This window comes from Camponotus floridanus, unplaced genomic scaffold (assembly GCF_003227725.1).
Source record: "Camponotus floridanus strain SB8 unplaced genomic scaffold, Cflo_v7.5 scaffold124, whole genome shotgun sequence".
Taxonomy (NCBI): Eukaryota; Metazoa; Arthropoda; class Insecta; order Hymenoptera; family Formicidae; genus Camponotus; species Camponotus floridanus.
In genome coordinates, this window is record NW_020229242.1 from 77,393 (window position 1) to 301,030 (window position 223,638).

The 223,638-nt window shown below is 34.5% G+C and overlaps 35 protein-coding genes and 1 long non-coding RNA gene across 60 annotated transcripts; 18 read left to right on the forward strand and 18 right to left on the reverse strand.

The window, feature by feature from the left end:
* Positions 1-2,141: 2,141 nt before the first annotated feature.
* On the reverse strand, positions 2,142-7,821 carry LOC105249102 (ubiquitin-protein ligase E3C). The gene is made up of 6 exons (XM_011254324.3): positions 7,219-7,821; positions 6,447-6,904; positions 5,655-6,193; positions 4,590-5,398; positions 3,101-4,369; positions 2,142-2,758 (listed from the first exon to the last, which is right to left on the reverse strand). The coding sequence occupies exons 2-6, from the start codon at positions 6,860-6,862 to the stop codon at positions 2,591-2,593; spliced, it is 3,201 nt and encodes a 1,066-aa protein (XP_011252626.1). The 5' UTR covers positions 6,863-6,904; positions 7,219-7,821; the 3' UTR covers positions 2,142-2,590.
* Positions 7,822-8,128: 307 nt separating this feature from the next.
* On the forward strand, positions 8,129-15,865 carry LOC105249101. Of its 5 annotated transcripts, none has more exons than XM_025415592.1 (6): positions 8,129-8,488; positions 9,325-9,475; positions 9,592-9,788; positions 12,925-13,134; positions 13,347-14,350; positions 14,524-15,865. In XM_025415592.1, the coding sequence occupies exons 1-6, from the start codon at positions 8,263-8,265 to the stop codon at positions 15,799-15,801; spliced, it is 3,066 nt and encodes a 1,021-aa protein (XP_025271377.1). In that variant the 5' UTR covers positions 8,129-8,262; the 3' UTR covers positions 15,802-15,865. The 5 variants fall into 5 exon arrangements, with proteins under 5 accessions (XP_025271377.1, XP_011252624.1, XP_011252625.1 ...); XM_011254322.3 differs by having other exon boundaries at positions 8,130-8,488; positions 9,292-9,475; XM_025415593.1 differs by having other exon boundaries at positions 8,360-8,488; positions 9,258-9,475.
* On the reverse strand, positions 10,109-12,560 carry LOC105249100 (carbohydrate sulfotransferase 11). Its single transcript, XM_011254321.3, has 4 exons — positions 12,027-12,560; positions 11,610-11,917; positions 11,116-11,302; positions 10,109-10,702 (listed from the first exon to the last, which is right to left on the reverse strand). The coding sequence occupies exons 1-4, from the start codon at positions 12,162-12,164 to the stop codon at positions 10,193-10,195; spliced, it is 1,143 nt and encodes a 380-aa protein (XP_011252623.1). The 5' UTR covers positions 12,165-12,560; the 3' UTR covers positions 10,109-10,192.
* Positions 15,866-16,743: 878 nt separating the features above from the next.
* LOC105249099 (mediator of RNA polymerase II transcription subunit 1) lies at positions 16,744-25,139 on the forward strand. The gene is made up of 8 exons (XM_025415617.1): positions 16,744-17,139; positions 17,466-17,611; positions 17,676-17,809; positions 18,335-18,473; positions 18,551-18,770; positions 18,912-19,137; positions 19,333-19,564; positions 20,028-25,139. The coding sequence occupies exons 1-8, from the start codon at positions 17,109-17,111 to the stop codon at positions 24,846-24,848; spliced, it is 5,949 nt and encodes a 1,982-aa protein (XP_025271402.1). The 5' UTR covers positions 16,744-17,108; the 3' UTR covers positions 24,849-25,139.
* Positions 25,140-28,585: 3,446 nt separating this feature from the next.
* LOC105249109 (sterol O-acyltransferase 1) lies at positions 28,586-34,021 on the reverse strand. Its single transcript, XM_025415634.1, has 7 exons — positions 34,014-34,021; positions 32,179-32,352; positions 30,729-30,877; positions 30,282-30,421; positions 29,878-30,041; positions 29,265-29,538; positions 28,586-29,139 (listed from the first exon to the last, which is right to left on the reverse strand). Exons 1-7 carry the CDS (start codon positions 34,019-34,021, stop codon positions 28,711-28,713), a joined length of 1,338 nt encoding a protein of 445 aa, XP_025271419.1. The 3' UTR covers positions 28,586-28,710.
* Positions 34,022-34,196: 175 nt separating this feature from the next.
* On the reverse strand, positions 34,197-37,386 carry LOC112639992 (sterol O-acyltransferase 1-like). Its single transcript, XM_025415630.1, has 6 exons — positions 37,186-37,386; positions 36,360-36,508; positions 35,915-36,054; positions 35,511-35,674; positions 34,897-35,170; positions 34,197-34,771 (listed from the first exon to the last, which is right to left on the reverse strand). The coding sequence occupies exons 1-6, from the start codon at positions 37,344-37,346 to the stop codon at positions 34,343-34,345; spliced, it is 1,317 nt and encodes a 438-aa protein (XP_025271415.1). The 5' UTR covers positions 37,347-37,386; the 3' UTR covers positions 34,197-34,342.
* Positions 37,387-41,617: 4,231 nt separating this feature from the next.
* LOC105258340 (sterol O-acyltransferase 1) lies at positions 41,618-47,624 on the reverse strand. Of its 4 annotated transcripts, none has more exons than XM_025415625.1 (9): positions 47,190-47,624; positions 45,960-46,013; positions 45,370-45,503; positions 44,659-44,829; positions 43,825-43,973; positions 43,365-43,504; positions 43,056-43,219; positions 42,435-42,708; positions 41,618-42,226 (listed from the first exon to the last, which is right to left on the reverse strand). In XM_025415625.1, the coding sequence occupies exons 1-9, from the start codon at positions 47,214-47,216 to the stop codon at positions 41,792-41,794; spliced, it is 1,548 nt and encodes a 515-aa protein (XP_025271410.1). In that variant the 5' UTR covers positions 47,217-47,624; the 3' UTR covers positions 41,618-41,791. The 4 variants fall into 4 exon arrangements, with proteins under 4 accessions (XP_025271410.1, XP_025271409.1, XP_025271411.1 ...); XM_025415624.1 differs by having other exon boundaries at positions 45,952-46,013; XM_025415626.1 differs by having other exon boundaries at positions 45,960-46,016; positions 47,190-47,623.
* A 2,794-nt stretch (positions 47,625-50,418) lies between these two features.
* On the forward strand, positions 50,419-71,337 carry LOC105258339 (chitin synthase chs-2). 3 transcript variants are annotated; one of them, XM_011269551.3, is made up of 20 exons: positions 50,419-50,750; positions 57,094-57,207; positions 57,623-57,873; positions 58,219-58,512; positions 58,934-59,140; positions 59,579-59,920; positions 60,164-60,555; positions 60,834-61,101; positions 61,204-61,466; positions 61,666-61,876; positions 62,301-62,548; positions 62,640-62,832; positions 63,035-63,189; positions 63,599-63,904; positions 64,973-65,220; positions 65,486-65,792; positions 67,442-67,618; positions 69,305-69,466; positions 69,848-70,076; positions 70,176-71,337. In XM_011269551.3, the coding sequence occupies exons 2-20, from the start codon at positions 57,095-57,097 to the stop codon at positions 70,514-70,516; spliced, it is 4,707 nt and encodes a 1,568-aa protein (XP_011267853.1). In that variant the 5' UTR covers positions 50,419-50,750; position 57,094; the 3' UTR covers positions 70,517-71,337. The 3 variants fall into 3 exon arrangements, with proteins under 3 accessions (XP_011267853.1, XP_011267852.1, XP_025271394.1); XM_011269550.3 differs by lacking the exon at positions 67,442-67,618 and adding an exon at positions 67,023-67,199 and having other exon boundaries at positions 70,176-70,516; XM_025415609.1 differs by lacking the exons at positions 50,419-50,750; positions 67,442-67,618 and adding an exon at positions 67,023-67,199 and having other exon boundaries at positions 57,095-57,207.
* A 772-nt stretch (positions 71,338-72,109) lies between these two features.
* Positions 72,110-74,620, forward strand: LOC105258337 (nucleoside diphosphate-linked moiety X motif 8). Of its 2 annotated transcripts, none has more exons than XM_011269548.3 (3): positions 72,110-72,267; positions 73,063-73,299; positions 73,559-74,620. In XM_011269548.3, the coding sequence occupies exons 1-3, from the start codon at positions 72,223-72,225 to the stop codon at positions 74,051-74,053; spliced, it is 777 nt and encodes a 258-aa protein (XP_011267850.1). In that variant the 5' UTR covers positions 72,110-72,222; the 3' UTR covers positions 74,054-74,620. The 2 variants fall into 2 exon arrangements, with proteins under 2 accessions (XP_011267850.1, XP_011267851.1); XM_011269549.3 differs by lacking the exon at positions 72,110-72,267 and adding an exon at positions 72,349-72,492.
* Positions 74,621-74,864: 244 nt separating this feature from the next.
* LOC105258336 (splicing factor 3B subunit 3) lies at positions 74,865-83,553 on the forward strand. The gene is made up of 12 exons (XM_011269547.3): positions 74,865-75,071; positions 75,203-75,686; positions 75,911-76,083; positions 76,287-76,783; positions 76,867-77,032; positions 77,303-77,471; positions 78,190-78,341; positions 79,846-80,001; positions 80,258-80,549; positions 80,695-81,361; positions 81,443-81,559; positions 81,835-83,553. The coding sequence occupies exons 2-12, from the start codon at positions 75,290-75,292 to the stop codon at positions 82,700-82,702; spliced, it is 3,654 nt and encodes a 1,217-aa protein (XP_011267849.1). The 5' UTR covers positions 74,865-75,071; positions 75,203-75,289; the 3' UTR covers positions 82,703-83,553.
* Positions 83,554-86,208: 2,655 nt separating this feature from the next.
* Positions 86,209-93,235, forward strand: LOC105258335. The gene is made up of 6 exons (XM_011269546.3): positions 86,209-86,667; positions 87,058-87,653; positions 88,030-89,113; positions 89,930-90,084; positions 90,385-91,494; positions 91,954-93,235. Exons 1-6 carry the CDS (start codon positions 86,665-86,667, stop codon positions 92,054-92,056), a joined length of 3,051 nt encoding a protein of 1,016 aa, XP_011267848.1. The 5' UTR covers positions 86,209-86,664; the 3' UTR covers positions 92,057-93,235.
* A 2,226-nt stretch (positions 93,236-95,461) lies between these two features.
* On the forward strand, positions 95,462-97,118 carry LOC105258334 (NKAP family protein CG6066). The gene is made up of 4 exons (XM_011269545.3): positions 95,462-95,681; positions 95,943-96,036; positions 96,113-96,549; positions 96,790-97,118. The coding sequence occupies exons 1-4, from the start codon at positions 95,578-95,580 to the stop codon at positions 96,962-96,964; spliced, it is 810 nt and encodes a 269-aa protein (XP_011267847.1). The 5' UTR covers positions 95,462-95,577; the 3' UTR covers positions 96,965-97,118.
* Positions 97,119-97,172: 54 nt separating this feature from the next.
* On the reverse strand, positions 97,173-98,596 carry LOC105258332 (rhodanese domain-containing protein CG4456). Its single transcript, XM_011269542.3, has 4 exons — positions 98,275-98,596; positions 97,787-97,987; positions 97,478-97,640; positions 97,173-97,334 (listed from the first exon to the last, which is right to left on the reverse strand). Exons 1-4 carry the CDS (start codon positions 98,405-98,407, stop codon positions 97,277-97,279), a joined length of 555 nt encoding a protein of 184 aa, XP_011267844.1. The 5' UTR covers positions 98,408-98,596; the 3' UTR covers positions 97,173-97,276.
* On the forward strand, positions 98,464-107,763 carry LOC105258333. Of its 2 annotated transcripts, XM_011269543.3 has the most exons (14): positions 98,464-98,483; positions 98,788-98,982; positions 99,317-99,442; positions 99,571-99,752; positions 99,889-100,148; positions 100,281-100,476; positions 100,573-100,856; positions 100,931-101,331; positions 101,414-101,559; positions 101,746-102,077; positions 102,148-102,282; positions 102,363-102,547; positions 102,669-102,823; positions 103,757-107,763. In XM_011269543.3, exons 3-14 carry the CDS (start codon positions 99,364-99,366, stop codon positions 104,816-104,818), a joined length of 3,417 nt encoding a protein of 1,138 aa, XP_011267845.1. In that variant the 5' UTR covers positions 98,464-98,483; positions 98,788-98,982; positions 99,317-99,363; the 3' UTR covers positions 104,819-107,763. The 2 variants fall into 2 exon arrangements, with proteins under 2 accessions (XP_011267845.1, XP_011267846.1); XM_011269544.3 differs by lacking the exons at positions 98,464-98,483; positions 98,788-98,982 and adding an exon at positions 99,006-99,199.
* Positions 107,123-110,433, reverse strand: LOC105258331 (peptidyl-prolyl cis-trans isomerase sig-7). Its single transcript, XM_011269541.3, has 4 exons — positions 110,233-110,433; positions 109,469-109,959; positions 108,946-109,187; positions 107,123-108,842 (listed from the first exon to the last, which is right to left on the reverse strand). Exons 1-4 carry the CDS (start codon positions 110,300-110,302, stop codon positions 108,173-108,175), a joined length of 1,473 nt encoding a protein of 490 aa, XP_011267843.1. The 5' UTR covers positions 110,303-110,433; the 3' UTR covers positions 107,123-108,172.
* Positions 110,434-120,634: 10,201 nt separating this feature from the next.
* LOC105250955 (potassium/sodium hyperpolarization-activated cyclic nucleotide-gated channel 2) lies at positions 120,635-124,876 on the forward strand. The gene is made up of 10 exons (XM_011257419.3): positions 120,635-120,822; positions 121,062-121,235; positions 121,830-122,068; positions 122,185-122,400; positions 122,649-122,808; positions 122,881-123,014; positions 123,165-123,352; positions 123,707-123,912; positions 124,232-124,441; positions 124,515-124,876. The coding sequence occupies exons 2-10, from the start codon at positions 121,185-121,187 to the stop codon at positions 124,827-124,829; spliced, it is 1,719 nt and encodes a 572-aa protein (XP_011255721.2). The 5' UTR covers positions 120,635-120,822; positions 121,062-121,184; the 3' UTR covers positions 124,830-124,876.
* A 315-nt stretch (positions 124,877-125,191) lies between these two features.
* Positions 125,192-126,658, reverse strand: LOC105250797. Its single transcript, XM_020027357.2, has 3 exons — positions 126,437-126,658; positions 125,812-126,303; positions 125,192-125,659 (listed from the first exon to the last, which is right to left on the reverse strand). The coding sequence occupies exons 1-3, from the start codon at positions 126,612-126,614 to the stop codon at positions 125,232-125,234; spliced, it is 1,098 nt and encodes a 365-aa protein (XP_019882916.1). The 5' UTR covers positions 126,615-126,658; the 3' UTR covers positions 125,192-125,231.
* A 141-nt stretch (positions 126,659-126,799) lies between these two features.
* On the forward strand, positions 126,800-132,101 carry LOC105250714 (ninjurin-2). 4 transcript variants are annotated; one of them, XM_025415629.1, is made up of 5 exons: positions 126,800-126,949; positions 127,027-127,363; positions 128,584-128,792; positions 129,414-130,029; positions 131,922-132,101. In XM_025415629.1, the coding sequence occupies exons 4-5, from the start codon at positions 129,456-129,458 to the stop codon at positions 131,924-131,926; spliced, it is 579 nt and encodes a 192-aa protein (XP_025271414.1). In that variant the 5' UTR covers positions 126,800-126,949; positions 127,027-127,363; positions 128,584-128,792; positions 129,414-129,455; the 3' UTR covers positions 131,927-132,101. The 4 variants fall into 4 exon arrangements, with proteins under 4 accessions (XP_025271414.1, XP_025271412.1, XP_025271413.1 ...); XM_025415627.1 differs by lacking the exon at positions 131,922-132,101 and having other exon boundaries at positions 127,027-127,267; positions 127,333-127,363; positions 129,414-130,147; XM_025415628.1 differs by lacking the exon at positions 131,922-132,101 and having other exon boundaries at positions 127,027-127,267; positions 129,414-130,147.
* On the reverse strand, positions 130,101-134,112 carry LOC105251089. 2 transcript variants are annotated; one of them, XM_011257658.3, is made up of 6 exons: positions 133,938-134,109; positions 133,629-133,857; positions 133,430-133,514; positions 132,402-132,616; positions 131,970-132,326; positions 130,101-131,029 (listed from the first exon to the last, which is right to left on the reverse strand). In XM_011257658.3, exons 2-6 carry the CDS (start codon positions 133,746-133,748, stop codon positions 130,682-130,684), a joined length of 1,125 nt encoding a protein of 374 aa, XP_011255960.1. In that variant the 5' UTR covers positions 133,749-133,857; positions 133,938-134,109; the 3' UTR covers positions 130,101-130,681. The 2 variants fall into 2 exon arrangements, with proteins under 2 accessions (XP_011255960.1, XP_019883107.1); XM_020027548.2 differs by having other exon boundaries at positions 131,970-132,616; positions 133,938-134,112.
* Positions 134,113-134,117: 5 nt separating this feature from the next.
* On the forward strand, positions 134,118-138,630 carry LOC105251280 (protein spaetzle). Its single transcript, XM_011257995.3, has 6 exons — positions 134,118-134,392; positions 136,221-136,488; positions 136,698-136,918; positions 137,116-137,169; positions 137,660-137,763; positions 137,852-138,630. The coding sequence occupies exons 1-6, from the start codon at positions 134,339-134,341 to the stop codon at positions 138,105-138,107; spliced, it is 957 nt and encodes a 318-aa protein (XP_011256297.1). The 5' UTR covers positions 134,118-134,338; the 3' UTR covers positions 138,108-138,630.
* A 269-nt stretch (positions 138,631-138,899) lies between these two features.
* LOC105251165 (CDC42 small effector protein homolog) lies at positions 138,900-140,080 on the reverse strand. The gene is made up of 3 exons (XM_011257864.3): positions 139,758-140,080; positions 139,382-139,674; positions 138,900-139,187 (listed from the first exon to the last, which is right to left on the reverse strand). Exons 2-3 carry the CDS (start codon positions 139,640-139,642, stop codon positions 139,179-139,181), a joined length of 270 nt encoding a protein of 89 aa, XP_011256166.1. The 5' UTR covers positions 139,643-139,674; positions 139,758-140,080; the 3' UTR covers positions 138,900-139,178.
* Positions 140,081-144,268: 4,188 nt separating this feature from the next.
* On the reverse strand, positions 144,269-165,221 carry LOC105251345 (cell growth regulator with RING finger domain protein 1). Of its 2 annotated transcripts, none has more exons than XM_011258217.3 (6): positions 164,609-165,221; positions 160,103-160,272; positions 146,161-146,332; positions 145,399-145,537; positions 145,192-145,299; positions 144,269-144,971 (listed from the first exon to the last, which is right to left on the reverse strand). In XM_011258217.3, the coding sequence occupies exons 1-6, from the start codon at positions 164,704-164,706 to the stop codon at positions 144,495-144,497; spliced, it is 1,164 nt and encodes a 387-aa protein (XP_011256519.1). In that variant the 5' UTR covers positions 164,707-165,221; the 3' UTR covers positions 144,269-144,494. The 2 variants fall into 2 exon arrangements, with proteins under 2 accessions (XP_011256519.1, XP_011256431.1); XM_011258129.3 differs by having other exon boundaries at positions 144,270-144,971; positions 145,399-145,540; positions 164,609-165,220.
* Positions 165,222-165,798: 577 nt separating this feature from the next.
* LOC105251458 (acylphosphatase-1) lies at positions 165,799-167,183 on the forward strand. The gene is made up of 4 exons (XM_011258341.2): positions 165,799-165,991; positions 166,083-166,099; positions 166,751-166,860; positions 166,942-167,183. Exons 1-4 carry the CDS (start codon positions 165,859-165,861, stop codon positions 167,054-167,056), a joined length of 375 nt encoding a protein of 124 aa, XP_011256643.2. The 5' UTR covers positions 165,799-165,858; the 3' UTR covers positions 167,057-167,183.
* A 117-nt stretch (positions 167,184-167,300) lies between these two features.
* On the forward strand, positions 167,301-172,969 carry LOC105251542. 2 transcript variants are annotated; one of them, XM_011258461.3, is made up of 3 exons: positions 167,301-167,386; positions 167,454-167,960; positions 172,377-172,969. In XM_011258461.3, exons 2-3 carry the CDS (start codon positions 167,904-167,906, stop codon positions 172,701-172,703), a joined length of 384 nt encoding a protein of 127 aa, XP_011256763.1. In that variant the 5' UTR covers positions 167,301-167,386; positions 167,454-167,903; the 3' UTR covers positions 172,704-172,969. The 2 variants fall into 2 exon arrangements, with proteins under 2 accessions (XP_011256763.1, XP_011256848.1); XM_011258546.3 differs by lacking the exons at positions 167,301-167,386; positions 167,454-167,960 and adding an exon at positions 169,839-170,044.
* Positions 172,955-181,768, reverse strand: LOC105251669. Of its 2 annotated transcripts, XM_011258664.3 has the most exons (11): positions 181,350-181,768; positions 180,424-180,656; positions 179,703-179,763; positions 179,342-179,613; positions 179,052-179,253; positions 178,641-178,803; positions 178,490-178,567; positions 177,975-178,132; positions 177,748-177,876; positions 177,548-177,692; positions 172,955-177,222 (listed from the first exon to the last, which is right to left on the reverse strand). In XM_011258664.3, exons 2-11 carry the CDS (start codon positions 180,531-180,533, stop codon positions 176,816-176,818), a joined length of 1,725 nt encoding a protein of 574 aa, XP_011256966.1. In that variant the 5' UTR covers positions 180,534-180,656; positions 181,350-181,768; the 3' UTR covers positions 172,955-176,815. The 2 variants fall into 2 exon arrangements, with proteins under 2 accessions (XP_011256966.1, XP_011257039.1); XM_011258737.3 differs by lacking the exons at positions 180,424-180,656; positions 181,350-181,768 and adding an exon at positions 180,101-180,151.
* A 392-nt stretch (positions 181,769-182,160) lies between these two features.
* Positions 182,161-185,284, forward strand: LOC105251798. The gene is made up of 4 exons (XM_011258862.3): positions 182,161-182,364; positions 183,193-183,429; positions 184,681-184,896; positions 185,039-185,284. Exons 1-4 carry the CDS (start codon positions 182,306-182,308, stop codon positions 185,160-185,162), a joined length of 636 nt encoding a protein of 211 aa, XP_011257164.1. The 5' UTR covers positions 182,161-182,305; the 3' UTR covers positions 185,163-185,284.
* An 850-nt stretch (positions 185,285-186,134) lies between these two features.
* LOC105251917 (transcription initiation factor TFIID subunit 7-like) lies at positions 186,135-191,039 on the reverse strand. Of its 3 annotated transcripts, none has more exons than XM_011259150.3 (9): positions 190,532-191,039; positions 190,156-190,270; positions 189,887-190,096; positions 189,606-189,775; positions 189,122-189,474; positions 188,326-188,936; positions 187,612-188,102; positions 186,823-187,079; positions 186,135-186,713 (listed from the first exon to the last, which is right to left on the reverse strand). In XM_011259150.3, exons 2-9 carry the CDS (start codon positions 190,243-190,245, stop codon positions 186,538-186,540), a joined length of 2,358 nt encoding a protein of 785 aa, XP_011257452.2. In that variant the 5' UTR covers positions 190,246-190,270; positions 190,532-191,039; the 3' UTR covers positions 186,135-186,537. The 3 variants fall into 3 exon arrangements, with proteins under 3 accessions (XP_011257452.2, XP_011257370.2, XP_025271396.1); XM_011259068.3 differs by having other exon boundaries at positions 190,156-190,339; XM_025415611.1 differs by having other exon boundaries at positions 186,136-186,713; positions 189,887-190,112; positions 190,532-191,038.
* A 451-nt stretch (positions 191,040-191,490) lies between these two features.
* LOC105252046 (LDLR chaperone boca) lies at positions 191,491-193,257 on the forward strand. Of its 2 annotated transcripts, none has more exons than XM_011259272.3 (6): positions 191,491-191,708; positions 192,001-192,187; positions 192,259-192,333; positions 192,447-192,607; positions 192,829-192,973; positions 193,060-193,257. In XM_011259272.3, exons 1-6 carry the CDS (start codon positions 191,680-191,682, stop codon positions 193,123-193,125), a joined length of 663 nt encoding a protein of 220 aa, XP_011257574.1. In that variant the 5' UTR covers positions 191,491-191,679; the 3' UTR covers positions 193,126-193,257. The 2 variants fall into 2 exon arrangements, with proteins under 2 accessions (XP_011257574.1, XP_011257653.1); XM_011259351.3 differs by having other exon boundaries at positions 191,493-191,708; positions 191,984-192,187.
* Positions 193,258-193,272: 15 nt separating this feature from the next.
* LOC112639988 (mitotic-spindle organizing protein 1-like) lies at positions 193,273-194,235 on the reverse strand. Its single transcript, XM_025415613.1, has 2 exons — positions 194,123-194,235; positions 193,273-193,643 (listed from the first exon to the last, which is right to left on the reverse strand). The coding sequence occupies exon 2, from the start codon at positions 193,619-193,621 to the stop codon at positions 193,379-193,381; it is 243 nt and encodes an 80-aa protein (XP_025271398.1). The 5' UTR covers positions 193,622-193,643; positions 194,123-194,235; the 3' UTR covers positions 193,273-193,378.
* Positions 194,236-195,095: 860 nt separating this feature from the next.
* LOC105252306 lies at positions 195,096-199,030 on the forward strand. Of its 2 annotated transcripts, XR_003123793.1 has the most exons (4): positions 195,096-195,641; positions 195,858-196,060; positions 196,426-196,577; positions 198,571-199,030. XR_003123793.1 is itself a non-coding variant. In XM_020028000.2 (3 exons), the coding sequence occupies exons 1-3, from the start codon at positions 195,292-195,294 to the stop codon at positions 196,464-196,466; spliced, it is 594 nt and encodes a 197-aa protein (XP_019883559.1). In that variant the 5' UTR covers positions 195,096-195,291; the 3' UTR covers positions 196,467-196,887. The 2 variants fall into 2 exon arrangements, 1 of the variants encoding a protein (XP_019883559.1); XM_020028000.2 differs by lacking the exon at positions 198,571-199,030 and having other exon boundaries at positions 196,426-196,887.
* LOC105252164 (ADP-ribosylation factor GTPase-activating protein 1) lies at positions 196,735-199,925 on the reverse strand. Of its 2 annotated transcripts, none has more exons than XM_011259474.3 (9): positions 199,769-199,925; positions 199,344-199,431; positions 198,759-199,040; positions 198,438-198,646; positions 198,122-198,236; positions 197,964-198,053; positions 197,504-197,563; positions 197,161-197,354; positions 196,735-197,025 (listed from the first exon to the last, which is right to left on the reverse strand). In XM_011259474.3, the coding sequence occupies exons 2-9, from the start codon at positions 199,401-199,403 to the stop codon at positions 196,809-196,811; spliced, it is 1,227 nt and encodes a 408-aa protein (XP_011257776.1). In that variant the 5' UTR covers positions 199,404-199,431; positions 199,769-199,925; the 3' UTR covers positions 196,735-196,808. The 2 variants fall into 2 exon arrangements, with proteins under 2 accessions (XP_011257776.1, XP_011257854.1); XM_011259552.3 differs by having other exon boundaries at positions 199,783-199,901.
* A 1,331-nt stretch (positions 199,926-201,256) lies between these two features.
* Positions 201,257-209,688, reverse strand: LOC105252391 (multiple inositol polyphosphate phosphatase 1). The gene is made up of 9 exons (XM_011259774.3): positions 209,441-209,688; positions 204,680-204,882; positions 204,220-204,351; positions 203,811-204,004; positions 203,437-203,547; positions 203,115-203,268; positions 202,696-202,906; positions 202,245-202,454; positions 201,257-201,699 (listed from the first exon to the last, which is right to left on the reverse strand). Exons 2-9 carry the CDS (start codon positions 204,858-204,860, stop codon positions 201,450-201,452), a joined length of 1,443 nt encoding a protein of 480 aa, XP_011258076.1. The 5' UTR covers positions 204,861-204,882; positions 209,441-209,688; the 3' UTR covers positions 201,257-201,449.
* Positions 204,714-208,234, forward strand: LOC112639989. Of its 2 annotated transcripts, none has more exons than XR_003123791.1 (3): positions 204,714-204,895; positions 206,101-206,308; positions 208,014-208,234. It is a non-coding gene; the product is annotated as an uncharacterized LOC112639989 (long non-coding RNA). The 2 variants fall into 2 exon arrangements; XR_003123792.1 differs by lacking the exon at positions 208,014-208,234 and adding an exon at positions 206,431-206,945.
* Positions 209,689-210,598: 910 nt separating the features above from the next.
* Positions 210,599-212,151, reverse strand: LOC112639990 (tctex1 domain-containing protein 3-like). Its single transcript, XM_025415618.1, has 3 exons — positions 212,104-212,151; positions 211,556-211,749; positions 210,599-210,783 (listed from the first exon to the last, which is right to left on the reverse strand). Exons 1-3 carry the CDS (start codon positions 212,149-212,151, stop codon positions 210,618-210,620), a joined length of 408 nt encoding a protein of 135 aa, XP_025271403.1. The 3' UTR covers positions 210,599-210,617.
* A 662-nt stretch (positions 212,152-212,813) lies between these two features.
* On the reverse strand, positions 212,814-216,334 carry LOC105252472. Its single transcript, XM_011259891.3, has 5 exons — positions 216,190-216,334; positions 215,363-215,582; positions 215,207-215,294; positions 214,716-214,946; positions 212,814-214,348 (listed from the first exon to the last, which is right to left on the reverse strand). The coding sequence occupies exons 2-5, from the start codon at positions 215,575-215,577 to the stop codon at positions 214,235-214,237; spliced, it is 648 nt and encodes a 215-aa protein (XP_011258193.1). The 5' UTR covers positions 215,578-215,582; positions 216,190-216,334; the 3' UTR covers positions 212,814-214,234.
* A 953-nt stretch (positions 216,335-217,287) lies between these two features.
* Positions 217,288-223,413, forward strand: LOC105252551 (GPI ethanolamine phosphate transferase 2). The gene is made up of 13 exons (XM_011260013.3): positions 217,288-217,763; positions 218,144-218,342; positions 218,447-218,656; positions 218,778-218,966; positions 219,182-219,536; positions 219,939-220,135; positions 220,363-220,596; positions 220,970-221,148; positions 221,546-221,775; positions 221,855-222,008; positions 222,173-222,476; positions 222,868-223,034; positions 223,114-223,413. The coding sequence occupies exons 1-13, from the start codon at positions 217,615-217,617 to the stop codon at positions 223,352-223,354; spliced, it is 2,808 nt and encodes a 935-aa protein (XP_011258315.1). The 5' UTR covers positions 217,288-217,614; the 3' UTR covers positions 223,355-223,413.
* The last annotated feature ends 225 nt before the right edge of the window (positions 223,414-223,638 follow it).

Here is a 223,638-nt window from a genome sequence, read left to right on the forward strand (position 1 = left end):
GAATGTGAAATGAAGTATGAAAGAGATGCGCGTATAAATTTAGTAATTCTCTCTTTGATTTATTTTCTCTATCCGAGAAAAAGTAAATTTTTTTACCATAAGAAAGTATTTCCATTGTTTCTCCCTCTTCTTCTCTCGATAGCATGCGGAACCTCGCAAAAGAGAGTTAATTGTTCATAAATTTTTATTATATGAAACATATATAAAACATCTCTCTTTTTCATGATGCGATATATATTCATATATTATTATTACACACGTGTAAAATTGAGGTCGAATAAGTAAGATATATGATGAAATTTTGATTCGGCAAAACAAGAAAACATGCATCGCAAAAATGCTGCATGTATTTTTAATTGGTTGCACTTAGAAATTTATTATTATCGATTAATTTTTCAAGCTGTTGTTTCAAATCAAAATTCATGTAATTCATTTATTAAACGTTACAATTACGATGTCAAAAGATTTAATTAAAGCATGACATCGTAACTATTTCTATTTTTTAAGAGTTTCGAAATAATATTTGAATCATTAAATACACTTACATGAAACAATACAAGGATTGATCTTCGAAACTTGAGTATTCAGTGCTCTTCATTTTTATTTACTCATCATTTTACTTAATTTATTTATTTCTTTTATTTTCTCATTAATTTTTCTGATTTTGTTTAATGATTACGATTTTGGCAAGATTTTAATTGTACATCTCTTAAAATAATAATGAAGTTTTTTAAATAAAGTACTTAACTTTAATTAAAATAAGTTAAATTTTGATATCAATTAAAACACTTAGTTTACACAGTAATCGAATGAATTTTTAAACAATAGTTTAAGTAATAGTTTTTATAACAAACCAGAGTTTTACATATTTCCGAGATCATATTTTTTCTCTTTGTCTTAAAATTTACAATTAAACTAAGAGATCATAAAATAAATTGATGAAATTAAGAATTAAAAACGATACATAATATAATATTTCTGTATTATTTTAAAATGAGATTAGTATTATAAAATATGACGCTCTTGAAAAAGTTTCAAAGAAAAGCACAGATAACATAAGCATGCAAACTTTGCGTGGTTTCTTATTTTTTAATGATTATGATAATATTGAGGAAATAAAAGCTTAAATTATTTTAAATGCATTTTCTTTAGATTTATGTTTATAAACTTTTTAGATTATAGGTTTAAATTATTTTTCACATAAAACACAAATTTATATTGTTAGAAACAAATCGGCATAAATTATGTAATCGTTGTTTGGAAAAGATATTGCATGCTCAATAATTTTATCTTTTTCGAAACACAGTTTTAAAGACAGTTCCAGTCAGTAGTTTTTAATTTATCTCGTTTTAAAAGTAATAAAGTGTGTCAAGAAATATTATTACATAAAAATTTATCAATTTTTGAAGCACAAATTCAAAAAAGTATTTTAAATTCGTAAATTCGTAAAAGTATTTTAAAGTTGTAAAATATTACTCTTGAAAATTTATATGATACATTAAATATGATATCTATTCACAAATTCGAAATCCCAAAAAAAGATATGATGATTCATAATATATATTTAAATAAAATGTATTTAAATCCTTATGAATAAACACGTACAGAATGAAAGTTTATTATAGTTTATTAGAGTTTGTTGGAATAGTAATTCTTCGTTTATCCTGGCAAAGTTAAGAGTTTATCTGTTTCTGAAAGGTAATGAAACAGTCCTTGTTCGGTAATATTCGTGATTGCAATAACGAGATAATTGAAAATTAAATTTTAACATTTCTCCGAGACATTCTCTTCTTAGTGCAATTATTTAATTGCAGATTAATTTTCTAATAGTCATTAGTCGCTATTTAACAATTCTTATTTAAATAATTTTTTTAAAAATTTGCAAAAGCGAATGTGAATAACATCTTAAGAAAAATAAATATCAGTTAAAATTAGTTTCACAAATTTTAAATTGATACATCATAAGAGAGTAAAATAAAAAATTAATATAATCATGTATATATCCAACATATTTTTTTCAATAATATATACGCTTTTGTCCAACGCTTTGAAATATTTTATTTACACAGACTTAACAATATATATCTCATAAATACGTACATCTATTCTCTCGCGTACATTTGAAATGAAGTAGCACAGTCGTTGTTTTGGACACATCACACACATGAGAAATATTATATATAAAACAATAAAAATATACATAATTTACAATTATAGGCCAAAGGTGGTAGGAAAAGTTAAAACCGAACAAAATATTCTTATATACGCGCCCGAACATATATTTTGCTTTTTTTCTCTTTTCGTCTTTATAAACATTGCAGTTGCATCAAAGTGATGAAGGTAATAATCTCCGGTAGGTAGATACTATAGCTTAGTAATTGGCCCCTCCTGTTAATATTAATATCTTCGGCGCGTTTCTCTCCAAAGAATCTGCGCACAGAGTCTTGACGCTATTCCACGGAGATATGCAAAATGATATCTCTACTCCTTTTTATACGCAGTATATTTGTTTAATTACACATTATATTTACATTGGGTAACATTGTATTACTGGGTCAGAGAGTTGTTGGAAGTCAAGGTTTAGAGGTTTCTAACTGAGTTCGAAACCTGCACCTGCTTGTATCGCATATAGAAGTTTCTCGCGCAGAATCTTCTCATCCGGAAATTCGGGAAGTTTCAACAGATTCATACAGGTACTCGAGGTCGGTAAACGGTCCATACTACCGGCGTGCTGAATGCAAAACGGCGGATCGAGTTCCTGTAATGGAAATGACAAGTTTCAATGAGAAGTCGGTCAAAAATCATAATAATACTCTATTTCTTTTAGTATATACGAATATTAATATATTTGTATATAATTGTATAATAATTTATAAAATATTAATCTATAATTGTATAATAATTTATAAATATTATAAAAATATTTATAAATAAAAATAAAAAAATGAAATAAATAAAAAAAAGATTTGTATAATTTTAAATTGTAATAATATTAAAGATGTTTAGCGCGTTGAAAATACATTTGAAAATTTTAATAATTATAAATTATTATTGTATTTCAGTAACATAATAATGTAATCTATGCTTATGAAATATATACTTTAAATCCTAGGAGAGGAGGACGGCTGCAACTAGTGACGAATTTCAGTAACTGGCCTTTCTGCTGATCATTAAATTCGCTGACGACTTTCCAAAAGGCAGTAATAGTCGGGTGATCTGCTGCGTATCCACCAGTGTAGTTTGTGTGCAGCTTTAAATCATTGACGTCTACGGGAATTTGCGCGCCTGATATCAATACTTGCAGTTCCTTATTGTTGAACATCTGCAGCCAATCGAGAGGGACTACGCTGCCTATTCCCTGCTTGAACGCGTAGCATTGTGCACGAATCTGTTTGTTCAGCTTGTAATCGGCCATCAAATGGATGTATTCGATGCGATTGTGATTCGTTACTGGGATATTTGCGCCACTTGGTTTCAATTCGTCAACTCGTCTCTCGCCTAGTTCATCGCTGAGCACGGTGAAGTCCAAATTGAGATCCGCCACATCGCCCATGTAGCTCTTTAAATAAAGTAGATTGCGATACATAATAGGATCGAGGGAGGCGAGATGATGCACGTCCACGTCGGACTGGCGGCCGACAATCTTGGACAGAAAAAATTCGGCGAATGGCAATTCGACCAATAGATTCTCGTATAACGCTTTCCCTAAAATTCTGCCGATGAAGTAGTAATGTTTCGGAAAGTCATCCACCAGTAAATGTACCGTGGGATTCGGATACAGCATGTTATCCTTGGTGAGCTTGAAAAAACCGCGATTGGGATCGAAGCTAGTCTTTAATAGCTCAGACAGGAACTCTCTAAACAGACCGCCACCGTCAACGCCGGCTTCTTCTAATCCCGCGGTGTTAACCAACTGCACTCGCATTTTTAGCCGTAATTCCGGTTCATTCTCGCGCGACAATTTCTCGAAGGCGTCCTCGTAAAGATAATTTCGCCTCACGGAGATTTGTATCGATGGACCTTGCATGAAGTGTGTAAGTTCGCCCTGCTGTTCCGCTTTGTCCTTGTAGATCAATGATTGGAATACAACCACGCGATTGTTGAATGGCACTACGAACGGTATCTCCCGCAACAATGTCAGCGTTCGCACTTCTGTCGCTGATAGAGGCGGCCCCTCCTCAAATTCCTCTCTCGTAAATGCCCTTAAGCTCTGAAAGGGTACATATCCGCGAAGTCGGCGTCTACGGAACGCGAAATCTTGTGGCTTGTCAATAGGAATGACGACGTTGGATGCGATCCAATGATTTGCCGGACAGAACTGCCGCCTGAGATCGCGTGTGTGTAATTGACGTAGAAGACCCACCATGACCTTTAATAAGATTTACAAAAATATCTTATTTTTAATCATTAATTATTCAAATATTATAAGAGCCTGGACAGACATTTTTTATTGATAAAAAAATTAAATGCAAATTAGCAGAAGAATCTGTCGTTAAAAATGTGATAGAGAAAGATTAAAAAATACTATAAAACTTTAAATAAGTTAAAATCTTAAAAGTTTCAAATTAATCAAAAATATTATGAGAAACCTTGAAGAGATGAGTCCAGATTTGCGTGTCGTGTCGACCCTGAACGGTGGAAGTGGGTCCTAAAACGGCATTTTTGTAATCGTCTCGCACTGTGGGCCGAGTATCGGGAAACGCAAGCTCTACCAGACCTAGGCAAACGCCCTTTAGATGACCAGACAATATTGCTAGCTCCGCAATAGTGAATGGCATGGCATGCTGTTGCCGATTGTTGGGTATTTGTTCCGCGGAGTTGTTCTGTTCGAGGAAGAATTCGGTGTCGTGCAATGTTGCGATTAGCAGACTGAACAGCGAGCAAAAGACTGCCAATAGAGGGACTATTCTCTCGGTATCTTCCGCGGAGAGAGCGATTCCACGCGATATAATCTGCAACAAGGGCGTAGCGGCAGCACCACTACCGCCAAACAATGATGTTTGACGGATCGACGTTAGGTTTGTCCACAAGTGTTTGAGGAACATCGGCTTGAAGGCGAGCATGTAAAGAAGCTTGTACTTGTGAACAGCCAACTTGTTAGTGATGAGTAGGTGGTGGCATAATCGACAAAGCGGTTGCAACAGCGCGGCAGGATCCGATTGGCTATGTTCGATCGTCGACAATATACAATTCACGCGTTGTTGCTCGTTTAACATCTCGACGCACTTTCGCAAAATATCGGCCTGCTCTTGATCGGTCACGTTCCCATCGGATTCGTTGTCCGAATCATTGTCGGCTTGCTGTTCCGAGACATTTTGCTCTACCATGACAATGGTCGAGCTCAGAGATGCGAGTACTTGCAGATAGTTCGTCAGCGCATCTTCAGATTTGCACCATGCTACAAAAAAAATATGATATGACATGAACAGCAGTTTGATTAATTTTTGCATTAATTTGCAAAATTATTTGATTAGAAAATTATTATATTACATATGTGTAAGAAAAATTGAAAGAATGAAAAATATAATATAATCTCTTAATAACTTAATCTTGTAGAGAAAAGAAAAGTTTTGAGCAACATGTTTCGTTTACATTTTTATGATTGAATCTAGGCAATAATAACAAGATTAATAAATTGTTTCCGTTTTACTTACCAAATTGATTAAAAGAATCTAATGATAGAATGCAGTAGAGTAAATTTATTGTAGGTTCCAGTTGGAATCGATTGACACAAGCGATCAATTGGACATATGGAAAGTCCTTGAATTCCGCCAATGCTGGCACAATGAACATGCGAATTGGATCAGACAATCTGGGAGAAAATATACTCTTGCATAGCTCCCGAAGTACAAGCGTGGAAAAGTCCTCTTTGCGATCCACATAAGGGATTAAATCCAACGGGCGTTTAATCATATCAAGTAGACATTTGGAAATTGGTGTGGGCGCGACCGATGTTGCTTCTACCATTAATGGTACTTTTGCATCCAATAGCTTTCTCAATTGTTCAAAGTAGTTATGTTGGATCAGGTAAACAAATATACTCTCCAGATGCCAGTAACTATTCTCTCGTAAGACTTTCTCCGTGTCCTCTCGTGTGGTAAATACCTCCAGGACACGTAACGGTATTGCCAAGGAATATGCTCCATCTGGTAACGTTTCTGTGTTGTATCGCATACACATGCGAAGAATCCATCTATATTGAATGTATGTATTATTTATTATCTACTCTTATCTAATATTTTTTTACTTTATATTAATGTATTTAAATTTGCTTATTTATAAATCATACAATATGTATATATGTATAATAATACATATATAGACACTGTTATTTATTAAATTATTTTTTAATTATTTTAATGCAATAAGTTTTCAATTTTTAATAACTATAAAGCTAATCTTTCTATTTAATAACTGTTTTATGATTCTTTATATTGATATCTTACCGCAATCTCCACAACCATTGCGCTGAACTTATAGATTTCAATTTTATATCTCTCTGATGTTTAAGAAAATGCTGAAGAACCCATATCAGTCTATTGGCATCCAAAATATGATTATAAAAGAACAATAGTTTTCTCAAATAGGGCACTAACTCGTCCAGACTCAAATTCCTACGTCCTGCCATCTGTTGTGCCTCATCAAACTCCTTCCTCTTTTGCGCACATGTCAATCTCCTGATGACAAAGCTACGCGCGTGCGCCTGTATTTTTAATGCCGCATCATGCTTCTTGCGCTGCTGCTCTCTCTTCAATCTCTCCAACTGTGCATGTTGCAAGAGGACGGTTCTTTCATCTCGTCTGCTAGCACCTGCCAGATTCTGTTGCGGCTTGCGCCTGTAATCTCCCTCGAAACTATACATGCTGATACATGATCAGGTACCCAACACTTGTATTCTAATTCTCTGAAATATGTTTGACATTTTATTATATTTCATACATGTTTAATACATTATTATATTTTTAATATAACGTATATTTTGGATAACTTAAAAGTAAACATTATGCATGTAATAATGTTATATATTTTTTAAAAGTAATAATTTTTATTTCAGATATATATAAATAATTTTTTTTCATATATTGCAATAAATATTAATCCTGTATTACATGGAAAGATAGTATTATATATCTCAACGTTATTCTATTCGCTTGTTGCAAATTTACAAGTGGTTCATTACATGCACAAAAAATTATATTTCTTACATTTAAAACTTACTTTTGATAGAGATGAACACGTAAAACACTCGTGTAATAACTATAGAAGTAAGTAAACTTTCCCTCGGAGCGAATTAATGGAACGTCTCTCGTATAATTAACGTTATTATATTTTTCCTCTTAGAGGCTATCTCTTTGAAAAACACACTTGTAAGGACAAAGGTATGTCCTCTTTATTCAAACCTGGGCTCCTTATCAAAGGTTAAACTTGATCGAACCTTCTTGATCAAACATCGATTAACGGACACTTCATCGACGAAATCCTTTTAGACTTGGATTCATCGCAAGGACGATGAATCAGAGATAATAATGACTCTCATGGGTCGCGCGTACAGTTTTTACACGCGTACAACGTCTAGTCATCGAGGCTCGCCATGTTTTTCGGTACCTCGCCGAAAAGCAATGCCGTCTCGCTGACGCCTCCTCGTAACGTGGACCACGTCCGGCTCTTGAACTCGTCTACCGCGGCTTCCCCGAGGACTCGAGGCCTCGCGGCCCTGCAGGCCCTCCGACAGGAACACTCTCGTATCCTCTGATTGAAGCGCACTTTTGACAGGTGTAACGCGTTGTGTTTGAGGTACCGGGCTCCCCGTGGAAAACCCAGGGACACCCGACGTCGCGTTACGTCCCTGTCACGTTCCAGGTTGGCCAATCTCGAAACAAGCTCGGCGGCGCGAGCCAATCAGCGTCCGGCGTCTCGCGCGTGCGCGGCGCCTCCCGCATGCGCGGTGCATCACGCATGCACCGTGTCTCGCGCATGCGCCGCGTCAGCGAAGCATCGGCTTGCGCTTATCACTTGGCGCAGTTTCTAAAGAGTTACTCGGATTTTTCTTGGCATATCGCACTGAAAATTGAAGCAGTAGCTGAAGAATTAGTATCCAACGCTCTCTTCGTCCTGACTTGTCCCGATCGATCCGACGCGTCCTTCCCGTCGAGACTCTCGCGTTTCGCGCGTTACGTCGCTGGCGCGCATGCGCGGGAGGAAGCGGCGGCGGTGGCTCGAATCGGGCGCGAATTCGAGTGCGTCTCGCGCCGGGCGACGAGGATGCGGAAAGGCGGGAAGATGGCGGCGGTGGAGTCGAACAGGACGAGATCCGCCGACGTTACGTGCGGCGAAGACGCGATGACGACGACGACGACGCCGACGACGGCGACAGAGAAGGCGGATGCGGCCGCGCCGCGACGTCGCCTCGAGCGTTACCGATTCCACATCGTCGATTTGCTGTACTACGCGCTTTCGGTCAGTTTCTTTTTCGCGGACGTAGCAACAGGTGAACAAAGAGTGCTCTCCCCCAACTCACGCGTGTAATACGCATGCACCGGGTGTCCCGCGATTTCGCGAACTCGATGACAAGTGTCAGGCTTTCGGGCTGACAGAGGATCTCTCGAGTCGGACGACAAAGTCAATCTCCTTGATTGACTCGGCGTGAATTTTATTAATTATTAAGTTAATTTCCGAAAATTTTTAAGTTGAATCTTAGTTACAAGAGAGGTGTGTAACATTGACAATTGTAAATGTTTTCGCGATAAGTATTAATCATCTCGATCTTCCTGCTTGATCATAGATTTTCGCGTTAGAGTTAAAAATTCGCGAATTACGGGACACCCTGTATGTGCTTATATGTGTCAGCTTTAAATTGTTTGTTTACTTTAACGATGCTAATTAAAAGTATCATCGCAATTACAATTTTTTTCTTTTTTAAAAAAATTTATAGTAATCTTTTTTTTTAAGTTCTATATTTATATTATATTTGTAAAATAAAAAGAAAATATTGAATATAGATATGATAAAAATATGGATTTATATTTCAATGTTTATCTTAAAATGTACTAATAAAAACAATAAAATAACAAAAAATGATTATAAAAATGCTATGTGCATTTATGATAACTTTTGTTAGCATTGTTGCAATGTTTTTTATACTAACATCATTTGACATTTGTCATATGATGACAATATGTTTACAATAAGTCTTGTATACTCAAAGCATGCGATTGTTGAAATTTGCATTAGTGGGAAAAGCTTTTGTCTTTGTACAGTGAACACTTTGTAAGATATTTTTCGCACACACAGACATCATTGTATGTGTGGAATACCTTTTGCAAGGCCACTCAGCGTGGGGATGCTTTGCAATGGGTTTCACCATCTTACCCGCTTGTGTTACTCAACTATTTAGTTTGAGATGGCATCACAGCGACGGTTCCCTGCGGACTGTTCACTGGTTATTGCACTTCTTACTACTCGGCTTTTTGCACAGGTATTTGATATTTATGTTCTTGCACAATCTCTTCAGCCAGATTGTCAACGAGTTTTGTAAATATAATTATATATCAATAAGTCAACTATTTCATCCATTTATATACTTGTTTTCAGGTACTTGACGTTGCTTTACACCGCAATGCACTCTTTGAGGAATAAGTCGAGCTTCAGCAAAGACAAGAATTGGGTGTATCGACAAGAAAGCGATATTTGTATGTTACATTTGTTTGAATCATTTATGGGAGCTACGCCACAGTTGATACTACAGTTGTACATTATTGCAACATTACATCATGCTCCATTTTGGACGAGTAAGTATTCACATTCTTTGATGTTTTTAAATATTATTTTATTCTTATACTTTTGTATATAATGTATATATGGCAAACATACATATATCTATCTTACTTTTTGGCTGCATCTTCTATAATTGTTGACAATATTTCTTTCTTCTTTTATTCTACTTTGCCTGAACATATGTTTATTTATTTTGAAAAATTTAAAATCTAAGAAAATTGTATATATGTACATTTTTATTTATATTTAATACATATATTTAAATATATACACAAATAATCTTCTAAGAATATTTAAGGAATATAATTTACAAAGATCACATGTCATATTTGAGAGATAAAATTTCTGCAAATTTTAATATATTTATTTGACACATCACATAATAATTATAACAGCTGCCTATACAAAATGAAACAAGTTATATAAACGAATAGTTGAATAATTTATAATCGTTCTCGTAGATTTTATAAATCTGATCGAGAAGCGACCGCGGTATTCCCGTGATGTATTGGTCGAGTGTTTTCCTAGTGGTTGTGCCATGAGGGTTGATGTTTCCTGGATGCTTCACTTCGTAGAGATAATTGCTCAGTTTGGTATCCTGGATGAGAAAGTTCTGATCGCGATCCAGAGTCTCGACTTTCAGTATGTAGTCGTAGTGAAGCTCGCATGGTTCGCAGGTGCGATAATACGGCGCCCAGTGCTCGTCAAAGTACTTCTCGTGGGCTATAAATCGCAAAAATTCCGCGAACGTTGGTTCTAATCTCGTTGCGTTGTCGCCGGACTGACGATATTTGAGCGCGATGCGTCGTCCGAAACGTTTGTAATAATATTCGCGGCCCTGCATATGCTCCAATTTGTCCCTATACGCGGATAACAGACGTTCCAATGGATGTCGTACGATCAGGAATCTCTTAGTTTTGCTCAACTTCTGAAAATTGAACGTGAATTCACGAATTTTAAATTTGTCGATTATATTTTGTTTGCTTGATTATTTGGAATTTTCTCTTATCATATAAAATTATTTTGTATTTATATAATTTCTCGCTATTTTCATAAACTTATTTTATACTCAATAATTAATTTAATGAATATATATTTACATTTTTAATATTTTTTATTGCATTTTATTAATAATTTATGTTTTTACTTACACATTTATTTTATATTATTTTATATTATTATATTTAATTTATTTATATTATTTTACTCATATATATTGTACTAATAATTTTTATTATATTACATATTTTTTCCTTGTATTTTTTATGTATTATTATTTTGTATATGATTGTGATGATAATTACAGTCCTATATAAAGAATTAACAAAGTATATTTCTTACCTCATAGGTTTTATTAAGATTCGCATCGTGTCGAAATTTTTGCCTCACAATATCGCTAACTTGCATACGATTGCGTTGAATTAAATCCATAGTAAAGTCTGTCAAAACATTTTTCAATGCGGCGAAGTAAATCATCCATGCAGAACTCGCCGCCTTGTAGATAGGACACCATGATATATTGTGCTCCCTTTGAATCGAATTCTCGATTATCGTTCAATTTCTTCATATTATTATACAAAAATTTAATTATTCCTGTCCAATCTCGTCATGAATTACATGTATGTTTATTTTTTATATTAATATTATATATATAATTTATTTTGGGAAGTAAAAATAGAGATTTGTGTGTATAATTTAATATACATGAATTTAAATTTTCTCTTATATAGAGGCAAAATTAGAAAGTTAAATTATTAAAGTTATATTAAAGTTTATTAAAGTGGATTTTATTTAAAAAGAATTTTATTTTTTCAGAATTTCATTCTTTCACTTACGTATCGATAATCATGTTGGTCAACACAGTATCTAAGCGCGATTCTTTCACTTCAATTGTCTTGCATACACGTGACATTTGGTGCCTTCTGTTATCAAACTCTCTTTTAACATTCTCCATATGACTTTCTGACATTATTCGCGGTATTATTGTATCAGATAGATATTTCGGTGTGGCATACTTCAGCGATGTGGCCGATTCTATGTTTGTCTTCGTATACGAAGTTCGCGTTAGGTTCGTCAATATTAACAATATAATAATGCAGATCGTTGCTAATAGTATGATCAATTTTATCACCTTGATTTGTCTCTGTAATTGATGGAATTATTTTTCTAACACTCTTGATTTATTTTATTACTTTTTTTTATCTTTTTACTTTATTGTAGAAAAGTTGACACTCGGGACATTCTGCACGTACCTGCACCAACGAAAAGAGTCTTTTCGTGAGATGATAAGAGCCGGTCTTCAGTAATCGCGGATAAATCGTTAAATTTTCATTCAGCGTTGACACTTCGATCGTTGATTTATGTATCATTTTGGCGATTTTATGTATCATCTGTTTCGTTACATGTGTAGATAGTTGAACGCAAATTTAATCGAACACAACTATCGAGAAACAGCGTTGCCCAGAGTATGTTGTATTACTGAACCACTGATGCTGAGCTTGCCGGGAAAGTGAAGAATATCTGCGAATCCGCCACGGAAGGACGACCTATTATCCCGCCTCTTCCCTCGCATGTCCCCCGCCCCCAGGATAGATAGCAGAAAGGCGGAAAGACTCCTGACTGTTTATCGCTGACAGCTGTTATCTGTTTCTCTGGAGAACAATACGCGACGACATGAGTGCCATGAGAGGCGAGGGACTCTCGAGTCCTCTTCGGTTTTAAATATAAAGCGACGAAGCACGAAGCAAAGCGTATTCAAAAATAGAAGCCGAAAGAAAGGCAACAGTCTGTCGCAATCAAAAAAAATATAATTTCTTACATTTTCTTTTGTACTTTTCTTATTTACTTGTGCTTCTTAATCTAATATGTTACAGTATATATATATATATATGTGTAATATTAATGTTATAATCTTGATAAATATAAACTGACTGTAATATAATAATTTTTATATATTCTTTCTTTCTTATCATATTCTTTTGACAATATTAAAGATGTTTCATTAGGTATTAGATTAGGATTCAATTTCAGATTTCGTTCTACGACGAGTTTAATATTTTTAAGTTCTATAATTTTTAATTCTATACTTATGAATTTTACATATAATGCAGTATTAATATTAATATAAGTGTGATGTTTTCTATTGCACAGGCGCTTCAGCTATAGCTTCCTTCTGTTCCTTGACGTGGGCCGTGAACACATACATTAGGGCCATGCACAATATCAATCGCGAGCGCAGCAACGCGACCTGGATCGCTCTCGTTCTTCAGGCTTTGTGGCGCGGTGGTATGCTGCTATCTAGAATCGGAGTTCTCGTGTTGGCTGCCGTTTTCCTCAGAACGTGGTTTTTTTTATTTCTGGGTAAGTTTTTTCGAGGAGGAATAACGAGATAAAAATTTCCATATAATCGCAATATATAAATATAATAGAAAAATATAGATAGAAAATGGTAAATTTAAAATAATTATAGAGATATTTATAGAGATTTTATATTTATAGAGTTTGTTATAAATTGAAACATACATTGAGCTGATAAATGTTTTATTGTGAAAAAAATTTATTACATCTTACAGGCCTGCATTGGTTATTTATGACCATCTGGGTGATCCTACAAAAGACAGAGTTTTGTCCAACCATGTGGGAAGAGCGCATCTACAATTGCATCATCGGGCTGATCTATTGCTTCGATTTTTTCAACTTGCGCGAAGGTCGATCGCGTTACCGTGTACTTGTCTTTTATACAGTGATCGTGGCACAGAACTTGATCCTCCTGACTATGTATACGTTACATTTTAAGGATACGATTGCAAACGATACGATGATCGCGATAGCATCTGTGATAATCGGCGGTATGCTCGTCGGCTTGACGAGCATGTCATTATACTATGGCAAATTTCATCCATCCAAGATGATGATGACGAACGGCATTTCTCGAAATATCAACGAGCATTCGCATGCTACGAATACTGTCAAAACCGAGACTCCCAGCAAATCCTTCAAGCTATTCCATCGCGGCTCTCTAGTGTCATTACACCACTCTATCGACATTTCGCCGAGGACAGAGGAAGGAGAGGTGGCCACTGACAAGCAGTCCCTATTGACGAATATCGCGCAAATTTCCGATTGCGCAGAGGAGGGCATCGTGAATCGCAACTACAATTCGGAGAACGAATCCAATGCGAGCGTCGTACGCGTTTCCACCGAGTGCGAGAGGTCGCACAGTCGCATTGGCGGCAAACACAAGGAGGAGATTGCGTCGAACGATAATCCGGACAATGCACTCACCGGTAGCTCGGCACCCCTATACCCGGGCTTGCTGGATATCGACTCATCCCGTAAACGTCACGGCATTTACGAACATGATATCACGCCGCAATTGGATTGGCACGCGCCGGATATATTAAACATTGACCTCCTTGATCAGCTTAGTAAGCTCGACAACTCCGAGCGGAATAATTCTCTCTCGTTCAATTCCTGCTCCAGCAAAGTGATCGGCGCATTGGACGTTATCAAGAACAGAGGAAAATTGACAACTCCGACGCCGTTGGAGAGTAGCAGAATATTTGATATAGAAAAGGTAATTTTAAAGAATTTGCATCAACAACAATTCTTTTTCACTTACATTACATGTTATTTTTATTTATTATATTTAAATGTTTATTAATATATTTATTGTATTTATTAATTATATATTACTGTATTATGATGTAAATTATACTAATTTTTTCATACACATTGTTTTTCCAACAGCAACAGCGCGACGAAACAATGAGCTGTGTGACATCAATCCATGACTACGAGAATGTATGTCCATTGGGGATCGCTCGACCACCATGGTGTATACGTAGCTGGAAAGGCTACACGGACATCGAGACGTACATTCACGATGACAGTGTAGTACGTGATCGACGACGGGACACATTGACGAGTACGACCGGCACGACGTACAGCTCGGAATATTCCGATGGAATGATTTCGCGAGGGATATTAAAGCAGGATGATTATGCGGATGCCTTGACTTATGATTTGGTAGAATCTAAGGAGGAATCTAAATCAGCTTATGGCGACAACGCGTTTTCCACATCCGCCGTGGGCAATCAGAGCGCTAGTCTGTATGTCGCCAAACCGGTAGTAATCGATGATAGAGGTGGCATGCTCGCGCTGGATACGATACTGGAAGAGCGCGACGATTCGTCGGATGAAAAGTTTCCGCACACAATAGAACCATCACGCGATTCTGCGAGCACTCTTGTAAGTACGATAGATCAGATCAGACGGTACACGGCAGAGAACTCGCCGCGACACATCTATCACATCACGGAGACTCAGTGGGAGGATTTGAATCCCAAAAACTTGATGGCGCGAGCGCGCTTCGCCCAAGTACTATTCGACAGTGATCTCAAGAACACATCGACGACGGTCGATCCGGTCGATCTTACTGCGCGAGACGTCGAGAAACGCGAAATAGATGCGATCAGAGAATTTGTCCGGTGTTGTGCGATAGAATCCATCAAGAAGACGCCTCTGATAGACGCCATTCTTTCGGATTCGCCGGTCCTTGGCAGCAGAGCGAACAAGCTGGTGCGACAGGTTACGTTTGCGGATCGTAAGAATGATTTCGACGCTAACGAGAGCGATTTGTACGTCGAGATGAGTCCCCTGGTGTCCGTCGAGAACGGCGAGAATCCATGCCAGACTCGGCTCGCCGAGAATACTATAGAGACGGAAATATCCACCAAGAGAAACAACTCTACGATATCAGAGAAATCACCAGACAAGGAGAATCTGGCTCCGATCGCGTCGAACAATAATATCAGGCGGATCAACAATATGATGTACGATAACAGTGATAGTTGTGACAGACGTGCTTGGACCATAGAAAGAGACGATAAGAATGACAAATCGTTTTGCAGCGTGCATTTCAATCTCAAGGAAAAAAGACACTTATTTCTTGAGCAGGTTCTCTCGCCGGTTCCAAAACTCTGGAACAAGCGTATCTCTTTTCACCCGAGCACCAAAAAATTATAGTTAATGGCTTTTCGACTCGAGCGAAACTTGTTGAACTTTCATAATCAAAAATTAACTGGAAGTTATTTTTATCGAATATTTTTATCGTTTATTAGTGAATAATTTTTTATTCGTATTTTATAAAATTGATTAGTTACTCATTTTTGTCGAGTATGAAAAATTTAATAACGAATGATTTTTTAATCTTTTATATAGTATATTTAATCATTTTGAATGGCAGCTCAGTTTTATCTTGCTCAAGTATTATTCATTTATATTTTAAGAATTTTTTACAAGTTTTAGAAACTTTTATAAAATAAGCTCATGAGACACGCGATAAAATTAATGTTAAATCCATCAGAAATTCAGATCAAACTATTAGATTTTTTTTTTATAAAAATGTTATATAGATTTGTTCCATGCGTATCCTGAAGTAAATCTGAAAGATGATTAAATGCAGCGGAAAGAATTAAGAACAATACACCCCATAGTACAAATATACTGCAGTATATTACGTCACTCGTTAATTAGCCACACATGTAACTTTTATCCACTTTTAAGCTGCACCGCGTTTTATTTTTATAGATGACAGAGTGAACGCGATGCTAGCGTGTGATACGCGCCGTCCTGTTATGAAATATAGCTATAGAAATATAAGTATTGCGCTTTTGCGATTTTACTTAAGTGTATATAAAAAAATAACGTATCGTACATCGAGATTATTTTTGTACGCAATTTTTTTACTATGTATGTATAATAAAGACTCTGTGTAAAACGAATCAGCATGAAAGATGCGAAATATTCATCAAATTATCGAAGAAGTATCTTTTCAAGAAATTTAAGACAATTATAATTTATAAAAGTCGACATAAAAAAACTTTACATACAAATGATTATATTTGTAACTTGATATAGATTAAATTATGCACAGTATGCAAAAAAAAGAAACTATAGATAATACAGGAAACTACAAGGCCGATAGAATGATGATTATTGCGCCATCTGACGGCGCGCGCGACATTAAGTTTAAGTTACGTCAGGTTAGGTAAGGAAATTCCGCGAACGAAGCGGAGTCGCGGAGTCTGCGCATCCGTTCGGAACAGTCGCGGCGAAAACCTCGACGAGGCTGAAGACGTAATTGTCTCATAAACGAATACGAAGAGTGAACTCGAGCTAGTCGCGTTCGCGCGACCGCTCCAATTTCGCGGATTCGTTCGCGATGACCGGGAGAGCGTTGCGCAGCGTCGTCGCGACGCCGCGATAGCGAGCGCTGTCTGAGAGGAGCGTGAACGTCGCTAGCAACATTCGTGTCAACCGTCGAGGGACACATGGATGCGACCAACGGACAGAAGTCCCACGGTGAGGAAGGTTTCTCCTTTTTTCCCTCTTATCTTATCGAGAAGTCCATCTCGAGAAATAACGCTAATGTAAAATTGTCGAGCGATCATCGATCGATTATTGGTCCTGTTAAAGAAACGGAATTTCGAGAGAAGTTATATCTGCGACCTAACAATGTATTTATGTTCGATACAACATGTTTTTCCACTCGTTTCTGAATAATCGTTCGTCTTTCGAATTACGTTCACAATTATTATCAGAAGAAAATTTGTAAATTTCTCATTATGATGTATCTTTTATGCAAAAGAAATATATATGTTGTTTGATAAATTAATTTGTTCACACAGCGGGACAATCCTCCACTGGAGCAGCACCCACTTCTTCCGACAAGGGTAAGGAGTGGCAAATGGAGCTGCTGATGGAGAAATTGCGTTCCAAGGCTTCCACATTTAAGCCTTTGGTGGAGACGGCCAAGAACATGCGTATGGCCATGGTGAGTAACTTGTTATTTCAATATTTCTAGAGATGCAAATGTAAATTAAATTTTTTTTAAACAGGATAAGCGATTCGCGATTGACAGTATAGAGAGGAATCAGTTACAGAAGTGCTTGGACACTCTACAACATTCTATCAAAGTCACTTCCTTTCAGTCCATGGTAGAGCGTTTAGAAAGCTTAGCGAGACAATTAGGGTAATATATTTATTTATACAACAATATACACAAATATTTTCTTAATTATTGATCCTATTTTTTTTATAATATTAATATTTCTTAAATTACCCTAATATATTATTTACTATAATATTATATAATATATTGACTTAATATTCAGTTTTACATTTACTATGCATTTTATTAATGTTGCAAATTTTACGTAATGTTAGAGTAATGCTATATAAAATATATCTAGAGATGTTTCACTTATATAAAATATAATAATGTTTTAGAAAAAATGGATATAAATAATGTACTTTAATGATATATTTCAATAAATAATAGATAGTTATTTTAATAATAATATAGATGTTATTTAAGTCACATCAGTTAAATCAGATTTTTTAATATCTCAATCAATTAAATCAGCTTAATAGATGTATGTAATGTCGACTACATTTTTTTTAAAGATATATGTAATATTTTTATTTATTTATTATTTATATTTTTTAATAGCAATTGTATAAATAAATAAGCTTATACTATTATCTTATTACACAGATTAAAGTTCATGATGTCTGGTCCTCCAGGCACAGAAATATTCATATCTTCCGACATGTTCTTCTTGGAAGTTTTGTTGGAGCCATCAGGACTTGTTAGAGATGTAAAAATTCATCATGAGGGAAAAAGTGAACAACAGGTGAATATAATGGACATATTATGATTCTTTTTTTTGTTACATATTTTTATTTGATAAATTGAAAATTATTTTTACAGAGCTGCGAAGCACTCGCATCGGCTTTGTCGCGAGGTGACTTTGTCGACTTCACTACGCAATTGGAAGGATTGGCGTCGATATATCAGCTGAACGCTGATAAGAAAGTAAAGTGCAAGGCATTCAGCGCTCTACAATCTCTTGAGGCTGATTTAGGTGTTTTGGCACAACTGCAAACGTTTATGAAAGAACCGTTCAACCTGGTTCACAAGAGTCCCGTCGGTTAGCAATCTATCAATTTTTGTATAATTTATATTCCACAGACAAAATCAAGAAAGTTATTATTTATTTATTATTTATGCACAAGTGCATTTATGTCTGCGCTTTCTGTGATGCATTGATATGACTAAATCATTAAAATAGGAATTCTGGAAAGAAGAAGAGGCGGCCATCCGATGAAATTGACATATTTCGTTTCACCATATGATTTGATCGATGAAGAGAATCGAACATACGACGCTTTAAATCCCGATGTCATCATTAAACGAAAAATCGGTCATTCAGTGACCGTTTGTATGGAAGGTTCGGTAGGTCACAAACTACCTACATCCAGTATTATAACTGTAAATAGAAGCTCCACGGGCAAAAGGTATGTTAGATGAAATCGCATTTCTATTATTTACTCATTTATTTATTTTGTCTTGTATTATAATAACATGTAGCAATATTTACATATTTTTTTATTTCATTTATTTCCTATATCTTTATATTATTTTCTTCTTTTATTCAGTTGATGATTTAGTAGATTATAAATTCATGTTGTTAATATTACTATCTCTCCCAGTACGCCTTCATACGCTCCGTTGACCAGCACAAATTCCTCCATGTTACCTGCATGTTTCGTGCTGAAACTCGGCAAAAAAATGCCAATCTGCATGGAGTTGGTGAGAAGAATACAGAAAGTTACGGAACTCGAATGCGGTGATATCTCCGCGCCACATCCGATGCTCAGTCTGATAATACAACACGCAAGTGATGGTCAATTAGACTGTCGCAATAACAGGGGTCTATATGTGGTAAGTAGCAAGTTTGGTAAAAATATCATTTTTATAATATAAAATAGATGCAATAAATGAAAGTGATTGAATTTGGTAATTTTATAAAATTATTTATTTGTTTCTACAATTTTATAAAAATAAAGCTCTTGTGATTTTATAAAATTATTAACATTTTATGCATATTATTTTATTTCATAAAACTATTTATACTTATATAATTTTTTATATTTTATATTTTATTCTATTATAAAATTATTACCGATTTAAAAAATACCAATTAATAATTTTTACTATAACAGATAATGAGTCAATTAATCAAACAGCCTATTTCTAACCATCTTAAATCTATAATTTTAAGAAAATAAAATTATTTAAAATTTAAAAAATAAATTTAAAACATTTAGGGTATCTTTTTTTATACATCTCAATATAATTTATATTTTTAAGAGTATATATATACAATTTCGTTCTTTGACTTTAGACCTTACCGGATCAGCAGCATTGCTATTTTATGACAGAGAACAAAAACATGGAAGGTGTGCTAGTATGCAGCGTTCCATTCACGCATCCTGCGCATGTGCCGCAGATCCTGGTGTACTTGCGACAGCAGGCGCTATTTAACTGTCTGATCGCGAGCTGCGTACGACCTATGGCACGTCAGGATCCCGAACATACAACCATACTCGAAGTAAGCGCTCTTTCGTGGCAGCACATCAGCGTAAGCGTGGAGCATCCATATGAGGAGACGATGGCTACTGCAGAGCTGGACTTGACAGATATATCGGCGCTCAAGTGTCGGTTATATGGTGTAAGCATGACGACGAACGCGGAACAAACGTCGGATCTCAGTGGCAGGGTATTACAACGCTGTCTCAGCATACCATTGACTATGCGAATGTTACTAAAGATCTGGGAGGGTCGTTCTTTGCCCGCGGTAATGAACAATTTAACTGGTGGCAGCAGTAGCGGCAACGGAAGCTACAATCTCAATCTAGGATCCGGCGGTAAAGATCAAACCGGACAGAATGGCACCGCATCTAGCATGCCAGACTTTACGAACGGCGAGACCAAGATAAAGCAAGAACCCGGTTTGAACAATGGCAGTAATGGTTGCATGGGTGGCAGACAAACTCAACAGCAACAGCAACAATCGCATCAATTACAACAACAACAGCAACAGCAGTCTTTTTTAGATGCCGGAACGGAAAATAGTATCGGTTTTCCGTCGTATTCCGGCCAATCCGATACGACGACGATGACGATGACATTGGGCGCCGCTGGAGCAAACAATACCACCGCTTCCATGTTAAATCCATTGCAACTGGGTGCGCTGCTGGGACAAGCGAAGAACTCCCTTACGGGTAATTCGAACTCGAACGAACGCGGCAAGAAAACGCGAAAGAGGAAGACTGGTACCGATGGTATGTGGCGTAGTCCGAAACGAAAGGGTGACGGTGGAAGCGTAGATAGTGGCGCCGGTGCAGAAATTTTATTAGAGAGTTCGAGTTCGGAGAATTCAACGCCACTGGGAACTCCCACCGGTGGCAGGGAGAATCTCACATCGGAAACTAGGACGTCTACGCCGACCTCAGCCATCAGTTTGGCGAGTGGCATGGATTTCTCAAATCTGGATACTACCGATATAATCGGTACCGATAAAAGCGCCTCAGATTATGATCTCGACAACTCGGAGAGAGATAGTGAAGTCGTGGAGGTGCAACAGAATAACGCGGAACAGCAGCAGCAGGAGATAGAAGAATTAACAAAGACACGCGAGTCCTCATCGACGCGCAAGTCAAAAAAGAGCCGAAGTAGCGGCGGTAGCGAGGAAAAAAAGTCGAGTCCGACGAACATATTCGTCGACGAAACGTCGACGAATACAAATAATAGCAATAAAAGTCTCCCGGTGCCACCATCAGTAAGTATCACCCCTATCTCATGCGGTAATCTGGATCAAGCGAGCGCTACCAACTATAATTCTGTATTGACGGGTATGGGTTTGGAAAGGAGGCCTGGCATTGAAATCATACCCATCACCTCTTCGCCATCGCAGACCAGTCTACCAAGTTCGATCACTATCACACCGATCACCGGACCAGCTCCCTCGCCGAAGACTGGCGGCCTAACGACAAGTGCGACGGAAGAACGTCAGCGAAGCGAACGAAAGAGCGGCGGAAAAAGTAGCGGCAGCAGTAGCAGCGGCAAAAGCAGCTCTGAGGATAATAACAAGAGCGGTGCAAACAAGCTGGAGAAGCGGCGGAAGCGCAAACGGGAAGACAGTCCAATGGGCCCGCCGGATAAAGTCCCATCGGGTGGCAAACAGCAGCAGGATCCGCTCTCGAAACCGGTGTCAGTGACCATCAAACCTAGTACCGAGCAATCACCGCCTAGTAGTGGCGGCCTGAGCTGCCCGTCATCGCGACCCACTTCACCCGCGGCGGTGAGAAAGTTCAGCCCATCGCCGACGCATCCGAGTTCACTAGCCACACTTGTAGGTAAATCCAGCCCTACCTTGAAGGCAAGTCAGTCGGCGGCAGGTGTAGCCTGCGGTGGCAAATCGGTGCAAAGTCCGAAGCACTCACCCGTCTATAGCAGTAGTCCGAAGCACAATACACCGAACGTGGTACCAGTGGTACCTATGTCGGTTCCAATGTCGCTGTCTGTCTCCACGATACCCAATACAATACCGTCTGTCGCGGTGTCCGTGCCGGTACCGGCAAATGCAAGTCCGAAACACGGCAGTATCTCGTCTCCGAAACATGGAAGTTCAGCTGCTAGCAGTGGCAAACCCAGTATGTCCGCCTTGAAGTCGGCGGCAAATTCCCCATCCAGCAAGAGCAGCAGTTCCTCCGATGCGACGGCGACTCCTTCCAAAATCAAGTCCTCCTCCTCTTCGTCCTCCGGCAAGGATTCTTCCGGTCGCGGAGATAAAGAGAGACGAGCATCGTCTGTCGGCTCGTCTGGCGGCTCGGCCAGCGGTCATCAGAGTCCCAAGACTAAGTCGTCGTCATCCAGCGTGAAACTGAAGCAATTGGAGATGATTCCACCCGGCGAAGCCGCTCAGGTGTCTTCTTTGTCCGCTGGCAATAGCGGCGGTAATACCCCGCCTTCCGGGCAAGGCGACGCAGCGAGTAAGTCAGCGATCGCTGCCCAGCAGGCGCGGAATCGCAAGAGCTCCCTCAATGCCGTGATCGATAAGCTGAAGAACGCGCAGCACTGCACCGAACCCGATGGCTGTGGTAACGGCAGTGGCAGCAACGCGAAGAGCAGCGCGTCCACCAGTCTTGGCGGTAATGGGGGAATAAGCGGGCAGAAAGAGAAGAGCATCAGTGGCGGCTCGTCGAGCGGTACCAAGAATGTCGAGGGAGGAAAATCCTCTTGTGTTACGAAGAATTCCGCGGATACGAAGAATCCCGAATACATGGTGAAGCACAGCTCGGACGGCATCAAAATTACCATCAACAAAACCCGCACCAAAGACTCCAAGCAGTCGGCTGCTAATCAGAAATTATCATCGTCGTCATCCTCGTCATCGGCTACGATGGCGGCCGCGACTTCATCTTCGGGCACTTCGTCGTCTTCCATGGCTTCCTCGTTATCGCTCTCGTCGTCTGGTAACGTCATTAGTGGCAGTAATGGTTCGCCGAAGACGCATACGGGACTCAAGCCCGGCGTAAACTCCGGACCGGCGTCGAAGAAGCCGCAAACGCTGCAGACTCCGCAGAAGCTGCTGCCCACAAAGATGATGCTGGCCACCGGCGGTTTGAAGTCGTCCACTTCGAGCGTCATGAATACGGGCAGTGGCACTAGTATGTCGGGAGTGACCACGTCTGGGGGAAATCCTCTGTCGAAAAGCGGTTCGTCTTCCAAGACCGGTTCGCCGAAGACGGGTGGTTCCATGGCGACTGATTTGAGCCGCGGTCGCGATAAACCGAGAATCCCCAAGTCCGACAAGGGAGTATTTGCGTCGAAGAGCCTCGGCGATGCGAGGAAGTCGAGTCCGTCCGCCCTGCGCGAGGAGAGCGACAGCGAGCGCGCGTTCAAGTTACTGGCCGCGCATGCGTCTAATCTGCCGCCGAGTCTGCCGCCTCAGCTGGTGATGGAAGGTCTGATGAAGCAGCTGGACACCAAGTTTCAAATACCAAAGCTGTCGGCTCGCGCGAACGTCGCGGATGGCGCCGACAAGAAGTCATCGGACAAGCTGGCGATGCTTCCCGATTCCGCCAAACAAACTCTCGATGGTCTAAAGCAGGAATCGGGCAAGCTAGCCGGACTGTCCAATGTTCCCACGTCGAAGTCGTCGCTGCCAGACGATCAATCGAGACGGGACCATCCGCAGACGAAGCCGGATAATTTGTCGATCGGCACCACCGCTGCAGGCGCGATGTCCCTGAATCTCATCGGAGAAAATGCCAGCGGTCTTATGCTACCCCCACAAACAGCCGTTGACTCGGATGTGCCTACGAATCTATGCATTCAACCCATGATGGACAACGATTCGTCCCGCAACGAGTCCTGCAAGGAACTCGGAATCAGGCAGACCTCGACCGGCCAGCAGTATCTCCTTGGCAAGATCGACGACGCGAGCGGCAATGGAGGTGGAATTCTATCCAAGAGTAACATCCCCGATCAACTGGCCTCGTCCGCAAAGTCTTACACGCCGAGTTCCAGCGTCTCGGCCGCCTCGTCGAGCGGCAGTTCCATCGTCGCCGAGAGTTTAAATCTGAGTACCAAGTCGTTCGAGCAGATGACTCAGGTCAAGTACAACAAGATCGCCGAGGAGAAGAAGCCGCAGCAGACGACGTGCGGTGCGTCGTCCTCGTCCTCCTCCTCGTCGTCGTCGATCTTCTCATCGTTGAGCGGCGTCGCGACGTCATCCGACGATAATCCCAACGTCGTGATGACGTCGGGATCCGACGGTAGCGGCGAACAGGAGGCGACAGCGGCGGCGGAGATGCTGCTGGACTTTTCCGCGGCGAACAAGGACCCGATGACCAAAGGCGGCCACGGGATCCCGTCGAGCTTGACCCACCTGACGACGATACCGGAGCGGGCGATGTCGCAGGCGGCCCCGGTGGTGCGCCGCAACACGCCGCCACCCCCGCCGCCCCCGCCCCCGCCGCCGCCGCCGCCGTTGCCGGCCCCCTTTCCACCCGCTGCCAGTCCGTCCGTCAGCGTGCACATCGTCAAGAGCCCGGCCCCGAGTCCTCGCGTCATTCCGCCCTCTCCTCATTCCTCCGCGTCGCCCTGCATCACCGACGACGAGCTCATGGACGAGGCGCTGGTCGGTATGGGTAAATGAAGTTTACTTAAGTTGTAATGGGGAGCGTGCATTCTTGCTCTCTTTCTCTCTTTCTCCCTTTCTCCCTTTCTCCCTTTCTCCCTTTCTCCCTCAAGATGTTCTCAGACGATTCGTAATTCGTGTCGAAATTCAAGACAGAATTCTATTTATAGAATTATGTAGGAAATACTCGCACACATGTAAAATACATGGAAATCAAAATATGTATCAAAATACATACACACATACACATATATGTGTATGCATACGTATATGTACACGTTAAACATGTGAATAAAATTGTAAATAGAACTCTGTCTTTAATTCTGTCGTGAATTATGGAGTATCTAAAGAAGCCTCCATTCCTCGCCTGAATAATAAACAATTAAATTTTAATATAAATACAGTGACAACAAAAATATATATACACATGTATATAATTTTATAAAATAATATAAAGAAAGCAAGAAAATATATAGCTATAAAAATATATAGCTTCTCTAAATTGAATTTTTCTTTTTTTTTTTTTTTTTCAATTTTGTTTCGATTCATTTTTGAGATAGAATTTTATTTCAAAGATCAAAAAGTTAATAATATGCAAAATGTCGCGATTTTAATGTGTTTTTTCTAGGATTTATTTATAACTGCCCTTAGCTTGCATGTAACATTCTTCAATTAAATATTCTTGATCATCGATCTCATATTATTAATATTATTATCTTGTTGACTACGAAATTGTTTCGATTATACTCTCAATAATTTGATTTCGATAAGACATTGAAAGATCTCTCGTTTAAAATTATATGATATAAATTATGTATAAATCCATGACATTCTTTTGTATCTTGAAATTTAGAAGATTTAATTGGCTTTTTTGTTTTCGATGAGCTGGTATATATATTGTGTATATTTCTGGTTAAATCTGGAATTTGTAAATTGATGTCTCCCTCGAAAAAAATGGTTTTCCGCTGATGCAACCGGATCTCGAGATCACGGTGATCGGATTGTTTCGAGATGCATACGAATTCGGGATCTCTTTTTCTTCCGATCCCCACGATTCTTCCATTGTCTTTTATCGTATTCTGTTTCGAGAAGATGTTACTCTTCCGAAATACTCGAATACATTATCGAAGAAAGTTCGCTTCCGCTTAGTTTTTTTCCTCGTCTCAATTTGATAGGTTCTCCAACACTGCCAGGTTGATAGATCGCCTCGATTCACCGAAAGAAACGGAGATTCGCCAGGTTGATCTCTTTAATCTTTATGTGAATCTTACAATTAGATGTATGAGATTTATGTAGGTTGAGAGGAAGCTGATTAAAATTGTTAATAGCTGTATATATGTTAATCAAATGTTGTAGAGTTTAAAATGGATCCTGAAGCAGAGGCTTGTCCACTCATTCCTCTTAGAAATCAAGAATCCTTCTCTTCGCACTCCCTCATTATTAATATTGATAAGCTGCGTTTATGTATTCTTAAGTCTCGATTTGTCGAAATGACGCGAATCATGCGAAAGACACTCTGTTTATGATCGGTATTTTTGTATGAAGGCATTTACAGACTTGTAGCGTATCTTCGCATCATCATTGTGTAAAATATTAATTAACTATTAAATGTGATATTATATTTTATAAAATAAATATATATTTTATTTTTTAATATAATATACAATATAATATATTAATATTAATATTAATTTACACATAAATGTAACAGGTCTGTAACCGCCTTAATTTGAGCAAAAATATCCATCTGTTACATGCATTTCCTATATTAGTATGGAAAAAAAGAATGTGTATGCGAAAGTGTTTAAAAGGCTGTGTAAAAATAGAGAGAAGAAGAGTATCATGTCGAAAAGAAAAGAAAACTTTCCAAAAACTCTATTCCACATCGAATCCATAAAATATAAATGATAGAAAATGGAATAAATTTGCCGGAAAATTAAAACAGGATTTTCAATAAAATCAAGACATGAAAATATATCTAAAACATAAAGGGTGGTCCTGTATGTTAATTGTGTTTCCGTCTTCCTCTTTTCCGGTAACAGCACGTGTGAAGTCTCAATGATATATATTAAAAGTAGTAAAATATATATATTATTTTTAAGAATTACATTTTAAACTTTCATATATACGTACGATTTTTTCCTAGACTCAAAAATGTTCTTTTTATTCTAAAATCTCTGGTTACACTTTCTTTCATTTAATTTTTTCCCCTTCAACGTGCCAGTAGTGCATAAGCAGGATCTCATAGTTAGATTATCTTAATTCAGGAGGAAAGTTGAAACAAACATAAAAAAATCAAGAATAAAAAATCTTAAGATAAAAGAATTGACTGTATTATTAAAGAAGAATTACACATTGTTAACTGTATATTGCGACTGCTTAAACGAGCGCAAAAATTTATAGATGCACGTCTATCTAAATAAAATATACAGATCAATTCCTATTTTTTGATCTAAGAAAAAAGAGAGAAAGAGAGCGTGTCGAAGTGAGTGTTTGATTTTCGCACACGATTCTCGTTTCACATTTTATTTCTCATTTGAAATGTGCGAAAGAAATTTTCTTCCTTTGCACATTCTAGATGGATATCCTTAATTTCCTTAGTAGTCCTAATTTTCAGGTCATATATGCATATATGAAATATGTAAATATTATATGTATATATATAATACGTGAAAAAAATTGTAAAAAATCGCGAAGAAAATTGTACATGTATTATATATATATATCGATTGTATGACAAATTAATTTGTATAAGATAGATATGATATACATACGTCTTCTCTATGGCCACGCACGCAGTCGAAAAGCGTATGTTGTAGAGCTCGATAATAAAAATTAACTCTTTTTATACTCGTGTGTTGCACTTTTAATGATTATAATTTGTATGCGATCGTTTAATATAAAATTCAACGTCTCGAGCATTATCGTACGAGAGCATTTTCATTTATATATTTTTTCCATATTCTGTTTTCTTTAATTATATCAGCAATTTTTCAACGGATTATCATAATAAAATAATTTAAAATACATTAAAATAATCAAAATAAATTAAAATAAATAAATTAAAATAAATTCAAAATGAATTAAAATAATATATTTTACTTTATATTATATACAGTTTAAGTATTTAACATATTTTAATTTATTTTAACAGAAAAATTTCTTTTATCCTGCATTAAAAGTGTGAAAACACAAATGTATAAATTAATATATTTTGATAGATTTTTCGAAGTGCTAACAATATCGATAAATCATTTTGAAGTGTTAACAATATCGATAAATCATTGTCTTCATTTTATAATTATATTTCCAAGATATTTTTTGTACAGGGATATGCAATTATAGTTATCGTTCATACACTGTAAAATAATATCGCACATAACTCTATAAATTTTAACAAATTATACAATTTAAAATTAAACAAATTTTTAATTATTACTTTTATTAATAATTTACTATTATTAATAATTTATTAAAAATTACTTTTATTAATAATTTCTCGAATTGCTCCAATTGCTTCTTAATCTTTTGTGACGATCTTATAGACTAAGTTTGATTAATTTGACAATTATTCATAATTGGAGGCAATCATATATATATAATGATATATTAAATAAATTTTACATATATGCAAATATAATATAATTATTATACTGCAAATATATTTGTATATATATTGTGATATATATGAACTTTGTTAAATTTATCAAAATTGTTGATTATTTTTGCCAAATTATTCATAATAATCAATCATATTTATAGTAACACTAAAGAGTTGCTTTACACATTGAGATTGTCTCCTCTTGTTAATAATATTTCTGATAATGAAGTACAGTAAATAGACCCGATGAAAAGAAATTAATGCTGGCAGACGAACGTTCTACGCGGCAAGATGCTGCTGACAGCTCCAACTTTGCGGTAGAAGCAAGTCAGCATAGTAATTGGAATAGGACAAACAGTTATAACTAGTATAATATCCCATCGCGCAAGTGCTTATTATGATGCTGTTGCAGAAACACAAGATCATCCACACGAGAATGTTGTGCATACTTAGGTTGCTTTGCACAAGAACATAGTTGACACCGCCGAATATTATAAACATCACCGGATAAAAGAAACGAAACGAAAATGCGACGACGTATTCGTGACAAATTCCAGATACGAAGAACGCAGTGAAGGTTGCCAACGGCTTGTTGCGTGGTACCACGATCTCATACATGTCCTTGTAAAGATACGTGTAGATCCAGTCGTGTACTACCACGTTCCACGTACGATTCCACATACGAAAGGACGTGGAATTCCACCAGTCCTGCAAGCGATAAATAATAAATAAATAGAATAAAATAATAATAAAAAAATAGTTTATACAATTTTTTTACCTCGCAGGACGATTTTCGTTAGAGACAATTTAACGATCGTATAATTGAAACTTGCCTTATAAAACAATCGGTCGGCGAATCGCAGCATCTCGGCCCAGGCGTTCATCCACGTGTGCAACAAAAGATAGTTTAAGTTGAGCAAGAGGAGGATCCCCGGAAAGCACATTTTGATAATAATCTTGATGAACCACGTCGATTCTAGAGGCCATGTATCGAAGGTTCGAAAGACCGGCGCCACTAAGCGCTCCAGAATGAAGGCGTAATAGAAAATCATCAGGACGACTTCGCCGAAATGTTGAACCACAAACATCCATCTGATTTTTTTCGTCCTGAAAAATGGAACGCGCAAATCTTTCTTGAATTTTTCAATTAATATTATGCCGAAATGGCAACACATTATCGAAATATCGTTTATCCTAATTGATTTAAAAGTTCAAAAATTATTAGAAAAGATTAAGAATTTTTTTTTAAATACTACTACTAAATATATTTCAAAATGCTTCGAAAGTTATTTATTTTATATTAATATATAACCTTATTAAAAGCAATATTATTGAGTGTATACGAAAAATATAGTTTTAAAATTAATAATTTAGATTATTAAGTGGATTCTTAAAAAAGCTTCCAATACATTTCATTTTTTTCGGAAATGCCAACAAATTTCTTACCTCGGATATTCATCGCGGTATATAATAGTCGGCACGAACAGGAAATATAAATAATGAGAAAATCGGGGTACATTTGGTGGCAAAACGTCGTTATGGGGTTTGTATGAGAGAAATCTAGGTGTCAGACTTCTAACGAAAGCGTGATTCTTCATTATCAGACGAAACTGAAAAAAGAAACGTTCGTTTTTAAGTGAAAAAAAATCATTGTTACATTTATTTACATACTTTAATTTTTAATATTATGCATAAGATATTCAATTTTTTAATGTTATTATATATTAATATTAATTTTTGACACTAAAAAAGCTGTATAATAATATTTCTAATATTATTATAGAGCCTTTTTAATGTCAAAAATATTTTATATCGAAAAAACTTTGAATAGAACTAAAATTTGTATATACTTGTTCCGCAGTTATGATGATATTACAAGCTATGCCTAAATTCTCTCTGACCATCGCTCTATTTGGAATAATTATAAGAAGAACTTGATAAATTATGTAGATTGTCAGCCAACTGTAATCCCATAGCTTCCGTGCCAGAGCTATAAGAATGGAATATATTACTTGTTGAATTATAAATATTATTTTAATCGAAATTATTCGATAATCCTTATGATTATATTGGATTGCATTAATTATATTACACTTTTATACTACACTGTTATTAATATTACGTTACGTAGGATAAAACAACCGATCAATAATTGTATTACTTTTTACATAAATGAGCAATTTGTATATCTAATTTCTTTCTCGATTAATTCTTTCAAAATTATTTTGTTCTTTGAAGCAAGTTTTTCTAATTTTATTCGATCATAATAACGGAATGCAGATTAAGGAAGTCATTACATTTTGGCGAATACCGTAGTCGTTGGGAAAACCAGAAATTGAAAGCAACGTAGACACCGAATGTCGAGATTAGCATGAGCGACCAAATATGCAGACAAGTCGGTAATTTCGCGAAACCATTACGTATCGTGACGGTTCCGAGGACCAACCTAAAGAAATATAAATTAGTAATAAAATAAATATAAATAAGAAATTTTATGCAATTTTGTAATAAACTAGAAATATCTTAATTATCGTCTTAACACGTACGCGAATAGTCTTTTAGGTGGTGAATTTAGGTGGTTTTGTTTTAGTGTTGTTTATTTAAAGCGATAACTTTGTTTTTCAGATAAGCCATAATCTCTTTGTTAAAAATGTGTAAAATTATATATTAACGTAATCATATATTTATAAAACTTATCGCGAGTCAAATATTTACATTTTCTTAGATAAACTTAGAATGAATATCTCGTCTTAATTAAATTGCAAGCAATTAAAAAGAAAATTAAATTTTGTAGTGGAAAATAAAAAATAAAATTCTTTTTATTAAATTTAATTTTTTATAGGTATTTTAATCATAATTAAATTCAATATTATTTCTTTATTTTCTCTTTCTTTCTCAAAAATTAAATTTAAAAAATGTTTTAAAATTTGATAAGATTTTATTTATGAATTTAGTTAAATAATATGTACTGTGTGTGTTGAAAATTTTTGATAAACAATAATTCTTTTCTTTAATTTTCTAAATTTTCATTAAAAATAAAAGAACCGGTTTTGAATTAATCAAATCATTAAATTAAATTCGCGCCAAACTTTCATCATAATACACATATAAAAAGTTTAATATTGTGAATATAAGAAAATGCAAAATATAAGACATAAATTTATAAATTAGTAAATAGCTTAATATCGCTAGTCGAATTTTCAAAAGGTTAAATGAAATTGTGTAGTCGACCAAACTAGCCAGAAATATAATTTATTCAATACGACGTTTCGACCATATGGTTGTGGTCCTTATCAAGTATACAAAATTAGCCGACGTATTGGTAATCAGAGTGTCGGCATAGATAATAATCTTATACGAAGCACAAATCACATTAACAAACTTTATTTTTAAAATTCAATTTTTAAGAACAATGAATCCGTGTGGGACCTCGTCTTTGACGAGGTCCCACACGGATTCATTGTTCTTAAAAATTGAATTTTAAAAATAAAGTTTGTTAATGTGATTTGTGCTTCGTACAAGATTATTATCTATGCCGACACTCTGATTACCAATACGTCGGCTAATTTTGTATACTTGATAAGGACCACAACCATATGGTCGAAACGTCGTATTGAATAAATTATATTTCTGGCTAGTTTGGTCGACTACACAATTTCATTTAACATAAATTTATTATTTCAAATATAGATTTTACGAAGCATTTATTTTTTCGTTCTAGACATCGAAATTAATAATTTTGCTTACGTTCCAGACTCTTTGATGTCATGCACAGCGGTGTCGAGAAGAAGCAGTATAAAAGTCACCATAAATATATTGTAAACCGTGCGAATATGCGTGATCTCGTAGAGATCAGTTAGCAGCGAATTTCTCTCTAAACATTTCTTCTCCGGTAACACACCTTCCATGTTGACTTGTTGTCTGACAATGAGACAAAGATGAGACAAACAATTAATGAGTTTGTAAATTTTATGCTTTTTTTTGTGTTTTTATTATAATATGCGCTTAATGTTACATAATATTAAATTGCACAATGCAATCTGTTCAAAAAACATTTACATAACATCCTAAAGATATTTAATTGCGCAACGATGTCTGGGATATCTTCCAGATATCTTTTGGATATGCATGTTATGGGCGAAAAGCAATGCTAATATTTTTTATTTATAGTTTCGGATATTAATAGATACTAGTTGAATTAAAATTGACGAATAAATCAATTTCTCATTGTTTATGGCGATATTTACCTAAATTATATGAGAAGTTTCTTTGTTTTGACAAAGACATTTTTGTCGTCTGTGATATTGAATATAATACCAGACATGATGCGATCGCTAACGCAATCATAAACATCTATTTTTAACTTTTGAAAAATTCGGATAGACAATTTTTAGAAAAATAATTGACTGGAAAAGCGCGCTTATCATACACGAGCGAATATATCGTATGTTATGAGGGTCAAATTTTCTATAAACGCGTTGATTCAAGATTATTACTTTTAACAAAGACAATATTGCGATTCGAATTTAACTTTGTCACTTTTATTCGCATTCAATCAAGTGTAATAAATCCAATTTGCATTAAGATATATCTCAAGATGCAAATTTTTTGCGACAAATTTTTTCACTCACAAGACTGATGTTTATTTCATCGAATAATCTACCTGAAAAAATCGTTTTCAATTTTTACGTAATATTATAATTGAACAAAAAACTTATAAGAATTGCGCTTCTTCTGATCACTGCTGTTTTATGCCAAATTATCAATGTAAATTCACAGTAACTGTGCACGCTCGGTTTTTGTCAATGCGTATCTTTGCCGTTTGATCGTAAACAAATTAAGACGAAATTGAAGTAATATAACACTCTGCAGGTGTATATCTTTTTATTATAAGCAAGTATTGCTATAACAATATAATAAATTAAATAATGTACAATAGATGTATTATTAATAAAAATGCAGATATTAATTTATATTAGCAAGTGGCAAGAACAGGCAGGTGGCAAGAAAAACCCGAATTTTAATTTTAACTTAGCACTTAGATGTAAAATATTAATTAAACTAATTACTGCTTATGAATAACAAACAGCGCAATCCGTTGAATCATCTGAATAAATGAACGGAGTATTAGCTATCGTTTAAGACGAGGGAGGCTTTGATATTCGTGATAAGAGAGGACTCTGGAGATGAATTTTGTTTGAATTTGATTATTCCCGATAATAATCGGTTAATAATTGAACTTTAATCATAGACATCAAAATTCAACTCACATGTTTTGTGCAAGGTTGTGTTGTGATTAATGTCATATTATTTTTATATTATATTATTTTAAAATTTTTATATATATTATTTAATATTATTTTTTTAATATATTATATATATATGTGTGTGTGTGTGTGTGTGTGTGTGTGTATACAGAGTGTCATGAAAGTGATCATAATTTTAAAAAATTAAGGTAGATTGGCTCAAAGTTAGAAGAAACGTCTTGTACAGTTATGCAATATTTGCAATAATTAACGAAAATTAAAGAAAATCGGCCAATCTGCGTGAATAGAAGCGCGAGATGGCGAAGGCAGTCTCACTGTAACATAATGGCGGTGTAAAGCAATTATTGGGGAGAGAAAGAGCGATGAGTTTGTAAACGCGCGACGAAGGCTTCTATCTACCTTAATTTTTTAAAATTATGATCACTTTCATGACACCCTTTATATTGATATACATGAACTTTGCTAAATTTATTAAAATTGTGGATTATATTTGCCAAATTATTCATAATAATCAATCATATTTATAGTAACACTAAAGAGTTGCTTTACACATTGAGATTGTCTCCTCTTGTTAATAATATTTCTGATAATGAAGTACATTAATAGACCCGATGAAAAGAAATTAATACTGGCAGACGAACGTTCTATGCGGCAAGTTGCTGCTGACAGCTCCAACTTTGCGGTAGAAGCAAGTCAGCATAGTAATTGGAATAGGACAAACAGTTATAACTAGTATAATATCCCATCGCGCAAGTGCTTATTATGATGCTGTTGCAGAAACACAAGATCATCCACACGAGAATGTTGTGCATACTTAGGTTGCTTTGCACAAGAACATAGTTGACACCGCCGAATATTATAAACATCACCGGATAAAAGAAACGAAACGAAAATGCGACGACGTATTCGTGACAAATTCCAGATACGAAGAACGCAGTGAAGGTTGCCAACGGCTTGTTGCGTGGTACCACGATCTCATACATGTCCTTGTAAAGATACGTGTAGATCCAATCGTGTACTACCACGTTCCACGTACGATTCCACATACGAGAGGATGTGGAATTCCACCAGTCCTGCAACCGATAAATAATAAATAAATAGAATAAAATAATAATAAAAAAGTAGTTTATACAATTTTTTTACCTCGCAGGACGATTTTCGTTAGAGACAATTTAACGATCGTATGATTGAAACTTGCCTTATAAAACAATCGGTCGGCGAATCGCAGCATCTCGGCCCAGGCGTTCATCCACATGTGCAACAAAAGATAGTTTAAGTTGAGCAAGAGGAGGATCCCCGGAAAGCACATTTTGATAATAATCTTGATGAACCACGTCGATTCTAGAGGCCATGTATCGAAGGTTCGAAAGACCGGCGCCACTAAGCGCTCCAGAATGAAGGCGTAATAGAAAATCATCAGGACGACTTCGCCGAAATGTTGAACCACAAACATCCATCTGATTTTTTTCGTCCTGAAAAATGGAACGCCCAAATCTTTCTTGAATTTTTCAATTAATATTATGCCGAAATGGCAACACATTATCGAGATATTGTTTATCCTAATTGATTTAAAAGTTCAAAAATTATTAGAAAAGATTAAGAATTTTTTTTTTAAATACTACTGCTAAATATATTTCAAAATGCTTCGAAAGTTATTTATTTTATATTAATATATAACCTTATTAAAAGCAATATTATTGAGTGTATACGAAAAATATAGTTTTAAAATTAATAATTTAGATTATTAAGTGGATTCTTAAAAAAGCTTCCAATACATTTTATTTTTTTCGGAAATGCCAACAAATTTCTTACCTCGGATATTCATCACGGTATATAATAGTCGGCACGAACAGGAAATATAAATAATGGGAAAATCGGGGTACATTTGGTGGCAAAACGTCGTTATGGGATTTGTATGAGAGAAATCTAGGTGTCATACTTCTAACGAAAGCGTGATTCTTCATTATCAGACGAAACTGAAAAAAGAAACGTTCGTTTTTAAGTGAAAAAATCATTGTTACTTATTTATTTACATATTTTAATTTTTAATATTATGCATAAGATATTCAATTTTTTAATGTTATTATATATTAATATTAATTTTTGACACTAAAAAAGCTGTATAATAATATTTCTAATATTATTATAGAACCTTTTTAATGTCAAAAATATTTTATATCGAAAAAACTTTGAATAGAACTAAAATTTGTATATACTTGTTCCGCAGTTATGATGATATTACAAGCTATGCCTAAATTCTCTCTGACCATCGCTCTATTTGGAATAATTATAACAAGAACTTGATAAATTATGTAGATTGTCAGCCAACTGTAATCCCATAGCTTACGTGCCAGAGCTATAAGAATAGAACATATTACTTGTTGAATTATAAATATTATTTTAATCGAAATTATTCGATAATCCTCATGATTATATTGGATTGCATTAATTATATTACACTTTTATACTACACTGTTATTAATATTACGTTACAGGATAAAACAGCCGGTCAATAATTGTATTACTTTTTACATAAATAAGCAATTTGTATATCTAATTTCTTTTTCGATTAATTCTTTCAAAATTATTTTGTTCTTTGAAGCAAGATTTTCTAATTTTATTCGATCATAATAATGGAAAGCAGATTAAAGAAGTCATTACATTTTGGCGAATACCGTAGTCGTTGGGAAGACCAGAAATTGAAAGCAACGTAGACACCGAATGTCGAGATTAGCATGAGCGACCAAATATGCAGGCAAGTCGGTAATTTCGCGAAACCATTACGTATCGTGACGGTTCCGAGGACCAACCTAAAGAAATATAAATTAGTAATAAAATAAATATAAATAAGAAATTTTATGCAATTTTGTAATAAACTAGAAATATCTTAATTATCGTCTTAACACGTACGCGAATAGTCTTTTAGGTGGTGAATTTAGGTGGTTTTGTTTTAGTGTTGTTTATTTAAAGCGATAACTTTGTTTTTCAGATAAGCCATAATCTCTTTGTTAAAAATGTGTAAAATTATATATTAACGTAATCATATATTTATAAAACTTATCGCGAGTCAAATATTTACATTTTCTTAGATAAACTTAGAATGAATATCTCGTCTTAATTAAATTGCAAGCAATTAAAAAGAAAATTAAATTTTGTAGTGGAAAATAAAAAATAAAATTCTTTTTATTAAATTTAATTTTTTATAGGTATTTTAATCATAATTAAATTCAACATTATTTCTTTATTTTCTCTTTCTTTCTCAAAAATTAAATTTAAAAAATGTTTTAAAATTTGATAAGATTTTATTTGTGAATTTAGTTAAATAATATGTACTGTGTGTGTTGAAAATTTTTGATAAACAATAAATTCCTTCCTTTAATTTTTTAAATTTTTGTTAAAAATATGTTCGTTAAAAGAACCGGTTTTGAATTAATCAAATCATTAAATTAAATTCGCGCCAAACTTCCATCATAATAATTTTGCTTACGTTCCAGACTCTTTGATGTCATGCACAGCGGTGTCGAGAAGGAGCAATATAAAAGTCACTATAAATATATTGTAAACCGTGCGAATGTGCGTGATCTCATAGAGATCAGTTAGCAGCGAATTTCTCTCTAAACATTTCTTCTCCGGTAACACACCTTCCATGTTGACTGACAATGAGACAAAGATGAGACAAATAATTAATGTATTTGTAAGTTTTATGCTTTTATTGTGTTTTTATCACAACATGCGCTTAATGTTACATAATATTAGATTGCACAACGCAATCTGTTTAAAAAACATTTACATGACATCCTAAACATATCCAATTGCCCAACAATGTTTTCGTGATATCTTCCGGATATCTTTTGGATATGCATGTTATGGGCGAAAAGCAATGCTAATATTTTTTATTTATAGTTTTGGATATTATTAGATACTGGTTGAATTAAAATTGACGAATAAATCAAGTTCTCATCGTTTATGGCGATATTTATCTAAATTATATGAGAAGTTTCTTTGTTTTGACAAAGACATTTCTGTCGTCTGTGATATTGAATATGATACCAGACATGATGCGATCGCTAACGCAATCATAAACATCTATTTTTAACTTTTGAAAAATTCGGATAGACAATTTTTAAAAATAATTAACTGGAAAATCGCGTTTATCATCATGAGCGAATATATCGTATGTTATGGGGATGAAATTTTCTACAAACGCGCTGATTCAAGATTACTGCTTTTAACAAAAACAATTTTGTGTTCCGAATTTAACTTTGTCTCTTACATTCGCATTCGATCAAGTGCAATAGATCCCATTTGCATTAAGATATATCTTAAGGTACGAATTTTTCACAATACTCACAAAACTGATGTTAATTTTCTCGAAGAATCTACCTGAGAAAATCGTTTTCAATTTTTACGTGGAACATTATAATCGAACAAAAGATTTATAAGAATACTAACTAAAATTAAATTGGGATTTTCAGATCAATTTTCAGATTGTTATTGTATTCGAATTCCGAATTGATTTGAGTTTAAGACTCAAACTTTGAGTGCTTAGCGATGCGATCGCGCTTCTTCTGTCCAGTGCTTAAAAATGCCAGTGTATCAATCTGCAAATTCACACTAATTGCACGCTCAGTTTTTATCAATGAATGTTTTTACCGTTTGATCGTAGGCAAATTAAGCCAAAATTGAAATAATATAACACTCTGCAGATGTACATTTTTTAATATTATAAACAAGCATTATTATAACAATATAATAAACTAAATAATGTACTTATTGCTTGGCATTTTTTGATCGAATTTCTACAAAAATCCGTGGCACTCAAACGATTAGTTTTCATAATTTCCAGATTAATCGCAACTCAAAATAGTTTGCGTTGTGATTAATCTGGAAATTATGAAAACACGAATAATCCGAACAATTTGCAATACAAACTGTTATATTTTTAAATCACTTCACTTTTGATTTAGATTGGATACCTATTTTATAAGAGTAGCTAAGCAACTGAACGCACCTTTCACTCTTCAATGGCTTTATATTGTCGATCATCCCGCCAGCATGTTAAAATTAAATTCATGAAGTGATTCTTGAACAGAAATCAATATTTGTTTTTCGTCAAGACGATTACTTTTTTCAGTTGTGTTGTTACGATAAAAAGTCGAATTCGAAAATCATAATTTATCGTAACAAAATAAAAATATAAATTATTGAAATATCTACAACTGAAAATGTAAGATGGAAAAAAACAAGAAGGGGAATTATTTTTAGGAGAGAAATTATATATTTCTTATTATATATAAAAATTATATGTGGTTTATAATTTATATATAATAAAAAATAAAATTCTAATGAAATCAAATAATAATAATAATAAATTCTTGAAAGTCGCCAGTAAATAAATTAAAAAAAAACTTAATATAATTCGACCACACTGGCAATTTATTGGTTAATAATGTGTTACAACGTTTCGACCATGGGTTTTGGTCCTTATCAAGTGAACTAAAACTCCAAATATAAACAGTAAATAACTTACTATAAGTGTGGGCGAAAAGAGAGAAATTATATACATACAGTATCTTAGTAAACTGGCATTATGAGATCACTGTGTTAGAAAGATTTTTTTCCCCATGTCATGTCATCTCTCGATCACACATGCAGAGAAAAACTAAATTATTTATTAGTCTGGCTTTTATTAGTCTGTCGTAAATATATTGTTTAAATTTTCAGTGTCCTGTTGTAAGTTAATCGTGTTGTCAAATTTCTTAATAAAAAACATTTCAGCAATTTCTCTCTTTCTCACATGTCTTTCGTTATGTAGAATAACCGGTTTAGACCAATCAAAGTCGTGGTTCTAATTTATATTTGCTAATTACCGAAAGATTGCTTTCGTGCAATTTTATGTTGTTAGAATGTTTTTTAACGAGTGCCTAAATGTCTTTTCGTTTGGCCAATGTACGACAAATTACATTTCTTACAGTCTAATTTGTAAACCATTTCCGTCCTGTTGTTGATAGGCAGTCGATCTTTTCTACGTTTGATTAATGCGTTCAATTTTTTAGGTACGTTGTAGAACACGTTGAGGTGAGACCCGAATCTTTAAAAAAACGGCTAATCTCATCACTCAAGCCTTCCACAAATGGTAAAGAAATGTACGAAGAGGCGGTGCACTGTCAGATTCAATATTTGCATTGTCCCGCTGTTTCAAAATATGAAGTCTTTTTTGAACGTGCCGGTTAATAACTTCCGTAGGAAAACAATTATTAGAAAGAATCCGTTTGACAATATCATGCAGTGAAAGCGAACGTCAGATAGTAAAATAGCGCAGTCAACCAGACTAAAAATGGTGTTCATTTTATATTTAAACGGATGCTTCGAGTAAAAATTAATATATCTATCAGAACAAGTAGGCTTTCTATGTCAGTCCGTTATAAGTCGACCATCCAAACGAATAACCTTTGTATCCAAAAACTAATACAGGAATTAGACTCCGTTTCATGTGTGAATGTCAACCGTTGATGATAGTTATTAAAAGTCGATATGATCTCGTCAATTTTTGAGCTCGGAACAATGGTAAAAATGTCATCAACGTATCTGTAATACGGAACATTGAAACTCAACTGCCCCAAGCAATGCGTTTCTCTAGATCATCCATCACTATATTTGCCAAAATAGGTGACAAGGATGACCCCATAGGGCTACCAAAAATCTGTTTGTAAAACTGTCCGTTAAATGAAAAACTGGAGTCTAAACCCGTTTCTACCGCGTATAAAAACTGAGACAAGTTGAATTTAGTGTTGTGAGTGATATAATTCCAGCGCTTAGTAATAGACTTTAAAATTAAATCTTTAGAAATATTAGTGAACAGCGCATCAAGTGAGATCATTATCGTTAACAAATTTATCTTTCAGATTATTGGCAAAAGTTCAATCATCCTTGATAGGAAATTTCCAAATGATAGGAAGGTTCCAAAATCGACGTCTCACGTGCGCAAAATATCATGGATGTATTGCGCGACATTATATAACGAATTATCAAGAGATCCGTGATTGGGCACAATGATAGTGGAAAACCTGTTTTGTGAATTTTTGATAGGTGGTAATTGCGTGGCAAATTGCCATTAGTCGAGTTTAATTAGAAATCAAATAAGTTATTGATCAATCTAGTTAAATTAGAAATCACATAAGTTGTTGATCAATCTTTATTAACGCAACCTTATACACACACACACACATATATACACATATATACAACTTATTAGATTTTTTATCTAGAATTAAAATTATTGAATCATATTTCTTATTCGATTATAGAGCTAATAATTATATAGAATTAATAATTATTATCGAGAAGACGTGAGAAGAAAAATATTTTTATTACTTTGAAGTAATGGGAAAATTATACAATAAATATAGAAGGCAAACCACTTCAATTAACGATGCAAATTCGATTCATTAGAAGAAAAGAGATCAAGAGTCTTCAAGAAGATTATTCAAGGAGATACAAATAACTTTGTAAATTCTAACAAATCACGTATTTTATTTTAACAATTTTGATTCTAAATTATTAAAATAAAATAAAAGTCCGTAGGATAAAACCAATAAAATTTCATAAAAGGCTTAAAGGACCAGCGCAATGGTGAAAAGATGCAAAAATAAAAACGGTTATATTAATATAATAAACCTAATAAAACGTTTATTTGATTTAAGTGACAAACGCTGCGTTTCGATCCAATTCGGATCCTTTTCAATGTCAAATCACGGAATAAAGTAATAAACATAAAAATAATATATTTATTTTATTTTTATGTTTATTACTTTATTCCGTGATTTGACATTGAAAAGGATCCGAATTGGATCGAAACCCAGCGTTTGTCACTTAAATCAAATAAACGTTTTATTAGGTTTATTATATTAATATAACCGTTTTTATTTTCGCATCTTTTCACCATTGCGCTGGTCCTTTAAGCCTTTTATGAAATTTTATTAATTTTGATTCTTATTGATTCTATTATTTGATATTATTGCATTTTTATACCAAGGAATTTTACAATTCAAGACGTCTCCTTTCAAGAAGTCTCTTCGCGATTAATATTCTCTTTAATGATGGATAAATTGCGCCTGGCAGGTCCAGCTTCGCGGTGCGAATAGATCCAGATAGTAATTGGAGTAAGGTGGACAATTGAGCCGAGCGTAGTACTCCATCGCGTACGTACTGAGCATGATACCGTTGCCGATGCAAAACGACAACCATACGACGACATTGCTGGCGACGATTCTGCCGACGAAGAACAGAGACAAGCCTACGCCAGCAAACATGAAGAACATCATCGGGTAGAAGAAACCGAATCCGAGCGCGATGGTGTACTCGTGAAAGATGGCGGACACAAGGAACACGATGAGGGTTGCCAATGTTTTATTGCGCGGCATAAGGATCTCGTATATGTCCTTGTAGATGTACGTGTACAGCCAGTCGTGCACCACCACGTTCCACGTGCGATAATACGTACGGTAAGATGTGGAATTCCACCAATCCTGCAAACGACGAATAGTTGGTGTAATTTACAGACCGGTCATTTTTACAATAGCCTAAAAAAATTTCCGAAGAATCGACCCTTTAGTACAATTTAATAAGAATCTTTGCTCGCGAGATAAATAAATTATTAACTCTATATAATTATTAGCTCTATAAAAATGTATTTTCGTTGAATGACAATCTAACGACTATGTGACTGAAACTCGCCTTATAAAACAACCGGTCGGCGAATTGTAGCATTTCCGCCCAGGCGTTCATCCACGAGTGCAGCAGAAGATAGTTTGCGGAGATGCACAAGAGGATCCCGGGAACGCTCGCTTCGATAATACTCTTGACGATCCATTTTGGTTCCAGATATTGCGTTCCAAAGATGTGGAAGACCGGCAAAACAAGGCGCTCCATAATGAAAGCGAAATAGAAGATCACCAGGACGACCTCCATGAAATTTTTAACCACCACTATCCATCTGATCGCATCCGTTCTGAGAAATCGATCGCAAGTATTCTAATTAATTTAATAATTTAATAAACAAATATTATATATACACTAAATATTATTGAAAATTTAAAAAATTCCTATTATAATTCATTCAAAAGTTTAAGATTATCAAACGTTGATCTTTGGGTAACGAAAAATACCAACAGACATTGGATCAATTTTGACTCGTAGTGGAATTTTTTCTACTTCTAAAGATATATAAAATATGTATATAATAATATAATGTAATGTTATATATATTATAGATTTTAAAGATTCTCGAAGATTGAGTCATCAAAGATGCCAAGAAAATTTTTCATAGTTTATAGAATGCCAAGAATGTCTTTATACCTTGGGTATTCATCGCGATATACGAGAGTCGGTGCAAACAGGAAGTACAAGTATTGCGAGAATCCAGGTCCGTTCGGTTTCGAAACATCGCTGTGAGGTTTGTACGATATGAACCTGGGCGCCACGCTCCTAACGAAAGCATGACTCTTCATCATCATGCGCGTCTGAAAAAGCAAACATTGAACAAATCATTATTTCTACAATTGGAATGCTTTAATTTATCAAATATTTAGAATTCTTATATTTAATTATTATTATATTATATTTAATTATTATCGCGAATTTTATGTTAAACTTTTTCATGCATACTTGTTCCAAGAATATGGCTAGTCTACAAGCTATTCCTAAATCTTCATTCAACGTTACTCTTGGAGGAAGAATTAAAAAGAGAACTTGATATGATATAAAAATTGTCAGCCACCCATAATCCCATAGTTTCCGATAAAGTGCTGCAAAGAAAATAGTACATTTTAATAATAATTGAATAATATTAATGGATCAAAGTAATTTGTATAATTTAATTATGTATTTAAGCTCTGCCCAAATTATTTAATTAATTAATATATCCAATTATTTTTTTAAATGTGAGAATTAATTATTCTTATATTGTGTTATTACAACGCGTTAAATTTCACATAAATTAATTGATCAATTATTATTACAATTTTATTGATTAAATTTTATTCGATTAAATTTTTATTAATTATTTCAATTTGATTGAATTTCTTTACGTTAATGTGCAAAAAATTTAGAATGAAAAAGTTATTACATTTTGGTGAAAACTGAAGTCGTTGATGGGACCAGAGGTTGAAAGGCACGTAGACTGCGAGTGTCGAGATCTGCATGAGCGACCAAATGTAGAGAGATGCCGGAAATTTTGCAAAAGCTTTCGATATTATTACGATCCCACACGTCAGCCTTTAACAAATTATTTGATGTTTTGATTATTCGAAACGTTCAATGAACTTTTGACAAATAGGAGATATCTAAATTATCGTCTTATGTCGCGGGTAGCTTTCCAAAGCAGAATAATAATGCGATTGTACGTTTTTTGTATAATAACATCTACTTCGATCCTGATAACTCTCATCGCGCTTTAGATAAGCTGCAATTTAAATTATTAAAATAATATAAAGTTATTATTTATTCTAATATATATGTGAGAAACATTTCACAATTTCCGATTCTAATTTTAAAATTTTTTCTGGTAAATCTAAAGTTTTACTTTTCTCCAGTAAATTTATTAAATTACATATATTAAATTTTTTAATTTCAATTAATAATATTTGATTAATTCTTTTTTTTAATTAAAAATTCAAATATAAATAATAGTATTTTTGTATAATTTTATATAAATTGAGATCTGCAGGATTTTGTAAGGATATGTAATATAAAAAATTGAAAAATTTCGTGATTGACGGCAACTTTCTTCGATATATTCGTTAAAGAGAAAATGACTCTAGTTTGATGTAATAATCGATCGTTAAAATTAAAATTGCAGGAAAATTGCTGAACGTCATAATATTAAAAATACTAGAAATGCTTTGAAATTTTTGAAGAATATTGTTTCTTCAAATATATTGAAATTGCCGATTTCACTTACGTTCCCGATTCCATGATATCGTACGCGATGGTATTGAGGAAGAGCAGTAAGAAAATCACTATGAACAGATTGTAAACCGTGCGAATGTGCGTGATCTCGAAAAGATCGGTGAGCAGCGAGTTCCTCGCGAGAAATTCCTTGTCCGGAAGCGCACCTTCTTTGTCGGATTGTCTGCAAAACGATTAGCGATGTAAATGCAAAATCAATTTATTATGTATATTATCATATGTTGGCGCACAAATAATTTTATAAAAAACACTTGTTATTCATGAATTATGAAATAGGACGCGATTATAAAAAGTATTCAAGAAAATTTTAAATTTTTTTTGCCATTATCCATTTAATGACTATCTAGCTTTGATTTGAATATTGAACTATTACATAAAGATATTAGATTAGATTAGAGACAATATTAGATGTCTTCTTAATGTCCAGACTATCTTATGACATGCTTTTAGAAAATCGGAACACAATAGGGCACAATATATTATATAACATCATCGAGATGTTAATTTAAATTTTTATATTTTAACTAAATATATATATATTTTTACAAAATATTTTGTAAAAAGATGATTGCTTCAGATGTTTTCTTTTTTTTAATATTATAACATTATAATATTTATATTATGATGTTACAATATATCATAAAACAAATTTAATATTTAATATTGTAATAAATGACATTAATTTAAACATTTAATTTTTCACCTTTTGTCGCGATATTTGTCCGTGTCAAATAATGATTTCTTCATTCGAGATGTTTCTAATCCTTGCAAAGCCTTAGATATCATATTATCGTTAATACGATCGTTAACTTGTTCCAAAACGTCCTTCCTTATTTCCTATAGAAATATATGCTTTAAAAAAACAATGTAAATATGCCCTAGAAAAACATTGGTACATCGACAAATGCTTAATCTTATCGCTTAAATTAGTCGCAAACACAATGACTCACAAGCACCATCGTGCTTCCGAATAAAAATATTTTCAAAATAATTCTACACTGAAAAGAAAATTTGGTTGAATATTACCAAAAAAAATATTCTGTTGTAGTAACTGTACATCGTTGTACTAAACTCTCTGTTTTGATGATTTGAATAAGCTTTGTTTACATCAACAAATTATTTCGGAATGTTCTTTCAGTTATATTTATTTGAACGTATCGGACAATATATTTAGTTAGGCAAAACAAATTTTGCCTTTTTCAACCAAGTTTTTTTTTCAGTGTATCACTTTAATTCGCACGTTCCATTAAATTCAATCACGATCGAGATGAGGTCATCAATTCACCTGCATACTTTTTCGCAATCCATCGGTGGTCGTCTCACGTAATATGTCCGCGTTTCCGTTAACTACTGGAAGAAGAAAAAAAAACACATACACATATACATACATACATACACACACACACACACACACACACACACACACACACACACACACACACATATATATATATATATATATATATATAGCGTTTCATCATAGAAATGCTACATATATTTATGTGAGATTATCAATTATTAAGCGTATTATCATAGTTATAGAAAAAAATTTAATCGAGGTCAAAGCGGTATAGAATAAACAAAACATTCGCTCGTCGAATGATGTGTTTGTGTTTAAGGATGTTTTGTATGTACAATCAGAGCAAAAAGTAGCTGAAAATCAATATTGACGAATATCCACTTTTGGTGTATTTTGAGTATGAGAAATTGTGTGGAATCGAAATGATTAATTTTTGGCAGATAATTTCGTCTTGTGATAGATACATGGCTAACTTTATTAAATTATATTTAATATCTTTTTAATCAGTTAGTACTTGTATAATATTATTTGACCAAATATTTCCTCTGTATCTAAACTTTTGCAAATCTTAAACAAATTCTGAATATTATTTCCATGTGGTTTTGTCATTTGAATCGACGTGGTAATCGATGTTTCCCATAAAAACACATGTTAATTCGATGGAAATTAAAATCCTTATAACTTATGAACGTTTTAGTAAGGAGTTCGATTTAAAAATTGTACTGAAGACTCTAAATATATGTAAGAACATTCTGTACAATTTTCATTAAATTTTCAATATTTTGAAAATAAGTACAAAACATCCTTAAAAATAATAATAGCTGATGAAATTCAATAAATATTGTACGCGAGGAATTAATTTCGAATATTTAAATTTTCTGACAAAAGTTTACAAATATTGAATATAACGAATATAATTAAAATATAACGAAAAAATAACTTTCTTTTAAGATGTATAATAAAAAATAATAAAATTTCTAAAATTTTTCTAAAAATTATTTAAAATAAATGTGACATAAAAAATATTTTTTCTGTAGCGAAAATTGTAAGAAGCGAAAGACTTGATCGAAATCAGTTGAAATAATTCAAAAAGAGATAAATATATTGCAAGATTTTCAAAAGATTCTGTGACATTTGATTTCCTGTATTTTAAAGTGATTAAAGTGAATCTCAGGAATCGAGAAAGTTTCACACATCTCAAGATTAATCGATTCGATCTTTACCTTTTTTGCGAAAACCATTCGCGACATCAGTATTAATTTCTTCAGAGGAAGTTTTTCTAACGTCGTTAGCGTCTTCCGAAATGGACCCCATAATCATCGAGAGATTCTTCGATTTTCTCTTATGAAGATGTTAAGATACGAACGAGGATCTTTCTTCGGACGATTTATGATCTTGCTTAGAAGATCAACGACCTCCTATCTAATCGAGAGAAAAACTAAGTGAATTTTTTTCGAAACGACTTTATTCTCACGTGCAACTTTTTATTAATCGATTTTAAATTTTAAGGCACAAATTTGAAGATTCGCGATCGTGTTGTCAACAACGTGCACGCATTGGATTACTTCATTTTCAATTACGATCACAGTTCCTCGTTAACTTGCGTTTCACGCAGTAGCGCGTACACTGCGCACTCTTTGCTCCGTGCGTGAGGACTTAAATATCTAAATGATTCCATGGCGCTTATCATTTCGACGGTACAGTGCGCACTGATCTGAAATGTCTAAGGTCATGCGCACTCTCTTGGACTGATAACTCTCGAATCACACCATGATATAGGTATGCGCAATTCAATTGTTTTCGAAAGCATTGCATCGATTACTTCGATTCGTATCATCGTAATATCATTTAGATCTAGAAGAAATAAATAAATAATTTCTCAAGAGACTAAAAAATATATTTCGCTTTTATACATCATTTTTCGATAGAAGCTAGATAAATTGGAATAAAAATATAGAGAAAGAGAGAGAAATTGGAATAAAGCTTTTTAATTTTGAAACTAATCGTAAGATTGAATATAATGAATATATTTGTGAGATGCTATAATTATATATAAAATCAATATAAATTAGAATTGATAGAAAAATACTTCTCTCCCTCTCTTTCTTCCTTTGAAATATATAAAATTAAAAATAGAAATTATCATTCAAGATATTAAAACAAAAATTAGAAAAACAAGATTTAATATGAAATGAGAAACTTAAAATTTGCTATATTAAAGCCAAAATAATAAAACTAGAGATATGAAGAAAATGAAGAAAAAATTGAAAGTGATATACTTTTGACGAGCTAAATTTCGGTCGACAGATAATGACGTAAAATCATACTTTTTCGATTAATTTTAAGGAGATTTTAGTATAACAGAGTTAATTATGATTTAATTACGAAGATAAATAATAATAAGAGTGTGAAAGTTTTATCGCCTGTATAGATAAGAAAAATTTCAACATAAAGAATTTTTTATTACAAACTTATGACGCTTTAAAAGCGAGACCTTCTTCGACATAATATTTTAGAGAAACATATAACATTTATTATAGTAAGTATTATACACAACTATATTTATTATATATAAATATTGACATAATATATTATGTAATATTGATTTATATTTTTGATTGATTTTATTTCTTATCTTTTAATAATAATAATTTATACATATTATTATTATTAAAATAATAATATGTATTATTATTAAAATAATAATATGTACATAAATAATTTATACATATTATTATTATTAAAAGATAAAAAGTAAAATTAAAATACAATATATATATATATTATTTTTCATCTTTTAATGTTTGATTGATTTATACTTTTTATCTTTTAATAATAATATATATATTGTTATTATTGTTATTAAAATACAATATATATATATATTATTTTTCATCTTTTAATGTTTGATTGATTTATACTTTTTATCTTTTAATAATAATATATATATTGTTATTATTGTTATTAAATGATAAAAAGTAAAATTGATCAAAAATGAAAAGATTAAATAATATATGATTAAATAATATATCTCTACATTACTTTTAATCTTTTTTAATTTCTGATTGATGATAGAGATTAATATAAACGTACGCATTTATGCAGAAATTGTTATTTATCACTTTTGGCAAATATGTATTATCGCATTATATATATCATATCTTGACTAGTAAAGATAAAGGTCAAGCAAATCATAAGAATTAGCAACTAATCCAAGCAATTCAAATCATAACTACTTTTCAACTGTTTCATGAAGGAATTTGCACCAAGAATTACGAGATACATTCGAGATTAAATTTAATCAAAAGAAAAAGGAAAAGAATAAATATATCAAAAAATTTAAAGATTGGTATACAAAAATATAAATTTAAATATGAAATATGTATATTTACCTATATATTTTAAAATATATATTAGAATAATTGACATTATATATATAAATTTTTATATTTATAAAAATTAGAAAAATTTTTTAAAATGTATATAACATATATATATATATATATATATATATATATATTTTTTTTTTTTTTTTTTAAATTATGTATATGCTATCAATGTTTTTCCAAATTGCCTCGCGAAAATTCAGCAAATTCATTCAATATATTCTAGCAAGAAAAAAGTGAGGCAAATGATAAGATAATGAGAAGTTCAATATAAATATAGTTTAGTAACATTTCTGTATAAAAAGATTTTGATACTTTTATAATTATGTAATTGTGAGAGACGAGATCCTAAGAAACGTTAGTAATCGAAGAATATTTGTACTAAGAAAGTGTATAAAGAATAAGATTGCAATGTTGTATGTGAAAAATATCGAAAAACTAGTCCAACAAAAATTACATGATTTTTGTATACAATAATTAATATATACATATGTAATAAGTAACTAGATTTTATTTATTACTATTAATTTTTTTATATTACGTAGATTTATATATTTTGTTTGGACAAATATATTTTCGTAAAAATATCGTATTATTAAATAATAATGTAATTCCACAGAAATCAGTTTTGAAGAAAATAATCCAGCGATTCATGATGTCCGGCATAAGAAAACGGTTTGACGCGATCGCAAAACGGATTGCCTATTCGCAGGCCACATTCCATTCTACGTTCGCGCAAGAAACTTTGACATTTAATCGCCTCGACCTGTCCCGAGAAGAGAACGGTTCGATTACATGAGGAAGCAAAATTTGGCAGAGATATTAAAATGAACGATTATGGATTAAAATTGACAATATGTTCAAAACGGAAAACGCAATCGATAATCCATTGCCTCTGCGCCTGCATCTCTGGCGTTGAAGTCTCTCGTTTTTGCTTCGCTTCGCTTTCTGTCTACCTACTCTCTCGTGAAAGTATACGACCGATCGAGAGGGCAGGCGGGGAGAGGAGGCCCTCCTCGAAGAACTACCTACCTTGGTAGACGATGCCACGGCAGTCGTCGTTCGGCTGACGTTCACCTCGACTCCGCTTTCACCTGACCGATCCTAGCGATCTTGCGCGATCTCGTCGTCGTCGTCATCGTTTGACAATTTTCTCAAAAGTATCCTCGACTTCGTGTTCCTCCTTTTGTGCAAGAAAAAAGGATATACACACGCACATGTGAGAGAAGAAAGAGCGTGCGAAAATAGGAAATAGTTTTCCCCCGAACATCTTCCCGAGGAAGCGGGTCCAGGAAGTGATCCCTCGACATCTCCGTCGCGCGTCATCCGTCGACTATGACTACCTGTGTCGCGAGGATACAGAGGATAAGGATCTAGCAGAGACCGAATCATCTGCAAGTGAGTGTGAAATTGCATTATTTATTAATTTTTCTCTATCTCTCTCTCCTTGACAAGATTACCGCGATTAATGAGCGTTAATGTTTAGACTTTCCGTTCATTAAGCATTCTCTTGAGTGTGTGAGCATTGTGACGTTTAACAAAGTTAGTCCCAGTTTTTAGAAAATATTATTAATATTATTGTATTTTATTGTATTCTAATGTAATAATTTTTTTTATTTTACCAAAAACGTATGCAATTTTGATAATAAATGATTTTTCAACTTTTCAGTATCTGAAATTTGTAAGAAATTATATAAAACGATTAAAAATGATTCTAGAATCTTTAAAAATAGAGCCAGCAAGAATATTGGTTTAATTAAAATTCTTTAGCTTATTTTTAATGATTATGAAAGTTCTCTTACACTTTCACAATTTCGGAACGCAAGCTATTAGTTATTTATAATATTGATAATTCTAGAGAATACTAGGAAATAAAAGCAATCGTGGTAATTTTTTCCATCGAATAAAATCCATTTATTATAATCATAATTATGACTTTTAGTAGATAAGTTAAAAATCTGATTGAGTGCAAAAATCTGCAAAATTATTAATTATTAATTATTATTATAAATTAATTGGAAAGTTTTAAAGGATGAAAAGACGATCGCAATTTATTTACTTAAAACGCGCTTCACGCCACGATTACAGTTTTACTGGGTTAACTTCCTACTTATTAATCGCCGCGAGCAGAAATGAAAGTAGTTTTGTTGCGTGCCCCATTTGCGCTGTTACGCGAAAACTATGCGCGCAAAGTTTCCGCACAAGAGTTGCAATTCTGAGATTTTTAAATCTTTCGCGCTAAAATCGAAAAATCCAACAACTAAAAATGCTTCGAATGTATTAGCATATTTGTCGCATATCAGACAGAGGAATACGAAGTCTTACAATCTCATGTTAGGACCACAAATCTAACGATGTCAAACGACTCGATAAAACGATATCAGCGAGAAAAAAGCTTCTAAGAGAATTATTATATTATATATTAGTAAAGATATAAATTATTTAAAATATTTAATATATTTTATAATTATATTTTTATAGTGCGTATTATGATTATTATATTATTAATATATAAAATATTCTTTTAATAGATTTTCGGTCAATTTACAATCAATTTTTCTTCGATGTCAAGGTACCAACAGTTTCCAAGTTATAAACGAAAGGAAAATTTTTTCGTAAATCACAATTTCACATGAAATATACTCGAATATAATTTTATTCGTAGTATGGAATAGGAAAGATTGGAAAATTGCAAAAAATCATGACCTCTCTTGACTTGTTCGCTAAAGAGGCTCGAATTGGCCATCTACTATTAAAAGGATAACCGGTTTCGAAACATCCTAAGGTATATATGAAAGTTTCCAGAGATCTTCGAGCCTCTCGAAATGAGAAAAAGGAGATACGGAATTCGAACAAATACGCAGATTAAGAAATAATAATCGAGCGAGAGGCACTCGTGGGCGACAGCGTAACGGGAACTCCATTAAGGATCACCCTGCGCGTGTCGAAACGGTTCGGACGGTCGCGGAACTCGATTGATCGTCCTGGGAGATGAGTTAAGGGGGCGGCGTGCGAAATGCCGTGACGGGACGAGTCGCATGTTGCGAGAGAGGAGGCGATAATTGCATATTTACGGCACGGCCTGACCTTGCGCCCGTTACTTTCGCTATCGCCGATTATCCCGAGGTACGATCCTTGACGTCAGATTGATCTCGAGAACGATAGTCGACACAGCCGAGATTAGAGCGGTCAGGAAGCCTGGTCTCTCGTCATACTCCCGGATCCTTTTTTCTCTATTCTCGCGAAGAGTCATCATTTATCTGACAGATGACATCACATGATCCCCCTGTAATCCAATGTAATTGTCGGCGATCAGTCAGAAATAGAATATTTTATTTCGATATATTATTAAGGTTATATCGTCGAAAAGAGAATAATAAAAATAATAAGTAAATGATGAAAATAATAAAGAATAATAATAATAAATAATAAGAATAATAAATAAATGATAAAAATAATAAAAAATAATAAACATAATAAAAGAATAAAAGAAAATAATAAAAGATTCCTCGATTTTTTCTCACCGCGTGTCGGACAATAATACATTATTATAGAAGGTTTCTTCGTCAATATTGTAGTCAGTTATCAAGAGAAACGCTTGCTGGATGATTGGGTGGAAAATCTCTCTCTTTCTCTCGTAAAACTTTTATCGATTATTTTTTATTTGCAATTTTTATTATCAACGCGCGTGAAATAAAGCTAGTCTCTCGCGATGAATCTCTTCGGTCTTAGAAATAGATCTCGCAACTGTTATTGTAGCGCAAGCAAGGGAGAAGAGAAAGTAAGCGCGTTGTACAAAGCAGGATATTCTATCGAGTTTCGCGCGAATTTATTGTACGCGACTCATGCGCGCGATTACGTATTAAAAGAAATTTAGAAAATTCGATAAACGGGTTCTTCTTAATAAGGTCAATTAAAATCATCTCATCGTGAGTCTTTAAAAATAGCGAGGCAAGAATTCTTATCTTGATCGATCCACATATTAATTTCGAAATGCAGTCTATAAATGTGACATGAATAAATAATGAATCAATATGTATGCAATGTCTCAGCTTGTATCATTATTATATAGAAAATGGCGCGACCGATGTCTCCCGGTGAAAATTCTATTAGAAAGTCCGGTCGCGTGTCTTTGAAAATAGTAAGGTAGATCACTCGCAATAACGCAACAATTGCTTAATACAAGTCAGGAATTGATAACTTCTCTCTTAACGCGGTTTAAATAAACTTAATTTTCGGAAATAATGCGAAAAGAAAAATAATTCGTCATGGGAAATAAATATCTTGCCATGCAAAGGATGATTTCAAAAACTTTGTGCAAAATATAATCTTTTTAAAAATTGCTCGCATCATTAAATCAGTTATTCTTAAGTATAATTTAAATTTAAGATTAAAAATAAACTTTTTGATTAAGTTGATTTAATCGAATTATTAATTAAACCAAATCAGCTGATCACAACAAATCACGATTATCATGTGTGTAATTTGTATATATAAAATATTATACAATATACATAACAAATAAAAATCTTAAAGATAAATAAAGGACAATCTAATCCAACGTATAGATAGATAACTTGATAAATTGCCATCGAACATTTTAGCATTTTAAGAGAGAGAAATAGGAAAAAGAGATGAGCGTAAAACGCGGAAGAGCTGACGATTCAATTTCAGTGCATGAATTTACGTGTTCCTTTTTTCTTTTTCTTTTACGATGCATCCTGCATATACATATATATACGTAATCGTTAGAAATCGTGGGTACCGCTGTAGACTTCTCTTTCCCCTCTTCAGGAACGAAATAAGTAGCCGAGAGGCACGCTTCTTCAGGATGGCGGGAAAAATGGTTGATTCACGATCGAGCTATCGAGGACGATGAACTGAATCCGGCTGCCACTCTCATGTTTTTCCCATCTTTTTTCGTCCTCCTCCTCTCCCTTCCCTGGATCTTGTTAAAATCCATTCTCGAAATATATCCGCCGCGTGGCAAGGTCGTTCCTTTCCACGTGACCTCGCGTTCCTTCGAGAAACTCTGGCTCCCTTCTGCATGCATGATTCACATACATGCGTATATGAAACGCAACGAAATTCTTTGACGATTCCTTGGCACCAGAATTTCTCTGCATCATCCTGCTTCATCGATAATAAATCGATAAGAGATGAAGTCTTCTGCTGAATCAGTCTTTTACTACTCTGTTTGATAAATAAAAAAATTCGTTAAATACGTCTTTTATTATCCACGATAAATCGATTTTCGTTTATCATTCTTAATCGACTTGAATTAAAGAAATCTTTTATTATATAAATTAATAATAAATTAACCTTAATTAATAAATTTTCTTAAACAAATATTTCTGCCAAAAACCAATCTTTAATTTTAATTTAAACAAATTAAATATTTACTGTATAATATCTTTAATAAATCAATTTTATTGTTCCTTACTCTTCTCAATAAATTGATTTTTCATTAGGTAAATCTATTTTGCAATTGTCAAATTAATTTTTCTCGATTTTTACTTAATAAATAAATTTTTTTTTATTAACCGATTCTTAATCAAGTAAGCAAGTCTTTCACTGTTTCTCGACGAAATAGGAAAGTGCGATTGATGTATACCATAATAGTAGATACCATTATGATGAACTGATTATTAGAAACGTAGATCTTAATTGTCTTCGATCAACCGCATTTCCTTTCGCAACACGAGCAGTTCGTCGCACTTGAACGCGCGCATCGTTCAGAAACTTATTATTCCGAATTGATGGTTAACGGTACGCGACTTCCTCGCAATTTCGACTCGTCGAGAATTCTAAAAAGAGAAAAGAAAATCGATCGAGAATAGCTCAAACAAGCTGTGATGGAAAGAATATCCTCGATGTCGATTTAAATATATAAAAGTTTTTTTAGATATCATCTTTTTGTATGAATCATATGCTAATTAAAACATATTATTTTTAGCTTCTTTTGAATTTATATTGTAAGCTTTCGACGATTCTCTTTTAATCTTTTGAATTTTATGGAAATGTGAAATTAAAAATATATCGAGATACGTTTGGGATTCCTTTCATCGCTCGCATAAAAACAGAGAAAATTTGTGTGAAAAAAATAATTATATAACTTGTAGTTAAAAAATATTTTATAATTTAACTAATTGAATAATTGAACAATTTTATAGAACAAGTCAATCGAAATTAGATTTACAATAAATAATATAAAATAATGATTTTTATTAATTAATTTAATCAAACATACAGTTAAAAAAATCAATTTAATCAAACAACTACTTTCGCAAATTCTTTCTGTACGAAACACATCACGACAGATGCATTCATCGTCTCGTTATCGAAAGGCGTGGACAGCGCAAAAAAGTGTGGACAAAGAAAAGGGAGACAGGCGGAGACGAAAGAACGCGAAAAGGAGAAGGTCAAGAAGGGTGCGCGGACTAACAACGGCGTCGAGAGACGCTGATTTTTAACGACAGTTGGATTGAAGGAGGGAAATGTAAAGAGAGAGGGGAACAGAGGGGGGGACAGGGTTGAGGGATACGAATACTCGACGAGGGCGGCAACAGCCGGCGAAGTTACAGTGGACGTCCTTGCTACGTTATCTGCCACGTCGTACGTTTCGTTTCCCTTTCACTTTCAGTCTCTCGGAGGAGTTCAGGAACCAGAAACCCCGGATCTTTCTCGCAGCTGGCGTGAACAAAGATACGTACGCACCCCCCCTATCCCCTGCTCTACCCCTTGGTGTGCCAGATGCCGAGGAGAGATAAATTGAGTGTCCGCGATTCTCGACGTTGAATCGCGAGAATTTTGCGCATTTAATTAATTGACGCTAATTAATCGGCGATCAACTAAACAACATCGCTGCAGATGACGAGAGAAAGAGAGAGAAAGAGAAATACAATTAAGTGTTAATAGAGTGAAGACTAATGATAATTGAGATATAAGAAAGAGATGTATAACAAAAATGAAAACTGACTAAAAACTTATTAAATTATGTTAGTATAAAATTATATACTATAAAATCTTTTGATCTGAATGTAATCCTTGCGTTTCTATAGATCAATCTAATATATTAATTTAATCAATCATTATCAATTTATATAGATTATCAATCTATCCCGTAATCTAATCTTGTCATTATGGGATTTAAACAGAATTATAACAAAGTCAATATTCTTTGGAAGAATGCAGCAGAAACTTAATATTAAAAAGGAAAATATAATTTTTTGATATATTAATTTTACATTTATACATTTAATTTTTACATTTTTCAACACACGCGCTCTTTCAATATTTTTTATATATTTTATAAATTTCATATGTTTTATATATTTTATAATCGTAAGTTTAGAAATATAATTTTTTAATTCCAAAATAATTTTTATAATTTTTTCACTTTTAATTCTTTTAATATTTGAAGATTTTTAAATGTTTCTTACAGATTTAACATTCTGGATTTTTAGAGATTGTGAAAATTTATGTCTTTTGTATTTCTTTGGAAATCTCAAGCAAAAGACAATTGCGTTATGCGTTTAATAAATTATTATTCTTATACCTTTTAAAGTGTCAATTGAATCGATTAGATTAATTATTCGTCCTTCAACGTTAGCTATTTAACAGCAAATATAATTGCAGGACATTTACTTTTAATTCTTTTAGGATCTTCTTCAATTAATAATTTAATTATTATCATTCTTATATTTTCACAATGCTGCAAATAAAAATCACGAACTTACAGAATGGCAAAGAATCAACATCAAAATGGTGTAATACCGGGCGGTGGCGCGATGTCTGGACCGGATGATTTTTCGGATGGTGAAAGCACTCCTCTGACTCAGGATTACATCGGAAGGTAATGGCAATTTCATCATTATTAATGTAATTTGTTTTCAATTTTATCTCTATAAAAATCAAAAGAGATTCGCAGAAATGAAAGAGATTCTAAGTAAAGAATTTATTTCTCGAATTCTAAAGTCTCTCATCTTTAAGAGAAAAATCAGAAATACTAAGAAAACAAAATAAAAAATTAAGAGAAATTAGATATTAAATAATTAAAACAAATAGATCAAGAATTCTATTACGATTTATAAGAGTATTTTAAAAGTTGAGAAGAAATAAAATTTACTTTACATTGTATTTTACGTTGCACAAGGGACAAAATAACACAAGAAGAATTAGATTAAGAAATTCTCTATCGATCAAATTAATTTGAGCCGCTGATTAAAATAAAAAACGCAATTTTGATTTAATTGATGAAATTGATTTAGCCAACGCACGATCGTCGAAACGAAAGGATGGGACGTATTCCGAAATCCACCGCTGAAACTCGACTCCATCTCGGGCTCCATGGCGAACCAGAAGTGCCTGGAGAGAATGGTGCAAGTGATCAAGGTCCTCGTCTATCTACTTGTTTTCATCATCGTGCTGGGAAGCGGCGTGGTCGCCAAGGGCACGATCCTCTTCATGACATCGCAGCTGCAACGGGACAGAAAAATATTTTACTGCAACAAACAATTAGGTAAAGTAAAAATAAACATTTAAATTATAATAAATTTTATTCTGAAAAAATTTAATTCTTTATCTACGTATTTTTGAAAAATTAAACATTATTGTATTATGAGTATGATAATTTTATTAATATCGAGAAATGAAAAGAAATGAAATCTTTAAGAATAGATCATGTGTAATTTTTTATTAATTAATTAATTAATTAATTTTTTATTAATTATATGATTTGATTTAAATGTTTGAGTCTGAAATTATGATTTTTATAATTGATATTTTATTCCGAATTTGTATGATTAATATCAACTATTTCTGAGTTTTAAATTTATTCACTCGCGATTCCTTCCTTTGTACGCAGATCGAGAAAATCAATATACCGCGACGTTGCCCGAGGTTGAAAGGATCGCCTGGATCTGGTGCATAATAATCGCGCAATCGATACCAGAGTTTGGCGTGCTGATGCGCAGCATCCGCATGTGCATCTTCAAGTCGTTTAAGAAACCGCATCTGTCGCACTTTCTCCTAGTCTTTATCATGGAAACGTTTCATATAATGGGCGTCTCCTTGATGTTCATGGCGGTGCTCCCGGAACTGGACGTCGTCAAAGGAGCGATGCTGACCAACTGCGTATGCTTCGTTCCCGGATTGCTCGGTAATTTTATTCCATTCAATTTTTATTTCTCTAGTTTTCGACTCTAAGAAATTTTATCTTTTGTACAAGTTTGCATAAATCGAGTCTAAAATAAAATACATTTAAAAGAAATTTAATATGAAAAATAATTTAATAAAATTAAATAAGATAAAAATAATTAAATAGTATAATACGATTATTTATTAAAAATAAAAATAAAATACATAAAATGTGATAAACACACAGTGTAGTTTATTAAATAGTGTAATATGCGGAACGATTGCATGCCATGTAAAAGGAAATAAGAACGATTCGCCTGCTTTCGATCGCGAGCCATCGTTCAACTTTCTCGTTCCATCTTTTCACAGTTCCGTGTTATCGAACGGATAATCGAGAATAGCAAAACACCGCGCTGTAACGTGCACGTATGTTATTATTACAGGCCTACTTTCCCGTAACAAAAGCAAAGAATCTAAACGATTCGTTCTCGTTCTCGTCGATATGGCCGCCCTGGCCGCTCAGGCGACCAGCTTCGTCCTTTGGCCGCTGCTGGAGAACTCGAAGCATTCCCTGTGGCTGATTCCTGTCGCCCTGTTTCTCGTCTCCTGCGGCTGGTGGGAAAATTACGTCTCCACGCAGAGTCGGATCGGTGAGGAATTTTGTAGACCCACAAGGAAAAATATTAAATATTTTTTAAATTTAATATTTAATATTTAAATATTTTCTTATATTAATTTTATGTTAAATTATGATTATTATAAAATCCTTCTTTAAATTATAGTAATGTAATAAAATTAATTAATAAAATAATATATAAATAATATATAAATAATAATACATGAATAATAATAAAATAATATTTAGATCAATTACATATTAATTGATTTATATTAGTATCAAATTAATTAATTATTATAATAATATAAATTGTTATTTTTATTTATTATTATTAGCTCTATTAATAATAGAAACATAATTAAAATAAAACTTACTTTATATGATAATATAATCCTTATTAGTTATTTATGATATGTCAGGCAGCTTTCGAATACTTGTCTTCTCAGTTGTCTCCACTTTCTTCTCGCAGGTCTCATCAAAACACTTGGTAGAGTAAAGAAAGAGATGCGATTGACGCGCTACTTTACTTACATGCTGATATCTATCTGGAAGATTATAGCGTTCTTTATCAGTTCAATATTGATATTGCATATAAAAGGCGAGAATGTAGGCCATCTCTTCACCATGCTGAGCAGCGCGTTCGGTGAACACAAGATCACCGTCACGTCCGTCAAGTCGATCGCCGGAAGTCTGCCCGATCTCTCGGAAATTGTGACTGGCGACATCACTGAGGTCGTCAACGCTGACTTCAGCTCGCCCATCTACGTTCTTCTGCTGCAGATCGCTGGTTCCTACTTTGCCTACATTTTCGGTAAATAAAATTCAAGTTAACTTTGGTTTCTTTAAATGTCGCAATTATAATTTTTAATATTAATAACAATTATAATTGTGTGGCATTTGTATAAACGGTAAATATATTTCAACTTCTTCTTTATGTGTGCAAAATTACGTTTTTCTTTTGGTAAATGTGAGAGAAATCAGAAATTTTCGAGATTGTGATTAATATCTGAAATAATTTTGTAAGATTAAAATTTTCTAATTATTTTGTCTTCAGGCAAATTCGCGTGCAAGATTCTGATTCAGGGCTTCAGTTACGCGTTTCCGGTGAATCTCACGATACCAGTGTCGATCTCGCTGCTGATCGCCGCCTGTGGTCTTCGCAACAGCGATCCGTGCTTCTTCCATGGCACTATTCCGGATTACCTGTTTTACGAGTCGCCACCACCGAACTTTCTCAACGACTTTGTGTCAAAGCAATATGCCTGGGTATGGTTGCTCTGGCTGCTGTCGCAGACCTGGATCACCCTGCATATCTGGACACCCAAGTGTGAGCGTCTCGCTGCCACGGAGAAGCTATTCGTGGTGCCGATGTACAACTCTCTATTGATCGATCAATCGATGGGACTGAACAGGAGAAGGGATGATCAACCGGAGGTCAAAGTAGAAGTAAGCAACATAGTTCTTGCTATCATTAATTATAATAATTTTTTAATTTGCTAATATTTCTTGATTTTCTATTTCTTGGCTTCTTAATTTTTCCTTATTTATTTATTTAAAAAATGTTTAAATTTTCACTTCCTAATTTCTTAAATCTTAATTTCCTATTAGCTTTTCGATATATTAATTTTCGATATTTTAATTTATTAACTACTTAATTTCTTGATTTTTCAGTTTGTTATGTCTCCTCTTAATTTCTTAAATTAATCAGTGAATTGATTCGGTAGGATCTGGCGGAGATAGAGAAGGAGAAGGGCGACGGCGACTACGAGACCATCTACGAGCAAACAGACGGCTCAACCACACCTCCGTCCGCGGTGAAGAGCAGCGATCACGTAACCAGGATCTACGCTTGCGCTACCATGTGGCACGAGAACAAGGAGGAGATGATGGAATTTCTGAAGAGTATCCTACGCCTCGATGAGGACCAATGCGCGCGACGTGTCGCCCAGAAGTATCTCAAAGTCGTCGATCCCGATTACTATGAATTTGAAAGTAAGTTGGCGAATAATTCGTCATTTTGATCGAATAAAGTACCAACACATGTCGATTATTATTTGTCGCTTTGGAAACAAAAGTATCTATTCTTTTTTTTAGCTCACATATTCTTCGACGATGCGTTCGAGCTGTCGGATCACGACGAGAACGAATCGCAAGTGAACAGGTTTGTGAAACTCCTGGTCGGCACGTTGGACGAAGCCGCATCGGACGTGCATAAAACGAGGATGCATGTGAGAGCACCTAAGAAGTATCCGACTCCGTATGGTGGACGACTGGTTTGGACTCTCCCAGGGAAGACGAAGATGATCGCCCATTTGAAGGACAAGAGCAAAATCCGACACAGGAAGCGATGGAGCCAGGTAAGAGCCAGGTTTTCCTTGCGATGTAAGACTAGAATTCAAAAATTTTAAATTTTAGGACTAAAATTTCAGAATTTAAATTAGTTTAGTCTCACAAACTTATTTAAAATCTATTATTCTTTTTGAGAATTAAAATCGTATTCTTTTCGAATTTCTCAGATTCTTGATTTCTCGATTCCTTACTTATTTTTTAATTTAGGTGATGTACATGTATTATTTGCTCGGACATCGGCTAATGGAATTACCGATCAGCGTTGATCGCAAAGAAGTCATCGCCGAGAATACATATCTGTTAACACTTGACGGCGACATTGACTTTCAACCAGCAGCTGTAAAACTTCTCGTGGATTTGATGAAAAAGAATAAAAATTTGGGCGCTGCTTGCGGTCGAATTCACCCAGTCGGTTCTGGTAAGATTATGCTTTGGCGATTTAAATGAACGTCACAGTGTGCATGTGTTTGTAACAATTGGTCAAAATTAATCGAATAAATTTAATTATGATATATTTTATCGATATTAAAATCATAGTAAATTAAATATATGCAATTATTATGATATTGTTTTAATTTATCATTATATTTTCTATTATACATAAAATATCCTTTTATAAATTAAATTAATTTAGCTAAATTAATCTAGTAAATCTACTATTATATTTAATATAGCTATTAATTATATCAATACAACTATATTAATATTAGTAGAAAATATTCACAAAATTTTCATATTATCTATTAAATATAATTAATTGAATATTTCTAAGAGAATTTTTTTATAGTTATATATATTTATTAATTTAATAATTATTATGACCTTTTCAATGAAATTTACAGGACCAATGGTGTGGTACCAGATGTTCGAGTACGCAATTGGTCACTGGCTGCAAAAGGCTACCGAGCACATGATCGGCTGCGTCCTCTGTAGTCCCGGATGCTTCTCGCTGTTTCGTGGCAAGGCTCTGATGGACGATAACGTGATGAAGAAATATACGACCAAATCCGACGAAGCGAGACACTATGTGCAATACGATCAGGGCGAGGACCGTTGGTTATGCACGTTGTTGTTGCAACGAGGGTACAGAGTAAGTAACTGTCTCTTTACCACGAATTGTTACATCTTATTTTTCTTGTATTTATATGTTTATTTTTATGTATTTATTTTTATGTATTTAGGTGGAATACTCGGCTGCGAGCGACGCTTACACTCACGCACCGGAAGGATTCAACGAGTTCTACAACCAACGGCGTCGCTGGGTACCCTCCACGATCGCGAATATCATGGATCTACTGATGGACGCGAAACGCACGATCAAAATTAACGACAACATCTCGTTACTCTACATCTTTTATCAGATTCTGCTGATGGGTAAGTGCTCGTTGATTTAATTGGGGAGAGAATTAAATAAAATTAAAATATTTGTTTGAACGCGATTGAATATTAAGATGTAGACACATTGGAACATTTTCACACACTTGATGTCATATAATATATTTAAAATATTATAATTTCAAATTCCTAAAAAAAAGATATGTTTAATGAAATTATGATTATTTGACTATCGAAACAGGTGGTACGATTCTGGGGCCCGGCACGATCTTCCTCATGTTGGTGGGAGCTTTCGTGGCGGCCTTCAAGATCGACAATTGGACTAGCTTCTATTATAATATTATCCCCATTTTGCTCTTCATGATCGTCTGTTTCACGTGCAAAGCAAACATGCAGGTATTTTTCATTATTATTCATTTTTCAATTTTTCACGCACATTATTGTCCGCTTTTCGTTGCGCATTGTGTTTTTCTCTTTTCCTCGCAATGTGTGTCTTCACAATCAGAATTCTTAATTAACGTACAATATATCGTAATACATAGATCTTTCACCGAACGCGAAAATCGGACTTGGACTTATTCAAAAGAGCTAAAATATGTATAATTTCTTTCGCATAATTTCCAGAAAAAGAAACTGACTGTAAATCGAAAAATAAGACTGTTTTACAAAGCATTGTAAATCCGTTTTACAGAAAAAAATAATTTTTACGAAAAAATTTCGACAATATAATCTTTTTAAGTCAACTGTCAAATGAAAGCTCATCTTCAAGATGTATCGGGAGAAATTAAGAGTGAGTGGTTTTCAGCTTTTATGCGCCCAGATCCTGTCGACGGCGTACGCGATGATCATGATGGCGGTGATCGTAGGTACAGCTCTACAGCTTGGCGAGGATGGTATAGGCTCGCCCTCGGCGATCTTCCTCATATCATTGTCGAGCTCGTTCTTCATAGCAGCCTGTCTGCATCCGCAAGAATTTTGGTGCATCGTGCCCGGCATCATATATCTACTGTCCATCCCATGCATGTATTTGCTTCTCATACTGTACTCCATCATCAATCTTAACGTTGTATCATGGGGTACCAGGGAGGTGCAAACGAAGAAGACCAAAAAGGTTCGTCCACAGCATTTGTTGACTTTTTTTTATTTTTCTTTCATCGTAATTAATCGGGGGATATAATTCTTTAATGAACAGACTTTGGCAAAAAAACGCGATCGAATTCTTAGATTCTCGGCTTTACAACTTCACTTTTAAAGACTTAGCCAGATTATGAGAAATTATTTATTTTGGTATTTTTTAAACTTATGACAAAGATTGAGATTAATAATAATTTTAAAGATAATTTTTTCATTTGTTTTTAAAATATTTATTAGAATTCTTGAATAAAAAAATATCTTTTGCAAAATTAAAACGATCCTCTTGACGCAAAACAATCTCAGGCAATTAATATTCAAAAATGCTAGTACAATCGCACAAAAATGTATATAAAATTATTAATATTTAATTCGCTTCTAAAAAAAAGAAAAAAATAAAAGATTCTATTTCAATATAAAAATGTTTACATATATATATGTATTGACATTGGACGTTTTTCAGCAAGCGACACAGAGGACACGGTGTAACACAGTGAATCATTTCGTCCTTGTTTACATTTGGCAACCAGCAAGGATGAAGTGATACGCTGTGTCCTCTGTGTCTTGAGAAACGCCTATTGTATAACAACTTTAACGCTCCATGCATGAACCAGAGGAAATTGCGTCCTGGAAACTAATCAGTCATGAGAGCTTCTTCATCATGAAATAATTCTGCAAGCATTCGCTTCGTTGTCACGCTTTGGCTAATCTTAAAAAGAAAAGCAATTAACATATATACACGCATATATATACGAAGGATTGATGGGGATATATGGGAATATAATGGCAGGTGAGAGTAGCCGCTGCAATCTCCGTGCAATCTCAACGACATCACTTGGAGCACGCGGAAGATTAAGACGAAGAAAACATGGACGGTAATTAATCGTTCACCTTACTAACCGACTAATTTGCACTAATTGGGACTAAGAGGCTAACATTACTTTACATTATTAATATTTTATTGTATTATACACGATCTAAACTTACGTTAATTTTTTCTTGAGCAAGAATCGAAGTGTCTGTTATTGTCATTATTTGTACAATTTAGGAGCTCGAGCAAGAGAAGCGGGAGGCGGAGGAAGCGAAGCGCAAAGCCAAGCAAAAATCCCTGCTTGGCTTTCTGCAGAATGGCGCAGGTACCAACGATGACGATCAGGGCTCCATCGAGATATCTCTGGCCGGTTTGTTCAAGTGTATGCTCTGCACCCATGGCAAACCGTCTGCTGAGAAACAACAGCTCGTGGCGATCGCGGAATCGCTCGAGCAGCTCAGCAAGAGGCTCGAGACTATCGAGAGGTATAAGAAGAAAACACGAGATACCACCATCGGTTTCTGAAATCGATGAAAAATCATTCCGAAATATATAATCAAAGTATTTAAAATCTATTATAATAAAATCTTCGTAGATATTGAAGCCAATTTACAGATATATTTGACAAAAAAATTTGAGGTGAATTTTATTTAATCTAATTTATATTTATCTAAATTAAGTATCTATTTAATTTAAATTTGATTTATATATTTTGTGTGACTTGCAAATTATCAAAAGATTCTCTTGTAGAGCGGTGGATCCTCATTCTTCCGGAAGGAGAAGAGCCTCGTCCGTGGGTTCGCGAACCGCCGACCATCTTGGCGCTATCGGCGAGGATCCGGCCGAAGATGAGGAGGCCAGCGACGCGGAAACGGTGACGAGTCTGAATACCGAGGGTAATCGCGATGGCAGCAACTTCCTTACGCGGCCGTACTGGTTGAACGATGAAGGCCTGAAGAAAGGCGAGGTGGACGTGCTGTCGCTGCAGGAGGAGCAATTCTGGAAGGACCTGCTAGAGAAGTATCTTTATCCAATCGACGAGGACAAGGCGGAGAAGGTAAAACGACGAGCAAACTATTCTGAGGCTGATTTAAATATTCCTTTAATCGGAGGAATTAGTATTTGTTTCGTGCAAAACTTGTTTTGCGAATTCCTTTAATTCATATGTCTTTTCCAAATATAATCAAAGTTAAAGGAATTTTTTAATATTTTTATTTTAATCAGTAATCTTTAAGAACTTTTAGGAAGATTGTTTTAACGTAATTGTTACATAAATAATTTTTATTCCATGTTAAAAATTAAATGAACTGTGATGAATTTATTTTTTTCTATAAAATTCGAAACATTTAATTTTTTAATTTTGCCGATTCATATATTTCTACTACAGTAAAACAAATATTTATAATTTTGGAAATGATATTATTAATAATCTGATGGGGATTCTTTTAATTTTTTTTAATTTGTATAAAAAATAGGTAAATTGAAAGAATTTTGAGAACAATTTATTCTGTGAGATTCAGCATGCTTAATTTTTGAATTTATTATAGCCAATTTTCTTCAATCCGCATCTTTCTTTGCATGTGAAGAAAAAATTTTAGTTTGTACTCACATTTTTTTCAAAAATCTTTCATATAGAGATGCAGTTAGTATCTCAATATGGATTAATTTTGATTTTGTAGAATAAATTTCCGGGATCAAAACGAGCTTTCTTGCGATACAATACGTCTTTGTCACTGCATGCTGTCATCGATCAAGGGTGAAGAGACAAAATTTACCCTTCTGAAATATTTATCTTTATATTTTAAACAACTTATTTCACATCATTCTCTTATTGGACGATTGTTTGAGGATCCAAAATCTTGAGGATCAAAAAAGATCTATGGATCCTCTGTCTCTCGACAATCGCGCAGGCACAATGTATCGCTTAGTGATGAAATATGATTAAATTGAATCAAATTAAAAGCTGAAAAAAATTATTGTCTCAATTGAAAAAGGAAATTAATGGCTTTAAAAAAATTAATTAAATTAATACAAATACAATATATATACAATATTATATATATTATTATTATATAATATTATATATTATTATATAATATTATAATATTATATAATAAATATATATATAATATTAATACAATAATTTAATTTACAAATTGAAAGAAATATTGTTATAAAAGAGGTGAACTTTTTACTTCTCTCCCATTCAATGAAAGATATATTTATATTTTAATTGCATATTTCATGTATATGTAATACTTGAATTAATGTAATGCCATGCTGTCAGGCAAGAATCGCCAAAGATCTAAAGGACCTACGCGACCAGAGCGTCTTTGCGTTCTTTATGATGAACGCTCTCTTCGTCCTGATCGTCTTTCTGCTGCAATTGAACAAAGACTTGTTGCACATCAAGTGGCCATTCGGCATCAAGACGAACGTCACGTATGACGCTAGCACCATGGAGGTAAAGCCAGCTCCGTCGTCGTCCCGTATCCTCGATCGCGAATACAGATCGTTGACGATCTCTGTTAAGAGAACTTAGATTTAAATCTAGATTTAAACCTAGCAGATTCGAACGGATCGTTAACGACGAGATCGACGGATATCGATGGATCGATCGACGGAGCTTTTTTTTTACTATTCTAATCTCGTGCCGTCTCTCTTTCTTTTTCTCTGTCTCCTCTACATTTGCGCCACGCAACATAGGCCCGCATCGCCGGCGATCTGATTGAGCTACGCAACAAGAGCGTGTTCGCCTTTCTAATGTTCAATGCGTTGTTCGTTCTGATCGTATTCTTGCTACAGCTGAACAAGGATCAGCTACACGTTGTCTGGCCGCTCGGCGTCAAGACCAACATCACTTACATCGAGGAGACTTCGGAGGTATCCGATCATCAAACAGGGGAAGAGGATTAAGGCGGTGCCATGGTGTTTTTCTCTTGAAGTCGTCCTCGATGCGAAACTTCCTTGGATTCTCGCAATTTTTTTAAATTATTATTTCATGAATCTTGTTCATAAGATTTATCGAAATTGACAAACTTGCAAAAAATAATGAGAAAATTCATGAAAATTGATAAAAGAGCGAAAATTGCTCACGCGCGAATTTATAATGTTAAAATATTTAAAATTTTAGATATTTAATTTCTAGAATTTTAATTCTTAAATTTTTTATTTTTCCACGATTCTAACATTCAGATTTTTCTTCTCATTTTTAATTGATTAGACATCGAATTATCCGAGTATCTTAACGTATCGAGGACGATTATTATATCTTCGGTACGATGGACATTGCACCTCGATTCAACATGTATATATATTTTTTGTGTGTAATTAACACGATTGGCTCGCGTCCGACAGCACGTGCGGAAGGTCTCCGATTAATATTCTCACACAGGTATCTCACCTTCATCACCCGGGTCGAATGGAATGGAATGGAATGGCGGGGGAGATGATTTCTCATGGTTCTGACTAGGAATATAACCAGAAATTAGTCGCCTGAATGTCACAATAACATATACTTTCGTTTACCTTCTCTTACTAAATTTATCAACGTTCATGAAATTAAATTAAATCTTGTTAATTTAATTACATGACGCAATTAATTCACGATAATTCAGAGACAGAGGCGGATGATAACTTTTGTTAAGATTTTTGATGCTAATAATTCTTGAACAAAAATTTAATTTTTCCATTTTTTAGAAACTAATAATTTTATAATTCTGAATCTCATTCAATGTTCGAGGAAATTATTAGCACTAATATTATAAAAATTCTAACTGTTATTAAAATTAAAAGATTTTATTGCTATCGAAATTAATATTTTTAAAATTGATATTAAAATATTATTATATTAAAGTTAACATTATTTTATAACGAAAATTATTGTTTATAAAAAAATGATACCGAACAAAATTATAGATCCGCTTCTGTACAAAAGTCTTGTAATCGCAGACTCTCAGATTCGCAAGAATCTACAGATCTATAGATTTTCAGATCTGCGTTTCTCTTTTTCTTTTTCGATGTGTCTAACTCTGACATATGCACTATATCGCAAATTGTGAACGAACACCACTAATGTATATAACGCGGTGGATGCTTTGAGTGTTCAACCCTCAAGTTCGTCTTATTTGGTTCATAAGCGTATATATGTATATGTGTACATAGATGTGTTAATCTTAACACGCACGAAAGACGCACCGATAGAATTTTAATCGCTAACAGAATTTGTCTGTACATTCGATTGTGAAGAAACGATTCCTGATGACGATCGATCGATTATTGTGCTCGCAAAAATAATTGGATATTGAATTTCTATAATTTATGAAAAAAAATGATTCAAAGCGAAAATAAAATTTTCTCTTTGAGAAAATTTGTAAAAATGTAATTCGATTTTTAATTTAGCAATGTAAAAAATTCTTAATAATATAGACTAATTAAATTTTATTTAAGAATCTCGATCATTTTTTCCAAAATAGATCAAATTTCGATCTTCGTCAGGCGTTTCTTTTTCCCTAAAAAATATGCTTCGTCGAGTAATGTAACGAATTTTACAAGGAAGCGATTTTGCAGGTACATATCACGAAGGAGTATCTGCAACTCGAGCCGATCGGTCTCGTCTTCGTCTTCTTTTTCGCATTGATATTGGTCATACAATTCACCGCGATGTTGTTCCACCGATTCGGCACACTGGCCCACATTTTGGCCAGCACTAGTCTAGATTGTTGCAAAAAGGTACCCATAATTTACTTTATAAAATTATGCACATCATGTGTTTTTTACATTAAATCATAAGATATGTCATCTTTTCATATTCCATTTTAAATAAAATTGGAATTTAAAATTTAAATTCCAATTAAAATTTTAAAGTTTTTATTCTTAAATGGGATTTAGACAAACTTTTCTTCTTTATAAAACAAGTATATTGATGTTAATTATTTTTTAATTGACTTTAAATTTACGCATTTTGAATTTTTCAAAGTTGTATTTTCTTAGGCAACTCTTGTTGAATATATCTTTGATTTCTAATTATTATTCGCACATGGATTTGTATTTTTAGTGCAACAATATACATTCGAGTCATTTTACACAAACGTTCTTTGACAATTTTTTCAGACGAAGGATCTTTCCGAAGAAGCCTTGCTATCAAAACATGCGGTCGAGATAGTGAGAGATCTACAGAGACTAGACGGAATAGAGGGTGATTACGAGGAAGGCAGCGGCAGCGGGCCCGGTAGACGAAAAACAATTAGAAATCTAGAAAAGAGTCGCAGGAAGACGCAGGCGATCAATACGCTTGACGTAGCCTTCAGACAGCGATTCTTTAGCATGAGCGAAGGCGCAGGTTTGCATCATCCCCCTTTTTACTCCGAAAGAAAGCAACCGCAATCGAAGCAAAATAAGCAAACTTTTAATCGTTCAAAATTGAATAAAAATTTGCCAGGTTTGCCGAGGAACATGTCGACACGACGCACCACCGAGGCGTTCAAGGCATTCGAGGGTAGACGCAACAGCATAATGGCACAGCGCCGGAAATCGCAGATGCAGACCCTGGGCGCGAATAATATCTACGGGGTCGCCGGCAATCCGCTGGGGATCCAGGCTCGGCCGTCTCGTAGCAGTCAGATATCCGTCAAGGACGTGTTCGAGGGACACGGAGCGACGTCGGCAGCGGGGCACGTGAACGCCGGTTACGAGGGCGATGATAGCCCGGTCAATAGTTTAAGGCTGCAGAATCTCGGCGGTAGTCAGGTCACGTGGCGAGAAGCCAACTCCAACGTCTGATCATTTCTTTCGTCCCCATCTCTCTAAAGATCGAAGAAAAATCCGACAGATTAATTTGAAAATTAATTTGAATTAAATTTACTTATTAATTTGAATTAATTTGAAAAACAAAGAGCTTGAAAATTGGTATTTAAAACGAATTAGAAATGAGCTCTTTAAATTATAGAATAATTGAAATTCTTCTCATGAAAAATTATAATGTTTTGACACCTTACGTATCTCATCAATGTCCCCACAAGATAATTATTTAAATAAGTATCTTTATCAAAATCCATTCAAATTTCAGATGTACTTAGCTGGCAATCGCTGACAAGGCCCGATCGAAAATGTGTTCTTTTTGCATTTTTTCCACACGTTTTTCTCTTATTTCCAGCACAATTTTGTTCATCGTTGTTTTTCTCCTTTCGATTATTTTATCGCGTTTTTATTTTTCCCTTCAAAAAAAAAACACATTCCGTATCATAACGTTGAATTAGATTGTTTTTTTTCTTTCTTTAACTGCACGTCTGTACTTTCTTACATTTTTCGTACTTTTTAATACTTTTCTCTCTTAAGTTTATCTCATCTTACGTGCATAGAGTATAGCGTAGTGCTGTTAAAGAAAGGAGATTTAATTTTTATAACATTACTGCCCAGGAAATAATCGGCAGTGACGGCGATGATTACGCTTACTTGCTCCCTTTTTATCGCATATGTGATAAGGCCGATATTTAAAATATAAATTTGATTGCGCATGAATGTGTAAATGTGTGTGTATATAAATTTTATATGTGTGTTTGAAATTGCATGCATGTAATAATAATTTTAATAATAATAATAATGCTACAAAAAATGTGAAAGATTTTAAATAAACTTCATTCAAATGAAAAAGAGAGAGGCTGTTCTCACCATCAGTCTGATTAATTAGAATATATACATGCATAAACATAATATATAAATATATAATAATAATAATATAATAATTTACATAGTTCGCAGATTTACATGAAAAAAATTATTTAAATATCATATAGATAATATATAAACAGTTCATGTAGAGATAATTTTAAAATCTACGACATAATAATCCTGTTGTTAAACTAGATACACTGGTAAAGGAAGTAATAGTAAAGAAAAGAACAAAATGAAATAATAAGTGATTTAACTAAATATTTATATAAATATATAAAATAATTTTTAATAAACGTTTTGCATTTTACTAGCAAAAACTAATTACATTTAGCAGAAATTTAAATCCTATTTGTAGTAGAGATTTAAATCTATTTAGCAGAGACTCAAACCCTATTTAGCTCAGACTCAAACCTCACTTAGTGAAGACTCAAACCCTGCTTAATGGAAAATCTTACTTACCGAAAATTCAACTTTTAGCGCGAAAATTTGAATTTTATTTAATCGATAATTACATTTCAATCGTCGTACATCTCGGATCAAACACTAAAAAAATAAAATGTATCTTGTAAAAAGCAGTAATAGCTAATTAGAAAATAATTTACAAGTAATAAACATATAATATAAGAGAAAAAAATATACATACATATAATATATAATATACATTTTACATATTTAAAAAAAAAGAAAGAAAATTGTAGGTCGTGAGACATCTGTGAATTAGTACTCGAATTCAAGCGACCGTCAAAACATCTTCCACGAAACTGATCAATTGATCCGGTGATTTTAACACTTATGCAACGAAAATTCACTGATTGATGAAGCTATCCGCGACTTCGGCGCGTCCGTTGTTACGTGCATACGTAAGTATTTGCCAATCGTTTATCCGCTATTTTACAAATGAATTTTGCAGGCTAGAATTACGTCATTACATATATATATGTATAGCGCATATTGCGTCAGATGAATTGCCACCTAACCAATCTTACTAATTTATCATGAGTAGGTCAAAGTGTCTAAGATGAGATTGCAACTGCTATTAATGGCGCAAAAGACAAAATGCTATTCGACGAGTTGATCGATTTTATGTGCGTTAATACATACATATATTTAATAAAAATAATGAAATTTTTATTCAAGGTTATGTTTGAATACGCGACACGTGTTTTACGTAATGTTTTTTCACTAGTGTGATGCATTAAAAAAAATCTTCTATTGGGAATCATTCAGAGAAAAATTCAGAGAGAGAGAGAGAAATTATAAAATTATATTGAAATTGTATATATGTAAAATAATATTTAATTTTTTTCTTTTTTAATTCTACTGATATAGATTATTTTACAATTACAATTTTACTGTCCTGCTGATATAGATTGTTTTACAATTTTAATTTGAATAATTTGAAATTGTAATTTGTTCATTTTTAGAAATTATTTTTTTTCTATCAAGACAAGATTTCAAAAATTTGTTAAAAAATGTATAAAACTTGAAGTTAAAATGCAAACAGATATTTTGTATATATATAATTATATATGTTATTTATGTATTTATTATATATGTAATTATATATATATATATATATATATATATATATATATACATTTTAGAATATTATACATATTAATGTAAATAAAAATTAATTCTAAATATTTTTCTAGTCCACAGTGTCCAAACATTATATCGACATGATCAACTCTGCTTTAAAGCCCGAGGTGGTGTTGTCAGAGAGCAATCGTAAGGCTTGCATCAGAAAATTTAGATCCATGCAATTTCCAAAGTTGCATGACAAGGATGTTACAGAAGCTGCCATTTTGATTCCATTATGCTCCTACAAAGGAGAAGTTGGTCTCTTATATACTCTGCGGTCCATAAAACTCAGATCCAATGCAGGACAGGTCAATATATACATATAATTTATTTTTAAAAATTTATACAGTATAAAAATTGCAAAAAATTTGTTTTTTAAAGTTAGAAATTTACAGATAAATATTTCTTTAATAATTAAAAGAATATATTTATATCAATCATAAAACATTAAAAATTAGAAATATGTGTGTCTATAATTAATTCATTTTTTGCTTTCATCAAATAAAATTGTAAAACATAAAATTATCATCTTACAAGATTTGAATTTTTCAAGAAAATCTTTTACAGGCATCATTTCCAGGTGGTATGCGTGACAAGACCGATGTCGATCTACAGGAAACTGCTCTGCGAGAGACTTGGGAGGAGCTGAAGATCCCTAAAGATAAGATCGACGTGTGGACCATGGGAAATTTTATCAGCAAGACAAACGTCAACGTGATGCCTGTGCTGGCTTATGTTGGCGAAGTAGTGCCGGAACAATTAGAGATCAACCATGACGAAGTGGATGAGGCATTCGTGATCAGCTTACAAAAGTTGTGCGATCCCGAGCTGTGTCATTTCACATATTTTCACAATATCAATCTCACCTTGCCGAATTATTTAGGCGGTAAACACCGTGTCTGGGGATTTACCGGTGCCATTACCCACTTTGTACTAGAGTGTTTAGTACCAGACGTCTATAGAAACAAGACCTCTAATGTACAATCGCTCAGGAAAAGTGAGCATGGAGAGACGGAAACGAAAAGGACTTCTCAACAAGATGCAACACGATCGAAAATATAAAGACACTGAAATTTAGGTGTTCATATTACGACGCTGTAGCTTTTTATTTGTTTTCTATTTTTAAACGAAGTTAATGACAATTATATTAAGATATTTTTTTATGTTGCACAAAATTTAATTTCTTATTAGAATTGTGTCGGTTTTTATTTCTTAAACTGATATTTTTCGTATGACAAACTTCTTAAAAATAATAATTTGTTGCAGGATAGAAATTTCTTTAGTTTCTAGATATTTTTTATTTCATAGCTAATTAATACTTAAAAAACTTCGCGCGACAAATATCAGCCTTATGTTTGTATTTTCAATCAAATGGTATTAAAACTTTGGGTGTTGGTATAATTTTAATTTCATTATTTAACGGAATGTTTCAAATTGTTTGTACAAAATTTGTTACAACATATGTCTATATATGATTTGTGGGTATATGTATATATATATATGTGTGTATGTGTTGAATGTGTATATACATATATATGATATATCGTACCTGTGATTTTAATAGATGTTAAGAAATGAATTGATTATAAGCATTTCTAATTTTTAATGTTTAACTGGAAATAAAACAAATGTATATTTTCCTGTCTTCTTTTCTTCAATATAAAATTATTTTTACTATAGTTATAAAAATATATATTAATTTATATATGTATGACATATGGTATTTTATGCACACACGCACATATTAATATATGCAAACACATATACTAATCTTTTATATTTTTTTAGGGAACTCATGAATAACTTTCTACATCTTCATACGAATGAACCTTTAGGTTTCCGTAAATATGGCGCCGATGACATAGCCAATAAACGAACTAGGATTTTGCGCGCACCGGATACGACATTTCCCGAAAAAAAAAAACGCGCTTCGTTTCCGGTGGAAAGAGTAAACTTTGCGAACGCTGATGAGATCTGTCCTCTCATAACGGTTGTGGCGGCAGGTTTACTCGACTCTCGGACCACAACGAGAAAATCTGGAGGCATCGTCGAGCGTTATCGCGCCGAAAACTTGATCAAGGTAAAAGAACATTCCCAACATTTCTCCGCTTTGATATCTATCGTTATTTTATTTTAATAATTCGCTTCGAGCGGAATTAAGATGGATGACATCGTGTCGAATTGTTGTACGAAGGTGCATGTGTGTTGCAGTATGGACGCTCGGCAACTTCTATCGAGAGCGTAAGCCTTCGTCAATTCCATTGATCGATCAACGAAGAAGAAAACGTGCCGCTGAAGATGTATCTGTACAATCTGACCCTACAACGCGCCACCGGCATCACTCACGCGGTGCACGGGAACTTCTCCGGCAGCAAGATGCAGGAGATCCTCGTCTCTCGCGGCAAGTCGCTGGAGCTGCTGCGACCGGACCCGAACACGGGGAAGGTTCACACTCTGCTGACTGTTGAGGTTTTTGGCATTATCAGGTCTCTGATGGCATTCAGATTGACGGGAGCAACGAAAGATTATATCGTTGTTGGTTCGGATTCCGGGCGCATAGTAATTTTGGAATATATTCCTGCCAAGAATATGTTCGATAAGGTACATCAAGAGACCTTTGGCAAGAGTGGTTGTAGACGCATTGTACCTGGCCAGTATCTAGCCATTGATCCAAAAGGCAGAGCAGTTATGATAGGTATTGCACATATTTGTATCGTTTGTGGTGTTCTTTTAACAATTATTGAATGAATAATTATTGTTATTGTCAACTACCATATGATTACTTCTGTGTTTCATCTGATTAACATTGATTACACCTTTTTATTTTTATGATGGCAGTCTATTTGCCGATAACAATTATATTCATCTAAATGAATTTGATTTATATATATATATATATATATATTAATATTATTTTAGGTGCTATTGAAAAGCAGAAACTCGTGTATATCCTAAACAGAGATGCAGAAGCCCGTTTGACAATCTCTTCTCCATTGGAAGCTCATAAGAGCAACACACTAGTATATCACACGGTTGGCGTCGATGTTGGCTTTGATAATCCCATGTTTGCATGTTTAGAGATCGATTATGAGGTAAACTTGCATTGTTAACGGTTTGAAATAATGAATATTTTTGTTGTAACTAAATGCCATATGATTACTTTTGTAACCGTGTTTCAACTGATTAACATTGATTACACCTATTTCTTATTATGATGGTGCTTATGCAATTATATTCACAGTATTAAATTTATAAAAGAGACATTCAATATATTCTAAAAACATTAATTCGACAGGAAGCAGACAGCGATCCTACAGGTGATGCAGCGGTGAAGACGCAGCAAACTTTGACGCTGTACGAGCTCGATCTCGGTCTAAATCACGTAGTGCGAAAATACAGCGAGCCACTGGAAGAACATGCTAACTTTCTTGTATCTGTGCCGGGCGGCAACGATGGTCCAAGCGGTGTACTAATTTGCTCCGAAAACTATCTCACCTACAAGAATCTCGGTGATCAGCACGATATTCGTTGTCCGATCCCACGACGTCGTAACGACCTGGACGATCCCGAAAGAGGAATGATATTTGTGTGTTCTGCTACTCACAAGACAAAAAGCATGTTCTTTTTCCTGGCGCAAACAGAACAAGGGGACATTTTCAAAATCACTCTCGAGACAGACGAGGACATGGTTACTGAGATCAAGCTCAAGTACTTCGATACGGTACCTGTTGCAGCGAGTATGTGTGTCCTGAAAACGGGTTTCCTGTTTGTTGCCTCGGAATTTGGCAATCAGTTAGTATCATAGACGCATCACATAGTCATGCACATATAATAGAAATGATTGAGAACAGCACAATTACGTTATTGTTTTTCAGTTACCTCTATCAAATAGCGCATCTCGGCGATGACGACGATGAACCCGAATTCAGCTCAGCGATGCCGCTCGAGGAAGGCGATACCTTCTTCTTCGCGCCACGACCGCTTCGAAATTTAGTGCTAGTCGATGAAATGGACAGTCTCTCACCCATAATGGCTTGTCAGGTGACATTTATACTCTTATAGTGCAAATTTTGCAAATTTTAGTTCAGCACTTTCAAGTAGGAGAGAGATGTCATCCATGCGTCTCTTTTCTGTGATAGATGTGCGAGAGCAAAATTCTCTTTGTCGCCTTTGGTTTGTTATTGCAAATTGAAGTGAATCCTTAGAGAAACAAATGTACAATTGAGAATTTTCTTCTTCATATCATATTTGTAGAAAGAGTTATATATAAATTTATTTAAATGAAAATTTGTCATTACCTTCAATGCACAGGTGGCAGATTTGGCAAACGAAGATACGCCGCAATTATACATTGCTTGTGGTCGAGGACCGCGATCTACGCTGCGCGTGCTACGCCACGGTCTCGAGGTTTCTGAAATGGCCGTGAGCGAATTGCCTGGTAACCCAAATGCCGTATGGACCGTGAAAAGAAGAATCGATGGTTAGTCGAAAGATATTTCTATCAATCGTTTGCATGTTCCTACTTGAATTGCTTCTTCAACGATCGGCAAGTTTTAACTGCGATCGTTTATTCTCACATGTGTCGTTTATTTATTTCTTTGAATATCTTGCATATATCACTTGCGAGGTGAAATGAATCCGTTTATGCAATCACAGAAGTTAAATGTACCGCAGATTTTTATTATCTTATTCTTCTTTTGCAAAAGAAAATGTGGATAAGAAAGCTCAATGGTAGTAAATTTGAGCAAAGCTTTGGGGTAAGAATATTTACTTAATATGACTTGGAAAAGAAAATTATAGTTTGCTTAAAGAAAAGAAAAAAAAAATGGCATCGGTTTTGTAAAACGATATTAATGAACCTGGTGGCTTGATACACTCTTATCAAACACCAGTTCTCTCTTTCAGGATGCCAGCGCGCTATTGGTTGACCCACAGAAGTCTGAATGACCGAAAGGTAAGGATTTCGGCGCGAAATTGGCACGAATAAGAGTCGATTCGTTCGACATAAAAAAAAGAAAGAAAGAAAGCTCGTCAACTCTTTCCGTGCCCCGAGAACGTGTGCAGTTTCGAACGATCGAGGGAAAGGGCGAAATATTAAATACATTATATTTCCAAATTCAAATATACAATTCAATTCGACGTTTTCGTTCGCGTATTTCCCTGTGTATTGAGAATAAGCCTTATAATTTTGATTGCAGAGGAATATGATGCATACATCATAGTGTCCTTCGTGAATGCCACGCTCGTACTCAGTATCGGCGAGACTGTCGAGGAAGTGACGGACTCGGGTTTTCTTGGTACGACACCAACCTTGAGTTGCTCAGCATTGGGCGAGGATGCATTGGTGCAGGTATTTTGCACATTGGAATTATACATCGCGTTATATTCTGCGCGTATTTAATCTCATGTGTGAATTATACATTCTATGAGTCTAAAATCTTGTCTAAATCGAAGAAACATTTTATTAAATACACACAATATTTATAATATCAAACGTACTATAAAATCACTTATTTATATAATCAATTTTGTGGGACGAATGATTCGCTCGTAGGATTGCAGAATTATTTGCGATGCATTCGGTATCTCCGGCTTGATTTTGGTCGATCATCTTGTCGGTCGCAAAAAGAGTGCTAAAGTAATTCTAGGCTCACATCGTTGGAAGGTTCCGATTCTCGTCCGAACTTTCCTGGTTTTATAGGCCTGACAATCACAAACTTTTCAATTTCAATAACATTATATAAAACTCTATACAGGATGTCCGGAAAATTGCCCGCAATACGCGGGAAGTGATTTAGAAAAGAAAGAAAAAGAAGGAAAAAAATTACATAAACATAGGTCCGGAAATTAAAAAATCGTAATTTATAGTTCAGTACTTTCAAGTAGGAGAGAGATGTCATCCATGCGTTTCTGTTCTGTGTTCACTTAGCATTCCTCTTTTCTAAATTTTTTTCTAATCTTAAATTTTTAAATTTAAATTTAAATTAAAAAATTTAAATTTGAATTTTTAAATTTAAATTTTAAATTTAAATTTAAATTCAAATTTTAAATTCAAATTTTAAATTCAAATTTCTAAATTCAAATTTAAATTTAAAAATTCAAATTTAAATTTTTAAATTTAAATTTAAATTCAAATTTTTAAATTTAAATTTGAATTTAAAAATTTAAATTTGAATTTTAAATTCAAATTTTTAAATTTAAATTTAAATTTAAAATTTAAATTTAAAAATTCAAATTTTTAAATTCAAATTTAAAAATTCAAATTTTTAAATTCAAATTTAAATTTAAAAATTCAAATTTAAATTTTTAAATTCAAATTTAAATTTAAAAATTTGAATTCAAAATTCAAATTTAAATTTTTAAATTTAAATTCAAATTTTTAAATTTAAATTTAAATTTGAATTTAAAAATTTGAATTTGAATTTTTAAATTTAAATTCAAATTTAAATTTCAAATTTAAAAATTTAAATTTAAAAATTTGAATTTAAAAATTTAAATTTAAGATTATAATTTAAGATTATAAAAGAATTTAGAAAAGGGGTCAAGTGAACAATAAAATTTTTTAAACATAAAAGAGGCTTGGAAATGACTTATTTCCTGACCTATGTTTATGTAACTTTTTCCTTCTATTTCTTTCTTTCCCGAATCACTTCCGAAATATTGCGGACGATTTTCCGGACATCCTGTATATTTATATAATATAGATTATAATTTATAAAAGACATAAATATATGACTAATAATAATAATAATAATAATAATAATGATATATTTACATATTAATTTAAGAGTAATAGTTAAAAATATATTCTTAATGATTTGAAACGTTAAATAAATATCACAATCCGCTTTCAGGTATATCCTGACGGTATACGTCACATCCGTGCAGATAAACGTGTCAATGAATGGAAGGCTCCTGGCAAGAAGACCATCGTAAAGTGCGCGGTAAATCAACGTCAAGTTGTGATCGCTCTCACTGGAGGGGAACTCGTCTACTTTGAAATGGATCCCGTACGTATCCTTATATAAATCCATTGTTTTCTCGATTAATCACACTTGCCGGGATAATCGCATTATTGTTCTCTCTGAGTAATGTCTATTGTTCTTTCTCAGAGATGTAAGAGATGCGAAGAGCATATCACTTGCTTCATCTTGGCACAGCCAATTCTAAGCTTATCATTTAATAGCTGAGATTGATGTAGAGTGAACATGACATTTGCAAAATTATCTATCGACAATGCCGATTTATTTCATTCATATTTTTTAGACTGGACAATTGAATGAATATACGGAAAGAAAGAAGATGCCATCAGAAGTAATGTGCATGGCTCTCGGAAATGTTGCTGTGGGCGAACAACGCTCGTGGTTCCTTGCCGTTGGCCTACAGGATAATACAGTGAGGATAATATCATTGGATCCCTCGGACTGTTTAGCACCGAGGAGTATGCAAGCGTTACCGGCTGCTGCGGAGAGTCTATGTATCGTGGAAATGGGTGCAAAGGAGGCCGACAATTCCGAGGATTCAGCGCCACAACAATCCAGTTTGTATTTAAACATAGGTAAGTTATACATATTTGCAAACATGAATTATACGAATAAATATTACACGAATTAATATTTAAGATACAACCACAAATTGTAAAAGATATGTTAATATACAATAATTACATTTAAAATTATAAAACTATGTTATTATTTCTTCAGGTTTGCAAAACGGCGTATTACTCAGGACAGTATTAGATCCGATTTCTGGCGATCTCGCGGATACGAGAACACGCTACTTGGGTTCCCGTCCTGTCAAGCTTTTCAGAATACGTATGCAGGGTAATCAAGCTGTATTGGCGATGAGCAGTCGATCGTGGCTGAGTTACTATCATCAGAACCGCTTTCATCTTACGCCTTTGTCGTACGAGAGTTTAGAATTTGCATCTGGCTTCAGTTCTGAACAGTGTCCAGAAGGTATCGTCGCCATATCGACCAATACCTTGAGGATTCTGGCACTCGAAAAACTCGGTGCCGTATTCAATCAAGTGAGCTTTCCGCTGGAGTATACGCCGCGGAAGTTTGCCATTCACACCGATTCTGCGCACCTAGTAATCATCGAGACCGAACACAACGCTTACACGGAAGAGACGAAGCAACAGAGAAGATTACAAATGGCGGAGGAAATGCAGGAAGCAGCCGGCGCTGAGGAGGCTGCTGTCGCCCGTGAATTGGCAGAAGCGTTCCTATCGGAGGAGCCGAATGAGGCAGTTTTCGGTGCCCCGCGTGCGGGACCAGGCCTTTGGGCCTCGATGCTGAGAATAATGGCACCGACTACTGGCCAAACATTCGAGGTGCATCGTTTCGAGCAAAATCTAGCTGCATTATGGTAAGTCGAGAAAAGAATAATTATTCTTTTAATATCATCGAAAATATTTTTGATATTATTAAATTTTTTTTTCTTTCGTAGTCTCTGTCTCGTGAAGTTTGCCAATCAAGGAGATCAACTGTTCCTCATCGTTGGAGTCGCAAAAGAGTTTCAATTAAATCCCAGAGTTAGCAACGGCGGTTTCCTTTATACATACAAGTAAGATACTTCATTACATTCGCGCGATACATGAATAGAAGATATTAATCTGGAAAGTCTAATCTTAATTTTCTCTTATATTCTTATAACTAAATTCTTATCACTAAAAACAAGGAAGTTATTTTAATTAATTTATAATGCTCGTATGATGAAACTAGAACATGTCTGTATTTTTGATGATATAGTCCTGCAGTGCTGATGCTTTAAAAATCTATCGCTTCTAACGCAGTATTTCATGGGACGAGAAATAATGAAAAACAATCGCTTCTTTCCAGAGTAAATACGGAGTGTACTAGTATCGAATTGTTGCACAAATCTCCGTTGGACGAGGTACCATTGGCCATTTGTCCGTATCAGGGCCGAGTACTGGTCGGCGTAGGCAGGATGCTACGGCTTTACGACATGGGTAAAAAGAAGTTATTGCGCAAGTGCGAGAACAAGCATATACCCAATGCCGTGGTCTCGATCAACGCCATCGGTCAACGGATTTACGTCAGCGATGTGCAGGAGTCCGTATACGCCGTGAGATACAAACGCCAGGAGAATCAATTAATCGTTTTCGCAGACGATACACATCCTAGATTTATCACAACCACGTGCGTGTTGGATTACGATACTGTTGCTACCGCCGATAAATATGGGAACATAGCTGTGATACGGTTGGCGACCGGTATTAACGACGACGTGGACGAGGATCCTACAGGGAATAAGGCTCTGTGGGATCGAGGATTGCTGAACGGCGCTAGCCAGAAAGCGGACACGGTTGCGTGTTTTCACGTAGGCGAGACGGTAATGTCCCTGCAAAAGGCGACTCTCATACCCGGCGGTTCCGAGAGTTTGGTCTACACGACTCTCAGCGGAACGGTGGGCGTTCTCGTGCCGTTCACCAGTCACGAAGATCACGATTTCTTTCAACATCTGGAGATGCACATGCGATCCGAGCACCCGCCCCTATGCGGTAGGGATCATCTGTCCTTCCGATCGTATTATTATCCTGTGAAGAACGTCATCGATGGCGATCTCTGCGAGCAATTCAATTCGATCGAACCCGTTAAGCAGAAGAGCATCTCTGGCGATCTCGAGAGAACACCGTCTGAAGTGTCGAAGAAACTGGAAGACATACGTACGCGTTACGCGTTCTAAATGCTCCCCCACGAGTATCTTTCGATATGTTGTTTTTCACAGTTTTGCAAACTCGGCGTCACATTAATCGATAGATCTTGGGAAATTTGTTGTACATTTATTATCCATTTTGTACACATAACATTTAACCAGTGTTTTCTCACTTTCGATATTTTCCGATTATCATAATCGATCGTACAAACTAAGTTCTAATATGTATGACATAATCTGTGTAAAAATTCAATATTTTCTACATGTGTGATAACTTTATTATATATAAACTCTTATCATTCTTTTTTTAAGATATACACATTAATATCTAGGAAAATGTATATTCAATTTCCTCCAGGCAAACAACTCGTTTAAAAAAGATGAGTAAAGATATTTTAATAGTCTTTAGAAGCTATTAAAACAATCCGCCTAAATACACAAGTTTTGTATTTCTGTAACAAATAGCGAATCGCTATGAAAAATACGTTGAGTCGTAAATATGTGAAAGTAATGGATTTGATTGTTATGAATAGAAAATATTTAATTTTACTTGTATCAGTGTAGATATACATGTAACGCGATGTAATTTCACTATTCTACTACATACGACATATATAAACTAATGCATTGCTATTCAAATGGTATTATGATAGCGATTAATTTCAGCTTATTGCTATTTTGCAAATTTGCATATTAAATCATTCGAGTTTAATATCATTTAATATCATCGAGTTTAATATCAATTCATCACTCACCTAATAATGATTTGTGTATGTGTGTGTGTGTGTGTGTATGTGTGTGCGCGCGCACACACACACACATCCTCAATACGAATATCTTTGAATATATTTATTAAAGGAGAACTCTCTCTGGTGTATGTATTTCTCTCTTTCTCTCTCTCTCTCTCTCTCTCTTGACTGAACTCCTTGTAATTTAATTCCATAGAAATTGGAATGTAATGTAACCGAAGAAAATGTAGGATTATCTTGGAGTTCTATAATGGGATATTGAAATATTTTTAATCCTTTTTGTTTCTTTATTAAATTCAAAAATTTTGCATTTTATTTAATTAAAAATATTAATCTTTTTAATGCTATGTAAATATCGAATTTGTGGTGATATACATGAATAAAGCATAAAATAATGAAATTTGTGTGCAGATTGACAGTGATGAGATTGAAATCGTTAATGATGTAATTAAATCAATTTTGGTTAAATATATCGCGTGGAGCGAAAACAATAACTCGATCATTTTCGGGAACACATTTTCATTAAAGTGATAAGATCTATATAGTAGCGCGTCGAGAGATCACCCTCGTTATTTAAAGGATATTCCAGAATACACTGAATTAGAACAGCGGAACGACGGCTCTATCCATGTTACGCGCTGATGGCGTAACTAGGTGAGCATGCATCCCTGCAAATGCATTCAGCACTCAATTGCACCCCTTGCGTCACGATATCTGCATATATGCACATCCTCAAAGAATTCTATAGCTTCGCAAGCTTCGAGAATGTAGAATGCATCCTAAATTAAATTTGAAAATGACTGGATAATGCATTTTATTTCATTTTTAAATGGATTTTGTGTTATGTTATTAATAATATCATTGTATCAAATACTAGATATATAATAATGTGTATGTATATATATGTATAAATATAATTGCGAATTTAAAATTTACTGAAAAATATAAAAAAAATTCTATTCCATAAATTTATATAAATATTACATTTAACATCAAAGAAATGTTTGTTTAATACATGATAAGATACATTTTACGGACTACATAAAATTAGTTTTTACAAAAAAATATAAATTATATACATGTAATACATGTACATACACTCACACATGTATATCAATGAGATCTCTGAAAACTTACATCTCCAGGAATTTCGCATCCCCTTTATTTCTCTATCATGCAAAAGAATGTAAGATTACTTTATGTGCTGTACAATAGCTAAAGTCTAAAATTATAGATACGCAATTTTTTATCGCGCAGCCGGCATTATCGGATTTACCTCGTAACCGCGTTACGAGATTAGATTTTCAATTGACGGAGCGTCGCTCGCTCGCGCGGACGATGAACTGTTAAGCGTAATAAGCGAAGATAATGAGCGACCGCGAAAGATCGATAACCGACGAGAGAAAGAAAGGGGAACAGCGACCGTTGGAGTACCATGATGCTGGTAACGTGATAAGAATGTTACCACCAATCCCTTTATATGCACTGTCCAAAGAGAGAAAGAGAGAGAGAAAGAGAGATGGAAAAGGGTGTGCACCCGCGTTCGATAGGCGACTCCGTCGTCGCCGTGCGACGAGGATGTGTACGCGCCGATGGCTGTATGTATATTATTAGGGACAGCAAAAACGACGACGACGTCCTCGACATGCTTAGCGTCGTCATGGATGCAGAAAAAAAACGGAGAGATCCGGAGGGAAGCTGCGGCGCGTCCGTGTCCCCTACAGGGCGTTTCATAATATCGCGTGACCAACTGAAATTTCCCTCATTTACTTGGAGAAGAAATTACTCTACTTTCCGTAGGTCAAGGTTATTACGTGTATAATACAGCGCCTGAATCAAATGAAGCTTGAAATGAACTAGATTGAAAAGAAAGATCAAAAGGAGACTTTCTTTTTCACTTAAAAAACGATTTTCCAAAAAATAGCGCATCTTTTTAAATTTATTCAACGCGGAATTTCAATAGAAAGATTCGAGATATATTTATTGAAGAAGACAAATGCGGATGTTGAAAGATAAAGATGATAAGAATTGTCTCTTCGAGTCGGATAATTTCTAGCGAGGGAGATACTTCAGATGGATCGAATCATGAAACGTCCTGTGTACATCGACGTCAAAAGTCTGGACATTGATAATCCCGCAGAGTGAGAAGGACGCAGCAATGAAGCCTACACTTGTCGGCCTATTAACTAGCGCACGATATTAAAGGCAAACACTAGCGGCTTCTCTCCATTTCCGCTCGGAAATCGGTTAACCACCTTGAACAATCGAGTCGCGTCTCGATAAGACAAACGTTGCACGCGCGACTTTAATATCCATTGTATCGTGTACAGGATTCGATCCTTTTGACAACGTATTTTCTTAAAGAATATACAGTTAACCGAATCCCGAGGGCGATTACTAGAACGCAAAAATTCCGATAAGAGCGAAATGCGAGGAAGAGAGAAGACGGTAAACTCTGGAGCGAGTATTATTTATTTAAGGTAACATTGAGAAATTCTGTTTTACTTTTCCCAGATGACGCTCGGCAGGTCGCATCAATATATGATTAGCAAGATCCGAGCGATGGATCCGCAAACCTCTCGCGTAGAGATCCCCGGAGTCTCTCCTCGCATTTCGGCTGTCGCTGCACGTTGATGAGCTTCATGGACAGAGATGGAAGGAGAGAGAAGGGGGGAAGAGAAAGAGAGAGAGAGCGCCAAAAGTCGATCGATGCATTGAGGCGCCTAGGCAGACAAGGCACAGCTCTCTCCGCGAGCTCAACCCCCGTTTCTCTCTCTGTTCACCCCTGCCGCGGTGGCACACGTCGCCTGCAGCGGCGGCGCGCGGGCGGCTGGCTTCCCTCCGGGGAAGATACGCGGTGGTGTGCAGTTGCGCATCGACCTCCGGGACGTGCACAACGGGTGACGGCGCTCCTCGTGAGTGCAGCGGCGACGGTGACGGAGGCGGTGGCGCTTAGGCGGGGTTCCCATCGTTGCTCTTTCTCTCTCTCTGTTTGTCTCTTGCGAGAGACCAAGTCCTTATTATTGTCGTCGTCATCGTCATCGTCGTCGTCTTTGCGCTCGAACTTGTGGAAGATGTTGGTGTCGACGACTACTGCCGTTCGCGATCCGCGATTTTAGCGATTCTCTTTTCTTCCTCGCATCATCCTCGTCGTCGAGCCGACATGCCGCCGTTCGAAGTCAACGTCCGGATCGCACCGTTGGAATTGTCACTGTGATATGCTCGTTTCGCTGGCGAATTATTATGGTAATTGTCGCGTGACCTTTTCTGTCATTAACTCGGTTGTATCGATGAATGCAGGATGGTGGATTTAAATCGGTCGCGTAATTGTGTCGCGGATATTCGAAGCGCTCCTCGAAACAGGTGTTTACGACGCGGCGTCTCGATGTACATATATCGAGCCGCGAGGACCGATCGATTTAAATCCCGACCGTTTAAGACCTAGGTCTCCTCGCTAACACGATTAATTCTCCGAGTTGCAACTTTGGCTAACTCGCATCACATTGCTGCGGGAAAAAAAATTGCTTTAGAGAAATGATTAATTAAATTGTTAAGATTAAACATGTGATTAGAATTGTAAATGAAACCTCTTGAAGAAGCGTGCAATGTATCGCGAATCGGTTTCTCGCTGAGCAGGAGATAGCTGATACCGGAGGAGGATCCGATAACAACGATAGACAACAATGTCGATCGCTGCATCGCATCGTCTCGCTGCTGTTGCTGCTACTGCTGATCGCTGACGCGTCGAACGGCGTTGGCATAGGGGGTGGCACAGGGGGGAGCGGCGGGGGCAGCGGAGGAGGAGGCGGCGGTGGCAGCGGCACTTGCGGCTTGGCCGAGTTGACGTGCCGGGACGGCCGATGCGTGCCGATCGACGCTTATTGCAACGGCGAGGATGACTGCGGCGATGGCAGCGACGAGCCGGCGATGTGCACCCCGTGCAATCGCACGTACCACGGTCGCGAGGGACGCACGTACAAGCTGGACCTGCCTAGACCGGCCGAGGAACGTCTGCCGTTTCTCTGTCACCTGACATTCACCGCGGCCGGACAGGGTTACGGCGAGCTGGTCCAACTGCTGTGGGACGCGTTCAGCGTTGGTCGCATCGACGCCAACGCCGACAATTACTTCACCAGCTGTCCCGAAGGCTCGCTTCAGCTGGCCGAACTCGGTAGACACTTCACGGGCGGCTCGTGGTGCGGCGTCGGTGAGGGTCGTGCATCTTATTACAGGTCTGTCTAGTTGTCTCTCTCTCTCTTCTTGTTCTTTTTCTGTCTAATATTAGTTTTGATTATTGTCGTTTGTATATATGTCGTTTGTGTTTGCATGCGGATTATAAGATGATATCCTTTTAATAAATTGAAAAAACTTACTTTTCTAATCTGGCTTGCTACATTTTTTCTTCTTTTGAACTTCTTTCTAGCGCCTTTTGATTCCTTATTAACTACTAAGATGTAGCAACTAGTAGATGTAGTTTTATGATAATTCTCTCTCTTTTACATCTATAGAAATTATAGAAACAAATATTATATGGAAAATTTTACAAAGTCTGATGAAAGTTTAAAATAATCAGCATAAAACGATATTCATTGTCATTGCTTTTTACAGCGAAACCAGTACAGTCACTGCCTCTATACGGCTGTTTCACGCGCCATCGACGGTGCCGTTTGAATTTCGTCTTCGTTTCCGCTTCGTTTCGCGCAACGAGGCAGTCGCCCGATTGGGCAAACCGGAACTACCGGTCGAGCGAGGTTCCCCGGTGCCAGGAACCTATTGCTCCCGTAACTTTTACGAGTGCCACCTGAAGCAGTGTCGCCTGCAGAGTCCAAACTACCCCGGCGAGTATCCGCGCAACGCCAGCTGCCTGATCACCGTGCGCCAAAAGGAGGTGCCCACGTGCAAGCACGCAATGATATCCGTCAAGAGCACGTCGACCGGGCCGGTAGGCCTCAATGCCGCCGTCAACACCAGTCTCAGCGTTTGGCAGGATTGTCCACCGGAGAGGGATCGTCTGATCTTCCGCGATGGTGCTCGCACCGAGGACGCGGTGCTCCTGGTATATTGCGGCGGCCCATTACCGCAGATAACCGCGCGTGGACCCGCCATGCAGGTGGAATTTCGCAGCTCACCAGTAGCGATACCGTTGGGCGCGTCGTCGCTGCGACTTGAGCTCGAGCTACGGGTCGTCTACGTCGACTCGGACGGTCTGGATTACGCCAAGGGCGCGCAGGGTTGTCACTTCTTCGTTAATGGTACCGGCGTCGGCGCCAAGCGAAGCGGAACGATACGGGCACCTTTGCACGCGCTACCACCAGGTTCCAGCTGCACGTGGAACATCAAGGGGGCGATCGGCGATCGCGTGTGGATATATTTCTCGTCGTATTCGCAGCGTGATTTGACCGGCAACGGCGACAACAATGCCAGCGCCGGCCAGTCGGCGATGGACAGCACGCCGTTGTCGCTATTGTGCGCTGTTAAGCTCATTTTCTGGGACGGAGCACCGAACACGGGTCAACCGATGGCCACGCTATGCGATGACACGCCCAAGTTATGCGCCCACGCGGCTCTTCGGAATATAACCAGGAGCACGAGACCCTGCACCGAGGACGAGAGCTACTTGACAGCCGCTCCGAGCTTGACGTTACGTATGGAGACTGTTCTGGGTACCGCCCTTCATCCGATCAACTTCCACGTAAGTGTATGAATTGTCTAACTCGATCATCTAAAGTAAAATATTTAAATAGTAAATTATTTCTATTGTATTTAATTAATTTAATCATATATAAATTATATATTATATCTATTATATGAATTAATTAATTTAATTACTCTCGTAAAGTTTAATTAATTTATCTTGGAAAAGATGTAAATATTATTTTCAGTGCGATTTTTTGTCAAAATTTTACTTTCTTTTTCTATTTAAGCTATTTTTCCTTTTTCTTATTTTAACGAAGTGATTTTTGTTGAAACATTTAATGAGACTATAATTGAAACATTTATATGAGATTATAATTAATTAAAGGAATTATAAAAATTTTGTGAATATATTACTTTTTTGCATAATATTTCCTTCCAGCCAAATTATTTTGTCATGTAAATCTCTAAAGGCAGATGCTTCTTCAATAATTGGCTCTTGACCTCAATATTAGTTTAGCTTGATGCTATAAAATTACACTGCATCTCTGTGGCAAATATCGTTTTCCTACGCCATTACATGCTTTAGATAACTGTTGACGACACAATAATAAACTTTGAGTAATATGATTCATGTTCCGTTCGCTTTGCAAATATACAAGATTAGAGCTTCATAACATTTATTGCGTTGATTTACCGAGTCTCTTGCCATAACTTACTAAACAATATTGTTAATTCATCTTCTCTAATCTTGAGAATCAGCCATCGTACATAATATTCTTCTTTCTTCTTATAATAAATATAATTATCTATTTATTTTTCAATAGTCGGGGAACCAAATTTATGCGTATCACTCTAATTCTCTGCATTCCAGGCGCGATACGAGTTTGTCTCCACCCTTCAACCCGGTGAACCCTGGGGTGATGGTGTCTGCAGTCGAGTATGGCGCAAAGCGCGCACTGGCGAAGTGATGTCACCGCGCGATGTACGTCTGTTTGGCCGCGGTGGTTCTAGCAAATTAGATTGCAGGTAAGGATCGAGTTTCTCAAAGGAATACAACCGAGTAGTTGTCACTGAAAAAGATATATAACAAACAGAGAGAATTCAGGATTCTAACAAAATGTCTTTCAGGATTCGAAAATTCTTGAGAGACATACAAATACATTCTCGCTAAAAGCATTTATTTTGAATTATTTTGGAAACAATTAATCTGGATATTTCTCAAGTAGAAGTTTTGACGAGTGATACTCAAATTACATGAAACAAAATTGGTAGATATCGATTTCGATTAAGATTCATAAATACCTTGATTATTAATTCCGATTTTAGGTATCGCGTGGAAGCTGGCAGCGGTGAACGGGTTCGTCTGACGCTGCATAATGTCAGTCTGGGTGAATCCACCATGTGTATGAGCGATTCGGATCCCCATACCGGCAGACCGCGCTGCGTTCAGGAAGTCGGGTCCAGAGAGGCACGTCTGGTCCTCTATGAGGCACCGTGGCGGGACGTGAAGGTACCTCGGGCGTGTCTATGCGACAATACATCACACTTGCCACTCACGTACATCTCCTCCGGCCGGGCGATAGAGATTACTTTCCTAGTGGATCAGCAGGCGCCTCACGAAGACTTTGACACGCTCTTCTTTTACGCCAGCTTCGAGCTAATTCGCGTGCCGGAATGTCCGCGCAAGCAGAGAATCCGCGGCGAGGGTGGCGAACTGAGATTTATCATGCCTCCACTGTCGAGACCAGACATCTATTGCGAAGGCCTCCCTTGGCTCGTAGAGGCGCGCGAGAATCGATCGCTCTTCGTTCTGACCTGGGGTTGGTTCTTACCGTTGGAGCCGCCGACCGTCAGTCCCGAGTCACCTAGTGGCACCGGGATCGGCGAGCAAAAATGTCCGACTACCAATCGCATTCTCCTCTATTCCGGCTGGCCGCAAAAACTGCTGAAGGTGGTGTGCCCGGCGGAACCGGGCGCCCGCGAATTTACCGTACACGTGTTCTCGGAGGAATGGTTGGGCGCGACGGAGGAGGGTAAATGGCCAGGTCCACCCAGACCACCGGCGCTGCTGCTGGACTTTGTGGCGCGGGAATCCGGACAGGCGGCCGCGTCCTGGTTGGAGATCTCCAAGAGCCGGGCGGCGCTGCGCCGACAGCTACGTCTTCCGGAGAGAGGCGTAATAACGGAGAACGAGACGAACGGCATGCCGTCCCACATCGGCGACTGCCCGCACAAGTGTCCCGAGCTGGGCGCTTGCATTGCCGCTAGTCTCTGGTGCGACGGATACGAACACTGCCCGTCCGGTCACGACGAGGCCAACTGCGGCAACGGTGCCCGACTGCTCGGCCTGTTGCCCTCCACTGTGTGGCTCGTCATGGCTGGCGTCGCTGGAATTGTCACTGCCTTTGCGTGCCTATTTACTATTCTTATTAGCAGGTATATATTATAGGCTCGAACATTCTGAAAAATTGAAAAAAAGAAACAATTATGTCACAGCATTATTTTTTTTATTTGCTTATCACTACAAAAATTACCATTATTAATTAATATAATAAATTTTATATACAATTTTATAAGATCAATAATATATAAATGAATATAAATAAATGTATATATAAATATATAAATATATTAATAATATTTATATATTTAAATATTTATAAATAATATATATATTTACATATTATTAATTTTGTATATATAAAATACTACAATAATTAATACTAGGAATAGTGTTTTTATATTAAATTTAGAAAAGAAAAATTATATTAGGAAAATTTTATCGAAGGAAAATTTTTTTAAATATATTTTGTAAAAATTGCAATTTTAAATTAGCATAGTTATAACTTTGAGAAAAACATAAAATATTTGCTAAATGCAATTTGTACTTTCTAGATCCAAAGCTCGCACAAAGAGACTTCACTACAAGGGGACAAAGAAGAGCAAGAAGCCGCGACGGGCACCAACGGAGGAGACGCTCCTTGGGGCGGCGTCCTGACAGCAGCCGCCCGGTTTCGTGGAGTACATTCACGTGGACCGGGAAACGACTGTCTAGCGACGCTAAATTCTGTGTGCTTCACCGTCCAACCGATTAACTCTACTCGATAAACAAGAAGAAGAAAAACGATAAGAAGAAAATGAAAAAAAAAAGAAAGAAAGATCTCTCCCGTGGTGCCATATACATATATGTATATATACACGTATGATCGCGTAGCGGTGAGGAATTCTCGAAATTCCGCCATGTGGAATTCTCTTCCTTCATCATTTGTTCAACAAAACCTCGCTCGATTTCGCGTTCATTCTCGCATCGATTCGAAAGAAATGTCGAAACGGGATCTTACCACTCACCACTCACCACCGAATGTCTTCTGTTGGCGAGATATTAGTGACGTATTTGTGATAGTTCCCTATATATGTATCTAATTACATTAAGTACTACACATACCAAACACACACATACACACACATATACATAGAAATTCTCGACTTAGATATATAGCTTTAAGCACGTCTTACCAGGACGGAAAGTAAATCCCGGAATTGTCTAGCGGGATTCACGTATGAAGAGTACGAAGTCTACCTTTTAAAAAAATGCTATTATTACCTGAAGATTCTCGCTAACGCGCGCGTTCACATATAGCGATAGTTATTTTAGAGATTAGAAGAGAGAGGGGAAACGACTTCTGATGATCTCTTGCGAATTATTCTAACAAATAAAAAAGATAAATATATATATATAAATATAAATATAAACTATACAAATATATATAAAAGAATAGAGATTAGAGAGCCGGAAACAAAAGTGCGTTTTACGAATAAGAACATATATTTCAGAATTATACGAATAACGAGATTAATTGAACGACGTTAAAATGTAAAGTGTGTAGTGTTAAATAAAAGACGAAGATATAAAACAGGTCAGGGTTCGTAGGATATAGTATATGTATAGGAAAGATACGTGAAAGAAAAGATACTTGGTCGCATGAGAATCCATGGTCTCGCGCGGCGGAATTTAACAAATACTGCCTTTTTCGCACGTGAAAATATATTCTAATGTCTTCTACATAATGACAATTACGTTTATATTCGCCACGCGCGATAAGAATTCCACATCTTTCAATTTGAACTCTAGATTATCTCGTATATATAAGTTTATTTATACATCTTCCAAAAAATATATTTATATATTATTTTCATATATTTTTTTATACACGGTGTCAGGGCAATCTCTTCCCAAAAAAAGCTCTTGTAGCCTCGAGAGCTTTTCAAAATACTATAATAAAGTATTTTTTCATCGAGTACTTTTCGAGTTGTAGTTTATGAGACTTGAAATAATCCCTTAATTTTACATAAACCATAAAATATCTAGTGAAATATTTGTTTTTCGATTATCTTACCTTAATACTTTTATATACAAAATAATGAGAGGAATCAATTGATGTAAAGAAAACACATAATTGTTTCGAAGAAAAAACATGTAATTTACAATTAACAATTACATTATTTTTTTCGAAACAATTATGTATTTTCTTTACACCAATTAATTCCTCTCATTTTGTACATAAAAGTATTAAGGTAGGATAAATGTAAAATGAATATTTTATTAGATATTTTATGGTTTATGTAAAAATTAAGAAATTATAGAAAAAATACTTTATCATAGTATTTTTAAAAAGCTCTCGAAGTAAACTACAAGAGCTTTTTTTGGGAAGAGATTGCCCTGACATTCTGTGTATTAAGATGTATTATTTTTTTACATATGTTATTATAAAATATATTAATTTACACACACCGTGATGTTTATGTTAGCGGTTTCGTTGCGTTTACCTTGTCTAAATGAATACACAAAATAGATTTATTAAGAGATACTTGTAAGAGATATTTGTATAATATATTAGACTGTAAGAGAAAGAGAGCACAGAGAGTCAAGAGAGAAAAGTAAATCGCAATCGTGGAAGCAAGATATTCTAAAATGATGAGAGAGAAGAAATTTCGCTCTATCGAGCTCAATATCTTTTTCACTCTTGTTTTAAGCTCTGTGTCATTTCTTCTTGGAATAACAAACGGAGACAGAGATTGCGATACAGGTACTATTATCGATATCGAGTGAACGAAAGAGACACATCGATCATTCCATCGCTCCGACTCTTCTTTCAAAGTTTCAAACACCTTGTACATACACATATATCTGTAATCATTCGCGCGCGCTCTATGCGATATATAGGGTGTCTCACACATACATACACATACATGTACATCACACAAAAAGCGCGTGAAACTTTATTGACAAACTTCCAAAACAGAACTTTTCGTCGGAGACGAGAATCTTTTTCCGCGTTTATTATCGGACTTTTCAGACGCGTCTAAAGTTGCGAATCTTTTTCAACACTCTGACGTTGTTTGGAGGTTTGCCAAAGGATTCTCAATATCTTCCCCATATATGTTAATTTTATACTATTAAAAAAAATTATATATATATGATAAAATATAATATATGCTACGTATGCGTATACACGAAGTGTCCCAACGTTGTTTATTTATTTTATTTATTATTAAATTAAAATTTATTATTAGATTAAAATGATAGATAGAGAATGGTAAAATATAGCGATAATTCGGGACCTTTTGTGTATATACATATGCAAGTGTATACATATACATATAACATTAAGGTAGACATAATACATATAGAAAGAAAGAGAGTTATATGCACCGGACCAGTAGAGATGACTATTAGAGAAAACATTCGCGAAGCGCGTTAAAGGCTCAAACTCGCCCGTTAATTCGAACCGCAGTGTGTACGGGATATTACAACAAAAAAAAAAGAAATTACGTGAAAAAAGCACTGTGCCACTCGTGTATACACACCAATTTCAATAAAAGCGACAGCTCTTGTAGGAAACATTGGAAGTAGCGTATCAATTGCGTGCAATATTGCATTCTTTTCTTTCATTTTTGCTTTATTATTCGTTTTCCAAATTCAAATCCCTCAGGCCTTCAATGTTATCTTTTTTCGCCTCCTCTTCTTCCATCATAGATCATTCCGAGTCCTACACACATGCATGATATTCGATTAGAGAGCTTTTCAGCAAGAGACACAAATAAGCTCGTCACATGATTGGCTGTTAAATAGAAAAAATTTCGAAATTTTAAAAATTCTTTACTCGATATAAATTTAACGTTAAATCTACCTGTACTTTTTTGAAAGCTGTTCCTTGGACATTGCATGTTGATTGAAATAAAATTGAATTCTGATAACACAAATAGTGATTTTACCAACATTAAAAATTGATGAGAAACTTTTCCTTCCAAAGATAGATGGCGATACTAGACTTTGAAGTGTCGGTCAAACAGTGAATTACTTTACCAAAACGGAACCAATCAAATTGAAGAAAAAGGAAGAAACATAACCTTTCTTGTTTGTCAAAAATGGACGCGTTGTTCGAAAAAAAATTGAGAGAAGAGTGATATTGTATAGTGCATCTTAACGAGGATAAATATTCATAAAATAGTGAAAAAATGATGAACGAAAAAATGATGGATGCGCGAAGACGCGAGAGAGAGTTGATAGGATTGCGAGGAGTTCCTGAGGCTTGGAGCAAATCTCCTATTCAAATCGAACAGTATGTACTTCGTTAGACCTGTATTTGACTGTCAATTTAAATAATACTATACAAAGAATTAATGTCATGAAGCCTTATATTATAATTTGTAACTCATAAAATTAGAATTTTAATGCTGGACAAATTTATAAATTTGTAAGTTTAAAAAAGTGACATAAATGCACAATTTTGTTACAGGACATATGATCATAGTGACTCATATTTATATAGTTAAAGATATATATGTATCACCACAATTTTGGATTATCTTTTTATTTGCAGTAGTTCAGACGAAGAGACAGAAGATTTGATCAAACAAAAGGATAACATTTTACCAAAAGATCGCAAGAGGAAAAGACACGATACTAAAAAGAAGGTATTTAGATTAATTCAATCAGCATTGAGTATCAAATACTTATAATAACATTAGTGAACATATTTACACTTTGTAGAAGAGTAAAAAATTAAAAAAGGAAAAGAAGGCGAAAAAGGAAAGAAGGAGAGAGAAAAAAGCAAAGAAGGAGGCAAAGAGGGAAAAGAAGAAGAGAAAGAAAGCAAAGAAAGACACAGACAGTAGTAGTTCTGATGATAGCAGCAGCAGTGACGAAGAGGTTTGGGTAGAAAAGACTGCAGTTACGGATAAACCGAGACTTAGGAAAGGTTCGAGTTCAGATGACAGCGGAGATGATGGTACAGTAGGACCCGCTCCGAAACCGCATGTGACTCTCTCGGCTAAAGACTTCGGCAAGGCTCTACTACCAGGCGAGGGTGCAGCGATGGCAGCTTATGTCGCCGAAGGGAAACGTATACCCAGGAGAGGTGAAATCGGCCTCACTTCCGAGGAGATTGCCTCATACGAATCCGTTGGTTATGTAATGAGCGGCAGCAGGTAATGTTTATATAGAATACATTTAAAGATTTGTACAACAATCTATTTTGATTCTTCATTTAAAAAACATATATAATATGTAGAATTTGATTTTCTAAAATATAATAATGCAAATACATAATGCAAATATTATTAGTTTAAAATTAAATTAACAAACATATTGATAAAATATAAAGAATATTTTTATTTATGTGCTTGCTAAAGATATATGCATTTTAAATGTTCTATCTCTCTCTAAAGGCACCGTCGTATGGAAGCCGTTCGTATACGTAAGGAGAACCAAATCTATTCCGCCGATGAAAAGCGTGCCTTGGCAATGTTCAGTAAAGAGGAACGACAAAAGAGAGAAAATCTTATATTAGGACAATTTAGAGAGATGATTAATCAGAAGAAATTGGCGCAGGAGAAGAATTAGATAAACTTTCTGTATATAGAATACAAATTCTCTTGTATACATTTTTGCATAATGTTAAGCCTTTGTATATTAAGTAAATACAATATATAGAAAATAATGTACCGACACATGTGCACTAAATACTATTAATAACATTCAGTTTATTTGAATCAGAGTGCAACAGTTTTAATAAGGTATAATATGCTCAATTGGATTAATAATATTTATCTTTTATTTGTAAAAGTAGAATATATTCTAGAATCATTGCAATGTGATTTAAAAATAACAGTGAATGAATTCAAGATACATTTTTAATGCTAAATATTTCTGTTTTTAGTTTTTTTTTTGCTTGTCTTCCCAATCCAGCCAACCTCCAGTGTAATTATATGCCCTGTAGAATAGGTAAACGGATGTTTTGGTACAAATCATTGCTTATACGATTCTATACAGTAAGTTCAATTGAAATATAGACTAAGATAGTTCCATAAAAGTCTTAGTCTAAATTTCAATAAATAAAAAATATTGTCAGCATACTTTGTATATCCTAATTTTTGCACTGTTTCTTGCACTATCCCGCTTCTTCTACCAGATCGACAGCTAAATATAATTTTTGTATCTTTATCGGGTTTATGTTTGCCATAGCGTTCCTCAAATTCCTCCTTTGAAAGATTTAGGAATACATTTTTGACATCATCCACTGTATAAGTACATTAATATTATATATATTACTTCTGTGATTGAGGTACAATAACTATTATATCATTATGTTATATTGTTTAAGAAACATGTAACGAGAAGCATGAACTTTCCAAAGAATTTGTAGATATGAGAGAAGGATCCTACTTGGTATATTAATGCTTCCGGGTAATTTTCCGGTTTCGTTTATTTCCGCATGTTCGCGAACATCGACGATGAGAATATTTTCGTCCTTTTGCGCCTCCAAAAGCTGCTTGTAATCGACGTTAAGTGCCATTCTGTTTTCACAGTGAATCTCAGTGTCCACTTCTCGATAAGGCGAACTCGACGAGTATAAACTTCGTATCACTTATAAAGTTATATCGAAAAGTTATATATCTTATCAATAGAACGATCGTTAGATAAAATAGTCTATTTCATAATAGTAACAATATTCTATAGATTTCTATAGATATTCTATATGTTCTATTCTAACAATAATCTATCAATGATCTTTGAAGAGGCTATAAATGAAGAAACAAAACAACGCTAAGCGAAAAACAAACAAAATGCATTTAACGATCTGAATCTCGATAGACTTTTAATCAATGTTTTTTTTTAGATTTTCTATAGTCAATAAGAAAAGTGATACGCACGGTTGCCTGTTGGACAATCAGATATGACTCTTATAAATCGCTGATAATAACACAGATCTATCGATGGGTTTTTGCGCAAAAAATCCGCTGACATGAATATTTGATAAAGTCGACGGGAGAATCTTGTATACATGGCGAGCGTCAATTTTTCAATGAACAGCTGATCGAGGATTGACTGTCACTCTACGGTGTTTCGTTTCGTTTGACAGGTATCGCGCGTTTCGTCAAAATCATAGAGATAATAATAGTCGATTAGCAAATATTATAATATTACAATATTCCAAATATACAATTGTACATCTCAAATATGAAAAAAAAAATGCATTTTATTCGAACAACTCCAGTTAAGGGTGTATTTGCGGCATGCGTAGAAAATAAAATTAAGAGAAGACTAAAGTAAGACTAAAGTAGCAATAATATTAGGAAAATACGTGGGAAAACGAGATAATTAATGAGGGAAAATAGAAAGAAAAATAAATGAAAAGAAAAATAATTTTTTTTTTTATTTGACAGGTTTTCGGTTTCCAATCGGCCAAAGTCGCGCGTTGAGAGGCCTGCCTAAATTCGCCGGGAGCGCCGCCTGGCGAGGAATGTGGCAAGCGGTTCTTTTTATTTCTCGCGTACGGACACAAGTGGAGAGTGTACTAATTTATCGGAGATAATCACGGAGAGATACTGGGCTTTGGTGTTATCGCAGTTTCGAAACGAGTGAGTAAAATCGCGCGGGGACCGGAGGCCTCGAATCGAGGCTCGGTGTCGTTTGTCACTTTGTCTCACGAGCCCCGCGCGCTCGCTGGTTGGCAGATACACCCCGATGACGATAGTACGACGACGAGACGATGCGCTCTATTGTTTATTTATACGACTCTCCGGGAGATCCGTCGGAGGGTCTACCTGAGTTTAGAGTCCGAGTTCGCAACACGAGGTCCGCGGATATCTCAATCCGATTATACTTTTTTTTTTCCTTCCTTTCTTTCTCCTCGCACCTCTTTCTGCAGGGCAGCCCGTTTCTTTTTTTCTTCTTAATTGTGTGTGTTTTTAGACGGGCGCACGGAATAATCTACGTCAAATGAGCCGAACTTTGCGAAAATGAGCTCGCTACAGCCAGGAAACAGATTCCTCCCATTCCCGACTAACAATCTGCAAAGGAAACAACTGTCCATGCAAGGTGTGTCTTGATAAATCATCGTTTTCGTAAAGGTGGCAGTGACGATAAGATGACTACAAGATTTACGATATATATATGGATAACTATTCTCAGAAAGATGATAAATAAGGTGCGTCTCTCCTCTGCAGGTGGTCTTCCTCAAAGCTTGAGCGGTAGCGAGACAGATGTTTCCACATCCAATGAGAATCTAAGCAATGAAGAGAGATACGTCATCAGGCACATGGCGCGACAAGAGCCGCAGGGTCAGGAGAATCAGCAGCAGAGTCCCTCTAGGTCTTCCAGTCACAAGGAAAATATACCAAATATTCAGGTACATTTAAAATATAATAATAAAGGAAAATAATTGTAAAAGAATTGTAATTAATAGAATGTAAACAATAGAATACAAATAAAACTTTATGATTCAGCATCATTTTGTAAGACTAAGATAATTTGTCATGCTACAGGGCAATCTGCATAACAGGAACAGTTTGAAAGACAGCTTAAATGGATCAAATAGAAACAGCCTAAAGGAAAGTTTAAATGGCTCGAATCGGAACAGCCTGAAGGACAGCATCAATGGCTCAAATCGAAACAGTTTAAAGGACAATTTGAGCAATCGTAGCGTAGGTTCGAATAGAAGCAGTTTGGATGTATCAACGAGTTCTTACAACACATTGATCATACATAACGCCAATGACGATAACTCATGGATACCGTCCGGAAGGTAAACATTTTTTAATTACTTTAAAATCTACTAATCTTTTGTGTGTGTGTGTATGTGTGTGTGTGTGTGTATGTGTGTGTGTGTGTATATGTGTGTCTACATATTTGTGATCTGATTCATTTGGGTGGGTAGATTATCGGGCGTGGTGAGAGAACACGCAGACGTGGGCTATTTGTATTGCGATGGCAATGGCAAGGGCCACACCAACAGTCCTACGATGCAATCTCTGTCCAACTTATCGCACGAGGATTACGTTAACGAACAATCTGGTGGCAGTAGTTGTCAGGAAATTACAGATATCCCGGATGATTATCTCAGTCAATCTCAGGTGTGACAGATTTTTAATATAATAATCAATTAATAAAATAAATAATAGCAAACTTGTTTCAAAAGAAACATAAATAATAATTTGAATACGTTGTAGGTTTTGAAACACCTCGCGAAAGAGGTAAAGGTGCCGCCATACACCAATAGTGGAGGCAGCTTAGAAATGAGATTGGGAGAGATGAGAATAAGAGATGGCGACGGGGGAAAGCAGAGCGATAATGAATACGAAAACAGGCTGCCGTGCTATATATCTACCCTGATACCGTTCAACAAGCAAAAATTTCTCGGGCCGACGGAGAAGTTGACTATATCGCGATCGCAGCCCGATCTGTCCAAAGTTCTCAGGGAGGAATTGTATCTCACTCGAATGAGATCACCCCGGTAATTCTATTTTTCACGCGCTAACGTCCAAACATGTACCGAGGTATTTTTTTGACTCGATTAAATCTTTACAGACCACAGACAAAGGGACGGGAAGAAGTAGAAAGGGAGACGACCGAGATATGGCCACCATCGGAAATGGTTCAGATAATAATTCAGGAGAATAGCGCGTTGAAGCTAGAATTGGAGCGCTGCTACAATAAAGTTTCCAAGTCGCAAAAGTTGGAGCAAGAGATAGCCAAGGTTCATCGCGCTCATGAAGAACTGGCAGCTTCGTGCGAGCGACGGGAGAAGCTGGAACGCGCCGCCCGACTGAGATTGCAGAACGATTGTCGTCGATTGACCGAGCTGAATCGCGCCTTGAGAGACCAACTCGACTTGCTGTCCGCGCGTACAGACAGTCCACCGATCGTCGAAACTATGCGAAAAGAGCTAACGCAACGCGAATTACTCATTGGGCAGCTCATCACTCAAAGTACGATTAGAGTTTCAATTCGATTGAGAATTTAAGTGTTAATCTGAACCTTCTCGTAATTGTACTCTTGTTCTGTTTTTAGACAAAGAATTAACCGCTGCGAAGGAAAGACAAGAGATCGAACTGGCCGCTCAGCGAGCTACTTTGCAAGAGCAACGTACGCACATTGACATTCTGGACACCGCCTTGACTAATGCACAAGGCAATGTCGTACGGCTCGAGGAAGAAGTAAATTGATTTAATTAATTTAACTGATAAAGTATTATATTAAATATCCTAGTTATAGCAGATATCCTTCATCAATAGATTCATTTCAATTTCATTAATATAATAACGTTTAAACTTTTGAAGATAGAGTCTAAAATTTTTCGTCTCATATATATTAAAAAAAGGGTTTTTTTTTCATTTATACAGTGTCGTAAGAAGCAAATGTACGTGGAGAGAGTCGGTCAGCTTCAACGAGCTTTGTCTTCGCTTCAAGCGTCTAGCGATAGACGAGAAGAGACAGAAAGACAATTGAGAGGTCAGCTGGAGAGAGAGTTGCGCGAGGGAAGCGGAGGTGGTGGTGGAGGTAATGGCAACGAGCAGACGTCGAATGGCGAGACCATCGCGGATCTGAAACGACGGTTGCGCGAGCGGGACGAGAAGATCATGTCTCTCGAAGGAGACGTGGCCAAATGGGAACAACGTTATTTGGAGGAAAGCGCGCTGAGGCAAGCGGCCATCGACGCAGCTAGTTTACCAAAGTGAGTACAGTTCTCGAGCTTTACATATTGTGTTATTTTTTCTTTTCGTTACGCTCATACTTTTATTCAGAGACGCAAAGATCGCCGCACTGGAAAAGACCAGTCAAGACGCGGAGAAATTAATAGCCGAGGCACGCTCTGAGAAGATGAGACATATGGACGAGGTGCATGCTGCGCAAAAGAAATTGGCTGATCTTGAATCCAGGTAAGATGAATCTATTTGTACGTCATCTAACGACTAAACAGATCTTTCGTCAATCAATCGATTCGTTTCTTATCCGATAGAATGAAAGATTTGGAATCGAAACTGGCCGAAAGGGACGCCATGATCAGAGTGTTGCAAAAACACACGTACGATAAAGCGGACAGCAGTAGTAGTAGCGGTGTAGGCAGTTATCCTGCCGCACACTCGTCGCACTCGAGTACGTCGGCGGATCATCACACCGCGCTGACAAGCACGCCAGAACTCGGTAAAAAAATTGCACTTCGAAAACACATTTGATTTCAACAATTTGAAATCCCCCTGCGATGCTTTTTCACAATGTACGATATTTATATGGTAATTTCCTTCGCTCTCCTTTTCTCGAAAAGTGAGCAGCGTACTCGGTGGGGGTAGTGGTTACGGCAGCACCGGCTCCTACGGTGTCACAGACAGTTACAAATATAGAAAACAGGGCAGCTTTGAACAGACCAATAAAAGCCTCGACGATCAACTGAAAGAGTTAGACTCTCAATTGCTTAGCAAGGTATGATAATTTAAGCGTGTCCATCTGTGATCGTTTTCTATCAGATATCTAGGTGATGATCGAGAATTTTGTATAAATCGCATCACTATGTTTCATTGAATTTTATTTTTGTTTCATATCCGTTATTTTTTAGACACACACATGCGCTTCGATTTACATTAATATTTATATTTCATTTACGCATTAATATATTTATCTTTTTTTTTTTTAATCAATAGAGATACTTTAATTTTTGGATCATACTTTGAGTTCTTTAGCAACATTTTAATAATCACCGCTGATCGTGAAAATATTACAGGTCAAACATGCGAAGGTATTCTTGTGTTTGTGTTGCTGTAGAAGTATATTTTATATTTTTTTTTAATCAAAAGCGTGTCTTGAATTGGTCAATAGTTGGTATATACGTTTGAAGAAGATACTGAAAAGATCTCGAGATTAAAGTTTTAATCATTTATAGAATGAGAAACGTTACATACTGACTATTTTCTGATTGAAGTTATTTAATCGATTAATCGCAAATTAACATTGTGTGATTTAATAACACAATAATCTCAATCTATTTTTTTTCTTTTCTTTTGTATTTATCGATAATCGTGTAATACTTTTAATAACACTTAAATAACTCGTGTTATTATTACCCAAATGTATGTAAGTTCCTCTTTTAATTAATCTAGCATTTTTTTAGTATCGAAATTGTGTTGAACTAAATAGATCTTACATTTCACAAATTAATTCTTTTTATGTGTTTTTTTTTCTTTTTCTTTTTTTTCGAATTGCTCCACTAATCCCTTCTGAGCCCATTAACTTCCCTCTTACCCGTTCCGAGATATCCTCGAATGTGCATGTGCGAGCGTTTTATACAGCGAGCACTAACCCTTTTCCAGGTCCCGGCCTCCTATCTGCAACCCGTGCGTTCTTTGTTTCTTGTTTCAGCGGGCACTTTGCTGTTTTCCAGGATTCTCTAATCCGGGCACTGCATCGCGAAAAGGAAAAATACCCAAGCCACTACTGGCGGGTGTAGATAGCACAGGTACCTCGAGCACCGCCTCGAGCAAGAGCCGGCTGCTGGATGATTCGTCCGGTAGTGGCGACGTGGTATCGCCGAGTATAATCGAATTCGCGAACGCGGCGGCCAGATTGAAGGGCACTATCTCGCGGCTATCGGACGGCGGTGGCAAACCAACCGAAGACATGATGCTGCTCGAGAAGCAGGGCAGGAGCTCGCAACGACAGCGAATGACATCGGAGGCCGGCGGTGAGCCGCGCCGCGCCGGGAGTCTACCACCCAGCTCGCTACCGCGACCGCCGAGGACGCTTAAAACGACCAGCAATTCCCGCTATTGTCGACTGAGCGACACGGAGACGCGCAAAAAGTCCGATCCCGGACCAGGAATGCTGGACGCGACGAACGGAACCGGCGCGAAGAGCGGCGTAAAGACGCGCGATTCTTCCGGAAACTGCAGCAGCATCGAGTACGGTAGATTCGACACCGCTGCGAAGGTAGCGCGCAGCAAGAAGAAGAGCCCCGTGGAGAGCTTTATGGTCAACAATACGCTGAAGAAATCAGCCGGCACGACAAGCAGCAGTGGTCACGAATACGAGAGGTTGCAGGCGGACACGGGTGGCGGTCGCAAGAAATCCTCGGCTGCCGGCAGTAATAACTGCGTGTCGGATTTCGCAGTGAAACCCAGGGAGATTCAGAGCCGCTCCTTCATACCGCCTCCGCCCCCGTCGTCATCTCGTCCTCGTATCGGCGAATACGGTCGACTGAGTGACGGCGAGTCCTGCTCGGTAACTGCTCTCAAGGCAGGCGGCAACACTTTGAGGAAACAGACGGGAGCCTCTTCTCGCGGCCAGAGCACCGGCAGCATCGTGAGCAGCAAGAGCGGCGGCCGCGATTCCGGCGGAACCGCCAGCAGCGAGGCGTCGACGGCCTCCCTGCCGCCGACCAAGGCGAGGTCGATACCGCGTCCCAACTATCGTATTCAATTCTGAGCCCGCATTTACGCGCCGTACGTTTTTTAGTCCGAGACATCAGTCTTGAGATAGATAAGATAGGATCTTGAGAAGTCGAGATGATAATACTTGTGTTTCAACCGGCGATTTAACACGATTTCATTGCTGGATCCTCGGTGGCAATCGACATAGCATCCATCACGTGAGATTCCAATCTCGCTCTGAAGTCGCATATCTGTGTTATATGAATAGCGGCATCAGATGTGAGGTCTGGATAGCTCAGTGATTTAGAACAGTTGCCTGGAAAGGCTCGATTCCCGATCCAATCACTTGCACCTCACATATTTTTTTAGTATACGAATATTGTTTTCTAACAATTATTCGTTGGGCTGAAAAGTGTGAGAATGCTCTCTTCACAGGATATGCGATATCGTTGCCACGGATGGATTCTGACGCTCGTTAATTAAATAAGCATATAGACACGCCCAATCTTTTCCCTCACACCATCCCTATTTTTATGTTCAACGATTGATTTAATCGGATCAGAATTTTTATATAAAAAAACTAGTCGCTCTCTTACATGCATGAGTCTTGAATTCTTCTTCTCTCTTCTTCACATACGATTTTTGACTGAAGATTTAAAGATAAGGAAAATTTTAACGTAACGAGCGTAAATACGGGCTCGAGAATCGATTCGATATCGAGCAAGTCTAAGTTTTCGCGAAGCGAGTTTCGATCGACAATCTCCAGTTTTCGTTAACTTTATAACGTAATCTGTGCAAGTTACATAAGCCAAATTAAGCAACCGAGTACGTCATACGAATCGTCAAATGAATATCAATGAATGAGCGTCGAAAGAGCATCATTATTAATTATTTTAACTTTCTTTTTATATCTAAAATTTGTATAAACTACTTTGTTATAATTATTTAAAAAAATTCTAACTTATAATTAATATATAATTTGATATATTGTTTTTACATTATTTATTAAATAACACTACTTCATTGATATTCGTTCATATAATGCTCGTTTGATTGATTTGTCGCTTGTAAACGTAAGATTGTATTGTACGCGATGCGAGAAATCGGCCATAACGAAAAGAAAGTGCCTAGAGTTGCGTCGCGCCATTACGATTACTATTCATTGTTTAGTAAGCCAATATCGTGCAAGCCATAAGACGGATACGAACGACACACGAGTTATAATTAACGATGTAGCGATGTAGTGTATGACCTAGTCATTACCAAAGTAACTCTCGGTAGAATAGGAAAGAAGAATTGTTTTCCTTAGTCGCATCTCGCGATCCGATCACAGCGGCCTTATTAACACAGGATGGGAGGAAAGATATGTCAAAAGTGCCTTTTCTCGCGGATCTCCATGAAACATTTTTGTTTAAACAGAGTAAAAGTTTCCGGTTTTTCTTTCTTGAAAAGAAGAGAAAGGGATCCGTGGATAGTTTAATTTGATCACAAACTATCCAAGCTAGAAACACAACTCCCAAGCTCCTGAATTGATCTAGACTCCTCGACAAAGGAGGGGAGACTGAATCGCGAACTTTCCTTTGCAATCCTCGCAATACGCGTATTCGCGTATTTCTTCCTTCTTTTTTTATCATCGTAGAGACGATACTTCTTTTCGCATAGCTTTACCATAATGTAATAATCTTCCCTCGAAATCCGCGCGTAGATTATATGTAGATCCGTAATATATCTCTTTTTACAATAATTGGTAACGAGATCGAGATAGTCTTTTCATGCGTAAGAAAAAGAAAAAAAACGAAGCGATAAACGTAAAACGCCAAAGTATAAAATTATTATGTGTGACTATATATATAATTTTTTTTTAAATTATAATTTACATGTAAAGATATATCACTTTACACTCTCGAATTTTATTCATTTTTTATCACACACACACATATATAGCGTATTATATTATATCTCTTAATATAATTTACCGTATTTATTTGTGTGTTATGTGTAGTCGTCTAATATGTATGCGTGCGCGCTTATATAATCCATAGTCCGATTGTTTTTCTCCCTTGATATGTAACGCGTAACACGGCGCAGCTAAACTGAACTTTCTTTCGAAAATCTTGTAATATACAGATATAGGTGGATATTGTGATTAGCGAAGCTATAGAATAAGGCTCTCTAAGAATAAGCGTGCGAGATGGGGTAACGTTTCCCGCGAAAGAGTACAAGGTTCGAAATTCGCCGAAAGAGATTCTTGATAAAAGCGGCGAAATTAACGTTATCAGACGTTAATACGAGACAGAATTCCGCTGTTGAATGATGGTAATAATGATGACCGTTGTATTCCAATCTTCTGATTCAGGGAGGTGAACTGCTTCTCGACTTCGTTTCCAATGTGTTTCCTACTTCCTGTCTCTCCCACGCGAGGAGAAACGGGCAAAGCGATATCGCGAGGTAGACGGAATGCATTAATGTACTTTCCATATGCAAAAGAATACCAAATGCGACATCACCAAAGAAAAGGCATCCTACTACGGGCTGCGTAGCTATATTATCTACGTGTCCACGTGTAAAAGCGAAATGTGAATCGTTCCTATAATAATTTCACATGTGAGGTGAAGCGAGATTTTCGACTCGGACTTTTGTGAGAAACGATACTCCTCCTCGAATCTACGGCGATGTTCGAACAGTATCTCGCCGCTGGATCCCCTCTTCTTTGCTCTCTATTTTTGATACGGCCGTTTGCTCCGCGACAAGCCGTGCTATTTCTTTTCATCGTGAAATTATGGGAGACTTCGCGCCTTATTTAACGAACGAAGTCTATGGTTTCGATAGCTTTACTTATTACTGCGCTGGTATCAGTAGAATCCGTAGAATTTCCCGTGGCCTTATCGATTCCGTCGTTCAGAGATTTGCGAGAAAGAAAGCACATCCGTCGATCGATATCTCTGCGGATATCGTGCTTTCGAATATTTTGTACTCGAAAGAACGCTGACAATTTTGGTGTAAAAAAAAAGGTTTGAATTACAGATCCTCTAAAATTATTTCATTATTCACTTTGATGATGCGACAGAAAAGATTTATACCTAAATTCAAATATCTATGCATTTCGGATAATAAAATCTATCAATGTGCCTTTATATGTTTGTGTAAAAATCGCGTTTGTAGTCATAGAGATAATTTAATTCGCAAGAAACATCTTTTCTATAAATGAATCGTTACAAAAAAGATGTAAATTACAAATATTCATTTTATCAAAAAATGATGTTTTGTCTTTATTAAATTCTTCCTTGATTAAATTAAAATTATCTTCATAATGTTTTCACGTTATTCACAATAATGATATATATATATTTTAGGAATATTAAGTTCTTGAATTTTCTTCAACATCATCAACATCATCTCGTTTTTTCCTTCACCGTTTTTTTTTATACTTGTGCGATTTATACCTAGTATCATCTTCTTCATTCCTTTTTCTCTCGCTATCACGATGTCGACGTTCTCTATCGCTATACTCGTCCCTCTTACTCCTTCGTTCCAATCTCTCTTCGCTGTGATCTCTTCTCCAGTCGTTGTTCTCATCCCTCCTATTTCTCCTTTCTGATCTGTCTTCGCTGTAGTCTCTTCTCTGATCCTCCTTATCTCTATCCCGTCGTTCCTCTTTCTTCCTTCTATCCCTTCGTTCATTCTCGTATCTATCGTAAGATCTGTCTTCCTTTCTCTTATCTTTATCTTCTTTCCTGCGCTCATACTTTCTATGATCCTTGCGCGAGCTCTCCTTTCTCTTTCCGTCTTCTCTATCTTTACCGTTGTCATTGTTCCTTTCGCGTGATGTCTCAGGTTTTTTCAAAAAGGAATAGTTATCGCGTTTCTTATCATCTTCGTCAAAGTATCGGATACCTTTACCCTTGCCTCGCCAACGCATTTTGGCAACAGACTGCGAGAAATCCACGTGTATCCTTCGATCGTCGATCAGGACATTATCCATTTTGAAATACGCGTCTTCGCAACTTTTACGATCGGCAAACTCGATGAATGCGTACTGCAAGGAGTCTCCCGTTTGGTGGTCTCTTATAACTTCGCAACTATACGTGAAAGAGTCAACAAATTATAATAATTAATTCACAACATGAAAAAGGATACAACGATTTGTAACCAACATTTTTTTTATGAAAATGAGAGTCATACCCAATAATCTTGCCAAAACGGCTGAAGATAATTTCGAGATCATCATCGGTCGTGACTGGATTTAATTTACATACAAACAAGACATTCTCGGGAGGGGCAATATCCGCGTCTGGTATATCGCCAACGATCTCTAATATCGTGGCCCTTGCTTTTGCTTCCTTGGCCTTCTGATTTTCCGTCAGTTCTTCTATTGTCATACCACCCATATCGTCGATTGCCTCATCCGCTCCAATTCTGTCGCTCTATAAATATATACAAGATACATAAAAATTAATAACTAGAAATGACAAAAACTTTTTTTAAAAAAATAAAAATGTCAAAACTTATTCAAAATAAATAAAATTATATATAAATTAGAGAAGATTATCTATAAGAATCAGTAATTAATCGGGCTTGAGGAGCGAAAAATTATCTATAAATTTAATTATGTAAAACAAATGTAAAAATATATAAAGTACAAATTGATAAGAATAGAATTGACAAGAATGCGATAAAAACTTATAATTTCTGAGATGTAATATACCATTAAAGCTTCTTTTGTCGGCTCCGGGCTTCTGTCGGGAATCACGAGTCCCACAGGATCGTCGAACGGATCCTCCAAGATGACAGTGTGAGATATTCTTATGTCTTGATAAGGTCTTTGATCGCCATCGCAGATAGCCTCGTTAAACTTGAGAATAATCTCCAATCCCTCTGTGATCTCTCCAAACACGCAATGCTCATTGTCCAAAGACTGGAGTTCCGGTCCTAGCGTGATAAAAAATTGGGAACCCAGCATATTGTTGCCACAATTCACCATAGATAACAGACCTATCCTGTTATGTTTAATCTTTGGCATATGCTCGGCTTCATAATAACGAGCTTTTTCGCCCAATACGATTCCGTACACACTTTCTCCACCTTTCCCAGTACCAGTAGGATCTCCGGTTTGTGCAATGAAATTAGTATGCACCGAATGAAAAAGATTCCAATTATAGTACTTGATCTTGCACAACTTTAAAAAGTTCCGCGTAGCTGTAAAAAACAAGATATAGTTATGTAATATATATATTTGTATTTTTTCTAATTATATACACATATATAAGTTTATGTTCATGTGTATATTTTTATATTTATATTTAATGTTAAAAACATTTATTTAATGTAGTTTTTATTATATTTAATGTAAAAATAATACAGTGTTTAATTATATTTAATGTAAAAAAATTGTCCAATTTGTAAATTAATAACAAATATATGAAAAAAAATTTTCTCTATCACAAGAGAGAAAACATTAAATATATTTACTTTGAGGACGTTCATCGATATAGAGATCTACTGTAAAATCTCCTATAGTGGTTTCTATCACTACTGCCATGTTCTTTATCAAATTTCTTTCCGTCAATAATATTTTATATAAATATTTTATTACAAAAAAGTATTCGTTATACACTTTAACGCGTTACCGAATTATTGCGAAACAATGTCGGATAGGTTATGTATTTATGTCTGATTAGGTTAAGTTAAATATGTATAGAGGTCGCTAGAATAAACCATGAACTAAAGTCACTAGATTAACAAAGTACCGCAATTTTGATCTCAATAAGATGGAACAAAAATGGCGTCCGATAGTGCAGATCTCTCTGGTCATATCTGTCAACAGCGTGGAGGTGATGCGATGCGCATGCGCTCAACGCTGATTGGAGCTGACCGAAGACGACCGAGCGTGCACAGAGAGACTGAGAGATGTCGTGGCTCGCTTTATCCCTGGAAGTGATACTCCCTCTATGAACATTAACAACAAAATATGAACTACAAAACAAATGTCCACGAAGGTTCTCAGAGGATAACATATATGTCCCTCTGATAATATAAATAATATAAATAAAAATATAAATAATTTAATTAATAATAATTTATTATATAAAAATATTAATATGTTCTCTCTTTACCTTGCTATTATTTATATTATATATTTATATTATATATTTATATTATATGTATAAATATTACATTTAAGTGTGAGTCCAAGAAGCAAATTTCGGATATTCACTGTAAGTCAGCCGCTCTTCAAGCGATCGGGACGAGATTTAAACGGTAGTGCCGCGAAATGGTGTAGAATTTTATGCAAAAAGAACGAAATCGCGTCTGGAAGTCGAGATATAAATCCGCTGTTTTTCGTCTGCGCGCGGACGGTCGAAATCGTGCACGACGCCGCGCATGTTGCCTGCCTATCTCGCACGATATTCACTGTAACGCGGCGAGTAAAATGGCAAGCCGAATGTAATCGTTCGATTAATTGATTAAATACTTATATATACCGAACGAAAAGATGAATCGGAATGTAATCGTTCGATTAATTAATTAAATATAGATACTACGATCGCGGCGAAGCGATGGGCGGGTCGCTCTCCGAAACATGATGGTGGTTTGCGATATATCGCGATTGTTCCGTGATACATCAATCGTTCATAATTAATTAATTTAAAATAAAATATACTTCTATAACTTAAACTGTCGCGTGTATATATAGTACGCAAAATATTTCGGCAGAGAATTATCAATTAATATGTATGTTTAGCCTTGACGACGTATAGCAAGCGGCTATACATGTCATAGCTTTGCCTTCATTCACACGGTGACACTCGAATATAGAAAAATATTTAACAACATGATAATTAAGTAAAGAGCATTAAGAGCCCACAAACCAATTCGTTTCTTATAATTTATATTATCAGGAGAATATATTTTGCGAGGAGGTCGATGATGCGTTGATGACCTCTTTACAAATCATGTTCTCCTAATAACGCAAACGTGAAAATTTTCGAAAATTCGTTTCTTATAATTTATATTATCAGGAGAATATATTTTGCGAGGAGGTCGATGATGCGTTGATGACCTCTTTACAAATCATGTTCTCCTAATAATGCAAGCGTGAAAATATTCGAAAATTCGTTTCTTATTATTTTATATTATCAGGAGAATATATTTTGCGAGGAGGTCGATGATGCGTTGATGACCTCTTTACAAATCATGTTCTCCTAATAACGCAAGCGTGAAAATTTTCGAAAATTCGTTTCTTATAATTTAAATTATCAGGAGAATATATTGTGCGAGGAGGTCGATGATGCGTTGATGATCTCTTTACAAATCATATTCTCCTAATAACGCAAACGTGAAAATTTGCGAAAATTCGTTTCTTATAATTTATATTATCAGGAGAATATATTTTGCGAGGAGGTCGATGATGCGTTGATGACCTCTTTACAAATCATGTTCTCCTAATAACGCAAGCGCGAAAATTTTCGAAAATTCGTTTCTTATAATTTATATTATCAGGAGAATATATTTTGCAAGGAGGTCGACGATGCGTTGATGAGCTCTTTACAAATCATGTTCTCCTAATAACGCAAGCATGAAAATTTTCAAAAATTCGTTTCTTATTATTTTATATTATCAGGAGAATATATTTTGCGAGGAGGTCGATAATGCGTTGATGACCTCTTTACAAATCATGTTCTCCTAATAACGCAAGCGCGAAAATTTTCGAAAATTCGTTTCTTATAATTTAAATTATCAGGAGAATATATTGTGCAAGGAGGTCGATGATGCGTTGATGATCTCTTTACAAATCATATTCTCCTAATAACGCAAACGTGAAAATTTGAGAAAATTCGTTTCTTATCATTTATATGATCAGGAGAATATATTGTGCGAAGAGGTCGATGATGCGTTGATGACCTCTTTACAAATCATGTTCTCCTAATAACGCAAACGTGAAAATTTTCGAAAATTCGTTTCTTATAATTTATATTATCAGGAGAATATATTTTGCGAGGAGGTCGATGATGCGTTGATGACCTCTTTACAAATCATGTTCTCCTAATAATGCAAGCGTGAAAATATTCGAAAATTCGTTTCTTATTATTTTATATTATCAGGAGAATATATTTTGCGAGGAGGTCGATGATGCGTTGATGACCTCTTTACAAATCATGTTCTCCTAATAACGCAAGCGCGAAAATTTTCGAAAATTCGTTTCTTATAATTTATATTATCAGGAGAATATATTTTGCAAGGAGGTCGACGATGCGTTGATGAGCTCTTTACAAATCATGTTCTCCTAATAACGCAAGCATGAAAATTTTCAAAAATTCGTTTCTTATTATTTTATATTATCAGGAGAATATATTTTGCGAGGAGGTCGATAATGCGTTGATGACCTCTTTACAAATCATGTTCTCCTAATAACGCAAGCGCGAAAATTTTCGAAAATTCGTTTCTTATAATTTAAATTATCAGGAGAATATATTGTGCAAGGAGGTCGATGATGCGTTGATGATCTCTTTACAAATCATATTCTCCTAATAACGCAAACGTGAAAATTTGAGAAAATTCGTTTCTTATCATTTATATGATCAGGAGAATATATTGTGCGAAGAGGTCGATGATGCGTTGATGACCTCATTACAAATCATGTTCTCCTAATAACGCAAACGTGAAAATTATCGAAAATTCGTTTCTTATAATTTATATTATCAGGAGAATATATTTTGCGAGGAGGTCGATGATGCGTTGATGATCTCTTTACAAATCATGTTCTCCTAATAACGCAAGCGTGAAAATTTTCGAAAATTCGTTTCCTATTATTTTATATTATCAGGAGAATATATTTTGCGAGGAGGTCGATGATGCGTTGATGACCTCTTTACAAATCATGTTTTCCTAATAACGCAAGCGTGAAAATTTTCGAAAATTCGTTTCTTATTATTTTATATTATCAGGAGAATATATTTTGCGAGGAGGTCGAAGATGCGTTGATGACCTCTTTACAAATCATGTTCTCCTAATAACGCAAGCGTAAAAATTTTCGAAAATTTGTTTCTTATTATTTTATATTATCAGGAGAATATATTTTGCGAGGAGGTCGAAGATGCGTTGATGATCTCTTTACAAATCATGTTCTCCTTTTTTTTTTTTTTTTTTTTTTTTTTTTTTGATAACGGTGGAGAAATCCTTTATGGATACCCGAACACCCCGGGGCGGGAGGGCGGGTTATGTGGGATTCCTGGTCTGAAGGACCAGTATACCCACTAAAACTCCACCGGATGCCTACTCGGGTGTTTGGGAGGAGGACCGGGTGCGCCGTAGCGATGTCAACCGGACGTCCTCCCCCCACCCACACGACCTAACCTCGTGGGCGAACCCCCCCGAGGGGGGGGGGGCCGCCCACTCCGCCTGTATGGCGGCTTCTGCTCTAGTTGTGGCGCAGAGGGGCATCACCTCCACGCCACGCCCTCATCGGTGTTTTCCGGGGGGCGGGGCCGGGGCTCGAGCGGGAGACTCGAGCCCCGGTCCCCCGAGCCCCAGGGTGGGCCACCCTCCTTTCCCCAAGAGGGGTTGAGATTCGGGCAGCACCCCAGGGCTCTTTCTTGGTATGTCCCACCGGGGAAATCATGTTCTCCTAATAACGCAAGCGCGAAAATTTTCGAAAATTCGTATCTTATAATTTATATTATCAGGAGAATATATTTTGCGAGGAGGTCGATGATGCGTTGATGACCTCTTTACAAATCATGTTCTCCTAATAACGCAAACGTGAAAATTTTTGAAAATTCGTTTGTTATTATTTTATATTATCAGTAGAATATATTTTGCGAGGAGCTCGATGATGCGTTGATGACGTCTTTACAAATCATGTTCTCCTAATAACGCAAACGTGAAAATTTTCGAAAATTCGTTTCTTATAATTTATATTATCAGAAGAATATATTTTGCGAGGAGGTCGAACATGCGTTGATGACCTCTTTACAAATCATGTTCTCCTAATAACGCAAACGTGAAAATTTTCGAAAATTCGTTTCTTATAATTTATATTATCAGGAGAATATATTGTGCGAGGAGGTCAATGATGCGTTGATGACCTCTTTGCAAATCATGTTCTCCTAATAACGCAAACGTGAAAATTTTCGAAAATTCGTTTCTTATAATTTATATGATCAGGAGAATATATTGTGCGAAGAGGTCGACGATGCGTTGATGACCTCTTCACAAATCATGTTCTCCTAATAACGCAAGCGTGAAAATTTTCGAAAATTCGTTTCTTATTATTTTATATTATCAGGAGAATATATTTTGCGAGGAGGTCGATCATGCGTTGATGACCTCTTTACAAATCATGTTCTCCTAATAACGCAAGCGCGAAAATTTTCGAAAATTCGTTTCTCATAATTTATATTATTAGGAGAATATATTGTGCGAGGAGGTCAATGATGCGTTGATGACCTCTTTGCAAATCATGTTCTCCTAATAACGCAAACGTGAAAATTTTCGAAAATTCGTTTCTTATAATTTATATGATCAGGAGAATATATTGTGCGAAGAGGTCGACGATGCGTTGATGACCTCTTCACAAATCATGTTCTCCTAATAACGCAAGCGCGAAAATTTTCGAAAATTCGCTTCTTATTATTTTATATTATCAGGAGAATATATTTTGCGAGGAGGTCGATCATGCGTTGATGACCTCTTTACAAATCATGTTCTCCTAATAACGCAAACGTGAAAATTTTCGAAAATTCGTTTCTTATAATTTATATGATCAGGAGAATATATTGTGCGAAGAGGTCGACGATGCGTTGATGACCTCTTCACAAATCATGTTCTCCTAATAACGCAAACGTGAAAATTTTCGAAAATTCGTTTCTTATAATTTATATTATCAGGAGAATATATTTTGCGAGGAGGTCGATTATACCGAGGAGGGCGTGGCGTGGAGGTGATGCCCCTCTGCGCCACAACTAGAGCAGAAGCCGCCATACAGGCGGAGTGGGTGGCCCCGCCCCCTCGGGGGGGTTCGCCCACGAGGTTAGGTCGTGTGGGTGGGGGGAGGACGTCCGGTTGACATCGCTACGGCGCACCCGGTCCTCCCCCCAAACACCCGAGTAGGCATCCGGTGGAGTTTTAGTGGGTATACTGGTCCTTCAGACCAGGAATCCCACATAACCCGTCCTCCCGCCCCGGGGTGTGCGGGTATCCATAAAGGATTTCTCCACCGTTATCAAAAAAAAAAAAAAAAAAAAAAAGGAGGTCGATGATGCCTTGATGACTTCTTTACAAATCATGTTCTCCTAATAATGCAAACGTGAAATTTTTCGAAAATTCGTTTCTTATAATTTTTATTATCAGGAGAATATATTTTGCGAGGAAGTCGATGATGCGTTGATGACCTCTTTACAAATCATGTTCTCCTAATAACGCAAGCGTGAAAACTTTCGAAAATTCGTTTCTTATTATTTTATATTATCAGGAGAATATATTTTGCGAGGAGGTCGGTGATGCGTTGATGACCTCTTTACAAATCATGTTCTCCTAATAACGCAAGCGTGAAAATTTTCGAAAATTCGTTTCTTATTATTTTATATTATCAGGAGAATATATTTTGCGAGGAGGTCGATGATGCGTTGATGACCTCTTTGCAAATCATGTTCTCCTAATAACGCAAGCGCGAAAATTTTCGAAAATTCGTTTCTTATAGTTTATATTATCAGGAGAATATATTGTGCGAGGAGGTCGATGATGCGTTGATGACCTCTTTACAAATCATGTTCTCCTAATAACGCAAGCGTGAAAATTTTCGAAAATTCGTTTCTTATTATTTTATATTATCAGGAGAATATATTTCGCGAGGAGGTCGATGATGCGTTGATGACCTCTTTACAAATCATGTTCTCCTAATAACGCAAGCGTGAAAATTTTCGAAAATTCGTTTCTTATTACTTTATATTATCAGGAGAATATATTTTGCGAGGAGGTTGATAATGCGTTGATGACCTCTTTACAAATCATGTTCTCCTAATAACGCAAGCGTGAAAATTTTCGAAAATTCGTTTCTTATTATTTTATATTATCAGGAGAATATATTTTGCGAGGAGGTCGATGATGCGTTGATAACCCCTTTACAAATTATGTTCTCCTAATAACGCAAGCGTGAAAATTTTCCAAAATTCGTTTCTTATTATTTTATATTATCAGGAGAATATATTTTGCGAGGAGGTCGAAGATGCGTTGATGATCTCTTTACAAATCATGTTCTTCTAATAACGCAAGCGTGAAAGTTTTCGAAAATTCGTTTCTTATTATTTTATATTATCAGGAGAATATATTTTGCGAGGAGGTCGAAGATGCGTTGATGACCTCTTTACAAATCATGTTCTCCTAATAACGCAAGCGTGAAAATTTTCGAAAATTTGTTTCTTATTATTTTATATTATCAGGAGAATATATTTTGCGCGGAGGTCGATGATGCGTTGATGACCTCTTTACAAATCATGTTCTCCTAATAACGCAAGCGTGAAAATTTTCGAAAATTCGATTCTTATTATTTTATATTATCAGGAGAATATATTTTGCGAGGAGGTCGATCATGCGTTGATGACCTCTTTACAAATCATGTTCTCCTAATAACGCAAGCGCGAAAATTTTCGAAAATTCGTTTCTTATTATTTTATATTATCAGGAGAATATATTTTGCGAGGAGGTCGATAATGCGTTGATGACCTCTTTACAAATCATGTTCTCCTAATAACGCATTTAAAAAAAAAAAAAAAAATTTCGCGAACAATTAATGTTCGAAATAATTTACGCATTGCCATCCGCGCTTTGTGGGCTCTTAATGCTCTTTACTTAATTATCATGTTGATAAATACATAGAGCCGTATTATTTACCAATTTATTTTGAAAAATGTTTATTTCATCTTTGAATATTACAGTATCTGTCGCGATTGAATAATTTATTTATTATCAATTTACACACATAAGTATTTAATTGTTATATAGCACTGGTGCTACCGGCATTTCGTGCACATAGCACGGAAAACCAGAAATTGTGCAATTATATATTACCCTCTGAGATCATTCATGGACTTTGACTTTGTAGTTCATGTCCATGTTTTGAATGTCCATAGAGGGAGTATCACTTTTGGGGTCACCTAAAAGCAAGCCGTGACATCTCTCAGTCTTCTCTCTGGACCGCATGAGAAAACTCCTTCTGTTGCTCAGAAAAAGAAGAAAATATCAAAAATGCCAGGTTGTTGCGTGGAGAAATGCAACAATCGCAGCCTATATCTATACTATCGGACGCCATTTTTGCTCCAGCTCATCTTATTGAGATCAAAATTGCGGTACTTTGTTAATCTAGTGACTTTACCATGAACAAATAAAATACATAGATGGAGGATTGGTTGTTCGCATTTCCTCGGTTTGTTCTTTTCAGCTGAACTGTTTGCACTTTTCGTTTTTTTTCTCTTTCTTTCACAAATTTCTGAATATATGTGTCTCATTTCATTTCGTTGCACGTAGATTAACTGAAAAGAACAAATCTGTCGATTGATTTTGGGAGAACCATTTATATCTTTTCGAAAACACGCGCCTATCAATCTTCATTGTTTATTTCGCGATCCAAGCTATATTTTTTTATCTCTCCACGGAAATCAAAAGCTTCTCTCAAAAGCAAAAAGAGATCGAGGAATTCTTAAGAAACAAGGTTAGTCGTTGAAATTCTCTTTTTTATATTAATATTGCAAAAATCCGGATTTACATTCCCTTTTACGCAAACCCTTATTTAAATCTCGTAATCACAATTTTGCATTTTAAATCTGTTTCGTAGTGCAAAAAATTACAATTATGATTATTGTGCATTATATCATTTGCATTGTATTGTATTATATAACAATTATAATATGTATATAATATTACAATATTACATAATTACAATATAATTACATTACATTGTATTATACATATATATTTTCTAATATGACATAACTATAATATTACAAGTTTATATAAATATAACTATAATTATACAAGTTTGTATAAATTGGCGCGCGCATGCGCGCAGCGCAGCCGAGTAAAATTGTCAAACAATACTGTCGTCAATCGTCATTGGAGGTTCTTCGATCGCGTGAAAACGCGCGAGTGCAATTATTTATGAAATTCATTATTTTTCTAAATTTCACAAATTTTTCAATCGTCGAGGATGACAATTAATTGACACCAGATGTGTGTTGATGCAGGATGCGCATGCATCGGAAAGTTTTTTATCTTTATACGCAAATATATTGACTAAATAATCGCGTTATCGCTCTTATCAATTTGATATAAGTACGTCGCATTTTACGCAATAGAATATCTTTTTTATAAATCTTTTTCTCCTTCTAACGTTTTACGTGCGTTTTTGGAATAAAAATGTTGCCGGTGATAAAGTCCGAGATAGATATGCGTAAAATAAAAGCTCCGAAGAGCATCATCGTGGATTGCGACGCCGGTTTAGACGACGCTTTAGCTCTGATTATTCTCTTAGCTGGTCACGCCGCTCGTGAAATCGAAATTAAAGCCGTAACATGCGTTAATGGTAACACTAACGTAGACAACGTGGTGAAAAATGTGTTCAGAACGCTGGACGTTTGTGGCTGCCAAGAGGTAAGTTTAAAAACAAATTATCTAACATAGTCAATATGGGACGGGAGTAATGAATTATTGTAATGCTTGATTTATCGATGGAAATATCATATATTTTAATCTTTTTTTGCTGTATGTTTTAACCATTTCTAATTTTAAATCGATTAATCAAGAGTAAATATATGAAATTTCTATAAAAGTCTATAAAAAAATATTTTAAATATATTCAATATATTTAATGTTAGACATATCAATTGTGCAAAGCTTTATTAAACATTAAAAATGTTATATTTAACATTATTTTTATAGATACCAGTTTATCGAGGTGCATACTCATCTTTATTGAATACTCCAAATGCTAAGGAGACAGCTTCCGAGGAATATCATGGATCTGATGGATTTGGAGATGTTTATAATGATCAACCAGATATAAGTAGATTGCAAAAGGAACATGCCGTATGTGCTCTGCATAGAATTACATCAGAGGATCCCGGTAATATATCTTACAATCATATTCACAGAATATCGCAAACTGGATGCATTTTATTTATCAAATCCATCTTTCAATCAAGGTAATGTCTCTCTGATTTGCTTGGGTCCTTTGACGAATATAGCAATGGCTATAAAAATGTATCCAGAATTTATGAGTAATGCAAAGGAGTTTTTTGTGATGGGTGGAAATTCAACTGGTAACTTTAATAATTTTATTTGTTTTATTAAGTATAATGGAATAATATTCTTGCAAGTCATGTTTGAAACATGTTCCAAGGGCAGGGTAACATAACTTCGCAAGCAGAATTTAATTTCTACGCAGATCCGGAGAGCGCACACATTGTACTCAACAATAATACCAAGCCACTATGGTTGTTACCATGGGAAACCTGTTTAAAGTCCCAAGTCACACATGTACGTACAATTTTATTTATAATTACTGTCAGTTATCAAAGAATTGACTATATTATCGACAATTATTACATATTATTGTTATCATATTATTAATAATAATAAAACAGAATTATAACAATATTGTAATATTAATTATACCTAGTCATGATTATTTGTTCAGATTGTATCAATGCAGAACAATAGTACTGGAAATAATCTTTCAGGACTGGCGAAAGGATGTATTGGGCAAGATATCTGTACCTTGTGTGCTTATGTTGAACAAAATCGAAGATGGTAGACGCGCTCGAGTGAAGAAGCATTTCGTTCGTTACATAGTATGCGATGCTTTCTTAGCTGGAATCGTTAGACTACCTAATATGGCCAAGGGAGTCGTTTCATGGCACGCGGATGTCGAGTTAAGCGGTCACAAAACTCGAGGCCAAGTCGTCCTTGATCATTTGCTATCAAATAAACCAAATGTAAATCTAATAAACGATTTTGACTCAGAGATGTTTAAGGAGGTGTTGGTGAACGCGGTGTATTCAATAAAGGGTGATTATTATTTCTTGCGTTCAAAAATGTCGATATTAGCAACTATATGTATAAGACAGACTATATACATATATAAGAATAAGAAGAAATAAGAATATATAAGAAGGCAACTATATATATAAGAATAAATATTATAGTCTAATTTTTTAATTTAGAGTTATACAATTATATAGAAATAATTTTTCTATATAAAACTTTTAATATTTTCATATTTAAATATCTTTTTTATGAATTTACAGAAAATAGATGTGCTAAAGTGATAGAGTGATTATACTAATACATGGAACGAAAATCAACGAAGAAGAACATCTTATTGACAAGAGAGTAGAGAATTTATTTTTAAGATCATTATCGAAGAAATAATGGATTTAATGGCTTTTGTGCCTTATTCTATGACAGCACCAATTGTCCAGGTATGTAATTATCACTCAGGGCAAACTCAAAAGACAAAATTACTTTCTGTTTTTATACTTATTGACTTATTTAATTGTATGGACATATAATTTGGCAAACAATTTATTAAATATGAAAAAGTATCTGTATTTTTATTTTACAATATATATGTATCAAAATATTTTTTAAAATCATGTAAATGTATTTTTAAAACATGATTACACATTGTAATAAAATTTAAAAATCCATATAATAAAAATATAACAGTTACAAATACAATAGAATTGTTTACAATAGAATTGTTTATATTTTTACATGTGAAAAAAAAAAAAAAAAAAAAAAAAAAAAAAAAAAAAAAAAAAAAAAAAAAAAAAAAAAATATTATATTTACATTAGTAATTAGAATAATTATTAACTAATGTGGTAAATAGTTTAACAAAAAGTAATTTCTCTCAATATTGTAAAAATCGCAATTGTATAAAACAACGAATTTAAACAAAGATAGTAATATCTTTCAATAAGCTTTAAAGTTCTAAATTAAAGTACACCTATTATTTATTCCTACAATTAGTAGACTGCTTAGAATAATTATTAAAACGAGCGATAATAACTAGCCTGAGCCCTGCGTGGAACATGTTTGCGAGGTATCGCCGAAAGAAGATCCATTGATGAAAATGATACCCGGAAGCTCCGTTTGGTCCAGGATACGCCGTTGGTTGCTCGGAATGCGAATAATATCACGGCGGCATCCGTTCACACAATGGTGCCTGAAAAGTACTCGAGCGATTGATTACGAGATCAACCACCATCTCAAATCCCATCCCTATATGATCCATCCCTTCAGTTCCTTCAGGTCAGTCGCTAGCTTTTGTTTCCATACAAGAAATCGAAAACTCAATCAAGAAATTGAATTAAGAATTTTTTTTATCACAAAGTAAAATTCAACTAATATTGAATTCCTTACACTAGAATATTTTGGGAGTCTGCCATGACGCTATTTATCATAGCTGTTCTGCTGATCACACCGGTTTTTCTCACCTTCTATTTTGATGAACATGCGAAATGGTACATCTTCAATCATGCAATCGACGTCGTACTTATATGCGATATAATAATCTGGTTCTTCACCGGTCACTATGATTCTCGTACGCAAGTAGTGACTCTGGATCCGAGAGTTGTAGCGAGGTACGGTGAAAATGGCATACTCGACTAGTCTCTACGAAAAATTTACTTTTCTCAAATCGTGCCAAATAGTAAAAAACGATAAACATTATGCGTAACGAAATTTTTTTTTAATTTTAAAAAATCATACTTAAACATTTTTTTAATAAATAGTTTAAAGATGAGGGAATTTTTCGAAAATTTGTTACACGATTATGTAGACACTTAGAAAAAATATGAATTTAAAGATTTAATATATGATGTCATCGTAGCCATTATCTACGGGGCTTCTTCATCGTGAATGCGTTATCTGTACTACCATTGGAATTTGTCATCGTGCTGACCGACTCTATGTGGTACCTGGCCTCATTAAATTTGCTGAAAATACTGTGGATACGGACCATTATTATTTATTCACGCAAACTCTATCACGTCAGAATGATCTCTTTATCGCGATTTGGCGGAATCGATTTTATTCATATAGATAATTAAAAAAAATTCCAGGTTTACCGAATTAATTTTCATCTGTACAAAATAGCAGAGATAGGCATCGTTATCATTGTGGGCGTGCATTGGGCTGCCTGTATGGAGTATTATCTGCCGTTGGTAGTTGCCAAAATAGCTGGGCAGAACGATTTGTTGAGTAATCGATATAATTTCTCTATATCATATTTTTTAGACAAAAAATTTGAATTCACTAAATTTGAAATCACTCTTCTTTTTTTCTATCAATAAAAATACGGCACAATAAGGCACTGAAATTATAACTAGAAGGAGATAAATTGCAGATCATGGATCGAATCACCTTATATGGAGAAGAGAGAAACGAAATACAAGATCTACCTGACGTGCATTAATCGAGCTATCATCGCCTTAATTGGAGCTGCGCAATATTTAGACGTTAGCGCATCGGAAGACATCATATATAATTTAATTTTGTCTATCCTCGGGTTTATCGGATTTGTATATCTACTTGGTACGTTGTGATAATTTTTAATAAATTTTTAGTAAATTAGGTAAAATTACTTAATTTTATCAAAATCAATTTAATTCTGAATTGAATTAAAAATTTTACAATAGAAATTATTTTAATTTAAATTATTAAGAAAATAAAGACACGCACATACTAGAATGCATAAGCAGAGCTTATGTATTCATTTATTTTTCTGTCATTTACTTTTGATTAAATTTATTTAATCTATCAATTATGTTATCTTTTTGTGTAACATCCCTATTAAATTTCTTGAAATGATTTCTGTTTGAATGTTTCTTTGAATTATTCTCCCAAGAAATATATTATACGATATAACTTTTCTTTATTCAATCGTAGCGCGAATCTTGCAATTGATGACAACATTTCGTTCGACCACCAAGAGGCACTCGAAATTAATTCAGCAGCTGCAACAATACATGACGTATAAAGAATTACCGTATTCCCTGCAGCGACGATTGCTGAGCTATTATAATTATCGCAACAAAAAGGGATTCGAGAGAGATAAGATAATCATCAATCATGTGTCCCCTTATTTACGAGAGGTACAGCTTTGAAAAGAGAATCCTCGAAATTGTTTCATATTTCCTGAGAGACGCGAAATATTATAATCACATCCAAACTATATTCTTTTCAAAATAGTTTCATTGTGCGATCGCAAATCTCTCTAAAGCCACCCCATTGAAAGAAATGATTGCGAAGACCTTTTCGATTCCGCTGTTATGTCTCGAATAATGCAATAAAATAATGTTGCCAGTTAGAAATTTTCTATATCATGTAATAGCATAAGGACAATGTATTGTAAAAAAATTCGCAAAGGAAATGTATTTATTATATAAAATGAATTTCTCCTCGTTTTTTCAGAAACTTCTTCTGCACAACTATTCACGGTTGCTGAATAACGTGAGGTTGTTTGGGCATCTGCCGCAGCTAGTGGTAACGCAATTGATCGGTGTTGTGTGCTCCGAGATCTTCATGCCGAATGACGCATTGGTTAGAGCAGGAACTCGCGGCGACGCCTTGTACTTTATCGCTTCCGGCACCGTAGCTGTCTACAATAACATTGGGAAAGAGGTGAAAAAATGAAATGAGCATAAAAGTGAAACAGGTACTTATTTCTCGAATTATTCGAATTTCACGTATGCAGATCTACCACATGGAGGACGACGAATATTTTGGCGAGCTGGCCCTAGTGATGGAAGACGAGCACTGGATCGCCAGTGTCATCGCCGTCGAGAATTGCGAAGTCTATATCTTGTCGCGCGCCGATTTTCAATATACTGTGGCGGCTTATCCCGAACTTCTCGCCCATTTGCAGAACGTCGCTCTCGCACGACTGGAGCAGATGCCACTGCTGAAGAAGATCCAGGAGCCGGACGCATCGTCGATCGGAAACATCAATATTAGCAGCATAAAAGCTAAGAGGAGAGGCGATAGTGTGGTAAGACTCGACGCAAAATAGGTGTGCCGTTTATACTCGTCATACTTTTTGATTTCGAAATAGTTCTTACTATTTTATTCATTTCAGTTTTATTTTCCTCCATGTTAGTTATATTTTGTGTTTATAGTTTATTATTAATTATAATAGGACAACATTTTATTACGCCAGAAGATTTGGCCAATGGCAGTTAATTATTTGTTTAACGATATATCGAAACAATTCAACTTTTCATAATTATTATAACGAATCAACAATCAACAATAAACAAACTGATAAGCAACAGTTTCTTATAAGAATCGTTAAACTCTCATTGTTACTATAACGAATTAATAATCAATAATAAACAAATTGATAAGTAACAGTTTCTTATAAAAATTATAAGCTTGTTATTTTCAAGAAAGTGTTTAATTTCTTCTACTTCGATCAAAAACGGCGAATCCTTCGTTTCTGCGGATTTTTGTACGATTGCTGGTACACGGACATGAGACGCCAGTGCTCGGGGTAATCAGCGTCCCGACAGCCGCTCATTATGCTGAATGGCGGCGCGAGAGTATCGATGCAGAAGGCACGTCTAGCGAACGGAGTCCTCGGCCGCGGGACCGTCACCCTCGTCGGCGGTAATCCATTCCTACGCGCCCCATCGTCGCCCGTCGTCCGGCATCTTTGTTCGAGACCAAGCGCGACACCCACCGCGGATCTGATCAGTCTCGGATCCTCTCGGCTTCTCCTTCTTCGCTCGGGTTCCGCTTCCGGTTTGTCGCCCTGACACGCGGCGCACCTGCGTTCGGTGATGCGCGGCACGGAATTTGATCTCGTCGACTTGCCACTTCGAGGAAGCTTATCACGGGGACCTGCAATCAAATCTATTGTTGTAGCTACAGTTAGATAATATATGATAGAAAAAGACCAAAATACATAATTAATCCTTTAAAAATCAATGCTCGATCAATCAATCAATCACTGCTTACATCGTTTCGAATATACTGTGCCTCTAATTCCTTACCGTTGCAGGAGCAATCGCAGCAGTAACTTCTCGGATTCTTTTCCTGCGTTTCCTGCTGCCTCGCGCAATCGCAACGCTCATCCTTTTCTTTGTTGCGAACCAGGAGTTCGCGGTTCTTCGGTGCTGACGTGTGCTGAATCAAAGCGAAGATTGCTGGTGCCAAACCGCCCTCGGAGCCATCGATGTGCGTTGGTCTACGCGGCTCGTATACAGGGTCCATTGGCGTTTCCCAACAGATGGCCAAGTCCATCCGGGTCTTGGGCTTCTTGCAGCCGAGCGAGGGTCCGAACCGATGGCCCTCTGCCTCCAACGTCGTAGCAACAACGTCATCTTGATTTTGACACTCGGCATCTCGTTCGCAACCGGCTGAACAAGAGCGATATCTTTTTTCAAAGATGGAATCGTCCACCCGGTCCGGGAGTGGCTGATGCTGCAAGTTCTCCGCGTGCAATCTCTTCGCCAGAGCGAATTTGTCAGCGCAGGAGGCGATTTCTGAAATGAAAAAAAGGTTCTTTAATTTAATATTACTATTTTGAAAAAATTGCAAATTAATATATCTGATTATCATAATTTCGAATATCGTTAAAATATTTTTTAATGAAAAAGAAAATTATTTCAATCTCACCACGTTGTTTCTCTTCTTCAAAGAGTCTCCTAAGACATCCAGGAGCGTGTTTTTTCGGACTAGGTGTTTTCGACTTTTCCGAGATGCGATCGGATCGACAAGTTTTGAAAAGATCATCGTCGCTTCGCTGAACTATCGATTTACCGCGACAATGAAAGCAATGCTCGCGCGATTCCATACTCTAGTCGATCGATTCTTCTTTACCCAGGAATTGCATAACGAATGCGCGATTCAACATACAATCGACAGGGACGGAGGCGCGTTGTTTCCGAAGCACATTTTTCCAGAGCGGGAGAAACTCGATGGAAATCGTCGCTACTGTTCAGCCTCCATTTTTGGAAAATATCCGAGAACTATCATAGGAATTCCGAGAACCTCGCTCCCACTCTTGATACCTGTCTCCCTGGCGACATGATAATTCGATAACAAGCTGATTTACATTAATAAGATAAGAATCAACAAAATACTGTAAAATTCAAGATCAAGAATAAATATCGATCTGAATTTTCCTCTGTAAGATTAATATTTTCAAGTTCTCCAAATATTGTAATTTTAAATATTATAATTACAATGTTTTTCGTATTTTTCAGGAATAAAATAAATATGGAAACTTTTTAAAGAAGCGTGGGAAACTATCGCATTCGACTGTCTATACACATTAGCCTATTATTATCTTTTAATCAAGATTCATGGACGAATCCCGGCGTTCTCTGAAGCGGAACAATTCCGGATTGCACTAGCGGAAAATCGCACGATAAATTTGAGGGATTTTGCAACGGATCTTTTTTTCTCAGTAACGTTCTGGGTCACGCGCGAATTCGCATGTGTCACGTAAGCACAACGCAAGCGGGAAAACACGCGTCTCCTCAACATGTCTCGAAATTACATATTTCCAGATTGGAAGAGGAGATGTGATGCAGTAACAATGTAAATGCAAAATACCTTCATGAATATAATAAATATTACATTATTACGCTACGTGTCAGTTTGCAAAACAAGAGAGAAACTAGAATATTCTTAATGCAATGATTAAAATCAGAAAGCGGGAAAAAGATCGGCGTCAAGCCAACGCATCTATTTAATTATAGCGAATTCGCTCTTTCCTGGATCATTGCCATTCTCCCTCCAGTTTTGCTGAAAGACCTTGATGCGCGGACAGTCTGCTGTTAGACTTCGATTGAATTATATAGCTAGAATACGCGACAGTCGTAAAGCCATACTTGTTCGATTCCACTCCTTTTCTGGTTTCTCTCAACTGTTGCTAATAAAATATTTGCAAAATAATAGCGGCAATTAGAATAAGCGGTGAGTCGGTGCAATGATCGAACGAGAAATGTATGTGTCTGTTTCATTCAAGATTCATTCCGAGTCATTTAAGATGATCAATTCTCGTACATAATAAATATTAAATACAAGACTGTCCCAGACTAATATCAAAGTTTTTGTGCAAGAAACTAGCAAAGATTTTAAGGTGGAATATGAGAAGAAATTTTTATTGTGCATCATAGAAAATTTTAAAAATCATAAATAGAGGTAACAATGAAAGCGTAGCTATATTTAGCTATATTAGATTCTTCTTAATGATTCAAAAATTCTCTAATAAAAATAAAAATAAAAAAAATTAAAAGTTTTGCTTTTTTAATTTAATTAATAATATGTACATGTATGAGTGATTTTAGAAACACTCACTTTTAAAATTTACAGGAATCAGTCTGTATTCGGGTATTGAATCATTTTGAAAAAAATATAAATTCTATTGAATTCATATTTGTATTTATATTTCATAAATTTCTTACTAGTCATATCCAATGCTTGACATTATCTCATGTGTATTAAATCTTTATCTATAAAAGCAATTTGTAAAAAATAAATTATAAATAAATACTTTCACATAATTTAATAAATTGATACATCTTTTACGATAAATTAATAATCTAATTTAATAAATTAATACATCTAATTTTGACATTATACATATTATATAAAGAATTGTCTGCTTGTTTTATCAATTAGTCAATACAGCAAATTGTCACGAAAGATCTTGAAATCAGATACATACCACGGAGGAGAATCGCCTAACGAGTTAATAGTATCATCGAGCTGAGCATAATTTTAATTGCGTTAACGATCACATGTATTATTCGCAGCAATCCAGGGAAAATACGCGGCCATGATATGTTCCCGGTATGATGCCGTAGTGGCCGATCGTGACGTGAGGATGAATGAATCAGTTGTGTCGCATGGTGGCAAGATCAGTAGACCAGAGTACGTCACGCGTGCCGGACAGTCCGTATCGTGAATCGTTCCGCGGAGGACAGAGAGGAGTACTTTGAAAAACCTGGTGATCTAATTTACGGTGAGCGAATGAGTGAATAAAGAAAGAGTAGATAAAATAAAATATAAAGTTAAAATTTAAATATTTAAAATGTTGATAATGTAAAAAAACGAACGATATTTTATTGTGTTCTTTAAGAGGAAAAGTGCAAGCGCGAAATAGCTACGCAAAGAGATTTTATGAATAAATAAATTAAAAGAAATAAGATATAAAAATAAAGCGATGTAATATATGAAGATTAAGTAATTTTGACGCAAAATATTTTTCATATAAATATTTTCACATTTTACATTATATTTTTATATACATATAAAATATATATTTATATATTTTAATTATTTATATATTTTAAATATTTATATATTATATATTATTATCGTATATATTTTTCGTATAAAAGATCCAAACAAAACTGTTTTGTACTGCAACAAATATTAACAATAGCAACTCTCAGAAACAAATATAATAATAGTGCGATAAAATGTTATGAAACGTTTTAATCACATATCTTGAGGTGTAATTTTTGTATCGTGGTTTTCCGGTCACGATAACGAAAAAGTATGTTCTCGAATATATTAGAATAATTCTTTCATACGAAGTAGCGTGAGTGAAACGTGAAGGAAATTATTTATTTTTCCACAGATAATATTCTTCGACTAGCGTTTGATTCAGTTTCCCGGCGAGATGGACAACAAGGTGAAGACTGGCAATGATCAGATAATACATTTGGACGAAATCCACGACGAGGCGGTAAGGCCGCTGACTGCATACGGCAATACGGATGCAATTCCGTCCGTGTTTTCGCGCGCCGGTTTGACCACCGAGACTGATGATCTCGCGAACAACCCGGGAAATACAGCACGGAGGCCTTCGATCCCCAGAATCGAGATCGATCCTGACGGAAACGACAAGCCGGTGGTTGATTTTGACAGAAACGGACCGGATTTCTCACCTGGCTGGACCATCCCACCGTCCGTACAGCTCTCCACTCCCGATGTAAACGTTTATCAGCACAAAAAGACTCTCGCCCAAGGTATGATGGACTTGGCGTTGCTGTCCGCCAACGCGAATCAGATGCGCTACGTTCTGCAGACGGATGGTCGACATCCCTACTTTTATCCGTCGCTCACCATGATCATCATGAGCCTGTTGCTGCAGATCGCAGTGGGTATCGGCCTCATCTGGAACAGCGTCTACAATGTCAAGGAACACGAGCAAATGTGCAAGGCTAATAAAGCCAACAACTGGACGGTCATCGGTATTTTCCTCGTCACAATACTCAACGTTTTTATTTCATCGTTTGGCGTTGTTGATCAGATATCCGTCGCATAGCCAGTCTTTCCTTCTCTTTCTATCTTTTTCTTTTACTGCTCTCTTTATCGACGATACGCAATCGCCATACATAAAACGCAACACATAAAATGCATGCGTTTTACATTTAATGTTGGATAACATATTTCCGTTGTTTTTCATGCGATATTAAGGAGACAAAAGCTTGATTTAAAACAAATTGTTATAGAAAATTTCATTTTTTATATATTATTTATGCATTATCTGGTATAATTTAAAATTAAGATTTTTTTAATTGCTACAATATTGAATTACGATGAAAGATGAAAAGTCAGAATCTTTTTTCTTTTTTAAACATTTTTTTATGTCGTCAAAGACAGATATTTTAGCGTGTGGCATTGGATCATTCTGTACACATTCGTTGTTTGCATTCTCATTATAAATTGTATTCATTTTCATCCATATAACTGAATATGTAAACGATTTATTCGCGTGGATAATTTAAGAAAACACTTTTTTTAATTTCAATGTGATAATAATTTATAAAATTTTTATATAAAATAAATCTTTTAAATGTATAAGCGTACGTTTAATACGAGAGGAAAATAATAATACGTCGATTATACGCGAATAGTGGATGGTATCAGCTTTAGCATTCTTTCCAACTCGTCGGCCAGTTGCTTCCTGTTCCGTTGGAGATATGCCTCCTCGCGCTTCTGGTGTTCATTCAAATCGTCTAACCAGTTTTGTGCCTCGCTATTATTACACTGACTACTTCTGTGCGTGCGAGACGGACAATCTAAGGCCGTGTTTCGAAACTCGTTGCCCACCGTCTTCATGGATGTAAGATTTCGGAGCTTCTTCCTAATCAATTGACGCAACAACGAGTTGAAGGCGCCGAGTTCCTGCGAATCGATCTCTCTCGGATTCGTCTCCGTGGATTTTCTGTGCTCCTGAATCACCGTAACCTGCAATACACGTTATCATTCTATTGTAAAAAAATTTTCCGTTAATACTCAGGTAGCAAAATGACGTCTCCAGGCGTCTTAATGACGTACAATGACGTCATTAAAACGTTATTAAGATGTCAAGTGACGTCACTCTGCACTAGGGTATTATTCGATACTCGAGTTAATTATGCGATTTTTCTTTCTTTCTTTTTTTTCATTGTAAAAAATGATTTCATGTAAAATTTTCTATTGTTAAATTCCAACAAATACTGATCTTTAATTTGTACAAAGAATATAAATTGAGTGTAAATTCTGTGAGCACGAAACCAAAGTAAATAACGCGATGTTTTTTCTCTTTCTTCATTTATTGATTAATTTAGTCGTTAATTTATCTGCTAAATGGTAACGTAATCTTTTCTCATTTTAATTAGTAAAATAAAGAAGAAATTAATATAAATATGCATTGCAAAATCGAAAGAAATTATTATAAGTATGCATTGCAAAATCAAATTTCTCCATTGTAATACTATCAGTAACTCTTTATGAATATTTCTTCAATAATACCCGAAATCCAAGATTATTCAAAACAAGCTGAACAATTCCTGATAACGTTATCAATTAAAATTATCGTCACGCAATAAAAAGGTCATTAATTATATTGTATTAATTTTCTGCATTATAATTCTATCAGAAATTCTTTATAAATACTTTTTAAATGATACCGGGGGATTATCCAAAATAAGTTGAAGAACCTCTCTCTGATAACGTTATCAATTAGAATTATTGTTACACAAAGAAATTCGATTCAAAGATTCAAATTAACAGAAAACAAGTGCTTTACTATTGCAATGTAAATTTAATTTCCCAGCTTTTCTTCGCATCACAGTGAGAACAGTTTTTCTATTCGCAGATTGAGGAAGAGATCGAGAGAATCCAACGCGAGCAGTTTGAGACTCACCATCCAGTCGAAGAACGCGTGTCGCCTTCGCAGCCACTTGGCACGCGTGTCCAGCAAAATCCCGGCGTCGCGGAATTCTCGCCGTCGTTCCTCGTCACCGGAACTCTCGTCAACGTTCATCATTGCCAGGCGTTTCGTCAACGCCGATTCGGACACGTTCAGATGCGGCAGACCGCTTACATTGATACTCGCTGCGTGTACCTTGGACACCAAGCTCCCTCGTTCGCGCGTCAATTCGTCGATCTCCCGTAGATTCAAATTCACCTTGGCGTTGAGGTATAAGATACTGGCAAGTTGAGTGTTCGTCAGTTGATCGTCCAGTCGTACGACTGATGTTGCGGATTGGATAGAGGACTTCTGGATCAAAATAGAAACGTAAAGATGATATATTGACAAATAGATCATGTACGAGAAATATTCTTCTCTACGAACTTTTGGCGGATCCACGCGTGAACATTCGGCGCCCAAGACGCCACCGGCCAGCTTCGTTCGGAGGACGACAGTCAGGACGTTTTGCGTTTCCAGCAGCCAAGCTAAAGCTACCAATGAGTCTCTGTTGCGATCGTTTCTGCTTCTCGACAGACTGTAAAATTCTATCGCTGGATACTGCAGAAACGCGAGATGCAGCTTCATCGCCGTCAGCGTATCTAGAAATAGGAACACGCGAGATAATTGAATAAGATGTAAAATCGTTTCCGTAAGACGATTAAATTGAATCTGGAATGATTTGCTACATTTCACACGCTTTGCTAATATCATATTTATCTATATTTGTCCTTGTTCTCGTATATTTCTACGTTTCTTACTTTATGCATATTCTTTTTCACTTTTTTTATATTCTCATTATGTAAGCTTAATTTGGTTTTTGTTTTTTATTTTATGGCATCATTTTATGTAAATTCCTTCTCATACCTATATTTTTATACTATAAGAATCTAGCGAAAAAATAGGATAATTATCAACATCGCGTGAAATTTTTATTTAAATAAATATAAAGTTGTTTATAATGTTATTTTTATACACTTGCATAAAGACAAGAAAATTTTCTACTTTTTTTTTATTTTTAAGCACATGATTATAACGTTATTTTTTTCAATTTCATATATATCTTTGCAATTTTTCTTAACTTTATCATTAAAAACATGTATGTTTTTATCTAAAAAACATATTGTTTAATAAAAAATTACTTATTTGTTGAAATAGAAATTTTACACGACGTTGAAATAAAGAATATTTTATTTTTTGGTTCCCTTAACAAGTACTTTTTTCCCAAAATAAATTATTACATAATTAACTACAAAAAATTTCAAATAAAAGCAAACTAATTGCTAATCGTGAGATTCTATAATTACGTGTATCAATAATCATAATATAAATATAAACTATGAAATCGAGAATTACAAAAAAGTGCAATTTTCATAATCACTGCCAGATTAAAGTGTAAATCAATCGAAACGAACCGTAATCTCGAAAATCTATATCCCCTCGCTTTTCTCTCGCTGCATGATAGCTCAGAACGTGCAGCGTGTTCCGTAGCGTCTCGGACTGTCAAACAAAAACACATGTCGCGTGACACATTTGTCAAATAGGTTAGGTTAGATAGATTAAGTGTAGGCTAAATTAAACATTAAGTAACTCGAATTTAATCTATACACTTACAACATCCTCGTCCGCAGCATCGTATTTGGATAATCTCAGATGCTCGGGTGTCAATCCTACGTTTATTAACGAATTGATATACCTGCACAACGCCGATAACGCGCCTCTTATTTCACACATGTTGTTTACAAATACAAGTAACGCGAGTGTGAGTCTCGATCCCGCTATCCGACCCGGATACCGCTTCCAGGCGCGCTCGTTTCAACTCTGCATTCCCTCTAACGTGCACCTAAAATAAGAAAAATCATCGAGTATGAAGCTCTTTCGTGAGAAAAGGATGATAAATATAAAAAAAATTAAGTCTCATACCGGCTTTTAGCACATGTTTTCCTTCCCACGCGCGCAGGGGACCCCCCTACGCTATTAAACAAGAGAGAGGGAACGGAAGGTTCATGCCGCATGAAGAGAATGGAATATTCAGGCCCATATACGCTTGCATCAGTCACGGTCAACGGATCCCCTCCTCACCCTTACCCCGTGCCACGCCGGAAATAAATTCTCTCTATTTCTCTCTCTCTCTTTCTCTCTCTCTCTCTCTCTCTCTCTCTCTCTCTCTTTCTCTGTCCGTGGCGAAGGCGTACTTCAAATTATCGGAATCGCGTGGACAGATCCAGTGGAACGCGAACGTTCGCGCGCGTCGATCGTCTCGTTGATTGGATTGTGTGATTCGTGGAATATACCATCTGTCTGTTGCAGGAGGCCGCGCTGAAATGACACCGAGTGTTCTTTGGACGAGATGGAGAATGTACCTGATGCTCGTCCTGGTGAGAATTCGTTCCAATTTCTTCCGGGTTTCTTTCTCTCTTGGAACGTCTTCCAACTGGCGATCGATCTTTTAGCAAAAGTTCATCTATATCGCTGGAACAAACGCATATGTGTTACGTTTCATGATTTTTTTATAACTCAGATATTATTAGATACCTCGAGGCAGTTTATACACGCGCGTAGATTCTATATCGGTTGAAAAATGCATAAACACGTCCCTGACAAATCGCCGAGAAGAAGTGTATACACGATAGCATCGCATTACCTCGATAATATTTCACAATCATACTTCCATATATTATTTGTGTCTTAATTAATGTCTTCGTAGAACAGATACCTGAGACTTTTCTTTGAGAATCAGAAAACACGATAGATACTTTAGGTAACGGATGTGTGTTTACCAAAGATAATTCCAATGAAAAAGTCCACGTATAATCAAACATAAACATGCATAAGATATATTTATATATGTTTTCCTTCACTTGTAATCTCTATTCATTATGTAGAAAAAAATTATAAAAAGAATAATTGAAAAAATATTCTTTTAATTATTTTTCAAATATTTCATTTTTCTGTATCTATGAATAGACATTATATAAGAGAAACAAAGTATATGTGGACATGTAATTATGTATATTTACATTTGATTATACATGGATTTTTTTTTCAGAGAGGATGCTGGAAGCGTATGTTTCAAAATAACATGGTCGTTTATATCTTAAAAATTCTTCTGTTTGTTTTCATTTACAGATTCTTTTTTTTCTCTCTCGTTTCGCACTTTTATATTATATTTTCCTGTATAGCTTTCTTTTTTTTAATTATTTTTAATTATTTTTTTCTTGTGCCTATTGCGATGTAAAAGTCTCATGTGACGCAGATTCAAACATTACGCACGGAAGTTGCCAAACGCGCGGTAACGTAAGCGTCAGGTGGAAAACAAAGAGGAAAGGAACGACTAATAAAACGATGACAGGCAAGGATACCTGGAAATCGCGACGGATGCGTAATTTCGCGATTCGCCTCGCTGGCGAATCTAAATTCAACTGTGAGAGGCGGGATATCTGACCCACACACGTACATCGCAAAATATTGCGCGCTCCTTTTACCAATGAGTTTCCCAGTATATATATATATATATATATATATATATATATATATATATATATATATATACAAAGATTGAGACAATTAAAGTTATATATAAGTACTCGGATTATTTAAAGAAGGTGAAAGGTTTTAAAATTCTATTATTTAAAGTTCTCTAAATTCGTTTCACCATATAAACGTGATTGTGAGATTCACGGTAAAAGTTGTCATTTTAAAGTTCATTCGGAAAAAATTATATATATATATATATATATATATATATATATATATATAATTGGTGAAACGAATTTAGAGAATTTTAAATAATAGAATTTTAAAACCTTTCACCTTCTTGAAATAATCCGAGTACTTATATATAACTTTAATTGTCTCAATCTTTGTAGCCGTCCTACGAGCATTTAAAAAAAAATCTCTATACAGACATATCTCTATACTCTATTATATCTATCTCTCTATATGATCATTCGTCGTAGGAATCAGTCGCGTTATATAATTACATTTGCTTGTAGCAGGATCTCGACCGCCTCGGTGTGTATAAATATAAAATGATTTATCTCCCTCTCTTATCATTTTTCCATTCTCTTGCGCGAACGCGACCGATTCTCTTATCTGCATCGCCAGTTTCTCGGAAAATGACTTTTTAAAGAAGGAAAATGGCGCGAGAATAAATCTAATTAACTTGGTTCCCGACAGTTTCTGCATTTTTCTTTTTTCGTTCAGATGTGTCAGACGGCGCAACGAGTCCAAAGTCATCCTCACGCTTCCACGAAAGCATCGCAGGACATCAAGAGTTCCTCGACGCAGGATGTATCGATCTCAAAGATAATCGAGACGGCGTACAATAGAAAGGAATTATTGCGAAGGGAAGAATGGTTGCGGCGAACTGACGATCGCCTGGTGACCAGATCATTGGACTCGGATATCTCGAATGAATCGGAGTATCTGAATGATGGAATCGCTTCGCTTGGCGAGAGGAAATTGTTGGAAGGTACTTTACGTGCATAATCGACGTCCAAATGATCGAGACATCCTTTTTCCGATGATTCTCGTCCAAGAGTGAATCTGAAGAGAGTAAAAATCTTTTATCGCCGACATTTTTTAAACCTTATTTTTCCTTCTACGAAGACCAACATACGTGAAGTAAAAATTTGCTTACTTTTGTATCGATAATCGTTAAAATGTATTATTCTTTTGCAGCGACGAGTACGGATGTGTCGACGACGCGAACGGACGCAGATGAGAAGATCGTTTTCCCAGACGGCTCAAACAGAGTCTCGTCGATACCGTCGACATCGACGACAGCGCCAGCCTGCTACAAGGATGCATTCTGCGAGAACGTCGCCGATTATCCCAGGCAACTAGTGAGCGCGGCGATAGCGCGGAATGTCAGTCTCAGGTTCCTGGAAAGCATCGATCCGGTTAATAATTTAATTAAATCTTTCATATTTGAGACATGCGAAAAATAAAATCTAAGAAATAAATCCTCCGATACAAGCTTGACGAATCTGTATCAAAGACAATCTACTATATGTGTTTTGATTACAGATAACGATTATTTTCACGTGTCTCCAACATCGAAATTCGAACGCGAATTATATCAGTTTTAATCTTTCAGATGCTCGTCGAACAAAGAATAGATGTATCAGAAGTACCTCTTTGCCAATATACCGTAAGTAACAATGCTTTCATCTATCATTTTCATTAAAAAAAGATCAAAGAATTTAAGAACATGTGATATTTAGAAAAAAAATTAAAAATGTTCGCCATTAAATTATATTCCCAAATTAAGAGATTTCAATAAAATAAATCGAGTGTTCATTTCAAGTCACTTTTATATTTCAAAGATGTATATAAAGAGATAGATATATAAAAATATATAAAAAGATGTAAACAAACAGAATTATTGTTTTCCATAAAAATTTCAAAAATACAATGTATAAATATATTTATACATGAAGCATTGCGTTCAATTTCCGTTTTATTTCCGATCAAAGTGGATTTTATATGTAATTGAATTTTGCATGTAATTTTTCCGTTCATTTGTATGCGCTTAAATTCCTCCGATTTTTCTTTAAGTCACACATATTGTAATATAATAATTATTCATTATTAGATATTTGAATAACATTTAATCGCAAAATCTTTCGCTCGACTCACAGGACCAAGTGGTGTATCCACAGTCCGCGCAAAACAAGGAGAAACAGTGGCTGTTCATCGTAAATCAGGAGGATTTGAAGCAGGGAATACGCATCGAGGTTTGCTTGTAGGCGTTGCGATTCCATTCGAAAAGAGATTAAAATAGAACAGCACGGATTATCCGGCGTATCCGTAACGAATCTTCAATTTCGTAGGAACGAGGGCCAGGAGTGCAATATGATTCAGGGATTCGCTGAAGGTTACAAGACGAGCTGTAAGCAGAAGTATATCTATCGAGAATTGGCGGCAGTGGGCAACAACGGTAACATCATCAAGGACCAATTCCGCTTCCCGTCGAGCTGTTGCTGTCACGTCAAGTTCGTCGGTGATCCCTCCGTCAGGCTGGGAGCAGATGTACGCTCCTTCCATCGAAACACCACGGTCGCATCGAAAGCACAATGGAGGCCGTAAAGAAAATAATCGCAGAAAAAAAATCGTAACGTGATACTCGTTAAAGCGTATTTTACACGATGTTTCTTTTTTTTCTTATCAATAAAAAATCACGTTAAAATATTGTCATAAAATAAAATAAGTCATTTAAATGAGTCATTTTTAGATATGTATTGTAATATCATTCTCTAGCGCGCTTCTCACGCTTATTTAAAAGAAACATCGGTATATTGTACGCTTTAAATATAGCGTTCCATATAGCATCCTATGTTCAAAAAAAACCATTAACCGGACATCTTGAAGATGTCTAATTGCCCAAAGATATCTTCTAGATACCTTTTGAACATTTTTTGGATATGCATGCTATGTGGGATATTCTCTTCTGACGATACGTCGAGAGAATTCGTTATATACGCCTATCTGGACTTTTACCAGCTTCCAAGAGTTTAACGATGATACTAATAGAGGTGTCTCTATTCTACAAGAGATGCAGTTTTTATATAAATATCGCAAATGCTCTTCTATATTTTTAAATACAAACATTATTCGATAAGATAAAAAACAGAAATACAGAATTACATATTATTCATATGTGTGATATTATGTGTGATACGATTACTTATGTTAGTTACATATTAATGTCGTATTTTATAAATCTTACGAGTAATCTTAAAAATAAAAACGAGCTATTTAATCTTGTAATAACATATTTTCTCCACATTGTACGTCAGATTGCTGACAAAGGCACCATTTATAAAGTATTCAAAGCTTTTAAATATATTCTAGTCTAGAGATGTAAAGATGTATAAAATAATTATTTGTAGTGCAAATAATTTTTTCTGGCAGTTGTATATTCGAAATGTGGAAGTCAAAGATTTGCCTGGATATAATTTTTCTTAATTCCCTAAACGAGTTACGATACAAATGCAATTTTGCGCGTACGAAAGAAGTACACTCGCTATCTATTTGACGAGTAAGGAACATGGATATTAAAAAATCAGTCGCTGTTTCGCCATGTCAAAAATGTCTCTCACACTCTGTCGTATTAAACATTCTCCGCTGCATCTGTCACATTAGGCAGTAACGCCACTCTCAGCAGGTCTGCAACAGAAAGAACAAGCGATTCATATCCAGCGAAGCCTTTGTGACAGAACGATCCAACGACGTAGAGGAGACATTATCTCCTATGGCAGGAAAAAACAGAATTCACAGGAACGTGGCTTCAGAGAGGGACTCGAGGAGGCTGGAAAGAAATTAAAGAGGATGATTCTCGACGGGGAGGAGCAGAAACTTACCTTGGCGCCAAAGTCACCGTTGTAACTGCCCTTCCTCTGCATTTGCGCCTGAAGATCGGCCAGCTGGGCGATCGACATGTCGATGTCGCCGCTGCTGATGTGCGCCGTGTGCCGGAAATTTGTGGGCACGCCGATCATGCTCCGGTCTATCCTGAGCCTCTGATGCGGCCTGCTGTTGTTCCGTCTACCGGTGTTCCTCGTCGCTCGTGGCGTCAGGCAGCACGTGAAGCATTGCACCCAGAGCTCGCTGTCCCCGGCCATCGTCGATATCCTTGTGAACGTAGTTTGTAGTCCTCGGAATGAATTTGCAGAAGGAGGAACCTCAAGTTGATCCTTAAGTCGAATGAATAAAAAATGAGCTGATTAAGATGATTACTTGATATTCTCGATATCCTTCTTCTTCTCCGCCAAAGGAACGGATGGGCCTTGCTCCGGAGTCAAGGCTCGGGATGCGATCAGCAACGTGCAAGGTTAAGTCCGCGACGCGAAGATTTAACGATCCTATTAAGGATCTCGCGACCTTTCGGCGTCCCGATCTCAACGACTGACGAGTCGAGCAAAATAAACATTTCCGTGAAACGCGCGGCTTGCGGCTACGAAGGACATCGTCCCCTGCGAGCGTAAACACGATGACAGGCAGGATGAGATACGTGTATTCGGCCGAAACAAAGGCAAGTCTCCCGCGATGTGTTGACTGTTGACGCGGCGCTCTCTGTTAGCGTTTAAACTTGTACAGTTCCTGCAGAAAGTGATTGAATGAAAAATATTCTTACTCTACGGATAAAAGTCCACAATTTCTATAAAAACTGAACAGATGAATAACAATATATTTTTAATTTAATGATAAATTTAATGATATATTTTTATTAACTATGTGCTGTCATTTTCGATTTTTAATATCTCTCAATGAAGAGTTAAATTTGAAAGTTTTTAATTTTTTTAAATGTTGGACATGGAAAATGTCCTAAAAAAATATATCGTTATTTTAACAGCAAGGATGCGACTGATCCTAAATTTCAGTAAACTTTAATTATTTATAAAAAGAAATAAAATCTATGAATTATGATATACTTTGCATACATCATCTGAAATATATAATATTAAAATATCTGAAATATATAATATTAAAATATTTTTGCAAAAAAATTGATTTTTGTCATTTTATTTTGCTTATAAAAACGTTGTTTTCTGTAAAAGTAATTCTATATTTTCTATAATTGTGGAATTTTTAAAATTCTTTAATAATAAAAGAATTTTTGGATTTTTGAATAATATTCTCAAAGAATAATTTTTTGTTTTAGAAGTTAATTCGATCTTAAATAACATCGATTTCAGAAAATTGAATCTTTTGATAAAAAAAGTTATTAAATATAACAAATCTAATAACTTTTTTTTTCCTTTCAAAAATTCAAAAATTCAATTAAATTTACATTAAGCAGAGTTTAATTTTTAAAAGTTCCTTCTTTTCTATCATAACTCGAAATTTACAAATGACTGGACATTTCTATGAAAATCAAATCGACTTAATTATGATCACAAAGTTCGCATTACATTGTTTTAATAAGAATAATTATCATTTTCGATTTTAAATTAATCGCTCCAATCAGCCAAAAAATTGCTTCCATTAGTGCTCCCATAGTTTAAGTATAAAACAATCTAAAAAAATCATCTACTACAATAAAGAATAATGAAAGGAAGGTGAGAGATATATAAAATGCCAGCTAATACACTTTATTTAAATAAATTATATACAGTACGCTTCGAGCCAGATGGAGCGGTTCGAAATTTACGTTTTTTATCGTTTAAAATTCGATAAATTAAATTTTTTTACGACAAATTGACTGCAAAGGCCTTCATATTCTCTTAATATTCTTTTATTCAACCTTCATAGACCCCTGTGGTCTTTCCTTTCCGGAGGATAAATTTTCCCAAACGACTTCTTTCTCTTCTCGTAGCTCTTCGTTCACGGGAGACATTTGCGCAACATTGTTAGAATTATCACAGTCTGTCTATTTACAGCGTTAAATGTTAAAGTGATGATCTCTTAATCTAGAGAATTAATATCTTTCACCTTCTCTCCGAATACTTCGTCTCGCATTTTATCAACTAACAAAACTCTCTACGCCATTTAATTCATGGAATTTGCAAAAATGGGCTTTTATAATACTTCAACTACACGTGTGTATGAATTTTCTTCAAAGGAGACACTTCTTGTGAGTGCGAGCGTTATATTATATTAGATAAGTAAACTTAGATATTAATCGTACATATATCAAATAATCGAATAATCTAATGGCGAATATGTAGATTCGCTTAGTATAATGTGTATGTGCGTATATATGTACATATAAACGTACTCACATATATAAAATATCATATTAGTAAAAATTTTCAGTGTTACGCTGGATGATATATACAGACATTTAGGGAATACAGTTGCATTCTCAAAATTTTTTCCCGACATTCAAGTCTAATACGGTGTTTTTCCTCACAGTCAGAGGCATATATACTGTTCGATCGTGGCTTAAATCGTATTTAAGATTGGTTGCGAAAATGCCACGTAAAATCTTCAAGATAAATAAAATACAAAATTCTAAAATTTAATCATCTAATTCAAGATCTTTCTTTCTTTCTATCTATGAAGATAGTAAAGTTAAATAATATATCATCATTTCAATGCGCTTTCATAATTATATACGTTGTAAATTTTCAGAAGCATAATTATAAGCCGCAATCAGGCGACTGCAATTTTTATAAACATGTTTCAAGAAAATAAAATTCCAATAAATTAAAATCATTTTTAATCAAGTATAAATCGATTTCTATCAAGCAGATTTTTAACAATTTTTCTGCATACGTTAAAGTTTTTTATTCCAATTTTCTCTCTCTATCATATAAAAGGAATAAAAAGAAGGGTTTTGCTCATTTTGCTTGAGAACTGAAAATTTATAAAGACGAGATATGATTTTAATAAGAAAAATATAAATCAAACAAAAATATCGAAAACATAATAAAAGCCAGAAAACAGAGCCTAAAAAATTGTATCTGAAAACATTTAACTATACAAATAGAATTTCACTCTCCAATCGATCTGTTTGACAATTCTACTTCTTATTTTTTTAGCTCTCCGTCTTTTGTAATTTCTAGTGGTTCTATGTATAAAGATCTTTTCGCAATATTTGTCTATTAAAATGAATTCATTGATGAATCACATTTTCTAAATATGCTAAAATCGATGAGAGACTTGAAGATTGCAATTTTTTATTTGTTCGAAATGGAACCAGAGTTCAAATTTTATTTATCTAATATAATTAAACAATTTAAAAAAATTTTTGCACTTAATTCTCATTAACCTGATATCGCACTTGACGAAAATTTTATATAATGACACGTCACAGTCTTTCGATATTTTGGCGAGTTCCTTTTCGAATAGGCTATAAGATCATTAAACGAGTACTCAATGTCACTCATGTTTTATAGTAAGACACTTCCGGGTCAAACATCATCTTTGCAGATACTCAATGTTAATAAAAAAAAATTCAAAAGTATCTTTGTCGATTTAATATTGCGTAAACTCATTAGTAATCTTTTGTATGGATATTAAATATTTAGCTGTGTATTATATTAGGCAAGTATCTACTTCCGTGTTGCAGACATTTACATTTGATTCGCAGAAATGCCTAATTTAATACGCAAAGATGATTTAATTGAATCGTACATGTTTCTAAATAGGATGCGAAAGTTTGTTTTTCATGGTCAATCTTCTCAGCTGAATGATCCGAGATTTATGGACGAACATTCGCGCGGTCTGATGACACGAACAAGGGGATATTATATATATATATATATATATATATATATATATATATATATATACATACACGTATTCGTACGATGTTATTCATGTACGGTATTCTAAAGCTACAGATCTATAATCCACTTTTGATAAAAGAAATAAAACATTTATTTTCCATAGAAGAGTGCATTGATAATGAGTGTATTGAGGAAAGAAATAATTAAAATTAAATAACAGAATGCCTCGATAAAGAATTGATGTTTTCAAATAATCTTAATTAGATGCCTCGACAAAAAAAATTATTTTTTTACACTCACATATTTGAAAAAAATCACTTTAAAATAGATATATATATATATAAGGCGTTATACAACTTTCAAAATTGATTGGAAATAGATAATATTTATAAGTTGTGATATTTATTTTATTTTATTAACTAAAAGTATATTTATAAGTTTTAGTTTCAAAGGTACATAATGATAAAAATTGAAAAGATGATATATTGTAAATAAATGACACATCATTATTTTCACAAAAGGAAAATGAAAATGAAATGATTTTATTTCATAAAAAGAAAATTAAAAAAATGTAAATTAACTAAAAAACTGACTGGAAGAGTCGAGTGATTCGCTGACAACCTACGCATACCTATGCACGAAAACTATTTGCACGTGCGATGCTAAACAGACAATCCATCTCTTTAGTATCTTCCTCGCGTGTGTATATGTGTGAATTCTCATAAACTTTCGCATCTCATTTATCGAATGATAAATCATGGTACAGTCACGTAATCAGTCAATATAGTTGACGTTTCCTATTCATAGACAAGTCCTACAGATATATTTTGACATTAAAATTATGAATAATAATGGCTGTTAAAATTCTCTGTTAAATTAAAGTTTCAAATAGTGCAGTTTCAAACAGATACAGATTTGAGACAATATAAAATTAATGTTAAATGATAACAACTGAAATAAGAATTAAACGAAATTGAGAAATTGCTATACACGCTATTATACAACTTTTGTCTTCAGAAAAAAATAAATTTATTTATTTTAATTTTGTATGCCTTGAAAAATGTTAAACTTTTATAATTTAACTTAAAAAAGAAGACAACAATTTATAATAAAACACTCCCGTTTCTATGAAACGCAACAAGAATGCACTTTACGTTTTATCGATCAACAATTTATTTATATCTTGAATTTAGAAAAGGAGAAGAAAATAAACCTGTAGAAATTGTCTATCGAATAAAGACTCTTAACCATTCTGACACTTGACATACAAGCTATACGGGACCTTGCAGATAGGGCAACTTTATCGAGCGAAGCCGAGGAAATCGGTGAGTCGATCGTTCCAATCGTGGAGCCAATGAGTGGGCCCGTGACTCGGCTGCCGTTGCTTGCAGTGGTTGATCTCCTTCTCCGGTGGCATGTACTCCTCGCTGCGTATGCAGAAGTAGCTCTTGATCGGGCTGCGACACATCGGACATCGGTCGAGCTTGCCGAAGCACGAGGCGCAGATGCAAGTGTGCCGGCAAGGTAGCAGGGCACGCGACAGCGGGAAGTATTGGCAGACGACGCACAACTGCTCGCCCGCGGTATTCCAGAGGGAACCGTTCTCTTGATCGCCACCCTGGCCGGACGATACTAGGGCGCCGCGGCCATTGGCAGCGGTGCCGTTGTTGTTGTTGTTGCAGGGCTCGGCGAGCGCGAGTGCTGGCGAGCCCAGGCCTGAAGACATCGCGTCGCTCTCATCGTAGTTGCTCGAGTTACCCGTGGCTAGGTAGAGTTGCTGCGGAAAAGCACCAATTGGACGACATCGCGTATCAATGACCAGAGGAGGTTCTTCCTCCAGGCTACGTTTTTATCTTTTATTTATCGCACAAAACATTAGAAATTTTAGGCGACTTAATATACTTAATATACTCTGATTTGACATTTATAACAGTCGATAGCTGGATTTGTATGACCTTTAAAGTTGAAACAGGTTGTACATGGAAGTCTCAACTCACCTTTAAGCAAGATAGCTGACCGTTCGCCTGCTTCAAGTACTGCGCTAAAATCGAAGTCGGTAGCGTGCAAACGCTGTCCTTGATATGAACGACATTCACTAGTGCCACCTTAAACCAGAAGGGGAGATAACGTAATCAAGGCTTTTGCCTCCTGTTTGTAAGAAATCAATCGAGTTCAATCATGACGACGGTAATAAAATTGCTCACGGTTTCGTCGGGATGAGGATCCCGATTGTCTCTTCGGGTGAGAAAGATCACCAGGGGATAACAGAGTCGTGGCGGAGTGCCAAGTTCCAGTTCCGGCGCCGGAAGCGACAATCTCAGCGTTTCCTCTCCATGCGGCTGTCTACTACAGTCTCGGTCAAGGAAACGGCGTAATTATATACACAAAGGAGAAAGACATAAACGATAAGCGAATCCATTCTCGGAGAAGGGTCGAGCAAAATTATTAGGTTCGCGGTCGGTCGATTCGCTTGAGATTTCCTCACTGCAGCCAGTATTTCACCACGACTTCGCAGAAGCGGAAAGTGAATAGTGCGAGTGTTTTTTCCCTCTCAATTTTTACATGCCGAAATAAATTGGTTTCCACGTACGCAATTAGAGGCCGGAAATTCTTCTTTTTTATAGTCTCGCGTTAGCGAAATACAGCTGCAATTCAGCCTGGCCTACATTCTCAGCGAAGATAGATCTCTCGCAATAGGTCGAGAGATTGGAATTTATGGTTGCGAGTCGAAAACAAGTCTTCGATCTGCGAGAAAAAAAATTAATTTATTTGACGAAACGAAAGGAAAAAAATCGTACAACTTTTCTCTCGCGTCTGACGTCATGCGTTGAGAGGAAGGACAAGATATCTTTTCGCGTGTGTATTCGATTCTTTCGAAACTATTTTTCGGCCATACTTCTGCACGAAACGTTCGATGAAAAGCGAGGCAGAAAGGGATTTACGTTAATTAAAAATGACAAGGATACGTTTGCGGCGTCGTAAGGTGTTGCGCGTGGCCTTGTAAAAGGGTTCCGTTCAGGGATGCGTCCCGCAAGGTGTTCCACGGCTTCCAGAGTGCCAGATGCAGCTCCCGGATGCTAACGCCCCAGATCGCCTGCAGCGAGTATTCCACTTGACTCGACACCTCGCACTCCACCTCTGGAACAGACAGATTTGCTCTCTTCAAGATATGATACAGCAGCGGAAGTTGTTATCGTGTATTTTTTAAAAATACACGATAACAACTAGCGATAAGAGTGCAAAGTTTCAATATAAATTCAATATAAATATAAATATAAATATAAAATATAAATTCAATATAAATTCAATATAAATTTCATTATAAATTAAGATTGAACAGTTAAATGAAAAGAGTATGAAAATTTTAAACTATAAAAAACCCTGGATTTAAATATGAAACTCAAACTAGATTGAATGGAAATAAAAGACTATTTATATTTATTTATTTTGAGAGATATTTAGAATCGACTTTGCTGCAACATCTTTTTACCGCGTTTCAAATTATTCCGAATAAAATAGCGCGCACTTCTTTTTCCTACTCGATACATAATATTATCATAATAATATTTTTCTTTCCGTAACGTCGCTCTTTCTTTGAGCAACAACTCGTAAATGAAAACAAATTGCGAATAATTTTGAATATCTTATTTCTACTTTTTGTTCCTTTTGAATCAGACAATATTTAAAATACAAAAAAAATTATCGTGTCACAGTGTAAACACTCGTATTAGCAAACAGCTGAAAAAAAATAAAAAGAGGATTATTTTTCTAATGTACAAGATTTTTTCAACAGATTTCGCAATTATACATGTAGACATAAAAATGAGGCTCGATTAAAAATTTGCACATTAAATTTATAAACATTTAAATGTGTCGAAATGATATAATGTGTGATATTTCAAAATTATTTCGATAAATATAATTATTATATCTTGAAAAAGTTAAACACGTGTTTCCCATTTTTTATATCTTTATACTAATAATATTTTACACACACACACACACACACACACGCAAAACAGCTAAAAAATAGAGGATCAGATAACAATATACGAAACGACCTTCCTTTACATTTTTTTCAACAAATTCTACAATCGCGATTATACATGTATATAAAAATGAGACCTGATTAAAAATCTGCAAATTAATTTTAAACATTTAAATGTCAAGATTTTGACGTTATGACATCATATGTGAATTTTAAAATTATCGCGATAAATATGATTATTATATCTCGAAAAACAAGTCAAATACGTGTTTCTCATTTCTTAATTAAATTGTTTATACTAATAATATGTCAATTGGAGTGCGTAATTTATATAAGCGGATAAAATTAATTCGATCATTCGGTTTCCCAGCAATTACGCTCGCGGTAACACAATTCGATCTGGCTATGACGGCATGTAACATGGCGCAATATTGCGCGATATACAGGAGGCATGTGTAGCGCGCGTGTGCGCGGGACCGGTATTACTATCGAGACTACGAATTTTTGTTATGGTGTCTCTCTCTTTCTCGGCGGACTTGCCTTCCAGGAGAGTGAGAGAGAGAGAAAGAGAGAAAAAGAAGAAGAAGAAGAAGAAGAAGAAGAAGAAGACGAAGAAGAAGAAGAATGAGAGAGAAAGAGTCGAGAGACGCTACGAGACGCGCGTTCGCCGCTTAATTGCGCAAACGCCTCGTGTTTTGCAACGCTCCGTATAATTCAACCATCCACCTGCACGACGCCGATGCTCCTCCTTTCCGTTCGCCGGAGAACGCATCGTCGAATCGATCGCATACGAGGATGATCCCTGGACAATCCTGGACGATCGCTTAATTGCTATTAATTTTTTTAACCCGCGAGCCTCGTCACACTCGGTTGCGACAAGAGGAATAATACCTTATTAACACTAATAAACTTTAATAGAGTTCCGCAGATGCCGTTAAAATATGCGACCGATTGAAAAAATCATTGATGTTTCTCTGCAAATATCTCTTTAAATGATTTTAAATATTTTAAAAATCAAGTTTTTCTGAATAAATATAAAATGTGTTTTAATTTCTTAGAGAGAATTTATATATTTTTGAATATTTTTAGGAAATTAATATTTAATATTTAATATTTTTTTAGGAAAACTATTTGTTGAGGTTTTGTTTTAAAAAAAAATGATTCTGTGAGGGAACATTATTGTAAATTATTTTTAAGGACTTTTTTCATTAAACATTTTGTTGCATACAGATAAAATATTTTTTTATGTACTTATATATTTTTTCTATCTTTGTAAGATATTTTTAGAGAAATATCACATCTTTTTATAAAATTTTATATCTTTTCTACAAATTAATTTTTGGGGGAAATTTATAAATTAATAAATTTATAAATTTATAAATTAATAAATTTATAAATTATTTTTAGGGATATTTTTTTATTAAACATTAAATTGTCGCCAACATCATCATTTTCTCGCAGAGGAAAAGACGAAGAATGAATTTGACAAAAGGAAAAAATTCTTCGGATGCATCGCGCGGTTGGCATAGTCGAAGCGGCTGGCCTTTAATGATGGACGGACCTACGTAAGTCGCAAACATCTTTCACATCTTTTACGACGCCGGGAATCTCGTCCTTTTTGCTCGGACATCCTCGAGAGAGCGACAACGTTACGCGGCTGTTATTTCACGGCTGGTTACTAAAAATTATTGCGTAAAAGACACGCTTTCAACTTTTTTTTTCTTCCTCTCGCGCTCCTCTCCTCTCCGTCGTCGTCACGGTCTCGTTCCGGGAGATGGGTCCCAAAAGGACCAAGTTTCTAGATGTGACACTTGGCTTCCGCCGCGCTTTTCTTCTCCAATTTCTATGAAAAAGAAAGAGATAGAGAGAGACTAATGATGACAATAACACCGGAAACAATCATATCGTTGGCCTCGAACGAGAGGAATCGAAGCCCCTTCTAGCACGAGGACTTTGGCAGCCAAGACGAATCGGAGTCTAGGTTGCGAGTCGAATCGAGCTCGACTTGACTCGCAACGAGCCGATCGTCGTCGGTAGCTTTCACTTTCGTTGGCCTCTCGAGAGAATTCTCTCGAGATCTCGACCGCGCCGGATTTTCGACCCCGGCTTCCCCGAGAGGATCCTATCTGCTTCGACTCGTCTCGTCCTTAGATCGAGAAGAATCGTTCTCGATTTGCGAAACTGGCCGGCAAACCGCGTCTCGCCTTCGTTTGATTTTTTTCACTCGTTCACCCTCCTCTTTTCCGATAATATTTGCGTTCCCCAAGGATACTCGAACAGATCTCTCGAAGCAGACGCGTTCAAAGCACACTCGTACGGTATAGATTCAACACAATTTCTAGTTTCGCAAGAAGAGCTTATGGAAATTGACACTTGTAGAGATGTCGAAAGATGTACAAAAAGTATTTCGTTACTTGTCTCCCTTTCTCTGTCATTTATCCTCGACAGTTGTTGACAAACGCTAATCGACAATCTGCATTCCTTAACATTTTTATATTACATTTTGCAATTATAGACAAATATAATACGAAAATGTTAAAGAATGCGAAAAAAAGGAAGCAGATTTTTGGCAATAATTTAATTCAACCATCAAAAGATCAATCCAGTTCATTAACAAGTATTTTTTCGTCACGAAATACTGGATTGATCTTTACTTGTCTCCCTTTCTCTGTTATTTATCCTTGATAGTTGTTGGAAAACGTTAATCGACAATCTGCATTCCTTAACATTTTTATATTACATTTTGCAATTGTAGACAAATATAATACGAAAATGTTAAAGAATGCGAAAAAAGGAAGCAGATTCTTTGCAATAATTTAATCCAACTATGAAAAGATCAATCCAGTTCATTAACAACAGCACACAGAAAAAAATAAGTGTCAAATCAAGACTTATATATACTTAAACTAACGCGTTCATTGTTTCGTATATACACAACAATTTATAATGTTTTTAGAAAAATCTCTTCTTGGAATAATTTTAAATTTCAACAATGTTATAGTCTTACTTAAATATTGTAATCGTCACCTCAAGAATATATAATTATTTAATTGTACTTTAAGAAAATTATAATCTTTGATTTAAAAATGTTATTTTCTATCCAACATTGTTTCTCTTCCATTCGAGAAAATTAAATCTTAAATCATAAGAATATTTTTCTTGATTGAACTACATCAAATGACTTCATTCAAGTAAACAGTTATTCGAACGATTATATTTTTCTTTAATTAATGCAATATAATATCATTTCAAGATTTCCATGTTAAAATTAAATATATTTTCAAAACAAAAATGTCCTTTTTTTCTGTGTACTTTTCGAGAATGAAATGGAAGAATCAATAATAATAAGAAAGGCTTATTTAAGATCAGGAAAATCGCAGGTGATATTGCGTGATATATAAATCTATAATTTAAAAAAAAAAACAAGCTTTTCCTTAAATAAGTCTTCCTTATTATTATTATTGATTATTTATCATTTGGACCATTTACGTATAGTGTCAATTTAATTAAAATATCTTTTTGGTCCTTTGTGAAATGGAAGAAAGGCAAAGAAAGGAATTCTACATACGGCCAAGCCCAGGGTCGTCGGCAGATCAAGGTTAACGCGATGATCGGCTGATCGAGATTGATCGCCTATATCGATCTCTTTATTCCTTGCGAGATGCGTACGTGCAAATTCGCACGTTTCCCTCGCGATCAAACGCTCATAAAATTGTTGTTTACGACCTGGAATTATTTTTCGAGCTAGAAAATTCTTAAAGAATTCCTCGATTATACCAGTCGTTCGATTTAGCGTTCGAATATTCGAATGTGACAAAAACTATGTGCTTTTATAGCGGTTACATCTCCTTTTAGGATGAAGAGTCGATATTAATTCTCGAAAAAATTGATAGAAATTGCAAAAAAGATAAGGAACGAGATTGAATTGCAAATAAAGGTCAAAGTAGTTGACTATTCAGAAATAATATAAAGAATACAATAAAAAAATATTACACAAATAAATTTGTACTAGGTCCAAAAAAATATTACAAAAAAATATTCAACGACGTGATAATGATAATAAATTGCTACTTTTATAATAAAGTTTATATCAATTTTCCTTAAAAAAAAAGTAATGCAGTATATATTTCTGTCAATTAAGATTATTTCTTCCATTAGAGAAAAAAAATATAATGTAAATATTTTGCGATTCAAGATGTCGTAGCAGTCATTAGTTCCCGAGAGAGAAAAAGATGTGAAAAACGAGAGAAGAATATTTATTCAGCTGATTAGTCTTCTTTCCACGGATTTTCCCGAGCGTTACCTGCATTTTCACTACTCGTTCGTAAAATAAAAGCGGAGATAATCGCGATCCGACCTGACCCGACGACGACGACGACGGTCGACTAAACGCGGAGGACTCGGTTCGCGGATTCTAACCGATCGAGACAAGAGCCGGTTGCTGGCCGTTGATGCAATCGCCCGCGATTACGTAATGGGGTTCGATAATCGAGCTGACCTATGCCTATAACGTTAAGTCTTCCGAGGCGGTGCGATCTCTTGGCGACGACGCGGCCGCAGCCTCTCAAGAATACCGCCTCCCAGGGAATTGCAAAACCCGAATTCTCGCCTACCGGCGATCCTCGGGGTTCGCGATCCGAGGAAAAGGGTCGAGCTAGATACGATCCGAGTGAGCGACTCAACGTTTTGAAATTAGCCTTTCACCGACAACAGCCTATCGCGACTAGGTAGGAGGTAGGTAATAACGCACCGAAATTTTCCTATGTTATTTGCGAAACTGGGTTAGAAGCGATTTTCGCCATCACGTATCTCTTTGCGACCCAATTTTTTTTAATTCAAATTAAATTCCACTCGAGAATGAAATTAGCTTTGGCTCGTCATTAAAGAAGAATGCACACGAGAAAGATCGAATGATACAATTAAAATATTAATATCGACGAAGGCGATATTAATATCTTAAATCTCGAATATATCTCGCGAGAGAGAAATAGAAGATTTGACTTTATTTGTAAATAAATAATTTTCTAATAATTATTTATAAATAAAGTCGAAATGAAATTTATCTATTTATAAATACTTTAGATATATATAAAGACTTTTCATTTATAAATAATTATTATAAAATTATTTATTTATCAAATGTTATTCACTTTATTGATTTGTAAAATCGAGGGGAGAATCGCTGAGGAAAAAGAGAAAAAGCTTGCAGGAAAAAATCAGAAAACAAGTGTACTAAACAATTTCGTAATCGACTGTAAAAGCCGCTCTCTCGTTATCACTGTAGTATACTCTCATTATCACTCTTTCTCTCTCTCTTTCTCTCTCTCTCTCTCTCGCTTTGATTTTCTTACGGACGAGACGCGCCCGTTCCCGACAATGTATCATCGTACGTGGCATTATTACGTATATACCGGGTGGGCGCGGGCGTCACGACCGAACCAAAGAAAGAGAAAAGAAAGAGGGAGAGAAAAGGATACGAGCGCGGGAGCGGGAACTCGACGACCATGGAACATGAAAGTGCGTCCCACATTCGTCGTAATCCGCGATCTGATCTTTCGGGCATGCGACTTTTTTCGAACCCGTTTTTACTAACGTTATTACATATCGCAACTTCCCTCTCCTTTTTTTCTTCCCCTCCTCCCCTCGCGAGAAACGCGCACACTTGAAGGACAAAAACATCGTTTAGATTAAAGCACGTGAGAATTTTTTTTCGCTCGTCGATTAGATCACATAAATAAAAATGAGTGTCGTTTTATGATCAAACCGGATACGAGGAACTGCACAAGAATCACATTTTTTTTACAAATTAGCCGCGGTGAAATAATTATATGCTATTTTAGATCCAATATGAAGCGAATAAATATTGCGTGCGTTCTTTTTTCTGGTATCTTTTTTATAGATTAGGAGATCTATCTTATTAATATGTATTTGCATAATCTTTGCACAATTTAATCTACTTGACTTAATCTGCAGGCATAAAATTGAAATGTTATGCTCCGTTTTGTCCGCTAGCTATCCTTTTTTTATATACAATGCACCGAGAGACTCTTACATCAGATCTGGCGACGTCACCTTCAAAATGACAGAACAATTCAACGTAATAATTTTTTCACGTTTCTCAGAAACCGGAGATTTGGAAGAATGGAAGAGATTAACAATGTCTCGGACACATTTCGCTTGGATTAAATTCCTACGCATTAATATTACCCATTGTTTTCGTGCTACATCTCCCTGAAAATGCGAATATTACCGCGCATTGTCCTTTTTTTCCTTATCCACTTTCAAGAAACAATCTTACACGAATCTTCCATTATTTTCAACACGAAAGATCGCAGGCACAGTTTCGCAAAAAATGATTGCGCCAAATAATTATGTAATATACTCGATTAGCCGAAAACTCGGTTCATTTTTTTTTAAGGTTCGAGATTCTCTCGGAATTTCGTGTGTAACGAACCGATAGGTAAACGCAGAAAAAATTGCGCGATTCGCGCACTTTTCTTATCCTATCTCGATCCAATTACGACACGTAATGAGTAATAACGAGAGCTTGCCTGCACAGAAAAAAAATTAAGTATCAAATCAAGACTTAAACTAATGCGTTATTGTTTCGTACATACGTAACAATTTATAATCTTAGAAGAATTTAATAATTAAAAATTTCAACAATATTATAGTCCTACTTTAATATTGTAATATTGTCACCTCAAGAATATATAATTATTTAATTGTACTTTAAGAAAATTATAATCTTTGATTTAAAAACGTTATTTTCTATCTAACATTGTTTCTCTTCCATTCGAGAAAATTAAATCTTAAATCATAAGAATATATTTTTCTCGATTGAACCATATAAAATGGCCTCATTCAAGTAAGCAATTATTCGAGCAATTATATCTTTCTTTAATTAACGCAATATAATCTCATGTCAAGATTTCCATGTTAAAACTAAATAGATTTTCAAAACAAGAGTGTCCTTTTTTCTGTCTTGTCGCGCAACCTAAAACACATGTGTGTCTCTCTTTCCTATTGTTACGCGAAGCCTCCTTCGTGCGGGAAGAGAGATATTATGGTCACGTGAATTTCAATGCCGCATTAATTTCATTTTGCGTGACTCACAGCTTGCCAAAATCGGCCGCAAAACGACGACGGGATTCAAAGTATAATAGAGACATCCATATTCGCTATCCTTATCGAGCCAATAATCTAATATAATAATAATAATATCGTCATATGTTATGTAATATAATGATATGAAAAATATACGCTTGCCTTGACACAAGATTATGAAATTGACGAAGAAAAAAGGCACATCTGATACGCTCTTTTATAAAAACAGCTGGTAGCATTTTCAAGCAAAAAAAATAAAGAGATATGAGAAATGGGAAAAATATATTTTATATATTTTTCATTTTATTTCAATTTTTTCTTCATTCATTTTTTTATTATTTTTATTATTATTATATTGTTATTATTATTTTTATTATTTTCTTATTATATTTTCTTATTATTTTTTAAAATTATTTGTCAATTAAAAAAAAAGGAATAAAAAACTAAATATTCAATAAAAGTATATTAATTTTAATTTTGCAAATTATTTAAATTTGAATATAAAGTATATAAATCGAATCTTATTTTAATTTATTATTATTCAGAATAACGGTAAGGCAATTTATTACATAATAGACGTTATAACATAATTTCTTTATCGCTCGCATCATTCTAAAATAATGTTGCCGTGAAGAGAAAAAAAATGAGAAATTAGGCATCTCATCGAGATTCACCTTCGCGAGTTCCGTTAATGACCATAATGGTTTATGAAAAGAGCGAGCCTTCTCTCAACAAATAAATCATCTCGCGCGAATAAATCATCTCGCGCGACGAGATGTGCAGCTTCCTCGAGAACGCGCGATAATTAATTCGCGCCTATATATAAATCGAATGCGCAATCGAAAAAAAAAGGCGAGAAAAATCCACTCGGAGTCGATTCCCGCCAGCGTATCCAATGTTCTCGCGCTTTAGCAAGAGCGAGCTTTAATGTCAAGTTTAAGCCGACTGCGCGTTTCGCCGGTTTCGCAAACTGACGTTTCGCGACGACTCCACCTCGACGAGATGCCTAATTTCGTGTTTGACTATCTCCCGTGTGTTTCAATCGATCATTCCTTCTCTCTTTGGACACGGTATCGCGAAATCGTACGAATTGCGAAAGGTAATAGCGGCGATCGAGAGAATCGTGAGAGAGAGAAGATCTCGAGGAACCTGCAATTGCGACACACGCACGCAATTACGCAACCTGCATATAACTCGCGTCGGATTATGCGCCAGAGTTACGTTGGACAGACGTACACACGCATATACGTACACGTACCCGCGCGCGCGCGCATATATTTACCATACCAGAGATAACCGGCGATACGTCAAAGTTAGTTCACGGTGTGCCGAGTCGTCTAGAAAGTAACATCGAATTTTTTCAAAAGACGAAAGATATATTTGAAGAGTTGCTGAGGAACGAAAAAGAATTTTTATCGCTTTAAATATTTTCTTATTCAATTAAATTAATTCTAAAATTGTTTAATTATTAATAATAATTTTTAAATTATTAAATTATTTATAAACAATTCAAATTTTAAGAGTATTTTAATTCAAAATTTATAGTTTATCCCATAAATTTTTAATATATCTCAATATTATTATTTTTCTCCTAATATTTTTTTAAAGTCGAATTAAGCGATCCAGTTTGTTCTAGCAATTTGAAAAATTGATGCTTTTTTTAGGCATTCTTTTTTAATATTAAAAATTTATTTTTTTGGTGTTTTATATATATTGATGTTTATATAAGTAGTACGTCTCATTAAATTTTGGACATTTAACTTTTTTATCGTGTTAAAAAATGAAGCGTAATTATCTGAAATGAAAAAACTTCAATTTTATTACGAAGGATATTTTTGGAATATTGAACTTAAAATTTTAAAAATTAATATTTAATATTTATCTGATCTTTTCAAAAAATGAAAAGATTCAATATTTAATTTTAAAACAACACTACTTCGTTATTTCTCAATTTTTTCTAATGAAATTCAGTATCCAGAAAATATCCCTGTTCTTTTATTTCAAACAATTATATGAGAAGCATCGAAAACATTTTTCAACACGCTTATACATGGCTTGTATTGAATCAAACAAGCTAGATACCCAAGATACTAATTTTTTTTAAATTTCAAAAAAAATTCATTTCTAATATTCTTTCCAAAAATCATCAAATTTTTCGTGCCAAATAGTCCTCAAATTGAATTACGGAATAAGATTATAAGAAGGATTTCGCTTTGAGGAGGGACAATATTGACTTTGAAAGACGAGTAGTGCTCGACGAGAGATTTTATTTCTTTTCACGTTGACGTCGTAAACACTGTGTTCGCTTCGCAACGGAATAAATTTGTCTCATCCGACCGCGGAGGATTTTTCCTCGACACCCGCGCGCTGTCCTTTACAGTATCGAGCATCGCGCCTCGGAATCAAGGGCGATCGATGTTTTCGAATTCCGTTCTCGTGGGCGACCGTGTTAAGACCCTGAGGGTTACGCGATAAGATTCAGTGAAGTCTCCATTTTTTCTTTTTTCTTTCTGAGGACGCCGCGCGATCCGATTCGGTTTCGGATTCAAGTTTCGATCATTTTTCGATGACACAATCTGCAAATCGACTAATCATTTTATAAATCTTTCCCACCAAGAAAAACAAAAAAAGTGTATATAAAAAAATTGAATGGAATAACAAATCATGTTTAATTCCTTTTGCGTAGGACCGATCCTTAATAATTTTCTGCTCCGAAAAGTCGACTGCATGTGATTAATGGCTGATAACATATATTTCATAAAATTTTTATAAGATTGCAAAAATTTTATAAAAAATGCCTCATAAATTAAAATTAAAATTAAAAATTAATCAAATGACAAATGTACAAATCTGTACGTTATTCCCAGAAAAAGAAAAGGAATTATATCCAATCAATCATGGTAAACACTTGATAATTTTTTTTTATTAACTATTCTCTTATTTTCTGAAAGTTAGTAAAAAATTGCATTATGTAATATATATTACCATACGAGCGTAATCGAATATTTATTAGCTTGATGCGATAGTAAACTAAGAGTCTCGATATCTCGCACGCTTTAGCGAAGAAAGAGAGGAGAGGAAAAAGATGGCCAGTCTGAGGAGACTCTCGTCAGAAGCGATCAATGGTTGATAAAAGTCAAGCGACTCACGCTCTGTGACCCAACGATACGAACGGCACACGCGGTCAAGGTGGCGTTTCGTAATTCAAGCTGTGAACCTCCGTCGTTGCTGGCACCTGGCATGCCAATTACACGCGACGCTCTCGTCTTTTTCTTGTTACGCACGGCCTATCGAGATAACCCACTTTCCGCCGAGCTTGGCCGATCGACACACGCGAGGACCGGTCTCTTTCTTTCTCTTTCTCTCTCTCTCTCTCTCTCTCTCTTTGGCCAATTAACCCTTCATCCATCAGACCTGCCCAAGTTGATCTTCGTCAATTTTCTTCTTTTATACAAACTAATATTTTCTAGAAACTTTATTACCTAATTATGAATGCGATATATTATATGCTCGAATGACGAAACTGGGAGAGTCATCGTAGCGACGTTAACTTTTTTAACGTGTTCAATCAAGAAAAATATATTCTATGATTTTAAGATTTAATTTTCTCGAATGGAAAAGAAACAATGTTAGATAGAAAATAACGTTTTTAAATCAAAGATTATAATTTTCTTAAAGTACAATTAAATAATTATATATTCTTGAGATGACAATTACAATATTAAAATAAGACTATAATATTGTTGAAATTTGAAAGTATGAAATTCTTCGACGAAGATTATAAGTTGTTGCGTATATACAATAAACAATAAACGCGTTAGTTAAGTATAAGTAAGTTTTGATATGAGATTTATTTTTTTCTGTGTTTAAATATTTAAAGAATTTTTGCTTTAAATAATTACTTTATAAAATCAGGCTGTCTACAAATTTTGTGAGATAATTCCCTAGTCTTCCAGATATTTTTGATCAAAATTCCATGTAAAGTTGAAGAATTTTTATAGATTTATTTTTCAAATTTATTTTTTTAAATTAAACATTTTACATCGTATACTTCTTATAAAAGAAACGATAAGAGCCATAAATTCCAAACAATTGCCATTTGCATAATATTTTCTACTGCTATCATTGAAAATTACAATACTGCGTACTGTATACTCTTTTGTTTAGCTGTTAAAAAACAGGCAGACATGTATTCGATATATTCTTTAAATTAAAAAAAAAATTCTACGAGGATTCTCCAATTATCAAAGAAAAATTCAAATTTTTTTAGGTGAAAACACTCCTGTGAATTTCAGTTTTTTTTCCAGAAAGTATACACTTTGCAAAATATTATGAAATGACGATTTTCTCAATGCAGTTTCACTGAACGTGACTCTCGTAACGCGTTTAATTGTAAGACTTGTTTATGCGCTGAAAAAAAGAGTTAGCTATAACTGTAAAGTAAAAAAAATTATAGTTGAAATCAATTTTCATAATTATCATTATCACAATGTTGGTAATAACCTTGTATTAGTAATATAACATATACATATTAATAACAATTTAAAAAAATAATTGCCGTTAAATAGCTACATTTATGACAACAATTTTTTTTTATCAGTACGTAAATTGCTATTTGCAAAACGCAGTTTGCAGGAGTAGAAAAACATGGACGATGCATTTATAAATTACAAATTGCGTCGCAAAGTCTACTTTTAACTAGAAAATGATAAAAAGATATCAGAGCTTTGATACAGGTATTCGCTGTAAATTAAATAATAAATCGTGGCCTATATATTTATATTAAAAGACATGTAAAAAAACTTGTATATTACGTGGCATGATGAGTCATCGAAAAATTCTTCGAAAATGATTTTACTTATGACGCTTATAAAACTATCATATCCATCATTTAACCATATAACCATCATTTGCATATTACTATTTGATGAATCAACGCAGAGAGAAAAAGTCGGATTAATTAATTCATCTTGTCGCGTGGCTCGCGATGACATTTCGTTCCGCGAACTGCGTCTCACAACACTTATCGTACACAGAAAAAAGGACATTTTCGTTTTGAAAATATATTTACTTTTAACATGGAAATCTTGAAATGATATTATATTGCATTAATTTATGGAAAATATAATTGCTTGTTGAATGAAGCCATTATATAGTTCAATAAAAAAAATATCTTATGATTTAAGATTTAATTTTCTCGAATGGAAAAGAAACAATGTTAGATAGAAAATAACGTTTTTAAATCAAAGATTATAATTTTCTTAAAGTACAGTTAAATAATTATATATTCTTGAGGTGACGATTACATTATTAAAGTAAGATTATAACATTGTTGAAATTTAAAATTATTAAATTCTTCTAAGAAAATTATAAATTGTTGCGTACATACGAAACAATTAATGCGTTAGTTTAAGTATATAAGTGTTGATTTGACACTTTAATTTTTTCCTGTGTAGTCTCTAGAGCCCGATAAAGACGATAAAATCTGCCGCAACGGGATGTCTTGCGACACGTCGCATGCCAGGAGCATATTGTTTCTTTTCCATTCGAGAAAATTAAATGTTAAAATTATAGAATATATTTTTCTTGATTGAACTGTATAAAATGGCTTCATTCAAGGAAGCAATTATTCAATCAATTGTATTTTTCTTTAATTAACGCAATATCTCATTTCAAGATTTCCATGTTAAAACTAAATATATTTTCAAAACAAGAGTATCCTTTCTGTGTACGTTTGTAAATCAGCCAGGGGTTGACCCAGTCGAGGCTCAAGCTCGACGACGAGGAGGAGGCGCGAGACGGGCAGAACTTACCGGCGTACGTGCTCTTGAAGCTCTCGTGAAGTTTGAAGGTGAAGGGGATGTGGACCTTCATCATCTCCATTTGCGGTATGCGCGGCGAATGCGTTATCACCCCGCCACCACCTCCACCGCCCCCGCCGAACATCAGGTCGTCGCCGTGGACGCGTAGCACCATCATGTTCCTGTGAACGAGACGAGAGACCCTCCTTTAGATCGGCTCTTTTATCGAGAAAGGTGTTTTGCTGTTTCATAGAACGGTAACCGTTCGACGTTAATCATCTTTTGCGCTCTTATAATTGTTAATTGCGTTATTAATGATTATCTAAAGCGTCGTGCACGCAACCTCGAGACCGAACGCGATAATTCTCGGGCTGCCAGACAAAGGATTGCGACAGAATTTTGCATAAAAACCGGGAAAGTTGTTCGCGCGCGTGGTTTTAGTTCAAGAATCATCAGCCTTGCATTGTTTTTAAGCGGTCGAAGCGGTTTCGAGATAAAAGACACTACCTAACGTCCTTCGAACGATTTTCGGCGGTGTTTATAATACAGGTTTTGAAACAACCGTGTGTGTCGTAAATGATGATTTCATAAGATTTATTTGTGAAATATTGTCAAATTTCCTTTCTGACATTTTATAAACCAATTAATAAATCGCCTTGAGATTTTTAAAATCATAAACTTGATAATACCTAACAAATAGTGTCTTTAAAATCACCACATTTTTTTCTATATCCTTCGTTATTGAGATATACAGGGTGTTTTTTAAGTGTAACAAATTTTAGGGGGGCTTCTCATGTAAACATATACTCTTACATCCCTTCCTGTTACACTTTTCCAAAAATAGGGGTGAAAATTAGGTTTCTATTTTTTCTCAAATTTGGAATATGTTAAAGAAATGAAATTAGGTGGATATTTTCTACTAGTAAAAAGGTTATTTATTAATATTTTCTTCAGCCTCTCGTATTGTTATAAGGGGCTGAAACTAGCAACCTCTATTCAATTTTTTATTACAACTTTTTAAAAATGCTTAAAAATTTCGACAAAAAATCATCCCCTAAAATTTTTCGCATTTATTAGGAAACACAATTATAAAGCAATAAAAGTAAAATTATTATTATATAAATTATTATTATAAATCTATTATTATTATTATTATTATTATTATTATTATTATTATTATTATTTATCACTCTTGATCGATCTTTACTCGATCGATCGCATCTTTGAACGATTTGATAGACATTTCCAAAATCGAAGAAGTAAGGAATAGTAAATAAAATCAATTCTTAAAAAAAATCCCGTTAACCGATGGAACGGAAAGTCAATTGATCAATTGGAAAAATTAGCATCGCGCGCGTGTCATTGAAAGTCAATCGCTAATTTTGGAGTTCCCGTCGATGATTAAATTTAGCAGTTAAGCAACGTAGACACAAAACCGAGCAACAAATATGTAGAAGCGATCGTTCGCAGTCAAAAATTCGAAGCTGCCAGTGACCTTGCGACCTTGAGACTCTAAAGAAATATACGTGCGCGATAAAATTACATCGCTGCGAAAGAGAGAGACCGACAAAAGAGGATCCTGATTCAGAGATGTTGATCGTCGAGGCGCCTTCTCATGTGACGAATTAATTGGCAAGGATAAATTTAAACCTTGAGATGTAAGGGATTAAAAATCAGAGAACAGGTTCTCTTTGTATCTTGAATGTTTCAAGCACGTACGCTTGTGTCCATCTCTCTCTTGCCTGCGTGTTTATTAGCGTGAAATTTTACAAATTGATGTTTCCATAACGTCGAAAATGTCATGCCATATCCCTCGAGATCGTAATCTTCTCGCTTGCTCGCCAACACTTCATCGAATTTTAAGCGTGTTACATGTGAAACGTGATATATCTATTATTATTATAAGTATACCTATTATTATAAATAAAATTTCAATACTCTGGTTAAAATCGGAAAAAATTTTCCTCGGTTAAAATTGGAAGAATGAATTTCTCTCTTTCAATTGCATCCCGAGAAGGCAATGGTTTTAATTAGCTTACAGGGCTTACACCCCGTATATTACTTTTTCGACATTTACGACTTGCGTCACAAACATCTATAAAGTTTCGTAATAAAATCTCTCGCAAGATATCGACATTAAAAGGGAAACTTTAGCATTCTATTTACTTGGTTGCCTGATGTCTATTATAAATTATATATATTATATAATACAGGATGTCAGAGGGCAATCTCTCGCCAAAAAAAGAAAGAAAGAATTAAGAAATTATTTCAAGCCTCATAATTCGATGAAAAAATACTTTATTATAGTGTTTTGAAAAGGGCTCTCGAGGTAAGCTACAAGAATGTTTTTTTTGCGAGAGATTGCTCTGACCTTGTATAATTAAATTGATTGATAAAAATTAATTGCGATCGAATCGCAATTGATCAAATAAAAAAAAGAACATTGCGTTTTTCGACAGAGAGATACGAATGTCAAACATTTCTCGACTGGAAAAGAGATGCTCGAACGGTTCGAAATGGGAACTTTACCCTGATTCAACATCTTTCAACACACATGTGTAAATCGCGAAAGCTAAAAGAAAAAGAGAGAGAGCGAGAGAGGAAGGAGAACGCGACGACGAGGAAAATTATTGCTCGCGATCGCGAAGAGTTTCACGATTTACAAATAGTGCGACTTGGCTTTCGAGACTTGGTGCCTACTTTCGAGACTCCCTCGAGCACAAAAGTGGCTGCGTCACTCGAGAAAATTAGAGACACTTGTCGTCGTTATCGTCATTCGTCATCGTCATCGTCATCGTCATTGTCATCGTCATCATCCCGAAGCCATCTCGATCAATTTGACTACACAGAGAAAAATATCATTCTAATCTATCAAGAAAAACGATTACTCAATTTATTTTTCTTTTTTTAAGTAATAGTTTTCTTCAATAAAGAATATATTCTTGATAATAGTCTTAAATTATACTCATCACAAGTGTTAGAAAATCTCATTATCATGTACTCAAAAGAAGAAATTATTTTCTCTTCAAGAATATTGTAAAGTTGTATCAAAGAAAAATCAAACTTACTTTACGCCAACTCTAATAAGCAAACCAAATTTTTGTTTCAATTTAATATTCTTGACTAAAATACTGCACTTACTAAAATTCAGAATATATTCAATTAAATTTAATGCTTGTGGTGAACTTATAAACTTATTTGCGGATATACAAATTTATGATATACTTAAAATAAATAATATTTACTTGAATACAGTATATATTTTTCTCTGTGTAGATTCTCGACTCTCAATCTCTCCTCCAGCTGTACGTCAAGCAAGATTATTGTCCGCGTGCTTTGACCTTTCTTCGAGTACAAAGAAACGCGAAATGAATGCAAAATCTCGCCTAGTTATCTGTTACTCTGGAGGCGTGTCGAAGGATTAAAATAAGAGAGAAAGAGAGACGTTGTGTCTCGAAATATCGTCTCGAGCGATCAGCTGATCAGACGATCGCTCATAAAACTTGACCCGAGACTCAAAAGCGATATTTTTAAAGTGTCTGAAAAGTAAAGAATAAAGAATATCCTATCACTTATGCATTCCTGCAATAAATCTATGCGTTTTTTTCCTTCTTTTTCTTTCATGCACAACTTTAAAACTTTGAGAGAGATTAATGGCACGATGACAATCCCGTCGTGAATTTTAATAAACTCATATCCATTTAATTGTCATATCGATCATCATTAATCTTATTAATCGAACCGATTTAAATCTATTATTCGAGAAAAAAAACATAAGTAGAAAGATATAAATCGCGCAATTATACTTGTCATTGTGTCTTGCGGTCTATTTTCTCCACCAAAGATATAAATAACTGATACAAAAATATTTAAAAAAAAACTTTTTTTATCAATTTTTACTAAGAATGATTTTATGAGATATTTAAAAGATATTTACAATATATTTAAAAGATATTTAAAAGATTATAAATCGCAATCTCTTCTCCAATTATTTTCGAATCGCATTCGATATTCGATTTTACCCCTCAAATTCAAAGTATACGATTAACATGCACTGTAACAAGGCGACTTCCTTTCTCGAGGAAACGACAATTATTCATTTAAAGGAAAGAGATAAGGCAGCGTCCGCGTCAGCAGACTCGCGATTAATTCGAAATTAATTAACGTCACGAATGCAGAATCGACTAAAGATGCACTCGCATCGCGAATAATATCACGTCTCGGGATATCGTGTCTTGGCTAAATTCCTCATTATGAGAAACACTGTAAGAAAATATTTACGGGCGTTAACCTCTCATCGCAGCGACGAGCCTTATCGCCAATTGATAAACGCTCGTCGTCTCGTGAAATTGTCGCGAAAACGTGTCTCAACGCGACTCATTAAACAACGCGATATCGCGACGTCACGAGAAAGACCGGGACGTCTCTGACGCATTAGCCTTCTTATCGAGAAAAGAATTACTCAAAGAGAGAGAGAGAGAGAGAAAGAGAGATAACATAAAGAAATGACATACATACCTCATGATAAAGAGAAAAACCCCGCAGAAGCATATGAGCACGGCGAGCACCGAGAAGATGTTGGACAGCTCCGCAACCGACACCAACATCGCCGTCATCGTCGCGTCGCGTCCGCCGCCGCGTCGTCCTCCTCAACACCGGGGTGGTCCGCGCCGCCCGCACACATGCACACACAACACGTACACGACGACACGAAGCCACACCACGAGTACCGTGTCCTCCTCCTCCTCCTCCTCCTCCTCCTCTTCCTCTTTTCCGCTCAGCTGTCAACTGTCAACTGTCAACCGGCTCGCGTTATCTCGTCGGCCCGCGTTATTCTCGGAGGCGCTTCGTGAGCGCGCCGTCGTCGACACCTCCGCATCGACCACGCGCGATGACGACGGCGACGACGACGATGATGATGGCAACGACGACACTTGCCTCAACTTATGCAATTGGCGCGGCAGACAGGTCGCTGCCGGCCGAGAGGCGACGCGTCACCTTCTCTGGCATAGTCGGCGAGATCGGAGCAAAGGGAGGGATGCGTAATAACCTGTACGCGAGCGGAACGAGAGACGGAAGAATCGACGGGTCGCGCGCCGCCCGGCGAATTAGACGAGACTGACTTCGCGCTGATGCGCTGCGCCCCACTTATGCGACCAATTTCGCGTCGGTCGTTAGCCGCGTCGCCGCGAGAGCGCGCTGGCGTCGCCGCGGTTACGAATCCAAGACAAATTTTATTACGATAAAAATATATATGATATATGATATAAATATATAATATATATGGTATATAAAAATATATATGATATATGATATAAATATATTATATATATAAATATATATGATACTCCAATCTCTTTGAAAAATAGTCTATTATTCAAATATATTAGTCTATCGATTATTAATATTTAATTAGTTTCCTTGTATTCTAATATTTGATTTTCGCGATAAATTATGTACAATGATTGATACATGTATAAACAACAATATTTCACAGTGTGGTAGGCATTTCTTAACCGTTTTGTTATTTAAAAACAGTGTTTTAATAAAATAATTCCCTCTTAAGAGAAACGATCGGACAAGTGATTTTATTTTTTTAATTATTTCATTCCTAATTTGTTCGATTCAAAGAAAAAAAAACAGATATTCGTAAAAGAAGGTGAGATAGTTAATTTTGGATGTCAAACAATGCCAATTATTTCTAAATATTGCGAACCAGCGACATCTGGATCGCGCAGAGTCGCTTCGGAAAAACGTTTGCACGTCGAATGATCGGATTCACCTTCCTCGTTTGCTCATTAATCTCGTCGTCGTATCTCGAGCAATCGTCGTCGTCGACGGGAAATCCGATAATGTCGAAGATAATCGCGGTAGATTTCGAGGTCTTCGGCATCGTGCAAGGTAAACAAAATGATGCGTCTCATCGGTACGCGTTCCCATTCTCTCACCTTTATTAACTCCATCAGTTTATAACATTGTGCTCTTTTTTAAGGTGTCTTCTTCAGGAAGGTGAGTAAACCGGCGTATATCAGAGGTTTTTGACGATTTAATCACGTCCGTCCGCGGTCCACGATAAGGAAATCTACGCCGGAAAGCAACTCTCCCTCGCGACATCTACCGAATGTCCGGCGCGTAATCGCGCATTGGTTACCTCATGTAGATATGGATCTTTTTTATCGATTTAATTATTCATGCCTTTGTCAACTATCGGTAACGATGAAATCTTGAAAAGTTTATTTAAATATATCTTGTTTTTACACGCACATATAGCAAAGCAAGAATTGACTTTGATTTTTTTTAATAATATATATTATAAAATTATATATATCAAGTATAAATTTGACAATCATGTAATAAAAATTAATTTTTTTAATTAATATGTATAAAAGATAGTCTAATAAATTAATAAAATACAAATAATATATTATATATATTATTTGTATTTTATTGTATTTTATTATATATATATATATATATATATATATATATATATATATATATAATTTGTATTACATATATTATCTATAAAAATTAATTTTTATTACATGTTTACACATATATTTTCACAGTAAAAAAATTCTCTGTTCGCTTTTTCTCTTTTAAAATACCTTCTTTATATCGCTGTATCTCTAGATACCTTATTTGTGTTTGCGACTATAGTATACCCAGAAACGTGGCAAGGAATTGGGTTTGAAAGGATGGTGTATGAACACTTCGGACGGTACTGTCGTCGGCCATTTAGAGGGGGAAAAGACTCAGGTCGAGGAGATGTAAGTTCTCGTTGAGCGACTGATAAGGTGCGATTTTCTCGTTCTCTCCTCTCAATCGCTCGCCTTTATCTTTTATTTCAGGAAACAATGGCTTCGTCGTACCGGTAGTCCTCAGTCGCGGATAGACAAGGCAGAATTTCGCAACGAGAAAGAAATCTCGCAGCCGTCGTTTTCGAATTTTGAAATTCGACATTGAATTAGAAGTAGCACCTGCAAGCAAGAGATATGTAAAAAAGATACAAATGCCTTCTATAGTTTGAACAATTCAAATCTTGCATAATGAAATCGCTATTTAAATAAATATAATGTGAAACATTAAAAAATAAAATTTTCATCCTCCAGTGACAGATATTGAAGATACTCAGGATCCAAATATCGTTTTCAAAAAGTAGCATTCTTTAGACTTTCAATATGCGAAACGATTCATCCAAGTAATTATTTCGTGCGAAAACCAAAAGAATTAATTTATTTCAGGAAAATTATTGCACGACGAACCAATTCCTCTTCATCGTTCAATCTTTTAAAGGTACGCATAAAGATCATTCTCGCTATTTTTGAAAAAAATGAAATGTCAATTCTTTTTTTTCGTTTAGGTCGATATTTCCATGCGATTCAATTCCTCTATTTTTAAAAACGGATCCAAGGTTTTCTTTTCAATTCGAAGCGATTCGCTTCCTAGTAGTCGTGTATATACACGGAGAGGTGCGGAGGAAGAATGCTGTCCCGCCAACATCTCGAGAGAGAGAGAGAGTTCCTCTCATTAGTCGACGAACGCGCGGCGAACGACACGGATCCACCAGTGAATGTCCTCTGCTCTTATCCATCTCCTTCGTATAACGTAATAATTTCTCTTCTCATCGAGAATGCGCCTCGCGTCATCGTAACTCAATTCCGATTCTGCAATCGATCTCGATCGGGTTACACGTGGGCAAGAAAACGATCGAATTCGCGGTGCGAATAGTCGACAGCGGAATGATGTTATGATCGATGCTGAGAGGAAGGTGAGCGAGCGGGAAACGAGGAGCAAGAGGAGCTGAATCAGCATGAGGTGTTTCGAAAGCTTCTTCAAGCGCACCTGGCGGCCACAGCAGGTGCATCAGGTGAGCAAAAAATAAACTTTCAATTGTCGTTGTTTCTTCTGTCTCTTTGACCTTATCATCATCGCAAAAGTGTAGCAATAATCAACACGATATATCTGTCGTTTATTTCGTTTATGATCGTTTCACCGAATGCCCGAAACACTTGTTAATATACGCCATCATTACACGCGCAATTACCTAACATTTTTTGTACAGCAAAATTTGACAAGTATTGTAGAAAGAGGCGCAATATACGAAATATTTGTTAATTTTGTCTTTCCTTATTATTTTGTTTTTCACTTTAACATTTTACAATTTATTTCTCCATCTGTTTCAGATTTCTTTTCAGTTGTTACTCTGTAGAGCGATAAGATAAATCGTTTTACTTTTGCACGGTAAAATTTGTTTCAGTTGTGACAAATCTTTATTTTTGTCTGAAAAAAGTGTTATGCAAAAAATGCTACGTTAAATATTTAACAGTGATAAGCGCGTTAAATAAGTGGCCGCCAAAGAATTAAGTATAATTTCTAAAATTTCAAACATAATGTAAAAAATTACTCGAAAAATTTATTCGATAAATTACACGGAAAGAATAGAATTATTTCGCCGCAGAGTTTTATCTCGACACTCGCGTCTTTGGTATGCACAAGTGCGTTCAAAAGTATTTTGTTTTGTTTTAATTTTTCTCTTTTTTTCCTTCATGCGACTCGCTTGAACGCGTCCGCATATTATCGCGCGATAAAAGTCGATAAAAAATTAGTCGAAGTGTCCGGATAATCCTAATCAGGCGACGATCATCATCAATCGACGATACATTCGTGATCGAATATCGAATACCGTTTTTTACAAGAGAGATTTCCTAGATCCTTCAGAGATTTCGACGCGACGATGTTCCTGCGAAAGCCACGCGATTCGCGCGATCGAGGTCGTGGCTGGTCTCGCAGAAAATAATGACAGAATTACGCAAGGTAGTCGCGATTATACATAAACATGAATACGGAATTCGCTCACACGATCATATTTCCTCGTGCGTAAAGATGCCTCTTTCCCCTCCTATCTTCCAACTTATCAAGCATTTACACATGACATATTTGCAGCGCAAACACGTTTTTTTTATTTTCTTAAACTGAATCAGCAAAACTGCCACTGCTCCTACCCAAACATTTATAAATCTTCCGGAAAACGTTTCTTATAATTTGTTCTTCTATCTTACATCTAGCTGACGAGTAAGATTTCACTGAAAAATCAGTCGTGATCGCACGCATTTGCATTTGCAAGATGTAGCTTCTAAAATTTATTTTAGATTACTATTTTTAGAAACTATATAATTAGTTTTTTTTATTATTCCAAATTTAAAACTATATGAACAGAATAATTTTAAAATTTTTTCAACAAATATGTGCTATAAATTAATTAGACGCATTTTAAAATCATATCATTGATTGAAACAGTCATTAACTAATTCATCAATTCTCATATGAATATTTCATTGATTTGCAATGCTATATTTATAACTGACTGAAATTACATTAATAACTATTCACTGCTTTTTTTTCATGACAATACACTGATTCCATCTAAGAGAACCATGTATTTAATAATGACATAATAACAATTATATAGCAATAATTAATAGTGAAAACTAATAATTAGTTAATGCTAATAATAATAACTAATTACTAATTAATGGATGATAATAACTTTGTTGCAATAGCAACGAAACTATTATAATAAAATGCAAAACAATAACGAAAACAAACTCGAGAGGAGGGGAGGAGTATTTAATTAGAGTCTTGTCTTTCATCAAGATTTTCGATGATGACTCCAAGAGGGGAGAAGCCGGTTTAGTAGCCGATTGGTCAGGGGTCGCGGTTGATAAGCGCTGATAATAGTTGTTGAACGGCCTACTAAACTGGTTAGTTCCTACGGTGATTTGCGTCGCGCGACACTGCGTTGCTCGTTCTCCAAAGTAAATCCTCCGTATTAATATTAGCGCGGAGATTGGCGCTGTCGAGAATCGCGCAGTTTTTCGAGGTTCATCCTCGCGATGCTATAGTATGATCGAGAACAATCGCACTATCGGAAAATATGGAAACATATTCGACGTGAGTATCGTCTGTGTGTCTACAGCTTGAGAAATATCTGCAAAATTAATATCAATGTAATTAATTGCGATATTAATACAGAATTAAATAAAATTAAAAACGCATACATAATATTATTTTTATTTTTTTTACTTTCCCAATTATCCAACTATTTTTTTCATACTAAACAATTTTTGTCAAACCAGCGAGAAAAAAAGGATATCCTCATTTTATTTAAATTACATTGTAATGCGCATTTAAATGTAAATGCAAATAAAATGAGGAAATTGTATATGTAATTTTATTTAAATCTACATTTGTGATGTAAACAGCTGATTCAATATATTAGTATTTTAAAATGCGTTCTTTTTATTTCCTACCACTAATTATTTATCCGTACTAATTGCATATCTTCACAATTGCTTATTGATGCGAATAATAGATAATTCAGTAAAAACCTAAAAAACGTTCTCGTATAATTTAATATATCGTTTATTTAATTTCTGTCTATTCTTATATGTAACAATGCCGGCACCGGTGATTACAGTATTAAAGTTAGCTGTGCACATTCGAGAAAGCAATTAAATCCGTCGCAAATGGGCGTTGTTAAAAATGACATGCTCGATCGCCTCTAATCAGGTCATTGACTGTTGTCAATCCTTCCGAACGGTGAAAGTCGTATGATTAACTAACGGAACCTCTCCCAAAAAAACAACGTTCATCAACTGAAATACAGAGCGAAAAGAAACTTTGACAATTTAATAAATACCATTCTATATTTTGTTAATTTTGAAACATCGAATTCATATTCAACAAACCCGAATTTGAAAGCTAATACTTGTTAAATAAATACTTGTTAAAGCTTTAAGATATAGTTTGTTTTTCCTAGATAATATTTAATCGTGCTTATGTTTTGTTAATCATAATCAATAAAATAAATAGCACTTTGAGACAAAAAAAATGTCCAATATACTTAATATCGATTGCAAAAAACGATTGCAATCGATATTAAGTATATTTATCACAACATGATGAAATAACATGGCAATAACTCGTTTTGCAACTTTAACCAAAAACTTCTCAAATTGTGACGTAATAAAATGATTTGAAGGTTGAAATCGTATTCGACATCAACAAATTTGCGGAAAATTATTCTTTCTGAGTATGTTTTGTTAAACTATATAATTAAAAAAATAATTGCACGAGGAAAAGATAAATTTCAGTAAAAAAAACACAATTTGTCGAGTAGTTATATAATTTTAGAAGTAAAATACTAACTTTTCATGAGGATATTATGGCTCTATTAGAATGTTACTTGTTCATGTTAGCCATCATTGACCAGTCACACATTGATCGTACATGACAGATGAAATCGATCGAAACGATACGAGATTATCTGGATCCCAGAATACGTTTCCTCTTATAAACTCGACGTACGGGACTGCGTCGCGTTCGCAAAATTTCCTCTTTCTCTTAAACAGCCGGATTCCTGAGGCACGCGTAATCACCGGCCGTTTTGTTCCTTTCACTCTTCAATCCTCACATCGCGTGTGTCGTTGAATTCACTTCGATTATCATTGCGATCGTGTTAAAAACAAATTAATTTATTAACTATGATAAAGGATACGAAATATAAAAAATATATAATAAATAATATATAATATTGTATAAGTTATATATGATAAAATGGAAAAAAGTATAGTTAAAGCCTAAATGCAGTTGTAAAAAAAATTATAAATAATAATTAAAAAGGAATTGACAAACACTTACAAGTAATTACATTTGGGCTTCAACTGAAATTGATTGGAGATTTAATTTTAAATAATGGAACGTAACTTTTTACCGCAATATTTTTCTGTGCTAATTCTCCAAAAGATAAATCCGAAACAGAAATCCTATCAGACTCCTCCCGGAAATTCAAAACCACAGGTAGATAGTCTTTATCCGGCAATAGACATCGGAAAGCCGCGTTTGTTGTTTCGCTTCCGTCATGTTTTTTCCTCTTTTTCCAACGATGTCATAAAAAATATCAGGTCATGAATATTATTCTCCTTGAACGTTATACGTGGAAGACTTCTCAATCGTTGAGATGATAGATAAGGAGTAGCCTATTCGCTTGCTTTTTCGATTCCATCTATAGATAAGTTGAATAAATATTTGGTAGTGTTCCGCAAGATAATTCTGGAACGCCTCGTACATATATCTGTAATAAAGAGATTATGATAAAAGGATTTTGAATAACAATATAGCGAGAAAAAAATATTGTTAAAAAGTTATAGTTTGATTTCATGAGTTTAAGCGATTTTCGAAAAGGAACAAAATTGTGCAATGACGATTGCTTATCTTCTTTTAGATGGATCCGGCATCGAGGTTCGAGCCGACGACGAAAAGGACGGCGGAAGTACATCACCATGCCACCGGTGAAGCGATGACGGAGCTGGGCGAGGTGAAGGTGGCCGCGTCGAGCAACATCGCGACGTCGATGCCACACACCAGCGGTGATCCGGCGCCCTGCAAGAACGGTTGCAAGATCTACAGGAGCAACCGCGACGGAGGTGGCGAGCCGCGCTCCGAGAGTCCTTGGCACTCGCTCAAAACAGTCTTCCTTGTCTCTGTGATCGTGGCGTTTCTCCTCTGGATCATAGTCTATACCCTGCTGGACCAGTACCGGATCCTGTGATCGCGACCATCCATTCTGTGATCTTGATGTATCTCTCGTGATTGCGATTTAATTGATGTCGCGCGAAATTAATTGGGCTACTCAATGACTGCAAAGTCCTGATTCATTGTGATTTTCTGTCAGACGATTTTGTATGCGCGATTAACGATTTGATGAATCGCACGATCTGTATGGCTTCTATAATTATTCTCTATAATTATGATAATTGTTGGATCTTGCGATGCGTAGAGGAAATTTTCTTGGCAGGAATGTGTGCTAATAATTCTTGATTTAATAACGGATCTTATAAGTTTATAAAATGGCTGTGCCGGATACTTGTTTCGACAGCGCGGTTTGCACTCGATGAAATCTGTAAACAGAGATTCAAAAACAACCGAAAGCTCAAGGATGGGGAAGAGAAAGGATCTCCGGCAGCCTTAAGCTTTCGTAATTAAGATTGTAATATTGTATATTTCGTACCGTTTTATAAACGCTTTGTATGTCTGTAAATATATTCGAATAAAATATGTTATATACGCAATGTATGCAAATTATTCGATCCTTTACATAGGTTTCGAGCGGATATCGCATGATAAATCGGTGTTCAAAAATTAAAAAATATGTACGGCAAACACATTGAGTTATAAATAATACTGAGAGAGATAGATAGATAGAGAGAGAGAGAAAGAGAAACGCGAATCTTGAGAAAATCTTCAAAAATTGCGCTGTATCTTAATAACTTTACAAATTAGTTAGAATTGATCGAAAAATTTCTTCGCTCTTTTTTCGTCACGCTAGTCGACGAACAAACTTTTCGGTCAAGATGATTTAACGATATTTTTGGCCGGGACTGCAATAGGCGAGACAACCGTAATGTAAGGGAGAGAGAGAGGTGGGATTCGAACAATTTAAATCTCGCATATTCCACGATATACATTTATACAGATTGGACTCTTCATGATTTCTCTTACATGTATCTTTTCCATCTGTCAAATCGAAACTACCAAGTCCCCTCTTGTCCCTTACAGTACCTGAAATTGTCGTTGGTACGAAAAATATGACTGCGCACGCGATCGAGCATGTATCTTGCGGGACAATCGCATGATAACGATCTTGGCGAATCCGCGGCAGGCGACGTTATCGTGATCGAAAACGAGGAACGGCCCAACGGATCAATCGGAAGCTGGCAGCCGTCAACAACGTCAGCGAGCACGCGAGATCGGGAGACGCACCCGATGCGACAACAGCATCCGAACGCGCAGATGCGATTGCGGAATGACGAGGTTGACGACGACGATAACGACGAGCAGGAGGAGGAGGAGCTGCCGGGCGACAATGTGACTTGTTCCCGTCCGTTTTGGTCTCTTCCTTTAATATACACGCGTATCTCTCTATCGAAAAAACTCATTTCAGTTTTCCGCGACGGAAAGACGCACGCAGCCAAGAATGATGCTGATCGGCTGGGACACTTTCCGTTCGAGGCTGATGCTGTTTCTGATCGCGTGCCTCCTCATCTGGGCCTGCATCTTCTTCCCTCTGTTCGCCACTTGAATCTCCCCCTCCTCGCGCTCTCGCGAGACATCGAGGCGATTCGATACGATATTCAACACGACCGCATACATACTTTCACGTTTACATTTATGTATATATATTACGTCCAATATATCATAAGAACTTTACATTTTTGGTATTAAATATTTACATGCCCTATTATTTAATCATAAATATATATTAATTTACGCTTAATGTGGCCTTCGCGAAGAGGAGATTATCCTCAAACGGCTTATCCCCAAACCATCTTCAATTCTTGTCTCTCGTAAAAATTAGCTTGTTGTAAAGTTTGGCTTCATAATGTTTATTCAATTGTTCTTAATTATTTATTATTGACGAATACGCATTCAAGATGGTTTGGAAGTAAGTTCTTTAGTAGCGAGAGAGATTTGGAAATGTGTATCTCTTTCTCGCGTTCGCATTCTCGCGACATGTTTTTTCGCAATATTATTCCGTGAATTGCCTATTCTTTTTTCTTAGGATCGGTCGCGATCGGTTTAACCAACCGCAACCTGGAAAACTCGTCACGAACTCCATCAATTACTACATGTACTTTTATTTATGGAACACTTTCGTTGTGTAGCATATCGTTATGTATGTACGTCGTTTTATCTTGCTTTTTTATCAAGAAAAATACTCTAGATAAGTATTTCTTGTTTCGCTCTAGATCAGAATAATATATCGAGTACTACTATCTTACGATAGCCTTTACGTATCTTTGGATAAATCGCCAGAAATAGACTCTTTAGTTATCTCTCTTGGATTCGAGAATCAGAAAAGAAATGTGAACAATACAATTTGTGCGACTCTAAAAGTTTTCAATATTCAATATATAAAATTATTCAATATATAAAAATCTGGTACAAAATAACAAGATTAAAATCTTCAAGATTTTCTAATTTTTCGTTATTTAAGGTCATTACGTTGAATCCCTCTTGATATGAGCTGTGATATACGTGTATAGCCTTTAATTAAAAGATATTATATATAATGACCTTTTTTTTCTTGAAAAAAACTTTAATTGTATTGCGCAAATTTTTCTGCATCGTCGAGTCTGAGAAAGATATTAGAAAGTATCTCGTTTCCATCGAATCGTCCTGTAGAGTCTTATCGTTAACAATTTTCCTAACATACACGCGACAGCACAATCATCCTTACAATCGACGGCTTATAAATACATCTGATAAATATTACTAATTTGGCATGTAACAAACGTGACGATGCATTTATATGCTAGCATTTGCAACCGGCACGTCGCGTCAAAGAAATTCTCGTAAATACTTATTACACGACCTATCGTATTCTATTTTCACAGAGTGTATTCCGCGAAATACCCGGCAAACTTTATCCCAAGAGTATTTTCAGAAAACTTTTATTGTGAAAGCCATCTCTTTTCTTTTTATTAAATTACGATTTTATAACTTGTTTATAATTTTGCAAAATTAGTGATGGCTAAAATCTTTCAAATGTTGCTCATAGGGCCATAGCATTGATTACATATACTTCAAGATTATTGAAATTTACGAGATCGTTTTTAATATTCAATTTTTTCACGATTTTTAACTAATTTAAATATTTATAAATATATAACGAATCTTAAATATAAATTTTATTAAAGATCTATATTTAAAATTATAAATAAATTGTAAAATCTTCTTATCTATAAGTTCGCGTTTTTACAGCTTAATTCGCAAATTGGTGGCTCGCGTTGTAGTGCAAAAGAATATTTCAGTGCTTTTATTAAGAGACACGCACGGATTGAAATGAAAAATTTATAAGATCAAAATTTGTCAGTCATTGTCAGTCGGATACTCCGCGGAGTACCCGGTAATTACGTTAGTCACACAACAGTGATCGATGGAAAAAGATTTCGAGTATCTAAATGTTCTAATATTAGCTTGGAATAAATACAAATGATGTGATATGATTTGTATAAAACGAGGGATGTTTCGATTAAATAAAATTATCGAGTATGTGCACAAGTATAAAAAAAAGATGAGTTAAAAGTATCGCGGGGCAAGAGTAAATGCATCTGGAATGCCACGATAGATAGTGTCTATTAGGGAGTAACCGAAATCATTTTACATTTACGACATAAAATCAAAATAAAACGAGATAATGTAATTTATCATCTTATGGGATATTGTTGTCGATATTAAGGATATTTCGAAACGATAAAATTTCACGAATAACTTCCAAAACGAACAAAACATTTTAACTACAGCAACAATAAATAAGATTTCCGTATAAATTAAAATTATTAATAATTTTACACGAGAAAAAGATAACATCCGAATTTATATTACTGAGCGTCGAGATTAAAAAAAAAAACAATTGTTTATATTCGTAGCCTTTGTATGTAAATAGAGTAACGCTTATATAAATCTGATACTTTTAAAATTATCGAGATTGCGAGATGAGAAGTCGTTCTGCATTCACGATTTAGCACATTTAGAGTTACACGCAACGTATTTTAAACGAAGAAATAATAAAAAATATTGTTCAAAGTTTCTAAATAGGGATTACAAAGAAAAGAAAAAAAAAAAAAAAAAAAAGAAAGAAAATCAGAAACAAGAAATCACTTATATTCGCGGCTTGTATGTCAGAGTAACGTGAAATGTTTTTACATCCATCTCGGTGCAATCCTGTGGTCCGATAATGCCATCACCGCCGGTGCGCGACGGCACGCGTGCCGTCTGCTCTTCGATGATCTCGTTGTAGCTATTGTCCAGCATCTTCTCGGCCGCCAGTTGCTGCTGCTGCTGTTGTTGTTGATCTACCGTCACTCGCACAATCTTTACGCTCTTGATCGCCTCCAGAGAACGCGATACATCTGCTGCCGCTGCCGCCGCCGAGCGAACACCTCCCTTCGCGCCGTTCTCCTTGTTGCGACGAGATGAACTGCGATGTAGACGCTGTTTCTCCCTAGACGAATTTCTTCGCAGACTTGGTCGCTTTACCGACTCCGCGCTGGCACTTAGGCCTGCAGCTGAATTCAATCGAGAAGTTTCAATTGACAAAGTTGAACAAACACTTGTAGATATGGAAGAAGGTTCGACTATTTATAAGAAATTTAAACTAAAAAATTGATTATATGCATCGATTATAGATGTGATTACGCGATAAATAAAGAAAAAAAAATAAAGAGATGCTTCCATTTTGCTTTTTTAATGTCCCTATTTATTAAAACTATAGACAAAATCTGAAAAATTGTAAAATAAAAGCGATTGAAAGGGAAATATTTGATCAGTATTAACCTTTTTCTTTTCAATTTGAAAAAAGAAAAAAAGAAAGAAAAAATTGTGGAAATTTACCAATGTTGCCAGAGGAAGACCGATTGGAACCACGTAAAACGTGTATCGCTGTGGGATCGCTATCCGTTCCCACCAGTCTTTCCCCCACAGGTGTGAGAAACCATTCGGATCTAGTTCGCATTCGCGCGGCTTGTCTCTCGTGAACCTGTCAATTAATACAGTTATAATCCAACTTTATTTGAAATTGTCACAAGTCTTACCTGTGGTAAGTAGCTGAGACTCTTGGTACTCTCGGCGTAGCGATTCACCGCGCGCAATTCGTCCAGGGTCATACCCGCCGCTGCGCGTCTAGAATGATGACTGCCGTTACTCGACGAACGACTGGGCGCCTGTAAAGTGTCAAATCTGCTATGCGTTTCGAATTCTTTTCGACGATTCATTGCGAGACCACTCTCGCTTTCTCTTATCGCGTAGAGAGTATAAATACCTGGAACAGACCGTTCTCTTCTAAACTAACCGAGAGTCGCGTGTAACTCTCGAGTAAGGTGTTTTCCGGTATCATGCCTAGCGACGACGCGAGATTCACCATCTCCGGCATGTGGATCAACGCCGGAGTTGATTGTGATTCCTCTTGGTGTGACATACCTATCGCATAAATTAGCAATTAGTAAGAAATTATTTTATAAAGTGATACTTAAAGTTACAGAACTATATCGAACCTCTTCTCAGCAAAAAATATGTAATCTCTTTTCTCGCATTATGTTGAAATTAATCAGTATCGTCTAAAAAAAAAAGAGAAGAGAAAAAGAAAATCCATCAAATACAAATTTGTGCAAAAAGAATTAAAATAGAAAAGAATGTAAAAAAATATAATTTTTTACGTTATAATTTGATATGACTGTAGTGAAGGACCGGAAGCTTTAATGTTTAATTTTAGATATATATATATACAGTAAGATATTATAAGATATTATAAGAGAGAGAGAGAGAGAATCTATTTACATTCTAAATTAAACCTTAGTCCCCATCTTTCACACTCGTGTTGCAACCACGTCTTTTCCGCTTCCAGTGACAATTGTCCTAAAATTTATCAAATTATATTTGAACTCGCACGGTTTAATTAAAAATGCGTCTTGCGCGTACAAAAACTTACTCGACACGAGAGTATCTGGCGGATATCTAAAACTGAAGATCCAGTCTTCCTCCACCTTCAATATTCGGCCGGTTATACGAGCGTAAAATTCATAATTATCCCTTCCGAACAGATTCGAAACGCCAAAATTGTCTATCATGAACTTGGTGACACGTGTGGCAATCTAAAAAATGAATTGATCGATTGATGGATGAAATCTTGACGACTTTTCTTAGAGAAAATAAATCTATGTGCAAAAATATTAGAAGAAAAAAAAAGGCAGAAGATATAAAATGAAATTGAAATAACATATCTCAATATAATATCGGTTCTCGATTAGAAATTATCTTAGAGTAAAATTAATTAATAAATTAAGAAGAAAAAAATTATTCAATTACGAGGATGACAGAGCAAAATAGAAATGTTGTTTACCTTAAACCTGAGAACATCCTCCATCTTAGCGGTCTTGCCGTCGCTGACGCAACTCTGAAAGAACGAGGGTGCCACGGATACTCCCAGGGCTTCGCTGGTCATCCCCGTGTGCGCCCGCTCGCTATTTACTGCTACTACCCTGAATGTTCCGAATAGTAACACCAGTAACCGTTGCGTATATATTGGCATGGAGGTAATTAATCTGCATGATAAAGTTTCTTCTCATTAAAGTCAGTTTGATAGAGATTGATGATTACTCAAAACCACAAGTATCAATCGCGAGAGTTCACCTGTGTATCTGGTCCCGTTGTTGTTCTATGCTATCTAGCTGAATTACGGTGAATAGCTGCTGTTCGCCTTCTTTCCCAAACACTCCGCCAGGTATCTTGCGTAAAAACTTCTTCAGAACACTAGCTATCGTGTAAACGCTAAAATTGTCCATATTGACAAGGTGTCCAGTTTGCAGAAAATGAATCAATTTCTTCATATTACCCTGGTGACCAGGCGCCCGAAAAACGTCTTTTCTGAGCGGAGCCTCCTTGTTTAATTTCAATATAAGGACCTGGAACAAAGAAACAGCATCATTATTGCTTGTAATTATAGAATGTACATGAATGTTTGATAATAATAAAACATTTGATTGTTGCTTACCAATAAGGGGCCAGGAATATCATTCTTACACACTTCATCCAAGGGTACTCCAAACTTGACTCTGTGGAAATAAGAAGTAGAATGTTAACTTTGAAGAAATGATAGCATGAAAAATATAACATCTGGAATATGACAAAATAAATCTCTCAATAATAAAACACAAGTAGAGTGCTTTTGGAGAGTACACATGTCAAATTAGAGGCTTTATGATGTATTAATTCAATGTTTGTTATACCAAATTGCGTTATCAAGTTATCTGCTCTAAATAGCTCCTCAACAGCTTCGTATAAAACAAGTTAATGCAAAGTTAAACAAGTTAAAGTGATAAATTCTGAGAATTACATCAGTATATTATAACAGCGATACACATAATCCTCTCAAATTCCAAGTTTACTTACAATTCTCATGCTCCTTTTCTCAGATCATCAAATATATGAAAATATCTGCCCGATACAATATTTGCTTTATATATCATTAAATATCAATTATTATGTCTGTGAAAAAATTTAAAATTCTTTTATAAAATATACTAATTTTGAGCAACAGAGAATATTATATCATATATTTAATCAAAAAGAAGTAATTTCTTCTAGTATATTTTTAACATATGCGTAAATTAAAAAAAACTGTCATTTTAATTAAAAAAAATATAAATATTAAAAATCAATTAAAATACAATAAAGGATGAAATATATTATTCTCAAGTGAAGAATATACAAACTTTTCCAGGCGTCTCGGATATGGTGGTACTGAGGAAGGATGTCCGCAGCTGGTTACAACATTTCCTAACGTAGCAGCGCGTCGATGCATCCTCTCTGTCCAGCTGCTCATTGTACAAAATCTAAGGATGGCAATGTCATGCGGACACTAACGTCACTTGATGCTCTTCTTGCAAAGAGGGCAGCTGCGCTTTCTCTATATTCCAATCTTCTACGCTTGCTGCTCATCCAATTGCTGAAAGCGCACAATCAAATTCCTATTAGTCTCACTTGTATTTCATCAATGCTTCAATATTACAGATACAGTATCAAGCTAACAAAAGTTCTCATGTTATTAGTCATTTCTATCAGTCAAATATTTGTTGCGCCATCCTATAACTTGGGAACTATTTCTTCACGCTGCATTCCATCAGTGATAAAGATAGCTGATAACTCAAAACTTTTGTCACGTCAAATATATCTGACACTATAATTTTTATTTGACGTTAACTCAAACTTTTACAATTCAATCAACATTCTAGCCGAAAATACATTTTTACATAAACATAAGTATAATTAATTAACAAAAAACGAAAGAATTCCAGTTAAAAAATAAAGTGATCCATACATCATAATGAATTAATAAAATAAATACAAAATTTTGAAAATAACTTGAATAATTTCGCGTTCCTCGGTAATTATTTATTTAATCTCGCCTGCGCAAGGGCCGTTCTTCGGGTATCGTGAAACGTGCTACACGTGATAGAAGAGAGGCAGGCGCGTACACGAGGGAGAAAAACTAACGAGAGTGCTCGCACCACCGGCCCGCCCAAAAGCACAATTGAGTTAACAATGTAAAAAGCATGGCAGGAGAGAAAGAGAGAGAGAGAGAGAGAGGGAAAGAAAAAGAGGGGGAGGGGAAGGAGGAGGAGAAGGAGGAGCGTCTCACCGGAGCAAAGACGACGAGTCGTCAGAGGTGCCGTCGTCGACGTGAGTCCCGGTGGCGAGCCGGATGAACCTAACCTAACGCGGCATCGCGACGACGACGACGATGACGGACGGGGAACTGACGGACGGACTCCCGCAGCAGCACCAGCCGCCAGCCGCGCGTCTACGTTTCCATGGAAATGTCGCGGCCGCGGTGCCGAAGGGGCGCCGACGGCATCGTCGCGGCCACGCCGCGCTCTCCCTCGTCGCACACCAGGTCGCCCTCGCGTCACAGAGCGTCGTCGTCGGCAGCGTGCGCACGGCGGCCGCAAGCGCGCCAGGTGGAGTGCATCCTCGCTCTCGCTTCACGTAACGGCGACCCGACAGGCCCGCGCACCACCACCCGTCCTGGTAATCATTGCAAAAAATCAATATGGCTCCAACCGGACCGCTGGCTCGACCATAGACGACGGGAAGGATAGATGGGCCCGGGAGTCGGGCTGTTCGCGCATGCCCGAAAAGTTACTATCCCGCAGCGGCCGCGATCGAACGTGATTGGTCTCTACTTTCGGATCCGGCCAATCAGCGTCGATTACATCGGAAAATCTAGTAATGTCGCCCAATGGACGGGATTCGATTGCCCACGTCGCCAATTGGCCAATTCAAAATAGGACTCTCTGATTGGTTAATCGTTGCTGGTTACCCCGGCTCGATACGATTGGCCGTGGTCAATCGGAACGTGGGCAAACGGGACGAGATGTAGCCAATCATTGTGTTTAAAAAATTTATCGACAAATGAAATATCGGCCTAAATGTACTACTCTCGATTACAGATGATGAGAAATGGCTGACAGTTTTACATATGTTCGCACAGTCGATGTCGGAGCATTAATTTTGCTGCAGCATTCAGTATTTCACTGCAGTATTTTAATTAATTTGGATGAATGCGATATAAAAACTATCAGTTAAATAACAAAAATGGAATGCAGATTATGTGGTAGACTATGGAAAAAAAATAGCAAAATTTCTTTTCATACGTAAGTATGTACGTTTGATAAATTATTATGAGATTTAAAACACGCGAGATAAAACACACGTGCAATTTAAGTGTACAAGATATATATATATATATATATATATATATATATATATATATCGCATTAAAATTCGAATTTAAACAAAAGATTTTTCATTCGAGTTTTACATCATTTTAATTCGCTCATATCAATGCTTTTTATACAGGATGTGTCATATAAAGATTACAAGTTTTCTCTGAAACCATTGAAGATAACGAGGAAATTCTTTTTGCCGTTTTTATGGTTTGTTGAGACCTTTCAAATGACAGACGAATATCCCCGACAATATCTTAAGAAAATGGAATTTATTTAACAGAAAACATAGTATGTAAATTTCTCCATTTTTAAATAAATTTTTTTCAAGATGACCTTCACGTTTACTTGAAATATTCTTTACTTAAGATATTTTACATAGTTAAAAAATTATGATGAGAAATATTTTTCGGTGACTCAAAGACAGATGTTTTAATATTTAAAAAATCATTTTATTTATTTTTTAATAAATATTATACTAATTTATCTGTTTCTAAATAATTTTGTATTGATACATATTTATGGTTTCCAAGTGATTGAAAAATATTTTTCGTTATAATACTTTATATGATACATCCTATATATTTATATTTTGTATGATACATCCTATATATCTCTACAATTATTTTTACTTTATTATTTTTTACTGAATTTAATCTTAAATTTTGATTTAATGTTAATTAAATTGAGTTTATTTTAGATTTATAAAATTACATGAATACTTGATATGTGTTTGATATATGTATATTTTTTTAGAATTCCAAAAAATCCTGTTCTTCGAAGACAATGGCTTGAAGCATGCAACATATGGGGAAAATACTGTAAAAAGAAATATCAGCCTAAGATATCTTCAATTAGAATATGCTCTGCGCATTTTGATTCCTTTTCCTTTACTCCATCAAAAACTAACTGTCAACGTTTATGTCTTAAACCCGATGCTGTACCAAAATTGGGGATATTTAAAGAAAAATGCATTCAAAGAAAATCGATTCAGTAAGTAAATTAGATGCATTAATAGTATTTTTTATCCGGGACAAAAAAATAAAATTTTTATCCCATTTCTTTATCTTGAAATATCTCATTGGTCAATCTAACATTACATTGTTCTAAAGAATAAATTTTGAAACGCAACCCAGCGAACTCATAGTACACTAGAATGAGCTTTCTTTATATTATCAAGGTCAGAATTATTTAGATATGTATATACTATTGTGTAATGTATATATTTAGATAGTATATGTATATACATTTTTTTTATAGATCTATCTTTTTTTTTAATTCTTTTTATATTCACACTACCTGAGTTACATTTTTCATCAGATAACGATGATACTTAAAAAACTTATGCATTTTATGTTTTATTTATAGATTTAAACAAGTGAAATTGCAAATGATTATGAATTATTTATTTTATTTTCAACTTGTAAGTGTTATATATAAGATTAATGTTTTTGATTAGGATAGTAAATAGAATCAACCAATCAATGACAAAGATAGTGATCCAACTGATCCAACATACAAATGTCTTTTTCTTGGATCATTCCATTCTTGAAGGTTCATTCTATGTTGTAGAACTCAATGACAAGAACTGCTCGCTATTCCCGCGATTCTTTGCGTTTTATACAGACTGTGCTCCCTTTGCACGCTCACGCGCTGTGAGCATCATTCTGTCTTTATTGCATCGAATATCAAACGAAGATAGAGCGATGCTTTCAGCGCTAAAAGCGTCAAAATAAACGCGGCCATAGTGTTTGTATCGCACAGATATAGTAACCTCAATGACTGTTTACGATACATATCTCGGAAGATGAAATTTATATGCATTTTTTTGTTTACCTTTATTATTAACGTCACACATATGTGCACGATTTTCATAACAAATGCGTTTCAACGATTAATATTGTGCCATAAAAGTAAACTTTTAAAAGTCTACTTTTCATTAGCATCATGTGATATATAAAAGCGGTAATTTGTTTGACTACATATTTCGAATTATATTTCTTCTTAGATATTACATATTTTTTGGAGATGTATAACATCAATGTGAAATTTTTTAAAAATCATGTTTATACACAAACATTTAATTATTAAATAAATTTTAAATATTTTACTCCTTTTATCAAATAAAACCCCCTTTGAATGAATATTTAGAATTTTTGGGTTATTGTATATTTTCAAATTTGATTTGGATTTTTATAATTTATCTTCAGCATCTTCATGATGTCAATTATTTTTATGTTTTAGAGATCAGAAGAATACTGAAACAAATTGGTATCTGGATAAAGTTTTTAAAGATCATTATATCACACATCTCGATGAGATGAATAACAAAAAAAGGGTAATCGAAGATGACAAGAACAGAATGATTCAAAGAACAGATGGATTCAAAAGAGGGTTGGAAGCGGACAAAATTCTTGGTTCGGCAGATGATAACGGAGAATTAATGTATTTGATGCAATGGTGAGTAAAAACGCACATCTCTCTAATAATATAATACAAATATAATATGCATGCTATAAGAGAATTTAAAATACATAAATATATAATTTGAAAAAATTATTGAAATCCACAAGAAATTTTTTACAAGGCTTCTTTTATACAGGAAAGGAACAGATGCAATCGACATGGTACCTGCTAAAGAAGCCAATGTAAAGTGTCCTCAAATTGTTATCCAATTTTATGAAGATAGATTAGCTTGGCACAAGACAAAACCATGTGTAAAGTAGATGTGCTTCCTCGAGAAAGAATCATGCACCATCATGTAATATATTTATTAAAATTGATTTTATTCTATGACAATTATATATAAATATTCTTTGTAAAATTGCAATGACTGCATCTATGTATGTATAATAAAATGTTTCTTGCATTTTTTTAAATCTTTTTTTTTTTAATTTTAAATTCCCATATTTAATTTCACATCTTTATAATATATCTAATTTTTTAGCTGCATTCATCTTCTATAGTGTATTCTTTCTCTTTTTTTCTTTTTCAATTTCCTTAAAATATATATATATATATATATATATATATATATATATATTCTATATAAATATATATTTATATAGAATGAGGAATATAATAATTTTATAACGTATTATCTATATGTATGCTTGTTATATTAGCAGTTATAAAAAAATATTTCTCAAACAAGATTTTTAAATTAATTGGTGCATAGAATTTATTATAAAACGCTTCTCATTCTATCTTTTATACATAATTTCAAACTCTCCTCTACACCCTCTAAAAAGGGAAGTGCAGCTGAAAAATAGATTCACGAGTAGAATCTACAACCTCACCATCTTTTTTTTACCATTTTATTATTGTGTTCGACAAAAGTAATAGATACGAATACAATGAATGATGTATACAATGTCTACACACGACGTTGCATTTCGTTACCAGCGCATCTCTCTTAATATAATAATTAATATGTACAGATTAGATCGCTGAATTTATAACGAATCTATAGGATCGTTTTATTTACAAAAATCCACTGTCGCCAATTACTATGCCAATCAGAGGTATCAATGAGGTCTTGAAATCTCTTAAAATAATGGGTTACAAGCGTGAAAAAGCTTTTAAAAAAAGTCGAATTTAATTATTTCCATTTTATGGATATTCATTAAAAATTTGTCTTCAAGTGCATTATCAATAAAATAATTATTTTGATAAACAAAAATTGAAACTTATGTTTTTACTAATATTTAACTCTTATATCGACAAGCAATTTCGGAATGTTAAAATTTCCAATCATGATTAATTTTCCAAAAAAATTTAAATTTTTCTATATTACGAAATATAATTGTATGAAAAATATTTGGTTCAACAGAAAATTTCATTAAGTTCAGAAGCTGTAAAAGTGGATTTCAATTCTTTTGATGAGCGATTTTTGCGACACATGCGACAAAAGAGAAAAACATAACGTGTAACGTGAATTGTGTTATTTACATCCAAATGCTAATGTAGCTAGTCTCGAACACCGCTCGAAGATGACGTTCGTCTTAGAAATCATAAAAGAAAAAAAAAATAAAAGAACAGGTCAAAAAGCTTCGAGCGGAGTACAGTATTATACATATCGTTCGCGCGATGAAAGAAAGATCAGAACTTTCGTGGCCGACCCCGTTTTCGAGGAGACGCGATCTTACGCGCGCTTGGACGGGCGCGTAATCTTCGTCGCAGCATCCTTGGCGTGTCACTATGCACTTTCAAATGTTGCAAAAACAGCATTCTGGACTTGATTAACTTCTTGCAAACATGACATCTGCGCAGTTGTTCTATAAACAATACGTAATAGTCGAATCAGAAAAACGACAAGGATTTATCTAATTTTTTCTATGTTAAAATTTGTCCACAACTATATTGCTCTGTAATTTAGATACATACCAGACTTCTTAGTACCGTGCTGCAAACTGTGCGCGTCCAGCATAGCGGAACTTGGAAACCATCGGCCGCAGTCCGCGCATTTGAGCTCTTTCTTCTCCCAAGAGTAATTACTCCTTTGCTTTCGTTTTCTCTTCACTCTGGCTAGCATACTGAGCTCGCTTTTCGATGTATCGTCATCATTACTCAGTTCCTTTTCCTCCTCTTCCGTTAAAGTTATTTCCTTCTGTTGAATCGATCTCCAGGATTTGTTCTGGATTCTGTTTTAAAAAAAAACCTTGATAAGTAATATATACTTTTACAATGGACTTTCATTAATAAATTATAATATACTCTATGGAAGCTAACAGATATTGAATTTTATTGGAAAAAGTAGGAAATACAATTGGTACAATTCTCCAAAGAAACAGATTAATAAGAACAAAAAGAAGCTTAAAGATCAATGAATGATAATTGTAAAAATAGTCGCGCATATTACAGAATTATATAAAAAAATATCAGATTTAAAAAATGTTACCATTTTTTTCATGTTGGAATGCAAAATAAAGAATTATCTTAGATTAAAAAAAATGAAGCAAATTGCTAAATAATAAAGATTCCTATATGAATGTTTTTTCTGGAAAAAAATAAAAATATATCTTAAAATGAAATATAGAAGATTCATATTTATCTCACATATTTATCTCACATATGATTAAAATTAATTCCACATAAGGGAAAACATGATTCTATATAATAAAATACGATATTGATGATATTATGGATTTATATTCCAATGAAACAAGATCGAACCTATGTTTTTTCCTCTGTGAATGCGCCGTGCGAACGTGACGCGCCAGAACCACGACCACATCGAACTTTTCTTGACAAATCTTGCAAGCATATTGCTTCCTGACTTTCTGACTTTCCTTCTTGTCTTTGGACTTCCTCTCATCGAGTCTGAGAGCGTTCGCTGATGATTTCTGGCAAATTCTAAGATGCGTGTCGAAAGCACGTCGATGTCGAAAGTTTTTGGAACAATGCTCGCACCGTATCATGCCGTTGAGCTTCGTCAAATCATCGGCGGATTCCTCGTCGTCGTCATCATCATCATCTTCATCATCATCATCTTCCTCCTCTTCCTCATCATCGCCGTTATCGGAATCTGAATCTCTCACCATGATAATCTCGTTTTCCTTGTCACTGGAATACTTGTCCTTGCTATCATCCAAAGTGATCTCCACCACGTTGTCCTTTGGCTGCTTTTCCTCTTCATCGGCATCTAAGTCGATCACTTCCACAACCTGTCAAATAAATTTCAACACGTTAGAAAATGAGAATTGTTAAAATATAAATATATGTAAAAATATTTAGACGCGCTTTAATATTATTGAGATGCAATTGGAGTAATTTGCAATTATCGAAAAAAAAATTATACAAGTTGAATATGCAAATTTGAATGTTAAAAATTTTCAGAATAGATGCGATAGTCTCAATTCACTAATCATTCTTATATAATGCATTTACCTCTCGCCGTTTCCGTTTGATCCTTTTTGTGTTGGGCATCGTGACGCGCATCTGTGTCGATAATCGACGTCGCCGCCTGCCGCGTTTTTTGTTGGTCTGTTCCTCCTCGCTTAACATTGACGCTGGTTGGATGATAATCTCAGCGTCGTCCCGGTTTACAGAGATCAATTGCTGCTTCCGCGATCGCTTAATTTTTAACTGTGGTTGCGGAGTGCTCGCTGTCATCGTCGTCGATGGCGGCGAATCGGTTAACGTATCGATCAACCGCTGTCGGTCATCCTCCGTGACAGAACCACAGTTGTTCGACGACATGTACAAGTCTAATTCGTCCATGTCTTCATTCGATGGCTCGATGCTTGAAGAATCGTGCATAACGTCCTGGGAAAAGCTTATCGATTCGTCGTCTCGCAACTTGCTAAATTTTTTGTCGCCATTTTTCGATGCCTTTTCACGAGAGGTCTTCAAATTTTGCAACGTCGCCTGAATTTCATCGAATGTCAGCTCCGAGTCTGACTGATGATCGCCCTCTAAAAGAATGTATTGCACGGTAGAGCGTTCCATCAGTTCATCCTCAGATTCGGCATTATTTTGATTCTCATCCGATTGTTCGGCTAAAAAAATGCGTTTTCCAATCTTTATATTTGGAAAAAAATATTCGTTACATGTGTATGTGTGAAATTTATTACATATAAAAATAAATTCCTTCTATATAGGAGAGAGAGAGAGAGAGAATAGAGGGAACTTATTTCTATATAATAAAAATAACTGATATATATATAAAAAATTTCATTTTTACCGATATTTATGGAATCGTTATCCATCATAAAATACGTAATATCCGATTGTTCATCGGCAGTGATATGAATTCTATCGCTTGCTGAATTATTCTTGATAGAATCATTATAGTTTTGGCAAGTTTTGTAATCATGTACCAGTCCGCAATCTTCTTCCTGCACAATGCTCTTTTCGCTATTATCGATTGATGTGTTACGAGTGAAGATTTTGTCATTCGCTCGCTCGTTGATTTCTTCACAATCCCCATTGTGATACAACACCGGCGGCTGAGTAGTTATCAGTCGTTTCTTTATCTGCGATGGTTTTTTCACCGTTCGCACAGCTCCTTCATTTATTAATCGCTCTACATCTGCTCTATAAGTATATTCATATTGTAATTTTTATAATCAATTTGCAAAAACAAGAATAGGAAAAAAAGAAAATGTGTAAATCTTTCTAATTGAAAAAAATTAATCTTTTAACTAGAATTAGATTAGTTTACTCACTTCATGAGAAATTCGAAATTGGTCGGAGGCTCGCCAGATTCATCGTAAACGGCCACGGCAAATATGTCGTCATAACCTTCCACAGCATAGAGAGCCAATTGTTGCCCTTCTGCGGTGACGAAAGTGGCGATCGTTTCCTCGTCGTTCTCTTGCTCATCCATCTTGCTCTCCTGTGCATTATATTCAATTGTTATACAGATATCTTTATTAAGCTAAAATTGATAAATTTCAATCGATTGGCTTAAAAGCAAATAGAGAATAACCAATTCCTAAATATATACCCTCAAAGATGATTCAGCAATTGTCTCGCAATTCCATTTCTCATCCATCAAACCTTCTGTCAATGGAACGGAAACTATGGATTCCTTATAATCTACAGTCACTTTGTCACAGGGTTCCAGATTCTCTTCAAAATACATAGTTACATCCTTGCTCTCAATTTTATCCAGGAAATATCCATTTGTATTCACAATTATTTCTTCGCTTACATCCTGCAAAATATGAAAGCTTTAAGGATATCAATTATTATTAACAAGATTGAATTTTTTACCAGATTCTCCTCAATATCTCTTTTCACTCTGCATTGTTCCAATTGTTTGTCTTCAAAGTTGACTGTTGCAATCATTCCAGTAGATATCATACAGTCTTCGTAAGCTTGCAGCTCACTGGTAAATGACATTTTTGAGAGTAGCTCAATAAGACATTATCATTATAGTTATAATAATAGCAAATATCTGTAGACACATGAATGCAGAGATATGTAAAATACCAATTAAATTTTATTTGCAAAAGTAAAAATATATTTTATATATATCCAATAGACATAGTGTATATATATATATATATATATATATATATATATATATATAAATTTTTATATCAACATTATATGCATTTTTTTCAAATTAATTTATATATATACGTACATTTTTTATTTATAAAAATGGCATGGTCAACGTTTTAATTGTTCCTACAGGCGACGTTTAAAGATTTTTCAACGCGAGTGCAAAGTCACAATTAAGTTTCCAATAAAAATTTTATGAAAATATCGTCGTTGCAAGTATCAGGGAGAATAACTGCGTTTCTGCTTATTGTTATCTTGTCGCGGAACGGATTGATAGATCCCTAATTACATCGTTGGCTCGCAACTCGAGTACGTTGCGTAAATGTAAATTGAAAGGTTATGTTTATCCGGAGATATGCGACAGAGATACGCGAGGAGAGGTGTGATAAACGGATGCATACTTGCTCACGTATACGTAAATACGCGCTTTGTCTCTCTACGAAAAGAGCCAGTGTCTCGCGACATGAGAGCTTCACAAGATTCGCAATAACAATATCGGGCAACGTAACGAGAGCATTATACATGAGCGGAAACCGCTTGTGGTGGCGAGAACAATAAATAATTGCAGTGTTGTCAGGACGCAAAAAAAGAAGAAAAAATAATAACAATTTCCACCAACTCGACGGCAAAAAGGCACTAGATTAAATAAAACCCGTATCGAATTACACGAGATTGGCCACATTCAGCGGACTTAACAGTTGGGCAACATTACTAGATTTTGTAACTCGACGCTGATTGGTCGGACCTGAAAGTAGGGACCAATCATATTCGATTGCTACTTACTAGCGGTTGAGTCCGCTGAATGCGGCCATTGAAATCTGACCAATCAGGGTTACAAAACGCAAGTAACAGAGGAAAATTTTATTCGATGGCTGATTTAAACCAATCGGAAACGCTTAAAAGAGTTTCGGAACGGCTAACGAGTAAAATTTTTCTCGGAGAGTACATTTTGGAACGTACCAAAGGACGAGGAAATTTCACCCTTGGCTCTGATTGGCCGTTCTCTTTTTATTTTTTTTCTTGTCAGAAAGAAATAAAAAGTGACATTGACCAATTAGAAATCAGACGAAGAAAATGTCTCGAATTGCTCAAGATCGATTGAAAACAAAAGGTCAAAAGTTTGTTCGATTTAATCAATTTCAGATGCAGCAAATCGTGTTCGATTGATCAATCGAAACGAAAACATTCTTTTCATCTCATCCAAGCTATTGAAGTCACTTTGTAGACCGAATGCTCGACTCGAGTTTCGCGACAGTGCGGTAATAAAATTTGTGATATGTTTGAAAAATATTTTTGTCATTTTTTTTTTTGAAATCATTAAAGTCGGAAATTTTCAAATTTTTTGTACGTTTATAAATTTTTTTCTATGTTGCAAAATAAAATTTAATACAAATTGTTGAAGATCGAGCATAACCTTGAGATTATATTTTTTTTTTAATATGTGAATGATTCATTATTAGTTTAAACAATTGATTGTTGTCAATTCGAGCTAATATCGTTTGAATTTTCAACAATATTTTTGGAATGTTCACAGTAAATTATTCGTGACAGATACGTGACTCTCCTCTTGCATGATAAAATGGAGCCAAAAATTGTTATAAACTTGTCTATACTCTTAATTACAATATTATTAGTATCATCGACCACACAAACTCAGCAAAAGAAGAAATCATGGCGCGATAAGGATATAAGAGACATGACAGATGCTGATCTAGAGCATTTGCTGGAGCAGTGGGAAGTATGATTGAAATATTATTCCGTTAGGGAGAAGAAAATTGAATAGATCTTTTGATTAATCTAATATTTCAGGAAAATGATGAACCTCTGGAACCGGATGAATTACCAGAACATTTGCAACCTACTCCAAAGATAGACTTATCTCAGGTAATAATCATTTTAATGTATTTACAAAGATCTATAGTTATCAATTTAATTGTAAAATATATAACTTTATCAGTTTTTTTTTATATTCATGCATAAAATAATTCAATGTATAGATGGATACTTCAAATCCAGATAATTTACTGAGAATGACAAAGAAAGGAAAGGGTGTTATGATGTTTGTGGATCTCAAACCAGATATTTCAGAACAGCAAGCCGAAATTGTGATGCGTATTTGGCAGACCAGTTTGCAAAACAATCATATAATTGCAGAGAGGTATTAATCTTTATTAATGTTTTTTAAATTTTTCTTAACTTTATATATATATATATATATATATATATATATATATATATATATATAGAAGTAAACTTATATATTTATAGAAGTAAAAAATATAATTATTATTGCCATTATTTTACTCAATTTATTATTCAAAAAACATAGATATATGGATTAAAAATTTGAAAATATTCAGTGTGTAATTATATGTGCAGATACCCAATTGACGTAAAACGGTCAATTTACATGTTCCGTGAAGGATCTCAAGCTGTTGATGCTAAAAATTACTTGCTACAACAACCTGAACTATCTCATCTCACTCTTGAAGGGCGCACATATTATAGTAATGCGGAGCAACAGGTAAGAACGTTGTAAGAATATTGACAAGTTTTAGTGTTTATACATTTTCTTATAAAAAATATATAAAATGATCTTGATCTCTTTAGAAAGCAGCCGACGAATCAATAAGAAAACAAAGTGCCAAAATAAGACCGAGCAAATCTGAATTATAATCTCAAAGCATTCCCACTTTTCTCAAACATTTTTTTAAGTTTCAATGATAATAATATTTTTTTTGAAATTATATATTTTCGATTCTTATATATAAACAAATTGTTTTTGGAAAATATTAAATATACAATGTGTATTCATATATTGATGTGTATAATTAATAAAATTTACACATGGCATTTAAAAATATTTATTGAACAAATAAATTCTAAAGAATGTGTGGAAGGATAACAACAGTGTCATACTTGTTTGGATTTATTTGGTTGTGCTGGTCTTACTGGCAAATTCCAACTGTGCATCATTCATCGCTTTGACCTCTCGCTGAAGTTCCTTCACCACAGTGGCAAGAGCGTGCGGATTCACTCCATTTTCGCACAATCTGATGCAGATACTCAGAGTATTTTCGTCGAGATTCGTGTTTAGCAGCTTGGAGATCTGGTATAAGGTTCGGAACGTCTTACGAGCGGCATTCACCTGGTGATTCACAGGTTCTGGCATGCTGGCTCGTTTCCGTTCCTTCCTAGAAATAGATAAACCGTTTGTTCAATTCATTAGCATTTATTTAAAATAACTTTATCATACAGCTTTTAATATATATAAATGTTTCTTTAAATCAATCATTCAAAAATATATTTTAGATTAGAATAAAATTACATTATTTAATGTCTTTGATTTTTTCTTTTTATTTTAAATAATTTTGAGATAATAATGTTCCCAAGAAAAGAAAATTAATAAAATGCGTCGTTTAAATGTAAAATCAATATGCAAACTATTTGAATATTAATTTTAGAAAGAAATTTTAAAAATTAAAATAATTTATTGAATTAAAATTCCTTATATTTTATTGATATCTATATGATGGATGAGAAAGAATAGTTTCAAAGAATAAAAAAATAGGTTAAGTTTCTAATTATTCAAGTTTCTTATTAAATTTAGAAACTTGAGCATTTAAATACAATAATAAGTTTTACTACTCTTCCTCACGATTCAAAAACTCACTCGTCAATGTTAGACAGCTTTATAATACAATATCACAACCATTTGTCGTAAAAATAGGATTGTCAGGTCCCGGAACCTTGAAAACAATAAAGGTGCAATTTCATTGACGCTAGAAACCAGCGGCAAATTAAAATCACTAGACTTTCTCTAGATATGGCGTCAAATAAAATAAAGTTCAGTTTCAACTTTTTCAGTATGTAAAGCGGCCTTTTCATTGACGCTACTTTTTAGCGTCAATGAAATTGCACCTTAACAGTTGGCAGCCCTACGAGATAGGCTGTGCAGCACTGCGCGTATATAAAATAAATTTGAAATCGCTTCTAGCCTAACCATCTTCACGTGATCGACTTTATTTGAATTGCACGGCATCGCATTGAATTATGATGCGGCGCCGATTTGTTCGAACGTAATTCGGGACATCGCGATGCTGTATAAGCGTCGAATGAGCACGAATTGTCACGCAAATATGATAAATCACATCTACTCACCGTTTACCGGCTGTTCCACAGGCCGCTCCACTCGCTCGCTTCGGGACGTCCCATTCCGATCTTGATGCACACAAACTCACACGATATCATCAACGCGCGACACTTTATTCGGCACTCCCGATATTCGCTCGCATCCGATAATCATCATCAAGGGTGCAAATAACGCGACGCGACTTCGCTCCATCTTCGCGATCGCGCTATCACTGAACTGTGAAAAATAGCTGTCGCGCACTTTCACCGACATATTATGAAAGTCTCGCGATCATCCTTGGACACTTTCGACGCTCTTTCACTCGCGATATTCGTTTAAAAACGGTTGAAAGACGCGAAAAATGCGGACGTTCGACGATCCGTGTAACTGCGTATGACTCCGAGTCACGTATGACGCGTATGACGTAGCAGTGACGTAGCAGTGACGTCGCAGTCACGCGCCAACATGGCGGCCGAACCAGTGCGCATTTGTTTCTGCGCACTGGTTCTGTCGCCATGTTAGCGCGTGATTGCTACGTCATACGCGTCATGGCCGCTCTCAGGTTTCTTTCTGCTTGTTATTGTTGATAATTTATTTAGTACTCGTTTGTTTCTTGAAATATCTATGTATGAGAAGATCCTTATACCCGGTATAAGTTTTTACGCTGTATACTTTCAGTATTTTATGAAAAATTATTCACAAGTGTTAAAATGGAGACTCGCCACAAACATAACAAACCTATAACAAAGGATACGAACGAGTTTTCCTTCAGTAAAGAGGAGGACCTGATTATGTTATTGAATGCTATTTTCAAATATGGATATTCAAATCTTCCTTCCACTATACTGCCAAATATGTCTGAGGAAGAGCGTCATTCTGCATTACAGTCAGCACTAGAAAAGGCAAAGATTGCTATTGACAAGAAACCTTCAGTAATTGAATGGTTAAACAGTAGCATATTTGACAATGATGAGTATAATATACCTATGGCATTGTTACTTATTGGATTGTACGAGCTGTGTCCATTGTGCGAGCAAAGAAATGAAAAGTGCAATTTTAGGTATGGTACAGAAAAGAAAATCATTTTAAATTTGTCCTCTCGTATGCACATTTTTTTTTATATATTTTAATATTTTCTTAATCTCTGTTATGTCATTTTTATAATGTGTGATTTATTTAATATAATTTATATGTCTTGTAAATTCTTATAATATATATTTAAATTTTTACATCCATAAAATTGTTAAACATTCAACAATAGAACATTTTTTTGCAGGGAAATATATCTCTTTCTTTACAAGATGACAACAAATCAAATTGTACCATATTTATCGCATGAGTCTGCAGAAATCTTATACAAACTATTATCAGGCTTAATAGATGAAGTATGGCCAAGCATACAGCCAGAGCTCCTTCAGTACTTAAGCAGTATACATATTTACAGCAGATCTGAAGTCAGGAGAACATATTCAGGAAAAAGTTAGTTTTTTTGTTTTGACTCTTATATTAATCCTTAGATACCTTCCTTTCTCTTATTACAATTTTATAATTTTTTTTGACAATTATTTCCTTTATACAGCATTGTATTCATTTCTCAATTAATTACATATAATCGAATATAAAATAGATAAAATACTTTATAAAACTTTATTATATTCATATTATAATTATAACATCATAACATATTGTCTACAATACAATATGTAATACAATTAATAATGCAAAGGTCTTTCAAGAGACTTCAAATGTGTGTTTGTTAGTTCTAATTCTAAAACTTGAGTATCTAAGGATTAATCTTAGACTAAGAGAAACTGTTAAAAATTAATTTTTATCGATTATTTCAGAAATACTGAAGAAAAAAGCAGCAAAAAACTGCTCATCCTAAAAGTATAAGTGATTTCAATTTTCGGCTATAATTTTAAAGTTCTTTTATTCTAAGATTTTTTAACTCTGAAGATTTAATATTCCAAAAAGGACTGTAAGACCCAAGAAATAGGTAATTATTATTTGTTTTATCTCGAAAGGTTATTGACATTATGTTCATTTTACTGAATCATGACTTATCATATTTCAAAATTATTAAACAAAAATGGATTATATCTCACGTAGTCAAAGTAATAGGAAAGTAGATTGCCTTATAAGAAATATATGTCGTCTTTTCTTTAATTTGTCAATATTTATACGTATTAATATTTTTTTCTAATTCGTATTGATTATATTTGTCTAATTAATTGTTTAGTATTTCCCAGGCATCATCTTCTGCTTTAGAGTTCCAATTTTGTTGTGCTTTATTGTCTGTTTCAAAACTGATCAATGATTCTTCTTTTTTATCTGCTTTTGACTGTTTCTTCGATATTACTGTTTTATTTGCTTGCTTCGTGTCATTGTTCCAATCCCAATCACAATTTGATGTATTGGAGAAACCTCCAGTAGAAATATTACTCCTAAAAATAAATAAACAATGAATTTTGCAAAATTTCAATGTATTAATGTGCAAGGATTTATTATCCATTTATTAATTAATGAGAAACTATGTCCTCATATTATTATTTAAAAGTAGAGATTTGAAAGTAATTTACTTTGAACTAGAGCTTCTCACAAGAGATGATTTTTCATTCGAGCGATTTGACTGCATCGAATCGCTATTCTGATACGCATTAGGGCAGTTAGAAGAATATTGATACAGATTTGTGGAATCATACTGTTTTTGTTGCTCCGCTGAATTGGTCCCGGCAATATCACCCCATCCTCCTCGTCTAGTTATGTCCCCTACCTATACATTATTTTCTCTTAAACTCTTAAGTTTTTAATTGTTCACAGACTTAATTCTTATAATTAATTTCTTAATTAAATCACAATTTAATTTTGATACAAAAATCAAATGATGATAACAAAAGATAAAGGAAATGAAAATATCTGTACCTTTGTAACCAAATGATTAACCTGGCTCCCGACGTCTTCTAACAATGTACCGTCTCGAACCTAATGTAATAATAAAAAAAAAAAAAGGAAAAAAAACGAAAGAGAAGGAAAAAATGAAAGAAAAAAGTGTAAAGTTTTTAAAAATTTTAAATTTAAATAAGTCTGATGTAAGATGGAAATGATTAAAAATAAATCTATGAAAATAATAATAATGATTAATATCACGTTTATGTCAAATAAGTTCATATGGGTTTATAATAATAAAAAAAAAAAAAGTAATACGTGAATAAATACGAGTGCGATAGTAAGTTATAATCAATATTGTTCAATTCTATTTAAATAATGTTTTTGAAGTAAACATTATTAAACAGAATTGCCAATATTATTCAATGTTACTAAATTTTGCATTTTTAAATTAATTTAGATTTTCAAAAATGTTCTCTGATTTTTTAACACTTGCCTTTTGCGTAGCGAGTCCTCCGATCTTAATAGCATTTTCGGTAGCTTTGCTCGCAATTTTCGACGCTGAAGAAGAGAATATTGACCAACCCTGCAAAATTAACAAATAATAGTTTGTTCAATTACATTTTAAATTTTAATAAACATTAAAGATCATACAGTCGCTAATGAAGAAACTGCAGTATCGAATAATTCCTGGGACGAACTTTTGGGCGGTGGATCCATTTGATAACCAAAGCCACCATATTTGCCACCTTGACTTGGTGGAATATTACTGAGAAAAAGTTTGAATAATAATTTCACATTAAATTAATAATTAAAATGTATCTAATTGTCAAATTCATTTTTTAATCTCTTGTTTTTTATATTGCCATTCGTCTATTCGTTCAATCAATAAATTTTAAATTTCGTGAGAGAGAGAAAGACAGAGGAATGTGCATGCTTGATGAGATATAGAAAATAGGAATAAACTTACTCTGGACGATTGGCGTTTTCGTTTTGTCTTTTCGCAAAAAAAGATTCCGTTTGTGTCTTTAGGCTGTTGGAATTCATATTTTGATAAGAACAAGACAAATCATTCTGATATGAATGCTCTTGCTTATTTTCAGTAAATGTTGAAGGCTCAAAATCCTTTGCTGTTGAACTAGTTGGGCTCCAAGATTCTCCTCGTGCCAATGTAGCGATCTAAGTGTCAGAAGAGAAATATATGCTTAAAAGATGAACAACATGGTGGAAAAATGAATGGAATAGACGACTAATTCAATGATTATCTAATCATATTTAAAAACTTTATCACCTTGTCTCTGTACAATGCTGCAGCTTTTGTATTATAACGCTGTGAGATAGACATAAAGTCATCCCAGTCAGGTTGACTTTCGAAAAATTCTCGAGCGTTTCTGTTACCACCGACTTTCATTTTTGCTAGTTCCACATCTTTCCATTTATCCATAGAGACAGAACGGACAAATGACAAGTGTACTCCTAAGCCACGATGTTTGCCCGAACATTCCAAACATATCCAGATTCCATATGTCACAGATACCCATTGTGGATTATGGCTGCTGCATTCAAAGCATTTCTGCAAAATATGTATACGAATCCATAAATCAGTTATGTATTACAAGGTCAATCATAAATTATTTATTTTATTATTTATGTATTTAATAAGTATTAAAAATAAACATGGGTCAATATTAATATATATGAATATTAATATATATATAAAACACTGAGATAAAAATTACATTTATTGGAAATAGGAATAAGCTAAAGTTTAATTGAAAATATCTATAATTAACTAATTAATTTTTTCAAATTGTCTAATTTTTCTTCATAGAAAAAGGAGCATATTATTCAGGTTTTATTCTATTTTGAAACTTACATTGTTCTCATCTTTCAACTTCAATTCACCCAGCATTCGTCGGGTCCGTGGACTAGCCATGGTCACATAAGTCAATTGTTGAAAGATTCTGAAATATGAAACAAATATAATGTCAATCAATGTGGTAACAATTTCTTAAATTTGTATTTTTAATCGAGGGCTTTAATATACAATATAGATAAAAGTTGATCAAAAATATACAAAAATTATTTTCAAATAGATGGAAAATCAAGTTCAGGTACTTCAATCATTAATAAGATCTAATAATAATTAAAATATGCAAAATAGAGAAAATAATCCAAATGAGAAAATGTATGATTTAAAATTTGAAAAATTATTTAGGAATTTCGCAAAAGAAAAAAAATAAATCTTCAAATTTCAATGCTCTCGAAATTATTTGACAGGGATCATACGGAAATATTTACCACAAAATCATTACATTATTGAACGATCCCTTTAAGGATGGGAAAAGTAGATTCTACAGAACAGACATATTGCAACGAAAGTCGGACACGATTTTTGTGCTTGGAAACGTGCTTGACATTTATTGACGTCATAAGAAGTTTGCAACTGTCAACCGCAAGAGGTCATCGTGTCTCTCGCATTTCGATGAATCGAAAGAGATTTTGAGGTGCAGTCGAAATGGCGTCTGGCTAATGGACAAAGATTTGCGCAAAATATCGAATTCTCTTTCGCGATTTTCGCAGAATTACAAGGTAAAAAACATATCACATATTTACACTTGCTTGTCATTTAATTACTTTTCTTTTTTTGGTAATAATAATGTTACATTTTAACCATAAAGAGGAAAAAAATTGGATACATTTTTTTCGATAACGAAATTCAACATTTGACGGTTATTTATTGTTGCTTTTCAAATATACGCGGCATGATTTCTGCGCAAATAAATACGCATAAAGAGCTTATTAAATTATTTTAGAAATTAATAAACAATCTCAATAAAATTCTCAGTAAAAGAATACAAATTCTAAATCAAATTTTGTAATTCATATATAAATTTTTTTATTTGTACAGAAACTTTTCTATTTCGTACAGAATTTGAAGATTTTAACCAAAATAATTTTATGCGATGTTTTTCGAAAAGTGATTTTCTATTTAATTAAGATATTAAGATTTAAAAGCGTTATATACTTTATATTAATATCATTATCATCATTCAACATATAAATATTTATTTTTAAAATATTTAATATTTACAAGAATATTATGAATTACGTATATTTAAAATATATCTTAAATATCTTTGTTTATATTCAATATCTCAACAAAGTACTGAATATACATTTCAATTATTTAACGATAAAATATTATTAAAATATTAAAAAGTTATGCAAGTGGAGGATTCTTATAAAAGTTATTCTATTTTTTTTATAAGATTTGAGTAGATACTCTCGAAAAAAAAGTTTCGTGATACTATATATCTGATTATATATGTATTATATTTAAACTATACATTATATAAATTTCCTGATATTATATATCTGACTATAAATATTTAAACTATATATTACTATAGTATATCACACTATATATATAATTTATATATCACACTATATAGTTTACTATATGTTGTTAATTATAATTGTTTATGTATATGCATTAAAAGTAATTAATTGATATAATAAAATGTATAAATAAACCATTTTGATATAATAAATATATTTTATATTAAAATTTCTTATATAATTAATATTGTATTATATATATATATATATATATATATATATATATATATATATCATTATAACAATTAACTTTCTTTCTCTCTCTCTCTCTCTTTCTCTTGAATATGAATAAAGTGTATATAAAAAAACACATTTTCTATAAATTACAATTATAATATAAATTATATGAATTATAAAATATATTACTGTTGTATATATCATAATATATTTAATATATTTGATACTTATAAAGAGCTGCAAAAATGTATCGATACGAATTTAATTGCTCTATGCAAGTGTATGCAATTTAATATCTTAATCTTTTACGCGGTTTTTCTAAGAAAAAACACTATTCTTTTATTAATATTTGACAATTTAAAATCTAATTAACTGAAACAGGAAATATGTAACAATAAATTATTTACAGTTGTCGACTATAACCAAGGCGGACTAGAACAACGCATACTAATAGGATAGCTATGGAATCTGGGAAGCTGGAAGATGCTCCATTTAGTTCCGAACAGACATCGTGTTTACAACTGGACACCAAGTTATCGAATTTCCTCTTCAAAAATTCCCAGTCGCAGAGACCAACTTGGCAGCCATCGTATCGCACTGGTTTTTCCGCCAGGTAAAACATTACTTTATTGCGATCGTTGCTGTCATTACATCTGCAACAGAATATAGATTTTCCATAAAGATTAAGATCCTTTAATATATTTAGAATAAAAAAAATTTTCGTTGCATACAGAAATTTAAAGTCAACTGCTGTTCATTTATTTTATCAAAGTCAATTGATTTAATTGACCGCTTTATTTAAATTTGATTACTTTATAAAATAAATTAAGAAAGAGATCTGATATATCTTAAATCAAAGTAGCACTTTTAATAATACAATTAAAAAATATAGAAATTAGAGTACAATTTATGAAGCAGTAGAATCAAGAATCTATCTATATTTAAGAGAATTGAAAATCTTGAATGTATAATTATAATGTATAATTATAAGAATTGGATAAAATATCATATATTAATACGAATATTAGAGGTACTTGAATTTGAAGCAGCAATAAATTAACTTGATCATAAAAGAGAAATACACACATTCAAATAATTGAAATGGAATAAATAATAATAATAATTTTTTAGTAAAGAATTTTCAAACAAAATAAAACGTGAAAAATAAATGTGTAACAAATAAAAGAAATATTCTCACTTGTAAAATACGGCGATGAGATTCGCGGCGTAGGATGATATCATAGATGTACGCCACTGTCGTCTAGCCATGTCCTTGTAATTGTAATTGGTCAACTGCGTCGAGTCCTCGTTTATGCCCATCGCAGTTAGGAGATTTTGCAGACTGATTATGTCACTAAAGTAGAAGATGCCTGTGGGTTCGCCCGACATTTGATCCCTCGCTATATTCCTAATAGAAAGAGACACATTTCTCATTTTTTATTTTTCCCTTTTTTTCCTATACAGAAATTTACAGAATATTGTATAATTATGTCAAGTTATTCTTCGCGTAAGTAATCCTCATCGATTTCTACTTTCAGAAAATTCAGTGTAATAAGAAAATAGAATTGGAAGAATTTAATAGAGATATCTAAATTTATATTTGAAGAGCGAGAAAAACAATGATGGAAGATTCGAATTTTGAATGGTACCCGAAATGTTGCATCATGTTGCGCAGAAGAGGACATCCTAGACGAGCATTGATATTTCGTCCGTAGCCTGCTTTATAATAGTAATCAAGATCCTCCCTATACTCCAAAATGCGGAGCTCTTCTTTGCTAAAGACGGCACACCAAGGTGAAAGTTTGGTCACGGTCCAAGCTTTCTCGTATCGACAGGCGTCGTACATTGCGTCGATTCTTTCTACAAATAATTTGACGAATGTATAAACTTTTCATAGACGAAAAAATTTCCATATAATTACGTAGAATGATTATATTACAAGAATTAATACAAGAATTAAGTTTAATTATTTAATTTTTTTATTAATACAAGAATTTAATTTTATATTTTTTTATATTTTTATTTCTTATATTAAATGATCGATGTAATAATAGAATTATTGACGTACCGGTAGAGATATTGTTTAGAAAACCAAGTCGTCGGCTGACATTCTTCAAAAGATTCTGAAATTCTGATCCAGCATCAAATTTCCTACGTTCCGTATCTTCGAGCGATTGTTCATGCTGTTTATCGTTTTTCCATACTCCGCATGTTTTATATGCCTGTTAAATTAATGAAATCAGATAGACAAAAGCAAAGAGAACGATATTATGGCTTAAAGAAATAATAATTTTTCTACTCTATAATTTGTTTATTAAAGAAATTGTTAATTTTGTTAAAAATCTTGATTATAATAGAGGCAAAGAATAACTTATAATATAAATATTTACCATAAGTAAAGTATCATTAAGAGGACTGTCCTCGGAAAGCACGGCTACCCTGCTTCCGAATAGACCCTCCATAAAAGATGCCATACTTTCGCGCGCTTCAGTAGCACGGAACTGAAAGAATATTTAAAAATTGAGAAAAAAACATTTAAATGTAAATTAATTAATTTAAATATAACTTTTTTATATTTTTTTATAATTGAAAAATATAAAAAATAATATAAAATAAAGAATATAGAAAATATCTCTTATTGTTTCATCGGTTTATTATTATTTATTGACTTAAATATTCTGTCTAGGAAATATTTATTGACGAATATCCAAATAATTTAATTTAATAATTAAATATTTATTGCGACATTCCAGAAAAAAAACACCTTGTAATTGGCAGGCGTGATATTGCTGGCATCGGGCAATAATAGTTCCGGAAAATTGCTCTGCAACCTTCTCGCCAGTAACCTCATGTCCTCCACCCCTTGTGGCGTCAGAACTTCCGCCCGCTGCGGGGACAAATAATCGTCCGGCTGCCATCTTCGCAGATTCTCCAGATCTCGATTGCACAAGTGACCCTCTGATGGCGCGAGAAAAGGACAGAAAATGAATGAGGAAACATTCATATGGTAAGCATTTTAGATACGCAAAATATCATTGATATTTACGACAATTTTTGCAAAAAACATCGCTAAAATTGTCTGAAATATCTACATAAAAAGATGATAAGAACAAGAAAAGAAACGAAAAGAACAAGAAAAGAAAAGTCGATTCTACATTAAAGAAAATGCCTACCACCACGCGTTTCATGATTGTTGAGTATATGCTCTTTGACATCGGTTAAAGCGACGATTTCGTTGATCTCGTCAACGGTCGGGCAGCGAGTACCGTGTGCTGCGAGCATCCAGATTTGCACCGGTCGACAATCTAAAATTAAATTATATATGTAGCTGTTGTTATATAATATATATTAGAAATTGTACTCTGTTATTTTTAAAAGTACAATCCAAAATGTAGGAATAATCATTCTTTATCGAAATAAAAGTAGAATAAGATGGAGACGTTATTACCAAAATTATCACAAATAAGATAGGAGATTTGATGTTTATAAAATTTGATTCGAAAATTAAATTTTTTAAAATTTACTTTCATCAAACTTTTGCAGATGCAAAACCTATGGACATCCAGTTGTTGCATCGAAAAATCTGGAATAAAATCAAGGCAAGACACGGATCAATCAATTTCCAATACTCACTCGGTACTATTTGAAACCGGGTCTTGCCACCGTGAACGAAATGATATGCAGTCTTTGTGGCCATGTACAGATACGGATCATCCTCATCCGCGAAACAGAAGTCGACGTCGCGCGCGACGGACACATGGACATTCGAAAAGGCCAAGAGCGACGTGACTAGCACTAACAACAACGCGCACATTATGTAGTGGAAACTGTCGTTCCTGCAACAATATGGTAATACTAATAATAAGAATGATTGCATCAAACGTGAATAAATAACATGCAAAAAATTTGCACATGATGCAATAATAAAAAAAAACATTGTAAGTAATTGCGATCGTTGATTATAAAATTCAGGGACTCGAAGTGCAATTTTAATACGGTTGACTGGTGAAAAGTTCTTTTATAAAAGTAATGAGATGTTTCAATTTTCACTATTTTTTTTAAATATTATTGCATTCATTATGTCAATCTTCTTATTTTAAAATGAATATTTTTAAAACTCATTGTTCCAGAGACTCGTTTCTTTTCAATCCTGGATTTGAATAATGATATTAATTTTTTCGCAATTTTTGAAAAGTACGCACTGCGCATCATATTTCTGCAACATATTTTGCAACAAACTTGCGCAATTGTACGGTATAAATTTTTATGGAAAGTTTACGTAAAATATATTTGCGTTTAGACAGTGATCTTAACGGAATGGATTTATATCGGAAGAAAAACGCTTTTCCTTTTTTATCCCGTGAACCGCGGAATAAACTTTTTGCCGCAGGTTGACTATATCGCGGAATATAATTTATTACCAACTTTGGTGAAGAAGCTAGCGTAACGTGACTCTGCCGATTGCATAACCGGAAATGTTCGCACGTTCGCTGCTCAAGTTTTACCGCGAGCAGATAAACCGATAAGTATTAGTCAGAAGATGATGACAGATTCTCAGAGTTGACTCGCAGTATCTATGCACTTCGAAAAATGATCTCTTTCAAATCCAAATATTAAGTAATTTAAAAAGGAAAATGACTGGACTTATTCCTAGAAAAAATTTCGAAGGATATGCAAAGATCGAACAAGAAGAGATTTGAAAGGATTGGAAAATTTCACAGGGTTTTGATTTTCATGAAAAAAATCGTTAACGCGAAGGCCAAGGATAGACCCCAAGTGAATGAGAGAGTAGAATTATTACGTCGTACATCGTAATGGTATTCTAACCGATGAAAACCGGTTTCCAGTGTACTCTTAAGGTTGAGGGGTTCTCGCTACATACGGCTGTCTTTGAGATTTTGTAATCGGCGGAAAATCAAAAATAGCTCGCACGTAACAGTGACGAATAACTCAATTGACAATGAAACGCGATTAGAGCCTTCTTCTTTCGCGCTGACGATTTTACTACTTTATTACTGCTTAGCCTACTTATGCTTAATTTCTTGTGTCCGCAGATACCACGCAAGTGCCACCATCGTCTCTAAGCATCGTTGCAAATTTCATTTCAATGTGAAATCCATTATCCACGCCCGTCCCGCTTTAAGCGTCATTTCGAGGATAATTTAATACGCATATATTCAGCGGATAAACAAGAAAATATTCAGTTCTTGTTTTTTACATAATAGAGATGCCTCAGAGGAAATCATTATTATGGAAATAGAGGTAAAATATACAAATTGTAAAGGTAAAATGTACAAATAACACGTTTGCTCTGTATAGAATTTCTTTTTAATTAATTTTCTATTAATTTTTTAATTCATATAATTTAAAATTTTAAATAACAGGATATCTAATCTCCGAATTCACGAATAAGTTAGTGTACAATCGATTGAAAAAAAACTTAATTGTTAGATTGTTAGAATGAGTGAAATCTCAAAATCACTTTAACGATTACTTTGATCGGGATGGAATTATTTAAGAACGAAGGATATCGTGATTTATAAAAGAAATCGAGATAATTACTCTTAGAAAGGAAAAGGATATTACGAAAGAAAGAAGATTGGAATAATTATGAAAAAGACTAAGAGAAAATCGAAGCAAAAAACGATCGCGAATAAAACTTTTTTATGGGAGATTTGTGGATGACTTCAAATTATGATGATCTAACATTGATTCTACGTAAAATATCGAAAAGATACGCTTAAATATCCTTCGCGATAAATTTGCGCAGATGCAGCGAAACGGTAATGACAGCATACAATAAAGGAATGTACGTCGCTGTTAGATATATAGCTGTCATGTATGATGACGTATGCTTGTGCGAGAAAGAATATGTAAAGATTATCAACTATCCGGAAAAAAGTCTATATATAAGTAAATATAAATAGAAATAATTATATATAAATGTCCATTTCCTATATTTTCTTTCTTTTCTGTAATCTCTATCTGTAAAGGAAAAAATGAAAAGAAGAATAATTGAAAAATAGTTAGAAATATAATTTTTGGCTTGTTTTTTTAGAAAAAGTTAAAATTTGAAGAAATAAAAAATGCTTGTCTATATAAATTTATATATAATTATATGTTAGCTATTTTTTCTCATTAAAATTATATTTTTAACTATTTTTCAATTTTTCTTATTTTTCTTATATAAGGACAGAGATTATACGAGAGAAAGAAACCATACACATGTGTATAATTATATATATTTTAATTATATATATAATTGTTACATATTTATTTATTACATATTTATACTTAGATATATAGATTTTATATAGATTTTTTTCAAATAAATAATGTGATTATTACTATGTTTCACGAACAAAAATATTTATTAGAATAGTACTCGAAGTAATGAAATCCTGATCGGAAGATGTTATTTGATGATCAATTAATGATTTTCGGCGATTGATCTTATGATTTAATATATCCTGATATTCCTGATATAGGATTCTTCTAGTTTCATGTTTCTCAGATACATATCTGTTGCAATTTCTAGATTCTTTAATTTCTTTCTGGGTTTATTACTTTAAATTCTAAAACTTAAATTTTTAAAGTTTATTATTTTGGAATTCTTAAATTGGATTTATCTTGGATTTTCAAATTTTAAAATTCTTGACTTCTTTATATTTTTTAAAATATAAAGATTCTTCTTCTATCACATAATTCTTAAATTAAATATTTCCTAGCAAAGTTTTCTTCGACATTTCCTGAACTTTTCATTATATTCACTGCAATATTTCTAAATCTGCGAATTCTTAACATCTTTACATCTTATTTCGTTTATTTTTGTCAATTGTTTTGAATTTTTACTTTTTATTAAATTTATCAATCTCTTATAGATTCATTAGTAGAATTTAAAAATAATATCTTTCATCGCCTTGTTCTCTTTTCAGATGTTTCTTGAACTAAACTAAATGCATTTCAGCAAAAAATACACTTCCGATCACGTATTCCGACAATAAATGGCGAAGCGATAGACGGCGGGGGCACGCGACAATTGTTCATGAAAGTAGGACGACGACGCTGGTCACGCTGGATGATTCTTAGAGCAGGAGAGCAGCGTAATTATATTCGTGTGTTTTACGCGAGCGCGAGTTCGTTCGTTTTCAGTGAAATCTGACAATGTATCGGAGTAGATCAGCGGCGATTGCAATCCTCGAATTACGCGATCGAAAGCGAACGCTGCGCACTTTCGTGTCGGATATAACTGGAATTTACGAGAAAACGAGAACGTGAACACGATATATTATTAACACGATGTATTTATCGTGCGATATATCATTTGCTATGCTTCTAATTAGATCATCATCTCGCATGCGTTGAAGCGATATGTTAATTTCGCATGTTAAGGTCGCGAATCGAGCGTTTCCGACTTAGGAATCATCTACGTACGTACGTAGATTCAGTGCGAATCCTAACGTTCAAAAGGCGAGAACTTGAGAAATCTGTAAATTTTGGAACGTTAGATTCAGAATATTAGATTCAAGAATTTTGTGAGATCACTTGTCGATGAAAAATTTAAGAACATTCTAGAGATAAAATTGAAGGATTTTTTTAAGAACGTGAGAAACTGAGTATCTAAGAACTTTGAAGTCCAACTGTTCAAATAAACTTACCATCAATATTTGAAAGATTGATGCGTTTAACAATTTATTATCTCTGTAGATTTTTTTAATGAGATTTTTATAGTCACGTTCGTAAGGTTCTAATTGTCAAAATCGAAACAATTTTAATTAAGAAGATATTAATAATTTGAAATTAATGAAATTGAGTGAAATTTGAAATTAAGTGAATCTAACAATAAGAACTGAAGTATCTATCAATTCAAGTATTTAATAATCAAAATATACTAATAATATATCAGTAATTAAATGATTAACGCATTTAAAATACAAAATAACTTTAAAAAATATTTATTTCAATAAAGTTTTTCATGTTAATTTCTCATGAAAGATATTTATAATAGAAAATTATGAACATACACTTATAATTCTTATTTAGATGAATTTTTAATTCAAATAAAAGAATATTTTTATAATAAAAATATAATATTTAAAAAAATAACCTAAATAAATTATTAATAATATACGTAAATTTTTAATTTAAATACATTCATTTGATTTAATTTTATATTTGAATTAGAAGTTCAATTAAAATTTACTTTTAAGGTTTTTTTAGTTTATTTAATTAGAAAATAAATTATTTCGTACAATTATTAATCATAATAAACTTCCTTCATTTGAATTAAAATTTATTCTTTTAGATTAAAGTGCAAAGATAAAAGATAAAATTTATTCTTTTAGGTTAAAGTGCAAACATAAAAGATAAAATCGAAGATGATCGAATACATACGGAGAATGTGGGAACGCTCGACGATCAAGGAACTATATCCGAGATGCTGCAAATTGAGATCAAAGATTTTTGAAACTTGAAAGGGCGCGGTCAATCACGAGAGATCGAGTCACGGAAGAGTGAAAGAGAAGCTTCACTTCCGACGTAAGGAATGTAAACAATGTACACCTTCGCGCGCGATCGCGAGGTTCGCGTTCAAAGCCACCGTTCGCTGCGGCGGTTCGTGTGGCACTGTCGCCCGAGGTCGTCGCGCCTGGTTGCCTACCGAACAACCGACCATATCTAGACCTAGCGCCTGCTGCAACTCTAACTTGCATCTCAACCGCGATCTCTTCGATCCGCGAGTTAGCGCGACCTGGTTTAGAGACGTACGGGCGTTTCTATCTCAATATATCGCGCTCGATTCTTGTCACGTTACGTGGTAGATTCCAGAGAAAAGTTGATCCTGCATTCCGTCTTTTATTCGCGGGTATTGTTATTATCAATGTAACTTGTCATTTTCTTCTTATTTAGAGTCATTTTTTTATTATTTAGAGTCTTATGTAGGTAAAATAGACTACTATAAATAGACTACTAACAGGAATAATTTATTACATAAGATACATAAACTTTTTGCTCACCTTGATATAATTGTTCCATCGTCGCCAGATGAATTACTAGATCTCTTTTATTTCTCTCTCTCTTTCTCTCGACTATTCTCTTACGACATTAACACATCACTCGCAAAACAATGCTAATTACGACCGCCCGCGCGCTAATCATCGAATCACGATAATCGCGCGGAATTCCCAACGTTAACACATGTGTCGCATATTTTGTTGTATTGTATTATATTGCACAAAGTATTTAATTATAATAATATAATTAAATTATAATTAATATTATTCCATCTGATGATTAGTATATTAATGCGTGTTATTAATTCGGAAACGAGCAAATTATATCTAAGTTGACAAAAACTTTCGCGAAAGACAATTCGAAACCAAGCATAGAGTTAAAGATGTCATTATCATTCATTAAAGATCGCAAAAACATAAAATATGCGAGATATGTTGCTCCTCGATTTAATTGCAAAACTTACTATTAAATAGCGATTATGTGTGTGTATGTGAAGTAACATTTTGATTTTTATATCATTCTTCGTAGAAAAAAAACATTTAATTTTGCAATATAATAATCATTCATAATAAACACCGAGGACACAACATTGAGCGTAGAAAGTTCGACCTTCGAGAGAGAAGAGAGAATAATTGTCCTTTTCGCTATCCCATAGAAAACCTAAAGTCGTTTCTATAGACTGACTGGTCTTTTCGATTATCGTAACTGTGACGATAATTTTGTGTCTAAAGAGAAATAAGAATAACAGTATATAAACAAAGTGAATTTCATAAAATTGATGTGTTAAGAAATATCAAAAAATATTTCAAAATTATATAGTTTAAAGAGAATAACTTGAAATTAATTAAAGAATATATTTCGTGAAAAAATAATTAAAACTAAATTAAATAACATAATAATTCAACAATATAAATACATAGTGAGAAATATAAAATTGAAATATATTGTGTTTCAAAAAATTAAAATATTTAAAATAATATTTCAGAAATTGTATACTTTTTAGTATGAAATATCAAATTCTTTAAATATAAGATATTAATTTAAAGAAAATAAAATAAATTAAAAAACATATTTTATAACGAAAATTAATTAAAGATAAATTTTATTTTTTTATAGAAGAAATAAGTTAATTTTATAAATCTTTCCATAAATTATGCATTCAGGAGTTTCCAATATATTATTTCTTAACGTACATTGTTTTCAATTTTTCCTCAATTTAGAATTTAAATGAATTAATTTATTAAATAATTATATATATTGCAAAATAAAATTTATGTCAATTACATCTTTTTTTATATACGTGCATTTTTATTTCCGAGATATATCTCTTGTGCGATTTATCTTGCAAGTTAATTTTGTCAGTAAGAAATAAAAAAATAAAAAAAGCTCATACGTATCTTTTGTAAATAGGATTTTCGTCGAGAAAAGGAAGATCCCTTCCCATCAAGAATATCAGCTGTAAATCTTCGAGGATGCAGCTTCCGTATCCGCACACACCTGTCGAAATTGAGTTTTTTCACGCGTCGCCGTATTTCCGATGCGATGTCGCTGCACAATTTTTCAACCACCGTATCATCATACGTGAGCTCATCCAAACGATTATTCATCACTGTTTTCACGATCTTGTCAACTAGATCGACCTTGAATGGATTCGGCGGCTCCATACGGTAAGTATTCTGATATTTTGGCGCCTGCAATAAATTACACTCATTACTAAAAAAATTTCTCTAATTTATTATTTAGTCTTTTTCACTTCCTTATTATGTATACATAGTTTACGCTTTATATGTCATATTTCTTATATATATATATTTTTTTTTTTTTTTCTAAATCTTGTATTCATATATGTAAGATGCCACCACAATTATGACTTTTTAATTTTTAAAAAAATTAGCTATATCTCAAGGGAAGAAAAACTATTAAAATTATATTAATTATTACAATTAATTATTAAAATTAAAAAAAGTTGCGATATTATATATATTAATATGGATTTTGATAATACAGTATGATTTGAGAGAACACTTTGTATATTAAATTCTTACCTCATTATCGTCATATGTCTTCTCATTCGCCTCATGTTGGGACGGCATAATTTGTCAATTTTTAAAAGTAAATCAGTGAACAAATCTTTGCTATTTCGAAAAAATATTCTTTTGAAATAATAATAACTAGCTACTTAGTTAATCCCTTTATAAGAGTACATGTATCTAAGGTAAACGACAATCAGTCACTTAGAAACGCCGCGATCGATAGAAAATAATAATGTTCGAAAATAAATGTTCGTCAGAATTGGTAGACTTTTTACTCTATTTTTTCACGCAATTCGTCATTATTATTTAAAAAATAACGAGTTATTACAATTTCCGGAATACTAAATTTTTTTACATTAAAATATAGTAAAAGTGATTTATTTTTTTATATTAATTTATTTGCTTATAATAAAATGTCTATATTTGTATAAAAATAAAAGAGATAGAAAGAATATAAAAGAAATATACGAGTAAAAATATATAAACATATTCCCGTGAAATTGATATTAAGAGTGTTTCGAAAAATTTAAAGTTATTTTAGAGAAACGTATTCTCTAGAAATATATTCTTTATACATATATTTCCTCGATAAGTATACGAGCTATAAAATCTTCATGTCTGTTTCTTCTTTTCTTTTCCTCTTTCTTCTTATATCAAAGAATTTGAGTTGAAATTTCCGAGAAGCTATATAAGAATACAAATATTGTATTAACACAGGAATATAATGTGAGATATACTTAATAATCTTCTTTAATTTTCATTGTACATTGTTTGTAATATTTCCATCGCCGATCTTTTCGATCTTTTCAAAAAAACGCTGCATCTTAATCATTATTTAACAACTCACTCTTTCTGTTAACATTTATTCTGTTAACTTTTTGTTAACATTTTGATACGAGCCTTAAAATACATTTTGTTTAGCAGTAATTAATTTTAACTTGCATAAAATTCGACGACGCATTATCAGTAAAGATAAAAAAATGTAAGTGCTTGCTTTAGAGATAGATCTCTGATGATGTACAGGCATGCATTTTGCAAGGAGCTTTCGAATTCTTTTGAAATCTCTCGAGATTTCTGAAGAATTCTGACAATTTTTTTTCTCAAGAAGTCCTCAGGAGGAATATGCAAAGACAAAAATGGGATAAATTTGTATCTTTACACCGTCAAACCGTACAATTGTATAATTATTTTTCATTAGTTTTTATTTTTCTACTAAAAAGTACTCAATCTTTTATTTGTTAATTATTTTGTAATAAACCATAGGCAATGACTAGAACATGCTTTGAAAATTATTTAAGGATTATGAAGATCTTTACAATATGTGTCAGTCGAAAGTTCTGTGGGCATGACTGTGTAAAGTTAAATATTTATCGAAAGTAGCAAAGTTTTGCTGCACAAAGAGTAGCGCGAAAAATACGCTCTCTAAAATATACATATATTCATATTACACATTAATCGACACGTCAATTCCACTTACAAATCCTAATGTATCTTAATATCACGACAAACTGTCGTTATATTTGCAAAATTTCATTTTTCATTATCTAACGTCAATGGCAAAATAATTTCATCGACCTATTAAACAATTATTAAATTAAAATCATTACTAGTAAAAAAATAATTACTTTACTTACGATTAAATTAGACTAATATCTTCCGCGTTTAGCTATTTAATAATACATCGACATTATATAAATAATTACAAGCACTTTTTAATCAAGAAGAAGACTCTTAAATAAACAATTAGTAAAATTGTGCGATAAAAAGCCTCGCTTAAATTTATAAGAAAAAATGATTTATAAGAAAGTTTAATTGAATTTAAATTTAAATTTAACTTGTCATTTTTATATTTTTATAAGAAAAGAAAAACTATGAAACAACGCATTAAACATTTAATTTAATGACGAATCCAAAGAAAATAATAACAGTTTTAATATTCTTCTCTTGATCATAAGAGACTCTTATTCAATGTTTGCCCTACATGTTTGCGAAACCTGCGTTAAAGTATTTCTCTCTGTGAGGTAGGCATTGAAATCATTTGCATCATTATTTGTTCGACAGCGAGTCCCGGCGAGAGAGTTCCTGATTTTCTGCGTGAATCGTCCTCGGTTTGAACCCTCGGAAAATGAAACGACGAAGAATTCTAAGACAGCAATTCCACTTCCGCCTGAATGTTCTGGCGCGCCTGTTCCTCCAGCTTGTCGCGAAACTCCATGGTGGCGAAGATGTTCGGGATCTGCAGGAAATTCTGCAACACCTAACGAACATAGGAATGTTCATACGAAGAATACGATCGCATTAAATCAATCTCTCTTCTTAAGATAATTTATAATAGGTAAATTTTCTTTCTAATTTTATAGATATTCTCTATTGTGCAAGAACATTTTTTTATATCAAGAGCTTACGTAGATTTTCGAAATTATATGGATTTGTAACGCTATAAATATGCAGGCGAAAATCTTGAATTCTATCTCATTATTATAGTATATTTATATTATATTATATTCATATTATATTTCAATATTTCGATTGCGGTCAAGATTCATCTTGCGACAATTTTTCTGCGATTGGAATTCTCGCAAACTCTTAATAAGCTGTACTTTTCGATTGTGTAGAGCAATTACCTTCAGTCGCAGTGCCGTGTACATGGGTTCGCTGAGAAAGGAATATTCTCCGCGTATTCGTTCCCTGTATTCAGCGTAACTATCCGGAGAGGAGCCGAGTATCGCCATGTCCAGGTCCAGAAAGTAATGAGCATCCTCACCACCGAATGCACCCCCTACTTTATGCGCCTCGGTGCTATGAGTCGCTGCCACTTTAAGCAAGGCGCATGTTTCTTCTCTGAGCTCCGCGTCCTTTTGAAAGGATTATAAATTACTTCATATTGTATTTATATCAATACAAGGTAGATATTTATTTTTTATCGCTTTTCGCATTCAATTCTGAAATTCTAAAATTTTTTTTAATAAATATGAAATTATTTTGTATATTTACAATATAAATTTCTTTTTGATTTAATCTATTATATCTTGTAACGCAAACTATATATATACTTATCGCATTTGTATGTTAATATACTTGGATATTTGATCTAAAATCGATGAAATATACCAACCAACGGAATTTCGGCTTCATCGGCAAAAGTATTGAAGTGTTCGAGATTTTTGTCTTCACCATCTAGAGCTTTGGGATCGTATTCAAAACTACAACAGAATTTTCAGTAAGGATATAAAAGTAATAATTTAATAATAAAAATGTATCACACACTCACTTTTGAAAGAATATGGCAAGCAGGACGGCACGTGGATTTTTTAGATTTCCTTTGATTTCATAGTAATGGTTCAACTTCTCCCTGAGCGAGTCCAGATTGTGGTACGTACGTTTCTCTTCTGAATAGATCTCTTGCAGACGCGTGAACCAAGCATCGCAAACCGCAGCGTCCAGACCTTCCGTAGCCTCTTTCCAACTGTCCTCCAGCGATACCATTGTTGCTGAAAAAAAATTGTTCTTAAATGTATGCAAGCATGAAGAAGATTTTATTAATTTATTAAACGCTGAAATATATATATTTATATTAATTTATTAATATATATATTTATTAATTTATTAAATGCTGAAATATATATTTATTGTATGAAAAAATCGATCTTTATCTCGCTAAAAATCATATTTCAGGAAGATATCGATGATTATTCACCGAAATATTGTAGATGACTTATTCATAACAAAAGTATTTGCTAAGAATTAACGTAAAATCCGCTTGAAATAAACGAGTTGAGAGATTTAAATGATAATTTTTGTAACAATTGGCAATTTTTTTTAATGTTCAAATAATATGAAATGCAATTATGAGAACTGAAAGATATATTTAAATATTTTATATTTTTTTACAGACACAAGTAAACAAAGATATTAATGCCGAAAAAAATCAGGATAAAGTCGCAGTATTTGATATTCGATGTTCCAAAATTCGAGAATCCGAGGAAGAGCCAGCACCGAGAATTCGAGAATCCAAATACATTTTTTCAATTTCCTCGGAGATCTGCGAGTTCCGCCTTATGTAAATGCAAATTTGGAGTATACTCGCTGTGCACTTACTTGTCCCTTTCGACGGACGAAGGAAGAAACCGTGGCACGTCGGGGAACAGCAGGAATTACCGAAACATGATTCACGATCGTGTTTCGCGAAACGACACTGCCACGCAGAGCGTTTTACGTTGCGTCGCCGTCGTTGGCGGACAAAACAGTCTCCTCCTCCACTTATTGATCACCCTCGACGACCGATTCGAACCTCTCTACATAGGGGGACCGCAGTCGCGTATTTTCATCGAGAGTACAAAAATTTTTCTTGAGATTTTTATATGCTCTGTAAAAGAAAAAAGATCTCGTGTTGTCTCTTGTGCAGAGAAAATTTCTATCGATACGATACTTTACCCGTTTTGGAATGATCTCGAAAACGGAGCCTGCATAGTGTTATAATTATATACAGTTCGATAAAAAATAATTTTTTTTTCTATAAAAAAGAGCCTTAACATTTTTTGTAGTTTTTTAATGCAATATTTATTATTATGTAATATTAATATGATTATTATTTTGAGAAATCTGCCATTAAAACTGCAAAGAAAGAATTATTTTCATGTATTTTGTCTTGTAGGTAATTATCATACATAATATCCTCATTATATTAACGATCTATATTTATATTTGTAAATATTTTTCAATATGTTTATTCAGATTTGAAAGTTTTCCAGGTCACTAAATAAGAAATCACATGAGTTTTTAAAATTTTTTGTTTTTGTCATTTAAATTTATTAACTTTAATATAGGATTTTCATATTCAACCTGAAAAATCTTCAAGTTGAAATAAAAATATTGAAAAATACTTTTTAAAGTCTTGTAAATCTGTATCATCGACTCTATAGTATCTATAAAAAGTGTGATTGAATTGAAAATATTAACATTTATATTTTTCAGATAAAAAAAAAATATATATATATATATATATATATATATATATATATATATATAATGGAACAATACACATTTTTTGAATTTAATAATAATTAAATAACAACATACTTTTAATTCAATAATACATTTTTATAGTTTATTTACATTTGCTGATTTATATAATCTTAACAAAGGATAAAATTTTTGAAAATTGAAATTTTCGGAAGAATTCGATCATTATATATGCTTTGTGTATATATAACTTGGAAAAAAACTCAATTTACATGATGATTTTTTTCCTCTACTACTACGCCAGCGTAATAAAAAAATTTATCGCACATAATAGATGAACATATATTAGCATTCAATCGGAAATTGTCTATAAATACTGAGATAAAAAGCATCTTTTCCCTCTCTATGTGTATTAATAATCAGTAGAGAAGCACGTATATCAAAAAATTAGATTGTGAGTGCATTCGAGAGCGAATATTCGAGAAAATATTCGCACCAATCGATTGTTAAATTCGATACCCGGCACTGCCTGTCGACAGTAGTTACCGAAAATGTAGCAAAATGCCTGTAAATAATATATTATTGTTCTACGTAACTTTAATCGCGCCAATTTCTATTGTTTTATTTTTGTACGGTTTCTTTCCGATCGCTCATCATGGCGACACGATCGCTTCGCAATCAGATGTTCCGAATTACATTGGCAATGTGAGGTAAATTAACCTTATTTTCGCGCTCTTATTAATCACGCAATTATTAATCAATATCGTTAATATTTGAATAAATTATTAAGATGAATTAAGTTTTTGTTGATATTTATATAAAAGTAATTCCTTTAATATATATTCAGATGTTATTTCATAACACTTATTATTAATTTATGTTATATTTATTGATTTATATTTATATAATATATATTAAAGTTAATATTTATTAAGGTTGATTTATTTTATCGCATGATATATATTAACGAAGTTGAATATATTAATATTGAATACTATTTCAATTTTTTTCTATCAAAATAGTAATAAATGTAAATGTATATTAATACACTAATTTAAAAAATACATATTTATGCACATGCTATTTTCAGCATAAATAAACATGCGCTATATAAACCGATAATAACAAGATTGATAATCATGGTGATCGATGGGATACGATGGGATTTTGTGGCAGGTCCAATGGGAAATATCACTATGCCAGTGACAAGTAAGCTCCTGGCAAACTCTTCTGGATGTTTGTTACAAGTCAAGTTGCAATCGCCAACAGTGACAATGCCTAGAATAAAAGTAAAATTATTATTACTTTTACTATTTATATTTTTGAAAATTACATCTAAGATTTTTTTTCTTAAAAAGAATTTGATACAATTTGCGTTTGCTTTTCAACACAGGCAATGATGACTGGTACAGTGCCAAATTTTGTAGATATAGTACTAAACTTTGGGAGTAAACCACTGCATAGCGACAATTTCTTGCTTCAAGCAAAAAAGTATGGGCATAAATTGGTATTTTATGGAGATGATACTTGGCTCTCTCTGTTTCCTCATATGTTTGAACGTCATGATGGCACTACTTCGTTTTTTGTTACAGATTTTACAGAGGTAATTAGTACATGTTACACTGGTAATAAGTTATATTATAAGTTGCTATTTTATTGGCTGTTTCTTAGGTTTTTCTGCTGATTATTAAATTGCTTATTAGATTGTTATTTTTTATAAACAGGTGGATAATAATGTAACTCGTCACCTACAACACGAGTTGAATTACAATGATTGGACTATGATGATTCTCCATTATCTCGGATTGGATCATATTGGTCATGTTGAAGGTCCATTTGGTGCATCGATTAAACCTAAATTACAAGAAATGGATGAGATCATTAATCAGATAGCTCAAAGAGTGCAATATTGGGTAATTAAAAAATGCCTTAATTCTCATTTTGTAATCTCTTATTTTTTTTCTGTCTATAATATATATTTATTTAGGATATATATTACAGAATATATTGGATATAATGTTTATAAGACATTACTTTGTGGATGTTATTGTGAAAATTATAATTATATATTTAATACATAATAGAAAAATATCTACTAGTTTCTATTAACTTGTTGGATTATCTTTAGAATACCAATGGGATACCTGCACTCTTCATTATCTGTGGCGATCATGGGATGAAAGACTCGGGTGGTCACGGCGGCTCGACATTGCAGGAAACCACGGTGCCGTTCATCGCGATAGGAGGGACTCGCTGTTCTCATTCGAAAGACGGTGAATCGATCGAAATCGAGCAAATCGATATAACGGCAACGCTGTCCTCCGCCTTTGGATTACCTATTCCTTCCGCAAATCTCGGCTCTTCGTTCCTCGATAGCATTTACCATCTTGATGATACCAAGCGACTATTTTTTCTCTATTACAATTCGAGGCAGGTGCTCGATCGTTTTCAAAAGCTCGTCTATCGAAAATCACAAATTGAATGTGAGTATTAATTTAAGAATTATTCATGAATCTTTGGATATAATAAGGAAACTCTGGGTATAAGATAAGAAGCTTAAAATTTTAGAAATAGGGAATATAAAAAATTTGAAATTTCAGATATTTAAACAGATATAATTAGAATTTAAAAAGAAAAATCTTTTTAGGATCTTTTAGTGTTGTAGAGTTTCAAAAAATTCTGTAGAATTATTCTATATGGGTTGTATCAAAAGATATGTCGACCAAAGAGGACAAAATTAATGTTCTTTCTGTATCCAACTTGATTATCTGTAATATTTTAGTTGCTGTTAAGAATAAAAGAAAATATTTCAATGACAAGTTGTTCGGTTTAAGAATATAAATATTGCAATCAGAGCATTCTTTGAATAAGATAATTCTTTTTAGATATATATCGGAAATATTTGGATGCTGTGAATTTACATGTCACTTGGTTGAAAACGAATGAGAGATCAAACAGGATGTTCGAAACGATTGTTTCATCTTACAATGCGATTCTTGTAGAAATGAAGGACGTTCTAATAAGCAGCATAGTCGAGTATGACTTTCGTCCAATAGTTCTTGCTGTGCTCTTTCAATGTCAAGTGAGTAAAATAAACGGATAATTCAAAGATTGCCAAATAAGAAATCAAGCTTCAGGATTCACAGTTCAAATAGTACCAAGTTTAATCTACAGAAAAGGAATCTCTTATATAAGAATACTCATATTTCTCTTACGTGTAATTTTAATAGATAGTCTTCCATGACAAACACAATTTCTTTTCAAGATTGATTTTAAGAAATCTGTTAACTATTTTATATCTTTTTTTAGATACTTGCCATTTTGTTTTTTGCACAAAACGTAATTTGGACTACGCATAAAAGACCCGTATTTTTCTTGATTTATTTTTCTTTATGCTTGGTAACATACTATTTTTACAATTCTGAAAATGTGACTTCGCTTCACCTGATGAATATATTCAACGTTTTATCATTCCTACTCATCATCAGTATCTTGTACATAAACTGTGATCTGTGCATAAACAGCAACTTATCTTTCATAGAGGTAAGAAATTTTATATATTTTTAAAACGAAATATGTGAATTAGAAGTTGTAACTGTTGATTAATAATGTCTACAAATTTATTATTTAATAATAAATAAATTTGTTATAAATTTAAACAAAAATACTTTAAAAATTAAAGAATTATCAGAATTGTTTTACATGATTTGAATAGTTATCTTGCTATGGTTTACATACAAACCAAAATATATACGATTCTATAATTTTTTATGACATAATATTTAATAATTAAATATAAATTATTAAATACTTTAAATTTAATAATAGAGTTTCTATTATATTTTTTATTTGTCAAGAATTAAAAAAAGCAAATAAATAAAATATTCTTAACATACTATATTTTAATTGAATTTAGCTCACAAGGAAACCAAAAATATGTAGAGTGTTTGAAGTCGGCGCATTATTACACGTAGCGAGCCTCGCCGGTAGCAGCTTCATCGAGGAGGAACATCAGACATGGTACTTCTTCTGGTGTACTATGATTTTGTACTTCCTCTATCGATGCTTCAGAAAATTGCTCGTATGTAAACGATAGTGAGTATGTTTTTTCCTTCTTAGGTTCGTTAAATGCATTATTTTTTATCTAAAAAAGATTAGTAATTAATTAGTAAAAATTTTAAAGAGAAAAAAATTCATATTTATTAATTTTTTCGATAACATATAATGTTTATACTATGAATTAAGTTATTCTATAAATATATTTTATGTATGTGAAGAATCTAATAATTATTTTTATAAGTTATATTATATATAGAATGAGAAATGACATGAATGCTGAATAGGATATTTTTTTCTAAAATCCACAATTCGAAATGGCGTTATTATTTTTTCTTTAGCCTGTATTTAAAAAATGACAAAATTTGAATCAGATTTAAATATCCATTACGTCGCAACTGAATCTTTCGCCAGTTAACGGTGTGGTATACAATAGCGATCTTACGAGCGATCTAAGGATGCGAACCGGAATGGATCGACGTTACAGGAATTCTAGGCATTCACGCCATGTAGAACTTTGCGCTAAGTTATTATTGGTACTGATAGGGCACAGAGTTCTGCGAAAGTTAAATAGTACCGGTGACAAATGGGCGCATCTACCTGACCTAGCTCGCTGGTTGAAAGAGGACGACAGTAAAATCGGGATGACATTCCTGCTTCTAGCTGGTGAGAGTTTTTAAATTTGACGGTGAGAGATTTATATACAGAATATTTCAGTTCTTCTAATGCTACATTTATTTTATAGCGCTTGTTCTTTTAATCTGGATAGCACACAAATGCGAAGACAAAGAATACAAACGGCTATCGTTAATATTTAATATGGCCATTGCAACATGTATATATCTTCGTCATATGGCCAACAATACTGTTCTGAGAATTCCATTATATTTTTCATCAAGGTAAATATAAAAAACTGTAGGGAATGATAGTTTTCTTTTATGTGTATCTTTTTGTTCAACTGTATTATTGATATAATATTTTGTATAAAATTAAATTTTTAAATTATTTGTCGTAGTAATTACGAGAGTAATAACAAAATACGTTTAAATTCCGTTTATTGTAGTGGAATATACGAAGTACAGATGTTTTGGAGAATAGCAGTGCTGTTTCTCATAAGCTACGGCTATCGAATGACTTTAATAATTAGACACGACAAACAACATTTCGCAAGTACAATGCTATTTTTCATCATCAATTTCTGGGTGATGATCTCGGCGATGCTCCATCAACCATACAATGTGATCTTGTTGCCATTGCAGATCGTTGCAAGCTCAACGATTGATGCAGTATTGAAAGAAAATAATTTAACGTTTGATCTCAGCGTCTTCATACACTGCTGGCTCGGCAATGTATTTTATTTTTGTCAGGTAGATATTCCCATGAATTTTTCAAATCCTCGATTCTTGTATTAATATATTAAAATTATATTTAAATATGAAATGGAATATATAATAATATGTTTAAATATAATAAAATATAATCAAAATTAAATATATCTTAAATGTATATCTATATTTAAATATATAACATTGAATTCTTAAAATAAAGTTTAATTATATACATAATAAGTTGAAGAGGTGATTTGCAGAAAAATTGTCAAAAATACCTCTTAATTATGTATAATTAATTTTGCTTTGATAAAAAGTTTGATAAACTAATTGAATTGTTATAATTTAAAATTCTAGACATTTATTTTATTAAGAATTAAATTTTAGTTACTTATTATATAATGTAATATGTGTATGATTAATGTTTCAGGGAAATTCTAATAGCCTTGCGAGTATAAACATTGCGGCAGGATATGTCGGCTTGCGTTCCTATATGCCTTTCATTACCGGCGCATATTTAATCATAAACACTTATTCCGCGCCCGTCCTAGCTTATTTTCTGCTCGTTTACCGTCGACAGTCAAGCGAGACACATTGGTAAGTCGCTTTGCGAGTTCTAAAGTTCTCTTTCAAGCAATCAACGAATCGTTACAAAGGAATGGATTTGTATTTATAGCATGGATATCGTTACACATACGAGCAGAACTTACATCGCATGGAGATTATTAACTATGACCGTTTATATGATCATCGTCGTTGGCCAACGTCATCATCTTTTTGTATGGTCAGTGTTTTCCCCGAAATTGTTGTACGAGGCGATGTATTCTGCGATGATGTGTTGTAGTGCATTATTGGCATTGATTGTGATTACACTGCAATCTGCGATAATTCCTAGTTACGCATCGTACAAGGATTAAGCCAACACAGGAATGACTTTTGTGTCTTTGACAAACAAATAAATTTATATTTTATATTTAATATTTTATTATTGCAATATAATTTATCTCCTCCTTAAAAAAATTCATTTTATTGCGACAAACTGAATTTAAGACTAATAAAATATTAATCGTATTAAAATATATTTAATGAAAATATATTAATAAAAATTCAAATATCATTTAGAATCAAATATATATCCTTGAATCATCAAAATTGTATAATCTTTGTTCTTAACTTTTTTTGATTTCTTGTTTAAACACTG

Excerpts from the sequence above, each read along its gene's own strand:
- LOC105251089 (XM_020027548.2), bottom strand. The coding sequence starts at position 133,748 with ATGTGTGAAATAAGAGGCGCGTTATCGGCGTTGTGCAGGTATATCAAT. Across the intron at positions 133,515-133,628 it reads ATGCTGCGGACGAGGATGTT|TCCGAGACGCTACGGAACAC; the intron begins GTAAGTGTATAG and ends TTTGTTTGACAG. Across the intron at positions 132,617-133,429 it reads TATAGATTTTCGAGATTACG|ATACGCTGACGGCGATGAAG; the intron begins GTTCGTTTCGAT and ends TCCTATTTCTAG.
- LOC105258339 (XM_011269551.3), top strand. The coding sequence starts at position 57,095 with ATGGCAAAGAATCAACATCAAAATGGTGTAATACCGGGCGGTGGCGCG. Across the intron at positions 59,141-59,578 it reads CTCCACGCAGAGTCGGATCG|GTCTCATCAAAACACTTGGT; the intron begins GTGAGGAATTTT and ends TTCTTCTCGCAG. Across the intron at positions 69,467-69,847 it reads GTCTAGATTGTTGCAAAAAG|ACGAAGGATCTTTCCGAAGA; the intron begins GTACCCATAATT and ends CAATTTTTTCAG.
- LOC105251669 (XM_011258664.3), bottom strand. The coding sequence starts at position 180,533 with ATGAGCAGCTGGACAGAGAGGATGCATCGACGCGCTGCTACGTTAGGA. Across the intron at positions 178,804-179,051 it reads AGGATGTTCTCAGGTTTAAG|ATTGCCACACGTGTCACCAA; the intron begins GTAAACAACATT and ends TTCATTTTTTAG. Across the intron at positions 177,877-177,974 it reads AAGAGAACGGTCTGTTCCAG|GCGCCCAGTCGTTCGTCGAG; the intron begins GTATTTATACTC and ends GACACTTTACAG.
- LOC112639992 (XM_025415630.1), bottom strand. The coding sequence starts at position 37,346 with ATGGAAGGTGTGTTACCGGAGAAGAAATGTTTAGAGAGAAATTCGCTG. Across the intron at positions 35,675-35,914 it reads TCATCATAACTGCGGAACAA|TTTCGTCTGATAATGAAGAA; the intron begins GTATATACAAAT and ends TTCTTTTTTCAG. Across the intron at positions 34,772-34,896 it reads CCGACCGATTGTTTTATAAG|GACTGGTGGAATTCCACATC; the intron begins GCAAGTTTCAAT and ends TATCGGTTGCAG.
- LOC105252164 (XM_011259474.3), bottom strand. The coding sequence starts at position 199,403 with ATGGCTAGTCCACGGACCCGACGAATGCTGGGTGAATTGAAGTTGAAA. Across the intron at positions 199,041-199,343 it reads AGTTGAAAGATGAGAACAAT|AAATGCTTTGAATGCAGCAG; the intron begins GTAAGTTTCAAA and ends CATATTTTGCAG. Across the intron at positions 198,054-198,121 it reads CAGTTTCTTCATTAGCGACT|GGTTGGTCAATATTCTCTTC; the intron begins GTATGATCTTTA and ends TTAATTTTGCAG.
- LOC105249101 (XM_011254322.3), top strand. The coding sequence starts at position 8,263 with ATGCGGAAAGGCGGGAAGATGGCGGCGGTGGAGTCGAACAGGACGAGA. Across the intron at positions 9,476-9,591 it reads CTACTCGGCTTTTTGCACAG|GTACTTGACGTTGCTTTACA; the intron begins GTATTTGATATT and ends ACTTGTTTTCAG. Across the intron at positions 13,135-13,346 it reads GTGGTTTTTTTTATTTCTGG|GCCTGCATTGGTTATTTATG; the intron begins GTAAGTTTTTTC and ends TACATCTTACAG.
- LOC105249109 (XM_025415634.1), bottom strand. Across the intron at positions 30,878-32,178 it reads GACATCAAAGAGTCTGGAAC|GTTGGTCCTCGGAACCGTCA; the intron begins GTAAGCAAAATT and ends ATATTTCTTTAG. Across the intron at positions 29,140-29,264 it reads CCGACCGATTGTTTTATAAG|GACTGGTGGAATTCCACGTC; the intron begins GCAAGTTTCAAT and ends TATCGCTTGCAG.
- LOC105249100 (XM_011254321.3), bottom strand. The coding sequence starts at position 12,164 with ATGATACATAAAATCGCCAAAATGATACATAAATCAACGATCGAAGTG. Across the intron at positions 11,918-12,026 it reads GACTCTTTTCGTTGGTGCAG|AGACAAATCAAGGTGATAAA; the intron begins GTACGTGCAGAA and ends CATCAATTACAG. Across the intron at positions 11,303-11,609 it reads ACCAACATGATTATCGATAC|GGAGCACAATATATCATGGT; the intron begins GTAAGTGAAAGA and ends TTCGATTCAAAG.
- LOC105251345 (XM_011258129.3), bottom strand. The coding sequence starts at position 164,706 with ATGACGGCGATGTTGGTGTCGGTTGCGGAGCTGTCCAACATCTTCTCG. Across the intron at positions 146,333-160,102 it reads CTTCAAGAGCACGTACGCCG|AGGTGGAGTGCGAGGTGTCG; the intron begins GTAAGTTCTGCC and ends TGTCTGTTCCAG. Across the intron at positions 145,541-146,160 it reads CACCTTACGACGCCGCAAAC|TAGACAGCCGCATGGAGAGG; the intron begins GTATCCTTGTCA and ends CCGAGACTGTAG.
- LOC105251165 (XM_011257864.3), bottom strand. The coding sequence starts at position 139,642 with ATGGCCGGGGACAGCGAGCTCTGGGTGCAATGCTTCACGTGCTGCCTG.
- LOC105258340 (XM_025415623.1), bottom strand. The coding sequence starts at position 47,286 with ATGATTATGGGGTCCATTTCGGAAGACGCTAACGACGTTAGAAAAACT. Across the intron at positions 44,830-45,369 it reads GACAAATATCGCGACAAAAG|ACAATCCGACAAAGAAGGTG; the intron begins GTGAAAAATTAA and ends ATCGTTTTGCAG. Across the intron at positions 42,227-42,434 it reads CCGACCGGTTGTTTTATAAG|GATTGGTGGAATTCCACATC; the intron begins GCGAGTTTCAGT and ends CGTCGTTTGCAG.
- LOC105252046 (XM_011259272.3), top strand. The coding sequence starts at position 191,680 with ATGCTCGACTCGAGTTTCGCGACAGTGCG. Across the intron at positions 192,188-192,258 it reads ATTTGCTGGAGCAGTGGGAA|GAAAATGATGAACCTCTGGA; the intron begins GTATGATTGAAA and ends CTAATATTTCAG. Across the intron at positions 192,608-192,828 it reads AATCATATAATTGCAGAGAG|ATACCCAATTGACGTAAAAC; the intron begins GTATTAATCTTT and ends TTATATGTGCAG.
- LOC105250797 (XM_020027357.2), bottom strand. The coding sequence starts at position 126,614 with ATGGAATCGCGCGAGCATTGCTTTCATTGTCGCGGTAAATCGATAGTT. Across the intron at positions 126,304-126,436 it reads TGAAGAAGAGAAACAACGTG|AAATCGCCTCCTGCGCTGAC; the intron begins GTGAGATTGAAA and ends TTTTCATTTCAG. Across the intron at positions 125,660-125,811 it reads CTGCGATTGCTCCTGCAACG|GTCCCCGTGATAAGCTTCCT; the intron begins GTAAGGAATTAG and ends ATTTGATTGCAG.
- LOC105258335 (XM_011269546.3), top strand. Across the intron at positions 89,114-89,929 it reads TTCATCCGATCAACTTCCAC|GCGCGATACGAGTTTGTCTC; the intron begins GTAAGTGTATGA and ends TCTGCATTCCAG. Across the intron at positions 90,085-90,384 it reads TCTAGCAAATTAGATTGCAG|GTATCGCGTGGAAGCTGGCA; the intron begins GTAAGGATCGAG and ends TTCCGATTTTAG.
- LOC105252391 (XM_011259774.3), bottom strand. The coding sequence starts at position 204,860 with ATGTGCGCGTTGTTGTTAGTGCTAGTCACGTCGCTCTTGGCCTTTTCG. Across the intron at positions 204,352-204,679 it reads CCGGTTTCAAATAGTACCGA|ATTGTCGACCGGTGCAAATC; the intron begins GTGAGTATTGGA and ends ATTTAATTTTAG. Across the intron at positions 202,455-202,695 it reads AACATGATGCAACATTTCGG|GAATATAGCGAGGGATCAAA; the intron begins GTACCATTCAAA and ends TCTTTCTATTAG.
- LOC105258337 (XM_011269548.3), top strand. The coding sequence starts at position 72,223 with ATGAAGCTATCCGCGACTTCGGCGCGTCCGTTGTTACGTGCATAC. Across the intron at positions 72,268-73,062 it reads GTCCGTTGTTACGTGCATAC|TCCACAGTGTCCAAACATTA; the intron begins GTAAGTATTTGC and ends ATATTTTTCTAG. Across the intron at positions 73,300-73,558 it reads TCAGATCCAATGCAGGACAG|GCATCATTTCCAGGTGGTAT; the intron begins GTCAATATATAC and ends AATCTTTTACAG.
- LOC105251917 (XM_011259068.3), bottom strand. The coding sequence starts at position 190,284 with ATGTCATTTACCAGTGAGCTGCAAGCTTACGAAGACTGTATGATATCT. Across the intron at positions 190,097-190,155 it reads GAGATATTGAGGAGAATCTG|GATGTAAGCGAAGAAATAAT; the intron begins GTAAAAAATTCA and ends CATATTTTGCAG. Across the intron at positions 188,937-189,121 it reads TAACGATTCCATAAATATCG|CCGAACAATCGGATGAGAAT; the intron begins GTAAAAATGAAA and ends GCATTTTTTTAG.
- LOC105252306 (XM_020028000.2), top strand. The coding sequence starts at position 195,292 with ATGGAGACTCGCCACAAACATAACAAACCTATAACAAAGGATACGAAC. Across the intron at positions 195,642-195,857 it reads AATGAAAAGTGCAATTTTAG|GGAAATATATCTCTTTCTTT; the intron begins GTATGGTACAGA and ends ATTTTTTTGCAG. Across the intron at positions 196,061-196,425 it reads GAGAACATATTCAGGAAAAA|AAATACTGAAGAAAAAAGCA; the intron begins GTTAGTTTTTTT and ends CGATTATTTCAG.
- LOC112639988 (XM_025415613.1), bottom strand. The coding sequence starts at position 193,621 with ATGCCAGAACCTGTGAATCACCAGGTGAATGCCGCTCGTAAGACGTTC.
- LOC112639990 (XM_025415618.1), bottom strand. The coding sequence starts at position 212,151 with ATGCCGTCCCAACATGAGGCGAATGAGAAGACATATGACGATAATGAG. Across the intron at positions 211,750-212,103 it reads AGACATATGACGATAATGAG|GCGCCAAAATATCAGAATAC; the intron begins GTAAGAATTTAA and ends AATTTATTGCAG. Across the intron at positions 210,784-211,555 it reads AAAAAACTCAATTTCGACAG|ACACAAAATTATCGTCACAG; the intron begins GTGTGTGCGGAT and ends ATTTCTCTTTAG.
- LOC105252472 (XM_011259891.3), bottom strand. The coding sequence starts at position 215,577 with ATGGTATCGCTGGAGGACAGTTGGAAAGAGGCTACGGAAGGTCTGGAC. Across the intron at positions 215,295-215,362 it reads CTTGCCATATTCTTTCAAAA|TTTTGAATACGATCCCAAAG; the intron begins GTGAGTGTGTGA and ends ATTCTGTTGTAG. Across the intron at positions 214,349-214,715 it reads ACACGGCACTGCGACTGAAG|GTGTTGCAGAATTTCCTGCA; the intron begins GTAATTGCTCTA and ends TATGTTCGTTAG.
- LOC105252551 (XM_011260013.3), top strand. The coding sequence starts at position 217,615 with ATGCCTGTAAATAATATATTATTGTTCTACGTAACTTTAATCGCGCCA. Across the intron at positions 217,764-218,143 it reads AATTACATTGGCAATGTGAG|CATAAATAAACATGCGCTAT; the intron begins GTAAATTAACCT and ends TGCTATTTTCAG. Across the intron at positions 221,776-221,854 it reads GACATTCCTGCTTCTAGCTG|CGCTTGTTCTTTTAATCTGG; the intron begins GTGAGAGTTTTT and ends TTTATTTTATAG.
- LOC105258332 (XM_011269542.3), bottom strand. The coding sequence starts at position 98,407 with ATGTATACAAGATTCTCCCGTCGACTTTATCAAATATTCATGTCAGCG. Across the intron at positions 97,988-98,274 it reads TGATTGTCCAACAGGCAACC|TGATACGAAGTTTATACTCG; the intron begins GTGCGTATCACT and ends TAACTTTATAAG. Across the intron at positions 97,641-97,786 it reads CGGAAGCATTAATATACCAA|TGGATGATGTCAAAAATGTA; the intron begins GTAGGATCCTTC and ends GTACTTATACAG.
- LOC105251798 (XM_011258862.3), top strand. The coding sequence starts at position 182,306 with ATGGAATGCAGATTATGTGGTAGACTATGGAAAAAAAATAGCAAAATT. Across the intron at positions 183,430-184,680 it reads ATTCAAAGAAAATCGATTCA|AGATCAGAAGAATACTGAAA; the intron begins GTAAGTAAATTA and ends TTTATGTTTTAG. Across the intron at positions 184,897-185,038 it reads TTAATGTATTTGATGCAATG|GAAAGGAACAGATGCAATCG; the intron begins GTGAGTAAAAAC and ends TCTTTTATACAG.
- LOC105251542 (XM_011258461.3), top strand. The coding sequence starts at position 167,904 with ATGAGGTGTTTCGAAAGCTTCTTCAAGCGCACCTGGCGGCCACAGCAG. Across the intron at positions 167,961-172,376 it reads GGCCACAGCAGGTGCATCAG|ATGGATCCGGCATCGAGGTT; the intron begins GTGAGCAAAAAA and ends ATCTTCTTTTAG.
- LOC105258334 (XM_011269545.3), top strand. The coding sequence starts at position 95,578 with ATGATGAACGAAAAAATGATGGATGCGCGAAGACGCGAGAGAGAGTTG. Across the intron at positions 96,037-96,112 it reads GACACGATACTAAAAAGAAG|AAGAGTAAAAAATTAAAAAA; the intron begins GTATTTAGATTA and ends TACACTTTGTAG. Across the intron at positions 96,550-96,789 it reads TATGTAATGAGCGGCAGCAG|GCACCGTCGTATGGAAGCCG; the intron begins GTAATGTTTATA and ends CTCTCTCTAAAG.
- LOC105249099 (XM_025415617.1), top strand. The coding sequence starts at position 17,109 with ATGGATGCGACCAACGGACAGAAGTCCCACG. Across the intron at positions 17,140-17,465 it reads CAACGGACAGAAGTCCCACG|CGGGACAATCCTCCACTGGA; the intron begins GTGAGGAAGGTT and ends TTGTTCACACAG. Across the intron at positions 19,138-19,332 it reads AGAAGCTCCACGGGCAAAAG|TACGCCTTCATACGCTCCGT; the intron begins GTATGTTAGATG and ends TATCTCTCCCAG.
- LOC105249102 (XM_011254324.3), bottom strand. The coding sequence starts at position 6,862 with ATGTATAGTTTCGAGGGAGATTACAGGCGCAAGCCGCAACAGAATCTG. Across the intron at positions 5,399-5,654 it reads AGATTCTTTTAATCAATTTG|CATGGTGCAAATCTGAAGAT; the intron begins GTAAGTAAAACG and ends TTTTTTTTGTAG. Across the intron at positions 4,370-4,589 it reads TCTGGACTCATCTCTTCAAG|GTCATGGTGGGTCTTCTACG; the intron begins GTTTCTCATAAT and ends ATCTTATTAAAG.
- LOC105250714 (XM_025415627.1), top strand. The coding sequence starts at position 129,456 with ATGGACAACAAGGTGAAGACTGGCAATGATCAGATAATACATTTGGAC.
- LOC105258331 (XM_011269541.3), bottom strand. The coding sequence starts at position 110,302 with ATGGCAGTAGTGATAGAAACCACTATAGGAGATTTTACAGTAGATCTC. Across the intron at positions 109,960-110,232 it reads TATCGATGAACGTCCTCAAA|CTACGCGGAACTTTTTAAAG; the intron begins GTAAATATATTT and ends TGTTTTTTACAG. Across the intron at positions 108,843-108,945 it reads CGTTTTGGCAAGATTATTGG|TTGCGAAGTTATAAGAGACC; the intron begins GTATGACTCTCA and ends TTTCACGTATAG.
- LOC105258336 (XM_011269547.3), top strand. The coding sequence starts at position 75,290 with ATGTATCTGTACAATCTGACCCTACAACGCGCCACCGGCATCACTCAC. Across the intron at positions 77,033-77,302 it reads CACCCATAATGGCTTGTCAG|GTGGCAGATTTGGCAAACGA; the intron begins GTGACATTTATA and ends TTCAATGCACAG. Across the intron at positions 78,342-79,845 it reads GCGAGGATGCATTGGTGCAG|GTATATCCTGACGGTATACG; the intron begins GTATTTTGCACA and ends ATCCGCTTTCAG.
- LOC105251280 (XM_011257995.3), top strand. The coding sequence starts at position 134,339 with ATGACACCGAGTGTTCTTTGGACGAGATGGAGAATGTACCTGATGCTC. Across the intron at positions 134,393-136,220 it reads TGTACCTGATGCTCGTCCTG|ATGTGTCAGACGGCGCAACG; the intron begins GTGAGAATTCGT and ends TTTTTCGTTCAG. Across the intron at positions 136,489-136,697 it reads CGAGAGGAAATTGTTGGAAG|CGACGAGTACGGATGTGTCG; the intron begins GTACTTTACGTG and ends ATTCTTTTGCAG.
- LOC105258333 (XM_011269543.3), top strand. The coding sequence starts at position 99,364 with ATGAGCTCGCTACAGCCAGGAAACAGATTCCTCCCATTCCCGACTAAC. Across the intron at positions 100,477-100,572 it reads ATTATCTCAGTCAATCTCAG|GTTTTGAAACACCTCGCGAA; the intron begins GTGTGACAGATT and ends AATACGTTGTAG. Across the intron at positions 102,283-102,362 it reads TTGGCTGATCTTGAATCCAG|AATGAAAGATTTGGAATCGA; the intron begins GTAAGATGAATC and ends CTTATCCGATAG.
- LOC105250955 (XM_011257419.3), top strand. The coding sequence starts at position 121,185 with ATGGATTTAATGGCTTTTGTGCCTTATTCTATGACAGCACCAATTGTC. Across the intron at positions 122,401-122,648 it reads GATCCGAGAGTTGTAGCGAG|CCATTATCTACGGGGCTTCT; the intron begins GTACGGTGAAAA and ends ATGTCATCGTAG. Across the intron at positions 123,015-123,164 it reads ATAGCTGGGCAGAACGATTT|ATCATGGATCGAATCACCTT; the intron begins GTTGAGTAATCG and ends GATAAATTGCAG.
- LOC105251458 (XM_011258341.2), top strand. The coding sequence starts at position 165,859 with ATGATCGGATTCACCTTCCTCGTTTGCTCATTAATCTCGTCGTCGTAT. Across the intron at positions 166,861-166,941 it reads AAGACTCAGGTCGAGGAGAT|GAAACAATGGCTTCGTCGTA; the intron begins GTAAGTTCTCGT and ends CTTTTATTTCAG.